Source organism: Lepisma saccharinum, chromosome 13, assembly GCF_977018435.1.
Source record: "Lepisma saccharinum chromosome 13, izLepSacc3.1, whole genome shotgun sequence".
Taxonomy (NCBI): Eukaryota; Metazoa; Arthropoda; class Insecta; order Zygentoma; family Lepismatidae; genus Lepisma; species Lepisma saccharinum.
The window spans coordinates 64,220,286-64,508,643 of NC_139241.1; the positions used below are offsets into that span (position 1 = coordinate 64,220,286).

At 38.7% G+C, this 288,358-nt stretch overlaps 10 protein-coding genes across 19 annotated transcripts in view; 5 read left to right on the forward strand and 5 right to left on the reverse strand.

Annotated features, from left to right (window-relative positions):
• The first annotated feature begins 17,073 nt into the window (after positions 1 to 17,073).
• l(2)dtl (WD40 domain-containing protein denticleless) lies at positions 17,074 to 30,935 on the forward strand. The gene is made up of 8 exons (XM_083134352.1): positions 17,074 to 17,237; positions 19,569 to 19,802; positions 21,225 to 21,413; positions 22,628 to 22,744; positions 23,656 to 23,779; positions 25,774 to 25,979; positions 26,757 to 26,959; positions 28,624 to 30,935. Exons 1-8 carry the CDS (start codon positions 17,195 to 17,197, stop codon positions 29,509 to 29,511), a joined length of 2,004 nt encoding a protein of 667 aa, XP_082990478.1. The 5' UTR covers positions 17,074 to 17,194; the 3' UTR covers positions 29,512 to 30,935.
• A 679-nt stretch (positions 30,936 to 31,614) lies between these two features.
• On the reverse strand, positions 31,615 to 68,479 carry LOC145997380 (tRNA (guanosine(18)-2'-O)-methyltransferase TARBP1). 3 transcript variants are annotated; one of them, XM_083134354.1, is made up of 11 exons: positions 65,446 to 68,479; positions 54,476 to 54,645; positions 53,680 to 53,751; positions 51,987 to 52,209; positions 49,890 to 50,042; positions 43,580 to 43,747; positions 40,523 to 40,711; positions 38,135 to 38,300; positions 37,032 to 37,354; positions 33,732 to 33,868; positions 31,615 to 31,870 (listed from the first exon to the last, which is right to left on the reverse strand). In XM_083134354.1, the coding sequence occupies exons 1-11, from the start codon at positions 68,362 to 68,364 to the stop codon at positions 31,699 to 31,701; spliced, it is 4,692 nt and encodes a 1,563-aa protein (XP_082990480.1). In that variant the 5' UTR covers positions 68,365 to 68,479; the 3' UTR covers positions 31,615 to 31,698. The 3 variants fall into 3 exon arrangements, with proteins under 3 accessions (XP_082990480.1, XP_082990481.1, XP_082990482.1); XM_083134355.1 differs by lacking the exon at positions 65,446 to 68,479 and adding an exon at positions 57,599 to 57,737; XM_083134356.1 differs by lacking the exon at positions 65,446 to 68,479 and adding an exon at positions 57,582 to 57,598.
• A 7,947-nt stretch (positions 68,480 to 76,426) lies between these two features.
• On the reverse strand, positions 76,427 to 90,454 carry LOC145997382 (uncharacterized). 3 transcript variants are annotated; one of them, XM_083134363.1, is made up of 3 exons: positions 90,370 to 90,454; positions 81,136 to 81,534; positions 76,427 to 77,306 (listed from the first exon to the last, which is right to left on the reverse strand). In XM_083134363.1, exons 2-3 carry the CDS (start codon positions 81,489 to 81,491, stop codon positions 76,508 to 76,510), a joined length of 1,155 nt encoding a protein of 384 aa, XP_082990489.1. In that variant the 5' UTR covers positions 81,492 to 81,534; positions 90,370 to 90,454; the 3' UTR covers positions 76,427 to 76,507. The 3 variants fall into 3 exon arrangements, with proteins under 3 accessions (XP_082990489.1, XP_082990491.1, XP_082990488.1); XM_083134365.1 differs by having other exon boundaries at positions 90,323 to 90,395; XM_083134362.1 differs by lacking the exon at positions 90,370 to 90,454 and adding an exon at positions 90,049 to 90,285.
• LOC145997381 (uncharacterized) lies at positions 90,314 to 121,395 on the forward strand. 4 transcript variants are annotated; one of them, XM_083134360.1, is made up of 4 exons: positions 90,318 to 90,633; positions 96,954 to 97,379; positions 116,905 to 117,342; positions 119,847 to 121,395. In XM_083134360.1, exons 2-4 carry the CDS (start codon positions 96,955 to 96,957, stop codon positions 120,838 to 120,840), a joined length of 1,857 nt encoding a protein of 618 aa, XP_082990486.1. In that variant the 5' UTR covers positions 90,318 to 90,633; position 96,954; the 3' UTR covers positions 120,841 to 121,395. The 4 variants fall into 4 exon arrangements, with proteins under 4 accessions (XP_082990483.1, XP_082990485.1, XP_082990486.1 ...); XM_083134361.1 differs by lacking the exon at positions 119,847 to 121,395 and adding an exon at positions 103,252 to 103,432 and having other exon boundaries at positions 90,321 to 90,633; positions 116,905 to 116,979; XM_083134357.1 differs by lacking the exons at positions 116,905 to 117,342; positions 119,847 to 121,395 and adding an exon at positions 105,304 to 108,436 and having other exon boundaries at positions 90,314 to 90,633.
• A 5,059-nt stretch (positions 121,396 to 126,454) lies between these two features.
• LOC145996799 (trypsin-like) lies at positions 126,455 to 148,243 on the reverse strand. Its single transcript, XM_083133330.1, has 7 exons — positions 148,186 to 148,243; positions 146,456 to 146,518; positions 143,994 to 144,133; positions 140,388 to 140,479; positions 133,563 to 133,666; positions 130,963 to 131,156; positions 126,455 to 126,689 (listed from the first exon to the last, which is right to left on the reverse strand). The coding sequence occupies exons 1-7, from the start codon at positions 148,241 to 148,243 to the stop codon at positions 126,483 to 126,485; spliced, it is 858 nt and encodes a 285-aa protein (XP_082989456.1). The 3' UTR covers positions 126,455 to 126,482.
• Positions 148,244 to 158,240: 9,997 nt separating this feature from the next.
• On the reverse strand, positions 158,241 to 169,182 carry LOC145996800 (trypsin-like). Its single transcript, XM_083133332.1, has 7 exons — positions 169,128 to 169,182; positions 163,389 to 163,451; positions 162,206 to 162,345; positions 161,364 to 161,455; positions 160,312 to 160,415; positions 159,817 to 160,010; positions 158,241 to 158,387 (listed from the first exon to the last, which is right to left on the reverse strand). Exons 1-7 carry the CDS (start codon positions 169,180 to 169,182, stop codon positions 158,241 to 158,243), a joined length of 795 nt encoding a protein of 264 aa, XP_082989458.1.
• Positions 169,183 to 194,996: 25,814 nt separating this feature from the next.
• Positions 194,997 to 210,300, forward strand: LOC145996801 (uncharacterized). The gene is made up of 4 exons (XM_083133333.1): positions 194,997 to 195,040; positions 198,348 to 202,806; positions 203,968 to 204,038; positions 207,133 to 210,300. The coding sequence occupies exons 1-4, from the start codon at positions 194,997 to 194,999 to the stop codon at positions 207,221 to 207,223; spliced, it is 4,665 nt and encodes a 1,554-aa protein (XP_082989459.1). The 3' UTR covers positions 207,224 to 210,300.
• Positions 210,301 to 213,586: 3,286 nt separating this feature from the next.
• Positions 213,587 to 265,686, reverse strand: LOC145997383 (centrosomal protein of 162 kDa-like). 3 transcript variants are annotated; one of them, XM_083134366.1, is made up of 16 exons: positions 265,430 to 265,686; positions 261,595 to 261,924; positions 259,883 to 260,042; positions 258,220 to 258,381; positions 253,088 to 253,858; positions 247,021 to 247,133; positions 241,724 to 241,897; positions 240,809 to 240,991; positions 238,915 to 239,340; positions 232,768 to 232,980; positions 227,513 to 227,840; positions 226,474 to 226,569; positions 221,928 to 222,064; positions 220,243 to 220,394; positions 215,956 to 216,070; positions 213,587 to 214,460 (listed from the first exon to the last, which is right to left on the reverse strand). In XM_083134366.1, exons 1-16 carry the CDS (start codon positions 265,550 to 265,552, stop codon positions 214,212 to 214,214), a joined length of 3,732 nt encoding a protein of 1,243 aa, XP_082990492.1. In that variant the 5' UTR covers positions 265,553 to 265,686; the 3' UTR covers positions 213,587 to 214,211. The 3 variants fall into 3 exon arrangements, with proteins under 3 accessions (XP_082990492.1, XP_082990493.1, XP_082990494.1); XM_083134367.1 differs by lacking the exon at positions 226,474 to 226,569; XM_083134368.1 differs by lacking the exons at positions 213,587 to 214,460; positions 215,956 to 216,070; positions 220,243 to 220,394 and adding an exon at positions 221,150 to 221,321.
• Positions 265,687 to 267,943: 2,257 nt separating this feature from the next.
• LOC145997004 (uncharacterized) lies at positions 267,944 to 269,483 on the forward strand. The gene is made up of 2 exons (XM_083133619.1): positions 267,944 to 268,034; positions 268,957 to 269,483. The coding sequence occupies exons 1-2, from the start codon at positions 267,990 to 267,992 to the stop codon at positions 269,419 to 269,421; spliced, it is 510 nt and encodes a 169-aa protein (XP_082989745.1). The 5' UTR covers positions 267,944 to 267,989; the 3' UTR covers positions 269,422 to 269,483.
• A 16,626-nt stretch (positions 269,484 to 286,109) lies between these two features.
• Positions 286,110 to 288,358, forward strand: part of LOC145997005 (uncharacterized) — a 7,857-nt gene continuing 5,608 nt past the window's right edge. Inside the window, exon 1 of the mRNA XM_083133620.1 lies at positions 286,110 to 286,233. Coding sequence (XP_082989746.1) covers positions 286,189 to 286,233 — 45 coding nt within the window. The 5' untranslated portion in view covers positions 286,110 to 286,188. The remainder of the gene's footprint in view (positions 286,234 to 288,358) is intronic.

Below are 288,358 nucleotides of genomic sequence, written 5' to 3' on the forward strand. Positions count from 1 at the left end.
GATGATAGTAATTCCCAAAATGTACCTTGTACATGGAACCGTTGATTAACGATTTTTTTTGTGCTATTCGAATTTGTTTTGAATACAAAAATTTAATTTTCATCTGCATCGTTAACCAACGTTCACAAAAGCTGCATTATGAATAAAGAAGAAACCTATAAGATGGTCAACGTTGATAATACTAATACTCGCTATTCGCTAAAGAAGGTGTTACGGATTGATAAATTATTAACAGAAACGAATGATAAATTAGTAAGAGCAGAATAGAAGATTGCTCTTCTCATTCCGTATATTTACACAAACTCAGATATGTCAGCCTTGCACTAAAAATTGAATAAATGTAACTTGCATTTGTTACGACTAAGTAAAATTTTGGTCACTGTTTAGTAGTGTTTAATATTTTTTAAAAAGTGACCGTATGTCTTACTGAAAGATAAGACGAGGAATATTCTGACAAGCAGATATTAGCAGATATTAGCACGTAATAAACAAACAAAACACAATCGAAAACACAACTTTCTCCAGTTTCTGTTGCCAGGTCGTACGCCAAGCAGGAGAAAGTTCCACCTTACAAGGCCGAGGATAAAAATGCTTGGTGCAACCCACCGCCGCCTAAATCTCCCGCGTGTCGTTATCCAGCACTTTGTAAAGTGACAGATTAAGTGGCGATGGTGCAACCGGCCCCGGTTGCACCATCTCCGCTTAACGTCTTATCCTCCACTTAACACCATTTTGCGGTTGTTCAATGTCCGCCTAACGTTACCTAACACTTAAAGTCCCGTGTAACGTAAGTGGCGGTCGGGGCTCCGCCTAACGCGTTAAGTGCCAGGTAAACGTGGAAAAGCAGTACACTGTGCAGCCAACAGATACGTGCAGCACCTAGTATAATCTGTGTTTACACTTTTATAGTTGATAAAATGGCAAAGTACCGATCAGCTGTTGCAAATTGCGAAAGTTTGCTGCATGTTTTGCATTACCAAATAACAGCAAAAAAAGGCTGATTTGTTAATTATCCCAGGAACGGCAATAAATAAAGCAACGTTTTTAAAATGTAAATATATGTGTAGAAATGAATATTAGATGGTCATTTTCGTGTGTGTTCCGAAAATGTTGTATATTGATATTAGCATTAGCTGTTTCACTGTAATTTCGTATGTAGGATTTGAGTGTATGCGGGTACAGAAAATAAAACCAGGTTAAAGTAATGCGTTTGATGCTTGCAAAATTGTATTAAAATGCCGTTCCAAATAAATGAATGTGTGTTTGCTGTAACAATTTTTTTCAACCAAACGCAATACACGAAATGCATCAGTTGCTTTTTCGCAATCCTGGTAATTTGTAATCTTTAAGATTAAAACACGTGTAATATTATTAGAGTCACTTCCGTCGCCATTGGTGTGAATGTAACATTGCAAATAAACAAGTAATGTGTTGTTTCCGAATAACAACTGGCAAAGAATGCACGTATAATATTTAGCAGTAGCTACTCTTACCGTCCAGTTCATACATATGTATGTACAAGGAACAATTTCCGAATGGTGGTGTGTTTTTTACAAACACTCACATTTACAATAATAACCTTGCAAGAAACTACATACCTAGTAGTACATAAGACGTAATACCAATCTTTTAAGAAACGTATACATTGTATATGTGTGATTTTCTATGTTAACTTCCAAAATTGGCAAAAAAAATTTACTGTTAACAAGCATCCTTACGATGTTGACATGCATGTACAAGGAACAATTTCCTACTGGTTTTGTACCTAACCTAACCAACCCTACCCTAATATTCATGGGAGAGCATAAGACGTAAATGCCAAAGTTTTTTTCGGTATTTACTACTTAGAGGAAACGTTTTATGCGAAGTAACATATTTTTCATTACATTGTGCGAGATTTTGTACTTTAACTTTAAAACTGGCAAAGAATAATAATAATAGAGACAGGTACAGCAGTATCTTTACGGCGTTGATACGTATATACAAGGAACAATTTCCGAATGGTGTTACGTTTCGTAGATACAAAGAAAATGCACCATTGTAATAAACCTTGCACGAATCTACATGCCGGAAGATGCATAAAACGTGCACTCAAGTTTTTTCTGTTTTTTTTTTTTTAACATTCATATGCAATACACATGATCTTGTATTTGATTTTTCAAAATACTGGCCTAAAAAGACGAGCGGCTAGGGGCAGCATTAGCACCTTGGGAAATACATGCTAACAACACCAAACCTGGCCTGCCTAACCTATCCACGTAGACATATAATAGCATAAATAAGCATGTAAATAGGTTTGGCAAATTATAATATGTTTATTTAAGCTTTTATATACATACGTGGATAGGTTAGGCAGGCCATGTTTGGTGTTCTTAGCTTGTATTACCCAAGGTGCTAATACTGTCCCCATCCGCTCGTCTAAAAAGGACCACAGCTTGTACGTATGTACAATGTATATTTTCCTGGTGAATATTACTGTTTTTAGTAAAGAAATATATACGTTCTTGCATTGCACTAGCATATAACGTTGCACGAAACTACCTATCTGAAAGTATATACAGCCTGGAGTTTCTTCTTTTTTCTTAATAAGAATAAAACATGCGTACATACAGTACTACGGTACTTTACATTACTATTTGATTCTTCCTTTTGTGCTAAGATGATAGTAATTCCCAAAATGTACGTTGTACATGGAACCGTTGATTAACGATTTTTTTTGTGCTATTCGAATTTGTTTTGAATACAAAAATTTAATTTTCATCTGCATCGTTAACCAACTTTCACAAAAGCTGCATTATAAATAAAGAAGAAACCTATAAGATGGCCAACGTTTGCACCATCTCCGCTTAACGTCTTATCCCCCACTTAACACCATTTTGCGGTTGTTCAATGTCCGCCTAACGTTACCTAGCACTTAAAGTCCCGTGTAACGTAAGTGGCGGTCGGGGCTCCGCCTAACGCGTTAAGTGCCAGGTAAACATGGAAAAGCAGTACACTGTGCAGCCAACAGATACGTGCAGCACCTAGTATAATCTGTGTTTACACTTTTATAGTTGATAAAATGGCAAAGTCTCGATCAGCTGTTGCAAATTGCGAAAGTTTGCTGCATGTTTTGCATTACCAAATAACAGCAAAGAAGGCGGATTTGTTAATTATCCCAGGAACGGCAATAAATAAAGCAACGTTTGTAAATATATGTGTAGAAATGAATATTAGATGGTCATTTTCGTGTGTGTTCCGAAAATGTTGTATATTAGTATTAGCAGTTTCACTGTAATTTCGTATGTAGGATTTGAGTGCATGCGGGTACAGAAAATAAAACCAGGTTAAAGTAATGCGTTTGATGCTTGCAAAATTGTATTAAAATGCCGTTCCAAATAAATGAATGTGTGTTTGCTGTAACAATTTTTTTCAACCAAACGCAATACACGAAATGTACACCATGCATCAGTTGCTTTTTCGCAATCCTGGTAATTTGTAATCTTTAAGATTAAAACACGTGTAATATTATTAGAGTCACTTCCGTCGCCATTGGTGTGAATGTAACATTGCAAATAAACAAGTAATGTGTTGTTTCCGAATAACAACTAGCAAGGAATGCACGTATAATATTTAGCAGTAGCTACTTTTGCCGTCCAGTTCATACATTTGTACGTACAAGGAACAATTTCCGAATGGTGGTGTGTTTTTTACAAACACATTTACAATATTAACCTTGCACGAAACTACATACCTAGTAGTACATAAGACGTAATACCAATCTTTTAAGAAACGTATACATTGTATATGTGTGATTTTGTATGTTAACTTCCAAAATTGGCAAAAAAAGTTTACTGTTAACAAGCATCCTTACGATGTTGACATGCATGTACAAGGAACAATTTCCTACTGGTTTTGTACCTAACCTAATATTCGTGGGAGAGCATAAGACGTAAATACCAACGGTTTTTTTTTCGGTATTTACCAGGGTTGGCAAAATTTGTTTTTTTTTTAAAAAGAACAAAACAAACTGTTTTTTTTGTTTAAAACATGTTTTTTTTTGTTTTAAACATAGTTTTAAACAGGAGTTTAAAAAACATGTTTTAAACATGTTTTAAACGTGTTTTAAACAAAAGAAAGTCAACCTTTTCCCAGTAAATTATAGTTAAAGTCGTTAAAGATAAAATACTCATTTTTATGAGTACAGTGGCGGCAAGGACAGTTTATTTCCCTTTGGAGATAAGGTTTACCATACTGCGGGGCAGAATTTTTTGGGTCGGGGCGGGATATTCTTTAAATCCCGGCATTCGGGGCGGGGAAAATTCTCAATTTCACGACAAAGTCGGGAAATTCTCGGAACGGAGTATGTTCGAAATTTCCCAACGCTCTTGAAATCTCAAATTCTACATGTAATTTCCATCTTAAGTGCTTGTTTTCGCACTTCTGGTACAAATACTAACAATTTCCGATAAGTTCCAGACATTTACAATCCAGAAAACATCGAGAATTGACGACTTTTTAAAATGACCATTCGGCATTTCTCCGACTGCTTGGGATCCCGAAAAATCGGGAAGTCATTTTTTTTTCCCGATCGGGACTTTTCGAGAAGTTTCGAATTCTACAGTAAAGCACGGGTCTTTCTTGTCGCGCAACAGTATTGCTACCTTGTGCATACATACCTAGCCTGACTAACCTAGGGTTACCAGACATCCGGTTTTTCCCGGACATGTCCTACATTGTAGCCTTATGTCCGGTGTCCGGGAGGAATTTGAAAAATATCATAAATGTCCTACATTTTGAGCATCATATAATATTAATTAAATTAGGGAAATACATAACAAAAAAAATAATGCAAGTTACAAGTCTATGGACTGCGCTTCCAAACTCATTAGTGAAATTTATTTTGATTCAGTCATTGCCCAAAAATAAAATAAAAGTTTGTCCTGCTAGAAAACAAACGATAAAATGGAAGCAATTAATGAACAAAGTTTTCGGACCACTTTCTGATGATGTTACTATTCAATGCCTAAGCGGAATTTCTTGTCTTTGGGTTTATACTGATGAAATAAGGTGCTTCCCATTCTTATTCAATATTTTGATTGTAAAGCAGGGGTATAGAGAACAAAGTTATTCAGGGTGCCTGCCAGTCAAGAGAGTAATGGAAGTCAAGAAAAAGTAAAGAAATCAATAAAACGGCAATAAATTATTCTTGTGGTCAAGAATTTTATCACAATGACTGATTTAGTTTATTTTACTTCACTTTTTCTACCCCTTTGGTTAATCGCGAAGATGAGAATGAACGGTGTTAAGATGGATGAAGGGACAGTCACAAACATATAGGGACAACAGACACAAACCCCACATAAGATTATACTGGATGAGTTCAGACGCCAAAGGGTCCCGGGTTCAATACCCGGTGGAGAATCATAATGGTTCGGATCCCACTTGAAACTGTAGGTCCAGTCCCGATTAGCCTTACTGTGCACAAAGTGAACTTAAAACACTAACTCAATCAATCAATCCAGATGCCAAAGCATCGCTAGTCTGCCAAAAACAGTCCAGGATGCATTAATAGATAAAGCAGATCTAATTCTCTTCTTAAATAGTTACAGCTTCAGTTTTCATCTAGGGGTTTTATTAAATAAATATTTATTTTCTTAATTACGAATTTCCAACTTTACCTAAGTAGGGGCCGAATAAATAAATGTTAAGAAAAACGGGAAAAGTCTAGAAAAGTCCAGAAAATGTCAAGAATTCTGGATGTGTTATTTTGGTAGACACCCTGTTATTGAACTAAAAACTATCCAAGATGAAACTTTTGGAACCATTTCAAATTACGGTAATTGGATGAATATTTTTTGCCATTACAGGTCATAGTGCAAATGTTGAGAGTGTGCTTTCATTACCATCAGCACAACAGACTCACAAGAGAAATGCTTTCTTTCATAGTCTGTAAAATGTTTGGTACTGGTCTCTATAATGTCAAGAGTTTGACTGTCCACTCTAACCTAAATATATTTTGACCATGATTTTGACTAAACCTGAAATTTTGAGAAAAATTGGCTCCTCTGAGAAGTATTATTTAAATCTTGTAGTAAGAGGTGCATTGTTTAGTATGATTGCAAGTTTTGAAAATTTGCTTTTAAGAATTCATTTTTTAAAACTGAAAAGTGTCATTTTTTAATTACTTTCTAACATGTTCTATAGACATATGTATTATTTATTGAAAATATTTTGTGTCCTACATTTTGGGACAGCATGTCCTACATTTCCCTTATAGCCATCTCCTGTGACGTCAGAACATAAGGTTGCTCAAGTGTTGTGGGATAAGTGAAACCCGTAAAGCACGGTTTAATTGACACAGATTCAGTGAAAATACAGGGTTGCCAAACAAAAAAATTAACACAGATTATGAAATATCAAGTACCAAAATGTGTTTTAAACACTTCTAAAAAAAACATGTTTAGAACACATTGTTTTAAACGTTTAAAACAATTGTAAAAAAAACAAAGCCCTGTGTTTTAAACGTTTAAAACAAAGTGTTTTAAACACTTTTGTTTTAAACATGCCAACCCTGGCTGTCACTCACAATAATTAAAGCTAGCCCTTCCGAAGGAATTCGAATGGCACAAAAAAAAAATCGTTAATCAACGGTTCCATGTACAAGGTACATTTTGGGAATTACTATCATCTTAGCACAAAAGGAAGAATCAAATAGTAATGTAAAGTACCGTAGTACTGTATGTACGCATGTTTTATTCTTATTAAGAAAAAAGAAGAAACTCCAGGCTGTATATATTTTCAGATAGGTAGTTTCGTGCAACGTTATATGCTAGTGCAATGCAAGAACGTATATATTTCTTTACAAAAAACAGTAATATTCACCAGGAAAATATACATTGTACATACGTACAAGCTGTGGTTCTTTTTAGACGAGCGGATAGGGACAGTATTAGCACCTTGGGTAATACATGCTAAGAACACCAAACATGGCCTGCCTAACCTATACACGTATGTATATAATAGATTAAATAAACAAATTATAATTTGCCAAACCTATTTACATGCTTATTTATGCTATTATATGCCTACGTGGATAGGTTAGGCAGGCCAGGTTTGGTGTTGTTAGCATGTATTTCCCAAGGTGCTAATGCTGCCCCTAGCCGCTCGTCTTTTTAGGCCAGTTATTTTGAAAAATCAAATACAAGATCATGTGTATTGCATATGAATGTTAAAAAAAAACAGAAAAAACTTGAGTGCACGTTTTATGCATCTTCGGGCATGTAGATTCGTGCAAGGTTTATTACAATGGTGCATTTTCTTTGTATCTACGAAACGTACCACCATTCGGAAATTGTTCCTTGTATATACGTATCAACGCCGTAAAGATACTGCTGTACCTGTCTCTATTATTATTATTAATATTTGCCAGTTTTAAAGTTAAAGTACAAAATCTCGCACAATGTAATGAAAAATATGTTACTTCGCATAAAACGTTTCCTCTAAGCAGTAAATACCAGGGTTGGCATGTTTAAAACAAAAGTGTTTAAAACACTTTGTTTTAAACGTTTAAAACACAGGGCTTTGTTTTTTTTACAATTGTTTTAAACGTTTAAAACAATGTGTTCTAAACATGTTTTTTTTAGAAGTGTTTAAAACACATTTTGGTACTTGATATTTCATAATCTGTGTTAATTTTTTTGTTTGGCAACCCTGTATTTTCACTGAATCTGTGTCAATTAAACCGTGCTTTACGGGTTTCACTTATCCCACAACACTTGAGCAACCTTATGTTCTGACGTCACAGGAGATGGCTATAAGGGAAATGTAGGACATGCTGTCCCAAAATGTAGGACACAAAATATTTTCAATAAATAATACATATGTCTATAGAACATGTTAGAAAGTAATTAAAAAATGACACTTTTCAGTTTTAAAAAATGAATTCTTAAAAGCAAATTTTCAAAACTTGCAATCATACTAAACAATGCACCTCTTACTACAAGATTTAAATAATACTTCTCAGAGGAGCCAATTTTTCTCAAAATTTCAGGTTTAGTCAAAATCATGGTCAAAATATATTTAGGTTAGAGTGGACAGTCAAACTCTTGACATTATAGAGACCAGTACCAAACATTTTACAGACTATGAAAGAAAGCATTTCTCTTGTGAGTCTGTTGTGCTGATGGTAATGAAAGCACACTCTCAACATTTGCACTATGACCTGTAATGGCAAAAAATATTCATCCAATTACCGTAATTTGAAATGGTTCCAAAAGTTTCATCTTGGATAGTTTTTAGTTCAATAACAGGGTGTCTACCAAAATAACACATCCAGAATTCTTGACATTTTCTGGACTTTTCTAGACTTTTCCCGTTTTTCTTAACATTTATTTATTCGGCCCCTACTTAGGTAAAGTTGGAAATTCGTAATTAAGAAAATAAATATTTATTTAATAAAACCCCTAGATGAAAACTGAAGCTGTAACTATTTAAGAAGAGAATTAGATCTGCTTTATCTATTAATGCATCCTGGACTGTTTTTGGCAGACTAGCGATGCTTTGGCATCTGGATTGATTGATTGAGTTAGTGTTTTAAGTTCACTTTGTGCACAGTAAGGCTAATCGGGACTGGACCTACAGTTTCAAGTGGGATCCGAACCATTATGATTCTCCACCGGGTATTGAACCCGGGACCCTTTGGCGTCTGAACTCATCCAGTATAATCTTATGTGGGGTTTGTGTCTGTTGTCCCTATATGTTTGTGACTGTCCCTTCATCCATCTTAACACCGTTCATTCTCATCTTCGCGATTAACCAAAGGGGTAGAAAAAGTGAAGTAAAATAAACTAAATCAGTCATTGTGATAAAATTCTTGACCACAAGAATAATTTATTGCCGTTTTATTGATTTCTTTACTTTTTCTTGACTTCCATTACTCTCTTGACTGGCAGGCACCCTGAATAACTTTGTTCTCTATACCCCTGCTTTACAATCAAAATATTGAATAAGAATGGGAAGCACCTTATTTCATCAGTATAAACCCAAAGACAAGAAATTCCGCTTAGGCATTGAATAGTAACATCATCAGAAAGTGGTCCGAAAACTTTGTTCATTAATTGCTTCCATTTTATCGTTTGTTTTCTAGCAGGACAAACTTTTATTTTATTTTTGGGCAATGACTGAATCAAAATAAATTTCACTAATGAGTTTGGAAGCGCAGTCCATAGACTTGTAACTTGCATTATTTTTTTTGTTATGTATTTCCCTAATTTAATTAATATTATATGATGCTCAAAATGTAGGACATTTATGATATTTTTCAAATTCCTCCCGGACACCGGACATAAGGCTACAATGTAGGACATGTCCGGGAAAAACCGGATGTCTGGTAACCCTAGGTTAGTCAGGCTAGGTATGTATGCACAAGGTAGCAATACTGTTGCGCGACAAGAAAGACCCGTGCTTTACTGTAGAATTCGAAACTTCTCGAAAAGTCCCGATCGGGAAAAAAAATGACTTCCCGATTTTTCGGGATCCCAAGCAGTCGGAGAAATGCCGAATGGTCATTTTAAAAAGTCGTCAATTCTCGATGTTTTCTGGATTGTAAATGACTGGAACTTATCGGAAATTGTTAGTATTTGTACCAGAAGTGCGAAAACAAGCACTTAAGATGGAAATTACATGTAGAATTTGAGATTTCAAGAGCGTTGGGAAATTTCGAACATACTCCGTTCCGAGAATTTCCCGACTTTGTCGTGAAATTGAGAATTTTCCCCGCCCCGAATGCCGGGATTTAAAGAATATCCCGCCCCGACCCAAAAAATTCTGCCCCGCAGTATGGTAAACCTTATCTCCAAAGGGAAATAAACTGTCCTTGCCGCCACTGTACTCATAAAAATGAGTATTTTATCTTTAACGACTTTAACTATAATTTACTGGGAAAAGGTTGACTTTCTTTTGTTTAAAACACGTTTAAAACATGTTTTTTAAACTCCTGTTTAAAACTATGTTTAAAACAAAAAAAACATGTTTTAAACAAAAAAAACAGTTTGTTTTGTTCTTTTTTAAAAAAACACAAATTTTGCCAACCCTGGTGACAGCAGTTATATAAAAAAATTATGGTGCGTATCGTACATCGATGAAAAGATGAGTTTCGGATAATACAACCATATATCACACATACCTTACAGAGGATAATGTAAAGAATAACCGGAGTACGAAAATCGTGCATTTTCAAAACATTCCACTTCGGAACAAAGCCGAATTTGACCCGAAGCTCACACAATCTGAAGTCGGCCACGCTGCCGCTATGGATGATGGGAAACCGTGGGAAACCAACAGCCCTATGAAGCAGCCTCAGGCGATTGAACCGACGACGCCCATTTGCTAAGATTTCTTTTGGAGCATTCGCTTTACTCGATTTCCTACGCCATTTATTCTTTACATTATCATCTGTAAGGTATATGTTATACATGGGCCGAGTCTGCTGCCATGCACGTGTCAGCAGCATAGGCGTAGCTACGGGGTGTGCCTAGGCACACCCTAATGGGCTGCTTTATCAAAGAGAATTAAAGACAGATATTTCAATAAGAGAGAAAATAAGCGGCAGTTTGTAAGAAGTTGAAAATTTCATTACTTGGTACAATCGTGTGCATTATCGCTGATGAAACGAGTGTCTGTAGATTTCCGATTTTTTGATGGCATTGGAGAAAGAAGATATTTACTGCATTCTACTCTGTACTGTAGCGCCTTTCATCTATACCTGTCACAAGCTGCACGTGTGAGAGAGCTTTCTCTAAGCTTACCCAAGTTAAAACTAAATTTATAGCAACTCAGAAGCAGGATAGATTAGAAGCCCTGCTCATGCCATTTGTGGAACAGGAAAAAGCTTAGTCTATTGATGTAAATGAAGTTATTGATGAGTTTAAGAACATTGTACCTTTTGACAGACGTCTCTTGTTATAGATGACGTGTATTTTGATGTATTTGTTTGTAACATTTATGAACATTTTGTGTGTGTGTAATTTCTATGCAATTTGATTATTTTCTACTATATATATTCAGAAATTTTCAACAGTCATTTAGTGAATTTATATTCTTTTACAAACATCAGTGCAGTTAAAGAGCCAAGTGATTATGTTGCAAAATATGCTATTAAAAAGGTACAATAGCTCATTTTTTTTCTTTGTTCACACCCAAATATAAAGTTCTAGCTACGCCTATGGTCAGCAGTAAGAATGAGCGTCAAATTTGCTCCTGCCACGTAATTCGTCTGCTACGAGGATGTTACAAATCTTAAGAAAAGATTAAGACGAGAGAAATGCAAGTTTATGATATGTGGAATGAATGTATAGGTAATTTAGAATTTTTTTTTAGAAAGCATTTAGCGTAATTATTCTAATGCTAACAGAACCTAACCTAACTACGAGAGCATTTAGGTTTATTATTAGAAGAATGCTGAGGGACCTAATCTTAAAACATTTTTGTGAAAGTAATCGCTACAATTTCACAGTATGAGTTACAGACGTAATTGCATACATAGCATGATGAAATCACGATAAAACAAAGACCGAGTTTGCTGTCTTTTGAGGTTCCAGCAGAAAAAGAACGTGGCAGCAGACACTACCTTATATATGGGGGTTATTCCTGAGTAAACAAAAAAGAATAGATCAGACAATTCGATTATAGATGGCGGGGAAAGAACTTCCGGTTTGGGCAATTTTCCAATGTAAACAAGTGGAATACAGATCGTCACCGAGCTTATTTTCTTATAAAAGGTCGGATACAAAATGGATCACTTGAAAGTTTTGAGTGATATAGGGAAACAAAGAAAACCTAGAAAAAATTGGCAATTTCCCGGATCCCTTGGATGAAGATTTACGGAAAAATCGTAGTATTTTCCAAGACAATGTTAATCTTCTACCAACAGTTTCGTGTTAAGACTTCTGCAGGTTGAAATAAATCTTACATAAATTATAAACATTGAAATACTTCAATTTTACAACAGTAAAATGTATAATTTTCGACTAATGTACTCAAACACAGCCCCTTTAATTTTATGTGGCTTAGTGAGAGCGTCGTCAGTAATTTTTGTAGGGGGTAAAGGCCAGTAATAATTAAAAGTAGAATAGTAGAAATAATAATAATTACAACTGTTATAAATGTTATTATACAATAAATAATTACTAAACTAATTAAATAAACGAATTTTACTCGAGATTTATTATTATTATTTACTTATTAATGCTATTCGATCTACAAGCCGAGTGCATATCCAGCACAACAGTTACAATGCTGAAATGCACAGTTATTGTATTTTATTATTAACTTTTGCAACTGTCGTCCAAGAAAAGACTTTCGAAGTAAGTAAATAATTTTAGTAAGTAATAAAGTTTACATATTGATTACATTATAATTATAATACAATTATAATTTTTGGCCGCGGTGGCTCAGTCGGTAACGCGTCTGACTACCATGCTAAAGGTCCCGGGTTCGATCCCAGGCCGGTTCAAATCCGGGAACTTTTCTAACGTTGGAAGCGGCCCCGGCGTCCACCCAGCGTCGAATAACATGGGTACCCGGGGGAAACCCTGGGGGGTAAAGGCGGTCAGGTGCGTGGTGCTGATCACATCACCCCCACTCACGACCGGATCAAGAAAGTGTGGGGCGTTACCCCCACACCCCCCTATACGCCTTCATGGCGTGGTGCTAAGCACAGGGGAACACTTTACCTTTACCTTTGCAATTCTGAATGATTACAAACGATTCCAATTTTTAAATATAGTCAACACATGTTCGTTAGACAATTATAATTTTCGATACACGTAAAATATTTTCATTTGATTTACTCCAGCGATATAGTGTCGCCTATAGAGCCTATTTGTTTTCACTTTACCGCCTGAATCAGCCTGAATCCACTGATTTTTCCGTATCGGATTTGTCTGAAAACCATGATTGGCAAAATATTTTTTTTTTTTTAAAAAAAAGAACAAAACAAACTGTTTTTTTTGTTTAAAAACCTTGTTTTTGTGCTTGAAAAATAGTTTTAAACATGAGTTAAATAAAACTGTTTTAAACAAAAGGAAGTCAACCTTCTCCCAGTAAATTATAGTTAAAGTCGTTAAAGAAAAAAATACTCATTGTTATGAGTACAGTGGCGGCAAGGACAGTTTATTTCCCTATGAAGATAAGGTTTACCATACTGCAGGGTAGAGGTGTGCGGGAGAGATTCTTTTGGGTCGGGACGGGAAATTCTTCAAATCCCGACATTCGCGACGGGGAAAATTCTCAATTTCTCGACAAAGTCGGGAAATTTTCGGGACGGGATATGTTCGAAATTTCCCAAAGCTCTTGAAATCTCAAATTCTGCGCGTGATTTCCATTTTCAGTGCTTGGTTTTGCACTTCTGGTACAAAAACTAACAATTTCCGGTAAGTTCCAGACATTTACAATGCAGAAAACATCGAGAATTGACGGCTTTTTAAAATGACCATTCGGTATTTCCCGACTGCTTGGGATCCCGAAAAGTCGGGAAGTCATTTTTCGAAGTCGGGATCGGGCAGGGATTTTTTTTTCCCGATCCCGGTCCCGACTTTTCGAAATCCCGCACACCTCTACTGCAGGGACAAAAATTGAGAGTAATGATCAGACGTTGCAGCGAAAACTCAATTTACTTCCATTATAAGCAGACGAATACCAAGCACCGGGTGCAACACCAGCGCCTCTAGCGGTATCATTTTCGAGTGGAACCAGCCAGAGAGGGCAGAACCGTGCCGTTTTCCACACTACGTTATTCAAGGAGCTGTACTAACAATGTAGGCATTTAGCCTACAATTAACGTGACGTCAGAACATAACGTTACTCAATTGTTGTGCGATAAGTGAGGCCCGTAGAGCACGGATTAATTGACAGATGGATTCAATGAAAAGACAGGGTTGCCAAATAGAAAAAAATTTAACAGATTATAAAATATCAAGTACGAAAATGTGTTTTAAACACTTCTAAAAAAAACATGTTTAAAACACATTGTTTTAAACGTTTAAAACATTTGTAAAAAAACAAAGCCGTGTTTTAAACATGCCAACTGTGCTGAAAACTATGCATAGCAGTGGCGATGCTAGATAATGGACAATTTTAACATAAAAAGTTCATCGGAAGAGACGATCGGTATATACAGTAACTATTTTTTTCCCTCCACTCCTACGTTGCTGCAACCAGACGTACAGGGTGTGCATCCTGTGCGAGGCTAATATATTTCTGCGTCCTGTTGGAGAGAGTCCAATCTCAGCACTGTCGTGAGACGTGATGTCACGGACTGATCCAAGGCTTTACAGCATAGGCAAGGGACGGTAGAGTACAACACACATAAATTTGCCGTTGCGTAGATACCAATTTTCGTTTCGTCTCCCTATGCTGATCACATCACCCCCACTCGCGACCGGATCAAGAAAGTGTGGGTCGTTACCCCCACACCCCCTATACGCCTTCATGGCGTGGTGCTAAGCACAGTGGAGCACTCGGCCGGTTGCACCATCGCCACTCAATCTGCCACTTTACAAAGTGCTGGATACCGACAGGCCGGAGATTTAGGCGGCGGTGGGTTGCACCAAGCATTTTTATCCTCGGCCTTGTAAGGTGGAACTTTCTCCTGCTTGGCGTACGACCTGGCAACAGAAACTGGAGAAAGTTGTGTTTTCGATTGTGTTTTGTTTGTTTATTACGTGCTAATATCTGCTTGTCAATTCCAAATGCATGCTTTTTCAACTGAAATATGTTTAAAAAACTAAATATTTATTGCAATAAAATGAAACAGCTGATAGAAGTAGGTAATGCATGTGTCGTACTCTCATATAATATCAAATGTATGTTATATGATGCAATATAACCCGTAATCTTTCGAAGTCGTGGGAAGCTTACAAACTTTTGAATTTATTTTTCACGTACTCCTATTAACATAATGCAAAAAAGAATATTCCTCGTCTTATCTTTCAGTAAGACTTACTGTCACTTTTTTAAAAAATATTAAACACTACTAAACAGTGACCAAAATTTTACGAAGTCGTAACAAATGCAAGTTACATTTATTCAATTTTGTGCAAGGCTGACATATCTGAGTTTGTGTAAATATGCGGAATGAGAAGAGCAATCTTCTATTCTGCTCTTACTAATTTATCATTCGTTTCTGTTAATAATTTATCAATTCGTAACCTCTTCTTTAGCGAATAACGAGTATTAGTATTATCAACGTTGACCATCTTATAGGTTTCTTCTTTATTTATAATGCAGCTTTTGTGCAAGATTAATATTGAAAGTTGGTTGAGTAATAACGATGCAGATGAAAATTAAATTTTTGTATTCGAAACAAATTCGAATAGCACAAAAAAATTATTAATCAACGGTTCCATGTACAAGGTACATTTTGGGAATTACTATCATCTTATCACAAAAGGAATAAAAAATAGTAATGTAAAGTACCGTAGTACTGTATGTACGCATGTTTTATTCTTATTAAGAAAAAAGAAGAAACTCCAGGCTGTATATGCTTTCAGATAGGTAGTTTCGTGCAACGTTATATGCTAGTGCAATGCAAGAACGTATATATTTCTTTACAAAAAACAGTAATATTCACCAGGAAAATATACATTGTACATACGTACAAGCTGTGGTCCTTTTTAGGCGAGCGGATGGGGACAGTATTAGCACCTTGGGTAATACATGCTAAGAACACCAAACATGGCCTGCCTGACCTATCCACGTATGCTAGCATTTGTTATGTGTCATTTGATTACTTCTGCAGATTTGTTGGCATAATTTGTAATATAATAATATCACTAGTTTTATAAAATTATTTTTCCCTCACTTTTCCATTTACAAAATAAATGAATATATCTAAACTTTCGTACGTTTTGAGTTCGCGTGCGTGTACACGAGATACTTGTATGTAGTATGGTATACAATTGGCGGCCACAAAGACACGTCATATTTTAATAATCTGCTCTGCAGTTGATTATCCGACGGATTCTAGACGTCCACCCCTTCATAGTAGAACTTGAACAAATACCTTTCTTGACTATCGTCGCACAACTGGTGAAAACAAACGCCCATTTCTTACTTCGTATGCCGGTGAATCTGCACTGGTAACAACGGGGACTGGCCCAAAACGGAAGTTCCGGGGGGTTCGGGCAATACCTTGCCAATGTTTATGTTTACCTTTTTAACACAGTCTATATTTACAAACGTTGCTTTATTTATTGCCGTTCCTGGGATAATTAACAAATCAGCCTTTTTTTGCTGTTATTTGGTAATGCAAAACATGCAGCAAACTTTCGCAATTTGCAACAGCTGATCGGTACTTTGCCATTTTATCAACTATAAAAGTGTAAACACAGATTATACTAGGTGCTGCACGTATCTGTTGGCTGCACAGTGTACTGCTTTTCCATGTTTACCTGGCACTTAACACGTTAGGCGGAGCCCCGACTGCCACTTACGTTACACGGGACTTCAAGTGCTAGGTAACGTTAGGCGGACATTGAACAACCGCAAAATGGTGTTAAGTGGGGGATAAGACGTTAAGCGGAGATGGTGCAACCGGCCCTTAGTATCACGTGTTCTACATTGCTCGAAAACCTTCGCTATTGTTGCCATATTGTCATTCCATTCCTGGACACCTATTTCTTTTTGTATGTCTATCATCATTATTTTGAGTTAAATTTCATTGCCTTTTTTATTGCCTATTTGTATTTTAATGCCTATTTTGAAAATTATAAGTGCTTATTTGCCTGCCTATTTTATATGTTTTTAGTGCCTAAACATCCGGTCTCTACTAATAACATACTACTAACAACCCCATGATCAACCTTGCGTTCTGACGTCACGGGAGAAATGCCTAAGTTGTTAGGTTAGGCTAGCTAGGTTCAGATGTCTTAGCATAAATAAAAATGTGTCAGTGCATTTATGCTAATAGAACCAATAGAACCTAACAAGATAGGCAGGCATTCCTGGTCTAGCTAGTATTGCGAACGAAAGGTTGCTCAAATGGGGTGCAATAAGGTAGATCCCTTTCCATAGCGTCAGGCGTTCCCTTTCTGGCAACTCTGCGAACATGGTTCACTCTTCCCGCGCTAACTGTGACATGTTTTGAGAGAAACTTTATTTAAGTTATGGAAAGTTCATGAAAATATAATGTTTTAATGAGCAATGTTCATGTGAAATGGATTACTTGTGTTCTATAAGGCGAAGGGAACTTACTGGAAGTAAGTGGTTGTGAACTTGTCCGATTTTACATAAAAATTATATACGTTCTCTAGTAGGAGAATTTAGGACGCCGTTGTGGAAATGTGAATACAATGTGAATTCACGTTCGTCTCTTCCATGCTGTAATTGTGTACAAAAAAGTATTTTCTTCTCATGATAAATCTTTGCAGCTACTCTTATTTTTTTAAAAAAATCATAACTTGCATGTTAGTGATTTACACACTTATTTCTTGAAACATTCTCAGTCGATTTTTTCCTAACATAGTTAAGCGGTGGCGCGGCTTCACGTTCTAGAAACTGTAAGTAATCCTTGTGATAACTCAGTATGGTCAGTGAATTTGAGAGAAGCCTATAAGAACGTTTGGTACCAGTTTCATAGATCGGAGACACATTAAAATCGGATATTTTGTGTTTCGCATGGTTCGTACTTGCCAATTGTGTATTGCGGAACATAGTTAAAGGTGCCATTATGCTTTTTATCCGAAAAAAACCCACAATTTTTCACATAGCGAGTAATTTCTTTGACTCCTTTTTTCGCTTACATAACAATCTATGGCGGGCAAATCTTGACTACCGTAGTGGGCATGCAGTGTTTTCCAACATCCTTCACCCAAAAGTACCTACTATCGTGTTCGTCACTTATGCAAATTGTACATTTTGCATGGGTAGCTGATGGATAACCCCATGAACCATACACGGATAGCTCCAAGAACCATTCACGGATAGCCCCAAGAACCATTCATGGATAGCGCCACGAACCATTTGCGATAAAGTTAGTTTAGGTTTGGTTACGTTAGGCAAGCATAGTGAAAAAAAAAAGAATTTTAAACACTGACAGGGGCTCACGTCATCAAACGTACGCAGCATCCGGTTGTCGTAGGGCAAGCAAATGAAAGCAATGGCAATTGTGCGTCGGTGAGATATTTCTCTTGAAAAATACATGATTTCCTGGTTAAATATATTCCACGATGAAAGAAAATACCTCGACGAACGTTGTAAACCTTGGAGAAACTCATTTCCGTAAATAGTTTCTTGTGTAAAATTGAAGAAATGCGTCTCCGATGTATGAAACTGTTACCAAAAGTTCAAGGCTTGAAGAAATTATGGTTTGAAAAGTGGGTTCTTAGTTTATGGTAATACGCAAAATATGCAGTAACTAATCTCGCATGTAGACATGTATAGAATTCAATTCATATAGGGATAGATGTATGTGTATCTTGATCAGGGATAGTCAAAACTACAAATAATTCAGGTGCTGGCCCCTTTCTCTCAGGAACCAAGCTTTCTTTTTTTCCGGGCTATGAAAGTTTGTCGCTCAAGTGCTACGTCCGTGGTCGCAATTAGCCTTACACCCCTCGAAAGATGCAGGGTAGCCCCACAAACCATTCACTGATAGCCCCACGACCATGCATGGTTCGGTTAGGTTAACATAGTTAAAATTTCAGGTTCGTCGTAATATCAGGAATATATATTTCGTTCTTTAAGTATTCGAAACTCAAAATCTTACGATTAACATTGGTTTTCTTGAGAAATCGATTCCGTATGGGCACAACATATTTCTTCATTTTACAGAAGAAACTACTTACGGAAATGAGTTTCTGTAGCATGTTGACAGTACGTGGAGGTGTTTTCTTTTGCCATGGAATCTATGTGCCCTGGAATTCATGTGTTTTTCAAGAAAAATATCTCTCCGACGCACAATAGACGTTACTTTTATTTTTGGCGCTATCCGTCAATGGTTTGTGGGGCTAGCCCCACGGACCATTTCTGGTAAGGTTAGGTTGGGTTAGGTTAGGCAAGCATAGTTAAATTAAAAAACAATCCATGCATAGTGTACAATTTGCACATGTGACAAACACGAAAGTAGGTATTTTTCGGTGAAGGTTGGAAACACTGCATACCCACTGATGATGCACAACGTGACTCAAGTGGAGCCCGCCATATTGTATGTTGCGCAAGCGAGAAAAGGAAGAACAAAAATTACTGTTAATGTGAAAAATGAAATTATTTTCGTGAAAAAAGCAACATGCAACCTTGAAGAATATTTCCCAATGCAGAATACATAAATACTAATGTTAAAAATGCCGAACTAAATGAGTGAGAGATGTTGTGCCCATATGGAACTGTTACCGAGGTTTCCGGACAGTGAAATCTTTAAAAGGCACAAATTAATTTATTCAAACTTGCTTTCGCACTCTTCTAGTATTTTTGCTCATCCTGTAAAACTGCTAAAAAGTCATAAAACAAAGTAAACTTAACATCATTTCACCACAGTTTTTCAATATTGCTTTGACTGTAGAATCTGCCAATACTGTTAATTTTTGTTTCAGAGATCTGCAAGGACTACAACTTGGCCATCCTGCGACTCAAGTGCCACTCGCAAGATGAGTACCATGGTATGGAACCAAACTACTTGGTGCAGGATGTCAATGTTGAGTCTCCAATGTACGCATGCAAGTTCTCCTCTGCTCCCAGCTGCCACCACATTCTGGCCCTGGCTAATGAAGATGGCAAGATAGGTCTTCAGGACACGAACATCAAGAGCAGGAATGAATACACAGAAGGTAAAAATTGGCTTAATCATTGTCTGCCGGTATCAGTGACTTTCAAATTCAGTCTGCTACACTGTGTCTGTATATTCTATGTTGGCAATTTTATAGCGTTAATCTCAAGTAGTGATCATATTAGTTATTTATATTTGCAAAAATTGTTAAAATTCAATTATTTGTAAACAATTATGTTATTAGCCAACCTATGTGGCAAAGTGGTTAGCATAGCATGCTATGGTGCCAGGGGTACCAAGTTTGAAACCCAGACTGGGCATCGTTTGTGAGTGTACCTTCATCAATTCCATCATCTTATCACTCATTCTCATCTTTGTGATTAGTCAAAAGTGGCAGAAATGTGCAGTAAAAATAAACTAAATTTATCAGTCAGTCAATAATATTTTAGTTTGAGAGATGCAGTGTCCCAATCTGCATGGCAGGAGATGCAGGCATGATTCACAGGGTGACTGAGATTTTTTCTGGCAAAGTTCAAGAATGTGCGAGGCTCGTAACTCCACACCCATTACGTCAATTTTAGATACATACTTTGTCTGATGAGAATGAGCTACTAGTATCTGTCAATTGGTACTTTGCATGGCTAAATTTATAGCTGCATCTTCAAAACTGGTTGCAAATTGGCAATGAGGAAGTTGCTTCCCCTTCCCTACTTGGATTTTTAGTTTTATGTTAATTAAACAGTATGCACAGCACTCAGCTCATGAGAAGATGCCCCAAATGAGGGTTAGCTGGGTGCAGGGAAGAAAACAGTCCATTTGGAGATTTTAGGGATAGTAGAAAGACTTCTTCTGTGGTCAGTGCACTTTTGAAAGTGTATGAGCATTAATTTTTTTATAGTTTTTTCATGGTATTCTAGTGTAAGAAGGAAAATTGCTACTGGGCATAGCGAAGCACATGAGATGGTAAGCAAAGTATAATTGATTTCTGTAATCGTGAATCTGCAGAAAAACAATATTTGGTGCCAATTACACAGAGCACAAACCATGCATCTGCAGCAACAGGTAGCTCCTTTTTTCAGTGCACGCACTTTTTTGTATTGTTTATCCCGTACATTATTTAGCAAGTATTCCGAAGAAGTTCAAAGAAAATATATGGCAACAACTTGTGTTCCAGCACCTGTTGCCTCGATGGAGGGTGATATTACCACTTTAGATAAAATTTTCTAGGAAAACGAAATTGCATTATTGTTAAAGAAAAATTATTGATGGCATATTCAAAATTATGATTTGTCACAACTAACAACAATAAATTTGTACTTGCAGTGACTGAACTTCTTAATTTTGCTGCATTTCACATCCATTTCAAGGATACAGTCTTGTAATTACACAGGCAACCTGTAAAGATTTGAATTCTAGTACTAGTGTAACAATATATATTTTTGCATCATCACAAGATAACAGAACTTTCTGTTTCCCCATTCAGGCTTCCTGGCTCACAACAATGCAATCTTTGACGTCACGTGGATGGAGGGGGAGCAGAAGCTGGTGACGGCATCCGGTGACCAAACGGCCGCTCTCTGGGATGTCAGTGGACCAGCCTTCACACACCTGACGAGGTTCCAGGGACACACACGTAGTGTGAAAACTGCCATCTTCAGGCCTCAGGACAAAGGTAAATGCACCAAACAGGATAACATAAAATTGTTATCCATTTGTGTTGTTTACTTGTAGTCAATAAGGCATGTGACCTCATGATGAACAAGCCACAGAAAATAAACCTAAAATGCTATGGCCTTTTAGTGAAACCAGCACAGAAATGTGTGTTTATTTACACACATGGAAAAGTGCTTTATTGAATGAAGTGCATATGCCTTGGGGAGATACTTTTCTTCTTTTTAATTTAATAAATCTGGTTGCACATTATATGTTGGACTGAGTGATAACTTGGGGACATTTATTGTTATTTTGTTTGTAGTGCACAATCAAAAACAAACAATTGATATTAAATAGGTTCTGAATTTATTATGTAACCAAGGAGTATGATGTTGAAAGTATGCTTATGTTAAAGCAGGTATTCTTCTCATACATTTTACTTGACTTCTGTATGATTTTCTCCATGTTTGTAACAGTGTAAAAAAAATTTTTGATTTTCAAAATTAGTGCGGTGCAAGATTTGAAATTTGTACAGTATGTATATTTGGAGTTTTGGGAAACTGTAATTGTGCAGAAATTTTGTCCCAAAAGCAGGTTATGGGAGTCATTTGTCTTTTAAATTTTGCCCCCTGCAATTGTGCCTACAGCAGCCACAATGAATTGAACTGGTCTAACCTACTCACATGTGATGCATCTTCAGTTAAGAGAACATGTTACATACAAGTACATCAAAAGAAGAAAATGGGAAAATACTAAAGCAGCATGACAATCTGCATTACCTGTATCAATTTTAAAAAAAGTTGTTCAAAATATTAGTGGGTGGGTATTCTACTGCCATTTTCCAGTTGTACTTCAAACAATATTCAAAAGTGTCATCATAAATAATGCTGATGCAGCAGTCTGTGTACAATACATATGAAAATATACAGACCAAAGTAGTAGTTATGTACAAAGATGTTCATATACCTCTAAACAACATGGATGTGGACATTCAGCAAATTCATATGAATTGGAACAGGCACATGCTGAATGAGATTAGCATTGTAAGTTGGACCCTTGTTTCTCTCGGTTTACATGTCAATCAAATGATGAGTCGGTTAATTGTTACATAATGTTTACGTGCTGTTACTCAATGTTCATTAGTCGAAGTATCTGTTACTATTAGTACTAGATATTTTTTTTGTTGCAATTAATTATTCTTTGAGATACATTATGCATTCTCTTGCTTTGCAGCTGTGATAGTGACCGGAGCACGAGATGGAATGATAATGATATGGGACAGTCGATGCAGTCATGGAACTTTGCAAAAGAAACCAGACAACTTCATCTCAAACGCTCATGATGTTCCTGGTAGGTGATAAATCAATTTCTACATCATTCTTGTGCCTGCAGATTCAAACATTTTTCTGGAACTGCCTTTTTTGTATGACTATATTCTTTGCATATACATCGAAAGTAACATAACTTAACACCCCCCCCTGTGAGAGCCAGTGCCTACCTACCGACTGCTGGCCTCCTTCATGATGAACCCCCAGGAATTGTAGGTTTCCACGACCATGTTACACTACTCATTCGTAGCTCCCCAATTTCGTCACGTTGGTGGGTGGTCACTGGTCCCATACACTTCCTCCCCAGGAGACTCGAACCTGTACATGTCCAGTAGCCAGAGTCCAAACCATGATGCCTTGACCGCACAGCCACGGTGTGGGAACTACATCGAAAGTAAAGATAAAAAGAACTTAAGAGTAAAAGCAGTGGTGGATTCGAGAAACTTCTACATGGGTTGCACCAATTAAAATCCTCGAATTTTATATTGAGGCATTATATTTAGTGCAAGTAGACTGCAATAATGCCCTCAAACTATTCTTCACTGGCCCTGTATGCAAAAGTAGTTTCAGTGCCCCTGATCTAATGTTTCATTCATGTTTTTTTGTATTTGTTTGTATTTTTGTTATTTAGCATCGCTTCTCTTGCCACTTTGACTAATGTTGGTGATGAGCGATGATTACATGAAACTGATGCAGCAGCGCAATCACAATAACACCCATGCTCAAGTTGGAACTCAAACCAGGAACTGCAGTGGTAAGATTGAAAGCAAACTGCTTAATGTGCTCGACCACCAGCTAGCGCACGTAGAGTTGAAACATTACACATTAAGAGATTTATTCTCTTCGATTTTTAAAATATTACTGTTGAACATGACTACACTGAAAACCTGAAAAAGTTTGGTGAATGCAATAACTATGTTCATTTCTTCCCAGCTGATTCTTTTCCATCGAAGTCGAAGCGAGGCAGAACCACGACGTGTGCCAACTGCGGGAACAGCATCACTGGGCTTGTCTTCCAGGATGAGAACTCCCTCATCTCATGTGGAGCTGGTGATGGGTAAGTGTGGATTCCTCATGTTCTAAATAATCACACATAAAATCTTCCTATTTTATTGGTGCATTTTGATCTATCCCAAGAATACTGGGAGAACTCTTTTCACCGACTTGTCATCATGTGTTTCCCAGCAATCATCATATTCTTATGTAGAATCTGTTACTTGGAGTGATAATGATGAAGCATTCCATAAGTTGCATGCTTAGAGGTGTAACAAAGTCCTGTGACTCGCCTTTCCATCGGAAGTTGTTATATAAATAGAGGTGCACATTTTTGGTAAATAAAATAGCAACATTTCGGTACAAAAACAGTCTTATTTCAGGTTCAAAAGCGGTAAATAATATAACATTTCGGTGTTGTAGCGGTGAATAATCACATCAAAAGTGCTATATAAAATGACATTTTGGTTTTAAAATTGAATAAAATCCTAAATTTGATTTAAAAACTGCCCTTATTACACAAAGTAAACTTATCCCTTCTAATAGCATATTTATGTAATTCCCAGAGTATTAAGTTTATTCCTATGTAAAGGGGTCCATTTTTGCTTCTCAAATATGTACAGCAGAATTAATCAATTTTCCATGAATTGCATAACTCGCAGGATACTTCAGACTTGAGAAAGTGTCGTGTCGGTATATAAACGGTAAATTTCGTGTTTGAGTATATTTCTCATTTTGCATTATTTCGTGACAAAACAGGGTAGGAAAATGCACATCACCTTACAGAAACATGAAGAATGAACATATAGCATGTTATTTCATATTTCCTGTTTTCGTCAAAAACGAAATTGGCATGCTTCTATATACAAGGGTTGATCAAATGAAAAGGTACGAAACGTCGTAACAACGGAGTCGTTTATATAATACCGATGCCGCGATGGGAGAACGTAGCATGATATGTAGGGGTGCGATTGGAGTCACCACGCGGCATCGGAGCATGCATCGAACGCGCATGCGCAGAAGAGAGCAGAGGCTCCGATACAGAGCGCCGTCCTAGTGACTCGGCAGTGCGTGTTCGGACAGGATGGCGTTAACATTGGCAAATTCGACTGTTGAGGAGCAGCGAGGCGTTATCCATTTTCTGACAGCGGAAGGTGTTAAACCGGCCGATATTCATCGCCGGATGGTGAACGTTTACGGGGAAGGCGAACGACCGGGGCTGCTCATGGAGGGTGTGGTTCTGCTCCATGATAACGCACGTACACACGTCTCCAGGGTCACAAACGCGGAACTGACCAGGTTCAAGTGGGAGCAGCTAGACCATCTGCCCTACAGTCCGGACTTATCCCCCTGTGACTTCCATGTGTTTGGTCCCCTGAAAAAGCATCTCAAAGGAAGGCGCTTCACCTCAGACGATGAACTCAAGGACGCTGTGAAGGACTGGGTCGCGTCATGGCCAAAGGAATTCTGGGAAAAAGGAATCATTCGGCTTGTTCATCAATGGGATCAATGTGCTCAGGCCTATGGAGGATACTTTGAATAAAGTATTCATTTACACCGACAGTGTCGTTTTGTACCTTTTCATTTGATCAATCCTTGTATAAAGTTTTCCAGCAGAAGTTGAGAAGTTATGTAAATTGCTCGAGCCTTCATGCATTACACTCTCATTTGAAAGGTGTACTGATAAGGTAAAAGTGCTTAAAAATTTGCTATTTGGTAAATTGTAGTGTAAAAATGATCAAACTTGTGGATTTTAATCTGAAAACCAACCTAGCTTAAACCATGCGCTTTTTTCAAGGGGTGGGGGGTTATTTACTGCCATGCCCCATCCATAGAGCTTCACAGCATAATTGTCATTACATATATCATTAAAATAGACTTTTTAAATGAACTCTTAAGTGAAAGTCAATCTTCGAACAGCACTAAATGGTTCCAGGTTTTAAGTTCTTGTAGAGACATATGCTCCATTCAAAATCTCTGATTCCCTGTGTTTTTGGTAATTTACATGTTGCAAAATGTTCGATGTTCTAAAAAATTGCTTTCTCAACGCCTGCACAGGATCATAAAGGTGTGGGACTTAAGGAAGAACTACTCTGCATACAGAGGAGACCCTTTGCCAAAGCACAAGCTTCCGTACCCTGGGAAGACTGCAAAGAATGGGTTCACCAGCGTGGAACTGGATCCAGGGAAGATGAAGCTATATGCCAATTGCATGGACAACAACATCTACTGCTACAATGTTTCCACCTACGAAAGCAAGCCAGGTATGGATCTTCTTTATCCTACATTAGAAGCATAACAAGAGGTACTTTTAACTTCATGGACGTGGTTGCATTGAATACAATAAGACCATTTTCTTTCCTCGTGGGGTGTGACATAAAGATTACATAAGCGGTGAAAAATCTTTGACTTTTACCTTTGAATTTCGCAGAAGACTAATTTTGGGCAAAAACTGGAGAAGTAATGGTAGATAATTTTACATTAATTATAAAGCAACCAGACATGTGGCCAAATCGATCACGAACAAAGGAACTGCGTGGAAAAATGACTGTAGGTTGATTAGAATGAACTGCCTCTCTCTCTGTAACAGCCAAACTGATATCTTTAGAAACAATGTGATTGTTGCATTTGCAGTCAGTAGGGATTTGCACATTTTAAAACCCTAGGTTGAAAATAATTAAAATTGGTTTGGTAATTTGAAATGTTTGGAAAACTCAGGGGAGGTATTTTTGGCAAAATTAGGGGAAAACCTTGGTATATCAATATTGTAAAATTACAATGCATTAGTTAATGTTCTAGCAGTTTAGAATAGTTGTAAATTGCTATAAAGTACAAGAATCTCTAACAGCATTGTTGGCAGTTTGAGCAGACCCATGTTAATCTTGGCTGTGCCAATTTTTGCCATGTGGATATGCATGCTCTTATCTTTTGGTATTGTTCAGTTTTTCCCTGCTCAAGATATGTAGACTCGATTATGTTACAGTGTAGGTGATGTTTCTGTTTCTCTCACCACTGACATTCTGTAATGCTTTTTCTTCCAGTTGCAAGATTCTTTGGCCACCGAAACTCTACATTCTATGTGAAGTGCTGCCTGAGTCCGGATGGCCGTTACCTCCTCAGTGGTTCCACAGACACGAATGCCTACATCTGGAACACCTCGCAACCTGGAAGACCCATTGCTAAGCTGCAGGGCCACAGGGCAGAGGTGACATGCGTTGCCTGGTGTCCTACGGGAGATGTGAAGGTAAGTGCAGAAAATAATGCTTTGCTCACTACAGATCCTCAGACTGTTAACAAAACAAGGGTGATGTTTCATGAGACCAAAATGGATGCCTTAATTTAGTTCAAACGCCTGAGCATTTAGCCTTTAATTACGGATTGCTTTGTTCTTTCTTCCTTTTTGGATTTTGACCTACAAAAACAAATTGGAAATTAGTGCCAGATAAAATGCAATTGTATTACCATATTTATGAGTGTATAATGTGCACCCTGGTTTTTGATGAGGAAAAGGAACTAACAATTATATCTCTTATGTAATGCGCAGTTCAATTCAGGTTCAACAATGGATTTCTTACTTGTAGGTCTTAAGGCTGTTACTGTGCCGATCAAGAGTAAATTGCATCATACCTATTCAATGAGGAGAATATCCTCTCGTGTAAACTATGTCACCAACCCATGCCACCTCTCCTTCCATTGTGTTTAGCATCCCAAAGCTTTCACTCTTTAACCACCTTATTTATTCTGCAATAGTAGAAAGCAAGATCAAAATTACGTTATGGATTTGCAGTGCTCAGGAAGTCATTTTCTATTATTTCTTGCCCAACAAATACCGCTGATATGCATCCATCCTATGTTTTTGATTGATTTAGGTTATTTCACTTCACGGTTTGTGCCTCTTGGCTAATTTGCGAAGATGGGGTGAGTGATGAAATTGATGAATGGACATTCACAAACAACCAAGCCTGAGTGGGATTCAAACCCGGGACCCTTGGCGTCGCAGCACGATGTGCTAACCACTCGGCTACAGGGTCCGGCACGCATCCTATTTGACGGGAGGTGCATGCTCAAATTCCGCCTAGCTGGCCCCCGTCCGGATTCGAATCCTGCCTTGGGCATAGACATTTGTGATGTCTATTCATCAATTTTATCATATCATCACTCATCCCCATCTTCGCAAATTAGCCAAAGTGGCACAAGAAGCGAAGTAAAATAGATCAAATCAAAATCGAATTCCGTCTGAATTGCACTGCTTTTCCTTTTCTTTCATCCAAAGTACCATTCAAGAATGTTCCTTCATTTTGTGATGAGCTTATTTCAACCGCATTGCACATTAGTGTCGCTATCTTGAATGGAATACTGTTGCCATATTCAGAAACTGTAGGATTTAAGTGTCACAAAATAATGGAATGGACCCTGTAGTAATATGCACCATGGTTTTTGGGGCCAAAAATTTTGGAAAAAAATGCACATTATACATGAGTAAATACGGTACCTTCAGAAAGTGGTGATTCCAAATTTGCATGATTGCAATCTAGCAAAATAGTTTTAATGCTTCTTTCCTCCCCTCATTAGGCACGTGAATGTGTATGCACAATCACCTGTTCTGACATTCTCTATGAAATTATAAATTGCATCCTGAGGAATACACATCATCCTTGAAAAACATTGTACACCTAGAAACCAAAATCTTCATGTCATCACTTCGCACAGTGTTGGATGCTAATGAAACATTAGATATTTTATCTTCTTTGAGTGGAACGTGATTTTATTTATTTTACAATGAGTAAATGGCCAATGGGCTTCAAAGGCTTGCAGATAGTCTTTCAGGGTGCTTCAGCCACCAAGGCAGACACATTATTTGTGGCAGTTGTGCTTGCAATGAAATAAAGTCATCCTTGTGTATTTCAGATTGTGACGTGTTCTGACGACTTCCGATACAGAATCTGGAAGGTGGCTCCAGAGGAGGGGGAGGATGATGGATTCCTGCTCAGAGGTTGGGCGGAGTCTGTCTCGCAAACAGATGAAGAGTTTGATGCAGTAAACAACCCTGAATCTTCTAGTCCTACCAACAATGCAGCCTTCGAGACACCAAAGACGTTCAAAAAGTGGGTTCAAAATCAGGAGAGAACACCCAAAGCTTCTGCCTCTGAAACGGTTGACATGAGCCCTCAGGATTCTTGTGGAAGCAACAGCAATAGTAGCAGCATGAGTGCACTTCACCTCTGCTCCCCCTTTTCCCTGTTCCAACCGAGGGGCTTTGGGGGTCTGTCACTCAAGGATGCAAACGAGGGAGAAAACATTGAGAACAAGCTCCCTGCCACTTTTAGTGAACTGTGTGAAGGTGGCAACGCTTCGGTGGCGCAGAGGAGCAGTGGGGATAAGAGGAAGGTTTTGTCCCCCGTGAAGACTGATTCGGGAGAAAACATATGCGGAACTGTGAGGAAGGGTAGGAATCTCTTTGGCTCAGATTCTGGCAATGGGGACAACATGAAGGAGGTGGACCTGGGAGTCGAGAAAATATCTGGTACAGTGTGCGAGAAAAGGCAAGTGAACCGTCTGGAGTTTTCACCCACCCTGAACCTTCCAAACTTTGTTGTTGATGGGCAGCTGCCGCGTCGCCAGTACTCATCCAGTGCAAAGAAGAACCGTCAAGTGGATTGGCTGACGAAATTGAAGCAAGAAAGGAAGAGGGCGAAGAGTGTGGATTTAACTCCAAGGTCTGCACAGCGGCGGTCTGCAGTCAAGAGGAAACTCAAAACTGAGAATATCTCGCAGTTTTTTACAAAGTCAACATAATGTATTGCACAGCTTACTCCTAGTTCAATAGAAGAAGCAGCATCAATTATACCACATTTCTGGTGATAGGCAGTGCCGTTGGTTTGGTGGCACACTTTCTTTGTGTCAATTAGCACAACTAAACCCCTCAGGGGCGAGAAAAATCATGTTGACACTGCAACCAACCAGTACATGCCTGACGAAGCTGCCAGAAAAAAAGTGGCAAAATTGATCGCACTTGAAACCTGTATAAGACAACGTAGTCAAAACTAAAGGTTACATTTTTTTTGTACTATCAACAAATAAGACTGATATTTATGCATTTCAATTGCAAATGTGGAATCATGAGCTTTCTGCATTTCAATTTTTGTATGAATGTCCAAATGTGTATGTGTGTGTGTGCTGTCTCTAAACTTAACTTAATTGTTGCAAGTTCTCATATGCAGTCTACTAGCATGTTGATCCTCATCCATAATTATTGCCCTGTACTGACTTTCACCTTTGATGATTATTATCAGAGCAAATCTAACTTGGAATCTCCAGTTTAGTGTCACTTTGGAGGGGAGAGACTCTCTCTCCCACCTGTCATGCTGTTAGTTATTTTGCATGATTTGCGGAAAGACTTCAACAGTTAAATTCCATATAACACACTGCTTAGTCGATATGGTCACTTGTATTTTGATGCTGGTCTGATAATGGCACTGCTTCATTTACATGTTGAGCCACTAGCTTAACAGCATCTGTCACTATTTATCTATTTTTTTTGTGATTTTATCCTGTATCATCGTAATGTCTTATATGACGTAAAGTCCTTCTTTGGAGAATTGGAAATTAGACCAATGACAGGAAATATGACTTTGATATTTGGGCTATGAAATAATACATAAACACTGTTGTAACATAACTCTGGCACATGTCAGCATTTTGTAAGATATTCAAGATTGTGCAGCAGTTTGCAATCCTTAATTGGGGTTCATACTTTTTTTAAAAAATGTTTTTATACAGTACATTTAATTTGCATGTATTTCTTTTTAAAGAAACAATAATGTTGAACTCCTCTTAATTTTAAGTTGGGTCCTGGTAAAATGACATACTCTTTGTCCATCTGCATATCACTGTTCTCTCTCTCCCTCAACCAATTTGGGTTTAGAAGGAAGCTACACCATTCTAATTTATTTCTAGAAGTAGTGTGAGGCAGACTGCCAGTGAAACAAGTATCTCAGTATTTCAAAAAGTTCCTCTGAATGTATCTTCTATGGTATTCATGTTATTAACTGTCAGAGTTGTGTGGCTTTCATTTTTTATTTTACTTTCTGAAAGTTTTCTGCATATTGAGTATGTTGTATTTCTCTGAGAAGACCTAAAACCACGGTTCCACTGCAATAGGAAATACAATAGTGTGTGTACTATTCTGTAATGCTGTTCTGGAATCATCTCCGGGTTTATATTGTAAACAATTTTGTTTTAAATGTGATACATTTGTTATTGTGTTTTGTAATATCCTTTATAAAATATTTTTCTTCTCCAAAGGTGTTTTGTTTTGTACACCTCATCCATTCTTTGCATCATTGTAGTTCCATGCAAGGTGTCAAAACTTGGTAAGGTGGTATTGGATAAAAGTGTAAGAGATTTTAAGAATATAACCTAACAGCATGGTTTAAAAAAAAGTAGCTGAAATTAAAGCAAGGAACATGAAGATAAGTGGAATGGATTTTTTTTTTTTTAACAAAAGAGCCTGGCCCCCTTAAAGTTATTTCACACTTAAGAAACTGCAAGTGGTACACTCATCTCGGTATTCAGCATTTTGTTTCTTTATAACTATTTGCAGAACGGAAATGCAATGTAATGTATAAGTATATCAATATAAGCTGTATAAAACACACCTTATTACTAAATTGGTTGACCCTATGCAATGGAAACTTCTTAATGAATGAGGTCTGGCAGAGATCGATCTTTTGGACATTACTGTATTTTCTCAAAATAAGGGGAAATTGAACCCTCTGATTTATATTTGAATCTCATTTTTGCCACTAGTGTGATTGCAAAGGACTGAATAGACTACATCACATTAAACTTAATGACCTTAACATAAAAAAAAAAAATCGTAAATGCATCAATTTTCCATTTTATTGATGAGGATATGTTTCGATTACAGGACATTGAGACTTTCCACTTAGTACACACGCAAAAAAAAAAAAAAAAAAAGGGTTATGTCTCCTCCCCTTGTGTACAACCCAAGTGATGCTGCTTTGAATACTCCCAGATGAAGATGGCGCCCGTCACATGGACATTCAATGAGCGAATCAGTCCCTGCTGTGGAACTTCCACACACACATCTACCAGTGGCAGCAAGTTAGCTGGTATCCCCTCTTTCTCGTTCCTACAAAAAAAAAAAAAAAGTCAAAGGCTTCTTACAATTTCCCATTGAAGTTTTAATGTAGAAAAATAGTTTTGTATTCGTAAAGGTATTGATTAGTTACCATTTTTCTTTATTTCCCTCCCAGTTATGTTATAGAAAGCACTATATTCCACAAGCTTTCCTTTTTCAAAGAAACTTGATTTTTATTATTTAGCATCGCTTCTCTGGCACTTTTTGTTAATCACAACAATGAGGACGAGTGATATTGTGATGAAAGGACTCTCACAAAGAAACAAACGCCCATGCCCAGTTCAGGATTCAAACCTGGAATCCACAGCATACTGTGCTAACCACTCTGCCATGGAGGTCAGCTTTTCAAAGAAACTTTCCATAATGTGAGTCCTTTCATCACAATATCACTCGTCCTCATTGTCGTGATTAACAAAAAGTGGCAGAGAAGCGATGCTAAATAATAAAAATCAAGTTTCTTTGAAAAAGGAAAGCTTGTGGAATATAGTGCTTTCTATAACATAACTGGGAAGGAAATAAAGAAAAATGGTAACTAATCAAACATTAATCACAATGATAAAAACAAATGATGAAATATACATAAACACAGTGATGTGTCCTTCCTCTGTAGTACATAACACAAATTTCTGTAAACAGTTCTTTCACGTGCATTTTCATTAGCAACATATTGCTAAATTATGTAGCCTTCTCCACTCACTGTCTTCTCATCCCTTTTAAGTCCAAATATTTTCCTAACGCTTTTATTTGCAAATACAGTACCCTTAATTTATGCTCCTTTTTTAATGTAAGGGACCAGGTTTCACATCCATATAATACTACAGGCAAAATTACTATTTTGTATATTTTAGCTTTTAGTTTCTTAGATATTATACGAGAAAATAAGAGTTTATGAAGAGAAACGTAACATAAGTCTGGTTTATATTTCCTCTTTAACATAATTTTAATTTGTTAGTATTACTCGTAAGTACTTGAATTTGGAAACAGATTCAAATGAGATCAATAATTAAATTTTGATTATTAACTAACACTTGGTTTCAGCCTGTAAGCATATATTTAGTTTTCTCTTTGCTAACTTCAAACCTATCTCTTTAGCTGCTTTTCAAAATATTTTAGTATTATTCTGAATTGTATTTGTTTCATCCCCTAATCGTCTGCATATGCTAAACATATTAACAACAGCTTGGACATTGTTCATACATCATTGGTTCCGTACATAGCCCTGCAGTCCAAGGTGTTATGCTTTGGGCTCCAGCTACAGGTCACATGCAGGTTCAAGTCAACCTCCCTCCCAAGATTTTGGCTTCTGTATGGAACCAGTGGCTCCGAGCATGAGGAAATTGAGGAGGTACAAATGAGTGGAGTAACCCAGTCACAGAAAACCTAAAACAAGGACTGGAGGTTTGTCGTGCTAACCACACGTCACCCCGTAACTAGTTGGATGATCTGCCTCAGCAGGTGGGATTAAGGCCGGTAGGTAGGCCCTGGCTCTAACATGCTGTTGCGCCAAGGGTTTCATGCATCATTGTAACATAACAACGAATCTGTATGTCTATCCATGGGAGTCGACAATGAATATCATAACTTTTACAACAGTTAAATTTTCATAGAAGATGGTATATTTATTTATATATTGTAGAAAGAAATTGGCTAGGACACTGGCTAAGGAACTGCTAAGATTTAACAGAGAAAGGATCCAGGGAAGAAGATATCATGTGATAGATATTAAATGGATCTTATGCTGAAATGAAGCACAGCAGTATGAAGAGGTGTTAAGTCATAGTGAAGAGTTCTACGACATTGTAGTGTGACTTATAGTGACCTTTTTGTATAAACAAGAGATGCCGATACATACCCCAGCAGCAGCAGGCTTTTCACAGGGAACCTGAACTCTGTGAGTCGGATGCTGTTTGCTGTCTGCTCTGCAGCCACCAGCCGGTACCCTTCGTTCTTCTTCTCCTGCAGGTACTTCGGAAGCAGGTGGGGCTTCACCTGGCAAAGAATGTGTTTGTTACTAGGCTAACCATGCAAATGGAAATCAGTCCATGCATAAAGGATATTCTTGTTTGATTAAAAATAACACCTCATAATAGCATGAAATTGGTCTTAAAAGAAGTGAGAAAATAGCGATGAACGAAATCAAGCTGCAAAATCCATGGCAAGCCTTGGTCCTCAAACAACTGTTGCACCATGAAGTTTAGTTTAACCATAGCAACTGACGCTTCTACATCTGCCCCTAGTGATAAAATCTAATATTTTCTTTCAAGCACTATTTTTTAAGTAATTATTTTGACAATTGTACATACGGTGTGTAATTTTAACATTTTCTCATTTTACTTACTCTAACAATGAAGGTAATAGAAATCAACAAAGAAAGTGGTTAGTTGATCAAATTGTTAAGCTTTATGGCTTTGTTGCCTTCTGCTATTGTTTAGTTACCTTTGTTTGGTCTGATGTATAGTTCAATTATTACATTTGTTTAGGGATTGGTTTCATAACCTCACTGAAAGGTTTCCTGATCAGAAGTCTTCGTTCTTGCTCACACAAAGTACAGTAAATCGAAATGGGTAGAAAGCAGGGTGTTCCAACATTATTTTAGCCAGCCAATTCACCGGGTATGAACCCAATAGAAAATCTACGACATATAATGACAATGTGTCTCCTGAACAAGAACTTCTGTAATTAACGGGAGCTCAATGAGGCAGTTGTTAATATCTGGTACCTAGAAATTGACTGAAACATGTTCCTGTTTAGTTGCTAGCATGCCTCGTCGACTTGAAGCATTACGAATAGCAAAAGGTGGACATACGAAATACTGACTTCGGGCAAAGAAGTGAAATCGTACATTATTATACTGCAATTAGATTTGGTGATATTGTGTGAGCAAGAAGGAAACCAATCCCTAAACAAATGTAACAACTGAACTATACATCAGACCAAACAAAGGTAACTAAACAATAGCAGAAGGCAATAAAGGCCATAAAGCTTAACAATTTCATCAACTAACCGCTTTCTTTGTTGATTTCTTCATTATTACCTTCATTGTTAGAGTAAAATAATCAGAAAATGTTAAAATTACGTACAGTATGTACAATTGTCAAAATAATAACAAAAAAAAAAAAATAAAACTGCTTGAAAGAAAATATAAATGTTATCACTAGGGGGCGATTCTTTTTTGCCGTGGAGTATATTTATAGTAAGTAGTGTGCAACATGTAAGCTAAATGTCATAACAACAGAACCTTGTAGGGTCAAATATACCAGGGTGCGAAATACTGGGGGGGATTTCCCCCTTACCAACAGTCATGGCCTCAAAAACCTCCCTGCCAAAAATTTTCGGGGGGGGGGAGTTTTTGTTGCAACAAACAAAAGATAAACAATAACTTTTAATTTTAAATATACTGTACTAAGAATAATATCGAATACATACACAAATTAGTGTAGTTGTGAGTGTTCAATGCTTTCTCTCTCTCAAGAGATAACTAACAAATCTACATCAATACGCACAATACAAGTAGAAAACAAGAATGGAAAACAATAACTATGAAATCTAATTGATTTATATTAACATAAAGCAAAAACTAAACAAAAACTTACACATAATAAAACCACTTCAACTATTTCATATTTTATTAACATCTTTTACTAGTTAGTAAAGGACGTAGTTCAATACTTTATAATATCTGATATATTTAAAAGTAACAAATTTATTTATTTTTGGATAATTAATATTAATAATATATTTTTAATTTAGTAATTTATTTCTACTTTTAATAACATTATAAATATGTATATTGTATAATTTATATGTATGTTTATGATTTAGCAACCTGAAATATACCATTGGTTGAAGATGCAGTTGTTGTAATTGTGATGTATGTAAAAAGTAACAATAAGGTACCGGATAATTGTCATCGATCTTAGGTCCTTCTTTTATAAATTGTCACCAGGGACAAAAGACAGAAGTGCATACTAATGAAGCACCACTTGATGGTTAACTCGGTTTCCTGCCACTTGGTGATAAGCCACACGTATACTGTTGCCAGTGCATGTGCATGGTTCCTCCATTACGAAAGCACTGGCACGTCAGCAACTAATAACGTGCCAAAGCCATGACCCTGACAACTACGAATGACCAAAAATATCCAGAATCTGGAACACGTAACATCTGGATTCGGAAATTTTACTATCTGAGTTTTGGAGGGAAAAGATATGCAATAATTTTTCCACAATTTTTAAAGGTAGAATTGGTTAACAAAGTTTTCATAACTCATATTCCATGATGATGAGAGCAATGTATGCGCTCGAAACGTTGTAAGCTAACTCCAATCTAACCTGGTTGGTAACCCGAGAACACGTGTTCGAATCATGTCGCCAGGAAAGCTACAATTCCTAAGTTCTCAAGTACTTTACATGAACGCCGGACCCTGTGGCTGAGTGGTTAGCACATCGTGCTGCGACGCCAAGGGTCTCGGGTTCGAATCCTGCTCGGGCATGGTTCTTTGTGAATGTCCATTCACCAATTTCATCACTCATCCCCATCTTCGCAAATTAGCCAAGAGGCACAAAACGCGAAGTAAAATAAAATAAATAAAAAAATTAAAAAATCACTTTACATGAACTTTTGTCTATCATGATCACATATTCCAAGGCCTGTTCAGCACCCTAAGATTTGGTTCTACCAGAGTATCTTATTAAAATTCAAATGCAGAATGCACCTAACCTTTCAATTCACCACTGCATGTAATGCTTTAATTGCAATTTAAATAAATCTTTTTCCCAGCAGAACCACTAATGACAGTGACCACAAGTGAGACACCAACCTTGTAACCATGTCAAAGTGTGTAATTGTAATTCATTTGGCGATACTGTGCCGAGCGCTTCAAAATATTGCTCATATGCACAGGAGCACATTCCTCACAATGGTTAGTGCTTGTGCAGGCAAAAATAATTCCGAAATCGGGATTTACCAGTTTTACTACCCAGATACTAGATTCGGCCATCCCTACTGTCAACAGGGGTGCAGCCAGCTTTGGCATTGGTGGTGTCCGATTCACCAATATGGTTGTTTTTCGGTTTCACAACATGTACTGTCATCTGCTCTTTTGGAGGGAAGACAATAGAATTATTCCCCTTACCCTTCAGTAGAGGCCTACCTCTGTAATGGGAATCCACTTCTCAGCTGACACGCTCAGGTTCTGGAACTGCTTGTCTTCCATGTAACGGAGGCTCCCCAAGACGTACTCGGACACACCAAACACCTCACAAGTCCTGCTCAATCCTCCGAGGTTTGGTGGACGGTCGATCAGTGAGGCAACCACCACCAGTCCACCTTCAGAGAGCTTCTTCTTTTTCTGCAGAGAGTCCGTGTACGAGAGCAGAAGTTCCTGGTCAGGAAACATCATTTTCCATGGAGTTATTTTCTTCTGGACGTTTGCATGGAGTTCCAGGCCTCCATCACTTTCTTCTACTAATCCTCCTAGAAATAGACAAAGTGATGATTACAGTCGAACCTGGATTTTACGTTTTCAGACCAAGCTAGAAAAAAAACTTAAAATGTGAAATTGGGGAACATTTTATATTATTTTGCTACATTTGGACCATCAAGATTGAATGTTCAATGTACAAGGGGAAGTTAGTAAATAGGTCATAAACTGATTTGGGTTAGTTGAAAATCTTAGTGAGTAGTTTCTAAAGGTGTCATTAGGTGGAAGCACAGTTCAGTGTGATGATATTCAGTTAGCAGTTGCTAGATAGCAGATGCATGCACGGGCAGCTCAGTTTAAAAATGGCGACCATACTCAAGGACTGTATGTAGAGTTGCAAGGGTGGAGGAGATGATTTGAGCTAGCAAGCAAGTGACAATAGAGAACATAGCAACTACAATAGGGTGTTCTCATGGATTAGCACAAAGCATAATCCATGATAGTTTGAAATTCCAAAAAGTGTGCGCATGGTGGCAGCAAACGTTTTGTGGAAGATGATGTTGCTGTTGAACATGAGGTGCGACTATGGTTGCGACACCAGCCCAAAGACTTTTATGAAGCAGTTTTTGGGGGACTGATAAAGCGATGGGATAAGTGTATGAATGTTGGTGGAAATTCTGTTGAAAAACAAAAATGGTTTTCAAGTCAGTATCTCAATTAGTATTGTTTTAATAAACGATGTGATCTACTTACTGACTTACCCTCGTAAAATCTGAGAATGTCACTGTAATTGCAATTTAATCATATCAGATAATAAGGGGAGAGAAGCATACCTGTTGCCTTGAGAATCCAGCCAGCGACAGAGCAGCTCCCAAGTTCTCCCGTTTCATTGAGCACCTGTACCTGTGTGTGTGAAGCATCTACCGTCTTCAGGAAATCTACGGGGATCCACTCTTCGCAAGTGATGTTGGACAAGCGAGGGAGGTCATAATAGATGGTCTGCAATGAAGATGGAGAAACAGATGTATCGTAAAAGACTAAAAATATACATTTAAATCCTAACAGCATTCTACAAATTTACCCATGATACTCTTTGTGGTGCTGGGTAGTAAATAAATTTCCATGTCTTCCTGTGTCATACAGGAACTGGAGTTGATTAGGCCATACAGGGTAGCTACTCTAGGATCATGATAAAATTCAAGTATAATTCCCGGTTCTCAAGGTGAATTTTCCAAAAATTCAAGCAGATGTTTTCTCTATTTCAACCTTACGTATTACTGCTGGGACCAACATTGTTGTTGTTGTTGTTATTATTATTATTAGTAGTAGTATCAAAGATGTTATTATCCTCGTAAATTATGCAAAAAGGGAGTAGAAGTTGGTGCTAAAGCATTTGTGTTCGACAAACGATTTCAATTATTTTTTCAACACAGTAGTTCAGATCCCACTTTAAACTGCAGGTCAAGTCCCAATTATCCTTTCTGTGCATAAAGTGGACTTAAAACCACAAATCAATCAATCAATTTTCCCCCTAGCTATGGTTATAAACTTAATAAGACTAAGAAAAGAAGGAATTGCAAGCGAAGCGAGCAAGAAAATTTTACGAAAATAATTTTTATTTGTATAAAATGTGAATGGGATTTGGATTAAAAAAGTTAAAAATTTTCACATCTACGGAGAAAAATTCAAGTAGAATTCACGCATAATTCCCGGAGCCAATAATTCATGCATAATTCCCAGAATTCAAGGAATTCCCGGTGAGTAACCACCCTGTCATATCAAGCCCTTATTTACATGTTTGTACTCTTGATACTTCTCTTACCTCTTGAAGAAACTACATTCAGATACATGACAACAGTAGAGAAAATCAATTTTCACTTGGTTGAAAGATGTATACTATTCCCACAAGCTCATTATTCATAGTGGGGCAAATTCAGATGCACTTGTGAAATCAAGATATTAACTAAACGAACAGACCAGCCAGGCATAAACATAGCACTTAACATTAAAAAGTGGACAGAAATTTATTCAGAACATTGATTATTGTCCACTTCTGTGCTGGTGGAGCATTCCTAGGTGTAGATTTCAGAATTTGGGACACCAAAATCCTATGAACATTTGTGGAACATTTTCGTAACAACCTGAGGATGGGTGTATTTTGTGCCCCTCCCTGTGCACATTTCAACATGCCTGCCATTAAGGCACACATAGGGAGTATTTGAAGGTTTGACTTCACATATTCTCAATGTTGGCCAGTTGTGGAGGTGATGTGATCAGCACCTACTCCGGCTGTCTTTACCCCCTACCTCCAGGTACCCATTTATTTGAGGCTGGGTGAATCCCAGAGCCACTTTATGAAGAGACAAAGCTGGAAGAATTCCAACTAAGATTGCCCAATCTGGAAAATAACCCGGGCTCCTTTTTTCATGAGAGGACCAACGTCTATCTGGATATTATGAAAATTTTATCTTCCTAATGTTCAGGATTTTTTAGGTCAGGCAGCGCTGATACCTTGTTGCCCACTTTCATCACTCTTCAATTTCTCTTACAGACTTTCGTCAAAGTTCCAATGTTTGTCCACCCTAAGGGCAAATCTTGCTTAACTCAAAAGTAAAATCAAATTTGGAAAAACCAAGTTCAGTTGAAATGTCTTGTCATGTCAACAATTGGAGTTGCATTGAAGCAAAGTGATGACATTTGCTACAAATGAAGGCCTGAACTGATTCTGTAAGTCTTCGGAATAAATTTTTATGCATTTGCAATATTGGAAAGTCACCTGCCTTTTCTCAAATCACGTATAAGGCTCATGGATGGAAAAGGGTTTCTCTACTTTACTGTCCGGCATTCTAGAGCTGCGGTGGTCTATTCGGTAGGGTGAGACCTGGGGTGGGTGATCTAAAGTTGGAATTTTTCCAGCATTGTCCCCGCATAAAGTGGATCTGGGGCTCGCCCAACCTTAAATCAATGGGTACCTGGGGGGTGGTGGTAAAGGCAGCCAGAGCATGATGCTTACCACATCACCTCCAAAATAGTCAAGATCGAGAATGTGTGGGGCCCTACCTCCCCACCCCTACATGTGCCTTCATGCCACTGTCCTATGTGCTTGGGGAAGTTTACCTTACCTTACCGTCTAGCATTCTACCTGTTGCCATTATTTGCACTATGATCCATTGGAAATTCACGCATATATTTTTATGTAAAAAGAAGAGAGTAGCACCTACCTGCAACGAAAAGTGCTTGAGAGGATGGAAGACCTGGAAGTAGAAGTCCTGCTTCAGCTTCTGAGCATTCTTCACCAGGTTCCCCTTGTCGATGCTCACCTCCAAGCAGGAGTTGATGATTTGGTACTTCTCCATCACGCTCCTCAACCCTTCTTTCACGCTCAGCTCCCACAGCCTCTGCAGACACACCTGCAAAAGCACAGACAACTTTGTTTCAAAGCAGTTTTTATCTGTACTTCTTTGCGGTGTGGTATTTGAGACATTGGGATACTATATATGTTACACCCAAGTTTCAAAAATTGGCAACCTGCTTCTTTGCATAATAATAACAACCTGTGATGCAATAGTCCATCGAGGGCCCGAGCGTACCTACAAACTGCTGGCCTCACTCACCGAGGTAGTTACGGGGTGACGTGTGGTCAGGAAGGCAAACCCCCACTCATTGTTATAGGTTTTCATGACCGGGTTACACTACTCGTTTGTAGCTCCCCCATTTCCTCACGATGGTGTATCGCCATACACCAGCCAAAATCTCAAGAGAAAAGTTATTATGCTTCCCCCAGGAGATGCCAACCTATGCATGTCTCATTGCCGGAGCCCAAAGCACGACGCCTTAGACCGCACAGCCATGGTGCAAGACTCTTTGCATTCTATTTTTATGTATATTAACTGCAGCATAATTTTACTGATTCAATATATCATTAAATATCTTATAATTTAGCGCAATAACGTTATAATTTTTATGGATATAAACATATCCACTCCATACTTTCTAAAACTACATAAATGTAGACATGTTCAGCTTTTTTTTTAAGTTACCTGGTTATATACATTTATTAAAGAGGTGAATGAACCATACAGGTTCTTCAAGGACCATTTGGAATTTTATGTAGGATCTGTATTGATAAATTTTACATCATTATTGGCCAAAAATTTCATATTGGTCCATTTGTATCAGGGCCACCTGCAGAATTTTTTCTCGGGGAGCAGCACTGCTCAAAGTGGGAGGATATGAGGGATGCTATCCCCAGTTAAGAAAATTCTTACAAACCATCTCCCACTAGAATAATTTGCATAGATAACCCCCCCCCCCAAATCACTGCATTTCCTCCCTCCACATTGATCCATACAAGCATCCCCCACCACTTCGAGCATTGGAGGGGAGGGGGCAGAGTTAGATTTTATATCTTGTCCGTCAGCTATAAAAACTCATATTTTACTTTTTATTTTTATTTTATTTTTAATCCTAATTGAATTGTAAATACCAGGTGGTTATAATTAAAGTGACGGTGTTCAGAGTGGTACAGTACGGACTGTAATGAGAGTAGCAGTCTGAAACTTTGTAGATATGCTAATGAAGCAATGCGCTCGCGAATTATGCAAAAAAATAATTAGTTCCAATTCTCGCCACTAGGGTAAAAAATGGCGCTGTAAGCAGTCAAAACTTGGTATAGTTACAGGAAAAACACTATAAATCGCAGAAAACAATACTCTTTGTAATAAAATATCGCTACAATTTCATTATTCGAATTACATGAACATTACTAAAGGAAAAAGCAACAAGCGTCACCAACAACAACCAGGGAGCTCACACAATGGTTAGGCAATGTCACCGACTTTGACGTCAGAGTTACGGAAATTTCCACGTTTTGACTGCTTACAGCGCCATTTTTTACCCTGGTGGCGAGAATTGGAACTAATTGTTTTTTTGCATAATTCGCGAGCGCATTGCTTCATTAGCATATCTACGAAGTTTCAGACTCCTACTCTCATTACAGCCCGTGCTGTACCACTCTGAACACCGTCACTTTAATTATAACCACCTGGTACCTTGTTGTCATTGTCAAGTTAAGAGTTTAGTCCACTATTTAAATAAAAACTGGAATTTGACTTGCTTTCTTTCCATAAACATCTACAGTAAACCCTCGTTAACACAAACTCGCTTAAGACGAACACTCAGTTAAGATGAACAAAATGTTGGTCCCGGCAGGGATGTATTATATCTTAATAGAAAGTTTTATCTGTTAACAAGAATTACCACAAATTACGAACTGTTTTTTAGTCCGTTGCGTCATTATATCTCATTTAACATGAACTTTCAAAGTTTTTCATAATTCTTTTCTGTTGTTCCTCTGCTAGGTAAGTAAGAAATTGCTCAACAATCTCTATCCTCTTGTCAACAATCAACTTATACAGTATTGTAACCAACACATTCAGATCAACAATGTGTTCAAATGTGTTTTTCTATTCTATAAATCAGAGCCAGTACGAGTAACATCAAGATTAAAACTTGGGTGCAATTGCTCGACAATCGTGATCATCGCATCAACAATGAGCTTATACGTATTTAACCAACAAATTCAGTTGTGTGTTCAGATTCAACATCCGAATTGACCGCTAGTTTTAAGGAAGCTATGAGTACAGTTGACCGTGAAGTAACCAGGCATTTGCGTTCCTGTCTGCGACAGCACAACATACAGGAATTTTTCACCAGAAAATGTTCTGCGAGTACTTTTTTAAAAGTTAATTACTGTAGTAGTTTTTTCTATGATGACATACATAATACGTATTGTAAATGGTTAATGTGTAGAAAGAACTGTATTGCAACAATAAGATTTGTGTCCCCAGTTAGCACAAATTTTTTTAACACGAACTCTTGATTTTTCAGTCGATTGGGATTCGTGTTAATGAGGGTTTACTGTATCACTTCGTTGATGAACAGTTCTTTTGTCTTTTTGAGCTCTTTCATGATTAACATGTATCAAACAGAGACGACTTAATTTGCTTCTTTCATGACACCTCTTGTCCATGTTTTCACACTACAACTTCACTTTTCAACTCTTATGAAGTTTTTCCTGATATCTCAGGGCAAGCAAGTGTCCCTCTCCGAGGCGAACCTTGATATAAATATATTACAACCACTATCAGTTGCAAAACTTCCCTAGAAGCTAGGCTGTGTGAGTGGAACCATAGATAGGATACAAATATGTGTTTTCATTCAACTTTCTCTGACTACAATGGGTATGTATGTGTATGAATTAATAACAAGCATTATACCTGTGAATAAAGGCGGACATTGAAATGCTGCCCCATGCACCAGGGGAGAATCTGCTGGAAGCACTTGTCAATGAAGGTCTCTTTCTCCTCCCTATCCTCCAAAATGCAGGCCAGGTGGTACGCAATCGCTACAAATGATGATAGGCTCCCCACACGCACTGCCGAGGCCTACGAGAAACACTCAGATTACTTCCTATATCCATACAAAAAATTACCAGGTGGACAAATTAATTCTTGGTCCCTACATTAATATATGATATACTTTACTGTTGCTATTGTTTAAAATGGAAATTTCCCTGCCATGTTTTGGCACTCCAATACCAACCTACTAGCTGATGATGTAACATAAAGAAGCATGCTAATTGCATATCAACTGTAGAAAGAAAACTGAAGCAAAGGAGATTATTTGTTCTGCCTTGCGTGAAGATGCCATATCGTACAGCAACTGCAAGAAGTGGTTTCCGCGATTATGGGAGGGGCATTACAATCCAAAAGATGAACAGCATCCTGGACAGCCAAAGAAAATGGGAAAATGAAGAAATGGAGCAACTGTTGAAAAAAATTAACATGAAATTATTCATTTGAGTAATGAAATTGAGAGGAAAAACACCATTTACTGGCAGTGGAACTAGGAAAGTGATACTGCTGCATGATAACATCAGCCTGCACATAAAAAAAGGTAAAGTGTTCCCCTGTGCATAGCACCACGCCATGAAGGCGTATAGGGGGTGTAGGGGTAACGCCCCACACTTTCTTGATCCGGTCGTGAGTGGGGGTGATGTGATCAGCATCACGCCCCTGACCGCCTTTACCCCCCCAGGGTTTCCCCCAGGTACCCATGTTATTCGACGCTGAGTACGCGCCGGGGCCGCTTCCACCGTTAGAAAAGTTCCCGGATTTGAACCGGCCGGGGATCGAACCCGGGACCTTTAGCATGGTAGTCAGACGCGTTACCGACTGAGCCACTGCGGCCACCCTGCACATGGCAAAAGGAACTAAGGACATGCTTTTATTCATTTGGTTCTGTCTGATACGGTTCTTCCCCCTGACCTAGCCCCTTAAGACTACCACCTGCTCTGGTCCCTGCAGCACCATCTAGTGCAGGGGTTCTCAACATTTTTGAGCCTGCGGCCCCCTTTGCATCCACAAATTAGTCAAAGCCCCCTTCCTCTAAGACAAGAAATATCGCAAAATGATAAAGATGAAGATAAAATGGAGGTAGGAAACGGTGAAAAATACGTATTTTGTCGGGATTCCATATTTTAAGGGTGTTTCCGAGAAAATTGAAAAATCCGTAAGGGGATACGGGATAAAATGTGGGGTGAGAGCACCTCGGAGCATTGAAAAACACTTCACGTCTTATAAGAAAGGGAGGGGAGATAGGCGCAATAACCCTGAAGAGCAAAAGGGAGTGTACAGGATAGTATGTGAATGCGGAAAGGAATATGTGGGACAGACCGGGAGGAGTATGCAAATTAGGTGGGGCGAGCATGATAAAGATGTAAAGGAGGGTATACCCAAGACAGGATTATCTGAACACGTATTAGTTAACCGGCATAAGATCGCCAAAAGAGAAGTCATTAGGAAGATTAACAATAAATTGGATAGGAATGTGTATGAGGCAGCCTATATATACGTGGATAATAGGAATAAACTCAATAGGGATGATTGGAATTTGGAAGACGGCTGGATAAACTTTTTTAAAAAATGGGATAAAGCCGCCGGAAGTAGAGACTAGATGGGCTTCCATGTTACCCCTGAGGTTAGGAAAGCCGCCGAGGTGGAAGTTGAATTCACCTTGGATTGGTGACTCACGAGCCCCAGTTGAGGAAAGACTGGGGGGGAGGAGTTTTCCTTCTCCAGGTATGAGCTGACACCGTGCATTCACCTACCCCGAACAACGATCGGCAGTTCGCCGTCATCAGCTTTGAACGTTCTTTTGTTTTTATAGAGTATTGCGCGGTTTTAGTATGTGTATTTTAGATTCTTTTTTTAGAAAGTGTCCTTCCTATACCATTTTAACCTAAATCGTCAACCATCACTTTCTCGACGAGGCACCATATCAGGTGTCTGAAAACATCGTTTCAACCTGAAGAAGGAGGTAGTATAACCTTCGAAACGTAGTTTGATAAATCTCACGCTCACACACGTAAGTTACTGATTTTTAATCTTTTAACCTTTAGTTTGTCCCCTTCCTCTAGGCGTAATGAATTATTGAGTGTCGAAAGTTCTACTGTGCTGTTAGGCTTAATAAATCTAACTCAAAGAATATTTTATAATGCTTTTATTATTACAGATATTAAAAAATACTAATACTTGTTTTGTTGATAGAACATTTTTATTACTTAAAAAAGGGCTTAATAGGCCTACATTACAAAGGATTCTGCCCTCACTGCAGTTAAAATTTCAAGCTACATCATTTGGTTTTATTTCTTAAGAACACAATTAATGAGAGGGCTGGCACAGTTTTTCTTTCACAAGTTTTTGAATGTTTGGTTCCAACTGCGATAATGCACACTTCAACATCCAGCCGTGCTCGATACTTTGATTTGATGTAAGCCAGCGTAGAAAATCGCAACTCATATACATATGTTAACGAAAACTGCAAAAACAACCTTGCAGCTTCCATAGCAACTTGTGGATACACAGGAAAATAGCTTAACGAAAAATCTTCAACAGTCATGTTTGGGAACTCCATTTTTGCTTGAGAATCACATTTTAGGTCGATTGCCTGTTCCTGAAGGGAATTAAGGTATAGGGCAGTGTAAATAAGACATGTGTGTGAATGCAGTTACATCTAGCGGTGACAGAGAGAACTATTTGCAGAAGTTTCTTTTCTGAGACCTACACAAGGGGTTTGTCTTTGTCACAACTTTTTTTTTGGGGGGGGGGGGTAATTCATGTATATATTTTTCATTGCTCACCACGCCTCCCCTGAAATACTCCAACGCCTCCCCAGGGGGACACGTCCCCTAGGTTGAGAACCCCTGATCTAGAGTCGTTTTCACGTTCAGAAGACACAACGGCGCTTATGGAGAAACTGCACAGTGTTGCCAATACAGAGCTAGCTCATGTCGCCGGGAAATGATGACCTTCCTTCACAATGAAGGTGTAACATATTTTGTATATATAATGATAATTATATGTAATTATTAATATTAATATTATACTGTGAACGTTACAGTTACCCTTTTTACTATGATCCATTGCGATCACTACACATGCGAGTGTAATGCACGCATATGACACTTCAGAAATCACTTAAAAAAGTAAAAATCACTGAGAGCTCACACAACTGAAAACACTTTTTCGGGAGAGGGAAAAAGTCTAAACAGACCAAAGCAGATCTCTCACTCAAGTAAGGGGAACCTGGCACATGGGTTAGATTAAGTTGCAACCCAAACAAACAAATGAGTTATGGCCCATGTGAACTGATAAGACGTGATTGACTCAAGCAAGGCATGTCATATTTCTATCTTGAAGTCCCATATTTTGTCACGTGTTGGAAAGCCTTTCAAGGGTTAATATGGTGTCTATGAATTTATGTGTACGTTGGAAACTGAAAGGTGATATTCATTTCAGTATTAATGTCGACAGTAATGTAAACGAAAACAACGTGTATTTGCGACAGCACTAATGTTGATCACAACAGCAGCATTGGAAATAATTGTCAATTATTAAATTTAAGTAATTTCAATTCTATTATAACAAACAGCATGAAGTTCATATTTTTACTGAATGGAAATAAAATAACTCGAAAACTTGGTGGTGATTAGCCGGAATGCTGCGGTGAGTCAGCTCAAGATGGCCAGACAACGTCTCCTTACTTCGCGCGCGGTTCGGGTTAAAAAGAAACTCCAAATGCATGGAAGTAATTTTTCTGGGAACCTTTGAGTGGTTATAAAAAATAATTTCATTATTTTCTCCACAACTTTGTCGCTGGAAGTTTTTACTTGGAATTACAGAACAAAACATGGCCAGCGACGACATTTTCTACTGCACGAATATAAAAAATCTCCACATACTTTATTTGAATATTTTTTAATGCAAATATGCTTTAAAGTATTGATAAATTCCGAGTACCACCGTCACCTGTGACAATTAAAAAACAGTGTCAATTTTTTTCATAATGAAAGCTTCAATTTTACCGCATGATTCAACGTTAGGAATGAAAACAATGTAAAAATTGTGTTTTCACAGAAAATTTGCGTTTTTAATTTATCTAAAATTATGTAAGCAAGTTACCAGTTTTTTGTGTTCACCATCGAATTCTCTACAAAATTTCCTGCAAAACTGCAGGTACCGATTTTACTTAAGCTAAATTTGTAAATCCAGAAATTTGACAACAGCGTGCTCGTATTTCCCATAAGAAAAGCATTGCCCATAAGAGCCCATTGTGTCTTCTGAACGTGAAAACGACTCTAGTGGATTCTCACTTCAGAAACCTTTAATAGGTGGAAAATAGCATTGCTGACTTTATTCCCTCTAAACCATTGTTGTTCTATCACCAGGGGATTCGCCGCCCAAAAGATGCAAAAGTGTACAAATTCCAATAGAGATCACTTTGCCGATTAAAATGTAAGACTATCTTTTATGAATAAACATTTTCTATCTTTAAAAAAAGGCTGACAATTAAGTTGTACACTTAATACTTGTTAATTAGATGTGTTGGAATACATACAAGAAGCACATTGGTGAAAAATTCGAAATGAAAATATTTCTGTGTGAAACACACTAAATTAGGAAATCAATTTACACTCTCATTAACTTACAAAATAAACAATGTGTAGCAATTCTTGGCAGATAAAAGTCAACTAATTTGGTTTTATCACACTAAAACGAAGTCTAATGTCTAATCATTTGTGATCTCCAATGATGGAAGTTATACAGTGAGATGTGAAACCCATGTGGTAAGAGTACCTTAGACATATACAGAGTGACCACTCTGGGACCATTATAAAATTCAAGTATAATTCCCAGTTTTCAAGGCGAGGTTTCCAAAAATTCAATAGTAGAAACACATGTTTTCTCTATTTCAACCTTGCATATTACCGCCTCTCACCTTCCCCCCCCCCACTATAATATATTAATAGGGGCATGCATATTTCGTTTTTGACGAAAAAACGAAATTTGAAAAAACACATTGTAGTGTTAATTTTTCATGTTTTTGAAAGGTGTGAGGTGCATTTTGTGACCATATTTTGTCACGAAATACTGCGAAATGAACGGCAAAAAGCGAAATTAACTCTTAAACACGAAATTCAGGATTTATTCACCGCCTTGACACCTTCCGAGGTCTGAATTATCCTGAGAGTTATGCAATTCCCGGAAAATTGATTAATTCTGCTGTTAATATTGGAGAAGCAAGAATGGACTCCTTTATACAGAAATAAACTTAATACTCTGATAACTACATAAATGTGCTATTAGAAGTGAAATGTTAATTCTGTGGAATAAGTGTAGTTTTTAAATCAAATTTAGGATTATTTTCACAATTTTAAAACCAATATGTCTTTTTATATACCACTTTTCATCCATTTTTTCACCGCTATAACACCGATATTTTCTTTTATTTACCGCTTTTGAACCGAAATTGACTCAGTTTTTGTACCGAAATTTTGCCTTTTTATTTACCAAAAATATGTGCCTCTATATATTAATAATATAAAGGTTTCTATCTGATTCCAACGAATTCAAAAATTCTAATTCAATTCAATTAAACAGTATGTATACACTATTTAAAATATTCAATTTAAGGTGTGGAGTTTACATTTGACATTTCACAAACTCAGGCTACATCTACAGACAAATCACAAATGCTACGGAATATACTAATCCAAGAAAAATTGTTAATTGTGCAAGAATTTCAAAGTCAAATTTACCTAATCAACTTTATATCTTATCTTGCAATAATCTGCCTGTCAGATAGATTGTTCTGCAAAGGACACAAACAAAGTAAACGGATTGTGAGAATTTGTTTCATTTTCCATGCAGCCTTTTCTTCTCTTTTCCTTTCTCGATAAAAATAAAAACTAAACTGTGAAAAACTTGCCTCGGGGCCATGTAAATGGATGAATTCATTTGGATTAATTAAAGGTTGCAATTTTTCACGTCTAAGCAATAAAATTCACATATAATTCCCGGAGCCAATAATTCATGCATAATTCCCAGAATTCAAGGAAATTCCGGTGAGTAGCCACCCTGCATATACCAAAAACATGTTTCTACCAAAATGTAAGATGAATAATGTAAAATATGTACACATCCTCATTCAAATATACCAAAGCAACCAGGATAACGGATTGAATACCTGCTGAATAACATCCCAAAGCTTCGATCTGTAGTCCGGGTGGTGGAACAGGATTCTGACCAAGAGCCACTCCTGGAGGTAGCGGACGCTCGGCTGGTGATTCTCGACTAAAAGGCTCTCAAACACTGTCTGCATCAAGCTCCTGCAGCTCTCCTGAACACAAGTAGAGATGGTTATACGTAAGTACGGACATAAAGTTTTCATTTTATTTTCTCCTCAAATTTGATGTTATTTCTTACTGCAATTCAGTGTTAATTTTTGCAGTTTACTACAAAATTTGGTGTTATTTTTACATGTAATTTTACTGTTCTTTCTATGGTTACAAATTTTCACATTGCATAAGTGATGGAAAGTTTAGACAAATCTTAATTTTAATTTCTTATATTTGAAAAACTATTTCACCTTACTTGTCTTTCAGGAAGTAGATATTAATAATAAAAAATAAAAACGTGATTCACTTTTCTTGCATTAAAAAATACAGACTTCATTCTAGTTGCTCATTTCTTTCACCTAAAGATTTGCAATCAAATTTAATTTGTGCACCCAACATTGTATGTAGAATACATGCTCCCCGAAAAGAATGGCAAGTGACTGAATGCTGAATCTGATAAAATTGCACCTACACTTTTGTACTTAAATTCATACTTTCTAATTGCGTCCGTAACACACATTGCAAACAAGTAGAATCACCCTTGTCTCAGAAGTAGACACCACCAGTTAGACTAGAAATAACAGGACTTGTACGTAACTTGCTTGAAATAGAAGTAGTGTATTCCAGTTTATATTTCATATTTCGTAGCATTTTTCACATTAAAGTGTAAAAGTTGGCGTTATTCTGAAAAAATGGCATTCTCTTAAAATTATGAAACACCAAAAGAATGCCACCTTAACCTATCTAAATACATATTAAATACTTTATTTTGCTTTTCTCAACTTTTCGGAGTTCTCGTTAAAATAAAAGCTTCACATCGATACATATGAGAGTCACAAAGCTCACTTCAAAGTCCACATATCCATGTACACAGGGCAATCAGAACTCAACCTACAGTGCAAAGCGACATTCCAATGAACAAAATATGACAACAGGAAGATGAAAATGTGATGCCTTGGCTCATTGTTGGAGTTTTATTTCAACCACTTGGTCATCCTCGATTTGCATGCTTTCGAACTCCCCCCCCCCCCCCCCTTATTGAAAATTCACAATGAAGGATATTACTAAATACACTGAACTGTGATCCTGAGAACAATCTGGACCCACTTTGCCATTCACTATAAACCATGAAAATATTGACTGCATGGATTTGGAAATTACTACGAGATATCTCAGGTTTTTGATTTTGACAAAAATTTAAAACTCCAAAATAAATTTTTGAAAGAGATTTGTTAAAAGAAACTGTAACAACTTCAGCATTGTTAATCTATGCAGAAAACACACCATTATAAAATTATTTAGTTTCGTGATAGCTTCATAAGTAAAGCTGAAATGAAACCGTGGCCCCCTTGATTATAAAGGATGTTTTTACTGTGCAATAGGGGAGGTACTGGCTATCATATGGTGGACATCATACTCTGGCATACCAATATTAGCTGATAATAATCATTACTACATGCATATTTCGGTTTTGATGGAAACTGTAACTGTAATGATCATGTTCATGTTTGGCGTGAGGTATGTTTTCCAATTATATGTTCTCATAAAATAATGCGAAATGAACTGCAAAATGCTGAATAAACTCTCAAACACGAAATTTAATATTTATTTACCAACACAACACTTTTTGAAGTCCCAGTTATCCTGTGAGTTAGGCAAAATCACAGATTATTGGTTAATTCCGCTGCAAATATTTGAGAAGCAAAAATGGACTCCTTTGCACAGGACTAAACATATTACTCTGATAACTACAGAAATGTGCTATAAGAAAGGAAATGTTTATTTTGTGTAATAAGTGTAGTTTTTTAATTAAATAAAGGATTATATTCTCCATTTTAACACCAAAATGTCATTTTATATACAGCCTTTGATTCCGAAATGAACCCAGTTTTTGTACCGACATTCACTATAAATATGTCGCTCTAAGATGTTAAATGGAGCAGTACCTTTGAAAGAACAGTTTCCAGAAGCAGCAACGCCTGCATGACCCGGTGCTTCAAGCGGTGCAGCTGGGAGTCCCCAAAGTACCTGGGCTTATTCCTTGATTCCTGCTTGTCTCGGAGGAGAAGGGCCTCCACCACGCTGTGGGCCACGTGAGGGCCCTGGTTCACAATCTCCAGCAGCAGCTTGATCCCTGTGATGTGCACCTCCTCATCTGCCCAGCAGTCGCTGCAACAGACAACCGACAACACATCAATCCCAGGTAGGTGGCAAAATCAACATAGAGGAACTTTGGTTTTACACTTATTTTGACTAAAGTTATAACTGTATAACTGTATAAATGAAAATAAATGTCTGATGAAAGGAGCGTGTGTTCTCCTGAAACGTCACAAAGAAAAACTGTTTTCTTATGCTTGTAATAATCGTAAACTACAGGAAAATAATTCTATAATGCAAGCAATGCGTACATACAAGAAAAACTATTGGTTTTACACTTTTCAAAGTTTTATAACATTATGCTCTACTGGATCCATGAGAATTCAATGTACAGGGTGAGGCAAGAGTCAGGTTACACAGAAAACAAATATATGAACACAAACATACACATGATTGGTGTAATGGTTACAGTTACAGTTCATGTACAATATGCACACCATCTGCTTCAATGCATGCATCAATTAGAAGCTCCCATTTGCGTAAGATGTCTGTGAGTGTGGTGGTTTCTTAGCATACACGGTGGCCTTTATGTGTCCCCATGTGTCTGGAGACCATGGTGGCCATTCACCAATGTAAGCTGACTTTCATTCCAGAAATCATGACCAAATCCAGATATCTGAAACAAACTCCACATAAGACTAAAGATGAAAGAACTTGGATGAAAACGAAGAGCTCCAGCAAATGGTAATTGCATTTCTCAATGAGTCTTGGTTTTTATTTATTTAAAGACATGATACTGCAGGCAAATGCCCATTTACAGTGTCTTGTATTATCACATTGTTACACAGAACGTGCAATCAACAGAATCGATAAGGTACAATAATATGATAATATGTGTTACAGTAATATAAATTTAAAGACCACTTTAAGCACAGAAAGGCTAATCGGGACTGGGCCTACAGTTTAAAGTGGGATCTGAACCATTGTGTCTCTCAACTAGGCACCAAACCTAGGACTCCTTGATTACAAGGTGACAAAACATTTCTCAATGGACTGGCAACAGAAGTGTTATGAGTTGGGTTATTGGATGGAGAGACAAGATTAAGCAACAAGGGATAAGTAAAATGTACTTTGCACTGCAGAAGAAAGATGGGTTAACTTTATGGTAAAGAGCTTTTGGGAAGCAAAAGGTAAGGGAAAATTAGGTGATATATTTGTACAAAATTAGGAAAAATATACAAGCACTATACATTTTTAAAAAACCTTGAAGTGAATTATTTTTTCAAATAAACTGCAAAAGGTATTTACTTCATTCTCTTTATAATTTAAAATTTACAAGAATATCTAGAAATTTTCCTTTATACATTACTTACCAATGTTTTCTGTGGTTCTTATTTAGTATTTCTATTTATTACTGTCTTATAGTATTAACAGAACTCATGCATGAACCTTGGGCATTACAGTAAAAATAACAGAAAATCGATATCAATGTTCTTCCTACAGGCAACATTACACAATGACATCAAATAGAGCAACACTCACCTCTTTATCAGAACATTGACCGAGCACCTCTCACCCAAAGAAGCAACAAACTTGCATGTATCATTCAGAACTCTGGAAATGAAAATTTAAAAATACAATATAGTTTTACTGAATTGCAATTTATTTCTAGGTAATATATAACATAAGCTAGTAACAGACTGACTGACATACATACACACATATATAGACTGTGAATATCAAGATGCATTTTACTTAAAATAAGTAAAATTAAATATATGTTTCAAACCACATCAGGAAGCTTATTTTACATGTCAAATTACGGTCCAAGTCATCATCCATGATTACAAAACGTAGTAAAGATATAAACAACCTAAATAAATAATATAACAAACCAATAGTTTTCTGACATTCAAAGAAATCCTACTAATTTAAAAATAAAAAATATATGGATAAGAGACTCCTAAAATTATTAGAGATTTGACAGATTAATCAGTATTGGCTGATATTTGCAAATATGTTTATCAGTAAAATTACCAATATATGTCTGTGCAAAACCTCTGCCATTTTTGTTACTATGGATATGAACATATAATTTATGTCACCTATTTTGGAAAGTAAATATCTAAAAACAGTTTCCTATTCATATGAAATAGTCACCTGATTACATGCTTTAATTTCTATGGATGCTTTCATGGAACATTTGCAATTTTGTATCAGATCCGTAGCATTCCCGTTATCAGTATCAACAGAAAAAATCCACATTGTTCCATTCCCCTATAATATATTATCTTAGTGGCTAGTACAAGATAAAATATTGCATCTTGAGTTTTATTACCTTTGGTCACGCCTATGCACAGGTCCAAACACTACAGTGTTAACAACCACAGGTACGAAGGACTGCATAACACATTCGGAACAGGAGATTGAGGCTCTCCAGAACTCCTCAAGGAAGACATTGTAGAAGCCTGTTATTGTCTGAGAGTGGGTGCAGATAAGATCTGAATACTGGAAGGAACAAATCACAGAACATGAGCCTATCTCGATACAATAACATATTGAAAATTTTCAAATTAGACAGCCTTTAAGTAAGAAGATAAAAATGTGCTATATGTTACATAAGACAATATTTTAGAAGGCAGACTGCAAGTACCTAACCTAACACCATTATGCCAGAATTGAAGCAAAAAAAAATCTTATCTAGCAATGGTTTCTAGGTAAACCCCTACTGAAAATTCTGTCTGCTGTTTTCAGTAGATCAATGGGTGTTTTGAAACATCTACCGTTTTCAGTACATGAACTGTACTGCTAATGTTTTCTACTGTTTTTGGTAGTCCAACTGTTTCCACTATTTTAAGTAGTTGAACTGTATTCTTAACGTTTGCAGTAATATAATTGTACAACTAACATATTTTATTGTGTTCAGTATATTGCTGTCTGAAGACAGTCCTCTTGTCAGTAATGAAAATTTTCTTATCTATACAACTGAAAATGCAATGGAAAAATCGTATAAAGAACTAAAGTAAATGTGTTGTAATGCATGTGGAAATTGCTACTTAGGAATGCATTCACACAACAAAAAAATAAAATAAAGTGAACATGTTTTTAAGTGTGTAGCTTCATCGTGGTTAACACACTAGTAAAAAAATTTAAAAACATACTCTCTTATACATAAGTTGACATATTGTTATTCCTATATTCACATGAAAGCAGCAAATAATTAGTATAAATGAAAACCTGACCCTGAATGCTTGAAAAATCAAAACAAGCAAACACTGTTGACTACGTTGATCAAAAAATGGATCCTTTCTGTAATTGCATTACACAGATGTAATAATAACCATGGAAATTCCATGCTGAAAAAGAAATCAACTGATCTGATCATGTATTCAAACTGCTAGCTGCTTTAAGGTTGATTTATTTATTAAGACAGAATTATAGTAACTTATTCATTTAGATATATCTGACTTCAGTAGTATTCATTAGAAAAAACAGTAGCAATTCAGTTCATGTACTGTTTTTCCAATTCACTTCAAAATCACTGAAAATATAGTGTCAAGAATGAATTTGTCTATTCTTGGAGTCAATAAATGATTTTATAATATATGGTAGCAAGAATTAGGCATTATTATTTACAGTTTTTTTTTAGTACAGTAGCCTTACTGCACAGTACAGTAGTCCTACTGTAGAGTACAGTAGATCTAGAAAAGGATTTCAGTACATTTCACAGTACATAGCAAAATACATTTGAAAACAGTAGAATTTGTCTACTGAAAACAGTAGACGTACGTTTTGGTTCTTTTATTAGGATTCAATGCTTATCTTCTTACTCATTTTATCATTCTTTATATTAGCTTTTGTGTTTCCTTGTCTATGATTATCATCAATTTTAACTGAATGTCTTATCTCATTTTTACTATCTTTGCCACCCTGTAAGTGTATACTGTGTGTCCACTATGCATAATTCCTTTAATTTGTTTATTTTACTTCGCTTCTTCTTGTGCCACTTTTGGCTAATTCCGAAGATGAGGATTAGTGGTTATATGATGAAATTGATGAATGGACATTCACAAACACCCATGCCGGGATTCTGGCATCGTAGCGCAATGTGCTAACCAGTCCCCCACGGAGGCTGGCACTATGCACAATTGCTGTAATAAGGCTTTACATTGTGTTGTCAGCAGTATGAACTCCTATTATAAATAAATAGCAATAAGTAATCTACGGATGTGGAGAGATTTACCCATACCACATTTTGAATTAAGCAAAAAGGGTCTACGATTCAAAAGTGACTTCAAAGTAATTGATATTGAAAAATAAAATGTTGTAGCAACAGCCCACTGACAGTCTAGTACCTTTTCATTGGGTGTAATGAGGAGTTCAGAGAACAAATTCACTTTTCATAGAAATAGAGTTACATGTATAACTTAGAGGGATGAAGTATCAACATTTCAGTGCTAGAAGTAAGGATCTCCTAAGTTTCGAATTCTTGCTCATAGAGGCACCACTATGTTTGTGCCCCAACAGCTAAGCATAGTAGTAAGTTATCTAAATGTGCCTCTTCTCAAAACTGTCTTGAATGGAGTTACCCCACTTATGCTCTGAGCCCCACATATGTGGTTAGCATATCATGTCCCATTGCCACTGTTTTCTGGCTTTCTAGATGGGATTGCACTGCTTTTGTTTTCAAAACACTGAACTTTGGAGCTCCCAATGGAAATCAAATCCAGGGCTATTTTATCCCAATGTTACAGTGCACTAGAAAATGGACAATTTTACATGGTTAATGAAGATTATGTTGCTTAATGTTTTGTGGGTTTTTTAGCTTGTGCGGATGTGTTATGGTGAAGTAATGTATCTCTTATCTCTGTTACCTTACACTGAAGCAGCCAAGCCTGCAGGCTTCACACAAGTGAGTATAGCACCTGATCCACAACAGCTGCTGCCTACCGCTTCAATTACAAAAATAAAAAGTAAAGTGCTCCCCTGTGCTTAGCACCATGCCATGAAGGCGTATAGGAGGTAACGCCCCACACTTTCTTGATCTGGTCGTGAGTGGGGGTGATGTGATCAGCATCACGCCCCTGACTGCCTTTACCCCCCCCCCCTGGTTTCCCCCAGGTACCCATGTCATTCGATGCTGGGTGGGTGCCGGGGCTGCTTCCAATGTTAGGAAAGTTCCCGGATTTGAACTGGCTGGGGATCGAACCCGGGACCTTTAGCATGGTAGTCAGACGCGTTACCGACTGAGCCACCGTGGCCATATACATAACACACTAATAACAAAAATCAATAATTTTGCAACAAATATTAATTATTTTATATTAGAACATACTACAGCAGTGGCATTCAATGTTTCGCTGGGAAGGTGCAAGAATTCCGAAAGAAATAATTTTTTTTCCCTGAAAGTTTAAAATGTATTAATAAAATTAAATTATTCTTACATATTACAGCAACTCACGTTGGTTGTCTATCAGTAATGTCATCTCTGGAATGAACTGAGACAGGAACTGCACTCGTACCTTGTAGAAGAAAACTATGCCAACACTGAAAACCCAATTGATAGTGCCTTTGTAAGGAGGTTCACATACTTCTCTGATGTTTTCCATAAACTGAATGTATATCTCTACAAGGTAGAAGGGTATCCTGCATATACCAGACAATGTGTCAGCCTTCAAAAGGAAGTTACTGCTTTGAAAGAAGAAGATTCAAGATGAAAGCACTGGCGACTGCTCTTGTACATTGACCATGTTATTAAAGAAACAGTACTACAATTAAATGAAGAAATGCAAACACTGCTGTATGCCTGTTTTTAACATTATTATCCTGCTTACCTTACTGTTTGTATTTATCATTTTCATCTCATGAATATCACACCGTTGAATTAAATGACACCAACTTATAAACATTAAAACATTGTACACCACTTGTATTAATCACGCACATTATAATTTCATTACTTGTATATGTACCAACAGTAAATAACCACGTGAAGAGATTTTGTGTTGATCTTTCATGGTCATATCACATGTACCGGGTGGCCAGAATTAAAGTTACCCAACTCAGAGTCCTCTGTAGCCTGTTTGAGGCACCGTAGAACTCTAAAATTTGGTGAATCCACTATGCAGACCATGGGGAAGAGGATAGCGAAAAAAATAAAAAATTCAATTTTCCACCACCAGGTTGAAATGTGGCACTGTACTTCCATGATGGGTTGTAATGACGACGTAAACTGCTCCAATTGGTTATGGATTTGCCTTTAATTTGCAATAAACGAGAGATTACTTTCTCGCAACTTTCAGCCACTAACAAATCTCTTTCTAATTAATAACAGCTAAATCACATGATTATTTGTACAACCCATCATGGAAGTACAGTGCCACATTTCAACCTCGTGGCGGAAAATTGAACTATTTTTTTTTATCGCCATCCTCTTCCCCATGGTCTGCATAGTGGATTCACCAAATTTCAGAGTTCTCCGATGCCTCAAACAGGTTAGAGAGGGCTTTGAGTTGGGTAACTTTAATTCTGGCCACCCAGGAATTTATACAGCGTTTGTTACAACCTGTCCCGCTTCCCGTGCTTGCTGGTCCCTGGCTTTTCTAGCAGCAACCACGCGGCATTGCCGCTGCAGACGGCGTGAACTCCATGCTGGGGAAAGCCGAAGGCAGGCTGTGAATAAAATACGTGGATATGCGCAAATACACACAATTCCCCTTCCTGAATGTTCTAGCTAAGATGGCACTAAACACAAAAAAGACACAAGCAAATATCACCAGAATAAATTCCATCCTGGATATTTTAAAATGCACACTAATCAGCACCACGCTTACAAAACAAGCTTCCTCAACAAGACACAAAGAAAACACGTGAGTTAGACAGCAACGTGGCAACAGTGTCTACATAAGCACCTCTCTTCTGGCTTCCATTCGCTCCTCGCTGCCTAGCAGATGACTTTTTCCTCGTTTCTCATTGGTACCGAAACTGTTGAGCCATCGCTAGCGTGGGAAACAGGACAGGTTCTAACAAACATGGTATAGCTACTGAGGGGAGCCACGAGTTAAAAGTTTGAAAACACCTATACTGAAGAATAATGTAAATCAAAGCCGAAGGACTGAAAACTTAACTTTTGTGACTAAACATTACATTTCACAGTACTACTTTACTATACCGGAGACACCTATCAATGATTTATTTCACAATTTTTTACATTGCTAACGTACTATTCTGCATTGCGGAACATTTATTTAGGTGAAATAATGAATTTCTAATGAAAATAATGTATATTTCTTACATTAACGAGTACTTACTGTTGTTCCTTATTTCCCACAAACCATCCACGGGTAGCCCCAAAAACCATTGACATTAGCCCAAAAATTCATGAACGAACCATCACGGGGACGAGGTATGCCTACTAGGTTAGGTTAGGCCTGTTAGGTTAGGTTCCATTAACACTCCTTTCGTTCAATTTAGCATATACGGACAATACGAGAGCGTATTGTGCTCTCGTGCAGAAAGCAAATGGCGGCATCAGCAATAGCACGTCGGAAATAGATTTTCGTAGAAAACCACATGCGTTCGCATTAAAATGGATCAAAACTACATTCCCGAACATCAACAACGCTACAGAAAATGATTTGCTTAAGTACTTTCTCCTGTAAATTTGAAGAAATCCATCTCTGGTATAGTAAAGTGTTACCCTTTTCACTATATTCTTAGCTCTAGAGGAAGGTGTGTGTGCAGTACATTAAAACACTGAGCAAATTGAAACAATTTTAGTCACTGAAGATGCGAAAGTTCTTTTTTGGAAATAACCTTCATGGATAGGTTGGGAATGCTTAATGATTTTTTGCAAGTTATATTGGCAAATGCTATAGAATACTGGAAACAATTGTGGGAGTAAGTTCAAAGCATGGAGAAACTAATTAGTGCTATGAAAAGCTTTACTAAGCATTAGATTAGATGTGCAGCTTGAGTGAGCAGGTATTCTTGGTATCTGCTCGACTCGGACACAAGTTTTTGCAGATTTTCATGCAAGCTCAAAGGGGATTTCATGCCGAAGACCAGATATTACATGATCATGCGATTAGGGATGTTAATTTTAATGCAAATAACCTTAAACCTTACCCACCTACCCTATCAAAAAACGCACTTAGTGACGAAATACCTTCACACCCCACAAAATGTGGAGTAGATGGCAGCACCATTCCGTATTCAAGGTGACAGTAAGCGAATGGCTGCTCACACACAAAGAATCATATAGGTGTATACAGCAGGGAAAAAGTGTTCTCTAGAAAACGTCAGTAAGTAATCACTAAGACTTTGAAGTATGCGTTAACAGACATAATTACAGGGTGGCTACAAACAAGCAAAAATAAAATTCCCTGACTTTTCCAGGTTTTCCAGGACAAAATTTACATTTTTCCCTGACAATTACAAACTAAACTAAATCGATGTTTTTGCAAATGGAAATAATAAACTCATACAGATCCAGGTATGGATTTGTTAAGTACCAATATTATCTTCTATGAAATTGACTTAATTTCTCTATTCTCTATGATTTGAATTCAAACTGCAAAATAGTGTTTGGAAATTATTACAATTCACAAGCTAGGGAAGGATTACGGAATTTTGTCATACGCAGTAAGTTTAAAATAAAATACTTGATTATTTGTAAAGTTACGACTAAATGAGATAAGAGTGAAGGGTGAATGATTAAGAAATACAATTTGCAATTTATCAGTCTCCTTATACATTCTCGGTATTACATGTTGATATTTCCACTGAGGTTTGGAACCTTCTGCTTGCAAGAACCATCAGTGCGGACTCATTTTTCAATGCATAAAGCTACTTCTCTCTTCTCTGTAAAGAAAACAACTTAACTCTTGCGTATAAGTGAAACAACTGAATCGAACAAAATAAAGAGTCATATTTCCTTACATTATCAATGAGATTTCTGCTTCAGTACAGTATATCCAAGTGAAGTACTGTGAAACTGACAACATGCATTATACCATTATTGCTGACGAAAAGGATATGTAGGTATTAGAAATTTAACGCAAGGCATTTATAGAATTACATTGTATAGGTATCTGATTTAGCTAATCACACATTAAAACAGGAACACTCGAATAATAGAAGCTTCTGAAAGTTCATATACGAGGGGCATCCTGAAAAAAGTTCCAATGTGCCTATACGCAGCACTAGTGGTCGGTGAGCGATACACACACATGCAGGCAGGAAGAAGTGGGATGTAGCTGTAATCTGGTACAGTTGCAATGCAGCCGTTTTAGGACAGTTCTAGGTTAAAGATTGCAGCTCTCATGCAGTCTCCCACCGACTGTGATGTAGCCTACATCGCATGCTCAGAATTTGGCACAGAGCTACCAGCAATCGTGTGAGGTGTGCAGACCGGACGTCGTGAGTGATAGTATGGTCAGACGATGGTGCAGACAATTCACGGAAGGCCAATCGAATGTGCACAACCCCATACAGCTGAGTACACATGGGCCCTTTGCATCACTTCAAGTGAAAGATCTTGGACCACTCCATGCAAAATCCCGGTCTTGAATGTACCGACTTTCATCTCTTTGTTTAACTGAAGAGGTTTCTGGCAAAGCAAGGATTTGACAGCTACACTGCGGTAGAGATAGTTCCAGTCTTTGCTGTCAGACACATATACCATGGGCATACAAAATTTAGTGCCATGCTACGACAAATGCTAGAACAATGGTGGTGATTATGCCGAAAATTAGGTTAGGACTCACTGTTACTAATGTAATAAATTACAACTGATATTCTTGCTTTATTTATGCTTAATCGGTAGGGACCTTGATATTTTGTTATTTTCTTTAAAAATTGGTGTATTTTCTTATTTTTTATTTCTTACTATAGGGTGTTATTTTCCCCAAAATTCACATTTTCATTTTAGCGCATTTTCTGGCAAATATCTGAAATTATACCTTTGTGGTGTTTTTAAACTACTGTTTCAAATTGTAAGTCACACGGCTTACGCCTCTTCGTGAGAGTTTGATATCTTGAATTTTTTTGGGAAAGTTATTTTCCATATCCCTTTTTTAATTTTAATGTAAGGATTTTAGATAATGGAATTTTCCTCGTATATTCTGAAGGTTGCATAATGACCACAAGTGGCGACACACACAAAAAATTAAAATCAATTAATCTCACATGACAGACACAGATATATTATGGCACCAAAAATTGGAATTATCTTTTTTGGACTTGTTAGTGTTACGTTTCCCAAAATTCGCGTTTTTGTTTTAGAACATTTATCTGCCAAATATACCGAAATGTAATACTCCATTGTGCTTTTAAACTATTATTTTAAATTGTAGGTCACATGGTCTACGAATTTTCCTGACTGTTTGATATGTTGGAACAGATTTTTGAGGAAGTAAAAGTAAAGTGCTTCCATGAAGGTGTATAGGGGTGATGTGATCAGCACCACGCTCCTGGCTACCTTTATTCCTCAAAGTTTCCTCAAGGTACCAGCTTCATATGATGCTTGGTGGGCGCGGAGCAGTTTGAATAGGTGGAAAACATCCCGGTTCTCCACCGCAGGGGATCGACCCCGGGTCTCTCGCATAGTTCCATTATTACTCACTCGACAAATGCCGATGGTGCGCACTTCGCTTGGTAATTCAAAACATATCTCGTGCGACAAATACGAAGATGTGGCTCCCATGTGACGGTAAATACGCACTCGATCTCCTGTTAGAACCCTGCCACTTTGCATTGTGATGCAAATGCTTTCGATAGAAGTTGAAAAAATCGTGGGAAATACATGAATTAATGTGGCTGTCAGAATTATTCCATGTACGTATAACTCTATAGTTTACTCTTGAGTAAAATGTTGGAAAACTTGCATGTTCTATGTACACAAACATGGCCTAGAAAAGACAAGAGTGTTGGATTTCATGAAATTTTTTGTAGTTTTAAGACATTTCTTTAAAAAAATCACTAAAACGCCAACAATTCACATTTTATGCCAAATTTCAATATTTCGAACGGGCGAAAAATGTATCCAGACATCATTGCACATTCCTAAACATAACTTCGTAGCAATTACAATTTTTCACGGTTTTGGCGTTTGCGAAAAATCAATGTCTCTACTAATTGGAAATTACTTTCTGGCCACCCCTCGTATAAATCAGTAGATGGAAAGTGAAAATTTAGCATGGCTGGCAGAGAAAAGTCAATTCTTGAAGAAAGTGATTTGCTTTTATGATTGAATGATTTGAGTAAATATGATATTAACATATTTACGTATTTATTATTAGTATTTTATTTCATAATATTGGACATTAACCTTACTCAGTGAGAGATTAATGACCATCTCTCATGAGTTTAAACAGACAGGACAGAGAGTGGCGTTAATTTCATTGCAATACTAGCGTTGCAGTAAATTTGAGGTTGGGAGCATGCACTTGCCAATTTTTATAACGTTCACCAATGCAGATTTATGTTTCACTTTTTTGTGATAGTATTCAATATATATCCCATTTGGTTGGATTCTTCTTGATATCTAAGAATAGTGCAATGTCATTGTAAACGTATGTTAACTTGTGCGAAACCAGTAATATGTCAGGATGATGAAAAAAAACCTTCGTAAGCACTGCTACATTAAATAAGGTGAATTGAGCCAGAAGAGTAATAAAATTCCAGCAGCACATTTGCAGTCTAAAGCTCTTCTCGTTTATGCATGCGATTTTTGTTGGATGTTGCAGTCCATGCAATTTCTGTCGCATGTTGTAGTGAGTTACTTTGTCGGGTGGCGATATTTGACAAAAATCGTATGTATCAATGGAACCTATTTGTTTCCATGTTTCTTTAGTTTGCCCAACAAAATGCCTTACTACGACTTCTGACAACTATCGAACGGCACCACCCACTCTTATCCCCTCCATCTGTTGACAAGTCCCCTTACTACTCCCATACGGACAAGAAAAAAATGATAATCCAATGCATTTTCCACGTAATACAGAATACAGGCTTTACCTTTACTCCCCGATGATACCATATGGTATCATGGTGCTGATTAGAAAATGAATGTGCGTTTTGGACCTTCATACTCTCATATTTGGGTGAAAACTCTGACACAGGTCTGGAGCAGGCCTGGGAAATTCATATTGATGACCAATCTCCCCCTCTCCGCAACATATCCATGCCACATTTCCGAACAGTTTCACATTTTGGCTCATTATTCAACTTGTATGGCACCCAGGAACATGAAACATGTTTCAATCTCTTTGGAAACGTCCATTCTTTGAAAGGAATACTAAGGTTTGCGCATTCTCCCCAAAATAGCGGGAGAAGAGGGGGCAAACTACAGATTTTTTTTTCATTGAAATTCGGTGGTTGCGCCCCCAAACCCACATTCATCAGTTTGGCATTCTGAATTGTACACGGTTGCATGCTATGATGTTTTAGCTGCAAAACAAAACTTATCCGAAGTATATTGCTCCCATAGTGCCCTAGTTATAACAATTTTCCTCCAAAAATGCAAAATTACCTATTTTTCGTAAAAAAAAATCACATTTTGGCTTATTATTCAACTTGTATGGCAGTCAAGAACATGCAACATGTTTCATTCTCTTGAGAAATATACATTCTTTGAAAAGAATACTAAAGTTTGCGGCTTTTCTCCAAAATAGTGGGAGAAGAGGGGGCAAACTCCAGATTTTTGTTTTTTCCATTGAAATTCGGTGGGTCGCGCCCCCAAACCCCCTACCTCGGTTCAGCATTCTGAATTGTACACGGCTGCATGCGCTGATGTTTTATCTGAAAATCAAATGTTATCTGAAGTAGACTGCTCCCATAGTGCCCGAGTTATAACAATTTTCCTCCAAAGAGTGTTCGAATTTAAAATTCCCGCCGAGAAGCCAGGCCGAGAGAAATTTCTCTCCCTCTCTCTCTCTCCTCCTGCCATCACTGGTTTCTGGCGACGTGGTTGTGTTGCGCATAAAAGAGGCCTAAAAGTTGAGGCCGAAACTTACGAACGAGATTTCCTGTTCCCGTGCAGAGTTCCATAACGATATCTTTTAATAAATAAATAAATAAATTTAAAAAATGAAAAAAAGTGAATGAAGACAAAATTCCCTGACATTTCCCTGACTTTTTTTGACACCTCAAATTCCCTGACTTTTCCTGGTTTTCCAGGTCTGTCGCCACCCTGAATTAGAAATCAAACAAAAAAAATGCTTATGCATCATAAATATAGAATTAAACAACCAGAACTTGGGTCCTAAGTTAATTTTGTACACACAAGAAATTATATGAAAAGCATACCTTTAGAAGATGAGGAAGATAACTGGGATCTCCCATTAGGTTCCTCTGGAAGTTGGCCTCGATGAACTTCCTCATCGCCAGCCAAAACAGCTCGGACTTGCGCAGCTCAAAGGCAGCTTTCCAAACACACTCAGTGAATCTGCCTGCCACGTCTGGGGCCTCCATGACCAAGTAAGGCAAGAAATGTTTGGAAACACTGACCACTGGAACTATGACAGCTCTACCACCAACTTCCAGTGCATCCAGGGCCTCCTTTGAGAACACAACAGCACTGGACAGAGAAGCCAAGCGTTCTGCAGGATTCTCGTAGAGTGATAAGTAAACATCGAGCAGTGACCAGTGCGTCTCCACATAGCCTGACACTAAATGGCCCCAATGAACCTGTAGATCTCTGGTCAGCTTCCCCTCCGTGCTGGTCTTAAGTAGAGACTTGTTTATGCTCCGACTGGAGAGCAAAGCAGCTAGATAATCCTTCATTTCTTCCAGTAAAGGTACCACGATTGTACGTGGACCAATATGTTCCTTATATTTCTCTATACATTTTGCACAATAAAGCACAATTCTTGCAGCAAAATATGAACTAACTGGAGGAATCTCTCTATCTGATTTCAGTACACGTATTGCATAATTCTCAATCTCCCGGATGTTTCGGAGAACCGATAAACACAATGTTTTGTTTTCAGAAATCTGCTCCAGAGCCTTCAAGCGTACATTTACACAGGTGTAGTCCTGAAGATACACTCTCGTTCTCACACAATAATAAACAAAATCTGATATTCCCTTCATGCATTGTTCAAGTACTAACAGTACTGCTTTCATTGTTGGATCGTTATCGGATTCTGGAACACCCCCCACGTCTGTAACTACAACGGTGCACTCTTTCAAAATGGTGCTCAGGAGTTCCAAAGCTATGTCCACCTCTACTTGCGGTGTATAACTGGGGATACTGCAAAGTTCAAATTGGTGTGTTGCAGGGTAAAGAAGCTTCGTAAAAGATCCATCATCCAACGAGAATAATGCAGCATCACAAGATAAAACTGTGAACCTGGCTATGACTTCCATGGACACATGGGTGTTATTCTGAAGAAGAGAGGCCATGGAATCATTAAGATAGGTAGCTACCTTGTCTTTCTCGAAAGTTTCTAACCAACTCACAAGCACTGACCATGCTGCTGTTCCTCTCTTCAAAGATTCTTTGCTTTCTAAGCTCCCAACAAACTCGGCAATGGAATTTACTGTTACATTCTGCACATCACAAAGCTGAATCAAACTTTGCAGCAGCAGCGATTGAATAGCACCACGCAAATACACAACCTGTGTTTCCAAACGGTCCGTCACAAAACATTTCAACTTCGTAACAGAACTATCATTCCATACTTTCATTTTGGGAACAGACGACAAGGCATACGATAGGTAAAACAATGGCACTGGTCCCCATGAGATCCTTAACATGACATTCAAGATTTCATAAAAGAAAAGATTTGCCAGTTCTTCAGGAAAATTGGCAATGGAAGCGAACAATAGGTGCAATTCCTCTCCCAAATGCAATAAGGAGTCGGTATGTTCAGATTCCATAAATAGTCCACATGAATTTAAAACATCACAGAAAGGACCCAGAACAAAATATATTAAATGTACATTTACTGGCAACATGGAAGAGTTTATCAATTGGAGAAATTTCTTTATTCCCCACTTCACAATAAAATTACTCTCATGAATAAAAATCCTTTTAAAAATACAAAATATCCACGATACTTCAATCCTAGGTTTATGTGAAATTCTTTCGTTAGACATGTTCACTAATCTATCGACATCTTTGAGAACTGGTTTAATTAAGTGCACTTGTTTTTCTTCTAAAGTCTCCACTACCAAAAAAAATGTTTCCCATATTTCCTTCAGATACTTTACACATCCTGAATTCCACCAGAAGTATCCCGTGGCTTGAATAGCACAGTTGTTGTGGTCCAGGTAATCAATAATTCGCTTTAGAATATATTGTGCTTGTTTCCTGTTATGAGGACTTGCATCAGACAAACCCCATTGTAATATTTGCCACAGTCTTTCATCACGAATAACAATTTGAGGTATATCTGCAACAGATACACTGTCCGGGAAATATAATTCTGCTAATAAACACAGCACAAGAAAAACATGTGGATTACTTACGGTTCTCTTGTCTTCACAGCTATCACAATTACTTGCAATGTGTATCCATATTTTCTCCAACAATTTGCTACTTCCAAAAGCAGCTATCAGTTTAGGCAATACGGTCACCAGCATTGCAGTAATAACACGTTCATTTCCACATGATACGATTCTTGTGACAACATCTGAAATATTGTCAATGTCCTGCTTAAAAATCTCGTATGCATTAGGCGTTCGTTTCAAGCTAACTTTCAGTACTTTATCTAGAACTGTAACATACCTGTTATACTTAGAACTGTATTCCTGATCTCTACAAGTGTAACTTAATGTTGAAAAGTTGTCAAAACACGATAGATTCACAAAACATTCATTTAACAAAGTCTTGGTAACGATATTAAAAATATCAGTGTCTACTAGTAACAAAGATAATTCTAAAACCTCCCATAAAATAACAAGACACAGATCATGGGCTCCTTCATCGCTTCGAATTACAGTCAAACAAGTGTCAATTATTGTTTTACAAATATCAGACGTGACACTTTCTGTCGAGTGATATGGACCATTATGAGGGCTTCTCAAAGAATTGTATCTAACCTTGAGCACAATTTTCAAAATTTCCAAATTTCTTCTCAGGTAAGAACACATATCTGGAGACCTACATGGCAAGTTGCGAGCTACATCCAAAACTAGAGATGAAATCTTGTCCGTCGTCGGGAAAGTTTCCATTTTTAAATGCAGCTGCAGCATTAAGGAATCTATGTCAAAATTATCCATGGTGCTGGTCTCAATATTTGTACTCTCTTCTTGCCGACATTCACATGAAATTTGTTTTTCTTCTATTTACATGACACGGCAATCAAAATCCCACACGCAAATAACCATGTTGGTACCATACTGTAACCATACACATGCTGGTACTGACTGAATGTTTCTGTCTGTTTGTCCAGCACCGGAGAGCAAACCCAATATTTTGCTACATAATGTAATTTCACTTAATTTTCCTATATATTGTTTGATACAGATAAATTTTAACAAATTAGTATTGTGACAGAAAGCGGAGTAAAGTGTGTTTTTTCAAACCTTTCAAATTTATAGTGAATGCATCACCCTGGACACTTACGTAAACCAAGTTATCATTAACGAGTAATTCTACATATCATTAAGGGGAAGAGATGCTCAACGGTGCTTTCAATTTTAGTTTCCAGACTTTTCGCGATACTGAAATCATTTCCAGAAAAAGGGATCCGGACAGGAAATTCTTTACCTGTTCCAGCACAGAAAAATGAAACAAATTATTTTACAGACGGGATTCTTCTTCTTCTGGCAGGCTTTTCTCGTATATGTTGCTTTATATCGCTCTCTGCGTAAATTATTGTATTTTTCGAACTACTGTAATTCGAAGCAAACATGCACAGTAGCGTGTCCAAGGGGGGTTGATGGGGTTATAACCCCCCTTTCACCCAGCATTCTTAAAAAAACGTCAAAGGTAGGAAAATATGACAAAAGGAGGGCTGACTACCAAGAAAAAGTATACATAACCCCTCCCTTTCGAAAATCCTGGGCACGCTACTGCATGTGCATTATCTGCAGCAAGAAACCTGCCTCTTCACGAAAATCAACTCCAGGTACGCCTCAACAAACATATCAATGTCTAATCAGAATTCCCGAGGTCCTATGGAAATTTGAGAGAGAAGACACCTTCTGTAGCACATATTAGGTTCTCTACATAACCTAAAGCAATATCCATATTTGTTTCCACGCTCAGAAATACACTCAGTGGCATGCTCAAGGGGGGAGGGGGTTGGTGGGGGTTATAAACCCCCTTTGGCCGAGTATTCTTAAAAAAAAGAACATCAAATGCAGGAAAAGATGGCAAAATGAGGGCTGACAACTAAAAAATGTATACATAACCCTCTCCATTCGAAAATCCTGGGCACGCCACTGGATACACTATTGAGATAAGTGTCTTTGTATTCTATTCTGCTAGAAATAACAGTATCTTCTTATTTCCAGCAAATATCATTTAGATAAAAAGATCATCACATTCAGGAAATGCAGTGAAAAAACCAATAGAAGAAAATACAATACAAATACGCAAAATCTGAGCATTATGGTCGATTGTTAAAACTTTCAGGCTCAGGGGAAACAACTTGAAATCTACTGATACTGGGAGAGTTTATAGAAAACAATTTTAAAATACCAGAATACAGTATATGCCTACTCTTTACTGGTTTTACATAACAAGTACAAACTTGATGCAATTGATTGGATTAGGTTCTCTCTCTTTTGCCAGTTTTGGCTAATGGCGATGATCAGAATGTACGGATGAAGACAGAATCACACACACATGTGGACAACACAACACAATTCCTACATGGATTATCCAGAGTGCAGGTCCAGGGCATCAGCCTCATTAGTGTGCAAAATGCTACATTCGAATCAATGTATGTGCACTTCAGAAATGACAGGCAGAGGTAAAGAAGGAAAGGGACTCTGCAGAGGAGGTGCCAAGCATCACCATAAGTTCTCTTCTGAGACAAAATCCAGGGTATCACCCATCCTGCAATCTGTCGTTCTTCCTGATGAGATGTCTCACCTACGAAGACACACACGGAGTGTTCCAGGTTTTCTTGGAACACATATTCTGCAATGCCGTCACCTTCACAGAACATGCCAAGAGGAAAACCGTAACCGCCATGGGATGTTGTGTACATATTCAAACACCAAGGCATAACCTTGTATGGTTTCGGAGGTTAAGGACTCATATTTGCCTGACCTCCATTGTGAAAAAGTGACTGTAGAACACAAAATTATAATATGTTGTTTGTTTGGGTATGTATGGAAGCACACATTAGTCACCACCACCACCATCCTTCTCCATTTTCAGTCTCTGGCTGGGTCAGTATAGAAGTCCAAACTCTTAATTTTCATCTGATCTTCCATTACTCCTCTCATTCCAGTATGTTTCAATTCTGTCCTCTCCTTGTTACTCTTCTCGCCACCTGCCGTTTCAAAATATATATTGGTCTTCCACCTGATATTCAGATACAGGTAAAATTTTGATAAGTTGAGAACTGGACACACTGAATTCTTTTCTCTTCCCAGGTGCAAAAAGCTTCAAGCAGTACCTCTTCTGTCCAAGTAAAAAAAAAAATGCACTGTAGTGATTATAACATAATTTTAAAATTTCCACTTACAGTTTGAATGTAAGTCATCACGATGCACTCTTCCTTAGTTCTGGAGACATACCTAGTCAGCTAGAAGCCAACTGGCTTTTAACAATATTATCACTAGGAAAAGGATTTTAAGGTGCAAAATTCTGGTCAGGAAATGGGGGGAAAAAAGGTTCTGAAAATGTTTTAAAAAAAGGTGCTGATAAAATGGCTTTATTCAATGCTCTCTTTTTCTGCACCTTCTGTATATAATGCACGCGGACCATATAGATTGATTCATTTGGTGTTTTAAGTCCACTTTTTGCACAGTAAGGCTGATCGGGAATGGACCTGCAGTTAAAAGTGGGATCCGAACCAGTGTGAGCCTACACCAGGTATCGAAACCGGGACCCCTTCATTACAAGGTGACGATGCTACTACCACTGCGCCATCGGGGAGCCTCGGACCATATAGAGAACTGTGGTTCTGCCAAATAGGTTTGGTTGAAGATTCTATTTTATCTCGCAGTTTTGTAATATTATCTTGGAAACTATTGGGGCTGCAATAATTATATACCATTTTATAGCTCTTGTTCTGCTCTACAAAATTAGACTAGGAGTTTAGGTAGCTGCTCAAGAAGATGAAAATCATTTATTTTTCTGTCCAATTTTTTAACAAAACATGAAAGAAAAGGAAGGAAAAAGGTGCTGAAGCACCAAGAGGGGGTGACAAGGGGATAAATGTACTTATCTCATGAAAAGGTGCAACAAAGTGTGTTTTCATGATTGGGGAAAGAGAGACGCGGTAGTATATAAATACGGAGAAACTAGTACTCACTTTTATCCGCGAAGCTGTTTTTTCTTCTTTTTCGATTAATTTCAGTGGCCACTGCCACCATCCTCGTTGGAACTTGCTGCACTGTTGCTTGGTGCAGTAAGGCGGAAATACAGGTCAGACACCCTAACCTACCACAATCAACCCATCCACAAGCAACTCAGCCACAACCAACCCCCAGTGACCAATATAAATGGTTTGCCTTCCCCTACCATCCCACCACTTCCAACCGCATAGCCAAAGCCCTTCTCCCATTTGGCATCAAAGTAGCGCACAAACCCAACTCCAAAATAACTGACAAACTGAACAAGCACAAACGGTACTTCCTCTCCCCCCTTGACAACCCAGGTGTATATGATGCAGAGTGTGAATGCAAGGCTCATTACATCGGCAGGTCCATCAGATCTGTCAATGAAAGAATCCAACAGCACCTAGCAGATGCGAAAAAAGCCCAACCCACTACTGGTCTTGCTAGACATATCAAATACAATAGCCATAAAATTCAAAAGGTTCGAGTCAAACACACTGCCCACACGCTCATAGACACCAAAATCAAGGAAACGCACGCCATAATACACTTCCCGCACGAACTAAACATCGATAGCGGGCAAGCGCACCATACTTGGATTCCACTACTGCAGCAGTTATCGCCCGGAAATAGCAGACGACGCACCAAGACGCACAGCGCACCTAACGGCAGCCAGAGAACTACGAACAAAAGACGCACGCCAAGCAACAGCGCAGGAAGTTCCAACGAGGATGGTGGCAGTGGCCACTGAAATTAATCGAAAAAGAAGAAAAAACAGCTTCGCGGATAAAAGTGAGTACTAGTTTCTCCGTATTTAAAGTGTGTTTATTTTACTTGATTTCATGTCCTAAAAATACATATCTCAAACGATCGGTATGAAAACAGCTGCATTTTTTGGAAAGGTGCTACACCTTAAAATCCATTCCCAAATTATCACTACAGTACAATAATGACAGTAATAGGAAATTTTATATGTTTGGAGCTAGAAAACCCATTGTACAAAATCATATGGAAGTTTTGTTCTATCCTCCCCTTAATATACATTTTGTTACATGAAGTTTGTTTGTACATGTCTGTTTGCTTCCTCACTGCACTCCATACATCTCATGATGTCCAAAAATTAAGAACAGTATATTCACAAAATTACACTGATTCTCGTCAGAAAAGTTTCAAGGGAGGGACTGAACACAATAAAATTCTCCTTGTAGTTCTTTGTTAAAGCTCTTACTTGATAGGTCCTCAATAAAATAAATATATTTCAATTGTGTTTTAAAATTTTGTTCACACCACCCGTAACAAATAACCATGGCTAGAAATGGAACTGAGATGAGATCTATTACCTTTGGAGTTGACTGATTTTGATTTATTTTAGTTCACTTTTCTGACACCTTTGGTGAATTTTGAAGATGAGGATGAAAGGTGATAACATGAGATGGAAGAAGGGAAAATCACAAACACACATGGACAACACAACATGGGCTCCACAGAGGATCATACTGGCCGAGTCCAGATGACAGAGCCTCGCTAGTCTGCAAAATGCAGCCCACAGCATATGTGGAAGGGAGGTTGACATTTAGGAGTCTACAGAAAAAGTCACCCTTTACACCTTTGAAGTTATTATCCCATTTTTATATAGTCATACTACAAGCTAATTTATGATCAATAGTTTAACAAAACCTACAATGCAAACTACACAAAAAAGAACCCTTCAGCAGTTATATATTATGTTTGAATTTTTCGCTGAAGCAATGATGTTCTGCAACATATAGAGTGCATAACATTACATACGACTGCTGAAGAGTCCTTTTGTGTAAGCATAGCAAGGATTTTCTTGAGTAATAATGCTGAGGAAACATGCACAAATGATTTCCCACTATCACAAGTGCTGAATATTGTTATAAAAGTACTATATTGTAACTGACAAGACTTTGTTAATGGCATCGTCAGTGGGAAGCCCAAAAACCCTATGGACCTATCCACTGAATTTATCCTTGGTTCACATCCAAAAGGTCACTGATGAATAATATAACTATGATGGCAGAAAGTCCCACACCATGGATTCAAGTAACTGCTAACTGCTCTTGAAACATCCGTATGTTATATAAATTATATATACCTAGGTACAATGACATTTTTTAGCAGTATAGAAATGTATGCCGTTCCAGCACCTTTCTACAGGTTGGAATTAAAATAATAATATTTTGATTTAATGGTCCTGCGCCAAACGGTCTAAGGCATCAGGCTTTGGGCTACGGGATGCATGCAGGTTCGAGTCTCTTGGGGAAAGCGTAACAACTTTTCTCCTGAGACTTTGGCCAGTGCATGGGACCATTGGCCACCCACCATGGTGAAAAAATTGGGGAGATATGAACAGTGACGTGCGGTGACGTCGACACTTGGGGTAGCAATCAGTGGCATGCTCAAGGGGTGTGGGTCATACCCCTCCCCCCTTTCAGGCCCAGTATTCCTAAAAATAGAATGTCAATAACAGGAAAAGATTGCAAAATGATGAATGAGTACTAAAAAAGTACACGTAACCCCCACCCCATTCGAAAACAAAAAAGATTTGATTCGACTACTAAGCCAGAGATCCTGGGTTTAAATCTCGGCTTGGCCATGGGTTTTCTTTGAGTTGGGTTGGTGTTTTAAGTCCACTTTATGCACAGTAAGGCTAATCGGGACTGGACCTACAAGTTATTCTTTGAGTGTGTCCCTTCATCAATTAGGCTATATTGTATCATCTTCGCGATTAGCCAAAAGTGGAGGAAAAGCGAAGTAAAATAAACCAAATCAAGCAATCAATCAATGATTTGACTTGATTTTTGTTACTTAGCATCGCTTTTTTCTCACATTTGGTTAATTGCGAAGATGATACGATAAATTAATGAAGGGACAAACATAAAGAACACCCATGCCCAGGTCCGAGTTCGAACCCGGGACTCCTGGCATCCTAACGCGCTGTGATAACCACTCTCCCACGGTTGGTTGATTTGGTGTTTTAAGTCCATTTTATGCACAGAAACAAAACAGGTAACAAAAAACACTTTTTTGTAGTTTCTTCAATAATATTAATTTGGCTTCTTGAGTTCAGAGATACATTTTTCATTTCAAATTATTTCATTATTCACTGCAGAGTACAACACAGGAACAAGAATGCATGCTCATCACGGGTTCAAATCCTGGCCTGGATTTTTCTAGGTCCCTTCATCAATTTCATCGTATCATCACTCATCCTCATTTTCGCGATAACCAAATATATCAGAAAAGCGAAGTAAAATAAACCAAACCAACAACAATATGAACGTGCGTTCTCTTGCCCAAATAAATACATCCGTTGGAGGGCAAGAGATTAGTATATTTAAATAAAACACTACTAAAACGAGAGCAAAAGAGAGCCTGAGCAAATATTTGTAATTTAGTCATTATACAGGGTTATTATAAATGATGGACCCATTTTCAAAACATCATAGGTAGGGAAGTACAGATCCAAATTGAACAAGCTATATACCAATGGAAAGAGGAAACTTCAAAGTTTCTGGCGGGCAGCGGACGGCGGGCTGTGGTGGTTGCGGAAGCGGCCGGTAGAGTTCGCGAGAGGACTGTCTCTGTCAGTTGTGAGCGAGATGGCGACCTTGGACACAAGGTTTTCTGCATGCTTGAGTTCGCGAAAAGTGAGTCGCAAATTGCAGTGCAGCGGGCATTCCGTACCAAATTCGGTAGCAAACCACCAACTAGGAAAAGCATTAGCCTTTGGTTTCAGCAATTTCAAGCGACTGGAAGTGTGTGCAAAGGAAAAAGCACAGGCCGACCACGTGTGTCAGAGGACGATGTCCAACGGTGGCCACATTGAACATTTATAGCAGTTACAAACATTGTGGTAACAAACTTTGAACCTTCCTCTTTCCATTGGTATATAGCTTGTTCACTTTGGATTTGTACCTCAATAAATATGATGTTTTGAAAATGGGTCCATCATATATAATAACCCTGTATATTCCACATTTTAGAAAAAAGAAAGAAAGAAAGCATAACATTATTGTCTGCACATAACACGTTCCCATTTCATAAATAATAAAACTACATCCCATATTATACATACATATTGTACAACGTGTAAAAGGTTGTGTAAATACAGAGAACATAAGTACTGCAGAAAATTTTCCCTTCAGTTCTTTAGAGGATTTACAAAGAAATCAAAGGGAAACTAATCCCCTATCTGTCCTATAGGAGATAGACTGGAGAACCTGATAGCACGAGCTTTCAACCATTGTAGTGGCGGGCGAGGGGACAAGGGAGGTAGAGGCAGAAATCTTCCCTTTTTCTTAGGGCAGCCATTTCTACCTGTAACTGCTAAGGCGGAAGAAGAGCGAGCTAGGCCAGTTTTGCCCGCGGATCACACCGAGGGACGAGAAGCACGTGAAAAAGGAAGTGTTGCATATGAACTGTGGCATTAACAAGACAATAAATATTGTGATTTGAAAATAATTAGAGATGCAAGATTGATTAATCTACCTATGCTAGACTAGCTACTCCTCAGTGCATGTCACTGGATATGAACGAGTAGCATAACCTTGTCATGGAAAACTATAATAACAACTGGGGTTTTTCGTGCTGATTGCATGTTAGCCCGTAATGGTCGTGCTGATCGCATGTTACCCCTTAACTGGTTGGATGATCTTCCACCTCTGCTGAGGCATGTGGGAGTGAAGCCAGTAGTTAGGCCTTGGCTCTCATGTGCTGTTGTGCCTTAGGTTAAAAAAATAGTGGCTGAAAAGTACATTGAATTTTCTGCTAAACTGGAAAATACCACAGAAAATATACATTTCATCTCATATAAGTTTATTCTGAAAAGACAACATTAATAAAAAGTTATATGTGTATTTCTTAAAATAAATTAAAATTACTATAAAGCACCCTCACCTTCATTTTCAACAGTTAACACAGTTTGCTTATTCTGTGAATGCACTTTAGTGTGTGCATCGCGGACAGCTTTATACTTGAACCCCTTCCCACATGTATCACAGATAAATGGTCGCAAGTTTGAGTGAATGCGAGAGTGTGTGCGAAGGTGAGTCTTCCGCTTGAAGGATTTCCCGCATTCAGGGCACGTGAAAGGCCGATCGTTTGAGTGTACCCTCAGGTGATCCGTGAACACCTTGTTCAGGCGAAAAGACTTCCCACATTCACTGCACAAGTATGGCTTCTCGTTTGTGTGCGTTCTGATATGTTCGACAAGTTTAGATCTCATATAAAATGCCACTCCACATTCGGTACATGCGTGAGGTCGCTCTCCCGAATGGATCCTGTAGTGTATCTTGAGCATGCTGTTCTGAGAGAAGGCCTTTCCACAGATATCACAACTGTAAGGCTTCTCGCCTGAATGGATCCGAAGGTGCACCACAAGGTTCCTTTTCTCCACAAAACACTTCCTGCACTCGTGGCAAATGAACGTCCTCGCCGTGTGAGTGCGCAAGTGACTGTACACCGAACGTTTGCTGTTGAAGCTCTTCCCGCAGTCCTTGCAGATGAAAGTCAGCTCCGTGATTGGAGATTTGAGGTGCAGGGAAACCTTGTACCTGAACGGGAATTTGTGGCCACACTCGCTACATTTCAAAACCTTCTTCGTAGGATGTGCTATGAATTTGCTGAATGGGGGACACTTCCTCAGTACACGTGGATGGTACAAGGACTCCAAAGCTTCACTGTAAAGAGAAAATACAAATATACTAATCAACAAAATAAATGCCTACATTTATACAGCTTAATAGAGTTAATGTAAGTCTTGTAATTTGTGGATGCCCTAGTCATGTGCGAGATGTACAAGCAGAAGACCGGTAGAAAAAAGACAAAATCTGTGTCGCATGACTGAATACATAAAGGATAAGAGAATGTTGGTTTTCAAGTGCTCTTGGCATTGAAACAAGACCTTAACAAGCACATTACCAAGAAAAGTTGTTAGGTGCTGCAAAAGTCTGTCAGCATTGTAGCGACACCTTCTCTTCCTCTGCATGTGTGTGTGTGTGTGAGTAAAAATGCACATTTGTAGTGAAAGTATCTTTCATTACTATATTGTTCTTGTCTGTTGGACCAGTGTCACTGGTTCATAACCTACTACTGCATGAGTTGTCACAATACTGGGTCATTGCCATAGGTGCTACCTTCTATCAGTTATTTCAAGCCTTTTTCTTTACTATACGGTGCACGCTTTTAGAAGGAACATGAGTTCGGCCAATACCCAGCCAGTGCTACTGCGCTGTTGCCAAACTAACTGCAAGGGAAGAACAGAAAATTCGCGATGTGTCCATTATTTTTTATAATGCATGCACGGTATATATGAGTACAGTGAAATAATATAGTGCATATTTCTACACATGATTATAATATCATATCACTGTAGCATATACGAGAAACCCATACCTGAAAGAAGCTTGAAGGGATTTATTCATCACCGCTCTTGCCGTCTTCCTCGGTCTCTGCATGGACGTCCGCAGGATTTTTCAAGGGAGGGGCAAGGAAGGTGCTTTTATCCAGGGGGGGGAACAAGGCACATTTTCCTATAATAGTGTTGTTCCCTCAAAAACATTGCTTAAATTTGAATATCATATTCATGCAATAATTAACACATATTATTGTGGCTGTAATGCATTTATATGTGAAAAATATATAATTTTATGTTGACTTTCATTTTCCAGGGGGGCCACGGCCCCCCTTGCCCCCCTCCCGGACGCCCATGGGTCTCCGTGTCACTGATTTCACTCATTTCCGAATCACTCTCCTGGAGGTTAATGATTAGATTTTGCACCCTTGGGCCTGTACTACTTGTGCTAAGTTTTGAGAGTGACATTATTTAAAATAAAAAGGACACACGGAACACACACTATCGCACGAAAGGGCTGTATTTAATCTTTTCACAAACTGTTCTTTGTGGCGCACGAGTGAACGATAACGGCCTTGCTACAAAAACGCTGAACTCAAACTGACCCAGGCTTGCAATGTTCGAGAATGCCCAGAACAATGAAGGGTCATTGTTTATATCGAGGCGAATTTAACACCCACAGTTTTCCCTAGACACAACAACTCAGCTGCGTCAACACGGTGGCAACGAAAAAAACAGGCTGAAGGAAACGAAAGGTGATGTTTCTCTTGTTTCTTCAAGGAACGATAACTCCGGCTGTAGGCGACGGAAATCCATGGGACTTGGACAGTCAGGTTCAAAATGTATTTCCCCATATTATGATGAACCTTAAAGTGGCGAGTTTTATGAAAACTTCTTGCGCGCAAGAAAAATACAGAACACGGCTTTTAACTTCCGCGCCGCAGTCTCCTAACTGTACAATGTTGCACTCCTGCCATTGGTTGATCGCCACGCACACCCTCTGCGTGGCCCCACCCGATATCGCTTCTAAAAGCGTGCGTCGTATAGAGTGGGGCCAAAAACAAAAACTTTGGCCAAAAGCTTTTGTACATCTTTCCCTCCCCTCCATGCATGAGTACAATGTACAGAACATGTAGTTCAGGGCAGGTTATTTTGCTTGGGGTCCCACTATAACATTTCATTAATTTATCTTTGTGAACAGCTCTAGAAATATAAAACAGCAAAAACAGAAAGCAAGAAATGCTGTTTGGGTTTGATCTATTGCTGTAATGCAATCTTGATTATCTCAGCATTCTAGACAAATGTCTGACAAAGGGAGCATGTGTTGTCATAAAACATTATATAGAAAAAGGTTTTTATGCTTTAACACTAGAAGCGCCATTTTCAAATTGCAGTTTCTGCTTTGTACAGAAACCTTTTTCTTTGTGCGTTGAAATTTTGTGACTTTTCCTAAAATTTGCAGTACATTATTAATGCTATGCGTTATTTACAAAAAAAATAACAATAATGGAAATATTTGTGTTTCTACCTAGAAGCACCGTTGCCGGTCATTTTGACCGCTAATGTATTTCAGTGGAAAACCACTTCTCGATTGGAACGTTGCACTTACAGTTTCCACCCCTATTCTTCCTTCCTCTTTTGGACTCGCCCATATATGTTTGGCGTCTTGTCGAAGCTGATAAGAAGGAGAAAGTGAAGACTCAGTTTCGTTTGAACACTGCAGTTTGTAAGCATGTTTTCTAGACAATGTGTCTGTCCTCAGGGGACACTCCAGGGAAAAATCTGACAGTTGACGAACAATTGTTACCTTCGAAAGCGAGGTGTAGATTTACACAGTACATGCCAAACAAACCAGAAAAATTTGGTATAAAATTTTGGATGCTAGTGGACGTACGTTCCAAATACATGTGCAATGCCTTTCCATACCTTGGGAAAGATGAATCAAGGAATGATAATGTTACTGTACCTGAAAATGTTGTTTTGAGAATTACTTCACCTTATCTAAATGCGGGTAGAAATGTAAATACTGACAATTATTTCACATCGCTAAAACTCGCTGAGAAGCTAAAGGAGAAGAAGAAGACAAGCCTAATTGGCACTATGAAGAAAAATAGAAAGGAGATTCCTAATGAACTTGTGAACATTAGAACACAAGGGTATGAAACATGTTTGCATACCAAGCTAAACCAAACAAAAATGTTGCTACTCCTAAGCTCCGTGCATTCAGATGTAGAAGTAGATTTGCAAAGCCAGAAGAAACTCCCAGACCATTCAAGTATTACAACAAAACTAAATGCGGTGTTGATGTTGTTGATCAAATGGCACGCAAATATTCAGTCCGTGCTTCATCACGTAGATGGCCGGTACATGTGTTTTACAATATATTAGATCTGGCAGCAATAAATGCATGGATAGTTTACAAGGCAGTCACGGGGATTAACGTTACGAGACATGACTTTTTGATAGAATTAGCTGAGGAACCGAGAGAAGGACATTTGAATGCAAAGCCCAATAAAATATTGTCAACATCAATATCACATGCACAGAATGTAAGTGGCTCTGTTTACAGAAAGAGGCGCCAATGCCAGGTGGCATTGTGCAATGAAAACAAAACAAGTGACATTTGTTCAATGTGCAACAAATATGTTTGTGGAAAATGTGTTTCTGGTGTAGAAAAGGTTCTCAAATGCAAAAAATGTAACATGTGAAATTTCATGACGGAAACTTATTTCCTTGAAGAAAATTAATATTTATTGTTGTAATTAGTGCATGGAAAATAAAAATCGCTGGGTTTCATGATATTTTGTATTTTTTTCCAAAATATTTTGTTTTATTAATAATATGATGATTATTGGCAATATTCATTTTGAGAAATCGTCAAATTTTAAATACCGGTCATTTTGACCGGAGGTGGTGCTCCTAGGTAGTAAAAAATCCTGGCGCTTCTAGTGTTAAGTAAAATGCCAGTACAATGACATTACCCAAATGATTGATACTCTTGTGCTGCACCACATTTGTTTCATGTATGCAGTGTAACTTATGCAGCTCTATTTCTGACTACTGCTATTCGATGTGTCTCAACACCCATTACATTTTCTGTGTTTACATGATAAATTCTGAAGGCACACCAAACGGGGGAATAATAAGTATTTTACCTGTCTTCTCCAGTTTCATCAAAAGACCAGTCTGAACTGTCATCCTCAACTGGACCACCATTGCACGCAACATCTTCAGAGCCCTGAATCACATTCCTGGCTTGGCACTTCTTGATTATCTCCTCAATCTTTGACGTGGAAAGATACGTTCCTCCTTCCACACGAGGACAGTCTAAGCTATTGGAACTTGCATCATCCAAGGGGACATTTATGTACATGCTTTGCTCCTCATCCTGCACCACTTCTACTAGCTCTTCCTTAATGGTGACTTCATCGAATTCCTCAGAGCTGGAACTGACAGCTGGTCTCTGATCACGACAGGTCATGGAGGCCTCCCCTCTACTGCAATCAGCCATCGCTTGTAATCAGAGCATTCTGCAGCCTCATCTTTATCTCAGCCTGTGTAGACAAGAATAAGCACTCTTAAATATGTTCAGGGGCATCGGGAGGAAGGGAGGGAGAGAGAAAGATTAATTCAATGAAAACACTCTTTACTCTTGTAGTCTCATATTTAGACCCTGGATTTTTATGTAATATCAAAATATGTACATAAATATGTATTATCAAAAGGATATGTAGCTAAATATGTAGTATCAAAGAATATGTAACATTAATAACAATCGAATATCCAAGCAATTTCAAGAATTCTGCTACATATTTATTTTATTTGAACATATTCAACATAATTTAAGAACATAAGTTGTTAAAATTTGTATCAAATTTATAAACTCAAAAAAGCACAGCAATGTGTACATATTTAAGAAACCAACTTTGTCAGAGCACTTTGAAACTTTCGAAACAAACTATTAATTACTTTTCACATCACAAATTATTGTATATGTAAATATCTAAGAGAGCTAATTGTAACTTTCGAAACAGATTGTAAAAAAAAAAAGACACTACAGATAGAATAATCGAATGAAAATACATGGTAAGGGAACGTATTGCGTAACTCGCTACGTACAGTAAAGTAGCTTTCTTGTCCACCGATGCCAAGTTTCTAGGTGCTTTGCCTAAACCTAAAAGCGAAACAAAAATATGTAACCAGAAGGAGGAGGGGCGAGAAACTCCAGCATCTTTCGATAAATAACAGTTCCCATATTATTATTATTATTTGGCCTTCAGCTTGTCTTTAGACTTGGCAGTCAATTTTTGGTGACTGTAAGCACTAAGGATCTCATTGATTAGAAAATATGACATCACATGAGCTACTAATTTTCTTCATCATTTTTCAGAGATCGAAAATATATGAAAAAGTATCAAGATAGGAAAGAGTTGCCGAAGTATGTTGTTTTATGTAAAGTAAATGAGCAAATATGTAAAATGTGTAATATCCTGACAAATATGTGAAAATATGTAACATAAAACTTATGCAAAATCATGTCATTTATATAATTCATTGACATTTTCCTGTTCAAGGTATGTATCTAGAAAGGATTGGAATATGTAATTACATACAAATCCAAGCTCTAGTCATATTACATTATAACTAGGGATAGGAAGTTGATGATCTAAAAAATCTGAAAAAATACTTTTAGAATGACCTTAAAATTATTAAAAAATGACCTAAAAATGCTAAAAAAAATGATCTGTAAATTTTCGCTCTTAAAACAAATGCTTGATTTTTCACAAATTACAAGAGAGTAGTTGAGTAGTTGAATAATTAGATAAAACCTGATATTTGGTGGTTTTAAACTACCAGTTAAAGCAAATGGTGGAAAAAGCAATTGAGTGCTAATGTAGTTTTCTTTATTTTTACTTCAATAATAATAATAACCCATGGCTCGACAGTCCTCGAAAGGACCTTGGCCTATCTCCCGGCTTCCAGTCTCCCGCCCACAATCCTACATAGAGGTGTGGAGATCTTAAACCTGTAATGGGGTGATGTGGGATTAGCATGTCAAACCCCCGCCATTGTAGGAGATTTCCGAGACTGGGCTACGTTACTCACTCAACATAAAATACACCACAAGTTTTTCCTGTTTGAGTCATTCACCTCCTTTCAGAGTGGGCCTTGCACAATACAGTAGTTGCTCGGTATCTAAAAATACAGTTGTTTCATGTACATCAGATTATAATTTTTCTTTGTGTTGTGACCAAGTTTACTTTAATACCACAGATTGAAGGGCTTCATACAAAGTATGTTAAGCTTGCTGAAGTTTACCACAATTATTATTTAATCCATTGCCAAATATTTCAGTTAAAAATAATATTGTGATTTTCCATCGACCATGTTTTCGATTCATGACAAAATGCTAAAAAGACCATGTCAGAAAATGTAAATATGTACGTTATGCTACCAAATGCATTTAAAATTCATGAAACAACAGGGAAAGAGAAAAATAAACAAAAATGCAACAAAACCAGCACACATACTGCAGAATGACCTAAAAGACAAAAAAGGCCAAAAAAGTGCAAAATAAAAATGATGTTTTCTGGTTCTAACTGAAAGGAAACTGACTGATATCAGGTTTAGCATTGTTTTCACAGCTCAGAAAAAAGATGACTTTTCATCAGCTTCTGAGCTCTACTTATAACTTACAAAAACCATGTTGTCATTTTGAGCAAATAATGTTAGAAAGTGAAGCCATACTGATATTATTGTATACAAAAAACAAGCCAATGATCCTAATATAAAACAGAAGTTGCACTTGGGGGCACAGTAATACTAAGAAAGACACTTGAAGTCTGAAATACATTTCCAGAAATAGTAATAATAAGGACAATAGAGAAAAAGTTTTGTTAAAATGTTGAAGAATAGCAGACACGATTCCGGTGTTTAGGGCTAGCGCTGAAAGTTCTTCTTCAGCATTTCCCTGAATTCAGACAGGGATAGCAAAGACTCAAACTTGTCATTACTTGCTATTGAGTAGAAGCTGCTGATACTGAAATGTATGTAAAATAAAGAGGATTTTCTACAATCTAATGATAAGAAGAATTCATAAATTAAAGGTGCATGCCATTAACTTTCAAATAAGACCAGAAAATGTTACTTATTATTATTATGTGCTTTCCATTTCTTATTGCGTGTGCTTCCTAAGGTGTAAAATCACGGACCCCTTATGCATGTACTGGAGGCAGTCTCTACAAAACTCAACAGCTATTGTCTTTCATCATTATTCTTCTTTTGTAAAACACAATCAATATTATTGCCTTCATTGGACAAGCATTGTTCGGGGCTGAACCCAACAAAGTAGCATGTACACATGATAATTATTATGGACGAAAACACTGAAACTGCCATGGGATTCACAAGATAGTAAGGTATTTCAGAAACGATTTTGAAGGACGAGGAGTAAAATGAAAACACCACTTTGTAGCCTAATTTTAGAAGACATGTTTTTGCAAAAACAGTTGCAGAAATTCAAGACTTAAAAGGAATTTTCAGAAAACTGTTTGGTACCTTACGTAATAGCTTTGTGTATAGGAATGTTTAAAAAAGGTAAAAAAAAAAGGTAAAGTGTTCCCCTGTGCATAGCACCACGCCATGAAGGCGTATAGGGGGTGTGGGGGTAACGCCCCACACTTTCTTGATCCGGTCGTCAGTGGGGGTGATGTGATCAGCATCACGCCCCTGACCGCCTTTACCCCCCAGGGTTTCCCCCAGGTACCCATGTTATTCGACGCTGGGTAGGCGCCACTTTATTTTACTTCGCTTCTTGAGCCACTTTTGACTAATTTGCAAAGATGGAGATGAATGATGATATGATGAAATTGATGAATGGACACTCACAAACATCCATGCCCAGGCCAGGATTCAAAGCCGAGACCCCTGCATCGTAGCGCAATAAGCTAACCACTTCACGACGGGGGCCGGCATATATAGAAATGTAATTAATATAACGCAACTCATGTTATGTAAACATAGATGGGCTTCTTCGGCTCAGCCATCATTTCTTTTATGCATAACTATATTTCTCTTTACTGTGGATTTTTACAGCAAATTTCCATTCTTGGGAATCTATTTATGAAACTGAAAACATGATAATTTAGAAATTATTTAAGACTATATTGTCCATGCATTTAAACAAACATAATATTCATGAAAGTATAGTCTTAATCACTTCCTACCTGATTGCTGGATTATAGTGCATCACGGACAAACATTTCAGGACACAGGGACAAATGATACCATTCTGGGACATACAGCAACCCTAATATGAGGGGGGGGGAGTAAAGGCATATTTGAAGCCAACTTAACCATAAATTGGGCCTTTTTGGCATGTTGAGTACATTTTTGGGGACTGGTGTTAGGGGGGAGTGCTTGCGAGTGTGTGGATAAATCACTTCTAATTTCTAGCTACAACTTTGCAAGAACTAGTGTAATGTATATTGTGTGCCATCAGTAAATTATCTAATTTGATAACATGAATGCGAATACACAGATACACCTAGGATTGTAATTAGGGCTGAGCCGATACTACTTTCAACCGATGGTGATACCAATACTTGTAAAATCCGATGTTAAAATAATAAATGATAGTTACCAAGTCATACTAACTCATCACATCACATTCACATTCCTTTAATGGCATTAAATATCTCCCAAATTATTCTTATGTAGCAATATAATACTTTAAATTGTCTTGACACATTTGATATTTTGGTAACAGTAGTATAAGTCGGAGACAGATTTCTTAAAATTTACAGGAGAAAAGACGAGAAAGTACTTACAGAATTGTGTTCTTGAGGACTTTCTGAAGCCGGAGATATTGTTTTTTAGAATCGTGCTACGTATTTTGCCTGTAAATAAGGTATTTTTCGTCAATCATGCATCTCCGTTCTGCGATAGCTCGTGCCGCCATTACCGCCGACTACGTGAATCAAATGTTCCGTGCGTTCGGTTATGTAACCCCCTCACAGTGTAGCAACCACGCGGTAGTTTTACAAGATGACGTGTGAGCGGGTTTTTTTTGTTCCAATTTAAGGCAACACTCTAGTTTACGTCCTTTTCCTAAGGAATACGTGTCATATATCGTTGGAAAGCTTATTTTATAAGGAATTGAACAACGTAAATTCCAAAGGTAGGAAAAATTTCCTGAAAGAGTAAATCGAGAAAAACCGATGTTGCCGGATATTCGTAAATGAACATACTAAGGAATTTTTTAGATAATGAAGCACATATTTAGGGGTGAAATGAGTGCTAATGGAACCTAACCTAACAGGCCTAACCTAACCTCGTAGGCATACCTTGACCCCGTGAATGGATAGTGGGGCTATCGTGAAAAGAAGTAGAGTTTAGCCTCGATTTTCGCTTAAAAACCTTTTGTGAATAGTTTGTGCGGCATTTATCGGCGCACCGCGAACGCAAAGAAGCAATCACCATGCAGATAAGGACGTAAAGTAGAGTTTAGCCTCAATTTTCACTTAAAAACCTTTTGTGAATAGTTTGTGCGGCATTTATCGGTGCACCGCGAACGCAAAGAAGCAATCGCCATGCAGATAAGGACGTAAAGTACAGTTTAGCCTCAATTTTAGCTTAAAAACCTTTTGTGAATAGTTTGTGCGGCATTTATCGGTTCATAAGTTTGGAAACACTGCACATCAGCTGACGATACTGCATATCAGCTGACAATAGACAACGTGAGTCAAGATTTGCCCGCCGAATTAGCAACGACCAATAAATGATTATAATGTTGAAAGTAACGTGTTTTTCATGGAAAAAAGTTATCGCCAGCTTGAAAAATCTTCCGCTATGCATATGAGGTAAGTAGCAATGATTTTTATTTGAAAACAACCGAGTTTAATGTGTCTCCGGCTTATACTACTGTTACCGATATTTTTTTATGAGAACATCTCTGCTGACCCAGAGGATGCAAAGAAAGGTTTTTGAAATGTTGCAGACTTTTTACAAAAAAAAAGGATTGTCTGTCTTCTTCAGTTTCATGTAAACACTGTTCATTCTTGTCATTTGGGTTAACCTGAAGAGGGAGAAAAACGACATAAAAATATATGCAAATACACTTATTAAAATAAAGCCTCTTTATGCTATGCTGTCCACCATTCTCTGTCATCTGCAATAAAAGCAAGTTGCTGCGGTATCAGCCGATACCAACAGTTACATAAGAGACATACACAGAAGGGAAGAGTACAAGAAGAAATTGTTGAACCCACAACCCCACTTGAATGTAGATAAAACAAAACGAATGGACCATATTAGTGGTGACGTCACAGCAGACGACAGAGCACATGTTGAGTCCAAACAAAGCAGCAACGTGTTTTTCTCCTATTCAAAACCATTGAAATTTTCATCAGAAGGGGTAGCTTTAATTATTATGACAACAGTTATGAAACAAAAATTGTGATACGTATCATACATCAATGTAAAGATTAGATTTCGGTGAATTCATCGATATATTACATATACCTTACAGAGCATAAGGTAAAGAATAACTGGAAAATGGAAATCATGCATTTTTAAAGAAATTCCAGCCATTCTGCTGCTGAATCACTTCCGAACACAGGCGAGCTGGACTTGTAGCCAACGAGAGTGATGCTGACACTAGGGATGATGGGAGGTCAGGAGCCTCACGTGACAACAGCAACGCCACCTATTGGCTGCTGTTTTGGATCGGAAGCTGGTACGAGCATTCACTTACTTGATTTCCTAATTAATTTATTCTTTTTATTCTCCTCTGTAAGGTGTGTAATATACCGACATATTCTCCGAAATCTCATCTTTACATTGATGTATGATACACATCACAATTTTGTTTTATAACTGCTGTCACGATTCTTAAAGTTACCCTTTTCAATGGTAAACTCAATGGATTTGGATAGAAAAAAAACCCTGCAGATTTGTTTAGACTTAGTCTTCAAGCGTGACGTAACACTATAATGGTCCATTCCAGAGCAACCTTCACCAGTCTTTCCGAAAAACTCCGCAACCAGCCCAGCCATGCTGGCTCTAAAAACGCCTACCTTTCTTACCTCACGAGTTTGCGAGCAGAAATTGGAAATGAATGATTTATTTTATTTCCACACAGCCTTTACCAGGTAGTTAATGCCTTCAAGAAGTTTGGACCCAGCTTTCCCTTTACCCATGCCTTTGATCTTGTCGATCATGTGCTTCCCAAGACGGTGGAGGTTTGTTCAGTAATTATCCGAAAAACTATAGGCAGAACTTCTTCCAATCTGCCACAAAGAAGGGTGAACGATTGATTGATTGAATTAAAAGTTTTGGGTGCATTGGCACTTATGGTCATTTTGCTCCCTTCTATGTATACCAAAAAGTTTAATTTTTGACATAAAGAGTAATTATTAAACTATTGAAGTTAGCCCCAAAAAACATTGACGTTAGTCCCACAAACCATTGACGTTAGCCCCACAAACCATTGACATTCGCCCCAAAAACCATCCACGGGTAGCCCCAAAAACCATTGACGTTAGCCCCACGTACCATCACGAGGACGAGGTATGCCTATGAGGTTAGGTTAGGTCCCAATAGCACTCATTTCGTTCAATTTTGCATATACGGACAACATCGGTTTTTCTCGATGAAAGAAAATACCAACAAGAACTTCTAAATGCTACAGAAACTCACTTCGGTAAGTAGTTTCTTGTGCAAAAAAATGAAGAAATCCGTTGGGACGCTATCGGTTTTACCCAACTTTTTTAAAATCATGTTTTCATTCGTATTTTTTTAACCAAAGAAACTCCATAGAAAAAGGATGGGCCACGGTAGTGGTAGGTCAATTACCTCAGGGGTAGAGCCCGGAATCAGGGGGGGGGGCAATTAATACTACTTTTTTTCCACTTCCAATTGTTTCCTCACCTTAAATTTTACATTTCTGGAATCCTTGATTGATACCCTTTCCAATGATGTATCAAACATATTTCTATTAAGAAGGGTCGATTCGACATCCTTACCGTAAAAGTCTTGGCAGAAGGTTTGCGATTGCTATCAGCTGCAAATTCCATTTTTAAAATAAAATTAAAACGATTCATGGTACTGAAAATGAGCCTACAATTACTTGGGGAGGGGAAGAAAACGTCATCCTTCATTGTCAGAAGTTGTTACTTCAGACGGTAAAAATCTGATATTCCCCGGATACCTATAACTTCTTCGTTTTGTCAATTTTTGACATTTATACTTACCTATCTTTAAGGTGTATTCACATTTTTCGTCCCGGAATCGGTGGGAAATTTAAACAAACAAATTATTTTCGTTTGAAATTTTCGAGTCAAAATTTTCCACCGATTCCGGGCTTCGCCCCTGGGGTAATTGACCTGCCGCCCCAACTGCTAACGTGGCCCCGCCTCCGCTACGCTCCGCTACGCTCCGCTACGCTCCGCTCCGGCTCCCTCTGTAGACTCCCTGTTAAAGGCATGTTAGAAATTGGCAGGAGTCATCTGCCCCCAAACTTTTAAATTTGAAGAAATCCGTTACATCACACAAAACACCTTCCAGATGTTAGACAATGCTACAGGAACTTATTACCGTAAGTAGTTTCTTCTGTAAAAATGAAGAAATATGTCCGGGGTATATCAGATTAATACCCGTTTCTGTAATTAACGAAAAAAGGACCTATACACAATCACAATAATTCAACCAAAATGTTTAAGAAATCAGTAGCCTATGAAGGGCAGAGACCTGTACAGTCACGGACACTTCTGAGATGTAACAATTCCACTGAAAATTAATGTGATTGTTACAAACCAGAAGTGTCCGTGACTGTACCATGTGTTACTTATTGCGTTGTCAGAGTAAGGAACAGCATGTTATAATACTGATGTGAAATCTTTTCAATAATTTGCTCTAGCCTGTATCAGAAATTAAAGAACTAAATCATATAATTTAATATGCCAAGGAATGGGTTACAAGTGTAGGTTTCAAAAAATTTGTACCACGAAAACTTGTCTAGTAAGTGGTGTTCCTTTCTTTATAAAATTATATTTTATTCGGGCACTTACCCATCAAATCACATAATAATGAAGTTACAAAGATGGAAACAATTTGTTTAATACCAATAGCAGAAAGCACTTCACAGAAACTGAACCTTTCGGTGATAGTAGTAGTGATAGTGTTAATATTATTTCATTTCAGTGAACCCAAGAGACGGAACTTTCATTGACGAAATGAAATCGAAAAAATGTAAAAAGTTGGAATATTTCATCACAGATTCGGAGTAAACATATTTACTCGTCCAGATACTTCTTTAAGGTCCTGCAGTTATTTTGCTCGTACCTTCAGTGCACCTATCGCAAATGCTTCTTATGTAGAATTGCTCTTACCGATAATAATAGTCATTTTTTTGGTCCCTTGTTTCCAAAAAGTACGTTTTGCTACAGCGCTGTAGTTTTGCTGAAGTTTATAATTTATTCTGTTCTTCAGCTACAGAGAAGCATCCCGTCCAAAATAGAAGGGGATGCATTGAGTTCAATTAGTTTTCGTTACTTCCATGCCGTCTAACCAACATATATTATAGGTATGTTGTTATATGCAGCTGTGAATTAGTTTTCGTTACTTCCATGCCATCTAACCTACAAATATTATAGGTATGTTGTTATATGCAGCTGTGAATTTATTTTGGTACTACTTCCGTTAAGTCAAAACACCTATAACTCATTTATTTCGTCCTTTTTAAGATTGCTACTTACTTATTCTGCATTGCGGAATATTCTATAAGGTATAATTATGAATTTGGGGTAAGACTGCAGAATATGGGCTGCTTAGGAGGAACGCGGTTCATAATTTTTTGGTAACGTTTTGTAGTTAGTAATCGGGAAAAGTAAGTTTTAAGGTGCGGAAAAAAATTTTTCTTTAAAAAAAACAGAAAAACGTGTTCAGGTTGGGCGGTATTGAAATCGTAGCAAGGAAGGAAAAGGCATATTCCTGCACAAATCTAGTGAAAGCAAAAAATGCCTATGTTGTTAGGTAGCTAGGTTTAGTTTACTTAGCCTAAATAATAGTCATTTTATTTATGCTAATGAGACCTAACCTAACAGGCCTAACTTAACTTTGTAGGCATTCCTCGAAGAAATAATGAAAGAAACTGTGCGTAAACAATGTGGACACGAACGAATGGAGAAATGCATTGCTTTTAGTAGCAGGAAAAACATTTTTCATTGTATTTATGCTATTGGAACCCAACCTAACAGGCCTAACCTAACCTTGTAAGCATTCCTCGTCTGAAATAATGAAAGAAACTTTGCGTCTGTGGGTGGAATCCGGAGCGACAAATCAACTCGAATGCCGCGAAATGAAGGGTCTCATTTATCGCACAACACTTGAGCGCGTAAACAATATGGATGCGAACAAATGGAGAAATGCATTGCTTTTAGTAGCAGGAAAAACATTTTTTACGTGCAATAATATAATAGTAGCTAATCGTAAAAGGAACACCGGAAAATGGAAGTAGAAGGTACGTACTTTCAGGGGATATAAATTTTGTTCGTCTATTTAGAGGAAAGAAGCAGCCCATGTTCTGCAGTGAGACCGAATTGGGTAACACTTTACTATACCGGAGACGGATTTCTTCAAATTTACAGGAGAAAGTATTTACGTAAATCATTTTCTGTAGCGTTGTTTATGTTGGGGAATTTAGTTTTGATCCATTTTAATGCGAATGCATGTGGATTTTTACGAAAATCTATTTCCGACGTGCTATTGCTGTTGCCGCCATTTGCTTTCTGCACATCATCGAGAAAAACCGACGTCCGTATATGCTAAATTGAACGAAAGGAGTGCTAATGGAACCTAACCTAACAGGCCGAACCTAACCTAGTAGGCATACCGCCATTTTTCACCAACACATCACTTTGGATTTGAAGCAGCAGCATCGCCCCCGTGATGGTTCGTGGGGCTATCGTTAATTTTTGGGCTAACGTCAATGGTTCTTGGCGCTACCCGTGGATGGTTTGTGGGGCTAACGTCAAAGGTTTAATAATTACTCTTTATGTAAAAATTAAACTTTTTTTGGTTAAAAAATTTCGTGAAATGTTTTTAATTTTTGGTAACGGTAGTATAAGCCGGAGACGGATTTCTTAAAATTTACAGGAGAAAACACGAGAAAGTACTTACTGAATTGCGTTCTTGGGGACTTTCTGAAGCCGGGGAAATTGTTTTTTAGAATCGTGCAACGTATTTTGCCTGTACGATAGCTCGTGCCGCCATTACCGTCGACTACGTGAATCAAATGGGAGCGATTTTACAATACAGGGAATTTCTCCATTTTGTTTGAAATTCGGCATACTCACTAATTTTGGCCCCCTAATCACGAATCTGCAGTCAAAATTTGGTGCTCACACGTGGAAATAGCAAAATAATCTAAATTAAGTTCTTATTTCTACACCCTCGATTTCCAAATTTCCCGCCGATTCCGGGCTCCGCCCCTGGGGTAATTGGCCTACCGCCCCCAACCGCTATCGTGGCCCCGCCTCCGATCCACTCTGGCTCCCCGCCTATATCTATAGAGTCCCTGTTAAAGGCATGTTAGAAATTGGCCGGATTCACCTGCCCCCACATAAGCGCCAAATTTATACATGAGCGCCAAATTTTAAGTGCAGATTCATGATTACGAGGCCCAAATTAGTAAGTATCCCAAATTTTAAACAAATTGGATAAATTCCCTGTATTGTTAAATTATACCATCAAATGTTCCGTGCGTTCGGTTATGTAACCCCCTCACAGTGTAGCAACCACGCGGTAGTTTGACAAGATGACGTGTGAGCGAGTTTTTTTTTTTTTCCAATGTAAGGTAAGACTCTAGTTTACGTCCTTTTCATAAGGAATACGTGTCATATATCGTTGGAAAGCTTATTTTATAAGGAATTTAACAACGTAAATCCCAAAGCGAGCAAACATTTCCTGAAGGATTAAATCGAGAAAAACCGATGTTGTCCGAATATGCGCAATTGAACGTACTGAGGAATTTTTTAGATGATGAAGCACATATTTAGGGGTGAAATGAGTGCTAATGGAACCTAACCTAACAGGCCTAACCTAACCTCGTAGGCATACCTCGACCTCGTGAATGGATAGTGGGGCTATCGTGAACAGAAAGTGTAAAAAGAAAAAGGTACTTACCCGAAGAGATGCCGGGTGCCGCACAACGATCGCGCACCGCAAACGCAAAGAAGCAATCACCATGCAGATAAGGACGTAAAGTAGAGTCTAGCCTCAATTTTCTCTTAAAAACCTTTTGTGAATAGTTTGTGCGGCATTTATCGGTTCATAAGTTTGGAAACACTGCACATCAGCTGACAATATTGCATATCAGCTGACAATAGACAACGTGAGTCAAAATTTGCATGCCGAATTAGCAACGACCAATAAATGATTATAATGTTAAAAATAACGCCTTTTTCATGGGAAAAAAAGTGATCCCCAGCTTGAAAAATCTATGCATATGAGGTAAGTGGCAATGATTTTTATTTGAAAACAAACGAGTTTAATGTGTCTCCGGCTTATACTACTGGTACCAATTTTTTTTTTTTTAAAGTTATGTATTTTTCATTAGAAATTCATTATTTCACCTAAAGAAATGTTCCGCAATGCAGAATAGTACGTTAGCAATGCAAAAAATTGCAAAATAAGTCATTGATAGGTGTCTCCGGTATAGTAAAGTAGTACCATGAATTTTTCACGAAAATAAATTCAATTTTTCATATTACAAGTAATTATTGTTGTTCGTTTTCTTCGCTTGTGTGAGACACAATATGGCGCGAGCGTTCTAGATCATCGCGCATCGTGCTTGTGTTTTGTCGAGAGATGCAGTGTTTCCAACCTTCTAAACCAAAAAAAATGTGTACTTCCGTGTTATTAATTGTATATTTTTTCCCGGGTAGCCCCACAAACCATTCATGGGAAGGTTATGTTAGGTTAGGCAAACATAGCTAAAATTTGGGGTCACATCATCTTGAAAAACCACGGGGTGGTTGGAAACAGTGACAGGGGTCAACGTCATCAAGTGCACGGAACATCCGGTTCGTACATGGAAGCAACAGCAATTGCAATATTTTTTATACATAAAAACATGAATTATCGCTAAAAAAGATTAAACAATGACAGAAAATACATTCGGGGACTTCAACAATGCTACAGAAAGTGGTAAATCACTTTCTGGGTGCTAATTTACTATTCCACAAACAGATTTCTTCATTTTTACACAAGAAACTACTTACGGTAATAAGTTCCTGTAGCATTGTCTAACATCTGGAAGGTGTTTTCTGTCATGTGGGAATGTATCATAGCGGAAATTCATTATTTTTGTTGAAAATTGATTCTCCGACGCACAATAGCCTTTGGCGTGTACACCTCCGTAGATTATCGCATGTCGTGCTTGTGTTTTGTCGATTGCAGGGTTTCCAGCCACGCCATTGTTTTCCGAAATGATGACGTGTTGTGGATGTGTGGCGAAATTCATACCGGGTGTGGCAGATCCACTGGATTTTGTAATTGGGAACTTGAAAAACGAGTAGCCCCACAAACCATTAACGGATAGCCCCAAAAACCATTCACGCATAGCCCCATGAATCATTTTCGGCAAGGTTAGGTTAGGTTAGGCACGCATAGTTAAAATTTTGTTCGTAAAATAATGCGAAGAAACTTTAAAAAAAATCCACTTCATGAGTATTTTTTTGGGTTACGAAGGTTGGAAACACTGAATCGACAAAACAAAAGCATGATGCGCAATGATCTACGAAGGTGTACTTACTGTGTCTTACGCAAGCGAAACAATGCAAATAAAGAAGTACTCGTAATGTGAAAAATTGAAATTACTTTCATAAAAAAAAACGTGAATACACCTTCAAGAATGTTCTGCAAAGCAGATAGGTAAGTACAAATGTTAAAAGTAGCGAAACGAAGAAGTTACATGTGTTTGTGGAATAGTAAATTTTTACCGTAAAAACTGTTTGTATGCATACTAAAATGTCGAAAGAACACGTCGAAAATAACTGCCAGTACCAAACCTAGCAATCCTAACCTAACTACGTAAAATTATAGCTGGTATTGTGTATAGTCATTTTGGGTTCTATCTATATTCACTTGCCCAAAGCCTTCGGGCTGATCTGCTACACGAAGGTAACAGACGAACTTTACTTCACAATAACACATTTCTGCGAGCAAAAATCAACTAAAAACATTCATAAACAACAAAATCTTCGTAAACAATGCAAAATGTTTAACTTTCTCCAGGGGGTACAGAGGGTCAAGGGTACCATTTGTAGCTTTAACCAAGTTTGTGCATTTCTTCTTTGCACTGAACGGGGTCGGCACAGAAAATTCTCCTAAACTACTCCTCTGGGGTCTAATGTAAGAGTGACGAGCAAAGAAAGTAGGCACAAGTTCTGATTGTTTAATTCCGAACTAATCGTGCTGTTCAGTCATTTTTAAATTTCTTTTTATGTATTAACATGCTTGCTGTCATCTTTAATACGGACTGCTGATACCATCTACTTGTGTGAAGGGGTATTGTGTTCCTAAAAAATGCTTTTGTTGTTAGGTTAGACAAGTCAGGTTTAGGACTCAGCATTAATAAATAAAACAATGAAAAGTAAAATAAATTAATTAAACACTCCTAAATGCTTTCGTTGTTAGGTTTGGTGGGTCCCTAAATGCTTCAAACACCTGCTTACATAACATCTGGTGTTAAGTGCGAAACCACCTTCTAGCCTCGTATGAAAATGTCCTGGAACTCCCTATCTGAGATGAACCTAAACCAAGAAAGGCTGCTCACTTCGTAGTGTAGATGCTAGTTTTCAAATCATAAGTTCTCCACTAAATAATACTTAGTGGAGCTTTTAACTGTGCCAATTAATTTCTTCAAGCTGCAAATGTACTCTCACAATTGTTTTGAAGTCCTAATACTCCTGTATAACTTGCAAAATATCATTAAACATGTGCTTTCCCAATGGCATAATGGTAACGTTGTTGCCTTGTAATCAAGAGGTCCTGGGTTCAACACACCCCATGGAGGCACATAGTGCTTTGGATTCCACTTTAAACTGTAGGTCCAGCCCTGATTAGCCTCTCTGTGGGTAAAGTAGACTTTAAACAAATCCAATTCAAACTTCTTTTCCTAATGCATCACTTACTTGTACATTAATAAGTGTCCAAGTTATTTATGGAAGAATTGTATTAGTAAATTTAATATTGACCCTTTATTGGTTTTGGCTGAAATTCTATATTAGCACATTCTTTATTTTTTTCTTTAGTCTTCAATTTTTAGACATTCATATGTGTTGAAGAATAGGTAACATAAGAAAAATAAAGATTGGTATTGAAAATAAGGCTGAACTGATACCAATACCGGTGTATCAGTGTTGGCCGATACTTTTCCGGCATTTCAGTCATTCACGGGGTCCGCAAAAAAGCCAGTGACATTTTGCAGAGTGGGCCTCCCCGATGGCACGGTGGTAGCGTCGTCGCCTTGTAATCATGGGGTCCAGGATTCGATACCCGGTGGAGGCACATAGTGGTTCGGATCCCACTTTAAACTGTGGGTCCAGTCCCGATTAGCCTTATTGTGCATACATTGGACTTAGAACATCAAATCAACCAACCAACCAACTTTTGCAGAGTTTAATTAGCCTGAAAGTTATGCAAAATTCAAAGTTTCAATTGATTTTGCACTAATATTATGTGCAGAAACTGTATTTTGTGATGACATGACAGGTATTCTAATATTCTGATGCAATTTTAAATATTTTAAAGCAAAACACTGCTAAATTGAGTGGAATACTCGCCCACTAATTTTAAACAATATTTTGAACAACTTGTTACAATTTTCAAGCATCGGTAAGAGTATGGGTGTCAGTTCAGCTTTAATTAAAAGTATACTTAGTGTAGTTTTTTCTGTCTTTTTATGTTGCAGGATGAGTGAAGAACCTGTAAGTTTGAGTGACCATAGAAAAAACTTGGATCCATTAGCACTAAATGATGATTTCACAATTCGAGAACTTGGAACAGCCTTACCTGGTAAATGTTCGGAAGTAGATACGAAAGATTTTGATCTGATTAGTGATATAAAAAATGTATGCGAGGAGACTGGAAACAATGCAGATCCAAAGGAGGGTGATTTTGGCAGCACCAACATTTCAGAGGAGGTGAAAAAGGAAGATATATTCAAGGAGGAGTGTAATGACTATAATGTGCCATTAGAAGATTGCCCAGAAGGTAACGGTGGGGAAGTCCCTAAAGTTGGATGCGAAGCTGGTGCAGGGCAAATGCCCACTGAGGACAGACTTTCAACAGACGTCAAATTCAGCCCTTCAGAGAGTGAATCAGTTCCAACTAACAGGTCAGTAAAGAATTAATTGTTTTTAATTACCACTCGTAGGGGGATTTCAAACCAAAGCAACACATGTTGGTTGGAAGTGAACGCTCCGTAATCAGTGCAACCTTTCGATCTGGAGAGACACGATGCATGTGTTGCTTGTTGCTTTCATGTCACTCAGGTTGGGCCGTTTCCTGAAAACCGTGCATCATGTTGGCTCAGTCTGTTTGCACATGCACAGTGAATGAAGGGGCTTGTGTTAATTGCTGCTTTGGTATGAACTCCATGTTTCCTGTTGCTTTTTGCCAGACCCTGTGGCCGAGTGGTTAGCACATCGCACTGCGACGCCAAGCGTCCTGGGTTTGAATCCCGCTCGGGCTTGGTTGTTTGTGAATGTCCATTCATCAATTACATCATTTCATCACTCATCCCCATCTTCGCAAATTAGCCAAGAGGAACAAAACACCTCAAAACAAAAATTTAAATTTAAACTAAATCAATCAATTAATCAATCCTGTTGCTTTGGTCTGAAAACTTCTCTACATTGAAAGATTGGGCCTCTCCGATGCCATAGTGGTAATCAAGGGGTCCTAGTTATATTTCAACCAGGGTTTGCGCAGTAGTTCCAGTCCCAATTAACCTATCTGCACATAAAGCAGACATAAAACATACTTCAAACTATAAAAGGTAGATTGGGGGGAAATTATTATTAAATATGAAATATAACTAAAGCACAATGAGTACAATTTACTTTCGTCTCTTAATCTGATGCTTCAGTGGTTTATGATGCATATTTAGCTGTTAGGAACAACATCCCTCCTCCACTGACAGTCATATGCACAAGACATCACAAAGTTCCAGGCAACTTCTTTAGTCAAGAGAACAAATCCCATTATTACTTCAAGGCTTATTGGTGTAAATACAACTCATGCAGAATAAGATCAAGCAGGAGTTTAGGAACCCTAATAGGCTGCACCATGACCGAGCACCAATTTCATCCCTCGTCCTCATCATCACAAGTGGAAGAAAAGCGACGCTAAGTAACTAAAAAACAAATGCAGTTAGATATAGCCTCATTATGACTCAAGGTCACATACAAAGCTCTCAAGTCTTCTGTCAGCAAACTTCGTGTTTCCACTGTCAATTTTTGGATCTTTTTTCCAAGAATTTACACAGATGCATTATGTAACCTTTAGTGGACGTACAGGAGGTTTTGCTTCCATGCAGGTGTTTCCATTGAGGATGAATGGGAGATCTTTCTCCTGCCACCACCATTGCCAACAATTCTTGAAAACTACACGTGATATTTCAGTTCTGTCTTCTTTATTTGTTAGTATACATATAAAAGTATAACATGCTCGAATTACAAAACAATATATAATTTGTTACACTCACAATACTGTAGGATAGATTTTGGTAACTGTTCCGATTGTTTTGATTTTTTCAAATTCTCATCGCAGAAAGACTAATTTATCATAGCATTTTGGCAATCACATGAAATTTGAACCTTCCTTAAATAAATTAGCACTGTTTCGATTTCGAAGTTATTTATGTTGAAAAAAACAATTTAAAAATTATCTTATGCAAGCATGCGTGCTTCCCATGGGCAATGTATTTTCCATTGACAAGCGATTGTAAGTATCGTAGACTTGTGGGAATTAATGTAGAAGTAAATCGGAACCTTAGTAGAATGCATTTAGGGACTTTATTTTATTGCTAAGAGAACCAAACCTGGCCTGCTTAACCTAATTACGAAAGTATATATTGAACAAAATCTTAAGTAATCGCTAAAACTCCACAGTATGTGTTAACGGAAGTAAATCAAAATAGAACCATGGTAAAATTGCATTTGTAGCATGATGAAATTGCAATAAAACAAATGCCAAGATTTTAAATAGAACTGAAACACAACTTTTTGCTGATATATTTAACTTTTACACATAAAATGGAGCAAGAGCAACACTTTAACAACAGTCTACAATTAGGAGTCCAGGAGGGACACAGGGGCAAAATACATTTTTCATTCACCTCTTTCTGTTGGAGGGACCACATATGCCATCAGCCCATTTATTTTTTCAAATTTAACATTTCTTCTTCTTCCTTTGACACTCATCATTTGGAGGCACAATGTATAAATTTTATTTCTACTAAAAGCCCTGTCTTCAAGAAAGAAAACAGATCTGATTTCATTTCTCTGTGACGATTAGTTCTCGCGCTATGATTTTTTTGTACGTCACGGCAAATTTGAAAATTGCATGCTTGAAAAGGTCCCATCTGCAGAGGCTACAGAGGTGACCAAGGCTCTGTCTGCTAAAGATTAAACAGTATGTTCCTCCTAGTATTTTTTTCCCCCCAGTGTTTGTAATGAAGTACAACTCTGAAACGGTATTACTGCAATTCTACATTATAAAATTTATTTTCACTCTGGTTAATTGTTTTGTGGCATGTTTTGTGATATATATTTCAAATTTGAAAAAAAGAGAAAATAGCCCATGTGTAAAGGTGTTAAATAACACTCTCATTCGGTGAATGCACATTTGATAATTAAGTTAGAACATGCATCACACCCCCTATACACCTTCATGGTGTAGTGCTAAGCACAGGGGAGCACTTTACCTTTTTTTATCATTCTGTTATTAATCAATGTATACACTCGGAGTGTTAGATCCTTTCACTGGCTTCAATCTACTGAATTTTTATCATATGGAAGCAAAGAATGTAAGGCCCTTATTTAATTGAGGGGAAATAAGTTTTTCTTCCCCAGGAGTAACCTGGATCATTATGGAAAACTGTGCGTTTACTCACTAAATATATAAAAAATAAAAATGTTAAAAAACTTACGTGAGTGAGTATAAAAGTTTTGCAGACGACGTTTCACGAAGCTACGCTTCGCTTCTTCAGGTCTCTTATCAGTATTTAAAATACTTCGTCAAGAACATAAGAAATCCAGGATTAGGTTAAAAAGGGGTGATAGGATATGGAATTAAAATATCTGAAGTTAAAAAAGCCATGTTGGCTAAGAAATAAATCTAAAAGATTAGTGCCCGTACTACCATGTTGAAGGAGTGGCTGTAGTAGCATACAAATGCTACATTCCTTCCAATGAAAACTCCACAGACTCAGAGGCGGCGCGGGTCACTTCCGGCGTGACATGGAATTTAACAGATTCACTCCTATTATTTCCCCACCGCTTAAACATGTGAATCCAGGCTTCGTTCAGGTTACCGTCATCCCTGTTTAATTTTTTCCCTCTATCAACACAAATATTCGCAGCCTCGTGAACGTTCAAATCAGGTTGTTTATGTACCATTTTTACAACTTCTCTTTTATCAACCTTATGGTTAAATTCTAAAATATGTTCAGAAAGCCCGGTTTTCGGAGACAGTTCCCTAATATCCTTATCATGCTCGTCCCAACGGGTTCCCATGCTTCTTCCAGTTTGTCCAATATACGCTTTATTACAGGAACAGGTAATCTTATATACGCCCTTCTCGTCTCTGACATCTTTTCGCCCTTTTCCTTCCTTTTTATATTCAGTAAAATATTTCTCGATATTTCGGGGAGCTCTCATTCCCCCTTTTATCCTGAAGCCTTTTAGAATTTTGTCAAACTTTTCGGATACCCCTTTTACATACGGGATGCCGACGTATTTGTAATCTATTTCCCCTGCCTCGTTATTCTTATTTATCCCCTTCTTTCCACCTTCATTATTCAAGACTTTAAGTGCCCCCCTCTTTATTCTAAATATATTATATTATAAAATTCACATCTGAGGTAGAAAATGAAGGAGTAATCAACTACTTGGACTTGAGGATTGAACGGGTTAATGGCAGTGTTCGAACCGGGGTTCACCACAAAAAGTTAGCAGGGGACAGATTTATCCACCAAGATTCTGAACACTCAAACAGAATTAAGAATAATTTGTACATGAACTTCTACATTCGGGCCGGGAGACTTTGTAATTGTAGGGAGGAGAGAGAGAAAGAAGAAAATTGGATTATGAAGGTAGGGTTAAGAAACGGTTATAAAGTAGAGGAAATGAGGAAAATAAAGAGGGGGGCACTTAAAGTCTTGAATAATGAAGGTGGAAAGAAGGGGATAAATAAGAATAACGAGGCAGGGGAAATAGATTACAAATACGTCGGCATCCCGTATGTAAAAGGGGTATCCGAAAAGTTTGACAAAATTCTAAAAGGCTTCAGGATAAAAGGGGGAATGAGAGCTCCCCGAAATATCGAGAAATATTTTACTGAATATAAAAAGGAAGGAAAAGGGCGAAAAGATGTCAGAGACGAGAAGGGCGTATATAAGATTACCTGTTCCTGTAATAAAGCGTATATTGGACAAACTGGAAGAAGCATGGGAACCCGTTGGGACGAGCATGATAAGGATATTAGGGAACTGTCTCCGAAAACCGGGCTTTCTGAACATATTTTAGAATTTAACCATAAGGTTGATAAAAGAGAAGTTGTAAAAATGGTACATAAACAACCTGATTTGAACGTTCACGAGGCTGCGAATATTTGTGTTGATAGAGGGAAAAAATTAAACAGGGATGACGGTAACCTGAACGAAGCCTGGATTCACATGTTTAAGCGGTGGGGAAATAATAGGAGTGAATCTGTTAAATTCCATGTCACGCCGGAAGTGACCCGCGCCGCCTCTGAGTCTGTGGAGTTTTCATTGGAAGGAATGTAGCATTTGTATGCTACTACAGCCACTCCTTCAACATGGTAGTACGGGCACTAATCTTTTAGATTTATTTCTTAGCCAACATGGCTTTTTTAACTTCAGATATTTTAATTCCATATCCTATCACCCCTTTTTAACCTAATCCTGGATTTCTTATGTTCTTGACGAAGTATTTTAAATACTGATAAGAGACCTGAAGAAGCGAAGCGTAGCTTCGTGAAACGTCGTCTGCAAAACTTTTATACTCACTCACGTAAGTTTTTTAACATTTTTATTTTTTATAGTAACCTGGATGCAAGAATTAATCAAAATGTTCTGGTACATCCCCATAGAACAAATCCCAAATTTGGCAAAAGTAGGGGTTATCACACTGGACTCCCTACACAGCTGATACAGAGACAATGAGTTTGTTTGTTTGAGTTGGTGTTTTAAGTCTATTTTATGCACAGTAAGGCTAATCGGGACTGGATCTACAGTTTAAAGTGGGATCTGAACCACCCTGTGCCTCCACCAGGAATCAAACCTGGGACTCCTTGGTTACAAAGTGATGACGCTACCACTGCGCCATCAGGGAGGCCCATTTGTAGAATAGAGTAGACACGAGTCCAGGACTAGACAAGGTAGGATATTAGTTCTATTGCTTCTCATTTTTGTGCTCTGCTTAGGAGGCCCGTTAAACTCCTCAGCAGCTGAGAGTTGACAGCCAACTCAATTTCTTAACCTACTTTTGTTTGAGCAGTACGCGAGGAACTCATAAAATGTTTGAAGGCCACATGACAACCATAAGTTTTGCAGGAATTCCTCTAGCACCTGTAAGAACTGTAATGTTGCAATTTTTTTTTAATGTCCAGGAATGAAATGCAAGAAGAATTATATTTTTTCATGTAAATCTTATTTGTATAGCACTACAGCACTGCTGCCACTTTTGGCTAATCGCGACGATGAGGATGTGTGATTATGTAATGCAATTATTGATGAAGGGACATCCATTCTCTAGGCTGAGATTTGAACCCAGGACCTCTGGCATCGTAGCATGCTGTGATAACCACTCTGCCACAGAAATTGGCATACTTACAGATGTGTACACATGATTGATATTATAGCATATGCACAATTATGCTTGTGTAGATTATTTTAGTTAAGACTTCATTTGCATCAAAAGCTAATGGAACTCATATTCGGATGTTCTTTTCTTCCTTTGCAGTTCCTCTGTCAGTAGCAAAACTGAAATTTCTCCTGCCACAAATTCTCCAGACCCACAGTCCAATATATTGTCAGACACTAATTCATACTGTTGCAGTACTTGTGGGAAAGCATATACTTGGAAAAGCTCCCTCAAAAAACATGAAAGAACACACACAGGAATTCGTCCATTTAGTTGTAAGGTTTGTGGAAAAACATTTTTATATAGGAAAGAGTGCTCCCAGCATGAAATAATACATTCCAGTGTTCGCCCACATGCTTGTGCTATTTGTGGGAAATCATATATAAGAAAGAAAACTCTTTCAATGCATGAAAGAATACATACAGGAATTCGCCCATTCACTTGTGATATTTGTGCAAAAACTTTTGTGTACAAAGATAATCTTAAAGAGCATTTAATAACGCACATAAATGTTTCTCCCTTCACTTGCAGTGTGTGTGGAAAATATTTCAAGAGGAGAAAAGAATTTAGAATCCATGAATTAGCACACAGTGGTGTATGTCCATTTGCATGTAATTTGTGCAAGAAATCGTTTCTTACAAGAAGTGAGCTTAGAAAGCATGAAATAATACATTCCAGTGTTCGCCCACATGCTTGTGCTATTTGTGGGAAATCATATATAAGAAAGAATGCTCTTTCAATGCATGAAAAAATACATACAGGAATTCGTCCATTCGCTTGTGATATTTGTGCAAAAACTTTTGTGTACAAAGATAATCTTAAAGAGCATTCAATAACTCACATAAATGTTTCTCCCTTCACTTGCAGTGTGTGTGGAAAATATTTCAAGAGGAGAAAAGAATTTAGAATCCATGAATTAGCACACAGTGGTGTACGTCCATTTGCATGTAATTTGTGCAAGAAATCGTTTCTTACAAGAAGTGAGCTTAGAAAGCATGAAAATCTTCATTCAACTGTTCCCCACTACAGCTGCAGTACTTGCGGGAAAGTATTTTACGTGGAATCATTACTTTCAAATCATATGAAATCACATATGGGTGGTCGCCCTATCAGTTGTAATTTTTGTGGAAAATCTTTTCCGTATAGACAAAAACTTCTGAGACATGTAGGAACGCATTCAGGAGCTGAGCGTCTGTTCAAGTGCAGCATGTGTGAGAAGTCATTTAATACTAAAACTGACCTTTTGAGACACGAAAGAGCACACACCGGTGTTCGTCCATTTACTTGTGATATTTGTGGAAAATCTTTCCATGTGAAAAGTGATGTTTCGACACATATAAGAAGACATTTTCGTGCTTGCATTTACAGCTGCAGTACATGTGGGAAATCCTTTAAAATAAAAAGCCTTCTTTTGAAACATGATACGACACACACTGTTGCCTGTGAATTTAGTTGTGATCTTTGTGGAAAATCTTTTCGGCATAAGGGTGATCTTGTAAAGCATGGAGTGACTCATGCTGAAATTCGGCCATTTTGTTGCAGTATGTGTGGAAAATTATACTGCTACAAGTATCAGATCTTAAATCATGAAAGAAAACATACAGAAATTCAAAAGTTGTCATGCGACATTTGTGGGAAGAGTTACGTTCTAAAACGTTCTCTTACAAACCACATGATAAAGATGCATGTGCAGTCTTCTTTGTAACTTATCGTTGACTGTTGATTAATGATGAACTGTTTGGACTTTTGACCTTTTTTTACCCACCATTCAGAGACTTGATCTGTCTTCATGCCCTTCACCCCAACACACACATCCAACATAAGACATAATGCTTGAAGGTGGGACAGAATATATTGGTGGAACAAGCTGAACCCTCATAGGCAGGAAATAAAAGGACACAAATTATTAATTCCTTAGAAGTGTAGAGTGACTAGCCATGTGAGGTTGTGTATGTATTTATCTTGGTTTAAGCTTGAGAAAATTCTGGGAAACCAGGATGCAACTTCTCAGGAAAAATAAAAAGCACTAAAAAGAACTGTTACTATATTATTTTGCATTATTATGATTGTGATGATTATAATGTGACTTCATATGCATCAAACATTGCCAAGCTAACAGTACTCATATTCGGATGTTCTCTTGCTTTGCAGTTCTTCTGTCAGTAGGATAACTGAAAATTCTCCTGCCACAAATTCTCCAGACCAACAGTCGAATATATTGTCAGGCACTCATCCATACTGTTGCAGTACGTGTGGGAAAGTGTATGCTGTGAGGAAATACCTCAAAAGGCATGAAAGAACTCACACAGGAATTCGCCCATTTAGTTGTAAGGTTTGTGGAAAAACGTTTGTAGACAGGAGAGATTGCTCCAAGCATGAAATCATACATTCAGGTGCTCGCCCATATACTTGTAGTACATGTGGGAAATCATTTTTAAGAAAATTTGGACTTAAAATTCATGAATTAACACATAGTGGTGTACGTCCATTTGTATGTAATGTGTGCAAGAAGTCATTTCTTATGAGACGTCATCTTACTGCGCATGAAAATATTCACTCGACTGTTTCTAACTACAACTGCAGTACTTGTGGGAAAGTATTTCACATGAAAGCATTGCTTACAAAGCATATGGTATCACACACAGGTGTTCGCCGTTTCAATTGTGATTTTTGTGGAAAATCTTTTTATTATAGACATGCACTTTTGTCTCATGTAGGAACGCATTCAGGAGCTGAGCGTCTGCACAAATGCAGCATGTGTGAGAAGTCATTTAATAGTAAAAATGACCTTTTGAGACACGAAAGAGCACACACCGGTGTTCGTCCATTTACTTGTGATATGTGTGGGAAATCTTTCCGTGTAAAGGATGATCTTTCGACCCATGTAAAAAGACATTTACGTCCTTGCATTTACAGCTGCAGTATATGTGGTAAATCCTTTAATCTAAAAAGCTTACTTTTTCAACACAAAAAGACGCACACAGGAATTCGCCCATTTAGTTGTAAGGTTTGTGGGAAAACATTTGTAGACAGGTCAGGTTGCTCCCAGCATGAAATAATACATTCAGGTGCTCGCCCATTTACTTGCCCTACTTGTGGAAAATCATATTCAAGAAAGAAAACACTTTCAATGCATGAAAAAGTACATACAGGAATTCGCCCATTCACTTGTGATATTTGTGCAAAAACTTTTGTGTACAAGAAAATTTTTAAAGAGCACACGCAAACTCACATAATTTCTCCCTTCAGTTGCAGTATTTGTGGGAAATATTTCAAGAGGAAAGTATCACTTAGAATCCATGAATTAGCACACAGTGGTGTACGCCCATTTGCGTGTAATGTGTGCAAGAGATCGTTTCTTACGAAAAGTGATCTTACCAAGCATCTAAAGCTTCATCCAACTGTTCCCCACTACAGCTGCAGTACTTGCGGGAAAGTATTTTACGTGGAATCATTACTTTTAAATCATATGAAATCACATACGGGTGGTCACCCTATCAGTTGTGATTTTTGTGGAAAATCTTTTCCTTGTAGACAAAAACTTCTGTGTCATGTAGAAACACATTCAGGAGCTGAGCATCTGCACAAATGCAGCATGTGTGAGAAGTCATTTAATAGAAAAACTCGCCTTTTGAGACACGAAAGAGCACACACAGATCTTCGTCCATTTACTTGTGATATTTGTGGAAAATCTTTCCGTGTGAAAAGTGATGTTTCAACACATATAATAAGAAGACATTTTCGTGCTTCCATTTACAGCTGCAGTACATGTGGAAAATCCTTTGAAACAAAAAGTATTCTTTTGAAACATGAAACAACGCACACTGGTACTCATGAAGAATTTAGTTGTGATCTTTGTGGGAAATCTTTTCGGCAAAAGGGTGTTCTTATAAGGCATGGAGTGACTCATGCTAAAATTCGCCCATTTTGTTGCAGTGTGTGTGGAAAATTATACTGCTACAAGTATCAGATCTTAAATCATGAAAAAAAACATACAGAAGTTCAAAAGTTGTCATGCGACATTTGTGGGAAGAGTTATGTTCTAAAACGTTCTCTTACAAAACACATAAAGATGCATCTACAATCGTCTTCGTAACTTATCAGTGGTTGTTGAGTAATGATGAACGGTTTGGACTTTTAACCTTCCCCCACCATTTTTTTTTTTAAAAAAAAAGGACTGGTTCTGTCTTTGTGGACCCTGCCCCCCTACACACAACATAAAGCAGAATAAATGTAGGATGGAATAAATTGGTGAAACAAGCTGAACTCTTAAGACAACGGTGTGAAAGCATAAAACCAATCTCAGATCAAGCTGCTATACATGCCTGGGTAAATGGCCACAAAATACAATGAGATAAGACATATGATAAGCCTGGGAGATAACAAATTCAAGAAGCATTGCACATTACCATAACAACAGAATGCACTTTGGAAATCAGACCAATGTAACAGTTGGGCTGAAAAGTTCGTAGGCTAACATAGTAAAAAATATTTTTTTGACAAAATTCGATTTTATTATTCAATATAGTTGCCTTCGAGGGCGATACAACGATTATAGCGGTCATACAATTTTTCGATGCCATTTTTATAGTACGATTTCTCTTTAGCCTCAAAATAGGCCTCAGTTTCGGCGATTACCTCTTCATCAGTGCTAAATTTCTTTCCAGCGAGCATTCTTTTAAGGTCTGCAAACAGGAAAAAGTCACTGGGGGGCCAGATCTGGAGAATATGGTGGATGGGGAAGCAATTCGTAGTCTAATTCATATAATTTTGCCATCGTTTTGATTGATTTGTGACACGGTGCATTGTCTTGATGAAACAGCACTTTTTTCTTCTTCAAATGGGGCCGTTTTTTCGTGATTTCATCCTTTAAACGCTCCAACAACACTATGTAATAATCGCTGTTGATGGTCTGGCCCTTTTTGAGGTAATCGATGAATATAATACCATGCGCATCCCAGAATACTGATGCCATAACCTTGCCAGCCGACTGTTGCGTCTTTCCACGCTTTGGATTCGGTTCATCACGTGCAGTCCACTCGGCTGACTGTCGATTGGACTCTGGAGTGTAGTTATGGAGCCATGTTTCATCCATTGTAATATATCGACGGAAAAATTCGTGTTTATTACGGTTGAATATCGCTAAACATTGCTCCGAATCATCAAAACGTTGTTGCTTTTGATCGATTGTGAGCACGCACGGCACCCATTTTGCACACAGCTTTCGCATGTTTAAATATTCATGCACAATATGTCCAACACGTTCCTTTGATATTTTTAAAGTCTCAGCTATCTCGATCAACTTCACTTTACGATCATTTAAAATTATTTTGTGGACTTTTTTTATGTTTTCGTCGGTAACAGCCTCTTTGGGGCGTCCACTGCGTGCATCGTCTTCGATGCTCATTTCGCCTCGTTTAAATTTAGCAAACCACTTCTCAACGGTTGATTTTCCTGGTGCAGAGTCCGAATAATGTTTATCAAGCCAAGCCTTGGCTTCAACAGTATTTTTTTTCGCCAAAAAGCAATGCTTTATTAACACACGAAATCCTTTTTTATCCATTTTTTCACAATAACAAAATCTGCTTCACTCACAATGCTATATCTCACGAACTAATTATCCGGCAGCTGTGAAATTTATACACGTATCTTTTGAAGGTTAGTACTAAGTAAAAATCACATGGATTTAATTCTAGTAACGCCATCTATGAGTCAGCCTATGAACTTTTCAGCCCAACTGTTAGTTCCTATAATTAGAAATGCACTTCAAAATTTATAGATGGCAGCATGACACAAAATACAGTCTCATTCCATTATAGTAGTGCATGGAACCACTTTTGTTCGTTCGTACTCATTCGAGTATTCCACGCTCGAGCATTCACAATGGAATATCATTTTAATGTGACAATAATCATAGACACATGTATGTAAAATATCCATCCTGCCAGTTTCAGCCCACAATCATCTATTTCATTAGACACATGTATGTAAAATATCCATCCTGCCAGTTTCAGCCCACAATCATCTATTTCATTTTCATGTATCAGTGTATTAGTAAGATACACTAAACTACATTTTAACATGGAGAAAATGACTGTGTTTACTTAAAGCTTCAATTTCATTTCGTCTTTCACTTCACAATCCACATTTGAGGGGCCACTACCACAGACAAATTACAGTTATACATGTACTACTGGGCTTGACTGTATCGCTAGTTTTGCCTGTTCAAGCATTATTTGCTCGAGTAAAGAAACACTCAAATTCCACACACTATATTCCCAGGTTCGAATCCCACTCTGGCTTGGTTGTTGTGAATGTCCATTCATCAATTTCATCACTCATCCCCATCTTCGCAAATTAGCCAAGAGACACAAGACGCGAAGTAAAATAAACTAAATCAATCAATCAATCAAATCCACATGCTATCTAGTATCATCTGCGCAAACTATTTGGTGCTTGAGCAAAAATCTCTCATTACAGCACACTACACACCATGCAATTAAGTATATACTGGGTCTAGAACACAGAAATAAGACACAAAATTGAAAAATATAATAATAATAATAATAAAAAACTACAGTGGCACCACACAATACACTTTTGACATGATCACTCCAAACACCATAGCAGACGCAATTTCTTAACATTATCCACATGCAAATAGAACACTAACCTGCCACATCACTTTGAGGACAGCTCGTGGATCAAAGACAGTGGCTTGTCTGTTGCAACTCCATCTTTGCATAGTTAGTTCGTATCATTGACTGTCCAGCTTAGCTATTGCATATCTGGGTGAGCAGGAACAGGTTTTTATAGTTTCTGCCCTGACTTATTCTCACCCAACATGTCTGTAAATACCACAGCTTGTCCTGAGTTGATACTCTCCAGACAAAAGGCATGCTCAAAAATGTTTTTTTTTGTACTTCCATGCCACTTTGAGAAGACAGTCAACGCACCATCGAGTAACAGTGTATCACATATCACATTCTCGCAACTATTCAGGGTCCAAGAGTTACACGTAAGCACATTGGAGGAGATTATATACATTTTTTATAGGTCAACTGATCTAAGTTTAAGTCCCACACCTTCGTTAGAGTTCCTAGTATTCACATATTTAAAAATATTGCATAACTCCGTTTTTTCCATAGCAGCCATGACCACACACTTCTGCTACCTGCTACTAACTGAACATAAACAAGGGATGTATCCTACATCCAGTGGCAATATTGGAAGCAACAATAGTACTCGGGTGGTAATTTTAATCACGAATACCCTGTGAATGTGGGATAGGACATGTTGGTGAAACAAGCTGAACCCTCAAGGCAAGGGTGAGGGATGATAAAACAAATTCAGCTCAGGCTGCTAGACATGCCTGGGAATACTGCCACAAAATACTAATAAAGCTAGAAGAAAACAAATTCAAATGAACATTACACATTACCATAACAAGAGTAACAATCACCCAACCCAGTTTGGAAATCAGGATGTAACAGGTGACCTTCTGAGAAGGCACCCAGTTAACTGCTTCTTGCGGGCCAACGAGTCTCTGTTGCCAGGACCCATATCTGGGAGAAAGCACCCACAAGTTAACTTCACTTTCACATAGCATGTTCCAGTAATTACTTGCGTGCCAATGAAGTCTGAGAAGGCACCAAAAAGTTAACTTCAGTTCCACATAGAATGTCCCAGTAACTACTTCTTGCAGGCCAACGAGGCTCTGTTGCCAGTACTCATGCCTAGGAGAAGGCACCCGAAAGTTAACTTCACTTCCACCTAGCATGTCCCAGTAACTACTACTTGAAGGCCAGTGAGGCCCGAAAAGGCACCAAAAAGTTAATTCACTCCCACATAATACACCCCGGTAACTATTTCTTGTAGGCCAATGAGGCCTTGTTGCCGGGATGATCCTCTATGGGATTATGTTGTCACGTGTTTGTCTTGGTGTGCTGAGTGCCCCTTTACATCCTCATGGTTCGATGATTTTATCCTCAGAACAGTAGTTTTAGTTTTCAATAGTTTACAACCATATTAGTTTTAGCAATTGATGTAAAAGTTTTTAACAGACATATTTTATTTTCGTGTTAAGGCCTTATCCTCAGTTTTGTTCTGGTTTAGAGGGTTGTGTGCTGATAAAAATCAACCAACCAACCAGTTTGGAAATTAGGCCAATATAGATGCCTATAATTGGGAAATTAATTGAGAAATTATAGATGGCAGCATGATTCAAAATACAGTCTGACGTCATGCAATTGACTATATAGTGGGTCTAAAACACAGAAATAAGACACAAAATTGTGTGTGTGTAAAAAGAAAAAAATAGCTGAAATAAAATGACACAACACAATGCATTCGAAACACCAAACATCGCAAAGGCACATTCTTCGAATTATTGACATACATACACATAGAACCTTAACCTGCCACATCACTTCAAGAAAAAGGTCATGGATCAAAGGCATTGGTTTGTCTGTTGTTCCTACCAGTTCATAGTTAGAGAATCTGTTAGTTCATTTCATTGAACTATGCAACATGCCAATTTTTGGGGGTGCAGGAAAGGTTTTTATATTTCGTGCCTTGACTCGCTTCCCAGGCAGTACTCTTTACATTGCCTGCTTTCCATAAACATGTGTTTTTTGGGGATTTCCTACGTATGGCTACATGTACCCAATACAATGAAGGTAGAGAAGGAACAATTCTCGGAAAGATTGATATAAAAAACGAAGTACAGTGGTTATAAGTCTAATCAATTCATCATGAATCTAAAAAGTTGTTCTGCTTCCTCATAATGTTTGCAAGAATGATTATGTAAGAAGTGAACTTTGTAAAGCAACAATGTACATTACAGTTTTCAATTGATTTTCTTGATACCTTTAGAAGTATTGTAATCAAGATGAAACACTTGAAGGGCCAGGGGGAAAAACGATGAATGTTCATTCGAGACGATTTGCCAGGAAATGAAAAACAAGTATTTCTATTCATAAATACGTCAATATATGCCAAAATAATAATGCGTTTTTCAGGCACTTCTCATCGTTTCCCAACCAAGGCCGTTCTCATTCTTATAGTACAGCTTCTGAGCTATCAGATGGCGCTGCGATCTCAAAATGGGCGAAAAATCTTCATTCATCGTTTTTCCCCCTGGGTCTTCACTTCATTAGTGTGGACTGTTTATTTTTAACGGCTTGTAAAATTGAAAATATTTTATATGCAATAAATATATTTTTCCAAACTACAAATGTCTCTTTTTTTTAAGTGAAATACTACTACTTTGTAGGGAAATAGTTAGTTGTTTGAATATCATATTACAGTCAACTCTCTACAACTACTTCAGGAATAACATCCTCTTGAAGTAATGACCATTTTCCCAGGGAAAAAAAGGTTGAAAAATACATTTCTTGCTGTTAGTATTTTGGTCGCTGTGTTGCAATTCTGTACGGACAAAATGGTGTTACCTTGGACTAGAACTGCAGTGATTGATTGATTGGTTTGATTTGTTTTACTTTGCTTTTCTGTCACTTTTGGCTAATTGTAAACATGTAGATGAGTGATGATATGATGAAATTGATGAAGGGACACTCACAAAGAACACCCATCCCCAGACTGGGATTTGGATCCAAGACCCCTGGCATTGTAGCGTGCCGTGCTAACCACTGCCAAGGAGGAGGTTGGCACAGTGATGGTTTGACACTGGTGTAGAGCAAGTGGATCAAATGGTGCCATATCCAGAACAGAGAAGAATCTTCTTTGGGTGCAGTGTTGGATTTGTAATCTTGTTAGGCTGTTCAACTGGTGACAACCATTTATATGAATGTCACACCAGCAAGTATGGGTTTAATTTTCTATCACAGGTAATGATGCTCTCCAAGGAGCAGACTAAGGCCAGCTGCATACCAGATCTGACACGACGTGATGCAACACAACATCATGATACACAAAGTGACACAAGGCAACACGAGTCTTCTTGTGTTTTTCATACAAGAACGGGAAGGAAAAAGAGGCGTTGGTTACTTTAATTCCAGTCTTGGCAGTGTGTTTCATGACAACATAACTTTACAAATTGTTAAAAAGAAGTCTTGGGAAGGTGTATGAGGTAATGGGGAAGGGGAGAATCAGGGATACCCCCAAAGGAGCCGATTCCTGGCTACAAAAGTTAATTTTCGTTACTACGGCGGATGTGTCTATCTCCCTACCATTTTGACAACTTTACATGTAAATATGATAATCTAATTTTGATATTTAAATATATTGCATAACAAAACAAAAAATCACTAACATATATATGTGAAAGCATTGAAGCTTCGGAGACTCATTTTTTTGTGTGAGGAAATGAGTAATCAATTGCGTAGCTTTGTTTTATAATGTATTTCTTTTTCATTTTAATGTTGAATTAACTCCTCTGAAAAGAGAGTAAATTTCCTTGTAAATATATTTCCTGTTTACACATGAATCCAGCAATAGATGGACTCCCTCCAAAGAAGGAAAAAGTTTGATTTGAGAACTGCAAACATTTAGTTATTTGAGCAATAAATATCAAACTGGCCTGTAGATTGTTTTTCTTGTACAATTTACGATACATTTTGTACACTACATTCTCTGTCCAAATAAAAGATAATTTCCAATGGACCTATTTTTTTCAGGTAATACAATTGTGCCACTTCATTCTATACCATATCAATTTTGTCCTCATTATGGTAACCAGTTGAGGAATAATCATACAAAAGTGGCCTCGCTTGCAATGGAATGACTTTGACCTTGCATGTACTGTCAAACATACATATTTTTTGTCAAACGATACAGTGGGGAGTAGCATGCAGTCGATACTGAAGAGAGTGGATTCACACATACACGTGGCAATTTGTCATGTCGTTCTCCCATGAGACCAAATTCTCCGGACCTTCATTCTTTAGTCGCAAACCGTCGCAACATGACTCGAGTTAAATGTTTTGTCTGGCGTGCGGCAGCCCATAAGATAAGAGCCCCTTGTTAAACATTTCCCGAGTCAGTTTTGCATCAAGAATTACTTGTCGCATCGTGTCGTGTCAGATCCGGTGTGCAGCTGGCCTAAGAAATGAGACTTCTTGCCATCAGGCAGACTCATTTGTCCAGTGAGCCATTCCTGAATGTTTACATATTCCTGACACATGTAATTGATATAAATCTCATCTTGTAAAGCGTTGTTATTCACAACTGAAGGTCCTCTTGTATATGGGGCATCTTCCTGTGTCAGCACAAATCTTCTCAAAATAGAACTGGGAGTTTTTGGTCACCAGGTGCATGTACACAAATACACACTGAAAGGGGCCAACTATTTCTGTCACCTTTCAGCTGAGCTCGATCGTACAGTTATGCACACTGCATGTTCACTTCATTGGAACCAATGTTTCATACCTTGTTCTGTATTACAAGTTATCCACTTTTTGGTTTTGGGGGGCTCTTCAATGGCATAATGTTAACACCATTGCCTTGAAATCAAGAGGTCCGGAGCTTGATAGCTGGTGGAGACTTAGGCCAGTCGCATACCAAATCTGACATGATGTGACAAAATGCAACATGATGCGGCAAGACAAGTCAATTTCTTTTTTATAGCAGTTTTCATCCATGTACGCAGGAGGTCTAGGTCTGTATGATAATTTGGCAAGTGGGCAACGATGCGCAAGTATAACAATTTACAGCACAATCAATGTGTATGTACAAAGGCTGCCGCAGAGAAGGTGAGACTAATTCCTGTATAGGAAAACAGCAACCTCCATTGGCTAGCAAATATACTAGGGTGAAAATTTGGTTCATTAGCTGCCGATTGAGACCAAAATGAGCACAATAGGTCAAAAAGTCGTGACTGCGTAGCAGTTAAAAGACAAGCATGTACATGGACCCCTCCAAGAATCATTAAAATGAAACAAAAAAATTACAAACCACAAAATTTTTATTCAGAATCAGCCATATCGAGTAGACGTACATCTTTTTCAAAATAGGCACCATTGACAGCTAAGCAAGCGTCCATAATCTCCTGCCACTTTGTGAATGTCTTTGAAAATTTGTCGTCAGGTAGCGAACTGAAGAAAACTTGCGCTGAGGTGATCACTTCTTTGTTCATTATGAAATGACGACCACGTAAAGTGGCCTTTAAAAGTGGAAATAGCCAAAAGTCGCAGGGTGCAAGGTCCAGGCTGTATGCTGGATGTGGGAAAATTTCTATTTTTCTCTTCGTCGCGTAACCTGAAAAGCCTGCGTGGCATACGGGCATGCATTATCGTGGTGCCATATGAAGGAGTTCTTCAAATGCGGCCCCTTTTTTGCTACGTGCTGGCCCAGAGTCTCAATGACTCCTTGGTAATACTCTGCATTCACCGTTTACTCAGTCTGTCTTGATCAGCATATGCCTGTTGAAACATTGCATATGTTTCCGCAGCACTTTTCCCTAAATGCCAACAAAATTTTATGGCATGTTGCTGTTCATCTTGAATACTCATCGCGAAAAGCAATGTTATACACAAAAACCTGGAGAGGTAAACGAAACACGTTCCACATAAATCAACAGAGCTGCTCACTAACGTGGTTTCGCAACATGTGTCAACTTGCTACGGAAACAGAATGAGTCATCCTATACGACGCGACTAGTGCCGAAACCGTAGGCAGTGTTGCCAAGCCAGGAAAAATCTGTCTCACCTTCTCTGTGACAGCCTTTGTAAAATTGATGTATCAGTTTATATGTTGTGAATTGAATATATTTCTAGCAAATAATTGGTTAGAAAATACAATACCAACCATTTAATGTAAGACTCAATGAATACATTTAATTGCTGGCTTCAAGTTGCCCCTGTTTCTGGTCTGTAATTAGTTTTTTACATAAAGAGAATGGATTTGTGTATGCACAGATTGCTTTGTCGCACGCTGCTCCATGCAAGACCAAATTCCATAGGCCGTCATTGTTTTGTCGCAAACCGTCGCAAGTGAAAAGTTTTGTCCTGTGTGCGGCCTCCAATAAGGGACTATGGTAAAACCTTTGAGATGGTTTGCGATAAGAATGGCTCGTCCCATTGTATCATGCTGGATCTGGTGGTGTGGCTGGCCATAGTGGTTTAGACCCCACTTTAAACTGTAGGTCCAGTCCCAATTAGCCTATCTGTGGACTTGAAACATACTTCTATTTGATTTGGTGCACTTCTGCAGAACAACAAACTGCTCAATATACTATTAATGCTGATGTGGTTCCCAGAAATTTCTTCTAGCATCGATAGGACTAAGGTGCCAGAGTACAAAGGGATAAAAAAGACTTTTTGGTGTCATGACTCCAGGTTTGATATTAGGTCTAAGTGGGAGCTTCAAATTATTTATGTTGATCCAACGTCATGAGGACTGTTGAGGGGATGGGGGTTAGGGCTACCTGAAAGCAATAGTATTGAACTCCAGTCTTGAAAGCTGGCGGCAATAGAACTTGATGCATTTGCCATGTAGTAGAATAACTGATATTCTACCAATCTCATACAGGTGACAAAACTTTCTACAAAGAACCTGAGTGGGTTCATTCATTTAATAATATGACTAAGCAGGTGATTGTCATGAGCTCTATTTTATAAAATAAACTGAATATTTAGAAAATATGATAGATTTATATTCACAGAAACACATTAACAATTAAGGCTTTGCAAATATTTTATCAGCTAAATTATTGTACCGATAACAAATTCACTAATATCTATATTGCTCTGCGAATGTACTTAGTTATTTTTTTCCCTGTTGTGGTACTTGCAGGATGAGTGAAGGCTCTACAAGCCCCAACTCAAGTCCTCAGCAGAACAGCTTTAAAGAAGAATTTAGTCTTCCGCCATCAGTTGCAGAGGAAGTTATGACCAACATACCTGACACATATTCCAAAGAAGTTACAGAAGATTTAAATCTGACTGGTGACAGAGAAATCACCGTTTGCCATGCAGTATCTGAAGAGACTGGAAACTTGCCAGAGTTTGACTTTAGCGGTCACAGAATGCCAAGGGAAATGAAAAAGGAAATACAATTTGAGGAGGAATGCAAGAACTCTAACATACTGTTTGTAGATTGCACAAAAGTTAAGAAAGAAGACATCTCCATAGGTGGGCATAGCTCCAGTGTGAAGGAAATATACATTAAGGACAAAATTTTGGCAGATCTCCAAATTAATTCACCAGAAAACGAAGTGTTTTCAAGTGACAGGTTAGAAATATATTATTATTTCCAAAGAATACGTTTGTTATGTACAGTGAATTGTGTAATATTCTCATGCTGAAAGTCACTCGGGACTACCAAGGAGGATCAGAAAAACTTTATGTAATGTGAGTGTGTTATATTCAATTTAACCAAGAAAAATTAAGTACAGTGTATTTTTACACAGAACCTAACTTACTAACTCTCTAGCCTTCTTAATGCCAAAGGTTTATGGTTGCAGCAACACGAGCCTTTCATCTGTTCCTATCCTGGGCAATATCAATCCAATCTTTTCCATCGCTTACCAATTTCCTTTAGGTCCATCTCAACGTTATCCCTCCATCTTCATCTTGGCCTTCCTACAGGTCTCTTACCAAAGGTTTCTCAACAAGAATCCTGTAAAGTCTTCTTTCCTCTCTCATTCGTGCCACATGGCCTGCTCACTAAGTCTTCTTGATTTAATTATTCTAATAATATTTTTGTACACTACCAATACTTATTTTTAAAATGCAAGGTCTGTATCAGAAGTAGTGAAAATGCATTCTTATCAGTGGAAATACATTCTGGTGATCTCCCTCAAAGTAAACCCCTTAAGAGGGAACTGAACACAACACTCCCACTGTTGCATCTGCTCCTCATAACACCTCTGGATTTTGTGTGAGGCTATTCAAAGCTTGTGCCATAACATGTTGGATGTTTGGATGTGTCATACATTGTTGGGCTTTCAACCCCATTTTAATCTTGTGGAACACGTAGAAGTCAGAGGGGAACTAGATCTGCACTGTATGTAGGTTGTGAGAGTGGTGGAGCATTACCATGCTGCAGGATCTATGATTGTGCAATGTGGGGGTTGAGACTGTCCCAATTATCAAACTGCAATGTTCAATGTTAATGTTATTTTTGTCCTTAATGTTGTTATAACTTATACATGTCTGTTATATATACATTTCTTGTAATCTCCTTATGACACTGTATAAAAGAGAAGTTGTATTTTTAAAAAAGAAGAAAACAAATTAATGTATCCATGGTAACAGAAATCAATAAGTATTAAAATGGTGATGGAAGTGATAAGATTTCTTGCACCTGGAGTTTATTTTCTTTAACTGTAATGATTAATGTTAATTAGACCAATATTATTTACACTGATAATCGTTCTGCAAGTTCAAGCATAGCGGCGGTTATCAGGGTGCACGTGTATGACCCTTTTCATCACTCAAAATTTCATGAAGGAAATCCTTGCTTAGCCCACTTTCATAGCAATCATAGTTGCTTTTCTGTCCCTCACTAAGAGACACACCTCAATTTCTCAAAAATGATTTTGCAGGTTAACATAGATGGGCATCCTGCACAATGTTTGTCCTTGACATTTACTTGAGCCTCTCTGAAGGCCATTTACATTTTGTAACATTTTAAATGTTTCTGACTCACTTTTATGCAATTTCACACAGAAGGCATAAACATTGTTCAATTTTGATCTGTAAAATGAAGCAATAACAGTATCACTGATCCTGTGTATACTCAACATGTTGTTCTATTTGTGGATCTATCTCACTGGCTATTCAGTGATATTGCATCATTTCTTCTTGCTTCAGAGACAAAGCTTGAACAGTTTTTTTTTCTTCTCAAAAATGCCTTGCATGAAATTGGAGTTGTGTAGTGTCAACTTTATAAATGACGAAGTTTAATGGCACTATTGATGCAATATTGTCAATATCAGTCAACACTAATGCTCATTTGCAATTTTGAATAAACACCCTCCTGCTTGCTTTTATTCTGGTGTAATGTTATTCTATTACGTGTGTTTCATATTACTAATGTTCAGAGGAGTCGATATGCTTATCATTCGGTGTGGTATTGGAAAAATTTCCAGTTCGATTTGGAATTCCGGTTAACTTTTCTTGAAGCATCCAATTAGCAACCTTACCATCTCAAACATTGTTTCCCAACAACAGAGTATTGTGATTGGTTTCTCAAAAAAAGAGGTGTTGATGGTATGTCCTGATGCTTCATTTGAGAGAAAATTGATTCCAAATTTTGTTCGCTGCCTCCCTTCATTCTTTAATATCCCTGATAATTCTCTTAAGGTATTGTTGTTTGCAATTAGACTCGATTCCACAGCATTTAAAAGGCACATAGGATGTGAAAGTGCTACCACACATTCTCGACCCTGGTCATAATTGGAGGTGATGTGATCAGCACCATTCTTTAGCCACTTTTACCTCCCAGAGTTGCCACCAGATTACTATGGAGGGACATTAATGGCAAGATTTCACCCATGATCACTCACTCTGAAAATGTCTTCCACTTGACAGTCAGGTGGCCTACTGAATAGACCACTACAGCTTTGTTTCACACAAATAATATGTTTCAGTGTGCTTTTGTATGTATACCAAGTTTACTGCAGGTGGTAGTCAGTTTTTTTAGTAGTGCAGTGCAGGTTAATTTGCGTAAAATATGTGAATACAGACATATGAGTGTCTTGCTTAATTAAGATGTTTCTTTTTTTTCCACAGATTTTTTGGCACAAATTCTTCAAGTGCTTCAACAGCTTCAATAGGGTCGCAGTCCAAAATATTTTCAGAAGCTCATACACACAGTTGCAGTATCTGTGGGAAATCATTTGCTAGAAAATATTCACTTGTAAGGCATGCAAAAGTACATGCAGGAGATCGCCCATTTCCATGTACTGTTTGCAGATCATCGTTTGTGAACAGCAGCGATCTTTTAAGGCATGAATTGGTTCATTTAGGTGCTCGCCCATTTTGTTGCGGTACCTGTGGGAAATCATTTAAGAGAAAAAGTGAACTTGCAAGACATGAAAAATGGCACACAGAATTTCGCCCATTTTCTTGCGAACTTTGTGGGAAATCGTTCGTGGACAAAGGAAATCTCACTCAGCATGAAAAAACACATTCAAATGCTCGCCCATACAGTTGCAGAATTTGTGGAAAATCATTTGTCAGAAAATATGTGCTTTTCATACATGAAAGAATACATAAAGGTGTTTGTCCATTTTCTTGTAGTTCGTGTGAAAAAACGTTTCCAACAAAAAGTGATTTCTTAAAGCATGAAGTGACACATTTGAGCATTCGCCCATACAGTTGTAATACCTGTGCAAAATCATTTAAACGAAAAAGCGAACTTGTAAGACACGAAAGAGCACATGCGAGAATTTTCTCCTTCTCTTGCGATGTTTGTGGAAAATCATACATTGAGAAAAGCTCTCTCTCCAAGCATGTAACAACACATTTAGATATCCGACCATACAGTTGCCATATTTGTGGGAAATCATTTGCCAGAAATTATGCTTTTTTAACGCATGTAAGAAATCACTCAGGGGTTTGCCCATTTAGTTGTAATCATTGTGGAAAATTATTTGTGGTGAAAAGTAATCTTCTAAATCATGAAAGAAAACATGCAGATATTCAACAGTTTTCTTGTGATGTTTGTGGGAGGACTTATTCCTTTAAACGTTCCCTTTTGGAACATGTGAAAAAGCATCTGTAGAAGTGATTTTGTCGTGGGAATTCATCTAATCCTATTGTCCAATGCACAGATATATATCATGATTGTCATTGCTAACAATGATTCAACTTCTGAGACAAGGACACAGTTATGTTCTCATACAGGATATACTTTACAAATATGGAGTGGACTTTCAAGTTCTTGGAAAGTGAAATATTTATATATTTTTAAATATTTCTATAAATAAAATATTTTCTACAATTTTTACAAATATTTTGTTTAAATGAGACACAACTATACTGTGGTGGTAAGAAATTAGGGGAGACCGGGGTAATTAGAACATGGGGTTATTGGAACATGTTAATGTAGAATAATTTAAATCGAAAAGACTGGTGTAATAACATTTCATACCTATGTACCTACACTAAACCTACATGCAGAAAATTTGTTATTGGAATAACTACACAAAAGTAAGTTTTATTTGACTTTTATTATACACCTGCAAAAATGATGTGACGCATGCTTGGTGTTTCTCTGCTTCTGCATATACTGGATGTGAATGAAAGAACCCTTTCAAAATTTTCTTCACCCCTATAATAAAACATAAGGGCACACATAATTTCATGTGAGTTTGGTTGTCTATGGGCAATTTGCCTGGTTTTTATAAGCAAAGTTCTTATTACCCCAAAAATTTCTGCAAATGGGTTATTAGAACATTGCGTAATTTGCTTGATTTCGCTTGGGTATACTAGATTGTACATGTAACTATTAGAAGTTTTTTCTTTACTACATTGTAGAATGGCCTGTAACCTTTCAAATAAATCATAGAACACATATTTGCTTCACAGCTCGGAAATTGAACTTTATGAAAAAAAGACGTTAACTTGGGATTTTATTTAAACAAGCATTGATAACTCCTGAAGAAGTAGAGCTATTGTGTTCAAATTTGCAGGGTAAATGGGACATTTATATATGATGCAACGGAATAATGTGCTGGACAACCGTCATGTTGAAACCAAATTGTTTGTCACACGTCTAAGGGAAGATCTGCAAGCAATACTGGAAGTTCGTTCTGCAAGAAGTTTCGATTTTTCTCACCATTTAAGTTCCCATCAATAAAATGTGGACCAATAAGTTTATCGCCAATTATTCCACACCAAACATTTGCATTCCAAGGGCGCTGATGTTCAACTTGGAGTAACCAATGCATGTTTTCGACACTCCAATAATGCATGTTGTGTTGATTAATCGTACCGTGGTTTGTAAAAGTAGACTCGTTAGAGAACAAAACTCGAGTAAAAAAATTGGGGTCTCCTTGCATTTGCTGAAGCGCCCATTGACAGAATGTCACTCGGTTCTGAAAATCATCGCCATGAAGTTCTTGATGCAACGAAACATGAAACGGATGATATTTTCTATTCTTCAGTATTTGGCACACAGTAGTCTGTGAAATTCCCAATTCACGACTTATTTGTCGAGTACTAACGTGGAGGTTATGAGCCACTGCATTTATACCGCAATTTTATTATTTTCTCCAGCAATTGTTCTTTGGCGATTCCTTTTTTTTGGTTGTACAGTTCCCTCAGTGGAGAACTGTTGAACAACTCTGCTAAAAGAAGCATGCGATCGCACCCGGTCTGGAAAACGTTGAGCATAAAGAATCACAGCATCATTGATATTCCTGCCACTTTCTCCATAAATGTACACCATTTCAGTTTTCTCTTGCACCGTTATAGCCTGCATTATAATCACTAATGGAGTCAAGGAAGAAAAACACTACTTCTGTCCTCTTCTTCAGTCTTCATGGCAGATTATGCCGTGTCTGTTTGACTAGGAAACAAGGTCAAATGGTCTTTAGGAGAAAACATGTGGTCTTGAAACATGCTCGGCAATCTGTTCAAAATGTTGTTAACCAATTATAAAACTGTAAAATCAACGTTTTACCATGTGAAAATAAAAAAATCTCACTTCCGCGGAATGGATCGTCGAGTTAGTCGTCTTCACAACTAATGTTGTGCTGCTGATGCGCTGCTGATGTGCTGCCGATGGCTGGTACTGGCCCCGCCCACTTGCTTCCTCTCTCCCCCATCCTTTTCCCCGCTACTCCTGCATTATTACGTCATCTCTCCACCTTGGAACTCGTCTTATCATCATAAACGCTCAAGTCATTTCTTTCGTTACATTAAAGCCTATTTGTTTTTATCGTCTTCCATTTTTTTAAACATCTTTACCCATCTTTCCTCTACATTCCCTTTCTTCAACGTTTTACAGTTTTATAATTGGTTAACCTCGTTTTTAACAGATTGCCGAGCATGTTTCAGGACCCCATGTTTTATTTTACAAACCATTACACCTTGTTTCCTGGTCAAACAGACACTGCATAATCTGCCTCAAAGCCTGACAAAGAGGACAGTGTATTTCTTGAGTATTGCCCCAAATCTTACTTTTTGCGATTACATATCATATCAGATTGGATTGGATTGATTTGGTGTTTTAAGTCCACTTTATGCACAGTAAGGCTAATTGGGACTGAACCTACAGTTTAAAGTGGGATCCGAACCACTTGTGCCTCCACCGGGTATCGAACCCGGGACCCCTTGATTACAAGGCGACGACGCTATCACTGCGCCATCGGGGAGGCCTACATATCATATCGTATCGTCTATGATGATATTTTCTTGACAGTGTATTGCGATATCAAATTTCCAATATTGCCCATCCCTAATCTCTATCAAATGATGGTATGTATAATTTAGTGAGAAAATGGATTTTCACCAAAATTTTCACAACAGCTTGAGAGGAAATAATTTTATTACAAATCTTCATGATATTGAATAACAAACTTTCAGAAGTCTAAGTTTAAATTTCAAGCAAATAAATATCATATGAATAATAAAAATTAAGCAACTCTAATATTGTATAGCAAATTCTTTATGTTGAGATCATCTGGGCAGTGCCTAGGGAAGGGTTCGGTAAGTGTGTTGCTTGTTGACCGATATACGTTCATTCTTCCTTGAGTTAGACGACCAAATAATAATTCTGTTCAGAAATTCCACTTTTGACTGTGATATTATTATTATTTATGTATATATATATAGGGTGACTGGTAATTAGATGTATTCCCTGAAAGGGGTTAAAGTAGAGACAATTTGCAATAAATTTGACCATATGATACCCCGTCCGAAAATTAGTAGTTTTCGAGATAATCAAATTTCTTTTGTTTCTTTAAAAAATGACAATTTTCCACATAAAAGGATGAATTGAGAAAAAACTGCTCATTGTATGGAACTCATTTCAGCATTTTCTGATAGCTAACAAATAAGTGGTTCGTTGAAAAAAAAAAGTTTTTCCCAAATAACAATCACATGTAAGTACCGGGTGGGTCTAAACTTACAAGTGATGATAAAAAAATGCACTCTTAGTTTACTTGGCAACGTATTAATAACAAAAATGGTATGACACGAAGCGTGCAAATTACTTCAATTACTTCCTTGTGTCATCTGCTATCCAACAAGGTACAGATGTTGCTAACATTCACATTTGTGTACAAGAAATAATACTTCATTCATCTTCATGTGAATGGAATCAATGAACAATACAATTAAAGAACATTACACGTCTTGCTCAAAGTGGGCACCTGCGTTACGAATGCAGGGATGCAGGTTTTTCCGGACATTTGGTCTCGTAACTCGTGATGACATGTTTACCAGCTGTTAAGATCCTCTCCCTGAGCTCTTCTTGCGAGTTTACCGGTGTCTTGTAAACTAATTCTTTCATGTGGCTCCAAATGTAAAAGTCGCAAGGCGTGAAATCGGGTGATCGAGCCGGCCAGGGAATCCATTTCTTTGGGTAATTTTCATCCAGCCACTCTTGCATGCCCAGGCAGAAGTATGGATGGGCGTCATCAACAATCATTTGATCGAGCCATTTTTCCTGCCCCAAATCGTAAATGGCATCACTTATGAACATTTTTTGAGGAACGGAATGGCAATGTTGTTGGAGGATGTGCCTCTAGCTACAAGACATGACATGATCTATCAGCATGATGACTTCCCAGCTCGATCCCCACGCCTTGCGACCTTTACATTTGGAGCCACATGAAAGAATTAGTTTCCAAGACACCGGTAAACTCGCAAGAAGAAGATCTTAAAAGCTGGTCAACACATCAAGGACACCATCACATCACGAGTTAAGAGACCAAATGTCCGTAAAAACCTGCTTGGCTGCATTTGTAACGGAGGTGCCCACTTTGAGCAAGACGTGTAATGTTCTTTAATTGTATTGTTCATTGATTCCATTCGCATGAAGATGAATGAAGTATTATTCCTTGTACACAAATGTGAATGTTAGCAACTTTTGTACCTTGTTGGATAGCAGATGACACAAGGAAGTAATTTCAGTAATTTGTACGCTTCGTGTCATACCATTTTTGTTATTAATACATTGCCAAGTAAAGTAAGAGTGCATTTTTTTATCATCACTTGTAAGTTTAGACCCACCCGGTACTTACATGTGATTGTTATTTGGGAAAAACTTTTTTTTTCAACGAACCACTTATTTGTTAGCTATCAGAAAATGCTGAAATGAGTTCCAGACAATGAGCAGTTTTTTCTCAATTCATCTTTTTATGTGGAAAATTGTCATTTTTTAAAGAAACAAAAGAAATTCGATTATCTCGAAAACTACTAATTTTCGGACGGGGTATCATATGGTCAAATTTATTGCAAATTGTCTCTACTTTAACCCCTTTCAGGGAATACATCTAATTACCAGTCACCCTGTATATGTTGTACCTGGCAACACTACTTAGATTAAGCCGGTGAGCATGCTACAACCATTTTTTGTCTTCTTCTTGTAAGAGAACCAAGCCTAACCTAACCAGCACAGATTATTTACCACCCTAGAAAGCTACCAGCCAATGGGAATGCTTGAAACACTTGAAGCAGCAACACTACCTTCTTGGTTCCACATGTGATGCTTCTACACTCCCCTCAGTAGTGCAGCAATCCACTTTATACAACACTTTTGTCCAATTTCTGCCGAACTGTAACTTGGACAAAAATCTTGTATAAAGAAATGAATGAATGCATTACAAACTGAGGTGAGAGTACAAATGGAATGGAGACTAGGGAAGTCAACAAAAAGAAGCCAGGTGCAACCAAGAAATCACTTCAGAAGTGCAATTTCATGGAAAAGTTAGGATTAATGTTTATCATGCAGTTGTATTGTCGATACATGGGTGCATGTTGCCTGCATCTATTGACAAAAAAAATTCTGGACTGCCAGTGTTGCCAGCGAAGATTATAAGCCACTAAAATGTCACTTTATCAGTATTTCAGAACCACAGGTGAGCTTGCCACCAATATCAAATCTGCTAGTTATGATCCTGCGATAATTTCTGTGGTAACCTATTTTCCTCCAAAATTCTCATTCCGAAAAAATCACTCCAAATTGAGCCAATAATTAATTTCTAGAATTTCCAGTATGGAGGGAACTGGCAACCAAAATTATTAGAAATGTCTCTATGGACAAGGCTCATAGTGCAGAAAACCCAGTGTGAATATTTTTCCTACTGTTTATATTACAAGTGATTAAAAATTGAGATGCAAGACTTTTGAAACACACTGTAATTATACAGCTAAAATTGTGCGTACAATAAGTTTACACAGCTTGTTCAACTGCTACTAATAGAAATATGTTTCCTCGAGTCCAGTGTCGTTCCGGTGAGAGAATGACATGGCAGGACCATCGGTGTATCTCCTTATCCAGTCCTTATAGGCGGCAACCCTGGTGAACACTGCTGGGGTGTTGCGCTGTCCACAGGGGACCTGGCCATAGGACACAATCCCTGCAACATGCCCACCACATGCCAGTGGACCTCCTGAATCACCCTGCAAGAAACATGTTATGGGTTCAGCAGGAATTTTAATGTGATTGATTGATTTAAAATTGATGGATGAGTTGGCACATATGGTTATTTTGTACCCTTCAAATGTGTACAGGGAAATATCCCCTTATGGTGAACCAAGACATGTGCATAAAGGTAGATCAGCCAGAAACAGATAGACAGTGCTGCCACACAAGGGAGATTTTCCTTTTGCAGGGAAATTAGGTTTGAATTTTAAGGAAAGAGGGAAATTTGGTGAAAAATATAATAATTTCAGGTAAATTTTAAGACCACCCAATATTAGTAGTACACATTATTGTTCGTAATATGTGGGATCTCGAAGAGTTGGTATCAAGATCAGGATAAAGATCTCTGGCCTGACCTGACTTTTTGAGGTTCCGAACAGCCAGGAAATTCCAAATTATGGTAGTTAGAAGTGTTTATTTCTTGACGTTTTGTGAAGTATGAATGTCAAAGACTTCTTGCAAATTGCAGTTTTTATTCAGGAAATTAAAAACAATCACTTGAAATGGGAGGGGGGGGGGTGTAGATTTCAAGATTTCCACAGTGCTCGGAAATTTGGACCATTTTCTGTCCTGAAAATTTCCTTGCCTACATAGCCTTGAACCTATTGTGAATATCTAGACAACAGCAAAATCAAACCACATGATGATTCATATGAATGCTTCAAAAGAAATTGTATAACTGTAATTTTTCAAGTTTTGATATGTCGTAGCAGTTTTTTCGAAAGGAGAGGACATTTTGAAAACTGCTTCACTTGTGTCAGCCAAAATTTCAGCTGAGTCACTTCCATTAGAGCCAATAAAAGCTTATTAGAATCCTCAAGCTCAGTGAAGAACACTTACCTTACCTTACCACATGGCGCTACAGCTCCTCATGGGCTTTGGCCTCCTCAACTATGTGCCTCCATCTATTCCTGTCCTCTGCAATCTCCCACCATCTTTTCACCTTCATGTGACGCAAATCTTCCAGGACACCATCTAGCCATCTTGTCATTGGTCTTCCTCTTTTTCTTGTTGAATAGATTTTTTCTTGCATCACTTTCCTTTGCATTCTATCCTTTCCAATTCTCTGTACGTGACCTAGCCACCGCATTCTTTGTGATTTAATAAATCTCACAATATCCTCTTTCCCTAGTATATGGTTAATTTCTTCATTAATTCTTATTCTCCAGAAATTATTTTCATTAACCGGTCCATATATTTTGCGTATCACCCTCCTCTCAAATCTGCGCAATGCTTCCTCTTCTGTCTTATTCATTACCCATGTCTCTGAACCATATGTTATTATAGGTCTTATTAACGTTTTATATATGGTAATTTTGAGATTCCTGTTTATTAGTTTGCTCTTTAATAATTGCATGTTTGCATAATATGCTATATTCCCCATGTATATCCTTTCCTTTATCATGCTATCTTTTTTATTTTGTTCATTTATGATCAGCCCTAAGTATTGGAATGACCTGACTCTTTCAAATTCCTTCCCATTTATTTCTATTCTTTCCTCTCTATATTTGTCAGGTTTTTGGGTAACAATCATGTACTTTGTTTTATTGACATTTGTTTCTAGTCCTAACCTATTTGCAGTTTCTTCTAATCTCTGGTATGTTTTCTTTAAATCGTTTCTTGTTCGTGCTATTATTGCAATGTCATCTGCATATGCGCATCTTTGAGTGCTCTTTGTAAAAATTGATCCTCTCTTATCTACTTTTTGAACGGCCACGTGTAATGCTAGAATGAAGAGTGTGGTTGACAGTCCATCTCCTTGTTTGACTCCTCTGTAATATGGAAATTCTCTACTTGTTTCATTCCCTATTTTCACTTTTGCTCTGGTCTGTTTCATTGTCATTTCTATTAAATATATTAACTTGATGGGGATTTTTAATTCTTGCATAGCTCTACTCAGTTTGGGTCTCCTTATACTATCAAATGCTCTTTTGTAGTCAATGAATAGAATTAGGAGGTCTATTGCATATTCATAGTGTTTTTCAATTATCTTTTGTATAACGAATAATTGATCTGCTGTACCCCTACCTGGTCTAAATCCACATTGATATTCTCCTACTATAGCTTCAGTATATTTCTTCAGTCTTTCATTAATAATACTGGTAAGGACTTTGTACACCACATTTAGCAGCATTATTGGTCTATAGTTACTACATTCCGTTCGATCCCCTTTTTTGTGTATTGGGCATATTATTCCAACTTTCCATCCTTCCGGCATTTGTTCTTCTTTCCAGATCCGTTCCAGGAGTTTATGGATTTCAATTTTCATTGTCAGTCCTGCCATCTTTAGCATTTCTATTATTATACTGTCTTCTCCTGGTGCTTTGTTATTTTTCGCTTTTCTAATTGGTATTTCTATCTCCTCCATTGTTGGTGGGTCTTCAATGCTTCCCTCATTGTATCCATCTATTCCTCCTATTCCTGTTGTTCCCACTAGTTCCTCTTCTTTTCCTAGTTGTTCTTGATAATATTCTGCCCATCTCTCTAATTTTCTATGCTGATCTCCTATCACTACTCCGTTTTTATCCTTATAGCCAATTTCCTTTGGTTGGTATCCTTTATTTACTTTTTTGATTGCAGTATATACTTTTCTTGTTTCATTTTGTCTACTCAAGTCATCTATCTCCATCAGCTGTTTCTTCATTATCTCCTTCTTTTTCTGTTTGCATGTTTTATTAGCTATATTCCTTTTTTCTCGATACCTTTCGACATTTCCTCTCATTTTTCTTTGTATCATTTTTTGTCTAGCTTCGTTCTTTTCCTTTATTACTTTCTCACAATCCTCATCGAACCACATTTTTTCCCCTACTTGTTTATCTTCTCCTATTATTTCTTCTGCTACTTCTTTTAGAGTTCCTTGTATTTTCTCCCAGTGTTTTTCGGTTGAGCTCCTCTCTTCTGCTGTCCAACTTTGTGTTTTTTGAGCTATTTCATCTTGGTATCTTTGTCTGATTTCTTCTTTTTTCCATTTCTGCATATTCCATTTTATTCTTTTTAGTTTTTCTGTCTGTTGTGTTGTTCTTATTCTCTCTCGAACTTTTACTTTCAAGAGAAAGTGGTCCGAGTCACAGTTAGGTCCTCTGCAACTTCTAATATCTGTGATTGAGGAGGAATATCTGTGACCTACCAAAACATGGTCGATTTGGTTTGTTGTTGTTCCATCTGGGGATCTCCAGGTCCCCAAATGTATATCTTTATGTGGGAAACACATGCTTTTTATTATCATTTTGTTTCTAATTGCAAACTGATAGAGTATATTGCCATTATTATTGCTTTCTCTATGTAAGGTATAGACTCCACTTATTCCTTTTCTCCTATCCTCCTTGCCAATTTGTGCATTAAAATCTCCCATGATAATAATTGAATCATATCTAGGTGTTTCTTCTAATGTTTCCTCCAGCTTATCATAAAATTCTTCTTTCTCTTGATCACCTTTGTCTTCTGTAGGTGCATACACTTCTATAATTGTTATGTTTCTGAATGATCCTTTAACTCTGAGCTGGCTTATTCTATCACATACTGGCACAAACTGCAGTATACTTTTTCTTGCTTCCTTAGTTATTATGAAGCCTGTACCTCTCTGCCCTGTCCTTTGTTCTGTTCCACTATAAAACATTGTGAAGTCTTTTTTGTCTACTCTACCCGTTCCAACCCATCTAATTTCCTGTACTGCTGCTATCTGTATACCATTTTTTTCTATTTCTTGCGCTACCTCCTGCATCTTTCCTGGGGCTAGCATTGTCTTTATATTCCACATGGCCATATTCATGTCCGTTATCCGTTTAGCTGGTCCGTCATCATGTTTATCCACTTTCCGAGGCACAAGTTGTGGTTTCTGAATGATTGATTTTTTCCGGATAAGGTTGTCAGCCTCACGCCAACCCCCAACCTGGAGGACCAGGTAATTTTCTGTTAGGGTTTTCTTCCCTTAGCCTTTATAGATCTCTCTATGACTACAAGGCAGCAGTATTTGGGACTAGGAAGGAATATTAGGATAGGATATGGTAAAGATGGGACGTTGTAGAACACCTTAGTCTGGCTTCTCTTCTGAGACCTGTCCAGCATGGGTGACCCTGCAGGTAGATTCTACCGCTGGCATAGCTCTCAGCCTCAACAAAGCACATAAACCCCTCCGCCCGCACGGTCAGTGCTACTTTAAGGCGGTGTTCCCTGGAGGGGCAGTGAAGAACACTTGCTCACATAAAACAAACATAAAAGAAATTTTGATTTTGCAAGAGCAAGTTCACTTACCACACAAGCCGATGGCCCTCCTTCCAGAGGCCCCGTGCACACCTGCTTGTCCGTGACCTTCGAGGAATTCGCCCACAAGTACTGGCACGTCTGCGTGTCTATCGCAGGTACCGGGGCATAGTGCAGGACTTCAGGGATCTTCACCTCCTCACTAGTGCTGGTACTGCCCCACCCACTCACAACACATGTAGTTCCTATTGCCAGGGAGAAAACAAATCTTTGTAGCACTCTCATTATATGCTGACGTCTGCAAATTATTTAGAAATATTACTTCAGCTCAAGAGACATGTTCCATCCGAAACAAACCCCAAAACACTGAATGCTCATACTAAGATTGGAATCAGAAATTACATCCCAAAGAGTCTGTTGCCACAAGGTTTACTCCCAAAGCCAATTTTGCATCACCTTTCTACAAACTATGCAACCAGAATATTCCATGTGTGGAACAGCACAAAGATCTTGGAGTAATTTTCAAGAGTTAACTGACCTTTAACCATTATAAAGCCAGGTTATCACTCATGTTATTCTGCCCTCAAAACCTACTGCAGAGCATGTATTTCACCCATTCTTGAGTATAGTACTCAGTCGTGAAGCGTGGCATTTTTACGTAGTCATCGCAAGATTTGCCAAATGTCAGGGTCGATCTTTCAAGGGAGATGGGGGGGGGGGGGCACAATATTTATCTGTGATAAATGCCAAGGTCACACTGCCAATTGAATGTAAAAGTTCATACCACAGACCTTATGACTACAAAATACACATAATTCTATCCCATACGACGAGAATTATTAAATATGATGGATACTGAAATGCAAGCACCTCAATTGTCGCGTTTAAAGGTAAGAAGAATCTTTATGGTTCGCCGCCAATTGTTGTTTTCATAATGAAAAGCAGATTCATATTGTTCAATGTGTACTTTTCCTCTTAACATGTGGAAATAGCAGACATTCGAGTGGTGTGCCCAGGATTTTCCAAGAGGAAGGGATTATGTGTATTTTTTAGTAGTCATTCCTAAAGTCTTCATTTTTCCATCTTTTCCTGCCTTTTCTTTCTTCTTTTTTTTCAAAGAATATTGAACCTAAGCAGAATTATGATCCTCACCACCCCTCCTTGAGCACGCAACTGAACACTCAGAAGAATCTTGATGACTCCAGACAAACCCTGCCGCGGCTGTAAACATGGGGATGGGGGCTGAAAAAAGGGCCTGTTATGACCCAGACCTTCAAGAGTGGGGGAAAGTACAGGTCGTTGGACCTGTCTGCCTGTTCGGAAGCATTCCGCTGTTCTCAGCACCGGTAGAGATCAGAGAGATTTGCACCATTCTGAGATGATCTGGGCTGACGAACACCATTGCCTTCAATAGGAAACTTGGCAGGAGGGTTCGGTGTGAGGGGTAGTACTGGGGCCTCATTTCGATGTGCTAAGATTAGCGAATCTCTTGTGTATTTCGAGCTGTTTCATACTGTCGCTTGGCTTATTTCGCACAAATATGTGAGTATTCTGACTTATTATTTTTACTGCTTCTCTAAAATATATAAAATGCAATATTTTTATTATTTTGCTTGGTCATCGCCACATCTCCCGATAACCGGATGCCTCGCCTCTGATAGTACTTGTATTAGGTCCATGGCAGATAAAACAGTAAGTTTCATCTTGAGAATAGTGAAACGTAGATGGTAGGCCTTTGCAAACCTTTCTATCTAATCTTCAAATACACAATCTTTCTTAAAACACTCAAAAGGCTATCCAATGCAGAATAACACACCATAAGCATGATATTTCAACCGTTTAGCAAGGTCTTCCTCAGACTCTGAACTAAATTAAAATAAAAATATTTTGGTTTGGAGTCGGAGGAAGAACTTGCTATAAGGTTGAAACATCAAGCTTATAGTGTGTTATTTTATAATAAATTCTGCTTTGGTCAGCATTTTGGGTGTTTTATTAAACATGGAAACAAGGCTTAATAGTGTTACAATCTTTCTCTTCTCCGTTAAGTTTCAGATTTGAGATTTTTTACACACCCGTGAATTGACAACTTCTCACTGGTATCGTAAACTAAACTCTTGCCACTTTTCCATATCCAGGTCTAGCCTACCCTACCAACAGCATGCATCAAACAGCTGAAGAATCAGTAATATTAATTTTACTGTGTTATTGTTTTTATTGTGTGTACACCTTATTATGTTAATTTCCATTTTTTCAGGTCGATATCCTAATTTAAATTAATTTCTTCTGTATTCAAGATTTTTCAAATAAATTACTATTGTAGCATGTGAGATCCACAGTAGACTGGTCAGCATTTCCTCTGTGAAAACATAGTTCCCAGGTTTGAACCATGATCAAGGCATGGTTTTCATTGTTTTTATTCCATCATTCATTTCATATTTCAGTCATTCATCCTTATTGTCACGATCAACCCAAGTGGTAGAAAAGCAATGTCAAGCAACCATAATAAAAACAAGTATTGATCCTTCCTTTTCTCTCTATTCTGGTTATTTTGACCTGATCACGACTGTGAGGATAAAATGAAGTTGATAAAGAAACACTCGCAAAGAACATGTTTTAATTTTCAATTCGTTTTCAAAATACAAACTACTCACCTGCTTTTGGGCCACTTTCCTCGATGCCTATTGGCTGCACATACTCGTCGAAGACAAAAGGACTGTTCACTCGAATCAGGGCAATGTCGTTCTGAATTTTACTTCTGCAAAATAGAAATAAGTTTTAATGAGATGAACCAGGCCTTTTCAGCATCTACAAACTTTAAATCTAAAGCAGGACCTCCACGATAATGCAGTTGCTAACTCTCTTGCATTTTAATGAAAGTGTGTCTGGTAGAAGCACAATGTACAGTGGTTTGAATTCATTTTAAATTGTAGGTTCAGTTTGCATGTTTTGAACCTGGGAAGTACCTTCAAAGTTTAAGTCCATCCACACTATGCTCAGATAGACTAATTGGATCTGGACCCACTGTTTAAAGTGGAATTCAAACCAAATCATTGGAAAAGACTGGTTCTACCTTTGAAATGCCAGTTTGAAAGTTAGATGACTGAATTTCACATTTCCCGCAGTCAATTACAAGCTAGCCTGATATCACATGTGCAGATGAAATGACAGGTGTTCGAAAGTGAGCTACTATTCCACCGAGACAAGAAACATGCCCTATTTTATGAGATGAGGCGCGACCATTGTGCCGATAAAGCTGAACAAATGGCACCGACTCGCGTAGTGAGGACGGGCCGAACACTGATTTTTAGTTTCAATTTTAGTAGAATTTCAAAGCTGCAACATCTCATAATGAAAAAGTTTCTGAACCCAGCATCACACCTGTTCTCCAGATTTAAACTGTCTACATCATCTAATATCGTCTTTGATTAAATTACTATATTTACTTCTACTTTACACATTTAGGCAAATCCAAAATATCTGTGGAAGCTTGATAGCGCTAGAAATCAACAATTACAGAAGCTGCTGGCCTGCTGCTAAAAGCTTGTTCCTCGTCATACATTTTCACAGTATTTCCCAAGTGTTGCCAAGTCCCAGGCATCTCCAGAGCAAGTGAACAAAACAAGTCTCTGCGCATGTACTGACTCTAAGAGACGGTGTTAAAGGTGGAGCTACTGCGGAGCATGCGCACTCATCCAGTTCCTCTCGCACATCCGGTTAAGCTGATGGTCCTATGGTCATTAATATGAAGCGGTGACATTGAGATTCTTTTACAAGGAAAATGGGTGTCAGCTGTGTAGCATATGGTTACACAGTTCGATCGGAAACAAATATATTGAGTTAAGTATCACTTTGTAAGTGTCCGAAGCACATAGCGAAAATAAACCTGTGGATAGAAAGCGGAACAAGAAAGGATTGGCACGGCTCAAGACAGTCGTTTGTACGACTTGCATTTTCTTACAAGCATGTGGATCATGGATCTGTCTGTGGTGGTGTGGTGCTGAAAACACGTCTCTTAGGGAGGTTTCGGGTCGAAGCGACACGCGACACTGGGTCTTCACACCGAAGTGGTAAGCGACACAGGACTCTCTAGTCTATAAGCAAGCATTCACCGTGCGTGGGTGACCAATAGACCAACACGACGCACGTCACTTGGAGTTTGAGTGACACTTTCAGCTTCGGTTTGAAAGGTTCTATTCATTACTGATGGTTTGCTTGCAAAAGACACATGTCACTTCGAACTGAAAGATCCCTTACAAAGATTTCAGACCGAAGTGACAAGTGACACAAGACCCAAGCAAGCATTTACCACGCATTCGAAAGCAACGGATCGAGGCGACACCATAGAGAAAAGGTCTCAGTCCGAGCGACACGTGCAGCTTGTTGTGTCGCTTTGGTTATAAAAATTGCATTGATTACCTAGGGTCCGCTTTCAAGCGACATGGAGATTTCACACCGTGAAATTATTCTAAATCAAACCATTCACCACGCATGCGAGAACAACAGACCAAGGCCATAATGCATGGTATTGAGAAAACAGCCCAATCCAAGTGACACGTGCCTTTTGTAGTGTCGATTCGGTTTGAAGAGAAGCTTTCAGACTGAAGCGACAAGCTACACATGAGACTTGGAGAGTAACTTCAGAAATAAATAAAAACCTACCGAAACGACACGAGAAGTTCCACGTTTCACTTGTCGCTTACATGTCGCTCTGTTGGCTTTTTTATCAGTACCGTGCATTTTCTCGCCTTGGTCTGTTGTTTGCGCATGCATGGTGAATGGTTTGCTTTAATGCTTCTGTGTCGCTTGTCTCTTTGGTGTGAAATCCCCTTGTCGTTTCAGTCTGAAAGCTTCCTTGGGGAGAATTCACACCGAAGGGACAGGCAACATGTGCCACTTGAGGATTTCACCAATCGAACGCATACTTCTGCGACCTGCCATGTCGCTATGAATTGAAACGTAGCTGCTGATTGGCTCGTTCCCAAGCGACACGTGTCGCCTGTCGCTTTGGTGTGAATTCTCCCTTATCGTTTGCAATACAATCGTGCAAGTAAAAGTTGCATGTCTTATCATAGCTTTGCCATAAATCCCTCAGGTGCCAAGGCGAAGTTGATGTCACATATACTTACTAGTATTTGTATTACTCGTTACTGTTGCAGATTTGTTGATAAAGATTCACTTCAGCATACATCATAACAATATCATCAGTTTTATAGCATTCTATTTCTTTCACGTTTCACAAAATTGATCATTCAAAGTATTGAACAAGTCCACTCCTTCATGGTGAATCTTTAGCAAATGACTTTCTTGACGATCGTCGCACAACTGGAAAGAATGGGGACTGGCCTAAACCGGAAGTTTCGGGGGAACCGGGCAAGGCCGTCACCAATGTTTATGTTTACATTTTTAACAGGGTCTAGAGGGCTCGACCAATGAACGCGCGAGAGGGGAAGTGAGTGCATAGAGGGAAATATGCGGCTACAACTACCAGACGTTTTCAGCAACGTTCACTGCTTGCTCCGTCCAATCGCTTTCTCCCCTTCTCTACCGTTATGTGCAACCTTGCTCCACAGATTACCGAGACAGTGTAGCCGTGGATTGGGTTTGCTTTTAAGTCCACTTTGTGCACAGATAGCGTAATCGGGACTGGACCTACAGTATAAAGTGGAATTCGACCACAATGTGCATCCATCGAGTATCGAACCCGGGAACCTACTGAATTTTTAACCTTGATTTTTTTTTAAATTTCGCTTTGAAAACCGGGAATTGTATCAGACTTTTGTCCCCAGCAACCCCCTTCCTTTTTTTAACTTATTGACAAAAAAAAATCTCCAATGTTTCAACAATCGAAATATATATTATAAATCTACCATTTTTGTATTTGAACAGCTTTTAAAAACAAGGTTACATGTGGTAATTATGAAGTAACAAAAACAATTAAATAATGTAAATTTAACAATTCTAAAGGAAAAGTGACAACCTGTTGTGCGGACATCCATTGATTTCGGCAAAGCTGATCGACTGGCATAGTGGGAATGCACACATGCATTTGAATTTGATAATCAAAGAAACAATAGCTATCCCAAATTTGATAAAACACTACGTTGGCTGAAAATGTTTCGAAAGTTTTATTAATATCATACACAGGCAAATAGGCACTTTAAAATTAAAACCTCGACTCTGGCAGGGCTATATGTAAAAATAATAGGCTATTGATATCGTTAATATAATGGCTTTATGTACGTGCAACATGTATCCAAATTGTGTAGAGAGAAAATTTTATTTGGTATAATTTTAAAATATATAAACAGTAACAATGAAATTAGGTCGCATAAAATCTTTCGATCTTTTATCAGTTTCAGTAATCTTTTCTCGTTTTCTTCCTCTCTGTAATTTCGTTTCCTATTATTCCCTCTCCATTTTCTCGTTTTCTTCCTCTCTGTAATTTCGTTTCCTATTATTCCCTCTCCATTTCTTTTTCATTCTCTTCCTTGTTCTCTTTCTAGCCTCTTAATTTATCTTTTCTTTCGCTCCTAGTTTCTCTACCTTTCTCTCTCTCTCTCTCTCTCTCGCTTATTTATTTTCCTTTCTCTCTCTCTCTTTTTTTGCTGCTTCATTTCTCTTTCAATCCCCCCTCCTTCTCATTTGCTTTTTTAAATTCCCTCCCTCTCTTCCTTCTTTCTTTCTTTCGCTTTCTTCTTTATTTCTGCTTTTCTACCTTCTTTCTTTATTTCACTTTCCTTCCTATCCCTCTGTTTTGCCCGGTCGTTCATTCCTTTTCCTTCTGTTTCAACTTTCTCTTTCTCTATGTATTTATCTAATTCTCATGTGAAGGTGGCGTACTCCCCCTCCCAATTTCCAAATCTCCGGGAGATTGATTGATTAGCATTATTTTACTTCGCTTTTTGTGCCACTTTTGGCTAATTTGCGAAGATGGGGATGAGTGATGGATGATATGATGATATTGATGAATGGACACTCACAAACATCCACGCCCAGGCCAGGATTCGAAACCGGGACTCCTTGCGTCGTAACGCCATGTGCTAGCCACGGGGGCTTGCAAGTCCCGGAAGAGTATCACTTTTCGCTGTTACATGTGGGTATGCATTGTATTTCCCCTTGTTTATTAACTCCCATCCCCCCCAAGGCCCATGACGCACTCCCCCCAAAAAGGTAGAACGCCCCGTTTATGCCGAATTAATTACTCACATTATTTTTGTCAGACAAAATTTGCGGAAATACCAGGGGTGCAACCACGAATTTTTGTCTGGAGGGGGGCAAATACAAGGATAAACGTACCAATAATAATAATAATAACATTACCAGTAGTAGTAGTAGTAGCATCAAAGACGTTATTATTCTCATAAATTACGCAAAAAGGTGGTAGAAGTCTGTGCTAGAGCATTTGAAATATTTTTTCAACACCGTCAATTTCACTTTAGCTAATAATGGAAATCAAGCACACAAACTGTGCTTTTGAATGGCAGAAAATGAATGATAAATGCATTCCGAAGATACAAGTGTATCTTTCATGTACAACATGTGTTTTACACATATGCAACATGGAGCGACATAAAATAGAAAATACATATGCAACAAGCTAACACTAAATTGTGTACGTATTCAAAGCTTATTGAATACAAATATACAACACATATTATTTAAATACATTACAATATAGAAAACAAGTAGAATGCGAGCGAAGCGAGCAAGAAAATTTTTAGATCCAATTTTTGCAATAGAAAACAATATTGATTTAATAGAGCGCAAATAATTTCACTGGACGTCATGTCATTCTCTCTTTTACAACTTTTTTTTAGATCCCGCCGCCTCTAGCTACAGCTCTGAACTTGATCAAAACGAGAAAAGCATATAATACGAGCGAAGCAAGCAAGAAAATTTTACAAAATTGATTTTTATTTGCATAATATTTGAAATCGAAGGGGATAATTGCTCCTGCAGGTGCCCTTGGCCGTCAATGTTTTTTTCCCCCCTTGCTACCCTAGCATTGACTCCCGTCGAAGGTTTGGGGGGCAATGACCCCCTGCCCCCCTGTGGTTGCGTCACTGTATCATACAGACATATTTAAGCAATATACGTTTACTTTAGATACTTTAGGCTCACTGTCATTGTTAGTCAACCTTATTCTGCTCGACTAACCTTGTATTAATGCGAATTCCACGCCCCGCTCCATCCAAACCGATTCTAAAGGCATAAGAGGTGGTGTTTCATTTCAACCGTATCGCCGCGATCACCCACAGGTAGGTAGAAAAACTATACATAATAACCAAAAATAAAAATCAATAACAATCAATCAAACGATACGATGATCTACCCCATTTTGTATGAAGATATAGCTATAGAATTGGTATAAAGTTCTGTTCCGTGGACAGCCCTGCCCGAAAGTGTATCGATTCTGTACGGACAGAATACAGTGTACTAACATAAATTGAATTGTAATCAGTGGCACCAACTTACCTGGGCCTGTGGGGCTCGAGCCACGCAACAATTTGCCTGTAAGTTTTTTGTTTTAGAAATCAAGTTCCCGCGCTTAAAGAAATAAAATGTTCCATCATTATACACCTAAAGATTTCTCGCAAATTAATTACTGACTGAGTGTTATCAAAATATTTCATAATAACCTGTTACTGGAAAGGGAGGAAAGGGCTTATAAGCAAGATGAGGAACGATAAGCACTAAAAACTCTCAAAATAGGCAATCAAAAAAACTGAAAATTCTAACAATTGATTTTTCTTCGTTTTCCCGGACTGTACACTCAAAAACAGTTATCATCTAATAGGCAGTTATGATTAAAATAGGCAAAAACAGCCACTATAACATTCACGTATTTCTCTCAGAAACGGCATGAAACGTAAAAGCCTAAAATAAAATGTTAATAGCATAAATGTGTAAAACAAATCTCGGAGTTCACCCAACCCAATATTTTTCACTGTTTGTAATACAAAATCTTAGAAACAGAAAGACCCACCACCATATTTGAAGCTCTGGCCTGGAAACCATATCTCTAGAGTCGAATGTACAGACATGGGGAAACGAGCGGCTAGAGATAGCTATAGCAACTTGGAGACATGTGCTAATAGCACTAAACCTGACCTGCCTAACCTACACACATATGCATCTAATAGCAGAAATATTCAAAACTTAACCTGCCTAACGTATTCACATGTTTATTTCTACTATTAGATGCATACGTGAGTAGGATATGCAGGATAGATTTGGTGCTGTTAACATATGTCTTCAAGTTGCTGTAGCCGCTCAGAGGGAAGCCTGTAGATCGCATATCTACTGAGGACACAAATATCCCGTCGTTGCAGTAAATGAGAAGCTGCTATGTGAAACATGAAAACAAGGGGGGTAAAGGAACAATAGGGGAAAAACAATAACAAATACAATAATAAAGAGAGAGAGAAACTAAGATAAATGAGGAAATTAGCCAAAACTTCTTGCAGATGACTTACCGACTGTACCTCTCATGTACAACAACGAAGCTTGCCTTTCTGCGCTGTTCTGCTTCATGATTGGCCCTAATGTTGTGGTCCCCTGCATCTACCTGCAACGGAACATTGGATACGTCATCATTCCGTTATTTTCTCGCGTTTCAAGAAACGATAAAAATTCTGAAAAATTCGTTCCTCATTTGGTTCCTTAAAGCTCACATTCGAGCTCGATACAGTGTGAACAAACGTCATTTTCACCAGTTAAGAGTTTCTCGTCTAAATCGATAATAAAATATGTTTCGTAAAAATTTTAGATACTGTGGCAAGTCATTTCGTTCCCGAAAACGTTCTTTTGAAGCTAAGAATTACCGTATTAAAGCGCAACGCCACAACTCTCGTGCTGCCATCTACAATTAGCTTGGTCTAATCAGCCCCTTTCCGGGAACATTTCGACTGCCCGTCGTGTGCGAGATGACACAAAGGTCGTACTCGAAGCGAACATCCTTCGAAACTGGTCTCGCACTTCAGCCTTGAAGCCAAAGCCTACCACTTCCTTCTGCTTTTTATTTTAAGAGCAATATCAATAATACCGTGCGTCCATTTCCTTGCGAGGCCGAGAGATCGGGAGAAGTGGGGCGGGCGGCGGTAGCGGAGATGCCGACATTTTCGACCATAAAGTCCCGCTTAAGTTTACCTTCGAAAGCGTTTTGCTTCGCTCGGAATCGTTTGGAGCTCGAAATCGTCAGATCGAATGTGCAACACTGTATCAAGATTACGTTGCAGACTAAACCGTTAAAAGTCAATGGTTTTCGTGAGCATTCAGTTCATTCCTCCATGTAGGAAGTGAGGAACTTCCTACAGTTTCATTTATACTTATTTCCAGTTCTATACTTTTTGAGAGTTTAATGAGCGTTATAAAATTTTGAGCGCAATCAAGGTTCGCTACTCGACTGTCAAGAGCGACAAAGACGGCCGTCTTTGCCTGGCGCTGAGGAACCTTTCTCGTCATCCTACAGGCAGATTTGTGAGGGGCAGTGCAAGGAAGGGGGGGGGGGGTTGCCCAGTTATACGGTCTGCGAGGAAGGTCCCGTGGGTTCCTCAACAGTGATGCCAACTCTAGCATAATGGTTCTAAACCTAGCAAAATTTGAACTTCGTTGGCACCCAGCACTCTGTTTATGGCATAATGGAAAATCCAGCATCAACTCAAAAACGGGCGTCCCTGGGTAAAAGAGAAATTGAATTCTAATGAATATATTTTGAGGAAATATTTATTTTTAAGAAAATCTCCAGATCTTGTTTGTACTTCTCTAGCGGACTTGTTTCAATCAAAAGGAAGTATGTCAACAAAGGGACAAGCTTTTATAGGCCTCGTTTTAATTTTTTCTTTATCCTCCCCGATTTAACATTTCATAAAAGGAAATCGGTAGAAAGAGTTGCAGGTCACAAATAAAACAAACGGACGCCGTTACCAGTCATCGAATTTTCTTCAACTTTTTTCAAGCACTATGCTAAACCCGTTTTATTGAATGGTCGAAATTCCCAATGTTGCTTAACTACAATAAATAATCAATAACGCAGTTCACAACTCCAAAATAGCAAAATAAAATTGAACTTAAAACTACTGCAGTCATCAGAAAATGATGATAATAAAATAATAATAATTGTATAATAATAATAATAATAAACCCTAGCATCACATTTAGCGTAATTTATGAGTTGAAACAGCACCTTTTCTTATCAAGGGGTTGGTATTGGCAAAGCTGTTTTTAATCCACACATGACAGGGCCTGCAGCTAACATTACAAATCTAATGGCTAATCCAAGGTACAGGCGATACATGCGACTGTGTAATTGAACGCATTTTCGAAAACTTTCCTCGGTCTGTTTACCATAACTTCCTACACCCCCAAAATTCCACAAGTCGCCAGTGTGACCATTGTTTGCAATCTGAAAGCTCCGAGCCTGAGTTGTTCTTTCCTTCGCGACTACAGGTGCCCTGGAGAGAGCTGCGAATAAAGTGAGGAACAGACCTTAAACCAAGAGCGTGTTAATTTCGTACTGTGTGAAAGAGTGTGTTTTTTTGTTACTTGCCGTGCAATTTCTTTGCATAATTGCAGTGTGTGTGTTGTGTGTGTGTGTAAGTGAGGCGATTGAAATGGCAGCCGAAAAGTTCACGTTAGAACAAATAATCTTTATGTATGACAGTTACGTGAAAACACTCATGTCGAGACGTGTATACGCAATTTGCACAGAAATTCCCTGGCGTTTCACTTCCAGGTAAAGAGATGGTTAGATGTCTTGTCCTTACATTACGAGAAACTGGATCGTTAAATTTTAGAACGGAAGAACTTTTACGTGTGAATCAAAATTTCATCAAATGATGCGAGGAATGTGTGAATATATAGGTGGACATCACTTCGAACACAGGTTAGTGCTCGTTTTGCAATATTAATATAAATATCTGCATGCTAATGATATGTCCATAAAAATAAGCGGGACGTTATCGTTAATGTCGGATTCACCGCTAACGCCGCCCGCCACACTTCTCCCGATCTCTCGGCCTCGCAAGGAAATTGACGCATTGTAAATTTATTATTTCTTCTGGAAATAAAAATCTCTCGAATTACACTTCGAATGCAGCGCCATAGAATAAAGTACACATGAATTAAACCCCCCATGAAATCGCATAACATTTTTAAAAAGTTTTTATACTTGCATTTACACACAGTAGATGAACCACAACAAGCAGCTGGATTTTCGACTTCCATGTTTCAAAATAAAAGAATGAGTGTAGTAAATAAGTGTGTATTGCCATGCCACTTACCGAATTGCATACTGCCGGCTCGATTGCTCGTTTAATTGGCACTTTCGAACTGCACTAGGTGACGTCACTTCAAGCCTGCTTTTACACCTTTCGGACACATCCAAAGTTGAGATTGAGGCTTTTTCGTAAGGCCGAGGCGAGAACGACACAGGCATTTTGTAACATGAGAAGAGAAAACGGGCTTCCACTAGGAGCTCGTTTCATTTGTTACAAATTCACTTAACTCTGGACAAATTCTCTAGGGGTGTGCGGGATCCCGAAAAGTCGAAAAATACCAAATGGGTCATTTTAAAAAGAGCGGAGCCCGAGAAATCTCCCGGCGACCTTGAAGGATCCAATGGGAGGGTAGGTTGTGTGGAGGCAAATTTTGTTTTCCAACCGGTAAGCCTGAAAGAAAGACAGAGTGCCATCGGATCAGTCTACTGTTGTCCTCAGTGTTGCGAACTGCACGATTAAGTGTCCAAGTGTACTGTATACTGTCAACGATGTAGCATATCCACAAAGCTAGTAAACTTGCATTGTACACGTGTCTGACACTCCTCAGAAATTATTAGTTATCATTCCAGAAATGCAAAAAAAACGATCACTTAAAGGAAAATGACGGAATGAACAGCGTCGGGAAATTTTTAACATTTCCCGTCCCGAAAATTTCCCTGCTTTGGAATTTTTCCCGTCCAGAACGTTGGGATTTAAAAAAAATTCCCGTCCCGATCAAAAAATTTCTGTCCCGTACACCCCTAACATTCTCTGTTCACGTGGGCACAAACATTCTGTATAGCAAACGAGATTAGAAAGCCTCACCTTGAAGAAAATCGGAGGAATCCCAAACACGCAGTGAGCGGCCGTGAGCACCCAGTACTCGTTGAGGATGGAACCTCCACAGAAGTGGGAGTAACCCCCAAAGGTCAGCATCTTCAGAGACACCTGGTAGGGGAACTGACCTGTGAAAAAAAAATCAATTTAGTCCTTTTTGAAAACACAGAATGACGTTATTCGCAAATATCCATTGTTTTCAATGATCGTATTTTGTCATTATTATTATTATTGGGTAATGCTAGCTCTCTCTCCTCTCTCTCTCTCTCACGATCATTGCACTCTGTCTCGGGAATATCTGGAGCAAGAGATTGAAAATTTGCACAAGTAGTGACTCGAGAGGGCTTGACCAATGAACGCGTGAGAGCGGAAGTGCAGGGGAATACACGGTTACAGCTACTAGCCGTTTGCAGCAGCGCGCACTGCTTTGCTCCGCTCTTTGATTCCCTTCTCTGACGTTATGCCTTGCCCCAGAGATTCCCGTGATAAGAGCGTAGAATATTTGTACAAGATCTAAAAGGACTGATACCAAGGCTGAGATGGAAGAATCATGTTCAAGATTTGAGGAATAAATTACACATATTGGACTCGGTTTGTTTTGCTCCCTGCTGTAGCAGAAGTAAGTACTTGCGAGTTGAACTATAATATATATATATATATATATATATATATATATATATAGTGTCAGCAGTGGCGGCAATTGAGTGCCAAAACTAACGGGAGAGGGGGTAGGAAATTTATTTTCTCTTGGAAGACAAAAGTTTGCATTACGAGGCCATAGTATGAGTGAAAAATGGAGAGCAGCTGCTCCTCTTGTACCACCCCTAATCGCCACCACTGATTGTCAGAGAGAAATAGTGCGAGAAAGAGATATGAAAATGAAGAGAAAGAGAAGTCAAACAAATGCGTGCGTGTGTGAGAGAAAGGTAAACGAAATGAGATCGTGAGAAAAAGAAAAAAATGTATGAGAGAGCAAAGAAAAATACAAAAAGAACAGATAAAAATGAAAGACTATGCACATACACGCACAGATACATGCTACACAGCATAACTGTTACGAATTAATTCTTTCTATCAACCTGCAAGCCTCCAAGGTTCGTCCTTTTCCGATATGGGGCCATCAACACCCTCTCGCGGCGTGTTGACAAAACATCTGCGAAGTATCACCCTGGTAATCCTGTAGCTTACAATGCCACCAAGTAGTCCGAGAAATTCCCTGCGACCTTGAAGGATCTAATGGGAGGGTAGGTTGTGTGGAGGCAAATTTTGTTTTTCCACCAGTAAGCCTGAAAGGAAGCCAGAGTGCCATCGGATCAGTCTACTGATGTCCTCAGTGTTGCGAACTGCACGATTAAATGTCCAAGTGTACTGTATACTGTCAGCGGTGTAGCATATCCACCAAGGTAGTTAAATTTACATTCATAAATACACAAAAATATGATAGCTGACATACGGATGACATATTCTATGTGAAGATAAATGTTTCCGAGCGTTCGGTCCATGGACACATCCGCCAAATAGAGTTGGTAAAACTCGCTGGCCGCGGTCACACTTTTTTCAAGCGCTTTGCGAGGTGAAAAGTTACGGTTTTTCAGGCGGGTGAATTTCTATTTGTTTGCTTCAAAAACTTTAGTGTTGGCATTGTTTACTATTTACTAGCCTACGGAAAGAACTACGTGGTGCCAAAGTGGATTTGTGAATATTGCAATGTGTGAAAATCTTGAAAATTGTTTCAATCATCCGCGATCGTCTGTTGCATTAAATACGTTTGACAACAGACCAACTGAAATTCGAAAAAATGAACAACTGAGCCAGGACATTCATCGTTGCCCTTAGAGACGTTATGGAAACAGTATCAGGTAGAGTGCTAATTTTTTCAGAATAACGTACCATGTAGAAGCAATGAATTCTTGGTTTTCTTAATCTTTCGGGATCTGCTTTCCCATCGGAAAATGTCACCGCACGCCACTGCACAGATATATGTATCGAGAAAGAGGGGGGGAGAGGAAGAGAGTAAATAGATAGATAGAAAGACTAATTTTAAAGAAATATAAGGGATATCCTTTTCGAAACGCACCTCTGTTCCACGTAGCACGCACTGGATTTCTAGAAGCCAACGGGGCTTCTGGCACGTGGACCCACAACCAGTTGAGTATAATCCTCTAATGTGAGAGTTGGTTGGTAACACGTACGTTTGTGGTTGTCCTTTCAACCATTTCATCTTATAAATAAAACAAAACAACACCAGTTTTTAAAGGAAAAAAATATTTCAATTCAAGTTTAGAATCCACGAATCCAAAACCAAGTCTTTCTATCCTGTGCGAAAAAGTTCAAACCATAAATTTGACAAGCAACGGCTGTCTTCAGTCTTGTGGCAAACGTAACCGTTGTTGAATTTTCACATACATTTATTAACAACTATCGTCCGTTTTTTGTTTCAGGTAATTTACCTTGATTGGCTTCAGAACCTCCCACAACTCGTGCATTTTCAGACGAGGTCTCAGGGCTGCTTGCTGAAACAAAACAATTTGGAAGTGAAAAAAAAATGTATCCAGCACATAGATAACTCACTCCATGGTTGTACAGTGGGGTATTACTAAGCAAATTGTCCATCACCATGCTTATTTTCTTTGTTTTTCACGCCAAATAGCTGCTGACAACCTCATGCATCTTACTTGTTTTACGTAAGATGCTACAGAAGTTATCACCAGCTTTCTTGACGTTTTGTTCTTGATTGTTGAAGCTCTTATTGCGTAAAACAAACCTGGTGATGGACAAGTCGCTTGGTAATACTACTGTACTTGTACAAAGAACGGAAGGGGCTCTAAGCACTGTCAATCTAAATTTTGATGCACCATTTTTTTATTACATTGCATATTTATTTCTTATTTAAACATATGCCAACATATATTCACGGGATAGTGAATAAAATTGCATAACTGAAATTCAAAATAGAGTAAAACCTCATTAATCCGAACTAATTGGGGGGGGGATAAGTTGACCGGTTTAACGAAAGTCAGGATTAACTGAAATAACCTAAAAGAACAGTAGAAAGTGCATTGAAACTCCGTTTATAGCAACAAAACACATTTATTATGGTATATTTAAAGAGCATAGGCCTAAATACACTATACAGTACAGTACAAAGTCTGCGGGAAAGAGATGTTCATTAATGGTTGACTGCCTTTTGTTTGGGAAGTTCTCTTGTTGACTTCTAGCCAAAACCTTGCATTCTGCTTTTCTTTTTGCCTTTTGCCTGTCCGGATTAAGCGAAGTCCGACTTATCGGGGCCCGGATTAACGAGGTTTTACTGTATCACATTTTTTTTATAAAGATACGTTCTCGATCTCTAGCATAGCGCGATGTGATCAGCACCGCGATCGGGTTGCTTTTAACCTCAGTATTGCCCCCGGTACCCATTGGGTAGAGGCTGCGTGTGCCCCAGAATCGCTTAATGCAAGGACATTGTCAGAAAAAATTCCCACGTTCCCCTACGCACTGGAACACTGCATTACTGTATAAAACCGTGTTTGCGTTTTAACCGTAAGTCAAAAGTAACCGCTGCTTCTAAAAAAAACTAAAATTAGTTCCTTTTTTACAACCAGGCACGTATCTAGAAATTCGATAATATATCGGAAGGGAAAGGGGAGGGGGGGTCCGAACCAAGTGCCTCGGGTATAATAATAATAATAATAATAATATAAATGTTTATAAATAATACGTTAATATAATTTATAAGTCTATGCATACTATTATGTAAATTAATTAATATTGTTATTATTACATAAATTACATTACATATCTATTATCTAGCTTACGTGTAGTTAAGAGCGCTAAAATTCGTATAAAAACAACTGTCCTGGCAAGGAAATTCATGTCAAAATGTAAAAAATATTTACTGAATAACAACAAAGGACGCTAAGTCTAGATGTTGAAAAGTGAAGTTCCTTATTAATATCGTATGCATATTATTAAAGTAAGTATAGTAGGGTGCATAAATCTTCTTTGGTACCGTCATTCAAAGCTGTATGACCGCAATCTAATATCGATGGAAATAAATAATTCTCGATCGCACACGAAATGCTATTTTGATTATTTACTTTTAGTACTTCGTAAGGTTTTCGGCGGTACGGATCCCCTTGGATCCACTAAATACGTTCTTATTCACAACTTAACTTACACACTCGCTGAACCAAGACGAACACCAAAAAGATATACACTGCGCTAAATTTTTCCATGGTGTAATACCTGACGCACGTTGGATCCGAGAGTATTTATATTCCTCGTTATCATGTTTGTTCCATGTCGTAGTAGAAATGCTTGTAATTGGTGGCATCGAACCCGGGCATGTAAAACACTTTTGTTTCTCTCACCACGAGTCGCGATGAATTTCGGTCACTGGAACGTTGGCAATTTTATCACGCTTCTCCTTGTGTACAGAAACTGTGATAAGCGAAGGCAGGAAAAATCCAACGCGAGAAAGCGATAAAGGAATAAATTGAGTTAAATGAACCCGTTTGGATGGTTTACGCATAGGATATTCCAAGTTTACGGCCGAGGACAGCATTCAAGGTTAGAGTAATGTCCTTACACGTGTGTTTAAAGGAAGTTTCATTTTTGTGATTCATGATTATAGTTCTTGAGAATTCTACATTTATGAGCTGGATTTAGAATTTTTTTTAATTTCAAATTGCATTGCTCTTGCTGGTTTCGTCTGTCTAACACCATTGTGGAGGTCTAAATCTTAGTGATACGTATGATCACCAACGTGGCGGAGTGGTTAGCCAGGGATTCCGGGTTCGAATCCTGGCCTGGATGTTTGTGAGTGTCCATTCATCAATTTTATCACATCATCACTCATCCCCATCTTCGCAAATTAGCCAAAAGTGGCACAAAAAGGGAAGTAAAAATAATGCAAATCAATCAAACCAAGGATTTGTTACGGCTCTCTTTTTTAGAGGCCAGTGTCATATTTTCCTATGTTTCTTCTGGAGGCACATAGTGGTTCGTATCCCACTTTAAACTGTAGGTCCAGTCCAGGCCCGTAGCTAGAATTGATCTCCAGGAGACGCTCACGGGTTATCAGGCTTTGTAAACAAAGTCAATTTTTCAAAAGTTTGACAGTATTAAATGAAGGTATATTATGTGTGTGTGTGTGAAGGATGGGGGGAGCAGGGGGTTATTTTAGAAACATCATACAAATACTACATTTTTTCTATATCTTTTAAAATATCGCTTGAAGTGTCAATTGACTGCTACTGAAATCATCCCTTACTTACTACACATTCCATACTACTTTTGATGATGCAGATATTTATATCACACAAGAAAAAATGACAGTATTCAATCGTAGTGCCTAGCCTACATTCCACCTCCGGGTCGAAACAATAAAACTCCCCTTCGTTCTATGTTGACCTTTGAGGCAGATACTGAGGGGATTTGCATGATGACGTGTCAAAGTTACAAGTTTCTGTCTAAACGGGGGGTCGCAACTCGCAACAGGGGCAGCGAAGGCATAGATATAGAAGCTCCCCTATGAAGGAACTTTCTAAAGTCTAGAGAAGAGAATATTCTAAATAATTGTCGCTATTTAGACTTCTTATAAACAAGATGAACGAATGTACAGTAATAGCTGTTGTTCACGCTCCCTGAAGTTATCCTTCACCAAAGTTGTGAGCAAAATAATATCTGCTGTCTACATTTTCACTCTTCACTGCAAACAAATTACACAAAATAGTTTTACATAATGTCAAGGGGGCTGACAGCAGTGCCAGGGGGGGGGGAGGCTGACAGCAGTGCCGGGGGGGGGGCTGACGGAAGTTCCAGGTAGGCTCAGGCCCCCTGGCCTCTGCCTGGTCCAGTCCCGATTATCCTTTCTGTGTATAAAGTGGACTTAATCCAACAATTCAAGTAATTCCTATGTTTCTTCATGTATCTGACATATTTAGATTAAATCAAGACTCAAGTATGATGGATTGGCGGTGGTGGGGGGGGGGGGGTAACAATCTTCAAACCAGCCCTTGGCACGCTACAGGAAATACTTCCTGCTTGTAGAACGGCGTAATAGCAACGACGTCGTCTTGTCGGGTTCGATACATAGAAGCATCACTGAGCTAGCCCCAAAGCTCGAACAAATATCACCCCGCCTAACAAATTTCGCTTCAAGCGCTGATTCTTAGTACATCGAACAGATAAGCACATGGGCGATTGTTACTTTCGTTACACTCAAAAATCCAATAGGCTAATGGTCCCAAAATTTGGAATGTTGCAATTCATTCTCACATGAACAAATAGCTCAATAATTTAGGATAAATTTTACACGATTTCTCATTCACAAATAGAAAGGAAGCATAAAGGGTACACAAAATATAAAATTTCCAAAGGCTGTAGGCCTACTTATTGCAAGTTTATAACTAGGGCTCGGAAGTTGAGGAAAAATCCTTTTTTTCCCCCTAGTGTCCGAAGACGAGGCCCAACATAATATATGTTCATTTTGGGTCATTGTAGGCCAGAAAAAGGTGGGTTTTATTTGCCCTTTTTTGCCTTTTTCGGCTTATTGATCCTTTTTTTTAGGTCTTAACGGCTCCTTTTTTCAACTTCACCTTCTTTCGACTACGTTTTTACTGCCCATTCTCAATTCGAATCATCATCAGTTCATCACCTCTTAGACATCCTTTCTGTAGTAAAAAAATAAAAATAAATAAATAAATATACTGAACAATCCCTGAAACGAGAGAAAAACATTTTTGGACTGAAAGAAGATGCATTTCATTCATATAGTTTCCTCGCACTGTGTGTTCCATAACACCAGAATTTTGTATTTTCTCTATTCATTAAATAGGTAATTAAAACTGAAGTTATTAATTAATTTGGATCACATTTATACTTCCTTTTTTTCCGTTTTTAGGTCCTTTTTTGATATTTTTAGGTATTTTTATAGGTATTTTGTTTGGCAATTTATAGGTCTTCAGCTTCCGAGCCCTATTTATAACAAACGCCAACGTTATATATATATAAACAAATTAAAAACAACTCTGAAATACATTTTCATACTTAAAACTGCAAGAAAACTACGATAAAGAAAATTGTTAAAATATAAATCGAATAGGCCTTCCCGATGGCGTAGTGGTAACGTCGCCGCCTGGTAGTCAAGGAATCCCTGGTTCGATATCCGGTGGAGGCACATAGTGGTGCTGATCCCCCGATTAACCTTTCTGTGCATAAAGTGGACTTTAAAGAACTCAAAAATCGAATGGGTCTTCACAACAGTTGCCATATTACCACAGATATTACATTTATATATTTTATATTTATTACATTTTTAAATATATTTTTTATTTAAGTAAGTTTACAAGCACCATATCGTAACGAAAGAACTCGAACAAAATAGCTGAGTGCTTCATTAAGTGAACAACAAAATTCATGATTTCACCGCCATCTGGTGTTATTTGTTGATCTTGAAATACGATCTTGACGCGAAGGGGCCAAAGTATGCCTTGACTGATTTATTTTGTTTTACTACGCTTATCTGCCAGTTTTAGCTAATCGCGAAGCTGAGGATGAGTGATGATATGCCCTACCCACGGCGGGATTACACCCTGGTACAGTCAACGGCAAAGATAATAGTAGACAAATTGTCCATCGCTATTTTCATTCACTTTATTATTCTACATCCTGTGTTGCTTATACGAACGAAATTCTGTTGATTCGAAGCAGGTGTTATCCTCTAAATATTGACGCTCATATTTCAATTTATTATCATTACATTGCGTAAAAAGACCGAATGAACAATTCGCCTACTGTTTCTTTTGCTGTTGGGTGTACCCCTGGCGTCGTAGCGCGGCGTGCTATCCGTTCCGGCAAGGAGGTCGGCAGGTTTGGCGACTCCCGCCGTTCTGATTTCAAGACGAGACCAAGAATGGAACGACCGAAGACGAATTTGCTACACGAAGGATTTGAACTCACGACCTTCAGAACGCAAGACCGTGGAGATTGGATACGTACTATTAATAGATCTTCCACGACGGAGCAATCAGCATAGATTTATCTCGAGCTAGCAGTTGAGATGGTATTCCCGAATACCGTTCAAAACCAGGGCACGGACCAGTTGGTGTCTACTAATCGAGACGCAGATGTTCCTCTCCGCCTGGTTTAAGCAGTCCCAACTCATTCAGTGTTCTAATGGAGTCTCTGTGATTCAATTTCGCCTCGCTGCCTACGCAAAACGCATTTCTGAATGAAAATGCCGCAGACTACCTGCACACCGTTCCACAGATGTAACTCGAAAGTTTTGTACAAAAGGCAATTATTATTTATAAGGAACTAGAGTTTGGAAGGAACTAAATGCTTGTAACGGACTTACAAGTAAGAATTACGTCTTGTGAGTGAATTTGAATGTAACAATGTAAGTATTTTTTTTTTTAAAAAAATACATTGTTATTAATTGGCAGCTTGTAAATGTAACTGTTTCAGAGGCGCCAGCTTAATATAAATTTTGTGGTGCAAGGTTGGCATAAACAATATTTTATATATATAAATACCGTGCGTCCATTTCGATCTTCAGCCGAGAAATCGGGAGAAGCGTGGCGGGCGGCGCTGACGGAGATGCCGACATTTACGGCCTGTAATGCCCGCTTATTTTTATAGACATATGCAGACATTTATATAAATATTGCAAAACGAGCACTAACCTGTGTTATAACACGCAAAAGTTCTTCTGTAATTCATCCAAGTTCTGCTCTTATATACACAAATAAATACGCTATAGAAACGATGTTAAGAACCACAGATAATAAAGCATTTTAATCATAGTTTTGACCAGTAACGTCCTGCTTAAGTTTATATCCTTGAAAGAGTTTTGTGTCGATGGGAATCGTTTGGAGGTTTCGAATGTGCAACACTGTATCAAGATTACGCTGCAGACGAAACCGTTAAAAGTGAATGGAGTTCGTGAGCTTCCTTGCAATCCGAAATCTCCGAGCTCGAGTTTTTTTGTTCCTTCGCGACTAGATGAAGACAGAGCTGTGAATATAGTGGCGAGCAATGTAAACCAAGAGCGTGTTAATTTCGTACTGTGCGCAAGAGTGTTATTCTTGGTTACTTGCAATTACTTGTTTGTGTTATTACAGTGTGTATGTGTGTTGTGTCAGTGAGACGATTGGAATGCCAGCCGCAAGGTTCACGTTAGAACAAAGATTTTTTGTGTATGACACGTACGTGAAAACAGACTCGTGTCGAGACGTGTGTAGGCAATTTGTACAGAAATTCCGAGGCGTTTCAACTCCACACAGAGATACGGTTAGACATCTTGTCATTAAATTACGAGAAACTGGATCGTTAAATTTTAAAACACCTAAGCAAAAACGACGGATTCTAACTGAAGCAAAACTCGATGATATTGGTACAGCGTTAGAACGTTCTCCAAACAAACCTCTACGCCGTGTTTCACAAGAGGTGGGCGTGTCAAAATCATCGGCACATACAGCCACTAAGCTACTAAAATTAAAACCGTACTCTTATAACACAGGTTAGTGCTCGTTTTGCAATATTTATATAAATGTCTGCATATGTTCATGAAAATAAGCGGGCATTACAGGCCGCAAATGTCGGCATCTCCGTCAGCGCCGCCCGCCACTCTTCTCCCGATCTCTCGGCTGAAGATCGAAATGGACGCACGGTATTAGGCGCATCCAGAAAGTAAGTTTCCCTGGGGTCGTGCACAAAAAGGAAACATTATTTCATTCAATGACTTATTGCCGCAGATACAGCACTTGTCCAGTTACTTGTAAACCTAATTCCCGCCGGAATACAGGCACTTGTCATAGCGTGGGACCAACTTCTGTATACCTGCGTCGTAGAAGTCCGCCGCCTGGGCGCCGAACCACTGTGTGACAGCCGTCTGAACATCTTCGTCGTTTTGACCGGACAGGAACTTTTTCAGGTGTAAGAACAGGTGGTAATCACTGGGAGCGAGATCCGGGCTGTACGATGGATGATCGAACACCTCCCAACCGAACCTGTCCAGAAAGGCTGCAGTGTGCCTAACCATATGCGGCTTCGCATTGTCGTGCAGCAAGACCACCCTGGCACTGAGCTTACCGCGTCGCTTATTCTGAATGGCTCGTCGCAATGTCCCCAGTGTTTCACAGTAACGGTTAGCGTTCACAGTCTCACCTCCTGGCAGAAACTCGATGAGCACAATGCCTTGCCTGTCCCAGCCGTGCACATCACTTTTCGCGCCGACACAGTCTGTTCGAACTTCGTCCTGCATGGAGATCCACTCTGACGCCAATGCATGGACTGCTGCTTGCTTTCTGGGGTGCTGTATGCAACCCACGTTTCATCCCCTGTGATGATCCGGTTGAGAAAATCGTCATCATCATGGTAACGCCGCAGATATGTCAGCGCCGTGCCCATGCGTTTTCCTTTGTGTTCGGGCGTCAGTTGTTTCAGCACCCACCGGGCACACAATTTCCGGAACAAGAGGCGTTTGGTAACATTATGGTGCAATAACGACCGAGAAATCTGCTGGAGATGGCTGCTGAGTTCCGTGATCGTGACGCGACGATCCTCCAATACGTGCTGCTGCATCTGCTCCACAAGCTCGTCAATAACGGCCGATGGCCGCCCACTGCGCTCTTCGTCATGCACATTCTGCCGGCCTTCAGTAAATGTCCTGCACCAACGACGCACCATCTGCTTGCTCATGACGTCTGGCCCATACACCTGGCACAGCTGACGATGGATTTCGATCGACTGTATGTTTTGTGCGTTCAAGAATTTGGTCACCGAACGAACCTCGCACGCGGCGGGAGACGAAATAAGAGCCGCCATGTTTTATCGCTGCTGCGACGCTGCTGAGGACTTTCGGGAGACGTTTTCTAGGACATTCACTAGCCAGGGCATGTGTCTCTTACGCAGGCGCAAAACCAGTTTCAATACGCATGGCCTGCCACCTGTGGGCGAGTGGGAAACTTACTTTCTGGATGCGCCTAATATATATAATATCTGTCCCTCTACTTGAATTTGGGGAGGGGCTGAGAAAGTGCCTTGCCCGCCAAAGTCGGCGCCTACGAACTGTTTAGTACATAATTGTGTAATCAATTATGGGCCCGTTCCGAAAGTCGCACGAGTTTAACGCGTTAAACGAGTTATGGTTACTGGCTGTCCCATAAGTGCTTCCGTGCGTTTCATAAGGTTCGTTATACTGTCCCAAAAGTCGCATTCCGTGCGTCTCGTGAAAGAACGAAATTCACCAAATGCACGGGCCAGAAGGCTGGTTTATTCGGTGAGAATCGTCTGCTGCTCTCAGACAAGGCGCGTGCATGATGGCTTCAAACTGCACTAATTCGGAAAATGTATTATATTTTTAACAGAGGGCGATATGAAGCAACATGCGCAAGATGAGTGTGCCTTAACTCTCCTTAACTCTTCATACAATGTGATTAATATGAGTAACAGTGTTCGCAGCAAAGTTTATTTCTGCTAGAAGGGTGCAAAATTTCTTTAAACAAAACGCTGCGCCTGCACTTTCGTCTAGAGCGTCCCATAAGTCTGGTCCAGTTACTTTCGTTCGATTCGTTCGTTTCGTTAAGACTTTCGGAACGCACCCTATTACTGACTACTTGTAGCTGATGCTGCATTTCATTCTTTATATATTTTTTAAATGTTGTATGTGAAATATATTGAATCACTGAGTATTAAGGAAGGTTTGCTAATTGCTACTATAAGTTAACATATTATTATATATTATTATATATTCATTAGGATATGCTAATTATTTAACCAAAAATTAATTTAAAACTTCGTTACTTTTGAATTAAAAAATTATTGCCAACATTTCCTAGAAATGGGTGTACTCTACACCTTGTCTCCGAAGCCTGTGGAGTAAGGCTGCGCATAACGGTAGAAAAGGGGAGAAAACGAGTGGGTGAAAAAAACCCAGTGCGCGCTGCGTTCATTGGTCGAACCCTCTCGAGTACTACTTGCGCAGAGCACTTGTTTTCTTTCGCTTGTCAGAGATTCCCAGGACAGAGTATACATTTCCACTTAAAGTCCTACATTTTGGGACAGTGGAGCCTACTTTTTACTTATAGTGAACTGGTAATCTTATATGTATTTTAACTTTTGTTAAAATGCCATTACAGACACTTCCAAAAAAAAGGTAATCCATTAACGTAGTGCAGATTAGGGATGGCCAGATCCGGATCCGGTTGGTTCCGGATCCTAAAGTTTTTCGGATCCGGATCCGCGGATCCGGAATTTTCAGATCCGGATCCGGATCCAATACTTTCGGATCCGGATCCAGAACTTTCGGATCCGGATCTAGAACTTTCAGATCAGGATCCGTTTTGCCATCCCACATGCGCTTCTTTGGAAAGTAAGAATGTTCCTATAACAATTTTTTTCCATGCTAATATACATATATATAAAATATACATACATACACACACACATATATATATAGTGTGTGTGCGCGCGTGCGCGATTTGTAATTAATTTATACATTTACAAGGGAGGTCTAAGTCTCCCCCTCCGATTTCCATATAACTTGGCAGGTGTGTAGTCAAGATGAGGAAAAATTGAAGTGGGGTTCTGATCCCGAAAAAACGTAAATATGGCATAGGAAGAAACAGGGAGCATAGGGCCTCTCTATACACCTGTCAAATTTCATGGGAATCGGAGGGAGACACAGAGGTCACATGATCCCCACGTCAATTGGTCCTCATCTTGACATTTGTGGCGGGTTTTGCCCCCTAAAACACTTTTTTAGCCGAAACAAAAAAAACACGTATTTCTTCCTTTGGGCCCCACTATACACCTGCCAAGTTTCATGGAAATCGGAGGGGGACACATAGGTCAAATGCCCACTTAAATTTGTCCTCATCTTAACATTGAGGGGGTTGTGCCCCCTAAAACTGTTTTTTAGCTGAAACAAAAAAAAACACGTATTTCTTCCTTTGGGCCCGTTTATACACACACCTGCCAAGTATCATGGAAATCGGAGGGGGACACAGGGGTCAGATCCTCACTTCAATTTGTCCTTATCTTGACATTTGATGGGGTTTTGCCCCCTAAAACAGTTTTTTTAGCTGAAACAAAAAAAAACACGTATTTCTTCCATTGGGCCCCACTATACACCTGCCAAGTTTCGTGGAAATCGGAGGGAGACACTTAGATAACCTCCCTTGTTAGTCTTACACTTTGTAATTATACTGCATATATTATAATGTTTTATTTTAATTTGTAGCACTGTAACTGTAGAACAATTGTATAATTTTTGTAAAACAATTCTATCTTGTTATATGTGTTAAAGGTTTCATCCTGGAATGGAATGTCTCACATTTATGTGTGTTTTCATTTCCAATACATTCGAATTAATACATATTCGTTTCAATGGCATTTACAAAATCTCCGCTGACATTTTATGTTAAACAAGTAAGATTATTTTTGTGCACGAGTGTGTTAGCCGATGCGTAGCAAAGTATTTTTTCAACACTTGAAAAAAACTCTTGTAGGACTAACTAATGAAAAATTTCTTTGTAATCGAAGATCATAATACCTTTTTAGGTGTGGTAATATTATAATGGGATTGAGTTACGAAACTCTCGGATCCGGATCCGGATTTTCGGATCCGGATCCAGATCTGAAACTTTCGAACCCGGATCCGGAACTTTCGGATCCGGAACTCTCGGATCCGGATCCAGATCCGGAACTTTCGGATCCGGATCCAGATCCGGAACTTTTGGATCCGGATCCGGATCCGAATGTATCCGGATTTTTCGGATCCGGATCCGTTTGGCCATCCCTAGTGCAGATGTGTGATAGTCTCAGAGCTACGTCACAGGATAAGTCCCAAAACAGCAAGAAACACCGATGAATCCAATCCAGCTGTTGTAGAATATCGATAGTGTGAATGGCAAGGCATCATAGAAGAATCCAGAAATTAGACTAACTTACAGGTAAACTCAAAGTTAAGTCCAATTTATGCACAGATAGACTAATCGAAGCTGGACCTACACTTTAACGTGGGATTCTAACCACCATGCGCCTCCACCGGGGATCGAACCCGGGACTCCTTGACAAAGCAACAGCGTTATCACTACTAGATCCGGAGGCCCCTGACTTAACTCTCAGGTAAAGAATTCGACATGTTTAGTAATTAGATGTTTTATTGACAAAAATTGATATTACATAGATGCTAATGACGATGACCACGTGTTATGCTGCAAAGCTCTAATTGGCGTACATGCTGACCCAGTTCACGAATGAGGAGACCCTGGTGAACACAGATGGCCAATAGGCTTGTCCACAAGGAATTTGTCCAAAGGAGACAATGCCAGACAGCATTCCTCCGCAAACCAAAGGACCACCGGAATCACCCTGGAAGATATTAATATTATTCATATGTATCTTCAATGAACATGTGCATTAAGAACTACGGAATTTGTACACAACTATGAATAAAATCTCAAGAACGTACACACATAAACCATAGAATATTAATTATAATGTATATTACTGCATTTTTATTCTTTTTATTAAAATAATTCATTTCATGTTGTTTCGAGCCTTTTAATATATTTTTGTGGTGCTTATAAATGATTGTTTTAGATTTATTGCCTATTTTGCGTTGCCTAAAAGTGCTTTTTTCGTATTGTGCCTTCTCGTGCTTTTTGTCAGTACTCTCATATCAGTATATTCTTAAAGGTCGTTTCTTGTCTTGTGAGTGTCCCTTCAATCGCCATTCATCATCATCGTCGCGAATAGTCAAAACTTGCAGAGAAGCGACACAAAAATAATAAAAATATAATATAATACGAACAATTAAAGTCAATAAGTATGCAAATGTCTGAAAAAAATAAAAACAAGTTTACGTCTATTGCCAATTTTAGGGCCTATTTTTCTGCCTGGTTTACAAGTTTTTAGTGTCTAAAAATCTGCACCCTATTCATAATGATCGAGTTACACATCCCTAAAATTATCTAACGGAGATATTCGAAATAAAATATGTAACACATTACAATGAGATACTTGAAAATGATACATTGTAAGCGTTGATATAAATATAGAAATTGGTCTCGTCACTTCAAAATACTCACTATAATACAATTCTCAATCACGCCTCTGGACTTAAAAATATTCAATACTACAAATATTTGAATAACTATGAATGACAATATGTATATATAGAATTTGGAAATCGCACTTCTATAAGGATTTACATAAGTTACACCTCGCCTAATTTCAAAACGCACTTCTATAAGGATTTACATAAGTTACACCTCGCCTAATTTCTGTATGAGCAATGTAGTACAGTTCTTCAAATGAACTCCACAACAAAATACACAAAATTCACTTTTTCCCTTCATTGATCGAATCGATACAGATTAGGGGCAAGTGAAAACACAATTATTGTTGCAAAGTGTTCGATCTTCTTGGCTTGAAAAAATAAAGAAATATTGGAATTCAATTGAAAAAGAATTTGGTTCCAATGCTCCAAAAGAAATTAAGCAAGCAGTACTTTAGATCAATCCTAGGAAGAGGTTCTTCCAATTTTTGAATACACATAGTTCATTTATAATTATAAGCGGACAGCTTCGGCTATTTTCGGAATTTTGGAGCGTGATTTCTATTCTCCCCTGCCAATCAGCTCACTTCCCGCCACATTCGTTGATAAGGGGAATGTAGGGGACAGCAATATAACAGCTCTGATTGGTAACAACTGCGGAAGGGGCTCGAGCTAGAACGAAGATACCCGAAGCGCTCCGATTAACAATTCGTACAAGGTATAGTTATGAATTTTTCTCACATTGCAAGGGGACTGGCCTCCCTGTAGAGGACCCGTGCACACTTGGGTGTTGCTGACAGGGATGTACTGTGCCCAGATCGAGTTGCAGGTGTTTAAGTCCACGGTGGGAAGCTGCACGTAGTTCAGTTTGTCAGGGAGAATCGGGTTCGTACTCTGTACGTAGCTTCCCCAGCCAGAGAGCGTGCAGTAGTCGTCTGTTGAGGAAATAAACAGATGCATGAGTATAAACACTATTGTATATGAGCAGTTTATCATATTAAGAAACAAAGAAAGAAAGGAAAATCCAAAATTAGATTTACAATGATTCAGCAACCAACTGATGGTAACTAAATATTTTACAATATATAAAGTAAAGAAATACACAACAGTGTCAGATGTAGAAAATATTAAATCAATTCGTCTTTCATTGCTTGTAATTTAAATTACTCAAATCAGGTACTGTACGGAATTGTAAATTAAGGTGTACAAATTAGGGAATCCCTATTGTGTACTTACTTGCTGACGGTCCAGATTGTGCCAATCCAATTGGCTGAACGTAAGTGTTGAATTGCAAGGGTGATGCCAGCCTTATAAGAGATATGTCGTTTCTGAAGATTTGCCTAGAAAAAATACGATAGGATATTAATTGAACTATTAATCAATTCTTACTCTCGAATGCTTACTGTAAAGCCCGTATCCCAGGGAGATAGATTTCCTACTAGATCGCCTTTTGAGCGTTAGACTAGGTATCAGGCTAGAAATTCTTTACTTAAGGCTTGCTGAAAAGCTGGGTTTCACAACTAGAATGTATTCTATTTCGCTACTGGGGTATATACAGTGTAATTGGTGACTGCATTCACTTGATAAGTTTGAAACAAACTTTAACGAAGATTACCACTGGCACAACAAATTTTATCTCATACCACTCTCTGATCAAACTAGTAATGTGACAGTTGAAATATCACAGTTCTAAGTTTTACAATAGAAGACTTGTTTTTGTAACAAGGCCTAACTGCAATATTCCTTTTCTACTTATGTTTTATATGAAAACAAATTCATAGATATTACTCTGTAATACGAATTAGTTGAATCTAAACACAAGAACAGTAAATGTTTTCGTGGAAATCACACTGAGTTGATGATGAATATAAAATACTTGTGCGATTTACTTGGGAAGCCATGAATTAGTTCATAATTTAAAAGACAATCGTCATATTTGTAGTCAGAAATATGAGATGAATTGAATCTTAAGTAAATGCACTGTATACATAAATGAATTACATGTTCACAAATCGTGTAAAACCAAAACTATTAACCGGGTAACAATTTGGTGCCCAGTCCAGCGACCAGAAGGTTTTTCTAGTAGCAGTGTTAGTTCGGTGGAAGAGGCTGTATTCTTCTTAAAATAAACTCGAAAGTTCTTCCTAATATGAAATGAATTCATGACAGAATTTAGGTTTTACTTAACCTAACATACAATGAAGGAAAAACATGGCATTGTTAGATGAACTACATTGATACTGAAGACCAATTTGCAAGCATTTTGAGCCTACATGAGATGTACTTACCCGTTGAAGGCCTCGTGGACGATGATCTGGGACACTTCCACCATCTGCTCCGACCCATCGTTCATGCTTAAGCTGTATTCGCCTGCGACAACCTGTAACCACACAGCGATTTGTCAAACATATTCAGGAAAAGAGGTAAAAGTAGCCTAGATATCGAAACACCAGTTAAAAAAGCAACATTTTATTGAAAAATATTGAAATCTTACAAAACAGCTTTTCAAAAGCGTTTTTGGATTCTAGTCGGATTCAGTGAAATCAGTCTGGATTTCTAAATTCATTTCTTCATCGGTTTAAAACCTGTTTTTGGGTTTTAGTTCTAAATTCACATGTTCGGTTTTTAAACCTGTTTTTGAGTTTCAGTTCGATTTTTTTTTCTCGGAATAGTTTTTGGGTTTCGGTTCTAATTTAAGTTTTCCGGTTTTCAAAACCATTTTGGGTTTCAGTTCTAAATATTTTTTCTGTTTTCAAGATTATTTTCGGGTTTTGTTAATCGGTTTTCGAACCCGTTTCTGAGTTTCGGTTCTCTTTTTCCCGTTTTTCGAAACCGATTTTGGGTTTCTGTTCCAAATTCAGTTTTCCGATTTTCACACCCATTTTGGGGCTTCAGTTCTAAACTATTTCTTTATCAATACCGTTTTAGGGGAGTGGGTCTGTTCTAATGAAGGTTTTCGGTTTTCAAAACCGTTTTACGATTTCCGTTAAAACTAAAACCTAAAAAGAAGTGTAAAAAAAATTTCAGCTCTTCTTATTCAGCTATTTTAGTTCCTCGGCTAACAGTGACAAAGATTTTCTGCTTTTCTGGTCAAGAAAAGTTCTGGCTCTGGGTGTAAATAGCGACTTACCACAAAAGCTCCTGGGTAGGACCCCTGCGTGCAGTGGGCGGCCGTCACCACCCAGTACTCGCTGATGATGGACCCTCCGCAGAAGTGCTGGTAGCCCTGCCACCCCGCCTGCTGGAGGGACACTTGGTAAGGAAACTGACCTGCAGAGGAAATGGATATGTTACTCAGTGAACAGTCCTATACATAAAAATACCTTTACTTTAGTGTTGTGAACAACATATCCTTAATACAACACTGGAAATACTTTTAAGACAATAAAATAAATAATATACAATTAAACTAGATAGTATAAAATTTAAACCAGACTACAAATTAATTTGACATGACTTAATATTTACAACACTTTTAATATCATACACAGAGATAAAAACATTGCTTTATTGACATCTTTAATTTATTCATATTCACAGCAAAAGTTCATAAGAAGATATATCTTGTAACAATAGTAATAATGATAATAATAATTATTATTTTTCTAGATTCAGCAACGGATGATATCCCCCGGCAATGGTTTATCCATAATTCTCCATCTAGGGGTGTAAGTCCATATTTAGGGGATGTAAGTGTAAATTTAAAGCCAAGAATGACCATAAATTGGGCCTCTGTGAAGAATTTTAGGGGGTGAAAATGTGAGCATAAATCTCTTTCCCTGCCCCCCACCAAAATAAATAATTAAATTCGTACACTGGTAGCATCCACTGCATTTCTTTACTTTTCTTTCAGTAGTTTTATTTAATGGCGGAGATTGGGTACGAAAACTAGGAGCGGGCGGACAGTTTACTCTTTCTTGGGGGGTAAAAAGTGGGGGGCAACTGCCCCCTTGCCTCCTAATCACCGCCACTGGTCTTATCTTAAGATAATTTAATTTTAGTTCATTTCACGCCAGTTTTCTGCCACTTTTGACTAATACCAAGGAATGGCGAAACAGTTAAATGGATGAAGGAACAAGTACACAACATAAACCGTCACAGAGGATTACACCGTCTGTTGGGTCCAAGCGTCAGACCCAAGGTGTACCGTACCATCCCTGTACGGTAACGAATGGAACGCTACCCCTACTACGTGGAAGATAGGTTGATACTTAACTAACTTCAGGAAACGACACTCCCTCAAGACAAGGCACATAGATTAGATAAGTTAGAAATTAATGTTTGAGTGAGTGAGAGAGAGAGAGAGTACTTACCATGTGATGCTGTGCTCCCTCCGATGATCTTCTGCGCCAGTTCCTTCAAGTCGACTCCTGATGCTGCAAGAGAAATAGTGCACTGAGAACATTGCAAAAACAGCGTGGACATCTTGTACACCCAACGGAAGTTTCTTTGGTTTAATAATTCTAATAATATCAGGGGGGGGTGAATATAGATTATGAGACTCAATGTTGCTTCATATTTTTAGGTCTTCTTAAGATTTTGCTTTCAAAAACTCATAATTTATGTTTTGTTTTAGTGCAATATTGCAAGCAAACATATGCAAAGTTGTATAGAAAAAAAATGAATTTAGTCCATTATTTAACTTCTTACAACCTATACAGATGCGTTACACTTACCATTATGGTGTCCGAAAAAGCCAAGTTCAGGAGCGCCTGTGGGCAAGAGAATACGCTTTTAGAAACAGATCAGCAGAGATGGTCTTACAATTACATTTACATCAGTAGCACATTTAAATTTTAAACATTGGGCGATACTAGCGCTACTGCGGCAGGAGAGGGAAACAGTGTAACTTCAGTTCAGCAGACGTTCTACAGGGACCATATGAAGTGCACCATCTGTATATATCTAATCTGTGCTGCGGGTTCACTGGTCTGACCCAAGGTAACTTAATATATAAGGTAGCGCCATCCGAAAATTGCCGATCATGCACGAGCGCGTGACGTCATGTGGGAGAATCGGTTATGCTCGGTGCCCCTTCGGTTATGTTCGTTCGGGGCTTGGCCGAAGCAAACGGCCGCTATCATTTCTATGCGAGTTTCAGAGAGGAAAAGTGTTTCATTACTTTGAGGGGTAAATATTAATTATCATACTTCGGGATGGTATTGAGGTATTCCTTTAAAACATGCTACTTTTAAAAGAGGGAAAATTGCGCAAGCGAAAGTATTGTAAAAATTCATGTTTCTGAAACCTGATTGATATATTACAAAGAAGGTTGTCCGTGTTCTCATTAGCATTTCAGGTTTCATCATTTCATAAATCGTATTATGATTTTAATAAAAAACGTTGCATGCTAAAGAAGAATTGCATAGTGAAAGAGTTACAAAGAAACAATTGATGACAGATTTGGTTTATTTTTGCTTTTCTGTCTTTTTTTAAATAAGAAAAAAAAACCCGTAAGAGGTAGTCCCTCCCACCGTCGTTCTCTTTCTTTGTTTCCACAAGCCGGCCTCCTTGGCGTAGTGGTTAGCACATCGCGCTTCAACGCCAGGGGTCCGGGTTCGAATCCTGGCCTGGGCATGGATGTTTGTGAGTGTTCATTCATCAATTGCATAATTTCATCACTCAACCCTATCTTCGCAAATTAGCCAGAAGTGGCACAAGAAGGGAAGTAAAGTAAAGCAAATCAATCAATCAATCTTTGTTTCCACATATACTATCACATTTACTAAATTCTCAATTTTCTCATTAAGGACAAATCAATGTCTTACCCGATTGGATTCGAACCCGGGACCCCTGGCGTCGTAGTGTGCTGTTCTAACAGCTCCCCCACGGAGATCGTCAGAGGTCTCCGAGGTACTACGGGCCTCACAGAACGTCACAGGAGTACTATCGGATTACAAATTATGGATATTAGAGTTTGGATAATAAATAAATAAATTATATAATATATAATCTATAAATAAAAAAAAAGTTCTTTATTTATAGAATTTCAAAGAGAGCGATAGTTTGCCAAACTAAAAAAAAATCCTATTTTGTTCTCACGACGATAAAAATAGAAGGCATAATAAAAAAAAAATTAACTATAGATTGACACAGAATTGAATAAGCTGAATTTTGATGTAACTCGTTTTTTATGTGGTTCTACTGGTTAACTTTTAATTGAGTCCAAACTTGAATATCACTAATTTTTAATCCGATAGTAGTCCGGTATAATCAATTTACAATATTTAACACAACGCAGTACAAGAGCCTAATATTTAGTTTTCTGACTGAATCGTTCCTTCTTATTCATTCAGAACGTTGCAATCATTTCCAAGAACATTTCAAATTTTACATAACATCAGAAAGTATTAACAATATACTGATATACTTAAAATCCAATCTTTACCGTTCTCCATAATGTAACTTTATTTTTCAAATTATCAAGTGAAAGATGCAATATACAATCTAGATACAATTTTACTCTGCATTTGAAACTTACTCTGAATTCGAAAGAATCCCCAACCTTCTTCATATATTTATTTACTGTACAATAATTTACGGATCAAAGTTCCACATGCAAAATTTTTTTGGAAAGTTTTATGTGGAGAAAGAATGACGAAATAGTTTGTAAGATAGTAGTTTCAGACTTTGAAAACGCAATTCCAGTTTGTAATTTGCTGATATTTTAAATTTCTCTGCTTCAAATTTGGCTGCAAGTTATCGTGTTCATAGTTCTGAAAAGTATTAAGAACTTTACATACAAACGCGTGCAGAAGACGAGCCAAAGTGTACAAGTACTAATTTAACTAACTTAACCTACTCTAAATACTTGATGAGTGCTAGGAACATCAAACTTAAATGTCTTAACCTACTAAATTCAAGCCTATAGAAATAGATTTATGATCACACGGTAAATGAAACGCTTCGAGAATATCGAAGAAAATATCTTAGTTCTTAGTTTAATTAAACAATAAAGGAGAAAAGTTACATGAACTCACAATGATTGACTGTGCAAATGTACGAATTATTATTCGTTAAAGGACTTTGTCCGCAGATTTGTCATTTCCATTTCCATGTGTGTGTGAGTTGTATAACCGGAAAATATACTCCAAGGCTGATATGCGACACACATTTGTACATTAACGAAGTAACTTGTATTACACTAATCTTAGATCTTGCTCTTTTTGACAGAAATGTACTACAAAGAAATAATGTACATCCAATGGTTTATAATGAGTACAAGGGTACAAAATTATTCACAATGTATTTGTGAAATACCAAAATTGAACAAAGTTGCAAAAATTTCAATGATGGGTGTAATATTCACTCATGCAATATTTACCATCGTGCATACAACTCTATGTAACTCGAATTGAAGGTGTACTAAGTGAATTTAATTTCCAATAGCGTGGAAGTTAGTACGCGATCTTCGAAATGCACATTTTCGACAACGTTTTTCACAATAATGTGAACATACAAATCACAATCAACATCGGTTTGTGTTAAATAAATGAATTTGTTAGTAATTATAAATCCGACTTACATAAAATGTACATAATAAATCAGTTAGGCTCACTACGTACTTCGCACTAGTTGAACACATTTTCAAGATATTGATGACTTTTCTTGTGGTACTGTCGGTTAGGTTACGTTTTAGATTTTGAACTTCTTTATTTAGTTAAAGCAGGTTGATAGAGAGAGGTTGTTTGTAATCTTTAATTTATTTGCTTCTGAATGCAGACGTGTGTTTCTCCTTTGTAAACGATCGAAATATGTTTTCCAACTACGAAACACTGCTTGCAGTTTCTATATATATCTTCGTCTATATATTTTTCTCTTTTAAGCAGCATAGTCTTTAGCTTGTTTAGGACACGTCTTCCTCGATTTTTTGGTACTATAGTAGGTAAATTTTCTAAATTGGGTGTAATTTTAGCGATGGCACTGCAGGTTGGCTTCAGCACGTTCTTTGGTGGAAAATACAAAAATTCTGCTTTTAGATCTCGCACATAGTCTTCTTCACAATAATTGGCACTGCACACTTGCATTTTTTACATTGCGTCTACAAGCATGAATCCACTGTTTACTTACGCAATTATCGACTGGAAATCTATGATATTTTATGTCAGTTCCTTTAGTTTTCTGGTTATAGTTTTCATAGCTTGCTACAGCACAATTAGACATGATTGCAGTCTACAAGTACAAAAATACAATAAAAATAAATCGAATGCTACAAAATCAATAAACTGCTTGTTTCGATTTTTGCGACGTGTTAGTAGCTAAATGTACCCCGCACCAAACTTACTGCACATAGCAACGAGCACCGTCAAACCCGATCCTCCCAGATGACGTAATGCATACGTACTTCACATAGCAACGAGCACCCCCTGGGTCTGACCGAAGTGATTATCGAGATTCAAATCTATTGAAAAAAAAACGGGAGTAAATCAGTTTGGAGCGTAAATGTCTTAATAATGTTATTCACTTTGAAATTTATTAGTGAAACTATTGGCAACACACTTAAATATTACATTCAGCGTATTAAGAAATGCTCTGTTATTGTTGCATGTTATGATAATTATACAGTCACCGGCAAAAAAAATGGGACATCTAGGTCCTGAAATACTCGCTTCTACGTAAGGCGTTATGTGTGTTGCCTAACTCTACGACGGCGATGGAAGCTGCCATCGAAATTTGTTTATTAATATCCACTTATCTCCTTAGAATTAGGCAACACACATAACGTCGTAGGAAAGCTATTATTTTAGGATCTAGGTGTCTCATTTTCATTACCTGTGACTGTACATAAATAAAGCACGATAAAGTTATAAATTCATAACTGAAAAAGATGTAATACTTGAATAGGTGTTTGCCTTCTTTACTCAATTATTCGTTTCACTATTTCGATTCTAAAAGGAAACATGAAGTGTCCTACCATCATACACAACAGACTTGGTGTGGAAAAGAAAGTACAATACCACAACACTGATCTGTAGCAGTATTGCCACAACCAGAAATAACAATTTCCCTTCTAAACGTGCAAAATTTCTAATTTTCACTTCATCTTAAGACAATTGAACTCGCGATTATAAAACTTAATTAATGTTATTATGATGATAAGCAGAGTTGTAGTAGAATTATTACTACTGCTAATATACATCCAATCTGTTACAGAAAGCATTATTTATCAGAAAAAATACGATTTACTAAGTGATTGAAAATAAGAAGAAATAAAGAAGAGTAGTGTACACCTCACGAAAAATATACGAAACATGATAATTTTCACAAAGATTAGGTTCATATTTGTGGACTTATTCAATGATTTTTAAAGTTAGATGATAATAATAGGAAGGCATTGTGTTCCCAAGCTGTATTTTAAAGACTTATTATGTTTTTTTTGGGGGGGGATAAATTACGGTGCGAAAGAAAGAAAAGGGTATCCTACGTTTTAACTAGCTTAATTTTAATATGTGAATCGGATATTTCATTACAATGTTGATATTTTTCATGAAATTTATAACTTCCCATTTTGTTAAATATTTTACACGGATTTCTCTGCGCCGAGGGAAATATCGTTCATGTGGCAACACTGATCTGTGATAGTTCAATGTACAGGATTATTCGAAATGACTGTCGCGGTTTCAATATTTTTTTTCTGAGCAGATCATGAAACATTCGGTATTTATAACCCAACCAATTGATGAAGACACTCTCAAAGATTTAATTCGTGATAGGCAGTGTCCTGTAGTTACGCATTTGGCCGCTAGGAGGAATGTTTTACAAAATGACGGGTCTGATAAGACGATTTTGTTCTTTGGTTTTATCATAGTTACTGACCAACACACTTCTCTGAAAGTGTTCTTTCGATCGTAATCTTCAGGTGTGAATCACCACAGATTAACCTACAATACGTTTATCTGTGGTATCACCGACAATGGAATTACGATGCAGTGCGGAAAGCAGCGCCATTGTCTCCAACTGCACAGTGGCTTCACGTTCAGGAGTTGACAAAATTTAGTTACAAGCATTTACACGTCGGCTCTTTTCGGTAGACAGTCTACCCTGTAACTTACCAAGTACAGCGCTGGCGAAAACGCAGAGTACGAAGAGACTGATGCTGGAAGCCATCGTGAGATCACTGATGCTCACAGCTCCCCCCAGGAGCAATATAAGCCCCACCTTATCTCAAAATCTGGAGAGGGGAAACTGGATTTTGGGGTTATCCAAAGATCACGAGATGTAGTTTCTATTCTTTTAGTGAAATTTGAGTCAAGGTTTACACCGCATCAATCAGCACACTCTACACTTAGAGATGAGATGTTTACTCTTCAAGTAGCAATTCAATCGCCACTTCAGATGAGTATGGCTTATCTTGATATGTACGGGATACCCATTTCTAGTACAATACGCCTTATCTCTAATAATACTCAATAGACAAGCAAGAGAAGCTTATCGTGTCACCTATTTTTGCCTAGGTTTTTCTCTATATCTTCACCTGGTGTAAGAGGTCACCGTTTCTAGAGAGAACCAAATGTCAACCTTTATTCCACAGTGTACACCCTGGACTGCATTTTGCAGACTAGCGAGGCCCTGGTGTCTGGACTGAAGCAGTATAATCCTCTGTGGAGCTTTTCGTGTGTGTTGTGCATGGTTTGTGATGATCCAATTCATCTTATCATTCATTATCATCTTCGCGATTAGCTAAAAGTAGCAGAAAAGCGAAGTCTCCTCATCCGGAAGGTGGGTTATTGAGGGATAAAGGGGTTGGGAGAAAAAAAATAGTACAAATAAAGAACGAATGAGAAAATGTGGCATAAATTGAAGCAGAAAAAGAGGGAAAATGGCAGACAACAATTAGGCATCTACTCTAAAAATGGAATTAATGTAGTCTCTAGTGTAGTGTGCGCGTTGCTCTAGTGAAAATCTTTTATTTCCTAGCTGTAGCAAAGCCCACCAAGACAAGGTTCTAAATCAAAATTTGCCATTATTTACTTCTCTGTACAATGTGTAATTTATATTGCGTTATTGCGCAGCATGTTGGGTCAGTACGCAGAGAATCGTTAGTAGGTACCAGTGGCGAATACTTTACTGTCTGGGTGGGGGCGAGCTGGTATTGAACATTTCTGTTAACATAGTGAATGGGGAGGGGGGGAGAAGTAATAGTGTTGTACATGGAAACATGAAATGCGAAGAGGTGAGTGGATGATATGCATATAGCTCCCGTTACACCTCTTTGGAAGATACTTTTTGCCACTACTTAATATTACATGAGTCAAATGAAGCCTTAAAAGTCCAATAAAAATTGTAGGGCAGACTGTATACAGCTGAAATTTACATGAGGTATCAACTGTTATTCACAAAATAATCTCAAGGCTGCAACACTAATCAGCCATTTTTGTTATTTTAAAGATGGCGCCTCCTATATACAGTTACACAGTGAAGAAGAGTAGTTTCTTGCCTTCTGTCAGCCTAAAACTTACAGAGATTTCTCGGGAAATGAAAATTCAATATCTCTGTACATGTACCACACCAGCAAGTTTACTAATGGAGGAGAGAGTTCGACAATGGCCTCAGTTCGTAGGCAGATGGGTGGAAAGGCCTTTGCAGTGGCTCGTAAGTGACTGCACGTGGACCCCAAAGGCTTATCCTTCTTAACGTATATAGGCATTAACTCAAAGTTGAAAATATATGTAGATCAGCAATAGGTATGTGCTAGTAAGATGCAGCAAACCTGTGCAAACATTCTGAAATATACTAGATAAGAAACAAAAAAACAAATCTTCGACTCTTCCTTGTACAAAAGTATTTCTGCTAGGACAACATTGCAAAAATTATATAACCTATATCTGCTTTAAGTATAATAGAACGATGAAACGTTATTTTACAACTTGATCGAATGATTGATCTTCCACCTTTGGTTAATCGTGAAGATAAGGATGAAATATGAAATGGATATAAGGACATCACGAAAACACATGAACAGGACACAACACAAATTACACAAAGGATTATACTGGCTGTGAGTGTAGACGCCAGAGCCTCGTTAGTCTGCAAAATGTAGTCCACGGTTTACTACACATATATTTGCATGCTGTATTTGTTTTTAAGTAATCTATCTATATATATAAAAAATGGATGTGTGTGTGTGTGTGTATTTGTTTGTTCCGGCATAACTCTCGAACGCCTGGAGCAATTTCAACCAAACTTGGTACACGTATCACTTGCAATCTGGAAATAAATACTGTGGGGGTAAGACACCCCTGGCACCCCTAGAGATGGGGTGTGAAGGGGTGACATGTAGAAATAATCGAGAACCACCGATATTAAATTCCGCACAGACAGACATCCGTGACTATGCAATCCGCATAACGATAGTGTTTCTCGGGTTGTCTAACATTCAGGCTGTGTTGCGAATGGAATCCATAGTTTTCGTGACACTCCCAATGCGGTTCAACTCCAAGTTCATCACCTATCGGCAGGGGGAAGGGGGTGAGTAGGGATGAAAAATAAAATGTCAAAAATGACCTACATTAGTGTCGAATTCATAGTTTTCGGAGTCGCTAAGCTCATTGGTGACATTCACGATCACATTTAAAATTAGTTACATTTTACATTATAGTTAGAATTCATTATTTTCCTGTCTAATACAAGATTGCGATAAAAAAATACCCGGGCAACGCTGGGTAATCAGTTAGTGTTATAATAAACTTCTTGTATAAATCGTTATATTTCAGTCTCCTCTTATTAAAGTTTGCGTTACAAAGTCCACTTTATGCACAGAAATGGTAATCGGGACTGGACCTACAGTTTAGAATGGGATACGAACCACTATGTGCTTCCAACGGGTATCGAACCCGGGACCCTCTCATTACCAACATGCCATCGTAGAGGCTCTTTCTATTGATGTTATATTATACCAGTGAATGAGGGTTTTCTTGTTAAAAACGCAATAACGTTCCGCCATCCCTACACCCGAAGGTTATTACCGCAGCAACATTAGTATTTCCCTATCACGGCAAGTTCCCGCCACTTTTACCAATTTCCTTCTTACTGACATTATGTCTGGGCCTTCCCACAGGCCACTTACCATCAGGTTTCCCCAGTAAAGTTCTCTATCCTCTCCCATGGCCTGACGACCGCAGTCTTAATTATTGCATCAGGACATGAATGTAGATTATGCTTTTTATGTCCAATCTTTCTTAAAACACTTAATTTGTGCCCCTTTAATCACAACGACCAAGTTGAGTGATAATTAGACGAAATTCACAAAGACATAAAGGCATGGATTCGAACCCGGTATTTGGAATCCGAAGAATACATGGTTACTCGTGAACATTCCAAACGACACACATAAAAAGAAATATACTTAGCTGATGATAATTAGTAACACATTCTTAAACACTTAGAAGTGATAAGGCTTGTTGACCTGTTCCTTGAGATGTCGATAAGATCTACTACAGGGACGAAGGATTCTAATACATATGTTTTGAGGTCAACATGTCAGGTCCTTACTGCAAAATGATTGTTAAGAGAAAAAAAAACTTAAAAATTATCTCCAAGTGGCGCATCAAGTGCATTTTTGTTACTGTAAGAAAATGGCCGAGTTTGCGAACTTTTCTGCTTTTCGTAGAGTAGGTGGTGCCATACAGTACTGCAGTCAAGTGTAAACTCATTTCAAAAAGTAACAGTTACAGTTGCTCATTTCTAAAAGTAACTGAGTTATGATCACTCGTTTCAAAAAATAACTGAGTTACAGTTACTCTTTTTAAAAAGTAACAGAGTTAAAATTATCCATATAAAAAGTTACCTAGTTTCAGTTACTCATTTCAAAAAAGTAACTGAGTTACATTCACTCTTTTTAAAAAGTAACCGAATTAAAATTATTCATTTAAAAAGTTACCTAGTTTCAGTTACTCATTTCAAAAAGTAACCGAGTTATAAATTATTCATTTCAAAAGTTACCTAGTTTCAGTTACTCATTTCAAAAAGTAACTGAGTTAAAATTATTCATTTAAAAAGTTACCTAGTTTCGGTAACTCATTTCAAAAAGTCACCGTTATTTCAAAATACTGACAGTAACTTTAGAAGACTGGAGTTAAATACAACCAAAATAAACTCAACTTGGAGATTTGTGATACGTTTCTAAAATGCGTTTGGTATTTTCTAACTTCTGTTGTGCGAAAAATGAGAAAACGCAAAGAAATATGGGAGCTGAAAGTGCGTGGTAGGACACTGAAGACACATCCAATAGAAGCCAGCCAGGGCAGAAAATTCCCATAAGGCTCCAGTGACGTCATCACGCGCTATCTTCCAGGACCACAAGGTCCAGAGCGTCTCCTGGAGTCTGGAAGAAGAATGGCTTGGAGAATCCTTGAAGAAAATATTCACACCACATTAATCAAACGACATATAATCGCAGACCCCATTCAACCTCCATACGCCGATGACACCAAACTTCCTGCACCGTGGGTCATAGATTCTCCTTATTTATGTCACGGCGAAGCGAGGGAGAATCCAGAAAGCCATCAACGTCCAGCGCCACACTGCGGCTGGAAGATAAGGTAACTCGGTTAGCAGGATCTCCTTTTTAATCCACTGCCCATTGGAAATTCATTAAACTCCAGTATTGGAATCCATTCGCTCACACATGGTTCTCAAGCAGTGTTGCCAACCCCGTATAGGAAGATGACAATCCGAGATTACAATCCTCGATTGCAGAGGTGTATCTCTCTCTCATGAAAATTTGGCTTGGTTTACGGCAACAATTCTTATTTATTGAATATATTTATTATACACCTCCTATCTATATAATTGATTGAATTTGTAATCTTGCCTGCGTCAGCACTCAGGTTATTTTGCACCCGTCAGATTATACGGGGTCCAGCCCCTTACCATAACTAAAATATAACTATACAGGGTTATTAAAAAGGAATGGTACAAAAGTAAAGTTAATTTATTTTTAAGTGAAAAGAGATACAAAAGCAATTCTGGTGGGAAAGAAGAAAGGAAGGTTGTAAATTTACCTGGGCAATTACATATGTTGGATTTGAGCACCCTGGGTAACACGGCAGATGTCATAACGATAATCCATTTCTTGCCAGACGCGTTCCAACATATCCTCGGTTATCAGCTCCACTGCATCAGAGATGCGCTGCTTTAAATTATCCAGGTCCTGTGGTAATGGAGGAACGTATTTTAACTCATTCGCACGAAAGTGTCTCTGAACTGTAACAACTGCCCCTGTTCGTGTAAATTCCATTACGCAATATGCTTGCTCTACCTTCGTTGTTGCCATTTTAGCTATCAACAACAAGTAGCGCCTCTAGCGGATTTTACGTCAACTACAACCACAGGCTACAAATTTACAACCTTCCTTTCTTCTTTCCCACCACAATTGCTTTTGTATCTCTTTTCATAAATTAACCTGACTTTTGTACCATCCTTTTTGAACGCTGTATATCATAACTGTAAAGTCGGGTTAAAATGTTCTTACTTGGGTTACATTTTTGGAATATATTGTGTAGATTTGTTTCTCTAGAAAGGCGGTAAGTGAAATGATGGAAACAGTTATATTTGTGGAGTGATTTGCAGTCACGAAATGGCATTAATTTGGAAAGAAAAGTAAAATACAATGAATAAATAAATAGCATGCGTAACACAAGAAGAAACATCGCAAAGTGATTCCGGACGTCAGGTCTTGGACTGTGTATTAGAGTTTATTTTTCTATGTTATTAGAATATAAATAGTATCCTGAGATATATTTCATACCGAGGCGACAAACCACAAATGTCGCTTGAAAGCGAGCAGTCGGAAATCAATGCAGACTTTCGAACCGTAGGGACACAAGCTCTGACTGCACCGTTTCCTCAAGGAGATTTTAGACAAAAGCGACACGCGACAAACGATACGAGGATTTCACACCAAAGCGACACGGGTCATTCGGTCCAAGCAACTTTCACACCGAAGCGACACAAGTTGCTTGGAAACGAGCCAATCAAGAGCAACATTTCACATCGTAGCGGCATGACGGGAAGCACAGGCCAGCGTTCGGTTGGTGAAATCCTCAAGCGATAAGTGTCGCGTGCCGCTTGTCGCTTTGGTGCGCAATCTCACTAAAGCAAGACACTCATTGCATCGCGTATGCGCGAACAACAAACCACGGCAACATGTTGCAAGCTATTGAGGAAATGGCCCAGTTTGAGCGACGCAGAAGCGACAAAGCGACACGTGTTGCTTATCGTGTCGCCTAGATCTGTAGTTCTAATGTGCGGTTTATCGTGTCGCATATCTGTTGTTCGCAAGCAACGCTTGCTAATAGACTGAAGGCACCATGTCGCTTGTCACTTAGTTGGGAACTCCCCCTGTAGCGCATCGCTTCGGTCTCAGCACCCTTCCTTTAAGGAGCTTTCCGACCGAAGTAACAAGTAGCACGCGAATACGCCATATGAACGTGTCGTTTGCTGTTTGAATCCTCATGTGCAATGAATGCTATTTTACAGTCTGGAAGTGTGTGTCACTAGTGTGACAGTGTGAACATCTCGTGTCGTTTGTCCCATTGGTTTGAAAGTTGCCTTACAATCATGTCGATGGCACTAACAAAGTTTTGTGGGGTTCCCCTTGTCGTTTCATGCAATCATCATTATCATCATCGCCGCGATTAGTTTAAAGCGGAAGAAAAGATACAGTAAATATCAAAAATACAAATGCTTCAGTGTGTATATCTTTAAAAGAAATGATGATAATAATAACGAACCTAATTCATACACAAAAATTTAGTTGCCAAGAGCATTCCACGCGTATTTTTTCTCCCGTATTATTAACGAAGTATGACGATAACAGGACGTGGTCGACTGTCTAGAATGTTCGTTAATATCTTCGCGACCACTGCACCAAATATCATAGCAATTATCACATTCATAGAAATGCTTCATGTAAAAGAATCAGACGTTGCAGCGAAAACTCCATTTACTTCCATTATAAGCAGTCGAACACCAAGCACCGGGGTCAACACCAGCGCCTCTAGCGGATCATTTTCGAGTGGAACCATCCAGAGAGCGCAGAAGCATGCCGTTTTTCACACTACGTTATTCTAGGCGCTGTACTTGGGTTAAAAGCTGAGGATGTAAAAGTACCCTCAGCATACGCAAGGGAAAAACACAGGACAACATACACGCAGCCCTACAAGGATTGTACTGGCCGTAGGTCCAGACGCCAGAGCGTCGTCAGTCTGCCAAATGCGGTCCAGGTGTACTGCGTGGAAGGGACACCCCTTACACCCCTCCTATCTATATAAATTAGATATTATATAAATAAGAATACCAATGCAGGCAAGTAATACAAAAACAGGAGTCAGATTAATAAAATTTACCTTTATGTAGCAACACTGCCTCTGACAAGCACGGCACAGAAACAGAAAGGACTGATTTTGTTTATTTTACTTCGCCTGTTTGGATTAATCGCGAAGATGACTATATGATGAAATTTACAAAGGGACACAAATAACATCAATGTCCAGGCCTGGATGGAAACAGAAAGGAACAAGCAGTTTTCTTCCGGCAACGCTGTTCCCACCGGTGAACTGAACAGACGCAGACCTTGAGTCTTTAAATAGCCACTCGCTTCTACTCCCTCGGCCTCCCTGCGAACAATCGGGAAGGAAACCCCGGTTGTCAGAAGGGTGCCTAACTAGTCTTTAAGGGCACGAGGGACAGTTTTCATGTCCAGCCAGATGCGAGGACCCGAAACTGCTCTTCCCCAACCGACGTTACCCGGCAGCGAGCTGGCGAAAGAGATGTCTGTAGGCTGGATGCTTGTAGGAGGAAGAGAAAACTTAGCAACTTAGCATTACGCTTATGGGGGTATTATTTTACTTGTTCCCTTGGCAATATCGAACTTTCGATGGCGTATAAAAACACATGGACGAAAAGAGGACAGGTTGAAGATTTTGTTTGTGTTGGGAAAAGTCGAAACTTCAATTTGATTAGCCGTAACTTGAAGATGAAGTTGTTTGTCCATAAGCAAGACATGGGATTCTGTAAATACTTATTCATCATATTTTTTACAGATCGTATATAGCTTATAATCAACGTAAAAAACAGCTTCCACTTGCAACATGGGGAGAAATTCATACTCTTTTGTATTGTTTTGTTTTCTTCAGTAGGAGTGCCTATTAAAATGATATTGAAATAAATGCATACCTGATCTAAACTGATATTCATAGCCTTAAGTTCTTTAAACAGTTTATTTAAATTCTGGTTTCCATACATTATAGCTAAGAATATTAAAAAAAATATATTGGTTTACCAGCGGAAAACGGGGTAGATTGGAGAATACGTCACTCCTCGATTGACCTTCAAGTAAAAAAACAATTGACTACCTTCTATACACTAAGGTGCAGTGGTGTGCCCAAGTTGGGTTGGTGTGGGTCATAAACCCCCTTGGCCCAGTATTCCTTTAAAAAGTACCACACAAGCAATGTGGCAAAATAATGGATGACTGCTAAAAAATGTATCTGCAACTCCTTTTCGAAAATCCTGGGCACGCCACCGCTAACGTACGCAAGAGATTTTCCTTCGGAGGGGCTGCGTTCTAGAGCAAACGGATACATAAAATATTTCGTAATTACCATTTTAAACCTTCGTTTTGAAAGTTGTCCAGAGACAGAAATAGAAATCTGGGGTTGCATTAACCAGTTTCTATTTTGTGGGGTTCTTTAATGCTTTTATTTGAATTTTTGCTATTTTCCTAAAATTTTGTACAGGGAAGAAGCTCCATGAGGTCCCCCTCTGCGTACGCCAATGCATCTATAGTAGTATGTATACTAAGTAAGCAAAAAGGCGACGAGGGTGGGCTTAACAACGAAAGTTGTCCAGTGTTTCAATTGTTAAATAGTGTAAGAAGTACATTGAACTCTTCTTAAACGGTTTTCTGCAGTGTAAACCGAATAGTATATGAACAATTCTCTCTATTGATTGAAACATCTATTACTTTTGTTTCACAATTGTCACGTGTTTCTTTTCCACATTTTATTTACCCCCCCCCCCCCCCCAACAGATGGTGCTTGAAAGAGAATGTGAGGTATTATGTTGTAAACTGGATTGTTTTCATCTGAATATAATTGAAAAATGCCACATTTCTTTCAAAAATGCTGCTGCAAATTTATGTTAGAGTAATTTACGTTGTTCACGTATGTATGTTATATAAACTACAAGCTAATATGAACTACACATAGACAATGCATGTAAATGTAGACTTATAAACTGCGGCACGTCACAAGCCTTCGTAATAGCTTCATTATTGCTGCAAAAAATTCAACCAAAACGAATACGCTGTATTTATTATTTTATGGAGATATCGATTTTCAAATTCAAACTAAGCGTGTGTTCAGTCAAGGTGATTGGATGTTCGATCTGAACGCTTATTTCGTTATTATACAGGGTGGTCCAAAAGTGTGGAGACACCCGAATAAAAGTTGAATGACATATTATTCTGCAAAACTAACATTGTAGGTTTGTAATAGGGATGGGGGAAAATGTTATAGGTAGGAACGTGAAGTTTTTGTTTTAACGATAACACCGAAAAGTTGAGAAAAGTAAAATAAAGTGTTTAAAATGTATTTAGGTAGGTAAAGGAGGCAAGTTTTCATTGTTTCGGAATTGCGAAATAACGCGAATTCTGCTATGTTTCAGAATAACACCGAATTTTACACTTTAACGCGAAAAACGCCTCGAAATATGCAATATAAACTGGGGATAACACTTCTTTTTGGTTCAAAAAGAACTACCTGAAGCGCTATTATGACATTTGTAGTGTAGCTTGTGATAGTTCGATTCAAAAGAGATTGTCATGCTTCATTTATTGCAGTTTGGCGCAGACATGACTAACAGTGTTTAACCTCGTCCTGAAATAGAATTTGCTCGGGGATATCTTCAAAGAGGAAAATTTCGTAGGAACGGGAAAATTTTCAGCGAGAAGAACCTGTTGTGTTTCGGAGGGGTGGGGGAGGGCGTGTATGTGTGTGTGTGTACAGAAAACGTTATTTTGAGGTTGCGGAGGGATTTTTTGGCATTGTTAGGGAAATCTGATGTGCATGATTGTGTTCAAAGATTTGGGTGTTGTATCATTCAATAAATATTTCATATTTAGTGGCTGATGAGATGAATTAGTTTTCCAAATGGAAGAAATTTGGTCATTTCTCACAAATAAAGTATAATTTTTTTTTGTCATTAAAACTAATATATGTCTCAATTTTTCAGAACTAAAACAGTGTAAAAATCTTAAGCATAGATAGAACAGTAAAAATGTATATAAAAATACACCGGTTTTCAATTAATAACACCGAATTTTGCCCTAAACCTCGAAAAATAACACCGAATTGCAGTAAAAAATAACATCGAAATTTAGGGAAAAATAAAACGAAAACTTCACGGCCCTAGTTATAGGGCATACGACGATGACGACCGCCATCTTGAAATCCGCCATATTGAATTCAACTTCAGAATTTTAAATGGGAAGGGGATGATATATCAAATCAGGCTAGAATTTCACAAGAAATGCAATAGTGAAGGTGTTTTCGACGTATCTTTAACCAGTAAAAAGTTATGACTGAATTCTTGTACCAATTTGCTTCTTTTCGAGGTGTTACAAAAATGCCTTCAAATTTGTTTAGCGCGTCGGTAACGCATCGAGATCAAAGTGACATCTAGGGAGAGAAGTTCGCATTCCATTGCACACGATTTTTATCGGATACAACCACGAAGAGCTGCGCATTATGAATGATTGTCGCGAACAATTACAGTGTGACGCTTCCATTGAATGAAAAGTCCTTCACAGTGACAAGGCTAATGTTTATGTTCATAAGGAAGTTCATAAACAGAATATGCGAACCTTGTCATCCGATAACTAACTTTGGACAGAAACTGTCTCACAATGTTCCCACAGTGTTCTTGTGTTCCTCCCTACTGAAACAACTCTGTAAAATGTACCTTCTTCCATAAGCAAGGATGAAAAACCTGTTTATTTAACAAATCCAAGTAGCCCTAAGCATTTAAGGTTCCGTCGATGGAAAATTGACTAACCAATCGTGTTCCACACAGCACGCCACACCATTAACTTACCAGCACTAACCCTTTAGCTTTGGTCTCTCCAAAATGGGTTATCAGATAAAAAACATAGAATATTCTGTTTATGAACTTCCTTATGAACATAAACATTAGCCTTGTCACTGTGAAGGACTTTTCATTCAATTTCATACACACTGTACTTGTTCGCCACAGTTATTCATAATGCGCAGCTCTTCGTGGATGTATCCGATTAAAATCGTGTGCAATGGCATGCTAACTTTTCTCGATGCGTTACTGACGCGTTAAACAAATTTTGAGGCATTTTTCTGATACCTTGAAAACGAGAAAATTGGTAAAAGAATCAGTCAAAACTTTTTACTGGTTAAAGATACGTCGAAAAACCTTCACCACTGCATTTCTCGTGAAATTCTAGCCTGATTTGATATATCATATCACCCCTTTTCTATTTAAAATTCTGAAGTTGAATTCAAGATGGCGGCCGTCATCGTCATATGCCCTATAACATTTTCCCTCACCCCTATTACAAACCTACAATGTTAGTTTTGCAGAACAGTATGTCATTCAACTTTTATTCGAGTGTCTACACACTTATGAACCACCCTGAAGATAGCTTTCGCATTTATTCTGGATTGCTCTTCGCTATCATTGTTCAGTTTTGCTTAGCGGTTGTTAGGAGAGTCAGTATCCATGGGCATATCACTACACTTAGTGCTAAATACATTTGAAATGACTAAAAGGGGACAGGGGCACTTCAAAATCCCATGAAATAAAATTGTCTTGCTTGTTTTTTTATATTTCTATCTATTCCTTTCCTTCTCAAGGTTTCTCTTTCACTCTCTTAAATTTATATTCTTTTCTATGTCACTTTCTCTCTCTCTTCCTTTCTTTCACTTCGTCTCTTTTCTTACTGTTTCATTTCCTTCTTACTTACACTGTCGTTCCGTCTTTTATTCCTTTGTCCTTTCCTTTCTTTCGGTTTTTCTGTTTTTAGCTGTTTCACTTCTTTATTCTATATTTCTTCTCTCTGTTTCTCTTCATCTCGTCTCTTTTCATTTCATTTTCTTCCTTCCTTTCTCTCTCTCTCTCTCTCTCTCTCTCTCTCTCCTGAATACTTCTGTTGGCGAACATGTGAATGTTACATTCGTGCTATTAGTCATTTCAAATTTATTTAGCACTAAGTGTAGTGATATGTCCATGCAGTTGGCCACACTGATCCCAATTCGCGCCTCAATGAAATTGAGTTAAAGGGTAACCAGTTCTTGCCGGTTGTTGCGTGCAACCCTTTCTGAGGGAGGGAAATGTTGGCGACTGCCTGTGACGCAAGCATCCAACCCCTTCTGTACACTTACGTCCAGCGTGTCTGCGCAGGATTCCAGTGACGCCATTGGTGAATATTTCTTCCCGCCAAAATGAACCGGGCTACGGCTAGAAAAGGCGCGAACTCTCCTTGATTGTTGCCAGTAGGAGTCCAACAATTGCAGCATCTTCAACCCTCAGCTTCAGCTACAAGACCAACAGGTAAGCTGAAGTTTTAGTTATCACTGGATTTGTGGGACTTTACCTTCTCTTTTGCAAACGTTTCAATAACGACGACTTTGAAGGAGTAGTTCTTTCCTCGTTCCTTTCTTTTTTCTCTTCTTTGTTTCTAAATATTTCTCTCTGTGTTTTTCACTTTCCCTTTCTTTCTCTCCATCATTTCTTTCTTTCTTTGTTACTCAATCTCCCATTTGTTTCTCTCTTGCTCTTTCTTCCTTTCCTTCTGTCATTCGTATTTTCTCTGTTTCTTCCTCCCTCCGCTTCAAACATACTTTCTTTGTTCCTGTTCTTCTCAATATCTCTCTCGTTTTGTCTTTTCTTGTATATCTCTTTATTATCTTTCTCTTTCTTCCCCTGATGCTCAATCTACCGCTCTCTTTTCCTTTCCTTCCTTTTTGTCTACGTCATTATTTATCATCCTTCCTTTGTCCGCCTGAAAATATTTTCTTCTTTCATCCTTTGTTCTCAATTGTTCTCTCTTCTCGTTTCCTCTCTTTCTTTCCATGTTATTCAATCTCTCCCTCTCTCTCTTTTCTTCCTTACTTTTTGTCAATGCCATTCTATCTTGTTTTCTTTATTCTTATATTTCTTTATCTTTTTCTTCCTTTGTTTATGAATGCTTTTCTTCTTTCTCTCTCTGTCTCTTTCTTCCGTTTCTATACCATTCTTATTTCCTCTCCTTTTCCTCTAATTTTCTTTTACTCTATTTTCAATTCTTCCTCCGCTTCAAAACATCCTTTCCTCCTTTTTCCTCTGTTTCTAATCACTTCTCGACCTCTCGTTGTTTCTATTTCTTTCATTCTTTCTCTCTCTCTTTATCCTTCTCTCTGTGTGATTCTACATCCGCTACAAATGATTGTGAAAACTTGTAGATTATTTGGGTTGGCTAATAATATATAAAAGGGGTTAGTGCGTACCAAGCCCCTTGGTAGTGACGCCCCTGAGCAGGGAAATTATAACCAAAGGTTTGATCGCAACTTCACTCTTCTGTAGTAATCCATTCCAGCGGTTGTTATCTTGGGGTCCGAGAAACTGACTGTCAATTGTTAATAAAACCTATTTCAAAACTAAACATGCTCCTTAACTTGATAGAGACACACAACGGACAATATATTTTTGTCGTTTTTCATTAGAGTTTGCTAATAATATAAAATTTCTTAACACAAAAGACGCTATTACAAAATTTAATTTCCTGATCGTGAAAGGAAGTCCAGATTTGTGGATTCGCTCCAAAACTATCAAAGATTACTCTGAAGGTTTTGATGCCCTCCCGTAGCGACTACTTGTTTCAAAAGTAGTCTGGACAGGACGGTACGTTCAGCTGCAGCTTCTGTGAGAACACGAACTATGCACGTCAGGCCCGTACCCAGGAATTTTTTGAGAGGGGGCGGGGGCAAATCCGAAAATGTGGGACAAAGAGAACGAAGATCCAAAATGCTGTACGGTTATTTGAATTAGGTTACTTTTTCGCAGCTTTTCTGCCACTTTCGCTAATCGCGACTATGAGGATGAGTGATTATATGATGAAATAGATGTAGAAACATTCACGAAGAACATCCATGCCCATTCCGTGGTTCGAATCTGGGACCCTTGTGTCATAGCACGCCACCACTAATCACTCCCCAGTCAGCTAAATGCTGTTGTGAACAACAATGCTACGTTAGTTTTGCAGCTAAAGCTAAACGTACAATTGTAGAGTTGAAATATTATGGTCCAAAGTAACGGGAAAAAATTAACTCGCACGACGTGTAGCTTGGTGTTTATTGTTTACCTCCAATTCACAGAAAATATTCGAATAATACTGTATTCTGCACATTAATTTTCATCAGCACCAAATAATAACCAATAATAATAATATAGCTATTTATTAATTAAATTATGTGTATTAGCAATTATTCTTATGAGGAATAACGGCCTCCCGGATGGCGCAGTGTTAGCGTGTTCGCCTTTTAGTCAATAAAGTTCGATACCCGGTGGAGGCACATAGTGGTTTGGGTCCCACTTTAAACTGTAGGTCCAGTCCCGATTAGCCATTCTGTGCATAAAGTGGACTTAAAACAACAATTCAGTTCAATTATGAGTCTGAATGTTAATTTTAAAAACTGGGACATTTTTCATCACGACTGTAGTTCAAGAAAAGTTCTAGAAAAGACGGGACAGGGATTTAAGAGAAGAGACTGCCCCGACTAAATCGCGATGTCTGGTAGCCTTGCATCAATAGTTCTAAAACTAAAATTACCAAATATTGCAGACTGCAGACTTCTGTAGTCAGCCTCTCTCCACAAACAACTCAGTCATTTATACAAGAAAAAAATCGAAATTCTTGCAAAATTTGAAAAAGTGTCAATGTTATTTTCGTAGGTTTTTTCACGTTCTCATTAAAATTTTTCATACCTTGAGGGTGGGGGGAGGGGGCATGACCCCCATGGCCCCTCCCCTGGGTACGGGCCTAATGCACGTCCTCAGCAGTATTCGTTTTCGTGCATTTTTTTTCAGAATACCATCCTCTAGCTTTTGCCTGTCACCCGATGCATTCACTATACAAGGAGTTGTCCTGTGGTGGTTCAAATGCGAAACTGCACCCAGAGCGACTGACTCACGGTATCTTTTTCTCCTCAAAAGAATTCATCGTTGATTGATTTGGTTTATTTTGCTTCGCTTTTCTTCCACTTTTGGCTAATCGCGAAGATGAGGTGAAACGAAATTGATGAAGGGACATTTGCAAAGAACTAGCATGCGGAGGACGGAATTTGAACCTGGGAAAAAATTCTTCGGATTACGTTCACAAACACATTTCTTATCACGCAGAAATCCTAGCGAAAATTGCGAAAAAAAAATAAACCGGGATTCGAACTAGGGCCCCTGGCGTTATAGTGCGTTGTCTGATTGTAGTATACCAAAGGAACACAAAGCAACACCATTCAAATATAAATTCTAAAGTCAAATTACTATGAAAGTTAAGATTTTGAAACCCATAAAGATTCGGGATTTATTTTAATTGCTATCGTGCATATGATAAGAGTAATTATTGGCATTAGTTAACACTAAAGTCATGTTTTAACTGGGTTTGAGTGTGTGTAAATCTTATTGAACAGAACATTCTTAAAATTTTAAACAAAAGTTAAAGTTTCTTTTCATGTAGATTGTATTCCAATCCCGCCTTACTAGGAAACTCAGAAACAAAACAAGAACGAATCAGTGTGGCCAACGTTTACTGAACACTATTCTATCTAAACAAAATTGATTAGCGACATGTGTGTGTAACCATAGGGCTCTAAAATTAACTGAACTGAACTAGAACTCTTAAGTATGATATATATATACAGGATTTAATAATATAATTTCATATCCAGCGGGTGGGAAATAATTATCTCTGGTTGGAATGTGTTTTTCATGGTTCAAGACAAGGGGGGAGGGGGGATCCTACGAGTACATTTGGGTGACCAACTTTCGATCATGAATTTAAGGGAGATTTCCAACTTTCGGCACTGAATTTACGGGAGATTGTGCCGACAAATTTTTGCGAATTTTTAGAGGTGCGAAGTCACTCCGGCAAATGTTAATGGGATGGATAATACTAAACAAAATAATTGATTTACATTTTATGTTACAGGTTACAATACAGAATAAAAATGTACAAATTTGCATTTTCTTGGTCCTGACCTACATGTATTTGTCCACTGATGCTGCAGAACCAAGCTTTTTTTTTATTTTATTGATTGATTTGTTTTATGTTACTTCGCGTTTTGTGCCTCTTGGCTAATTTGCGAAGATGGGGATGAGGGATGAAATTGATGAATGGGCATTTACAAACAACCATGCCCGAGCGGGATTCGAACCCGGGATCCCTAGCGTCGCAGCGCGATGTGCTAACCACTCGGTCACGGGGTTCGGCTTTTTATTTTATTTTATTATTTTGTTCAAATTTCAAAAACTCTTTAAAACTACACTCACAATTAATTGCTTTATACGGTTCGCCGAACAACTATTATATCGGAATGAATTTAAATTTTTAAACATGTTCTTTCTTCAATCTAGTAAGCCTAACATAATGACAATATCTTTTCATTTCTTTCAGCAAAAGACAAAAGAGCATCGTCAAGGGAGCAACAATGGAGCGTCCTCGCTTCAAGGATCTCCCAGCATTCCTAGCAGTTCTTTTGGCGCTAGTGCTTCTCTCTTGTCCAACCACAGGCGACTACCCTTGCACAGACTCTCAGCTATCGACCTTTGGCAACAACCAGGCAACGTATGTATTGCGTACAGCAAAGACACTAGAATATTTTGGTGAGGGCCAAACAAGGGGAATATATAAAATTATCTCGTTTATTGTTTTTTGCTTGCAGTTGTATCCACTACTTTGCTCATCTTTATTTTAATTTCAAAATGGCGACAACGATTGGCATAGGTACCGGCGAAGAGGTTCGTTGATTCCCCTGGAAACTAGCATCGTTCAATTCAAATTGCGAAAAAATAGAAAGCTAAGCCCCGCGACAGGTTAACCTTGCAGCAACTTTTCACATATATAGACCCAAACGTGCGCGCAGAAAATAGTTCCACTGCAATACTACGGATTTTCTCACTATCTGTGATATGAACAGCTCGGCGGTTAAGGTGAGACTGGCACGTGGATGCTGAGTGCCGTTTTAGAGTGGATTGATACATAAAACCTGCTGCAAACTTAACCTGTCGCGGGGCTTAGTTACTTTTAGTGTTATTAACAGAAATAAAGTTCATTTAGTTTGAATTCCAACAGAATATCCAAAGTAAAAACTGCATCAGATGGAAAAAATAGTGTAAAATACTGGAGCCAGGTTATATTTGTACATTCTACCATTTAATCCAAACAATACACTGTTCCACAATTTTCAAAATTCAAAAAATATAGTTTTAGATGAGAGGTCACAGACTATAAACATTTGAATAAGATTCCTCTCCCCGAAACTTTTAAAGTCTCTTCTCGAACAAGATGTGTAAAAGTTAATAACAAATACAATAACTGTGAATTACAGCACACTAACTGTATGAAATATTAAAAAAATAATGAAAAACAGTTATGCTGCATATTCACTCATTTGGTGGATCGAGTGGCAAAGTTTCCCCATTTGTATAACAAATAATAATTATAAATTTGTAATAAATTGGTTTATATTAGTTTATAATATTTATTATTGCATAATAATTATAACCATGGTAATAATTATTGTTATTATTTCTACTATTAACGTCTTGTCGATGGTCTGCCCCCCCGCAAAAATCTCTGCCAACGCCCATAGCGCTTGAATAATCATATACCACCGTGCGTGCTCTTTAAGCGGAGATTACATTACTACTAGAAAGTGGAATGGTTACGGTAAAGGAATTATAACTACTCTGCAAAATGTAGTTCGAGTTTAGAGCATTTTATGCACAGATGGCTAATCGGGACTTGATCCACAGTTTAAAGTTGGATCCGAACCACTATATGTCTCCACCGGGTATGCGGGTGGGCCTCATTTTGAACTACAACTACTGTAGTTTGTACTACTACTAATTCTGTTATTAACTTCATAGCCACTTCGAACAACAATAAAATGAACAAGTAAAATACACTCTACTACAGTGACGTCACCAGACAATATCGTTTGGATGAACTCAAGAGGCGAAGAGAAATTTCCACGTAGGTTCTGCTTTGGTTCTCTTCTACCGAAATTCTCTTTTTCCCTCTCTCTTTTCCTTTTCTTCCTCTTCATTCCCACCCTTCTCTGTATTCCATCTTCCTCTATCCTCTTACCTTCCCATACCTATATTTATATTTCGTGCTCTCTTTCTTTCATCATTTGCTTCTATATCTTTCTGTACACACAAAAAAGTGTTCTCCTGTGCTTATGACCACGTCATGAAGGCGTATAGGGGGTGCGGGGGTAACGCCCCACACTTTCTTGATCCGGTCGTGAGTGGGGGTGATGTGATCAGCACCACGCTCCTGACCGCCTTTACTCCCCAAGGTTTCCCCCAGGTACCCATGTTATTCGACGCTGGGTGGGTGCCGGGGCCGCTTCGTTAGAAAAGTTCCCGGATTTGAACCGGCCGGGGATCGAACCCGGGACCTTTAGCATGGTAGTCTCTCATTATTCCCATCTCACCCTCTCTCGCTCTCTCTATATCGCTGTGTATCGGGCAGGATTTTTTTTAGGGTAGGGGAGAGATCCGAAAATCTGGAACTTTTTTCATTTGGTTTATTTTATTTTACTTCTCTGCCACTTTTTGCTAATCGCGATTATGATGATAAGTAGTAACATGATGAAATTGATGAAGCAATACTCACAAAGATCACCCACGTCCAGGTCGGGATTTGAACCCAGTGTCGTAGCGTGCTTACAAATTATACTGTCATGAAGGTCGGCGTGGAACAAAGAGAAGATCCGAAATGCTGTTGGAGTATTGGATGTGGCCACCAACGCTATGGTAGTATTGCAAGTTGCAGAATTATGATCCAAATTAACGGCAAAAATTCAACTCACCGATAGAGCGACTCGACATACGATCAGCAACACAGTTCCCTACAGAACAAGGCTGTCATACAGTGTACGTACAGCTCGATGCTTATTGCTTACATTCAATTCTCGGAAGTATTCGAATAGTACTGTATTCCGCAAATTAACACTATTTTCAAATTTCCTTGAATTTTCTTTCAACAGTACCACTGAAGAGCCATGATAATTTTATGATTAGAAAGTAATATATTTATAAATTAAATTATACGAATTAGCAATGATTCTTATAATGAAGAACGTTTCAATGTGAGTTAACAAAAAAAAGGCGGGGGGGAGACATTTTCGAATCACTACTGCAGTTTCAAAAAAAAAGTCGGCACTGACTAAACCGAGTGTCTGGTTATAAAACTAATCACCAAATATTGCAGACTCCAGACTTCTGGAGTGTGCCTCTTCCCGCAAACAATGACGATTTCGTAGGTTTTAATAGGTTCACACTAAAACATTTCATAGTTCGAGGGGGGGGGGGCATAGCCCCCTTATCTGGAGAGATTCCTGTATTCTTGTATTAAGGCTCCACTACACCTTTGGCTTACGCCAGCCAAGTCGCTTTCAATAAATTTCCCCCTTTCGAAAAATCGGTATCGTATTCCAAATTTTGCAAAATTACATATTCTTAGAATCCTTCTAGGGCATTCGCATGAATCTTGGTGTGGTCTGCTTTCACGGTTGTCTACATAGTTTCGTGGCTCCGTAAACTTATTTTCCACCTTTCATGTCTAAAGTTAATTGACCCAAATTATATCTACAATTACAAATAAATCATCAATTAACAAAAAATAATACGTTGTCTACGATGCAATCTGCACACGGATTACATTGGTTTCAGTTTAGAGTGTACGTAGACAATGTAAACCGCATTAAAAATTAATTTATCATACTTTCTTTCAAATACAAGTTCCATTTTCAATCATGCTGGTTGATATCCAGATGAAAACAGTCCTATTAACAACAAAGACATCAAGCATTATCTTCAAAGAACCATCTATTAATGTTGAAAATAAACACGTGGCAATCGTGAGACAAAGGTAGCATGTGCTTCTTCAATCATGAGAATATTTCATACATTCCATTTGGCACTTGGAAAATTGATTGTGATTGTAAAGAAAGAGAGAGTACAAGTTACTTTTTACATTTCTTCAACAATTGCAATAACTTCATGTTGCATAGACTACACGGAAAACGAGTATTTGTTTGAATTAAGAAAACTCGCTTGGTTAAGCCTTTTGGTAACCATAAACAAGAAATGTGGTAATACTGACTCAATTTATTGGTAACTGTATGCAAATGGGCACAATTACTACATGAAATGGGTTCTGGTTAACTGTCATTTGTTTGTCGTGTATTTAAACAGATATACAGGGTGATTCTAAAGGTATAGTACAAACGAAAACCACAGATACCTCCCATGAAATAGAGACGAAAGTTCCCCTTCCACTTTGCCGAGAGATGTCTCCGTGAGGAGCTAGACAACGCCGAAAACGTGTGAAAATGAACTTCACACCTCTGTACAGCCAGTACCAGTGAAGATAGAAAGGCGGAACAAACGAAGTCAAAAGGAACACCAAAGTCGCCCATCCGAAAAACACTAGGCGGCAGCTGCGCAACGCATGCGCATGGGGTTCCACAAAGGAAATAGGAGTGACCCGCAAGACAAGTGAAGGGAAAGGGTAGCGATCGACAACGGTAGGGACAAAAGAAGCTATGAAGCACGAAGTAACAATTGCACAGCGGGAAACAAACACATGCAGCGCGTGGGGAGTCCCCAAACACAGTGGAGAGACACCGCAGCGAGAACAAAGCACGGTGCAACAAAAGATAAAGAGGACCGGACGGGGAATGGTGCCTGACAAGGAGACAACAAATGCGGGACGAGGGATTCCCCGTAGCAGCACCGAAGGGATGTCACACAGTGATCGTGCGCCAGCAGGACAAACACAGCAACTACGGGCACAGGAGGTTTATTGCCACGCAAAGGTGCACTTACAGATAGGAATAGTACGTAGTACGTAGTCTTACCCCGGACTAACGTTGTTACAAAAGTTGCTCAAATTGACGACCACCACATTCAATGCAGGCATTGCAGCGTCGCAGAAAATTCTGGCGAACCCTATCAAAAATCCCTGGCATGGTACACACCTCGGCCGATGCTGCAAGTATCCGCGCTACCAATGTTTCCTTGTCAGGCACCGGGGTCTCGTAGACGAGTGTTTTCACATGGCCCCACAAGAAGAAATCCATTGGTGTGAGGTCAGGCGAACGGGCGGTCCAGGGGACGTGGCCCTCTCTGCCGATCCAGCGCTGTGAGTAGGTACGGTGCAAAAGGGTTCGCACTGTGCCATCAAAATGTGCAGGCGCTCCATCCAATTGAAACCACATACGATGTCGCACGTTGAGGGGTACATCTTCTAGCAGCTCTGGAAGGACTGATGCAAGAAAGGTGCGATAGAGGCGGCCATTTAAACGTGGTGGCAGCAGGTATGGACCGATAATCTGTTCATCGATGATACCTGCCCAGATGTTCACTGCAAACTGGGTCTGATGGTGCACCTCGACTGCTGCATGTGGATTTTCATAATCCCACACATGGCTGTTTCGGCAATTGAAGATGCCCTCACGGGTGAATGTTGCCTCGTCCGTGAAAAGCACATGGCGCAAAAAACGGGGATCGTCGGTACAAAACTGCAACAGTCGTTGACAGAATTCCACACGTCGTGGGTAATCCCCAGCCTGCAACGCGTGGAGTCGCTGTGGATGATAGGGATACAGCAGATCATCATGAAGGACACGCCACACTGTCGACTGTGATACTCCCACTGCACGTGCAATGCTACGGGTGCTAGTGGACGGTGTGTCGTCCACGCGAGCTAGTACGTCCTCCTCGACCGCCGCGGTGCGCACATGTCTTGGGTGACCGACATGATGGCCTGCACGTAACATACCCGATTCACCAAGGGTACGGTGCACGTTCGAAAACAACCTGCTGTCGGGTTGTCGCCTCTCCGGATACCGTCCGCGATAAAGGCGTGCAGCTGCTCGGCCATTGCCATCTGCAAGGCCGTAGACAAAATGCATGTCCCTCAGTTCTACAAATGTGTAGCGTTCCATGGTACGGTGAGGATAGTGCCAATTATGGAATACTGTACTGCAGTGCACAGGTGGTACACACACACACACTGGTCACAACGGCTTCGAAACAACGTACTCAATTGTCGTACGTCAAGCACACCACCACCGCACCGGCTCTTTCACTGACACGCTCCCTGACGCTGCACTTCCAATCAGCCCACACGTCCGCACGGCGCTGTGGTACAATCAGCTGACGTTCCTGAGCCACCCGTGCCTGTGCTCTTCACTACCTGACCACTGCCGTCAGGTGGGGCCATGTACTCTGGGGCCTTGTCATCGTGGAACACATGTAGCGTCCTTCATTCTTGCCCCATTCACCCACAACACGTACTTCGTCCGTCTTGCTCGAGCCGACGGGGAGCACTACGTACGATCGTGTGGTGTTTGTGTACACCAATGTGGGGTAACCCAGCAGTTGAACAGACGTGCATACCCCCACGTAGCTTCATTACACGATTGTCCCATGCAGTTTATCTGTCCAGCCTTGCTCGGCCCGGTCTCACACCCACGCGGCACTGTGCGGCTGCGGTGGTGTGAGGCCACGCTTGGTTTCGGACCGGAAGGCTGCGGCAGAGGAGGGACTCGAGTTGTTCGGCTGGGGTTGCGCTCGGAAGCAAGCAGCCGCGTCAGGTCTGGGAACGGTGGACCTGGTGATCGGGATGGAAACATTCCGACCTCGTCCATTAGTGTCGTCCACCGTACGGAGTGGTGGGGTCCGTACGACACTCCAGCAGCCTTTCGACCGCTCCCACCCAGCGATGTGCCTCCGGCTTCATTTCTAAGAGGCTGATTGGGCCCCATCACGACGTTTGTTACAACGTCAGTACGGGGTACGTGGTGCTATCTGTACGTGCACCTTTCATTAGCAATAACCTCCTGTGCCCGTAGTTGCTGTGTTTGTCCTGCTGGCGCACGACCTCTGTGTGACATCCCCTCGGTGCTGCTACGGGGAATCCCTCGTCCCGCATTTGTTGTCTCCTTGGCAGGTACCATTCCCCGTCCGGTCCTCTTTATCTTTTGTTGCACCGTGCTTTGTTCTTGCTGCGGTGTCTCCCCACTGTGTTTTGGGGACTCCCCTTGCGCTGCACCGCCAGCGCCGCCATTTCTGCCCCGAACCATGTACGCGTCTGTTGTCTGTCGAGTGTCTCGGTGTGTTTTTACATCCTACGTCGTCCTCCCGTGGTTCTGCAACCCCGCACTACTTTTCTCGACTGCACTGCTTCAGTCATGGTGTTTGTTTCCCGCTGTGCAATTGTTACTTCGTGCTTCATAGCTTCTTTTGTCCCTACCGTTGTCGATCGCTACCCTTTCCCTTCACTTGTCTTGCGGGTCACTCCTATTTCCTTTGTGGAACCCCATGCGCATGCGTTGCGCAGCTGCCGCCTAGTGTTTTTCGGATGGGCGACTTTGGTGTTCCTTTTGACTTCGTTTGTTCCGCCTTTCTATCTTCACTGGTACTGGCTGTACAGAGGTGTGAAGTTCATTTTCACACGTTTTCGGCGTTGTCTAGCTCCTCACGGAGGCATCTCTCGGCAAAGTGGAAGGGGAACTTTCGTCTCTATTTCATGGGAGGTATCTGTGGTTTTCGTTTGTACTATACCTTTAGAATCACCCTGTATAGTTACTCCACACCCCCTGTACGCCTTCATGGCGTGGTGCAAAGCACAGGAGAGCACTTTACTCTTTTTCTTCTTTTTTTATATGGTTACGATAAACTATTTTTTTGGCTTATTCCAAACAAACATTTTCATTTTTCTTTGGGCACATTGTCTACACGTAACGGGCAGTGAATTGTTGATTAATTATTTCACTTCGCTTTTTTGGCACTTTTGGCTAATTATGAAGATTACAATGAGTGATTAAAAGTCCACTTTATGCACAGATAAGCTAATCGAGACTGGGCCTACATTGAAATCCGAACCACTGTGCAATGTGCCTCTACCGTGTGTAATGATGCGATCATTACTGGATCCTTTTTTATGTTATAAATTGTGTATGGCTATGTATTCCTGTACTTTTGGGTTCTTGGCCGTTGGGGAGCGGTAAGTTTCCAGTAACGGTTTAGGTCATTAGCGGGGCCTATAAATAGGAAGGGCAGGGGAGCAGTCGGCCTCAGATGTTTGGCGGAGTACAGCAATGTAAGAGGTATCTTTTTCTCTGAGGGGAGCGGCTGGGCGAGCTTTCTTTCCTTATCATGTGAACCGACGACGGGGATATTAACTTTCTTTCTTTTAATACACACACTTGCTCTCTTCACATTATTCCAATAGTTCATTTCATGTGGGAAACCGGGTACACAACACACATACCTTCAGCCACCTTTTTTGGTACTTAGGGTTATATTTTTTTTTACTCGTGGAGCCAGTGGTTACGCGAGTCTACACACTCTCTTCGGGAAGGGGGGACAGGGTACACCGGAATGTAATTTTGTGAATAACGGCCAAGAATTAACTTCTGTAAATATAATATGAATAAACCTATATATATCTAAAAGGAAATGGGCGTTAAGTTATAATTTGAAGAGGTACGTGTCTATTGCCTAAACTAGCATCCACGGAACTTCAGGTACTGCAAGTTTTGAACCTCGGGACAAGGATTCAAAAATGTATGGTTGTGTATATTGTGTATGTTGCTGAGAATCAGCTTAAAAGCACAAAATATACCGTAACATACTGGGGGCTCATAGTCGGGATATTTTTTGTAAGAAGTATTGAAGGCATATGTTATTGCGAAGTGGAAAGAAAGTAACAGAAGACAAAATGGCAATTCAAATAGACAGGGAGCTCATTGGCAAGTTGCTAGGCAATGCGAACTTGGAGGGAAGGCCTGAGGAAGATATTGTTGGGGAACTTGAGAGACTTTCTCTAAACCTTACGCAAGGAACTTCGGCAAGGACGGGCGAGGAGAAAATGAACAAAATCTGGGAAAAAAGCAACATAAACATTCCGATCTTTAAGGGAAACGTCGGCGATGTAAGTCCACACGATTATTTGTATGAATTACGCAATTATCAGGAAATCATGGAAATTGGGGATACTTTTCTCTTAGATAGAATCTTGCCGCTTTCGTTGAAGGAAATCGCTGCAGATTGGTTCAGATTTTCGAGACCATTCGGCACTTTTAGGGAATTTGAGAAGGCGTTCTTGGAAGAATTCTTTAGTGTCGATTACGACTCGGAAATAGCAAGGATCATTCAGAACAATTACCAGTCACCAGACCAGTCTCTTCTTGCATTTATTCGACACACCAGGAAGCTTTTTGCAATGAGGGAGAAACGGGGGACAGAAGACGAGGTCATCCAGCACGTTTTGAAATTTTCCCATCCTAAATTCAGAACGCACCTGTACGATAGAACCTTTGAAACCTTGAAAGATCTGGAGATTCGCGCTATGGACATTCAAAAGAGATTGTATTCAGAAGCCCTGTACTATTGTCCAGAACTGAGGGACAACAGTTCGCCGCATCTGTCTGCCATGCCGACTTCAGCGAGTAGCACAAGGCAATTAGCAGCCGCGGGGACAATGAACACTTTCGGCCGCGTGGGAACAGAAGTATCAATGAGTGCCATAAATCCGGGTCTTTTCAACCGCTTGAGCCTTTCCGGGAATATTGGAACCCCGTCGAGAGCAGAAGAACCGGCGAGGAGAAGAGGGTACGATGGTCAGCAGAAGGGCGCCACCTGTGCCGTCTCTAAAGATACCGTTAGACCAGAACAGATAACTCCGGTTCTTGCACACGTAGAAGGAAAGCAAAACAGGGGGAGGAATAGGGAAATACGTAACTGCAGAAATTTCACTTCTGGCGACAAAAAACCGTTAGTCACCTGTAAGGTTCAGGGAAAGGACTTCACGCTATATTTGGATTCTGGTGCGTCTGTGAGCACCGTGTCTGTTGAGATCGCAAGAGAACTGGAAAAACAAGGAAATAAGATTAACAATAAACGTATTAATATTTCTTTGGCAGTAGGCTCTGTACAATCATGTGGGGAAATGTATCTTACTGTACATTTGAATGGGATGAAATTTAATCATAAATTCGTCGTTCTGCGGAATTGTTTCACGGGATTCATCGCAGGTCGTGGGTTCATAAGGAAGGCCGGCATATCGCTACATTTGAAGCAGGGAGGCTACAGTTTTGAGGACAGTAACGTCATTCATTTATTTTCTGCGGAGAAGAGGGAAGTGGGAAAGAGGCTTCCGTTCTCGCAGCAGGGGAGGACGTCGACCGTGGAAGCTGGAGCTGGGCTAACCGCGACGATGACTGCGACGATGGAAAGAAATGAAACTGTAGCTGAAGCAACCGCGACGATGGGAAATTGCAAACCACACCCCGAAACTGAGGACATGATTGACCGTGTGGAATGTTCGACTGACACTGTGCAGAAATCAGTTGCAGATTTCAGCGCTTTGTGTACTGAGGAAAGTGCGAAGCAAATGAGGAAGCAACAGAGGGAAAATTTGCTTCGGAGCACAAAACTGCCCATGGTTCGTCTCTCTGGAACTAAAGATATGGAAAATTCTTCATTGTTGCCATTCTCTGCCACTGAGGGAAATGAAGAATACAATTCTGAGGAGCCACGTAGGTTTCTGGACACAGCCTCCCTCATTTCCGAGCAAATGAAAGACAGGTTTCTTGCTGACGTAGCGAGGGTTACAAGGAATGAGGAGGTGGAAGGAACGAAGAAGTACAAGGAAAAGGTGAAGACGCAGGCCAAATCTTCGTATTTCGACAACGAGGGAATTCTTAGGAGAAATTTGCCTACGGAAAAGTACAAAGAGAAGGGAAAAGGGAAAATATGGGCACCTACTTCTCTACGTTCGCAAATTCTCGTGTCGTTGCATGATAATGCATTCGCTTGTCATCCTGGGAGATTGAAAACGTTAGCGAAGGTTAGGGAACAATACACTTGGATAGGCCTAACTAAAGACGTTATCCAGTATTGTAAGTCGTGCCAGCCATGCTGCGTATTAAAAGATGACAGAAATAAGCAAGATTTCATGTCAAGTAAGGAGGAAACGAAATTCAGGATGGAAGACGCCAAGAAGAAAGCTTCTGATAAGAAACGTCTCAAATGCACGTTTGAAGTGGGGGATAAAGCTTGGCTTACGGAACATCCTATCTCTGGTAAGGCCCGCAGAGTAACCAGTAAATTCTCGGGGAAGTCCTCTGGATCACACGCAATTGTGGAGCAAACTTCGGCAAATACTTTCAAAATGAAACACAGCGGGGACGGAAGAATATTGAGAGACAACAGTGACCAGTTGAAGCCTTATTCTTCGTCACCTGACTTTGCAAGGAAAGTAGCCGAACCCAATTCAGCAAAGAGAGCGCACGTAACTTCGGCAGAAGGAGCAAGACGAAGATATATCCCGGATGCGTTACAAGCTGAGAAACAGATTCTAGTCTAATTTCAAAGGGGGATTTTTTGTAAATATTGTACATAGGGATTTATCTATCTTTTCTTTATTCTATCTTTCACTTATTTTCTCTATCCCATACCTCATACAGTACTCATACAAAAGTGTCGTTCCGCAGTCAATTTCATCGCGAAAGTAAAGCAAAGTTAGAGCGTATTCTTTTACCGTGTAATTTCGTCGAGAAGCCGCAGTTCGGTGGCGAGTGAACGCAGTTCTAGCGCCGGGCATAGCAGTGACATCTTCGGATGTAGAGCCAGTTCGATCCATTCATGTGGAAACCGGTCGAAGCGGTGACTTCCGATCTCGGCAGGAGCGCAGAGCAGTGGCGTTGCCGGGAGTCGAACCAGCAGCCTTGGTGACTTGGATGGATTTCCAGGAAACTGTCTCTAATTGGTCCAGGAGGAAGGATGGAACAGATGCTGAGTGGGTAAGAATCGACGTGGGTTAACCAGCTCCAGTGCTGAGGGAAGATCGCGGATCTCGTAGTACACTTGTGGACAAAATTAAGGTGAACATTGACTGTCAGTGTCGTGTGATCTAATGAAAGTGTGTTAGTAGTGAACAGAAACTGCGGACAAGTGCTTTGTGTATATTATTATTATTATTCTAGGTTACAGAACTTTGATTTTTCTCTCTTCAGGAAGGGGGGACTATGTAATGATGCGATCATTACTGGATCCTTTTTTATGTTATAAATTGTGTATGGCTATGTATTCCTGTACTTTTGGGTTCTTGGCCGTTGGGGAGCGGTAAGTTTCCAGTAACGGTTTAGGTCATTAGCGGGGCCTATAAATAGGAAGGGCAGGGGAGCAGTCGGCCTCAGATGTTTGGCGGAGTACAGCAATGTAAGAGGTATCTTTTTCTCTGAGGGGAGCGGCTGGGCGAGCTTTCTTTCCTTATCATGTGAACCGACGACGGGGATATTAACTTTCTTTCTTTTAATACACACACTTGCTCTCTTCACATTATTCCAATAGTTCATTTCATGTGGGAAACCGGGTACACAACACACATACCTTCAGCCACCTTTTTTGGTACTGAGGGTTATATTTTTTTTACTCGTGGAGCCAGTGGTTACGCGAGTCTACACACTCTCTTCGGGAAGGGGGGACAGGGTACACCGGAATGTAATTTTGTGAATAACGGCCAAGAATTAACTTCTGTAAATATAATATGAATAAACCTATATATATCTAAAAGGAAATGGGCGTTAAGTTATAATTTGAAGAGGTACGTGTCTATTGCCTAAACTAGCATCCACGGAACTTCAGGTACTGCAAGTTTTGAACCTCGGGACAAGGATTCAAAAATGTATGGTTGTGTATATTGTGTATGTTGCTGAGAATCAGCTTAAAAGCACAAAATATACCGTAACACGTGAATCGAACCCGAGACTCCTTGATTGCAAGGTGACGACGTTAGATGAGGAATTCTTGTTTGCGCATAGACACATATCACTGGATATCACATTCGCAAATATGTGTAAAATTAACAATAATCATTCAAAGAACTTAGTCCGCACTGGACTGGAACTGATACTGCTATATGTAATTTTATTTTTTCAAAACAACTAATTCTTCTTTATTTCTAGATTTCAGAGTGATGAACTCAATCCTACTGGACACTTCTGGACCAACGAAAAACAGCCCGGCGTCTGTCTGCCCGACGGCAAGGCGAACCCCCAGCAAGGCAACGACACCCAGCGCTCGAAGCCCGAGCCACCAACATCCGACTTGCAAAAGCTGAATGAGGGTGCCAACGGGAAGCAGCAACATCGCAGAGCACATTACGAACCGGAGAGGCCCGAGGTGACCACCGGAGGCAGATCGTCCACCAGACGCTGGAGGCAGAGGACCCGTTTTGCCTCCGAGAGGATGCAGACCAGGAAGGTTGACTTGGAGAACAAACTATCCTTCAGGATGATCACCCCCGAAAAGTACGACACGGAACGGCAGGATCTGGATCGACGTCTACCCTCAGAATCGCACAAAGCCAGGAGGCAGACACGAAGGGTCACCCCTACCCAATCCTCACTCGCAAACACACACACTGTAGAAAGAACCATGCGAATGCATTTTGCACGCGTTACAAGGTCAACATCTGGCAGAGAGGCAACACTTCCTGGCAATACCCTGGCGGCTCGAGAACGAACTGCGACATCCACCAGAAGGTACTCATCTCAACGGCAACATTTGAGCGATCTGGATACACGACGTGAAGCTACTCGATCTACTGACCTGGCTAGGAGGAGGCTATCTTTAGAGAGATCCAATTCTGAACGACGATCGAGCCAACGAATGACTGCTGAAAGGTCTGAGCGGATGAGTGCTGAAAGGTCTGAGCGACGGTTGAACAGCCAGCGAATAAGTCCTGAAAGATTTGAGCGACTGAACAGCCAGCGGATGAGCGCTGAAAGGTCCGAACGACGATTAAACAGTCAACGGATGAGTGCTGAAAGGTCTGAGCGATTGAACAGTCGGCGGATGAGTCCCGAAAGGTCCGACCGGCGGTTGAACAGGCAGCAGAGAAGTGTTGAAAGTCTTGAACGACGATCGAGCGAACAGATCGGTGCTGAAAGGTCTGAACGACGGTTGAGTGCTGAAAGAGCTGAACGAAGACTGAACAGCCAGCAGACCAGTGCTGAAAGGACTGAACGGCGACTGAACAGCCAGCGGATTAGTGCTGAAAGGACTGAACGGCGGCTGAACAGCCAGAGGACTAGTGTTGAAAGATCTGAACGACGGTTGAATGCTGAAAGGTCTGAACGACGTTTAAACAGCCAGCGGATGAGTGCTGAAAGGTCCGAACGGCGACTGAACAGCCAGCGTATGAGTGCAGAAAGATCTGATCGACGATTGAACACCCAGCGGGTGAGCATTGAAATGTCTGAACGACGACTGAATAGCCATCGAGTTAGTGCTGAAAGGTCTGAACGAACACTAGAAGCAAGAACCACACGGCTGCTCCTGGAAAGACGATCCACAAACGAGCGCATTAGCGTCCAACGACGAGGCTCTCCTGAACGTTCAGTTACGAGACGAGTCGCTGAAGCCTCGACGAGAATAGACCATGCTAACAGAGAACACTCTCATACAGAGCGAAGACTGTTGAAAATGTCCGAAACAAAACCTGAGAGGTCTACAGTAACCCGACAGAAGCAAGAACGAAGACTCGTAAAGAGGAGTGAACCAAACACCGACCGAGAAGATCGAGTTCAATCAAGAAGACTGTCTACAGAAAGACAACGACTCAATCTTGCAAGGTCTGCTGAACGTCGAGCTGCAGGTACCTCCAACGAACGCCAAATGTCCGAAAGAAGGTTACTTCTCGACAGTACAAACAAGGAGAATCAAGACTCAAGAAGACATTCAGAAAGGGCATCCGTGGTAGAATCTGCACGGCGAAGAACAATGACTAACAGAAGACTGAACGATGAGACTCGACGAGTTGCAGCGACCATTGACCGTGAGGTTGAACACCGGATGTCCACAAACAGGAATTATATCAGAAAGGCATACTCCGATGGAGATATTTCACATGCACGTCGTGAAATTTCATATGCACGTCGAGAAACAAGACTGTCCCTTGAACGTTCACAGCAAGAGAGACATCTCGCTGAAGAAAGGCGCCTCACAAGAGCCTCCTCGCTCCCAAACGTGGACCGCAGGGAGAGGCAAACCGCCAGGCAAACCACCAGACTAACAGATGAACGTCGTACAACAGAGAGCCGAAGATCCAACGAGCGACGTGACCGAACCGTCAGGCATGAATCCAATGCAGCAAGACGAATGACCCTGACCAGGTCCGCTGAAAGACTGGATGATATGCGGCGCAACTCAGACAGGCAACTCTCAAGAAGGTTATCTCTAGAACGAGTACAGGCAGAGAGGCGTACTGACACTCAGCGGAGAAGCATTTCACCTGAAGTGGAAACACGATCACTTGAAAGACTGCAAAACGAAAGACGAAACATTAACAATCGTGAAAGTGTCGAGAGACGAATCGATACAGCTCGTGTTAGAAGCAGGAGCGATCTTAATGAGCGTCGCTTCAGATCTGCACAAACTAGAGTCGAAAGACAGCCAAACGAACGGGATTCACGGAGCAGCACTGCAAGAAGAGTGCTTGTGAAGAGATCCACAGACAGGCTACTTTCTGAACGAAGAAGCCTGGAGAAAACCCGTGCAGGAAACAACGAACGTAACAAACAAGAAACTCGAGAGTTCCAACATCAAATCCTTGAGAGACGAACTAACGATGCTAGAAGTTCCAGTGAACAGAGACTCTCCCAAACAACTCGAAGATCCGACTCAGAACGTAGGCATCTTACACGGTCTGTTTCTACTGACAGACTCGTATCTGAGCTCAGGCGTTCTGTGAGAAGTACAATGGAGAGACATGCATCAAACGATCGAAGATCTTCAGAAAGAGAAGGGCGATCAACAGTAAGGTTACTTCTTACACGAGCCGATTCTACAAGGCGAATTTCGAGCACTCGAAGGGATTCAGAGAGATCAGTCGATAAATTACAACAGCGTAGGAGCGAAAGGCGCAATGAAGGAGTTGAAAGAACTAGTGTCAGAAGAAATTCTGAAACACAGATTGCAAGCAGAAAACCTTTGATGGGCTCAAGATCTGCAAGACGAGCTGTCCATTCTGATAGGCAGGTTTTGATGTCGAGGTCATTTGAAAGGGATATTTCCGAAATCAGACGCCAACAAACTGAAAGGGCTAGTGTGAGAAGAAATTCTGAAACACAGCTCACAACTAGGAGGTCTCTGGTAGACACACGATCCACACGACGATCTGTCTGGTCTGAAAGACAGATTCTGATGTCCAGGTCACTTGAAAGGGATATTTCTGAAATGAGACAACAAACTGAAAGGGCTAATGTCAGAAGACATTCTGAAACACATCTCGCTACTAGGAATCCTCTAGTGGACCGATCTGCAAGACGATCTGTCAGGTCCGTCAAACAGATTGTGATGTCAAGGTTGCTTGAAAGGGATATTTCTGAAATGAGACGCCAACAAACTGAAAGAGCTAGTGTGAGAAGGAATTTTGAAACACGGCTCGCAACTAGGAGGCCTCTGGTAGACACACGATCTACATGGCGATCTGTCCGGTCTGAAAGACAGATTGTGATGTCCAGGTCGCTTGAAAGGGATATTTCTGAAATGAGACGCCAACAAACCGAAAGGGCTAGTGTGAGAAGAAATTCTGAAACTGAGCTTGCAACTAGGAAACCTCTAGTAGATCGATCTGCAAGACGATCTGTTAGGTCTGACAGACAGGTTCTGATGTCCAGGTCACTTGAAAGGGATACTTCTGAAGTACAAAGGGTACAGACACATAGGATGTACAACAGAGCTTCCACTGCACGCTACCTTTCAGCAGAAAGGCATGAGCGACAAGAGTCTTCCAGCAGTGAAAGACGTCGCTATGTTACAAGAATTATTTCTCCTTCAACACAACTACACAACAATAATGACATCAGGAGATCTACCTCAAGACGATCGACCACACGACAATTACCTGAGAGAATTGCACAACAATCATCACGAAGATCAATGAATGAACGAATTGCTTCTGAAAGAAGGCAGCTTTCAAGCACAAGACGAGATCTGCCACGCATAGATACTGAGTCAGTTGCAGCTAGGCGACTTGCTACAACCATGCAACAGGCAACAAGGTCTGATGAAAGACGGTATTCTACAAGGCAAATTCCAATCAGGCATTTGCAACAGATGGTCAACAATGAAATAGAAACAGTGCAAGATAAAAAATTAGAACTAAACAATTCTGAAGCAACTTTAAAGATGCCAGAATTACAATTGAACAATACATCACTACTTGTCAAAAATGAGAAACTGCACAAGGAAAGTGATGCAAGCACAGTTTTGAAGCTTATAGCAATAATGGCAAGCTTGCTGGAATATGCTCCTTTGAAATTCTGTAATGACATGGTATCTGAACCCTTCTGCAAAATTTTGGACTTCTACACAGCAATGACAATGCTCCCATATGGAGGCAGCCATGAGACTTCTGAGGTAAGCATGTTTCATTAAGTAATAATAATCCTGTATTCATGCATGAGTGTTGTCAGGTAAATAATCAGCACACTGATAAAATAAAATACAGTGCGTTTACATATAATATTCTTCATATAAGTCCAAGTGATCATGTACATAATAATTCAACCATGAAATGAAAGAAATGGAGGGAATATTCACAAAGAATCATCCCATGCCCAGGTCAACATCCAAACCTGGAACATTGAGTGGTGAGATTGTGAGTCAATTCCTTGGCATCTTGCTAATTGAACTAAGTTTGTGTACTTCCTATGTTATCTCCTTCATTTGTGCCAAAATGTCCAGGATGAAGAAATGAACAGCAAGTACACCAAGGTAGTTCAACTTTTATTATGCATGACATAATAAATTAAAATATCCCGTGTGTAATGACTGATATGATAATCAAACATCACTATATGAATATCCAATATCCATCTTTTACATTCGTTAGATAAGGCAAAACTGTAGCTTAAATCTTCAGTTTTTTAAGTGTCTATTTCCTTACTTTATATGGCTAACGATGACAAAATTAAACTTATAAAGGGACACTCACAAAGGCACACTCATGATAATCAATCAATGAAAGAGGCATTGTTATATAGGTAAAATATGGATAATTATAATTGTTGACATGGGCAGCAATTAATATTTTCAACCAGGTTTTGAAGTAGATCATTGTGATACAGTAGAATCCTGATAATTTGAGGTGGGCATGATCGAGACTACCTCCAATTACAAAAAACTCTAACTATGAGGTATAAGCAAGGGAAAATAGAAAGAGGAAAAAGAAGAAATACATAACTAAAAACTACGGCTTGTGAAAAATTGGATGTACAGTATTATTATTATGAATATTGTAATTACATTGCTCAGTAGTGATGTTATGGAAAAGATAGTGGAACAACACTTTAAAGAAATGATCAAACATTTTCTGCTTCAGGACATTGCATTGTTTCTGTTCATAAACCCAATTAACCCATTTATCAGAAGACACATTTCTCTTTTGCCTCAAACTACACAGATCTCGTATTATTGAGACTACTGTATTTGGTTCTAGAGTACATCAATTTTGAAATTTGCAATTTTAATTTTGAATGACAGCAAAGACAAAACAATAATCACATCAATTATTTCCAGGGTTATCAACGCGCTCCTGTACCTGAGACCACCAGCAAGCAGACTATCACCGACTCATTCTCCTCATTGAAGTAAGTTTACTATGAGAGGGATTACTTACATGTTAGTAGAACGTCTATGGAACCACATTCACAGTAACCCTAATAAAAACATTACAATTTATTCATAGCAATTAAATCTCTTTTGTTGCTCAACATTTCAATACAACTTTACAAGAAGGGGATGAGGTCAACTAATCGATTCCATCCCTCAAAATTCCTAACCCTTCCTTGGCAAAATAGGGGTGACAACATCAAGCATATTTGGAGCAGAAAGTAGGTACCGTGAAAATTGTCTGCTCCAAAACAACAATGTAGTTTCAAATGTAGTAACACCACCGGCAAATAGGTAGGGTTATGGAAGGGTTCATGACAAATTTTCTATATTGAAATCTGACCTGCTCTTTTCTTGTGAAATGAAATGGGATTTATATGTTTTTTCCCAATGATGGTTAAAAAAAGTAAAACGTAATTTTACACAAAAATTCATAATTGGCAGCTTTGGGAACACCACACCACAACAGTGCTTACAATGGGGGAACACAGAGATTTGTTACCCTCCCAAGCTTAGAAAATTTTCAGAAAGTATCTACTCACATAGGATAATTTGTGTAAGCATCCTCCCACTCCCACCTGCTGCAATGTTTCCATGTTGATCCTTACAAACATCCCCAACCTATCCCCAAATTAGTTCAAGCATTCCCCCCTCAACACTGCACAACACACTAAAGTGGATGAAAAAAATTACAAATGCGCATTATTATGTTCCTACAATCATGCCAAGTCATGTTAAAAATCATTATATAATTCTTGGGGAAGAAGATAAAAAAAAATATAATGCACTTATAAGAAAAAGCAACATATCAATGTTAGTAAATACAGTTCTGAAAAATCGGTTGTAGCCAGTCATATGGGCAATTGTGTCTTGAAATTTGCATGGAAGCACAACAAAAGACCTTACTCTGAGACATACGTATATATCACTTCCATCCCCAACTTTTGCATTTAACACTGCAGTGGTCGTGAGGAAAAAATTCCAGTCGATCGTTTTTATCCATAATTGGTCAAAATTTATCTGGTTTTATAGAAAGAATTACCTTTTTTTAAGCATTCTGGTTCACTTAACAAAAAAAAAAAAATCCTAAGTTATTTCACTGAACACATTACAGTAGGGAGGAAATTCTAAATCTAGTGCATTACATGCATATGTGATGAAACCAGACACAAATACATATATTAGAATCTTACTTTTATTATTTTCTTTCCAAAAAATTCAAAACTAGGTCTTTGGTGGTCTGGACACACCCACTTCATGTATTTAGAACATATTTTAGAAACATGTACTTCTATATAGAAATACTACGTATCCTAAAACACTCTCGTCAATGGTCGCATGGATCACTATTGTGCTCCGTTGAAATATGAGCTCTAATAATAAGTCAACAATGAATAAATTTCAAATAACAGCTGCACAAACATAGTCCCTGGACTGTTCCAGGAAGGTAAACCGGGAAGGTCAAGAGTGTTGCCAAACTGCAGCAGCACATGAAAATATACAAGTGGATAACCACTGCAATATAGAAAAAAGCAATTTTAAAAATCAAAATTTTCGGGAAGTTTTTAAAAATCCGGCCTCTGCTGCTGGACCCCTAATCGACAGACTGCCAAAAAAAAAAAAGGATTTTAGTATGATACCTATCTACAATTGACAACTTTCATCAGCTAATCATGAATGATAAAGGATATACAGTAAAGTAAATAACCTATTGCAATTGAGCATGGGAAAATGTAGAAAAAAATATTGGTTTTTTACTTACCGTACTGGCAGTGCTATCTCTGATTGGCTCCGGGATGAGGATTACGGAGCATGATTGACGAACATAGTGGCATGCCACAACTCCAGCACTTCACACTTGTCCTCTTCTTACTCTCTTCGTGGTACATGCAATACATCTGCATCTTGTAATCTTCTCAGGCCCATGGCTCATGCCTTTCTTGATGGTGGTGTGCCCCTTCCCTCCCCACTTCTGTTTTTCTAAAGGGGTTCTAATGGGTGAGGTGTCAGCTTGTTTTTTTTTAAGGATGTCATGTCTGTGAAAAGTTGGGATTGCTTTGTTAGCTAGATGCAAAGTCCTTGCAAGTGAAGGTCATTCATACATATCCCTACAGATGCCCCTCCCTAGTACATGTTTTGGCAGCACTCGGAAATTAATACAAAAGTATGTATTTTCAGGTGCTATAGTTCACATTTTCATTTTTTTTAGAAAAAAACATTGAATACAATATCTACATAAGGAGTATTTGAAAAACAATGTGTGTGTTGCAAATTTTTTTTAAAAAAATTGTCATTATTATTGTATAAGTAAAAGATATCAGAAATAAAATGGGTTGAAATGCAGTAACCTATTCATATTTTATGTTTTTAATAATATTGTACATTCTTCCTTGAAAAATCGACTTCTATAAAAACTGCTTATTAACAATACTCACAATTAATGTTTTGTTTTGCAACGCATATAACATAACAAAAAAGACTGAACTGGAATGTAGTGCGTGAAATGAAAAATCACTATGATATTCCAATATCTAGAGATGTTACATATGCTTGGATTTCCTTCTATAGCAGTGATGTGAATCTTCTGTCATTTTTGCTGTTGTCTAGATATTTGCAATAGTTTCATGCCTACGTAGATCTATTAAACTATTGCGAATATCTAGACAAAGCAAACCACGATAAGATTCACATCAATGTTCTAGAAGGAATTCTAAGCAGATGTAATTTTTCAAATTTTGGAATAACATTGTGCTTTTTTTAAATGAAAGAATTTTTTGAAAACAGCTTTGCTGAACCTTAACTGATCAGGTATCTAGAGTATAAATCATGTGGACATGTCATTGGTTGTGAAGTGTCTGGAGGTTAAATCAAGTGATACGCTTTGAAGAGTTCCAAAGCTGTATTAAGCCTTCAATGAACCTAATGGCTGTTAATTAGCAAAAAATTTCATCATTTCTAAAAACATTTAAATCTGACCCTGAAGGTGTCGTAATAAAAAAAGTATGACAATGTATCCATTCACTTGACAATCGATTTCTAGGTCTAAAAATTTCATTTTTTCTCTTTTTACAGGGTACCAATGAACCAGTTCCTTGCAAGCACTTGCTATGGAGGAATGGCAATGTTGTTCTACGCAACAAACAAGAAGCAAGTGGTACAGTGAATAGACAACATGGCACAAGTCCGGAGACCAAACATGCTTGCTTAGTAGCATCCGCCTGCTCACCGTTGTAACTTATAGTGCATTTAGATTTGAAGAAACATGTAATATAGTAGTTAGAATTGTTGTTTAAAAACATATTGTCTAATTTGAAGGCAAATTTGGTACAGGGACACAAATACGTGTAAAGATATGTTATCAGAGAAGAAATATTTTTGTAACCTTACAATCTGACAGCTACGACTGTGAAATGTTTTTGAACTTCTCTATATAAATATTGCAAACTCTCAGCTTTTAAAAACACAACAACTTTTGAAATTATATTGCTGAAATTACAGATAACATAAGTATTGATGTTTCACAGACAAAAATCATAATACAAATTATAAAAGAAAAGAAAAGTGGCTTTCAGTAGATTTCATTTCATGCTGTAGACCAAGATGTCTTATCTTGTATCACTATAGTTTGAGACATTGAACTTGAGTCTTCAGTTTTCACACACATAATCATCCCATCATACTCCAGTGTTTCTCACATGCTTCTTAGTGTATCTATACATCTTGTAGTATCTTTTTTCGGACTACTTTTTCCCCTAATACATGCATGCCCAACTTGCTTTAGCCTCACGCATAGGCTACAATTTAAAAGTATTTCTGTATAGTCAAATACAGTGACATTACCAGAAAAGTATCCATTGTTCATTATCTTTGTTTTACACAATACAAGGTTCAAAATTGAAACAAAAAACACAATTGAAGCAGCTGACTTCTGCACCAGCACCAGAACTTCATTACTTAAAACAATTTAAGAGAACAATGGGAATGGACAATTTGAACCTTTGTTGCTTATGCACAGACTGAATATGATTATGCAGACATTATCTAGTACAAGAATCATCTGTAGCAATTCTAATAACAGACATGTCGCTTCTTCCCTCGAACCACCCTAACTTGCAACAAGCATACTCTTAATGCAACAATATGGAATGCTTTCTGTATTCTTCTTCCTCCAAGATGTTTCAACATCACACACGGGCTTCCTCCAGCCATATCAACACACATGGATATCGCCCATGTATGTGTAAAATGTCCAAGTGAAGAAAATTTAGTAGATATGCCATAATTACTGAAATTAAACGGCTGTGATTATAATGACTTTTATAATCCATGTGTGCTGCACTGTAGTCTTCTAATGAATATCACTTCCTTAACTTTCCAAGAAACAGGAAGAATGATACTAGCAGCAGCTAAACCTTACTTTCCTCGAACGTTCTAAATCTTTACACAAGACATTTTAAGGATTTTAAAAATGCATTACCTTTATTATGTATTCAACATCATCTTGTGAAAAAGTTGGAAAAAAATATATACTGAAAAGTCATGAGCTTCGCTAAAAATTTTTCGTAAGGGTTTACTAAATATATTTTTTCTTCTTTAAGATTTCAAATTATTAACATATTGAACTACAAAACCATAGTCATATCTTATAACTTATACACCACCTCAATCAAGAAAAATCCTTCAAGGTTAGGAGGGAAATCTTATTTCTGAAATTTGAAAAACTCTCTTATGAAAAACCAATATTTTTTGTTTCAAGAGTTAGAAGTAGCAGTATACCAACTTAAACTAATCTTTCTTTGGAAAAGAGGGGGGGAGGGAATTTCGAAGAGGGAGAAGGTGTTGACTAATCCCACTCCACCCCTCCATGCAATGTCCATGCTAAACGTATATCTATGCAAATAATTCCCAGCAAATACTCTGGGAGATAAATGAGCTGAGGAATGGTGCTGACCACACCACACACTATGTAGCTGTATGTCCTTTGTGCCTTTATGGCTCAGCACTTAGCAAAGGTGAAACTACTTCTGATCATTATAATTATTAATCTCCGAGATACATTTTGGATAAGTTAAGAAATAAACTCACCATACAGTGAAATACCAGGAACACTAAATCAGTGGTTCTAAAACAAAGAAAATCACGATCTTCCTACTTGATCATGTCATAACATTCTGCAGCTGGAAATGCTAATTTTTCTCCTTCGTAACAAACCCTGTGAAACATTTGAAGCTAGCAAATATTTTGGCTTAGTTACATCACATTGATACTAAATTCAAAACAGGACTGCCACTAATATTGCATCTGCTACAGCTAATGCAACTATTGTAGGACCTAGGGAAGTTCAAAAACAAATCTAATCAAACCTAGCTGCCAGATTTTTTTCCGATGATGGTTGGTGGGGTTTGTTTGTGAACCATCATAAATATACATAGTCAAAAGAGTTATATAGCCATTATGTCTATATTCTTCCAGCACTTTTACCAAAACTATAAATCGGAAACCAATGTGTTAACATCAGCATGTACGTATGTGTGTATGTAAATGCATGGCTTCATCTTCATCGAAACTTACTCTTCAAGAAGATAGCAACTCTAAAATTCTCAATATAGTTCCACAGTTACATTGGTCCAGTCAGTTTGCCATCTGTGGCTATTGGGTATTCAACTCTAGGGAATAAAGGCAGTTGGAGCATGGTGCTGATCACACTTCCATGGCACTGTCCCATGTTGCAAAGCACAGCACACAACTTTATCTAGTCTCTTTTCTATGATATAGCTCAACTTGGATCTTAAGGGTGAACAAGAGCTGCAACTAGATAACCCACTGTCTTAACACTATGACAGCAAAGTATTTAGCCTACTATGTTTCTTCTTCCTCTAGCTGTTGATATAGGATTAGTAGTAACATTAATGGTTCATGAAACAAAACCACTAATCATCAACGAGAAGACTCAACAAAAAGTAATCAATTAGTTTTGAATAAGATAAATTATAATAGTATTAGCTTCCAGCATGCTGCTATAACATGAACAATGCATAGAATTTTATGTTAAACAAATATGAAAAACAAAATAGTTGTCCATTTATTACAAGATGGTTAATGTATACAGCATGTTGGAAATATACCCAGTTATAGTCATTTCTAAAAGCTTTATAGCTGTACTGTGATAAATTCGAAGTCAACATATGTATGTTATTAATGTATATTACTATAATGCTTATGTATTCTGCAGATTCAATAAAGCAGCATTGAAAAATCTATTTCTTGAAGATTTTTTTACTTACATTTCATGTATCACTGAACTGTTGTTGTTGTTGAGTTTGGTTTTTAAGTCCACTTTATGCACAGAAAGGATAATCGGGAGTGGACCTACAGTTTAAAGTTGGACCTGAACCACTATGTGCCTCAACTGCCTATCAAACCCAGGACCTCTTGATTACAAGGCGACGACGCTACCACTCCACCATCGGAGAGCACCTCTCACTGAATTTAAGTGGATACTTTATGTTGGCTGGTTTAACTCAGGGATACCCTGGTGAACATCCACCCTGCCATGTTTTTTTTTTTCCGAGATCTGCTTTAGTGTAGTGGGCTTGTACATATTGCCAGGCAAATACTGTCACCGAGTTTTGCTACATTATCTCCCACATATTGCAGTCTCACATGGCGACACCAGGAAGGAGTAGAAAAAGCTCAGAACCAATTTTAGTATCTTTTCTTGTGGTGCTTTTTTATTGTATATTATTTCACAACAAAACAATGTTATTTTACTCAGTAGACTTCATCGTAGTTTGGTTCTCACTGAGAAGACATTACTTACATTTCTAGAGCAGTGGTTCTCAACCTTTTTCAGTCCTTCAGCCTTGAAGGATATTACACTTCATGGGACCCATAAGCATGGGCGCCGGCAGAATTACTTGTAGAGGTGTGCACCCAGTTTTACTGCTAACATCGAGTACTTTAAGAAGGCCTCTTTTACGCTTGGTTAAACAAATTACACATACTTCATTCTAGAAAAGTAAACACAAAGTATGCAACTAAGCTGTAAAAAAGGGCCCATCTCATTGTAGTCACGCTCAATCTCAACTGCATAAAGCAGGATCTACCGTATACAGGGTGTCAGTGAAAGTAAGCTGTTGTCCCAGTCCATTCTTCTAGGAAACTATTTTTACGAATTCAAACCAGAACTTAGATCTTTCCAATTTTATTTTTAACAATGCCAGAATATAGAATTCTAATAAACAAATAGTTTATATTTCCCTTTCTTTTTATATCAAATTCAAATAAATTTATATCCTACTACTTAATTGATTAATAATTGGGGGACAATACGTGAGTAGTGCACGTGGCCATACGACCCGAGAATTATAGATTAGGTTCCTGGATACTGACACTAATAATAATCTAATTATCCATTGAAAATAACAAACCTAATATTGAACAAATAAATAAATATCAACTAAAGAATTAGAAGGAATCCCAATCTACTTACATCCCCCATCGGATAGTCACACTCACCATTCACGTGTACAGTAAGAGTTACTCCACTCTTTCCCCCTTAACGGATGCCTTCCGACTGAGCAGGCTTGATTCTTCCTCATGGCTCTGAGCATGCTAGCCAATCAAAATGAGGCAAGACGTCATACAATGATACCAACTCACTTTGTGGGCAGAGGGTTATAAGTATAATTCAATAAATAACTGGAAAAGTAGTCTAAAAAAATCTAAAATAGGACCGTGATTGTTATATGTTTGTTATTTTGTGAAGGTATCTGGAGGTATCTGTAAGCTATTCATAGCTGGCGCTGGCAGGGAAACAGTAACACAAGATGGCGGCACCCTTAGAGGAGTGCTCCAAGCTGGAGCAGCGAAGTGTCGTGAGATTTTTGTTGAGTGAAGGCGTGAAACCGATAGAAATTCATCGCCGCATGACAGTTCAGTACGGTGACAACTGTATGAGATCACAAGTATACTAGTGGGCTGAGAAGTTCATAGTTGAAGTCTCCCAGACCGAAGAAGGTGCATGCTCAACGGAGTGCCGGAAAAGTCATGTTAACTTTGTTTTAGGACCACAAGGGGCCAATTCTTGAACATTACATGCCCAGAGGTCATAATGCAAACAGTACCACCTACTCCAACCTTTTGCGTGAAAAATTGAAACCAGCCATTCTGCAGAGACTACCTGGTCTGGTGTCCACTGGTGTGCTTTTGCTCTATTACAATGTGAGACCACACACTGCCAGTGTCACATTGTCTACCATCGAGGACCTAAAGTTTGAGTGCTTACCCAACCCTTCATATTTGTCCGATCTCACACCTTCCGATTTCCACACCTTTGGCCCACTGAAAGATGCACTAAGTGGATCGAGGTTCCAGAATGACGGCAAAGTCCAGTCAGTGGTGCACGAGTGGTTACACATCCATCCAAAATATTTTTTTTCCTGTGGAATCAGAGCCCTTATCAAGCTCTGACGTAGGTGCATTGAACTAGGGGAGGACTATGTTGAAACATAATACAGTTCTTTTGGTGCTTGTAATAAATATTTGTTACAACATATTTCCGGTTATATATTGAATGAGCCTTGTATGTAATTTAAACAACTAATTTACTCTAATCTAAAATCTAACTAGACACACATGCTGAAATTGAAACTTTTTTTTTTCTCACCGAACTAACAGAAATGTAGAGTTTAGGCTACATACAACATGGTTTGAATTTAAATCGTTAAAACAATATGCCTTAGTAATTTAAATGTAATAGGTCTTTAAAACAGAGTAAATACATTTTCAAACCCGACTTCGCGACCAACCAAACATCCCCTCAGGACCCAACAGTGGGTGGCACCCCATACGTTGAGAAACGATGCTCTAGAGGCATTATTGAAAAAAATTAACAATTGTAGTATGAAAACAAAAAAAAATACTGACTGCTTTCCACCTCTGGGCATCCACATGATGCAGAATACTTACAAGTGAGTAAGAGTGTCTTCCAAGAATAACCACGAACTACTTTGTACACTATTGTGTGCAATAATCAAACAGCACGTGCTCTGCATCAATCAGGCAAGTAAGTGACACTACAGGGTGCTGTTTTCTGACCATTTACCTAAGTTTTACCGCCACGCTTGATTGACTCCAAAGCTGGACTTCAACTCAAAATTTGGGGGATACGCATATCCTATCCGATTTTGTCAGCAAATGGCATGTTTCCACCAGTCGCTACACTGGGACGCATTCATGTGGCACAATAATGAAATGAATGCACCGCAGTAAATGTTGCATTTTCAAAAGGAGGCTAATATATCATGCAAATATGTAGCAAAACCTGAATTGCTTTACTGTAGTGTCTTTTATTTTGTTATTCTACTTCCTTAGGTTAATTGTTAGGAAACAGAAATGCCCACAGCGAGGTAAGAACTCGTGAACCGATTCCTCGGTAAGGAAAACAACAGTTGGTTACCCAATGCTGCTAGTCCCAGAGGTAGCAATTCTGTACTACAGTTTTCAAAATATCCATGCTATTTTAACAAACTGTTTATTTAAACAGTACTGTTGAGATTACAGGCATATCACAGATGAGGTAAAGTTAACAAGTTGGTTACAGCAACATAATAATTATTATGAGCTTTTCAGTACCGTGCATTCTCACATGTAGACAATGTACATGTTTATAAGGAACATTTAAGCTATTTTGCATTTCATACGCTTCCAACATATCCAAACATGTTGGTAAAAATGTTTCTTTCTTCACTCCAATTGTACACTAATTACAAATAATAAACACAACAAACACTACACTTTCTTGAAAGTTTCCATAGCCACCTTTCTGCAGTAAGAATGATATAAAAAAGTACTTACACGTGGTTCTCGTATGACATTTTGGTCCTGTTTCCAAGACTTTCTTCAGACATTCTTGGAAACTAAAAACATTAAAAAAAGATTCGTGGCATAGTAAAATGTTTAAAAGGAACCCAATGTTTTAAGTCTTCTTTTTTAGTGTTTTATTTAAACTTCCTAAGAAGAATGAAGATAGTCCCGGTAACAGGGCCAAGAAAAGAACACGTAAGTCTTTTTAATATTTTTTTCTTAACGTACACTAATTGTTCGCAAGACACACGAATGGAGACCACACTCGCACATCACACAACCAGTCAGCTGCTGTACCTGTTGAGTTCCTTCAGCGTTTCCAAGATTCTGTCGATTTCTGCTCGGTACAGACAGATCTGCTTATTCTTGTTGATAAGCTTCTCCCTCATGCTTAGAGCGTCACAGTCCTCACTGTGCTCTGTGCTCTTCTTCAGGAGTTCTCGAACAATTGACTGTAGCTTTCTTTCTCTGCACTCGTGGCGTTGTTCCAGCTCTTCGATCTTCTCCTGAAGAGCTTGGTACCTCTGAGACTCCTAAACCGGAAAAAAACAAAAAAAACAATCTGTACAACACAATGGCATATGGCAGATAGATGTGAATAGTAACAGTCACTGAGTCACTATGTATTTTAGTAAACATTACATTAGAATTATAAAAAGAATCATTGAAATCATAATGAATTTAGAAACCTTTATTTCTCCTGGATACCAACAGTCAAGGCTATAAAAACAGTAACATCTAATGGCAAATGATAAAAATTTGATATAAAAACTCACAAGCAAAATTGCTTCCTAAGTCTGAATTATAATTGATTGATTGATTTGGTTTATTTTACTTTGCATTTCTGCCACTTTGGCTAATCATGAAGATAAGGATGAGTGATGATATGATGAAATTGACGAAGGGACACTCACAAGCACCCTTGCCCATGGTGGGATTAGAACCCGAGACCACTAGCATTGTAGAGTGTTGTGCTAACCACTCTGCCAAGGAGGCCGGCGAATTATAATTATAAGGCATGTAAATAATAATACCCTCATTGATTAAGCTAATAAGTTTGAACATTTTCTTAGTTCATAAATTGGGGACAGGAGTGATATGTCTTTTAAGTGTGGCCTTTTATTGTGCTTCTCTGTAAATTTCAGGACATAATTGCCCATCGGGCTAGTGTTACAATGGATTTTTCAGAACTGTATTCAGTAACATTGATGTACTGCTTTTCTTATAGAAGTGTTATAGATTTTGATTATTTTTGTAACTATTTTTAACATTACTTTGCATGACTAAAGGAACATAATAGTGCTACTTACTATTTTTTTTTCATTGTTTCTGAAAAGTGTGACTGTTATGTCACGAAATGATGCAAAATGCGAAACAGAATCTTAAAACACAAAATTTAGAGTTCATTTACTGATGCAACACTTTCTGAAGTTTGAGTTAAGAAATTCACGAAAAATTGATCAACTCTGCTGTAATTATTTGAGAAGCAAAAATGGATCCGTTTATGCAGGAATAAACTTAATACTCTGGTAACTACATAAATTTGCTATTAGAAGGGATATGTTTATTTTGCGTAATAAGTACAGCTTTTAATCAAATTTAGGATTATATTCAGAATTTTATAACCAAAATGTCATTTTATATATTGCTTTGATCCGATTTTTCACTACTATAACACCGAAATGTTATTTTATTTATAGCTTTTGAACCCAAAATTGACCCTGTTTTTGTGCAGAAATTTTGCTTTGTTGTCTACCAAAAATATGTGTCTCTAATTATTGTGTAACATTTCGATTGTCCTTTTTTTGTAACTCTTGTAACATTTCAATTCTTCTTTTCTTCTTTTTAATTATCATTACCAGAAGAATAAAATGATAAATTTAATTTCCCATGAGTCGTCTTCACCGAGAAAAAACAAGCCTTCAACAACAAAGAGTTCTGCTACATCATAGCACATTAGAAATGCGTGTGCTGTCCATGGAGGTTAACTTTATATACAAAATGAGCAAAACCACGAAACATACTTACAGGTGTCTGAAGACTTTTCATCCTTGATAATTTCCTGTGCATATCAGCCAAGCAGTCTTCCAAGTGAGCTTTCTCTGTTTTAAGCACAAGAATCTCTTCTTTGCACTCATCCAGTCTGTGATGGATAAGAGAACTGCATTAGTGTACAGTGGATAAGTGTTCAAAGTTATTTCCCTTTTTATTTATTTACTGTATTAGGGCAGAAAAGGCTTGCTTACAGTGTACAATGAGGCACGTTTGTCAGAAGAAAAGTTACATCTGTACCATTTTAATTTTACGTAATTAGGAAATAAGAAATGATTATTTTTACTGTCCAATTCATAAAGCTTGACTGATCTCTTACCACTGCTTTCATGCCAGACGTCATCTAGTTTGCCTGTTAATCTCAGAGAGAGTATGAATCTCTCTCCATGTTGCAAGTGGAAGTGATTTCTAAAGTTGATAATTAAGCTAGACATGATGTTTAAAAAATATGATGAATAAGTATTTACAGAATCAAATGTATTCCTTATGGGGAATCAACTTCAAGTTACAGCTAATCAGATGGGAGTTTCGACTTTTCCTACGACCTAGAAATTGTTCAGCATGTTCTTTTTCTGTCCATATACTTTTCTATGCCAGTGGATGTTTGATATTCCTAAGAGAACAATTAAAATAATTCTCCCATAAGCACAATGCATTTCTCCTTGCCTCCTACGGCCATTCTGGTAGTGTTGCCTAACCTGATGCACATAAAAGAGCTAAATTTCACTGTAAATGGAGTTAAAGTTGACCTTCAAGGAGCTAGATTTACGAAGGTGGATAAAGTGCCTCCTAGGGTAATTTTAGTTGTCAAAGGGATGTTGTGGCTCAGTCGGTAACGTGTCTGACTACCATGCTAAAGGTCCCGGGTTCAATCCCCGGCCGGTTCAAATCCGGGAACTTTTCTAACGATGGAAGCGGCCCCGGCACCTACCCAGAATCGAATAACATGGGTACCTGGGGGAAACCCTGGGGGGTAAAGGTGGTCAGGGGCGTGATGCTGATCACATCACCCCCACTCACGACCGGATCAAGAAAGTGTGGGGCATTACCCCCACACCCCCTATATGCCTTCATGGCATGGTGCTATGCACAGGGGAGCACTTTACTTCTTTTTTTTTTTTTTACTTTTACTTTAAGGGATGTTGGTTGCAGCGATTACAGTTAACTATAAGTGATGTCAATATATTCTTCATAGCCATGGCTCTATAAAGAAGTAGCTGGGGAGGTAAGAGCAGGTGGGTGATGCAGCCAATACAGGGTGTCCACGCTAGAGGGATCGAGAAATAAATGCTCGCCATTTAAAACCAGATAAGGATATTGCTGTATTTTTCATATGACAGGAAAGGGAAACTCTCCGAGATTGTGCAACACTGTTTTCAGACAGCTACACGGTTGCACATGCGCGTCAATAGCTTTTGTCTCGAAAGGAAGCCAGGCGCCATTCAGTAGTCGATCGCGCAGTGGAAAACATGTGGACACCGCAACAGAAAGTTCAGTGCGTGTTATGTTATGTTAAGGACGTTGTTTATCAAGGAGACAGACCAAGAAATTTGCAGGAACTGAGGGGCAGCATCACAAATGCAGTAGCGCTTGTGACTCCCCAAATGCTAGAGAACACTTGGCGGGAAGTTGAATACAGTTTAGATGTGTGCAGAGCCACCAAAGGTGCACATATCGAGTTGCATTGAACATCATCTGAAACTCGGTGAGTTTTGTATCAAGTAAAAGTAAAAGTTTATGTTACCAATACATTCTGTTCACTAGAAATTATCACTTATTTCTCGATCCCTCTAGTGTGGACACCCTGTATAACAATGTCACGTCACGTGCAGAATGTATACTCATGGCAAAAGTTGGTCTATGAGAGCCAGAGTCAGTGATGGCATCATAGTAAGGCAGGGGGGCAGGCATCCCAGTTCACAGCCGAACGAGTGCACGAGAGCAAAATCTGGCTCCAAAAGAGCTAAGTTGGCAACAGTGCTCCCAGGTGCCATGTAGGGAAGAACCCTCCCTCATGCCCTTAAAAGTATAGTAAAACAAATATTAAACCTGAAACTTTCCTTACTGGTTTCTTTTACCTACAGAGTAACTCAAAACTTTTTTAGATTGTTCTTGCATAGCGTCAGAGGTCACATGCATGTAACTGTACTGTTTCATGAGCAAGCAGTCACGTCATCAGTCTCAGTAGTTTCACATCATCATTGCTGACAGAAGTATAAACTTTGAGCAACCAAATGTATTGATTATGAAATGGACAGACATATGAAGAGTTTACTTTCCACGTTGGAAAAGGATGTCAAACAAAGCTTTAGATGCTGTTGTTGACAAAATTCATACAGCTTTCCACAGTAGTTCCAGAAAGTGATTCAGATGAGCATCCTTGACTTCCGCCTAATGTAATCAAGATAGCACATCCTGCCATTATGTTCATCTGGTGAAAGATTTCTTAAGAACATGAGTTTCATGAATACTTGATTGCGAGGGGTGTTCATGGGCCCCCTAGATGCTGCAATATTACTACTCCTGATTTTTTCTGTGGGGATTTGTAAAACGTCAAGTGTACCAAATGCCAGTACACTTGACACCTTCCTGGTCTTATGATGACTCATTTGTGCTGCTATTGAGAATGTCGCACCATGCTGTCTAACAAATGGAAAGAAATTATTTCCAGATTGTATGTTTGTCGTGCTACTAAAAGTGCACATATCGATGCACAACCTGTGTTCAATAAATACGGTGAAAGATTGAATGAATGATTTCATGATTTATTTGCAGGAAAGGCAGTACATGTATGCAGGAATACAGCTTATTGTCCTTCAAAATAATCACCTCGAATGGTAATGCACTTCTGAGAACGCATGTAGAGGTCTCGCGTACTTTGCGCGAAGGCAGCCTGAGGGATGCGGTTGAGTTCAGCGTTCACATTGCGTCGGATGTCCGAAAACAGTTGTTCTTTTAAGTGTTTCTTCAAGCGATGGAAAAGGAAATAATCGGCAGGGGACAGATCTGGTGAATAAGGGGGGTGATGGACTACAACAACCTCCTTACGTGCCAGGAACTGCTGCACGGTTATGGTGGTATGGAGGCGTGCGTTATCATACAGCAGATACCAGGATCCATTTTTGGTATACTGGGGACGCACACGCCTGATTATCTTCAGGAGGCGATCCAAAATATTCACATATGTGGCCACATTCAATGTCGTGCCTTCTGGCAGGTATTCTTTATGAATGATCCTTCCAGCACCAAAAAGTAATCAGTATTGTCTTGATGCGCGACTTTTCGCACCTAACCTTTTTGGATTTCGGTGACCCTGACGGAAGCGCTTCTACCACTCGTACACACACTTTTTCCATAAAGCACGGTTTCCAAACACCTGGCGCAGCATGTCGTGACATTCCCTTGGCGTTTTCCCAAGCTTGAAGCAGAATATAACGTTCGTACGTTGCTCCATTTCACCCATAACAGCGACGCTGCACTGCACCTTGCTTTCACAACACGTACACACAAACTACACGTCTGGACAACCACACGGCTTCGCGAACGATGACTGACAGACCTAGGGGTTCACTGACCTGACCGTCAACCAGTAGTACCAACTACACCGCAACCGCACGCCAGAAATTCATACACCGTATTTATTGAACAAAGGTTGTATATTAAAAGTAAAAGTAAGGGTGCCCGAGTACATTACAACATGCCATGGATGTACACATAAAGCGGGGTGTGGAATTATGTCCCCAACACATTTCCAATCTCGGCCATTTTTGGATGTGATGTGATCATCACAATGCTCCGGTATCCATTGCCTAGAAAGGCAACACTCCCAGGTACCCATTTCAAGGCTGGGGGAACCCCAGAGCCACTTTCTGTGGGAACAAGGCTGGAAAAACTCCAACCTTAGTTGACCCAGGCCTTGAATTGGAACTTGTCTCCTGCGTGGCAGTTAGAGATCCAATTGACTGGACCACCATGGCTCCTGAGGTACATTCGATAAGTAAAATATATTTTCAGTTAATGTATTGGTAGAAAAAACTGTAAGGAAATATCTTATTCAACTTTCAAGTTACATTTTTGATTTTATTATACTTTTAAGCCAGACACCCTGTATATAATAAATAATTACAGGCTAAATATCCAAACCATAAAATACACACCACTACTATCTTTACGAAGTAGTTTACGATTAGTTGAAAGGGTACACCAAATTTTCAATATGTTACATCCGTAACTATGGAATGACCCTAGTAAAAATCCACTCACTGTTTCAACTGCTCTCTGAGGTGGCCAACCACCAACTCCATCGTCTGAAGCCGGTTCTGCAGATCAGCCACTCTGGAGCTGGAGTGCCTCTGGGCATGGTCGCTGATGATTTCCTGGACCTCGGACACATGCTGAACCTTCATGCTCTCCACCTATGAAAGAATGAAAACTGAAATCAGTCCCTGCGCACAATGCTACAGAAATCATTGAATACACATATCTCTATTTGTGTGTTCTTGACATTAGTGTGAATACACAACACTATCTTGGGATTTCTATGCCTAGTGTGACATCACGAATATGTCTATTTTCCTGAACAGAATATGGAATCCACAAGATTCCTCCAAGGTAACTTCTAATAAGTAGAATAAAAAACTTAAAAAGATAGTTCAGCCGTATTTTCAAGACCTTCCTAAAAAGTTTAAAACGTGTGAAAATGACACACCAAATTGGTTGAAGCAAAAAGGAAAGGTAAAAAGTTTAAAAGGTTAAAACAGGAAGTACTAGACAAATTAAAATTGTGAGTGCATCAACATTTAGGCTATTTGAACTCATTACATTATGCTGTCCAAGTCCCTTACCATAGATATCAACACATGTCTCTATGGAGTAAAATCTCCTTACCCATGTTAAAAGCTGAGATAAGCTCTGTATGGACAAAAACACAGGATAGATTGACTTTTATATTATGGGTACACCAGGACGTAGGCTATTTTTGCCCATTACAGAATAAGGGATAAGTCCCTTAACTAAAACAAAATTAAGAATAGGGCCTTAACAACAAAAGAAAATAGGTCTGCTAAAAGCTTCCTAACTCAATTTTTAAAACCAGTACTAAACTAGAACTATACTGTCTGAGAATAAAATATCCATACCCTAGTTGAAAGCTGAGGCTGTTAAAGGTCACTCAGCACGCAGAAGAACAAGCACAGGTCAACACGGCCCCCGTAGAGGATTATCCTGGGCATGGTTCCAAGTGTGAGCACCTCATTGGCCTGCAAGACTGCACTTACCAGAGTGTACTAGGGGGAAGTGAGGTTGACTATTGGGTGTCTTCTCAAAAGGGTACCATTTACACCCTAAAACAGGAAGTTTGGAGATCGTTAACACACTGAAGAATGCTCTGTCACGGGCAAACCTTCCTATCCTATAATACAGGGTGATTCAAAAGTCTCTTGACATTTTAATCAAAAACCATTTTATTGACAAACTTGACAGTACTGCTGAAAAGTACTCTAAAATAGAAGACAAAACTCAATACATTTCAATGTGGTGGCCCTGGAAGTCTAAGCATAGCACCCACCTATCTTGCGTAGACTGGAACACATGCCCCAACATGGATGGCGTGATCTCCCTCATTGCTGCAGTTATTCGCTGTGTCAGTTGCTCTATAGTGTTGATCTTATTAATGAAACCCCAGACCAAAAAGTCTAGGGGAGTCAGGTCTGAGAGTGAGCTGCCCAAAGTCTTAGTGAGCCACAGATGATCCACCTATCAGGGAAGGTGTCAGCAAGGTAGTCTCAAACAATTCTGGCAAAATGGGGTGGTGCACCATCTTGTTGGAAAACAGCAGTGTCATTATCCCATCCTGAACACAATACATTAGCGATGTAAGGAAAATTTCCAGAGACTTTTGAATCACCCTGTATAATATCCTATAATGTAAACCTTCCTCTCTTACTCACATATTCTTTGGTTTTTGCCTTGTACTGCTCATACTTTTCTTGGATATCAGCAAGTTTGTTGTGAAGCTCGTTCCTCTCATGCATCAACTTAGCAATGTGAGTCTGGATGCCTGGATAAACATGTTCATCCGAGGACACTGAGAAAAATACAAATAAGAGATACTAAAAGTTATAAGAAGTCAGTCATTCCACTACAAGTGTGGTAGACTCGAGCGAGGGAAACTATTACACTACAACAATATTATACGAGGGATTCAGAGCACAAGTGGCAAACTCCACTTTTTGTGGAAATAGAGTTACATGTATAACTTGTAACAATAAAATGTGTTTATTGTTATTATTCTTATTATTGTTTGTGTTTATTATTAATCTTAGTTTTTGACTTAGCTTTGGTTTTTAACTGCAGTTCGATGGAGATAAACTGATTTCAAATATTATTATATTCTTTTAATATATGAAAAAAGAATTACCTTTACTTTCTTTTATTACAGAAAAAAAAAGAAATCATTTCACAAACATTTAAAGGTTCTTGGTTTATATGAGTCAACTCAATACAAGAGTTGACACCAGTACTTTAGATTGATTATCTTGGTAAAGGAAATATATTTATAAAAATAACAAAATTAACCTTTTTTACTTACTATTACCGTGCGTTCATTTCGATCTTCAGCCGAAAGATCGGTAGAAGCGTCGCGCACAGCGCTGACGGAGATGCCGACATTTGCAGCCTGTAATGCCCGCTTATTTTTATGGATGTATGCAGACATTTATATAAATATTGCAAAATGAGCACTAACATGTGTTATAAGAGTACGGTTTTAATTTTAGTAGCTTAGTGGCTGTATGTGCTGATGATTTTGACACGCCTATCTCCTGTGAAACACAGCGTAGAGGTTTGTTTGGAGACCGTTCTAACGCTGCACCAATTTCATCGAGTTTTGCTTCGGTTAGAATCAGTCGTTTTTGCTTCGGTGTTTTAAAATTTAACGATCCACTTTCTCGTAATTTAAGGACAAGATGTCTAACCGTATCTCTATGTGGAGGTGAAACGCCTGGGAATTTCTGTACAAATTGCCTACACACGTCTCGACACGAGTCTATTTTCACGTAAGTGTCATACATAAAAGTTCTTTGTTCTAACGTGAACCTTGCGGCTGGCATTCCAATCGTCTCACTGACACAACACACATACACAATGCAATAACACAAAAAAAGTAACGGTAAGTAACCAAGAATAACACTCTTCTGCACAGTACGAAATTAACACGCTCTTGGTTTACATCTGCTCGCCACTATATTCACAGCTCTGTCTTCATCTAGTCGCGAAGGAACAAAAAACTCGAGCTCGGAGATTTTGGATTACAAGGAAGCTCACAAAAACCATTGACTTTTAACGGTTTCGTCTGCAGTGTAATCTTGATCCAGTGTTGCACATTCGAAACCTCCAAACGATCCCCATCGACACAAAACTCTTTCAAGGATATAAACTTAAGCAGGACGTTACTGGTCAAAACTATGATTAAAATGTTTTATTATCTGTGGCTCTTAACATCGTTTCTAAAGCGTATTTATTTGTGTATATAAAGGCAGAACTTGGATGAATTACACAACTTTTGCACGTTATAACACAGGTTAGTGCTCGTTTTGCAATATTTAGATAAATGTCTGCATATGTCCATAAAAATAAGTGGGCATTACAGGCCGCAAATGTCGGCATCTCCGTCAGCACCGCCCGCCACGCTTCTCCCGATCTCTCGGCTGAAGATCGAAATGAATGCACGGTATCTTGCCGGCAGGCCTTTAGAAAGAATTAGTGCTTTTAGAACTTTAGTGGGATTTTTCTTCAGAAGGTCAAGCTTGAGGGGATTAAAAACACGAGAGCACTGTACACTGGTGACCACTTCACTAAAATCCTCGTTGCTCCGTCTTCTTTTTCCGACGATCCTCGTTGTCTTGTAGCTGGAGAAAATTTCTCTCTGCAACCTCGGCTTCACTAACTGAAAATCTGCAAAACTGCTGCAGACAGAGTTCACTCCCACACGATCTCTCTTCCTGAGAGCCTTAATGCCAATTTTAATTTTCTAGTGCTTATGCAAACAACGGCATACTAGCGTGGTCTTCCTACTGAAGACTAAACTATCCTTTCGAAAGAAGAAAATGTCCACGGAGGTCTACAAAGCTCAACAGACCGAGCACTAACTTGTGCGACTACCTCTCAGTATAAAATTTCCGTGCCAACTACTGTGACGGTAACCTTTCTGCGCCAAAATGAATGCCCACTTCTTCTCCTTTGAGTATCGGATTCAGTCTATTATCTCAAAAAGGGGTGTTTCTATTCCTTTTGCACCTTGATGTAAACCATCGGTTACAAACTTAGAAGTGTGAAGTATCAACATTTCAATGCTAGAAGTAAGCATCTCCTAGTTTCAAATTCTTGCTCATATAGACACCACTATGCTTGTGCCCCAACAGTTAAACATAGTACTAAGTTACCTAAATGTGCCTTTTTCTAAAAAAAAAAAAAAAAAAAAAAGTCTTGAATGGAGTTACGTCACTTGCACTCTGAACCCCTCATATCAATGAAAATGAGATTTGCTTAAAATATTGTTAAATTCAGTATAACATTTAAAAACATGAAAACTGAACAAAAATTGCATTTCTACAGGGTAGCCACTGTAGGAACATGATAAAATTCAAGTATAATACACGGTTTTCAAGGCTAAATTTAAAAAAAAATTCAAGGGTACAAACAGATATTTTCTCTATTCCAACCTTATGTATTAGGTATTCAATTTACTAAAAATACTAGGGATGGGTCGATATGAAAATTTGGCCGATACCGATAAAGTACCGATATAAAATTTACCGATACCGATATTCTACCGATCCGATATAAAATTAGAAATAGTCCTTGAAGAACCTGAAAGGTTCACTGACCTCTTTAATAAATGTGTGTTTCAAGGTGACTGCAATGCAAGAGAAATTGCATATTTAGACATTTACTTTTTTAGAAAGGAGGGCATGGAGATCATCCATAAAAATTACAACAAAATAGCAGAATTTTGCACTAAATTATCAGAAAATAATCGATATATCGGATCGGTAAAATAATCGGTAATTTTACTGATAAACCGATATGCCTATATTGGCCAATACCGATAGAGTACCGATTAATCGGTCCCATCCCTAAAAAATATAAAGGGTCCCTGTGATTCCAATGTATCCAAATTTTATAATTAAATTACATTAAATGGTACTCGAAATACATGCACAAAAACAAGTCACAAATGTTACGGGATACACTAATCTACGAAAAATTGTTAATTGTATATGAATTTCAAACTGAAATTTAACTAATCAACTTCAAGATATCTTATCTTGCAATCATCTTTTGCCTGAAATTGGGGTGCTACGAGTGAGTAGGGTAACCCGGTCTCGGAAATCTTCTTCAACTACTGGGGGTTCGACGTGCTAACCACACGTCACCCCATTACCGGTTGAAGAACTCCACACCTCTAGGTAGGATTGTGGGAGGGAGACTGGCAGTCAGGAGATAGGCCCAGGCCCTTTTGAGGGCTGTCAAGCCTTGGGCTATTTATTATTTTTATTTATCTGTCAGATAGATTGTTCTGCAAAAGAACACTAACAAAGTAAACAGATTGAGATAATTCAGTATTATTTTCAACGCAGCCTTTATTTTTTTCCTCGATAAAAACAAAAGCTAAGTTGTGAAAAACTTGCCTCGGGAATTTATGAATTGTATATAGTCAATGGGACTTGGATTAATAAAAATTGCAATTTTTCACATCTACGGAGAAAAATTCACGCAGAATTCACACATAATTCCCGGAGCCAATAATTCATGCATAGAGGCACATATTTTTGGTAAATAAAAAAGCAAAATTTCGGTACAAAAATAGAGTCGATTTCGGGTTCAAAAGGGGTAAATAAAATAAAATTTCGGTGTTATAGCGGTGAATAATCACATCAAAAGTGCTATATAAGATAACATTTTGGTTTTAAAATTGTGAATATAATCCTAAATTTGATTTAAAAACTGCACTTATTACACAAAATAAACTTATCCCTTCTAATAGCACATCTATGTAGTTAATAGAGTATTAAGTTTATTCCAGTGTAAAGGGGTCCATTTTTGCTTCTCAAATATTTACAGCAGAATCAATCAATTTTCCGTGAATTGCATAACTCACAGGATACTTCAGACTTCAGAAAGAGTGGCATCGGTATATAAATGGTAAATTTCGTGTTTAAGAGTCAATTTCGCATTTTGCAGTTCATTTCGCATTATTTCGTGACAAAACAGGGTAGAAAAATGCACCTCAGACCTTTCAGAAACATGAAAAATGAACATTTCAGCATGTTATTTCATATTTCGTGTTTTTGTCAAAAACGAAATTTTCATGCCTCTACTCATGCATAATTCCCAGAATTCAAGGAATTCCCGGTGAGTAGCCACACTGTTCTAAGATGATATGGCTAATACCTTTTCTAATACTTATATGACTGATATAAAGTGACTCCTTACCCGTAAATTTTGTGGGGTCATACGATTTAGTGCAGAGCCTCGTCAAACTCTGTTCTTCTGAATTTACAAGAACTTCCTCAGCTTTTCTCACCTTCTCTGAAGAACGAGAGAAAAACAATGGAATTAGAAATCACTTAGTACACTGAAAAGTAGAGTTGAAGGGTCAGGGGGAAAAAAAAAAGAGGTAAGTAATTTTTCTGTTGTACGCGAAGTAATGAATGCTGTACAGGATTTTACAATATGCTTTATTTCGTTTCATACATTTGACACTTCCATTCATCAAAGCATATGTTTTATGTGCCTTTTAATTTACATGTTCAGTAAGACGTAGATTTTGCAGCGAAAAATGTAGGCTCGATCAGGACTCAAACCTGGGTCTCTGGCATACCATGCCATTGCTCTACCACTGAGCCAGCCTGGTTTCACCTGATTTTTCACAGTCACCATTTCATCTGTGTGGAATAATCTCTTCTAGTGCTACTTGAACACTAGATGTAGACATTGCCTGGTTCCAGCCAGCATAGAATGTTCAGTAATATTTTGAAACTAAAAATAATTTTTCTGGAGTTCGACTAACCATTTTTTTTTCTTTTTCCTCCAACCCTTCAGTTGTGGAGGACATGTGTACCAATTGTGATATTTTAGGGTAATTTCAAAAGTTTTGAACTTGGTAGGTGTTCTTTTGAAACACAATTGTTTCTTTATCACAGTAGACTAACTTTTTGGCAAGTCTTGTATTCCAATCAGGACATCCTCATAGAATTCAAGTGTACAGACAACACTGACTGATTGACTGATTTGGTTTATTTTACATTACTTTGATTTATTTTCTGCAATTTATGGCTAATCGCAAAGATAAGGATGAGTGATGATATCATATTGTTATTGGTACACTCTGGATCTTGTTTCATTTTTGGGGTGTTGTGCTTTAACAGAGAAGTAGGTTCCAGGTATGACATTACATTGATAGAATGGAAATATTGCATTGAAATTAATAGAATATTATAAATCAACACTAAAATTATACATGATATCTTACTCTTTGGTGTCGTAGTGACATCCTTCGACAATTGCCTCTCTCTCTCCCTCTGCAACTGCCTGTTTGTCTTCCGGAGGTCCTCTGCCTCGCGACGGAGACGGTGAATCTCCTTGTCCCGAGAGGCCAAGTCCTCTTTCAGGCCTCGGATGGAGGCTAACAAATTGACATCTTCCTTCACTGGTGTCTGGGGCAGCTTCTTAGGTTGTTTTGGTGCAGTCTCTGCCTGTCTGGGGCCTCCCCTCTCGGCCTTCTCCTTCCAAGTGACCGCCTGGTGCTTGACCAGGGCCATCTTGTCCTCAAGCTCTGCAATGTGTGCTTCGTATTTCACCTGGAAGAAAATGGAGATTGCGTTTCAAAACATTCTAACAATGTACTACCACCATGTGGACACATAAATGCATTGCAATGACCATTCCCTTTATTCAGATAGTCTTTGGAAGTAGCTAGACCCATGGTGGCCCAGTTTGTAGGGTGTACGTGAATTTCTATTTGTTGAACGCTGTACAAAATACACACTTTCCCAACATGGTCAAATTGACTTATCAATTTGTATTTTCTCTGTAGTGAGTAGTCTGTGGAGAATGCTCTCCAAGAAGGTTGTCGTGTACCAAGAATGCTGTACTGTACATCGAGTCTCGGTCGGTCGCGTTGGACACTAATAAAGTGTTAATTAACTGTTAACACGTGTTGTTACTCCTTGTAAAATCAACTATGGAAATATCTGTGCTGAGGTTCAACAGGTTATGGGCGCAGATACGTTCCACTGCGCACATGAAGTTTGGTAGTTTGTCGGAGTACAACAGTTAAGTGTAGTCGTTCTTCGGAGTGCAACAGGAAGAGTCCTTTGTCTTCCTAACCGAACTAGCGAGAGTTTTGCACTTTTGGAAGAAGCGTGTTTCGTTTGCTGCTGAAGATGGAGTTCAAGACAACAATAGACAAGCTGGAAGGTGCGCAGAACTGTCCGAGGTGGAAACGACAAGTGGAGCTGCTGTTACGACACCACGATGTCCTGAAAGTTGTGGTTGGCACGTGTACTTCTCCACAGGAACTTGGTGCTGAGTGTACTACGGAAAAATGACGTAAGTACGAAGCAGTGTAAAACGTTCCAGAAGGCAGACATTATGGCACAAATGATATTGGTGGATAGCATGAATGAGGCTAATTCTGAACTTACCAGCACGTGTGATACGTCTAAGGAAATTTGGAACAAATTGATGTCAGTGTATGAACAAAGTTTGGCACAGCGATTGCATCGATTGTCAGAGCAATTCTTCAATGAATCCAAAGATGCAGCATAAGATATTGCAACATACGTGTTCAGACTACAGAGAAATTTCCATGAAATGAATGATGAAATGGAACGTATTACGAAGTCCAAGGTTCCAGAACTGCTTTTGATGAGTCGAATCATGTCTAGCTTACCTAGTGAATATTTTGAATTCAAAAGTGTATGGGAATCAGTATCAGTGGAAGAGCGTACTGTAGACAGGCTAACTGAATGACTTAGGCTAATTGAAATGAGACTTCCCAATAAGAGTAGTGACACAACAGCTTTTGTGGTGAAAAGTGATGATCCGAAGAAACACAAGAAACGTCCAGAAAAAGCGAAAAAGTGTTTTAAATGTCACAAGGTAGAACATTTTGCCAAGCAATGCAAGTTGGTGTTAAACAGGTCTTCAACCAGCGAAAGTGAGCATGTTCCAGAAAGAGGAGCCTTTGTGAGCTTTGAATCGAACTGTCCTGCTTCGGAAGTTTGGATTGCAGATACTGGAAGCACAGCACATATGACTAATCGGAAGGACTACTTTCTACAGTACCAAAAATTTCCAGTACCAAAAGAATTACAGATGGGAAATAAAGCCATCATATTAGCACATGGCAGTGGTATAGTGAATGTGGAAATGTTGGTCAACGGTAGGTGCGTGAAAAATAATCTTGATGTGTGGTATGTGCCAAATGTCAGTAAGAACTTGTTTTCCGTGAACTCCGCTACAAAAAGAGGTTTTATATTCTGTGCAGATTCCATGAAGTATATACTAAGAAGGAATGGTAAGGTACATACATGGGGAAGTGTTACTTTACATGGTTTTTACCAAATGCACATGAGTGCACCCCCTTCCCCCCAAAAAAATCCTGCTGAAGTGTGCTTAGTGTCAGCTTCCGATGCATTGCAGCTGTGGCATGAAAGGCTGGTACACCAAGGTAAACAGCATGTTCAGAAGTTTCTAGTGCATCACGGAATTGATGTAAAAATGGATGATCAGTTTTGTGAAGGCTGTGTGGTTGGCAAGCAACACCGGAAAAGTTTTGGACAGCGGGCTTCCCGTGCAGAAAAACCAGGTGAAAGAATCCACGCTGATGTGTGTTGACCAATGCAAACAAAATCACTGGGTGGTGCAGTGTATTTTGTTTGTTTCAAGGATGACTTTTCGAAATTCCGACGTGTGTTTTTTCTGAAACAAAAATTGGAAGTTGCTGCAAGACTAAAACAGTTTTTAGCTGAAGTCAGTGTTGCAGGTCATGTAGTGAAAGAATTGCTCACCGACTGTGGGAAGGAATTTGATAATGCAGAAGTGACGGCTTGATTGAAAGAAAAAGGGAGTCAATTTCAGAACCACCATGCCTTAAACAACTGAACAGAATGAAGCTGCAGAACATGAGAACAGAACATTGGTTGAATCTGGTCCCTCGATGTTGCATTCAAAAGGTCTTCCAGTGAAACTTTGGACTGAAGCAGTGAATACTGCAACGTATGTTCTGAACAGAACTGGACCAACAACTGTAGAGAAGAAGACCACATATGAACTTTGGTATTGAACAGACTTACCAAGCATGGATCATTTGAAAGTATTCGGAACAGTGTGTTTTGTTCATGTACCAAAGCAAAAACGACAGAAATGGGACAAAAAGAGCATTAAGTGTCTTCTGATTGGTTACTGTGATGAAAAAGATGGTTACCGCATTTGAAATCAGAAAACTGACAAAGTGTTGCTCAGTCGTGATGTTGTTTTTGGCACAGAAACAATTTTGCCAGTAAAAGAGTCTTTTGAAATTGTTTCACCAGAAAAATCAGTAATGTTTGAATCTACTGTGGAAGAACCTGATAGCCCTGGGAGTGACTCTGCATTCTATGATGATACAGGAGACAGATGCATCACAGTAACTGATGGAAGTGAAGCACGTTATGAATTGCGAGATCGTCAAAGGATGCAGAAACCAGTGTGGCAAGATGGTTATGTGTTACAGGTAGATTGCTTAGAACCGAGCTCATACAAAGATGCCATGTCATCAAGAAATGCTGCAGAATGGAAATTAGCAATGGAAGACGAAATGCAGTCTTTAGCTAAGAACCAGACTTGGATACTAGTTGAACCTCCAAACAATAAAAAAGTTATTGATAATCGGTGGGTTCTAAAAGTAAAGACCAGTATCTACAGATTTAAAGCAAGACTGGTAGCAAAGGGTTATCTTCAGAAGAGTGGAATCGATTACGATGAAACCTTTAGTCCAGTAGCTCGGAGTAAAGGAGTCTTTATGGACTGAAGCTTGATTGATTGATTGATTGATTTAGTTTATTTTACTTCACGTTTTGTGCCTCTTGGCTAATTTGCGAAGATGGGGATGAGTGATGAAATGATGAAATTGATGAATGGACATTCACAAACAACCAAGCCCGACCGGGATTCAAACCCAGGACCCTTGGCATCGCAGCGCGATGTGCTAACCACTCGGCCACAGGGTCGGGCTTTATGGACTGAAGCAAGCACCTCGTTGCTGGAATAGACGATTTGTGAATTTCATGTCGAAGCATGGTTTTACATGCAGCAAAGCTGATCCCAGTATGTTCATTCGTAAGAAAAATGGAAAGAAAATGATCGTAGCTATTTATGTGGATGATGGTTTGGTTGCTAGCAATGATATTGAATATATCAACAGTTTTCTCGGAATTCTAAAAGAAGAATTTGAAATTGTGGTTGGGTTATTAGATTGTTTCTTGGGCATACAAATAACACAAAACAAGATGGTTCTATTTTTGTATGTCAAGAGAACTATACAAAGAAGATTCTTGAGAAATTTCACATGAGTTAAGCGAATGCTGTGTCAACACCTGCTGTAAAAGGAAGTGTAAATGCAGCGGAAGTAAACACACATCAGTTAGTAGACACTAGTGTGCCTTACAGAGAAGCAGTTGGCAGCTTGATGTATCTGGCTACAGTCACTAGGCCAGATATCTCCTATGCTGTTGGATTAGTGTCGCAAGCATTGGACAGTCCAAGAGTATCTGATTGGCAAGCAGTGAAACGGATTTTCAAATATATCCGAGGAACCACTGCTTATGGAATATGCTACAGTCCAAATCATAATCCTTGGATCCTGGAAGCCTTTAGTGATGCAGATTATGGTGGAGATCCAACAACAAGACACTCAACAACTGGAGTTCTATGCAAGTATGCAGGTGGAGCGATATCCTGGATGAGCCGGAAGCAGAAGTCGGTTGCTCTATCAACAAAACAGAGGCTGAATTTGTGGCAGCCAGCGAGGGAGCGAAGGAAGTGATATTGTATCAGTCCATAGATTGATAAGGTAGTATAGGTATCGGTTCAAAGTGATATCAACTCATCCCTTTTTCATCAGTATCGAATAAACTTAATTCATTTGATTAGCAGGTGAAGTTGATGACTTAACATTTAAAGCATTATAAAAATAGCCTGGAATCTTATGTGAAAATACATGGAAAACTTGGAGTCATGGAATTTAGTTCAACATGATGAGATAAATACCTACAATCTAGAAACTTAACGGTTGAAAAAAAAATCTTGTTTTTTGGTCTCTAATCCTGGCAAGCAATATCCAATATCCCTAACATTTGCGGGATTTTGAATGCTTTTATAAAATTCCCTGATCACTTCATGAACTTTTCACTACTGCTGATTTCCCTGACATTCACGACCTTTTCACTCTTTAAGTTGATATCCCTGATTTTGTAACTCCTATGCTGATTTCCCTGACTTTTCCAGGTTCACTTCACCCCTAAGCTGTTTCCCTGATTTTTTTACAAACTTTTCACTCTACGTTGAGTTCCCTGACTTTTCCAGTTTCTTCACCCCCAAGCTGATTTCCCTGACTTTTCCATGATTTTGTCACTCCTAAGCTGATTTCCCTGACTTTTCCACAATCTTTTCAGTCCTAAACTGATTTTCCTCACTTTTTCATGATTTCCAGGGACACATTAAGAAATTTTAAAGCTACTCTACCTTCATAGACTGAAATTGTCCTTCGATGGCATCAACGTTCTCCTGTGCCATCGTCTCCTTCGCTCGCAGCTCCTCCTCAAGTACATGTATCCTCTTCTCCAAAAACTGAATGCGAGGTGTTTCTCCAACACTCGTCTCACTGTTTGCAGCAAGGATCAGAGCAGAAATGGAGTCTGGATGATTTCGCTTCAGTATACGTTCCATTTCCTTCACCTGCAATGCATCCAAAAACAAACTTTAGTGGTTGATTGAATTGTTGTTTTAAGCCCACTTTATGCACATAAAGGCTAATCGGGACTAGAGCTACAGTTTAAAGTGGGATCCTTCACCGGGTATCGAATCCGAGATACCTTGATTACAAGGCGGCGACGTTACCACTATGCCATAAGGAAGGCCCACAAACTTAAGTGACTCAAACTGTTTATTATAAAGAGCTAAAAGACTTATTCTCATACATGTACCTTAGAAATGGACCAAATTCTGGGTTCTTCGGTTTTGAGAAAGGGAAGGTATTACATTAGGTTAAAATGGTTAAAAATGTAAAACTCCCTGAACATCAGGAAGTGATGTGTACTGGTTCCTCTCTCACAATCAGTAGATCTGTACAGAATAGTTACAAGTAAAGTAAGGTAAGGTTCCCCATGCATAGAGCACTGTGCGATGAAGGCACACATTCTTAATCTTTACCAATTTGGAAGCGATGTGATCAGCACAATGCTCCTACTAACTTTACCCCCCCCCCCCCTGCAGGTATCTATTGATTTGAGACTAGGTGAGTGAGCCACAAAGCTGCTTTATGTGGGGACAGGGCTGGAAAATTCCAATCTTAGATCACCCACAACAGGAACTGAACCTGGGATATGGCAGTCAGATGCCTTACCCACTAGACCACCACATTAACCTTTAGTTGAAATTTGGTTTAAATTTAAACCAAAAAAAATAAGTGTCTTGTCGTAATTTGGTTCATTTTTGACCCATGCAGCTATAGATAAAATTATCGAGGGTTTGCCACACTTATATTTTTATATTGGGGTGGAAACACTGACAGTCGTTTTCCGAACAAGTTTCACCATCATGTCATCCAAAGTTATCCGAAGTTGATTGGTCCCATAGTGTCAGAGTTATAACAATTATATGAGTAATATGCAAATTGGCTATTTTTTGTAATAATAATAATAATAAAAAAAAGTTTTACATTCTGACTCATTATTCAAATTGCATTGCATCCACAAACAAGTTTCATTCTGTTGCGAAAGATCCATTCGTTGAAAAAAAAAAGCAAAAGTTCGTGTGATCTTCCCAAAATAGCAAAGAAAGAGGGGGCAAACTCCACATTTTTATGTTTTTTCATTGACACTCGGGGGTTGCATCCTGCCCGTAACCACCTCGTGGTTGGGGGTTACAAATTGAACACGGTTGCATGTGCTGATGTTTTAGCTGCAAAACAAAAGTTTTCCGAAGTAGGTTGGTCCCATGGTGCCAGAGTTATTACGACTTTTCTCCATTAAGTATACAAATTTAAATTTCACGCTCAAAAGCCTCGGCGACACTGGACTTACTTTAGTCAGACCCACGCAGCGGACTAAAGGTTAAGTATTAAAATTATGTATAGAAAATAAATGTAACAAAGAGAAGGTTGCCTCAAATTACATTGTAAATTTTTAAAAAGTTGTGATTCCGATGAAAAGGGGTTAAGTTCGTAACAAAAATCAAACTTAAAAAAAAACAATTTAACAAAGTAATTGTATTAGAGCTACAGTGGTCCAATCAATAGGGCATCTGTCAGCCATGGGGGAGACCTGGGGTGGTTGATTTTTAGAGCAACGTCCCTGCATGACTTTGAATTTCACCTGTCTCGAATAAATGGGTACCTTGGAACAGCCTTGGAAAGTAAAGGCCGCCGGAGTATGATGCTGATCAAATCACCTCTACATGCCTTTACAGCATGTTGCAACATGCACAGGGTGGTAACTTGACGTTAGATGCAAGTATTGAAATGGAAGCTAAGTGGATCAAGGGGGAAGAAAAGAACAAACTTTGGAGGAAAAAAACTGAACCCAGCTGGGTTTGAAAAGCTGGATCGTTTTTAAGGTACCTGTCAGGCAGGGACGGCAACAGGGGTGGGCACGGGCAGGCAAGCACCCACCCAAAAATTCCTGTGCCCACCCGATTGTCCACCCAATCAAATTCAATAAGTACATACGTATATACTTGGAGATATATGAATGATTCAATAAATGAGTGTATTCTGATGTTCATAACATGTATATCTTACTTGTGAATATTATCTATGCTAAAAATGTTCACATATTATCAACCCATAAAAAGCAAATTTTGTCATTAGAAAGTGAAAGTAATTACTAGAGCTATTGAAACAAAAACTGTGATCAAATGAATACTTTCATGATTAAAAGCAGCTAGTAGTCTTAGGAGGCTCAAAATTATGCAGGGTATGATCAAGGTTAGATCAGAATTTAGGGTGAACTTGAGGACTACAGCTCCGGGCCTCCACATACGTATATAATTCCCGGCCTGGGTATGGTTAATAAATCTCCAAATAAACAAATAAAAACATTATCTTAGCGTTACTTCCTCCAGCAACACAATATATTATTTCGACTCTTTAATTATTATTAGAATAATTTAATCAAGACGACTTAAATGGGCAGGCCATGTGACGTGAATGGCAGAGGAAAGAATAGTTTACAGGATTCCTGTTGGGAAACCTGACAGTAAGAGACCAGTAGGAAGGCCAAGACGAGGATGGAGGGATAACGTGGAGATGGGCCTAAAAGAAATCGGTAAGGATGGGAGAGATTAGATTGATGTTGCCCCGGATAGGGACAGATGGAAGGCTTGTGTTGCTGCAGCCATAAACCTTCGGGTTTAAGTATGCTAGATTGTATAATAAAAAAAAGTAATGTAAAGTGCTCCCCTGCACTTTGCACCATGCCATGAAGGCATATAGGGGGTGTGGAGTTAGGGCCCCATACTTTCTTGATCTCGGCCGAAGCTGGAGGTGATGTGATCAGAGTATAATATAGTTTTAATTAGCTCTGCATTGAAATTCCAGAAGTGCCCCTTTTTTTAATTCATTACAACTTTTATATACCTGTCATCTTCAAATATCAATATGGTGCGCAAAATATCAACTTTATATTCGTTCTACTAATAAGTAGGAATCACATTAATCACTACAATACCGAACTAAATAAATTTTAATAAACCAGTTATGTATGGAAAAGCTATAGAATTATTCAAATGCTAATGAGTGGCTCATCCTATTTAGAAATCCTCATTCTACACACACATTTTGCCACATGCATCAGCCGAAAATGTCAACAGAATCTGTAGATGCAGTTAAAGTAAAGTAAAAAGTTATGTCACGAAGTATCCAGAAGACGATTTGGTTAGTTTGTTTTTAAGCCCACTTTTATGCTCAGATACGCTAATCAGAACTAAGCCTACAGTTTAACGTGTAGTCTGAACCAGTGTGCATTGTGCTTCCATCAAAGGAGGTGGAGTCATAACACAGGATAACACAGGATCTCTTAATTTTTCTTGAGACAGCGTTATGCCATTGGGGAATAAATGTACAGAAAGAACTCGCACCAAACATGTCATTTTATCACCACAGAAGATGCGTCCATTTTAAGAGGGTGATTGCCTGAGACAAATATTTGAGACTTTTGGAAAACAACGTCATTGTTCATGGAATTAGATGCCTTGATCCACTAATGAAACGCTGTGCAATTGAAACTACCACCTGAACTTTCTAAAAGGTATGAACTAATGAAACTTCAATTTTGGAAGAGTAAGTTCTGGTTGATTTGTTTTATTTTAAGTCATTTTTCTGCTCATTTTGATAATGACGACGGTAAGGTTCAATGGTAATGAGATTAAAGTAACAAAGGGGCAAAAACAAACACATGCTGACACTCAAACTACAAACCCTCATAAATTATAACTTTGACAGCGGTTCCAGGTGCCAGGGACTCGTTGCCCTGAAAGAATAAAGTTTCCAGGGTATGCTGCATAGGATAGAGGTTGACATTCTAGTGTGTTCGAAATGGTCACGCCATACAACCCAAGACATCTATGAAGAATAGATGAATTATTACTGGCACAGTGATCAACTTCGATGAATTCCTTGTGTCCTAAATCATTTTGTTACCTCAAAAAATATGTTTATGTAACCATATGTGTATTGCTTCTCCCGCATGAGTAACGTGACAGTTCAGAAAACGAATACGTAGCAACTTAGCTAATAATCTCTTCAATTCTGAACAGATTTTTCAATCTTACTTGTTTTGATATTTTGTCAAAATCTCCTTTCATTAGCCTAGGAATACTTCATGGACAATGAACAAAGAATTGGTTTTCCGTGTGTTTTAAATCATTCCTAATAATACGTTCATTTTAATACAAACATTCAGTGGCGGCGATTAGGAGGAGCAGGAAGGGGGGGGGGTGCAGTTCCCCCACCACATTTTGCCACTTTTTGCCCCCGCACTATGGCTTCTTTATGCTAAGCCTTTTCTACCAAGAAAAAGTATATTGTTCCTGCCCCTCAAATGTTGGCACCCAATCGTTGCTACTACAAACATTCAGATAGATTTGTCAGTTGTACAAACCTTGTAAGCTAAGAAAAGTGACCCCCAAGCAGTAAGAAAACTCTTTCAGTCAAAAACTCACTCGATGAATTCCTTGTGTCCTAAATCATTTTGTTACCTCAAAAAATATGTTTATGTAACCATATGTGTATTGCTTCTCCCGCATGAGTAACGTGACAGTTCAGAAAACGAATACGTAGCAACTTAGCTAATAATCTCTTCAATTCTGAACAGATTTTTCAATCTTACTTGTTTTGATATTTTGTCAAAATCTCCTTTCATTAGCCTAGGAATACTTCATGGACAATGAACAAAGAATTGGTTTTCCGTGTGTTTTAAATCATTCCTAATAATACGTTCATTTTAATACAAACATTCAGTGGCGGCGATTAGGAGGAGCGGGAAGGGGGGGGTGCAGTTCCCCCACCACATTTTGCCACTTTTTGCCCCCGCACTATGGCTTCTTTATGCTAAGCCTTTTCTACCAAGAAAAAGTATATTGTTCCTGCCCCTCAAATGTTGGCACCCAATCGTTGCTACTACAAACATTCAGATAGATTTGTCAGTTGTACAAACCTTGTAAGCTAAGAAAAGTGACCCCCAAGCAGTAAGAAAACTCTTTCAGTCAAAAACTCATACGATGAAAATACTATGCTCAGGAACATGCATTTAAATTATGAGAAACCATCACAGTTTCTACCACCGTCGCCGAATACATAAAATCAAGTATGTGCCTTGTATTTTCAACACAAGCTTAAACCTAATTCACATTTATTTCACTATATTAACATGCATGAAGGAATGTGATTAGAATGTATGGCTGCGCATGGATAAACACTTAGTTGAAATAATTGTGTCCATCAGAGACAAAGAGAAAGGAAATGGAACAAGATGCAAGAATAGATTAGAAAATAATAAAGAGGAAAACAAGAAAAGGAAAGGAAAAAGAAGTAAGCGGAAAATCAGAGTGTAAGAGAGGGGATACATACATCTTACATACACATACGTATATACTATATATGGTCTTACATTTATACTGCCCACCCTAATTTATCAATATGGAGCTTCTGCCCACCCGGTCGAAAATTTCTGGCACCGCCCCTGCTGTCAGGACAGTAATCATTTTTCCAACATGAGGTACCAACACATAGCATGAACTTTAACATTTTTTAAAACAAATGGCATACATTGAATCATCTGTCAGAATAGCTCACTAAAAATCTCACAAAAAAAATTTAAGGCTCAACCAGATTTGAACCTGGGTCTTTGACATTATGTGCTGAGGTCTACCATTGAGCCACCAAGCTAAATTCTACTACCTAATCTAATTTGCAAACAGTTCTAATTTACTAAAAATGTATATCATCAGAGCTCTTCATAACAAAGGAAATTTGTGAAAAACCTGTTGTTGAGACAAACTCCTGTCCCAGGTGAACCTTAAGAACAGTGTCATAGCTCCATGTTACCATGAGACAGGTGCCATAGAGAAGTCAACTGATCAAAACTGTATCTCAACAGGTGTTAATTCCCGTACCTGTCTTTGGAGATCCAGAATCGTCTTCTTGTCCTCCTCCTTTTCCAGCAAACGCCTTTTCTCTTCGCTTTTATTCTTTGCTAACGCTGCCTGCAAGTTATAAACACTCATTTCGAGCGATTCAATGAACTGTTCTTTCCGTTTCAGCTCTCTCTCCTTCTCATCAAACAGCTCAAAGTTGTTCTCGTGCTTTTCTAGAAGCTCCTGGAGAGAAGAAATGTTCTCTCTCAATGTTCTTATTTCTTGCTCCTTCAGCTTGTTCTCAGACTTGTACTTTTCCAGCTCGGAGGCCAGAAGAGACGAGCTTCCATCCATTGACGGCACTTTCTTCCGAAGATCCTTCTTCGACTTTTCCAAATCCTCTTGCACCCTCTCATGTGCTCTCTGTACCTCGGCCAGGGAAGATTCAAGCTGCTTGTTAATACTCTAAAATAAATTATAAATACAATTTATTACAGTTTAAAGTAACAAGATGCCTAGACTTGTACCAATATAATAATCATTCCTTCTCTTTGTAAGTTCAGTCTAAATAAAAGTGAAACAGCATTTCATTTTAAAAAGTTATTATCTGACATCCAACATTCCAATTGTAATTATCTTTGAATCTTCTTGTACATAACTGGAATTTTGTCCTGTTATCAACAAATAAATGCATATGAATAGAACTAGATTTCCATTATCGTGTTCATTTTTACGTCACCGAAAGGTGGAAGGATCATCTCCTACCATCACATGGGAGTCGTTACATCAGCATTTGTCATGTGAGAAACATAAAAAATAACATCCTCAAAAACAGTTCCCAACATACACAGTGTGTCTACAAAGTTTTTAGACTGTCTTAATAAAAAGGGTATATATGTAAGACTTGCCATAAGTCTTAGTTAGTCTTTGACGTCCATCCATTCACACACTTAGTGGCATGACTGTACATTTGTTGGATGTCCCTGTGGAAATCTTCTTTTGGGATTGTGTTTAGGTGCCTCGTCACAGCTTCTTATATTTTCCAAAATGGTGTCAAAACGTTGGCCCTTCAAGTGGGATTTCAATTTGGGGGAAAAAAAGTAGTCCGCCAATGCCAAGTCTGGTGAATAAGGTGGATGGTTTAACACAATCACTTGTTTCTGTGCCAAAAAATGTTGGACAACAATTGCCTTGTGGCTTGGTGCATGTCGTGCTGCAGAAACCGAGTACAGGATTCAACAACTCTGGTTACACTTGTCGCAGAATCTTTAGCAAGCACTCAAAATGGCTCTATACATAAATGTAGTGATCAATCATCATCAGCAATCATTTTCAGTGACTGTGCGTGCTTTTGTTCAGTTTTGTCAAACATTTTCAACAATATCGTCAGTTCAACTGGTGACGTTACAACCCTCTCTAGGATCATCCGCTTATCATTTTCCCGACCATCACGGAATCGACGATGCCAAATAAAAACATTGGCATGACAAAAAATGTCAATGCTATAAGCAGTTTTCAGTATTTCAATGTTTCCTGTAAGGGTTTCACTGAGTTTTACACAAAACTTAATCATCACTCTTTGTTATTTTTTCTAATTCATGACAAAGGTACAAAACACTGCAGTAATTAAAAAGCTGTAACTCACTCAATATTGCACCAAAACAGACACCAATTTCACTAAACATTCACCACATGTGACACTACATAATACATGCACCTAACACCAGATTACAGCAATTATCTTGCTGCAATGTTGCCAGTCTAAAAACTTAGTACACACATTGTGCATAAAAATGTCACGAACAGGCATAGTCCATATGACCTACAATTTAAATTACTAGTTTAAAAGCAGAATGAGGGTGTAATTATAGGTATATCTGGCAGAAAAGTGTGCTAAAATAAAAATGTGAATTTTGGGGAAAATAAAGCTCACCTGAAGACTGCTGACTTCCAAGTGAAGTTTCACCACCGCCTCCTGCTTGTCCTTTAGTTCCTCACGAAGGGTCTCCAACTCAACCCTTTCAACACGGTAGCTTCCTTGTTTACAGTTCACCACTTCCGCTTGGAGGGATTCCTTCTCTGCCATCAAAGTACTTATTCTGTTCCTGGAATCCTCCTGGAATTCACAGGAAACAAGTTGGAAAAGTTGTCAGTTTGCACTAATGTAAACAAAATAAAGCATCCAATAATCTAAAAAAACAGGTTGATTTCCAGATCATCTTTCCAACATTTCAGAACCATTTCCAGTTCCATCGTAAGTTTAACTTTAAGACTTCATCATCATCATTTGGCATGGGACAGGTAAATTATTTGTAATTTTACCACTAAACCGATACACTGCTATGCCTAAATTGGTTAATATCAACATGAACCATTTCTGTTGGTTATTGGTATACTTCATATCGGTACATTGTAAGCAGCAGCAAAAATATCATATTGGTTCATCCCTGATCATCATTAGAGTAGACAAAAATATGTTCAAAGACAGGCACTAAACAGCTTATTCAGAATATATAATTGTTAACTACACCAAAAATTTGATTTGAAAATAATTCATAAAGATAACTTCCTTATTGCTAGTATAATTTCGTATTAAAAGTTTCCATGTTTTCTAGGTATTGGAAACAGTGAAACAAATCAGGTTTTAAATGTCTGGGATTTCCCCTACTTATACTGCATCACGTAACCATGACAACCATTAAATTACTCATACACACTACCCTTGTATGAATACAAACATAAATCTCTGTAACACTATTTGAGCTACAGTATGTTACCAGTCACATCACGAACTAGGATATACGTATGTGTATCTCAGAGGGCGTATAAGGGTTAACTACCCTCTTACCTTCAAGTGGCGAAGCTCGGCGCACAGCTTCTCGTTCTCCCTCTGGAAGCCCACAATGAGCTGTTCCTGCTTCTGGACTTCTTCCTCCAGGAGTCCCATTCTGTGAGTGTTCTCCACAGGGTCCACTCTCCGCACGTCCCTTTCGCCCTCGTTATGTGCTTCTAGGTCACTGATCTATTACAAGAACAAAATTTACATTATTAATTTAATATTGTAAGTAAGTACCCCTTACCACATTGAACCAAAACTGATACCAATATTGATTCTCACCAACACCAATGCTTGGAAATTGGAACTATTACCAGCTGTTTAAAATACTGATTAATATTACTGGGTGTGTATTCCACCCCAATTAAAAGCATAAATTTACCAACGTTTTGCTTTAAAATGTTGAAGAATTACGCATGGCACGTAAGAAGGGTGACCCTTTGTTAAAACATCCAAATGTCAACCTCTCTTCCACGTGGTAATTAGATTGCAACATATTTTGTTGTACGCAAAGGACATTTTAAATAATGGCCAATTCTTGAATCTTGCTGTTTTAGGAATATCATAAGACATCAATTGCCGCAGCCTTAAGCCACATTTCTTTTGGATTAAAGTACACCCTGGACTGCATTTTGCAAACTACCGAGGCTTTTCGTCTGGACTCACAGCCAGTATAATTCTCTGTAGGGGTCGTGTTGTGTTGTCCATATATATGTTTACGAATGTGCCTTCGGCCATATCATCTTGTCACCATTCATCTTCATCCTCGTCTTTGCAATTAGCCAAAGGTGGCAGAATGAATGAATCAAGAATTACAATAATATTAAAATACCTCGTATGTAATCACGAAAGACAGTTCTCCAAACAATACTGGTGTAAAATAGAAACTACCTTAATTTACAGGCCAATTAGACACTTTGAAAGTGTTGCATGGAATTTTTTGCAGATACTGCAAAAGACCACCGGAGTGGTCTAGTCGGTAGGGCATCTGATTACCATGCAGGAGACCTGGGTTCGATTCCCAAGGTCGGTGTAGATCCGGCCTTGTCCCCATATAAAGCAGCACTGGGACTCACCCAGCCTCAAATCCGTGGGTACCTAGAGGCAACCCTGGTGGACAAAGGTGGCCGGAGCATGACGACATCCCCTCCAAAATGGCCAAGATCGAGAATGTGTGGGGCCACGGTGCTATATGCATGGGGAACTTTACCTGCAAAAGGCCCAAATGCCAAAAATCTATACGCCGGTATTGGCAAATAACATTCAACTTATACTTTCTGATACCAGTACAGTGGTATCAGTATTGGCTCCATCCCAATTATAACGTTTACAGGTAAATATTGTCTAATGTTCCCACTCGTTTTGCAAAGTCAAATTCTCCAAAAATACAAGTTTTACTCACGTAACGAAAAATATATTTTTATTTAATAATTTGCAAGCTGTGGTTATGCGAACCTTTCAAGAAATTACTTTGAAATATTAGCAAAATCAAATAACAAAAAACAAAATAAAAAAAAAAAACATTTTATACAAAATATTAATTGAAAAATGAAAGAGCTGGGACAAAAAGTTACTTGTGCTTTCAGTTTCCACTCCTGATAAAAAAAAAATACATGACTCTTCTAGGTTTTATGAACTTTTATATAAAAAAACTAACTAACTCTCTAGCCTTCTTAAACCCGAAGGTTCATGGCTGCAGCAACACAGGCCTTCCATCTGTCCCTATCTTGAGCAAGATCTATATACTCTTTCCCATCCCTACCGATTTCCTTTAGGTCCATCTCAACGTTGTCCCTCCATCTTCGTCTTGGCCTTCCTACAGGTCTCTTGCCATCTGGTTTCCCAACAAGAATCCTGTAAACTCCTCTTTCCTCTCCCATTCGTGCCACATGGCCTGCCCACCTATGTCTTCTTGATTTAATTATTCTAATAATATCTGGACATGAATACAAATTATGTACTTCTAAATTATGTAACCTTCTCCACTCACCTGTCTCCTCATCCCTTTTAGGTCCAAAGATTTTCCTAAGGATCTTATTTTCAAATACTCTCAATTTATGTTCCTCTTTCAATGTAAGGGACCAAGTTTCACACCCATATAATACTACAGGCAAAATTACGGTTTTGTATAATTTAACTTTTAGTTTCTTAGATATTAAACGAGAAGACAAAAGTTTATGAAGAGAGAAGTAACATGCATTTCCTGAATTAAGCCTACTTTTTATTTCCTCTTTAATAGAATTTTCATTTGTTAATATTACTCCTAAGTATTTGAATTTGGAAACTGGTTCAAACGAGTTGTTATCAATAATTAGATTTTGATTATTACCTAACACTTGGTTTCGGCCTGTAAGCATATATTTAGTTTTCTCTTTGTTAACTTCCAAACCTATCTCTTTAGCAGTTTTGAAGAATATTTTAGCATTATTCTTAATTGTATTCACATCATCCCCCAGTAAGTCTACATCATCTGCATATGCTAACAACTGAGTTACACCATTTAATTTTAGTCCTTCTTTAGTTTCTCTTACCTTCCTTACAGCATATTCTAAGGCAAAATTAAAGAGCAATGGAGATAATGCATCTCCTTGTTTTAACCCATCATGAATTGTAAATTTGTCAGACATATTATTACCCACACGAATTTTACTTTCTGTTTCACTGGTGCATATTTTTATCATACTAAGAAGCTTCTTAGGTATTCCAAACTCTACTAATATATTATATAATTTATCTCTTTTGACCGAATCATATGCTTTTTTGAAATCAATGAATAGCTGATGAACATTTTGATTATATTCCCACTTTTTTTCAAGTGTCTGTCTGATGTGAAAAATTTGATCTGTAGTTGATCTGTTACGTTTAAATCCACATTGATAATCACCTATAATTTCATTAGCATATGGGGTTAGTCTTGTTAAAAGAATGTTAGACAATATTTTGTATGTTGTTGAGAGTAGAGAAATTCCACGGTAATTATTGCAGTTCATTTTATCACCTTTTTTAAACACAGGAACAATTATGGATTCTTTCCACTGTTGAGGGATTTCTTCTTTATTCCATATTAAACAAATTAATTTATGAATTTGACATATTAATGAATTTCCACCATATTTAATTAACTCAGCTGGTATTAAATCAATGCCAGGTGCTTTGTTATTCTTTAGCCTTTTAATAGCATCTTTAACTTCAGTCAAGTTAGGTTCGGGAATTAAAGGTTCTGCTGTGTGTACTTCATTTACTTCTGATTTATCTCCTACATGGACGTTTAAAAGGTCATTAAAGTAGTTCTTCCATCTATTTAGAATATCGCTTGGGTCAGCTAGAAAATCACCGTCTTTATCTTTTATCAAGTTTACTTTAGGTTGCCACCCCTTTCTAAATTCATTTACACCTTTATATAAATCTCTGATATTTTTATTTTTGCCGTTTGTTTCAATTTCGTTAATTTTGCTTTTCAAGTAATCTCTTTTTTTACTTCTAAACGTGCGGTTAACTTCTCGCTTTATTCTATTATAATTGCTTAGATTTGTATCATCCGAGTTATTTAACCACCTAAGTCTAGCCTGATTTCTTATTTCTATTAGATTATGACATTCATTATCAAACCATGGCTTACTTTTTCTTGGTTTATGGTATCCTATACTTTCTTTAGCTGCTGATTCTATTGCATTACGTATGTGCTCCCAATTCTTATTTACGTCTGTTTCATTTATGTTTTCATCATCATTTAAATCCTGCAAAACATCAAATCTATTTGACAGTTTAATTTGGTAATCTTTCTTAATTCTTTCATCAGCAAACTTACCTGTATCAAATTTTATAACTTTTAGATTTTGTTGCTTATGATTTATCACTGAGAGTCTTTCTCTTAATTTAGCAATTACTAAATAATGGTCACTGGCACAGTCAGCACCTCTATGTGTACGAACGTCAATTATACTAGTATGCCTTCTCTTATCAATGAGAATATGATCTATCTGATTATGAGTTTTACCATCTGGAGAAGACCAGGTATATTTATGGATATCTTTATGTTTAAAAGTGGTACTTTTCACAATTAAATTCTTTGAGGTTGCAAAAGTAATCAATCTTATACCATTATCATTACTTAATTCATGAAGACTTTCTTTACCAATCGTGGGTTTAAATGTCTCTTCTTTGCCAATCTGTGCATTACAGTCACCTAACAGAATTTTCATATCATACTGAGAAAATTTATCAAAGATCTGTTCTAACTCTGCATAAAAATCATCTTTTGTATTATCATCTTTATCTTCCGTTGGTGCATGTATGTTTATTAAAATAATTTTACACCACCTACCCTGTAAAACTGCATATGATATCCTATCATTAATAAATTCTACTGTTTTAAGAGCCGAGATAATTCTATTATTTATGAAAAAGCCTGTTCCAAAATTATGTTTTTCAGTACCACCATAGAAAAAAGTATAATTTTTAGTTTTACAATTCCCTTCTCCTGGCCACCTAACTTCCTGGACAGCTACTACATCTAATTTATACTTCACTATCTCATTAACTGTACACTGAAATGCCCCAGGCCGGTAAAGGCTGAGAACATTCCAGGTGCCTAATTTAATATCCTTATTCCTAACGTAGATCTTATCCTTAGTCCAGGGACCTCCCAAAGTAGTCCCCACCCGGAGATCCGAACGGGGGACTATTTTACCTCCGGAATATTTTACCTTGGGAACATCCATGGCCTTATATTTCTGTTTCTTGACATGTCTTTTTACAGTGCAGAGTTGTCAGCTCTACGCCTAACCCCCACCATGAATGGAGGAACTACTACACAATACAAACACAAACATATTAGACAGCACAATTACTACACAAGACGAACACAAACATATTAGACAGCATAACAACTACACAAGACACACGCCACTGCTAATGAGTCAGCTGGCTACTCTGAATCTAACGTGAACATTAAATGATTATGAGATTAATGCATTTTCACCACAAGTGATTCCGATATCCACAAAACCCTCATGTACATTATTCTATAAATTATTTATTGATTTAAATCATTCCACCTTGGTATAAACTCAATGGGATTTGTATTGAACTTTTATATAAATTTCTCAAACTTGTCCATGATCTTTTCCCTCGTAAGTTGATATCCCTAACTTTTAAAAGTTTTTGAAGTCAGTGGCAACCTGGTCAACTTTAAAAAAATTGAAAAAATAAAAGTCCTGAATCATCTCCTCACCTTCCTTGCAAATCAAACACTGTCTGCAACTTAATTGTGAGGAGATGGGAGAAGGACGAAATATCCCACAACTAACCTTTGCATTTAGAATGTATATTTCCTTCTTCAGCTTAAACAATTCCTCTTCGTATTTTCTCTTCAATTCAGTCACATTTCTCTCACTTTCCCTCTGCAATACATCTAGTTCAGCTGTAAATAATGAAAGTAAAAAGGTATTAACATTTTTTATTTTTACCTAAAGTTTCACACACAGTACTGAATGACCATTTTACACTGACCATTTATGGATAATGATATATTTTAACAACTCCAGGAAGGCTACTTTAAGACAAGAGATCAAATTCAACCATAATTCCAGATTTCAAGATGAATTTCCAAAAATTCAAGGCTAAAAATAACAATTCTCAAATAAAAATTGACACCAAAATGTTATACGATATATATTTACAAATACAGTAAAACCTCGTTAATCTGGACTAATGGGGGGGATAAGTTGACCGGTTTAACAAAAATCCGGATTAACTGAAATAACCTAAAAGAACAGTAGAAAGTGCATAAAAACTCTGTTTATTAACAATAAAACATGTTTATTATGGTGTATTTAAAGGGCATAGGTCTAAATACACTATGCAGTACAGTGAAATGTAAAGCAATGCTGTACATACAATGCAGTACGTATGACAAATGTGATTGTTGACTTCTAGCCACATTTCAAACCTTGCATTCTTTTTTTTTCCTGTCCGGATTAAGGGAAGTCCAGCTTATCAGGCTCCAGATTAACGAGGTTTTACTGTAGTTCCTTGTACATCTTGTAACGAGTGCAGTCACGGTCTCCGAATTGACGTGTCATTCATACCCCGGCACGGGGCCAAACGTCGTTATGTGTACGGGAAACCGGTCGTGACTCTTATGGTCCAGGTTTTCAAGTTCGGTACTCAGACGGTCGTTTATTGTCATACTATTGCGAGGCGGAGATAAATACCTTGAAATATTACACTGCTTTGTTTACCTTAGATATGTAGATTCGAACAATCATAACACACTAATAGCATAATATCCGATACCTGAAAAATGTCAAATAACAACACTGACGAACGGTAAAAAAGCAAATATATTGTAACAACAAAAATATTGCAATCAACAACTGTTTACATAGCCTCCTCAATCACTCACTCTCTCTCATTCGCACATCTGAGGTATTTTTACATGTGAAGTATAGATCCAAATCATGGATCTCATTATCATTCCTTTTTAGTTTTAAACCTTTAAGTGAATTTAGGTTATTTGTCTGCCAGCTCCTGTGCTCTTTTAAATTAAATTATGTGCCAGCCCTCGGAAAGCGGTTATCTAAAACAATTGGGTCGGCGTGGTTAAATCTTTCGTTCGAATGAACGTATACATCCAGTCGTAAGCACGACATTTAACAAGTTTCTTGGAAGGGGGTAATACACATAAGCCTCTCTCGTCCAATGAGAACAACTACACCATTACATAGTGATGCAACACTTAATCGGCTCCAGCTGCCGGAATACACAAATCAATCATCGGCTCGAGCAAAAATTACATCAAAAACCACTATGCAATAAATAATACTACTTCACGCGCATGACCTTGCAATATAAATTACGCTTTCCACAATTAAAAAGGACTCATCAGTCAACTATTGACAAATCAAATGGCGCGACGGGGTGGTCAAAATGGAGCACACTTTGACAATTTACACTAAAAATTAAAGTAATGGAATGGAGCTTCTAACTCTGAATGTAGACAATTAAATTAGAACATCTGAACATGAAATGACCATTTTTTTATAACAATACCAAAAATTATCAGACACAGAAGTTAGGTTCTGGGGTTCCTGAGTCACTTTGAAAATAAGTGAGACTTCGGCGTTAACAGTACGGTGTTGATATTAACAATGCACGTTTACATGGACATAGACCAGGGCATGAAATTTCAAGTTTGAAATCAGTCGCCGGACTAAAATCTTTGGTCGCCACTATTTTATATTGATAATAATAATCCGTTGCGCAACAGCCCATGAAGGGACTAGGCATACCTACCGACTGCCGATCTCCCTCCCACGCTTTCCTTCGTCACCTCTAAGCATGGAGATCTTCAACCAGTATTGGAATAGTCGGGGGGTCAGCCCGACGTATCCCCAGCCATTATAGTAGGTCTTCTCGACCGGATTACGCTCACTCACTCGGAGCTCCCCAATTTCCTCACGATGGTGGGTTGCCACCGGCCCTATACGTAGGCCGAATAAATTCCGACCAGAGCCGGATTCGAACCTACGCCGCCCTGCAGCGAACGATCTCAAGACGAGTGAACGCCTTAACCCGCTCGACTACGGAGGAGGACAAATAAAAAAAATATGAGCAATTATTTAAAAGTTAGGAATTAATGTTTGTATAGTGCTGTCGTTCTGCACTGAAGTACCACTTATCAATCGCAGCTCCTGTGCGTAGTGTTGAGTCTGTTGTGACAGCTGAAACCTCCCTCACATGAGGCTGTGCTCACTGGTAGAACAGCACAAATTGTCAAAATCTGGAGCAAGTTGGGCAATCTTGCTGAACACTCTGCACTGTGGATCTTCTCCAGCGTCTGATTCAAAGCTGGAGAAGGAAACAAAAGTTTGTATTCTGTCCACTCTGCTGACAGAACATTCATTTTCTCATTACAAAGGATCGGGTTAAAGTATATGTAGATCTTCTTTATTTCTTCTATCCAAAACTGAAGAATATTTTCTTTGGGAGGCCAACCCAAGGTGTCGAAAACATGCAGAGATGCAATCGCATCTGTTGACATAGACGGCAAGGTTTCTGTGATGTACACCTTCGCATTGTTAATTAAGTTTCCTCTAACAGTCTGAAACTCTTGCACATCCCTGATCTTCCCTGAAATGGATACATGGTCCAAGAAATCTTGTTCGCTTGTTCCAACATTAGATTCCAGGTCAGCCAAAACTGAAATACAGTGTTCAATTCTTATTTTCAGAGATGAAATCAAAAGATTCTTATTTTGTAGTGCCACGCTTAAAGGGTTCAATTTCCCGTAGAAATCCAAAAGGAAGTACAGAAGCTTAACAAATTTAAATTGCTTCAAACTTTTCAGCAAATCCTTAGCTTTAGCGCCATCATTGTCTTTTCCATGGGCCACCTGTTCAAGATGGGTCACAACAGCTTTGTATGATTGCAAGAGAGCTCCTTTTGCACGTTCTTAGCTGGCTAACCACCTAGTAGTGTGGATATCACTCAGTGTTAGAATTTCTTCTATAACTTCTGCCGTTTCTCTCATGAGGTGAAGTCTTGAGGCATGTTTGACACACATTTGAAACAACGAAATTTTAGTAGCCAGCCCAAAACTTTTGGTCGCCAATGGCGACTTGGCGACCGGAAATTTCGCACCCTGACATAGACCATCTGAAGAATACTCTACCGGACTCTGCTACACCGTGTGGTCGTTCATCTCTCCTGGATGTGGGACTTGCACACGGTTCCTTTGCGGCGAAATTGTTCTCCGAGGTCGATCGCGAAGAAGGATGATTGCGACGATATGGTGCACTTCCACCTCCTTAGAACTTCTGGTGTTTCTCTCGTCACTAGTGTACGTGGTCACGTGCCGGTCCGGAATCTCTCTAGTGTCGGGCATCAATCAAGCGTCGTCCTGGAATCATCTCTCTCTGGTAACGGGCTTCGATTGGACGTCGATCTGGAATCGTCCTTCTCTCTATCTCTCTCTGGTAACGGGCTTCGATTGGAACTTCGATCTGGAAACGTCCTTCGGGCTTTGGGCAGTGGTTGGCTTTGGTGTCGTCTTTGGCGCTGGCTGGCTGGCTTCACCGGATGATGGCGATGCATCGTTGCAGGCGTCAGGGAAGAAGTCGACGGACTCCCTTCTCTATCTCCTTTAGCCACCCATTATTATGTAGTCCACGTTTGACAAAAACAAAGCACCGCTTAATGCTTCACCAAATAAGGCGCACACTGGTAACTCTCTATCTGCAATTTGCTCACGGTACGTAAGAAAACAAAGTCCATGGAGACAAAAGAATAGTCACGCGAGAGTGTAGCGTGGAGATACTCTCTCTATGAAATCCGGGTAAAAACTGTGTCTGGACTCGTAGTACTCTCGATTTATATCGCTTTCGAATTTGTCCGTTGAAAAGCACGCTAAAGTGGCTTGGCTTGGGTTTCCGAAGAGATGGACATGACCTCTGTCCATTGTCTTGAAACGTGGTCACCAGGCACATCCTCGATTCTTGCAGGCTTGGGCTACAGCTGATTTTCCTGGTCATCTGTGAAAAATGGGTTTGCCCACCTGCTGCGACTCCTAGCCCGATCCCGACGAAAATAATCCTTCATTTTCTCCGTGACGCCCCATGTTGGTGCAAATATGTCATGTTCTAGGCTGCAATGACAGTTTGGCTGTCACTCAGGAAAAATCCGTCTCCCAACTCCCGACATCTGGCTCGGATACAAATTTATCCACAAAATAAATCACACCTCACACTTTTATATTTGAACATAAAATGAATCAATAAACAAAAAATAATTTATATCGAACTGCGTTTCACATGTCACTGGATACCGTGACAATCTTACAAAGTACAATAATTCATAAACGTAAAATTTGCAGAAAAAAATACCACAGGGAACTAAAGGAACCATTACATGTACAGATTTCTTTATTACAAGTGAAAAGTGCACTTCTACACTACATTTGCATTCAACTTCATTACACTTCAAATTTCAACTGGTGCCAAATGCATTCCTTGCTGTGTTTAGATTTGTTGAAGTCAGTGTTATTCAAACTTAGCTTAAACTGACCCTTGACAGAATCAGGATTTATCTGTGTTCTGTTTTGTTTCTTCATTAGAAAAAAAAGAATGATTCATTGATTTGCTTTATTTTACTTCACTTTTCTGGCACTTTTGACTAATCGCAAGTATGAGAATGACACACATGGATAGCACACAACCCAAGTCCCTCTCAGCCCAGATGCCAGAGCCTCTTTAGTCTGCAAAATGCAGTTCAGGGTGCACTATCTGGTCCAATACAAAAAAAAGAACTTAATGGGCCTGTTTAGCAATATCCTATGCTTCCTAGGCTAAAAGGAAAGCAAACTGTGAAAAATGAACACTGGAATCTGTACACATGTCTAGATTTCATAGGATTTCATTTACTAGGTGTAGCAATTTTTCAAGTTTATCAAGAAAATTCACACACAAATCCCATTTTAATTTCCTGCGCCTATAATTCAGAAATAGCTCTTCAGTAACGGTTCCAATTGTTTTATGATTTTTTTTTCAAATTCTCCTAGCAGGAAGACTATTTATCGTAGAATTTTGGCAATCATTGTCACATGAACATTCCTTAAAGTAATGAGCACTGTTTGGATTTTAAAAAAAAGCTATTTATGTTGAAATAAATAACTTCTAAATTACCATGGAAGCCTCCTATGGACAATGTAATTTCCGTTGACAAGTGACTAAGTATCGTACACTAGTGTGAATTAATGTAGAAGTAAATCGGAACCTTAGTATAATGCATTTAGGGACTTTATTTTAATTCTAAGAGAACCAAACCTGGTCTGCCTAACCTAACTATGAAAGCATATATTGAACAAAATCTTAAGTAATCGCTAAAACTCCACAGTATGTGTTAACAGACATAAATCGAAATCGAACCATGTTAAAATTGCATTCGTGGCATGATGAAATCCCAATAAAACACAAGGAACTTGGGCCAGCTCTTCTCCATCAGAGCTATTTATCTGTCTAGTGACACGTTTGTGGGGTCTAATTATACAAAACATGCCTTCATCATTTAATTGCATAATCAAAATTCCTGACAGTTCCAGTCTTTCCACATACTTTTAAAAATACTTTTGCATTATTTTAAGATAATAATGCATATGTGCTTAGTAGTAAATTAATTAAGGTTCAACCATTTTGCAAATAAAAAATGTACATCTCGAACAAAACATATTAAATTTCCTTAAGTTTTCCTGGTTTTTGTGTGTATTTACAAAATTCCATGACTTTTTCCATGTCAGTTGAAAATCTATGGATAAATTGATTAAAAGACAGCTATTGTAATATTTCGATGTGTCTTGAATAAATTAAAAATTATGCTTACCTCTTAAACCCATGTATTTCTTCTGCTCCTCAAGAAGTTTATCCTGAAGCGAGAACTCAGCACTGAAATTGTCCGTAACTTTCACAACACTCACGTCGCTCACTACACTATCAAGCCTTTCAGCGATGTTTCTGAAATTTTCACTGTTACTTTTCCCAACCTCTCTGCTAGTCCTACCAATTTCGCTCAGAAAAAGCTGACTTCCTGCTTCGTTAAAGTCTCCGTAAGTCCCAGCGAACGGAACACTCTTCGAGTTAACCAAGATCATATCTTGTTCCGTCCTGTTAACATTGAAATCACCAACTTTTATGGACGTCACATTATCACTGTCACGAAACACTAGCTGGTCCATTTCCGTTCCCTGTACGGAAGGTTCCTTGTCATGAGTCTGGAGGTCAACTTGTTGCATCTCTTTCAACGCAGCAGCTATCTCGTTTCTTACTTCTTCGTTTACCATCTTCATTATGGCATCCTCTTCTAACACACTACAGTCTTCATAAATAGGCTGCAAAGAAGTACTTAATGCTTTATGACTATCTGCCATGCTATTATTCACAGGCACCACAATTTCTTTGACTATTTCAGATGAAGAGTTCCGCTCAGCATTATCAGATGAAGCCTCATCTTTCGTATCATGATTCACCTGAGAATGTGATCGTTCGTTTTCTTGTTGAAGAGATTTGTCAAAGGAACTACGCAGAGAAGGAGAACTCAGCTCGAGTTCTTCAACTTCTTTCAGAATCTCTTCAATGTTTCTCTCTTTGGTAACAACTGAAACAAAAGAATACAGTATTATTCTCATTAGGAGTAATACTAACAAATGAAAATTATATTAAATGATATTAAAAAAAAGGAAATAAAAAGCAGACTTAATTCAGGAAATCCTTGTTACTTTTCACTTCATAAACTTTTATCTTCTCGTATAATATACACAAAACTAAAAGTTAAAATATACACAGTAATTTTGCCTGCATGGACGTAAAACTTGGTCCCTTACATTAAAAGAGGTACATAAATTGATGAAGAAGTTCTCTTGGGATATCAGCCAGGTGATTTCCAGATAGGCTTCCGAGAGCTAAAAGTTGGGGTATGGTTTTATGGTTTCAACTTTTCTCTGCACTTCAATCCCTGAAGATGAGAGTGACATTAGCTCTCGGAAGCCTATCCGGAAATCACCTGGCTGATATCCCGAGAGAACTTCTTCGTCAGTCGCTGCCAGGAAAGCTTCAAGAATTACTTAGGTACATAAATTATATTCATAATGTGCATTCATGTCCAAATATTATTAAAATAATTAATTCAAGAGAACTTAGGTGGGCAGGCCGTGGGGCACAAATGGGAGAGGAAAGAAGAGTTTACAGGATTCTTGTTGGGAAACCTGATGGTAAGAGACCTGTAGGAAGGCCAAGACGAAGATGGAGGGATAACGTTAAGGATCGGTAAGGATAAAAAAGATTGGATTGATCTTGCCCAGGATAAGGACAGATGAAAGGCTTGTGTTGCTGCAGCCATAAACCTTCGGGTTTAAGAAGACTAGTTAGTTAGTACTATTCTCATGAACAACTTTGTCTCAAATGAATAATTTAACCCGGAACCTTGGATGTGAGGTAGATTCTACCCCAGTCTTTTTCATTTTCTACATTAATTCAAAGAAAAGGCACCGAGTACCTTCCTGTCAGTAGATTATTGACTGTTACACATGACAGTCATGTTCTTGGAAGTTGGTAACCATGATCTAACCTTCTGTAATTTCACTGGGTAGAATATACCCCATGTCCAAGGTTACGTTATTGTTTTTGTACTTCGTTTTCCATGCACTACTGAGCTTTTCACTTGTTAATTCATAAGTAATTAATTTAGCAAACTGATACACATCAGGAAAACTTATAATTTAATTAAGTCACTGGCAAAACAGTTAACAGAACCACATATGACCAGAAGTATGTTAAATAACAGAGATGTGTTATATGCACCCTACCTGAATGTGGAGACTGAAAAGAAAAGTATATTTGCCACAACTGCTAAAATTCAATCTAAACATTTGGTACCTTTTTAGTAACAATGGTGTTTGTCTTTATGCTAATAGGGACATCACTGTTTACCTTCCAATGCTCTGATGTTAATTTTTGTTCATTATTATCTTATGTGTTTATTAACATAGTGTAAAACAGTGTTCAGCAATTTCCTAAAGTACAAATTTGTTGGTAGTAAAGGTTCTTTCCACGAAAATAATTATCATTATGCTTTTAATGATGAAATACTATCATGTATGCTTACAAAATTAATTTGATTCGCACATTCCACATAGAATGGAAAATTGCACCTGGTTTTAGAATGGGGCAGAAAATACCTCATATCCAAGATAGCATGACAAAAAAAAGATATGTCCCAAGTTACGGGTTAAAATCACAAACGTTACATCAAAAATAAGTGATGATTTCATCACTATTTCACACATGAATGTAGATGTCACATTCTGTGAGAATGAGAGGTATCACGACACTCTGTACAGCATGTAATACAGAGCATTTAAAACGTTTAGCAACCTTACCTTTATTTGCAAATTATGTAAAAACTTGGAGAGATATTCACACCAGATTCTGCATTAAGAAGCCTTTTTAAAAGCTCTTCATAGACAGTTCAGTCCACACAGGAAAGTAGTGATGTTTTTTCAGAGTGCCAATTTAGAAAGAAAAAAAAATATTACAGGGTTATATATTGAAGTGACTGGTGCCACGCTAATCACCAGTTGTCACCAATACGCGTCACATGCAGCACTTAATGATATTTGAAGTAGTGATCTCAGTTAGCAACACTGGCATTGAATAACCTACCACATGAAAAATCATCAATAAAAATACAGAAAGTTCAAAATTCATGCACCATATTCAGAAATTATGAAAACACTCTCCATGTGCTTCGGAAGCACAGAATTCTCTGTGGTATTATGGAGGAAATTGCAACACCCCAAACTACCTGTTTTCAAAATTAAATGTCACAAGTGAAAACTCGCTCACACTCAACAAGAAATGTTCCAGATTATGTTTGCCTCATTGCATAACTTCAGTTTACCAGTTGACATTCAGTTAGACAGCACCATAGGTCTGCAATGCACTTCTGAATACAGCAAAAATTTGAATATTTTATGCAACGCTCTTAATCGCTGACCAACAATCACAAAGGAAGATAAATCCACATATGAATAACCAAAAATCCCCATATCACTCTTAACAGTTGTAATGATGCGATCATTACTTGATCCTTTTTATTTTATATGTTTAATTAATTAATTTAACTGAATCGGTCAGGTTTTAGTGTCATGTGTTTTGGTAATGTTGCGTATGTCTATGTATTCCTGTCCGCCTGTATTCTTGGCTGTTGGGGTAGGTAGATGTGTTGCTGGACAGCCGACCAGCGGAAAGTTTCGAGTAACGGTTAGGTGATTAGCGGGGCCTATATAAAGGAAGGGAAGGGAGCAGTCTGCCTCAGATGTTTGGTGTAATACAGTGAGGTAAAGAAGTGTCTTCTCTCTATGGGAAGAAAGGGAGAATTTTCTTGATACTATGAATCGGCGGGGACTCTAACTTACTTTCTTTCTTTTAATGCACACACTTAATCTTTTCCACATTAATTCAATAGTACATCTCATGTGGGAAACCGGGTACACATACCTTCAGCCACCTTTTTTGGTACTGAAGGTTATATTTATATATATTTTTTTTACCTGTGAAGTCAGTGACTACACGACTCTACACACACTCTCTTCAAGAAGGGGGAACAGGGCACATTAAAATGAGGATTTTGTTAATAACGGCCAAGTCTTAACTCCTTCTGTAAATAAAATATGGATAAACCTACATATATCAAAAGGGAAATGGGCGTTATGTAATGATTCGAAGAATACCTGTCTATTGCCAATAGTTATATCCACACAACTTCAGATACTGCATGTTTTGAACCTAGGGACAAGGTTTTAAAATGTATAGGTGTGTATGTTGAAGGCGGAGTTGTGAATCGCTTAAAAAACACAATTTATACCTATACACTGTACTCAATGTAAGTACTGTACTTATATTCTCTAATTTAGTGCAGTTTTGTTTATATTGCTTCTATAATTCGTATCACTTTATTCTATTGTATTTTATTATTCTATATGTTTTTTTGTTAATTTATACTTTTGAGGGTTCTGTAGTAGACCAGCAACAGTTGGATTTCTCCCAGCAATCAAGTCAATTCAACCTTTCCACGGTATTAGTCTCAATGCTTTTTCAGTGTAAATTTGAAATTATGTACTGCTCATAAATACAAATTTAATATCCTGGAAACTAAGAATGGTAGAGTTACAAATAAACTCCAGTAAATGTTTAACGGTAAGCATAATTTCCATTCGTCAGTCTTAGTATAATAGTATAAAGCAGTGGTTCTCAACCTTTGAGAGTCCACGGCCTGGTAAATTTGTTTTTTGAGTCGATTCCAACAGTTGTACCCCTGAAATTTAATACAAATAAATAATTCATAATTGGGAAAAGAGAGATGCGGTAGTATATAAATACGGAGAAACGAGTACTCACTTTTATCCGCGAAGCTGTTTTTTTCTTTTTCTGTGCAGCACAGTACAGCAAGTTCCAACGAGGATGGTGGCAGTGGCCACTAAAATTAAACGAAAAAGAAAAAAACAGCTTCACGGATAAAAACGAGTACTAGTTTCTCCGAATTTATAAATATATAAATTAGGGAATAATTATAGAGAGCACTAGTTTGTTTATGTCTAGGATTGTTGACAAATATGAAATTTTTGGTTCAAATTAATTTGGTAATTTTCATTGGCATGTTCAATTTCGGACACCAAAAAATTCCAATTAATCAGAATATATCCACTTCAATATGTTTGTTAGTAAAATTGCTGTGTAAACTAAACTGAGCATGGTACCCATATGTCAACCTACAAATTTGGAGGCGGGAAGCAATGTTGTTTGATCCATCACTCCCACTGTCGTGAAAGCATTTCCTCGAAACTCGAACAAAAGGCCAATGTTTCAGGTGGTTACAAGCTTTGGCTGCAATTTGCAAACTTCAGAAGAACCTCCCGGCCTGGTGGTTGAAAACACTGATATAAAGCTAGGGTATACTACCTTTGGTTATCAATTGAATTGGGTCGTCATTCTCCACCTCATCTATCTTAGTAGGCTGTCTGGAATCCACCTCCTCGGACAATGATGCAGAGCTCTGAAGGTCTTCCAGCATTCGGATCCTTTGCATGATTTTGTCGACACTGGAAGCAGTTGAAGTATTGGCTGAAAGTATAACACATGATCTGACTTAAGTGACCAATACAAATTCACGCTGTTGATAAATTTGCATTTTAAAAGTAAAACTTAGATGTTGAAGTTTAAGTCCTATTTATGCACAGATCGGCTAGACCTACAATTTAAAAAATCATTGTGTGCCACTATTGAACCCAGAATCCCTTGATTACAAGACAACAACATTACCACTATGCCAACGAGGAGGTCCCCAAAACTGGGATTTTTATTATTTATTTGAAAACTAATATTTTAATGGAGACAAGATGTTCCATATGTTTTAATTTTGTACTAAAAAATCGATATGAATGCACTGCAAAAAGATGAATATCAAAAGATTTTTTGATTGATTGATTTGGTGTTTTAAGTCCACTTTATGGACAGTAAGGCTAATCGGGACTGGCCCTACAGTTTAAAGTAGGATCCGAACCACTATGTGCCTCCATCGGGTATCGAACCCGGGACCCCTTGATTACAAGGCAACGATGCTACCACTGCACCATCGGGGAGGCAAGTCCCTCAAACAATAATGTTTAAATTCTTCTTCATTTATGGAAAGCTAGTGCTCAAGTAACTCCTTCATAAGCTGACTACTTTATCAATACAATAATAGAACTATTAGGTTAGGATAAGTGATAGAAAGATCATTAACTGAACTGAAAAAATCTGTCATGTCACTAGAAAGTTGTAATGTATCATGCATGCATTACTGAAAATTAAAAAGACATGGATCGCAGTCATGAGTAAAAAAATACTGACTTTACTGACCACTGTTTGAAAAGAAACTGACAAATTACAGACTAGTATGAAAAACTGACTTTTACAGACAATTTTTTACCCCTGTAATAATAAATATCATTATGCTTTTGGTATAATTTTTACAGTCCATCTGAAAGTGTATATGCATTGCACATTGCTGGCTTATATCAGACATTGAAAATTAAACAAGAACTACAAACCATTTAGTATCTTTCAATGTCAAGCTTCTGATTAAATGAATTTGAATTTATAACCGTATAAACTACTTGTGTCTGGAGGGTTCAATACTGTTCAATTTATTTTAAAACAATGTCAGTAATTTCAAATATTCTATCATCTTGATAAAAACAATGTCAGTAATTTCAAATATTCTATCATCTTGATTAAAATTTATTTGATTTATTTTACTTCACCCTTCTGCCACTTTTGACTAATCTCGAAGATGAGGATGAGTGATGATATGACAAAGGGACACTCACAGAGAACACACATGCCCAGGCTAGGATTCGAACCCGGGACGTCTGGAATCATAGTACGGTGTGCTAATCGTTCTGCCACGGAGGTAGACATTAAAATTTATTCAAGGGCATGCAAAAACACTTATTGGAACTCCTCACAGCAACTGATCCCAACACAGTACCAATTAATCCATCATATCCCTACGTAAAAGTGAATCAGGGTACAAGCAGATAAATGTTCAAAATAAAAAGCAACCATGGACTGTCGAACATACCAGTGTTGGTGTCATCATGTTCAAAGTCATCCTCGAAGTAAGTATCCAAATTAGATTCCGTGTGCTCGTCAGCTTTGTCCTTTCCAGCATGTTCGGAGAGTTCAGATTTAATTTGGTCATCTGTGTCTACAGGGCTTTCCAAATTCTGATCCTCAGGCACCTACAATTACAATCATCAAACAGGGTGAGTAAAAAATCTCAAAAATTGTGCATCTTTATCTGCTTGATCATTAGAGCAGGTTGTCTACAATTGTTGTCATGAAATGAAAAGTGAGATACTTATTTCTTGATGTAACGTTTCAGGAGAACACATGCTCCCTTCATCAGACATTTATTCTTGTTTGATTAATATTACAATTATAACACGGAAGTAATTTCCCCACATATAGCACCGTGCCATGAAGGCACATTATGGGGATAGGGCCATGTTGGAGGTGATGTGATCAGCATCATGCTCGAGCCACCTCCCCCCCCCCACATACCCATTGATTTGAGGCTGGGTGAGCCGCAGAGTCACTTTACGCAGGGTCAAAAATAAAAAGCAGTTATACAATGAATCTTGCCAATAATCTTACATTGCTGAAACATAACAATTGTGAAACAAGCCTTTTTTATATAAATAAGTCGTATAGTGCTGCAGCCCAACATTGGTGCCTTGGCTTACCTACCGGCTGTCAGTCTCCCTTACACACTTTCTTTGTCACCTCTTTCAGCGTGGAGATCTTCAACCAATGTTGGGATAGATGTGTATCCCCAGCCGTTGCATGTCTGCACGACCGACTTTCGCTCACTCACTCGAAGCTCCTCAATTTCCTCCCGATGGTAGGTTGCCACTGGCCCTATACACAGGCCGAAAATTCCCGGAGACTGAACCCAGGATCAAACCCATGCCGTCCCACAGTCACCATCCAAAGCAAGGTGCCTAAGACTGCACGGCCACGGAGGAGGACTTTTTTTTATAAATATTATTATTATTTTACATGAAGATGTTATCAAATTTTAATCATGGATCCTTAATATCATAAGGCAATTCAAAATCATCCATCTCCCTATGAAGATTCTTGATCTCTTCTGTTGGTTTCAACAATGTAAGATTATTGGCAAGATTCATGGTATAACTGCTTCTTTTTTATTTTTGTTAAATTTACTACATTGATATAACTGTAATATTAATCAAACTAAGTATGAATGTCTGATGAAGAGAGCGTGTGTTCTCCTGAAACGTTACAACAAAAATTGTGTTTACATGCTTGTAAGAACAGTAAACTACAACAATGCAATCAATACATACATGCAAGATAAAATAGTCTTATTTATTTTCGTAAACATAAAATGTGAGTTCAAACTTTATTATGTTATCTCAATCAGTTTTTAAATTCAAATACTTCGCAGTAATATTAAGAAATGAAAACAATATTAAAAAGGAAATTAAAAGCAGCAAGTCATGCATGTTACTTTTCTATTCATAAAGTTTTCTCTCGTCCGACATCAAAAGAACCTAAATGTTCAAGACTGTAATTGTGGATCTAAAATGAGGTCCCTTGCATCTCAAGGTACAGGTAATATATGGTAAAGTTCCCCATGCACTTTGCACCCTGCCATGAAGGCATATACAGCGGTAGGACCCCACACAAACTTGGTCATTGTTGAAGAGGATGTGATACTTTTATTTCACGATATACAAAAAAGCACTTTATAATTACTCCACCTACTTCTCCAAGAGCATCTTCGTGATAATCGGGTTTCCTGGCTTCGGAAAGCAATGAAGATTCCTTATCCTCTGAATGTTCCACTTCGGCATGTGAAGAGGGCTGGGTGACATCTTTCTCCTTCTCATCATCAATTGCAAAGTGAACACTTGGCTGCTTGGCTCCAGTGTCTTTCTTAAACCAACTGCTAAAGTCCTCTTTATCGGAATTCTTTCTTGAACCTTGCAAGGTAGCATCTTTAAGCCACCAAAAATTATTCCCTGCATGTCGTCGATCCTTTTTATCTTGGACTGAGATGCTTGGCTCAGCACTCGATACATCTGTTGATAGTGGCTGTGGGGAAAGAAATCATTAAAAAATCAGGTATTGTAAATTACTGACTTAACATAAAAAAAACTACCAAATACTGACTGACTACTGATAAATTTTAGTTCTAGCCTATTAATAAATTAGCTTAAGTGAAACAAACTTCATTAAAAAAAAAATGTTACTTGACACCCAAAATTCCCATAACCAATTATGATGCATCTTTTTATTGAACACAATATAATATTTTTATGAAGGTAGAAATCATTACACAATCAGAACCATTACCATTCTAATGTGACACATGTGGACTCCCTCCATTCTTTTAGCACTGTGCTTTTAATGTAGTTCAGCCATGGCACACAAGAGACCTATTTTTAAAATATTTATTTTCCTTTTTTTTTTTTTTTTTTTTTTGCAAGGGACAACTATTGGTCTCATTTATTGGTATATAGGGACGATGCAGAAAGTAGTTCGAACCATTGCAATGTATTTAAGGCTACACTTACTCCATAATTTCTTGGAAAGTTGGCCTTGCTGGTCGGTAGAATGTACTTCAAGTTCTTAGCTAGTAAACAATATGCAAAGCTAAATATTTAACAACTTCTACTTACAATCCTACCTAGAGGTGTGGAGATCATTAACCAGGAATGGGGTGACGTGTGGTCAGCACATCAAACCCCCAGCTGTTATAGGAGACCGGGTTACGCTACTCACTCGTAGCTCCCCAATTTCCACACGATGGTGGGTTTCCACCGGTCCTATACACAGGCCAAGAACTCATGCCGACCAACAGTCAGAGCCCAAAGCACAGTGCCTTAGACCGCACGGCCACGCTCTTAACCTGAATGTTACGTGAAATAATCCCATGTACATTAGTATTTGATATACAAATTGTAAGATTTTTTGAATCATTTACTTAGCATTACTGTCAGCAAAAGTGGCAAAGAAAATGTTTCCATCTAAAATGGGTCTTACGGCAGCTCTCAAATTAATGAAGCTGTGTGTATTCGAATGTTGTTATGTTCAGCTTTTCTTCAAAAGAAATTACGGTAACAGTTTCATGCATCGGAGACACATTTCTTCATTTTTACTAACAAAAGTATTTACGGAAACTTGTATCTGGAGACTACGAAATGCTGCAGGAACTTCACCGTGGAATGATGCAGAACAAGAAATAATCACTTTGATGTAATGATCCTGCCTTTTGTGTAAAGCGACATTATGCCGTTGTTTCCATTATGTACCTGCAGATGGCGCGAGCGTCGAAAGTCACGCGGTCTCGCCAGTGGAAAAAGGGTTTCCAAACACACCCTTTTCTTACGAGAAGATGCTAGGATGGTAAGTTAATCTTTCAATTTTTACTATGTTAACCTAACCTGCCTAACTGTGCATGTTTCGTGACTTGAAAGTGTAATTTAAGAAACCCAATAATTCGTGGAACATAGCCATTTTCTTGCATAATAGAGTTGGAAACACTGATATTCGAAAACAAAAGAAGCTATATCATTCACAAAGCAAGTGATATCGCACAGTGACGTGCGTTCGGTATCACTTAGAAAAATGGCTTATTTTAGTAGAAAAAGTGTTTGTTTTCGTGTAAAAAGTATAATGGCTCCTTGAACTATGTTCCGCAATACACAATTGGTAAGTACGAACCATGCGAAACACAAAATATCCGATTTTAATGTGTCTCCGATCCATGAAACTGGTAATGGAATTACTGCTTTACAAATGATTGATTGATTTAGTTTATTTTACTTTGCGTTTTGTGCCTCTTGGCTAATTTGCGAAGATGGGGACGAGTGATGAAATGATGAAATTGATGAATGGACATTCACAAACAAAGAAGCCCAAGCGGGATTCGAACCTGGGACCCTTGGCGTTGCAGTTCTTTACAAATGAAACTGGGCAAATAAAACCAAGGACGAGTTTATCATTCTTGTACCTTAAGGTGCAAATTTCAACTACCTAATTGTGAATAACATGTACCAGGTTGTCCCAGAAGTCCTGCACCATCAGCACACTGAGCTCCAAGAGGTGAAGTTTGCAAGGGTAGGTGGCACCACCAGTGAAAGGCTGTTGGCAGGCATAGAGGACAGGTTCGTAGGATCAAGTGAAGGCACGCACAGCATGTGTAGCGAGTGTTCCCGTGAAGTTAAAGTGGGCACTATGAGTGAGGACCAAATTGCATTTCGTGCAGTGCTACTTTTTTTCTGGAAAATAAGGACTAACAGCAAAAGCGGCAGCGAAGGAGAACGAACGAGTGGTGTGGAGAATGAACGAGTGGTGAATCGATCGACAGCTTCCCGTTGATTTAAAAAATTCACTTCAGGTGATCTACGCCTCGCGGACAAGGCCCGCACGGGGTGACCTCCGATGGACATTATTGAGTCTCTGCAGGATGCTGTGAATGATACACCACAATCCAGCACACGTGTGTTAGCAAGACTGGTTGGGGCATCCAAATCGCAGTAAACCGTCGCTTGTATGACATGGATTACACCAATAAACAGCCCCGACAAAGTTCGCACGAGCTGACAGAGGTGCAGGCCCAGTGCAGAGTTGCAATTTGCCAGACATTGCTACAAAACCCCCGCATGATCTTCGTTTTTGGAGGAGAATTATGACAGGAGACTAGAAGTGGGTGTTTCTGAAAACCCTGATACACGTAAACAGTGGGTGAAAAGAAGACAGGAGGCCCTCGCCCATGTGAAACAGGACAGATTTGGGAAAAAGCTGAGTGTGTGGTGGAATATTGATGGGATTGTCCATTATGAGTTTGTTCCAGAAGGTCATGCTGTAACAGGTGAATTGTATTCTGTTACGCCGAGTGTACGCCATTCTGAATGGGAAATACCCGGCATTAACGAGGAGGAAGAGGTTACTGCTGCAAAATGACAATGCTCCCAGTCACCGGTCTCGAAGAGTGACCAACACACTAAGTGAGCTTCACAGATTTGAGTTGTTACCTCATCCCGCCTATAGTCTGGAAGTTACACCATCGGATTACGGTTTGTTTCACTCTCTCTCACATTTCCTGTGTGGTTGCACTTCAATTCATATGATGAGGTAAATTCTGCCTGTCGTGAGTTTTTCAATTCTAAACCTGCCACCTGGTATCGCCACCAGATTGAGCTGTTGTCGCAGAGATGGGTGAAGGTAATTGAACATGGAGGCCTGTAGTTTGCTGAATAAAGTCTCTCTTTGTTTCTGATATTCTGAGTTTCATTTTCGCCCTTGTATGGTGCAGGACTTCTGGGACAGCCTGGTAACAGTGCTTTTTCAAAAATCGTAACAAAGTAAAAAGATAATACGAGTAAAAGGTTTCAAAAATATCGAGAGTAGACGGATATATCTTGCTGCCGAACAGCGACCCCTATCTCTTTCAAAACACCTAGTAACACCTTGAACTTAATTGTAACATTTACCCCACATCTCATAAGTTAAGTATATTGGTGTATCCTATATTGATTATAATTTTACATGTTGTTTTTGAAAGCCTAGTCTTTCCATATTGTTCCAAGCTCACCTGATTCAAAAATTCCTCAAACTTCTCGTCAAGACTGCTGCTACTGCTAGACATTTTGCCTCTGCAACTTATTAGATCTTCGTTCGAGTGTAATTTTACAGATGGCACTTCTCTGTTAAACATCGCACTAAATCCATCATCCTTCTTCAAATCTTAAACTAAAGATACATTCCATATTTTGTCGCAAACTGCTGTCAAACATCCCACTTTCCAAATTCCAATTTCGATCTTTTTTCGTCACAGTGTAAAGCACTTTCTTCGCTTCTTCCTTTACATACATTATAATGATATAGTTCATGCTTTAGGCACTAGATGGCAACAATGAACATTGTAAGTAAAGTGCATGTATTGCCCTCTGTGAGAGAAACATTGAACTTTTACGATGAATTCTGCTTCCTAAAGGTGGTATTTGGGGGGGGGGAGGGGTAAAAGTCAAGACTAAGATCGACCACAAGGAAAAAAACCTTGGGACGACAAGTCCCCGCGCAGCTTTCCCTTCTTCCCTCCACCTCGGGCCGCAAGGAAGCATGGTCCATTCTCCCCCTCCCCCTACTCGCGGGGGTACGGTGTACAGGACTCGCGGGTCTGCGCAGGTTGTTTTGCTCGTGGTTCCACTCACTAGTAGTCTTGGGTAAAAGTCTATATTCCTTGGGAAAGATAGAGGAAACATGGGGATGCCCAAGATTTTCAAAAGGGGACCCTAAAGTGAAGGTGAGGTATGCCTCCATCCCATGGCTCTACTACAGCCCGTAAGGGCCTTGACCTGACCTGTCGGGCAGTCTCCCTCCCACAATCCTGCCTAGAGGAGTGGAGATGGGGTGACGTGGGGTCAGCACGCCGAACCCTCAGGTTAATAGTTCGAACAAAATAATAATTATTATAAAGGAATACACTTGGGAAAATACTTCTACGCCTAATGAGTGTACACCTGACGCAAATGTTTTAGTTGGTAGAGCAGCCTCAGGCTGAACCTTGCTCTGTAACAAATAAAAATACTTTTCTATTCTATTTTCTTTAAATTTCTTTTCTTTTCTTTTTAGGCTTCAAGATCGTCATAGATTCAAATACATAATTTTCATAATGTGTTGTAATTATAACACAAACTAGATCAAGGACAATAGTAAAAGGGGAAATTATAGCCACGATGTTTAATGGTAACACGATTAAGCCTTGTTTCCGTGACAGAAAAAAATACTCAATATGCTGACCAAGGCAGCCTATCTTTCAGTAAACATAACACTTAACAACGTGATGTTTGAACCCTCTATCAAGTTCTTCCTCAGACTTGAAACAGCCTAATGGGGGGGGGGGGGGTTGAAACATCACATTGTTAAGTGATTTGTTTACAGAAATGTAGACTGACTTGGTCAGCGTATTTAGTGTTTCTTCTGCCAAGATGTTTATATTGTTAACCTCTCACAAAAATGTAATTATCAAAATTTGGATTAAGTAATAGAATGTGAAAACACACCTTCTGCATTTCACTTTCTAGTTTTCGAGCAAATTTTTCCCTAGGTTATTTTGCTGAAATTTATAGCACAAATGTAAAATTTTTGCTTTTTTCTATAGTCGAAATAAGCAACGTTGATTTTCGAGGGCCAACCCCTCCCCTTATAACGAAGTACTCCATTCAGTGAAATATATTGGCGTTATATAAATATATAAACATTGTGGAATATCTTATGGCTCTTGTTACGCCTTAACATATCCTAAAAATTTCCAACATTTTCGACTCTGGAAAATCCACCATTTTGAAAATCTTCAGCCAGATGGTATTTTATGCATGGATTTAATTTTATGATCAGAACCGTAAGCATAGACTTGATATAGACCCAATATCAGCACTTTTACCCGAGGTACAACCATTCTCTCGTAATTTCAGAATAAAACCAAACTTTTCGTTTAAGATTATATTTTTTTTATAGAAACGAAATATGGATAAACGTTCAAACAAAAGTTATTGGAAATTTGATATTATGTTCTAATACTGAAAATTATCGATAGTAAATTTCGCTTGTTGGGAACGTACCCCCCCCCTTTCAATTGGAACACTGCGCTATAACATTGAAGTTCGTGAGAGTAGATCTACGAAAAGCCAAATGAAAAACGCTTCACCTTTGCATAAATCACTCAGAATAGAATATCCTGCAGCATTATATTGTCAACAACTATAATTCATAAACAATTAACGCCAACAAACATACTTTGAGTCATACCAACACCTTGCACGATACACACAGAGACCGTCATAACAATGCAGAACACATGTTCAACTGCTCCAGTGCTACAACTTAACTGTTAACAATAAGAAGCACCAGTTACCCGTTGAACCATATGCATATGACTAACCTCACATCTTCTGTACACATGATACTCACAATGCTGTGCAAACTGCATCTTAATTTATTGCCATACGTAATATATGTATTTTGTGGGGGAATTTTCTATGCATTTTCACACAACTGTACAAATACAAGGTTCTGCTTTCGTTTCCTATATAAAACCACACTTTCAGCAGATACTCCAAGTTGAAGGAAGAGCTCGAACTTGAAACTTCAAAATGAGGCCAAGAATTGTGATTGCTTTAGGAGTTCTCCTGTCGGTGGTAAGTAACTTTGGAAGTAACTCCTTACTTTAAAAAAATACTTACTTCGATACTCATGGTCAGTGATGAGCCGTACAAGTAACGTCTACAAGCGTTGTCTACACTTATAGTTTGCTTAGCGTACATAGACAATATAAACGACAATATCCCCCCCCCCTACCACACAGAAGACTAACCAAGTCGAAAATTAAATAAGAAAAATACTTAATTTCTTTAGCATGACAGCTGTTTCTATGCAAATGTTAGTGATATTAGCTACACATAAGCCGGATAAAGAAACACGCCTTTCTTTATCTGTTCATACAATAATAACAATAGGTCCCGGGTTCGATACCCGGTGGAGTCACATAGTGGTTCGGATCCTACCTTAAACTGTAGGTTCAGTCCCGATTTCTTACTGTGCACAAAGTGAACTTAAAACATCAACTCAAACAAACAAACAAATAAATATCATTATTATTATTTTAATCTTATTAATCTATTGATTGTAAGCGTTATTATTGTTATTATTACATTATTATTTTTACATGTGTCCCGTGTTCGAATCTCAGCCTGGGTATGGGTTTTCTTGTGAGTGTCCCTCCAACAATTTCATCATATCGTCACTCATTCTCATCTTCGCGATTAGCCAAAACAGCAGAAAAGCGAAGCTAAATAAACCAAATTAATCAATCAAAAGATAGGGTGACCACTGATCATAAATATTCACCCCTTAAATTTCTGATGGTAATCTGATCCATCCACATTCATTACAATGCAGCTCCATTGAATAAATAAAACCATTATACAGGTACAAAATATACTTCAATCTTGGTAACGCAAACCAAATTTAGTTTGATAAACTATTAATTAAATGTTCATCAATCCTCGATCTTTTGTTTAGTGAGACCTACTTAATTGAAGTTGTGCTGTGTCCTTTCAGGTTCAGGTTACATTATCCGCTGTGCTACTACCACCGGAGGCCAGGCAAGCAACATTTCCTGCACCTCCTCAGTATCCAATCTGGTTCCCAGCGACTGATGACGATGTCAGCAACGACTTTGATGATGAGAATCAAGTCCAAATAGACGATGAGGATGATGACGACGATGACGATGACGATGATGATGACGACGATGATGACGATGAAGACGACGATGATGATGACGACGACGATGATTATGACGACGACGATGATTATGTCGACGACGATGATGATAATGAATTACCTACTTTCCAGGAACAACCAACCCAAAGTCCACCAGCGCCTACAGCAGCGGCTCCACCAGCGGCTCCACCAGCGGCTCCACCAGCGGCTCCACCAGCGGCTCCACCAGCGAGACCACCAGTGCGTCCACCACCACCATTCTTTCAACTACCATCGGGTCGACGACCAGGTAGAAAGTAAATAAGTTTCCAGAAACTTCCTTCTGTCGTTTCATAGTGTACGACAAATATGTATACACAAATAAAAGCATAATTGAAAAATATGCATGGTATTTCCTTTTGTAATTCCAAGCAGGGCGTGACGAAGCAGCCTCCCTAATGCATAAGCGCAAAAATGTAACCACTGAAGAAAAAATGGGACAAGTTGCATGCAATTTACATGTGAGAAAAGACAGTAATGACCAGGTCTAATACTTTTGGGGGGTACAATTCTACACATTTAAATGGGTTAGGTTAGATTATATAATGAGAACGATCGACCGAGGGATAGAAAGAGAAAGAGAGAGGAGAGGAAACAAGTAAGAAAGAAGGAAACAGAACCAGAATGACGAAAATGTACTAAATTTGAGGCAAATAGAGAACCACAGGCAGAGAATAAGACAAACAATTCTCAGTGCAATGAGAGACAGACATAGACAGAGAGTAGAGAGAGGGGGTGAAGAAAGAAATACAGGAAATAGGTAAAGAGCGAAGTAAAGAAGCAGCGGAAGAATTTGAGGGGAATATATAAGTGCAGAAAAATATAGACAAACATACATGGGGAGACGGGGAACATAGCAAGCAACAGGTGAAGAAGAAATAGCTAGAATGAGCTGCAGCCCCTCCCGAAATTTTCGAAAAATAAATTTTTTCAACTGAAAGCAATAAAGAACTCGGGAAAACCAAATTGATAAATGCAAACTCCCCTTAAATGAACCCCCTGATTACGAATTTTGTCTCAGAAGAACTTTCAAAGCAAAGAATGAAAATAGAAATTATGAAATATTTTACTGTGTATTCTACCCTTTCAATACCAGCCCCATCCGAAATAAAATCCTGCGTACACCAGTAAGGGGGAAAGAAATATTTTAGGTGGTCTTGGTCTTTGGTAGTTATGAAGGACTATATTAGGGGTCCAGGAGTCCTGACCCCCCCAGGCCCGTAGCTAGGCAGGGGCAGGGGGCTCATCCCCCCTGGAACTGCCGTCAGCCCCTTTGACATTAGGTAAAACTATTTTGTGTAATTTGCTTGCAGTGAAAAGTGAAAATGTAGACAGAAGATATTATTTTTTGCTCACAACTTTGGGGAAGGATGAATTAAAGGAGCATGAACAGCAGCTATTACATTCGTTCATCTTATTTATAAGAAGAAGTCTCAAGTAGTGGCAAGTATTTAGGAGATTCTCTTCTCTAGACTTCAGGAAGTTTCTTCACAGGGGAGCTTCTTTAACTGTACCTTCGGGGTGTGAGGGGTAACCTTCCACGTTATATACAATGGATTGCTTTTTGCAGACTAACGAGGCTCAGGCGACTGACCCTGTGGCCAGTATAATTCTGTGTGTTGTCCTTATGTGTGTTGAGTGACCCTTTACAGCCTCAGCTTTTTGCCGGTCAGAATATTTTAAGATTTTAGTTATGCGACACAATAGTTTTGTGGTAAGGGGCTGGATCCCGCATAACGTGACGGGTGCAAAATAGCCTAAGTGCTAGTGTTGCCCACGAGACGAGACAGGCTTTTCAAAATTCGAGACGAGACGAGACAGCTCGTGAAAGTCTCGTCTCGTCTCGAAAGTCTCGAAAAAAATATAAACAAAATAACTAATCAATTGCAAATATTTGGGCCTCCCCGTGGCGCAGTGGTACCGTCGTCGCCTTGTAATCAAGGGGTCCCGTGTTCGATACCCGGTGGAGGCACGTAGTGGCTCGAATCCCACTTTAAACTGTAGGTACAGTCCCGACTAGCCTTCCTGTGGCTTAAAGTGGACTTAAAACAGCAAATCAGCAGAAAATATTTATTTTTTCGGAATAAAGCATTTCCTTTGGAAACCCAAATCAGCTTCTATTAGCCTACATGAAAAAAAGATCTGTAATATCCCCCCTCGAAAAATCCTAATTCGTCACACGTTGTCCGAAACGAATTTGCCAGACTTTAGCCTCGTATCCCAGCTATCTTAACTTGCAAAATTCCTACCCTAAGAATTCTCTTCCATTCATCCTTGCGCAAAACGATCTGGAGGTAGTCACTGCCATTGTTTAGTACGGCCCTGTTCCAGCCATACTGGCGAAAATCGTCATAAAATTTCTCACCCAAACAGACCCTTCTTTCATTTGCGACCCTCTTCTCAAAATCCACAGCAGCCTCGAGTGCTGGTTGCAAACTTCAAAGATTTCGCACTAAAAACCTAGGTAAAGGTAAATTTCTAAGTGTATAGAGCACAGTGCATTTACGGGATGTGGGGGAAAGGTCATTTTGGAGGCGAAGTGATCAGCACCACACTCCGGCCGCTTTTGCTGTCCAGGATTGCCCCCATGCACCCATTGATATGAGGCTGGGAGCCCCGGAGCTGCTTTATGCTGGGACCATCCGACATTTATTCACCCACTCTGGGAATCGAACCCGGGTCTCCCGCCTGGCAGTCAGACTCCCTAACGACTACACCATCGCGGCACTAAAAACCTAGTAAAAAGCTTAGATACTCTACTTTGACGTAAAGAAAATAAAATTGCCTGAAGTCATAGAAGTAATAAGCGACTTGCGACAGCAACAAGTCTAGCATGGAAATGAACCCTCAGTAATAAATGCATCCTTCCGATCGGAAGCGACTCGACCGACAAGCGGCACGGGTTGCTTTGTCGCTTGCGTGTCGTTCGTACTGGCCCGTTTTCTAATAGCGTGCATAGTGTCGTGTCTGTCTGTTGGTAGTGAATTCACAGTGAAAGCTTGCTTATAGACTAAGGGAGATTTCACATCCAAGCGATACGCGACCCGTAACACGTGTCGCTTCAGGATTTCACCAATCGAACGCAGGTTTGTGCGGCCTGATGTGCCCCTACGCTGTGAAACGTTGCTGTGGATTGGCTCGTTCCAAAGCGACATTTGTCGCTTGTCGCTCCGGTCTGAAAGCTCCCTAAAGGAGCTTGTCGTTTTGGCGCGAAAACTCTGTGTCGCTCGTTGCCTGTTGCTTCAACCTGAAAGCTATCTTGGGGAAATTTCACACCGAAGCGACAAGTGACAGGTATAATTCACACACAAGCGACACAATCCCCTTCAATCTGAAGGAAAACATTCACCCCGCATCCGTGAACAACGGACTGAGGCGTCAAGAGACACTTGCAGCTTCTCGTGTGTCTTCTGTTCGAAAGGTTGCATTGACTACTGAAAGTTCGCTTCCAAGCGATTCGTGTCGCTTTTCGCCTGTAACTTTGGTGTGAAATCTTCCTCACAGAAAACTTTTTGAACCGAAGCTATACAACAAGTTGCACGTCTCGCTTGTCGCTTGCATGTTGTTCTGCTTAGGCCGTTTTCTGGATACCGTGTATCGTCGCGAGGGTTGTTATCCGCGCATGCGCGGTGAATGCTTGCTTATAAACTGAAGTGTCCCTGTTGTTCGTTGCATCAGTGTGATACTTCCGTGTCGCTTGTCACATTCAACAAGCCACAGGAGAGAAGCGACAAGCAACATGTCTCGCTTGGTTTGATTTGATTTGATTTAGTTTATTTTACTTCGCGTTTTGTGCCTCTTGGCTAATTTGCGAAGATGGGGATGAGTGATGAAATGATCAAATTGATGAATGGACATTCACAAACAACCAAGCCCGACCGGGATTCGAACCCGGGACCCTATGTCTCGCTTGGAAACGAACTCTCAGTAAACGTAACTTTCCGAACCGAAGCACCACGTGTCTCTTGTCGCTTGCGTGTCGCTCAAATTGGGTCGTTTTCTTAATATCGAGCGTAGAATCGCCTCGATCTGTTGGTACTGCCCGTGGGGTGAATACTTTTATCATAGACGGAATGGAAGGGGATCCTGTCGCTTGTCACTTCAGTGTAAACCCCCGTGTGGCTTGTCGCCTGTCGCGTGTTCCTTCTGTCTGAAAGCTCCTTAAGAGTGGATGGGAGCCAGAAAAGCAAGGCAGATTCTATACACTAGCTATTGATAATCAACAAACTTTATTTGAAATACTCATGTTCTTATGATTAAGGAATCATATTTATTTTCACTATACAGTGAGCAAAGTGATTTAAGGTTTAACCCATTTTCGAGAATAATATTTTGTGATGTCTCCCAGTTTTAGCTTTTGTTGGCATAATATCCTGCATTAATTTTCGAGACGAGACGAGACAAAACGAGACGGGACGAGACGAGAGGAGACAGAACCCTTCGAGACGAGACAAACAAATATTTTCGAGACGAGACACGAGACGAGACAGCATTTCCACGAGACGAGACAGCATTTCCACGAGACGAGACAGCATTTCCACGAGACGAGACGAGACAGACCAAAGTCTCGTCTCGTCTCGTGGGCAACACTACTAAGTGCTGACGCACCCAAAATTTTAAATTCAAATTCAATCAAATTTTCTGCACCTTCGTTGCCCCTGTTGCGACCTCCCATTTATACAGAAATCTGTGACTTTGATGTCATTATGCAAATTCCCTCTGCATCTGCGTCAAAGGTTAACAGCTCCCAAGTCTTGAGAACGGGGAGTTTTATTTCTTCGGCCGGGGAGTGGAATGTATGCTAGGCACTATGATTGAATATTGTCCATTTTTTCTTGTGTAATATAAATATCTGTATCATGAAACGTAGTATGAAGTGTGTAGTAAGGGATGATTTCAGTAGCAGCCAATTAACACCTCCAGTGATATTTTAAAAGATATAGAAAAATGTAGTATTTGTGTGATATTTCTAAACTTTATGTAACTTAATACTTTTCGTCAACACGATCTAACATTGAAAAAACTAAATAGGGTTAGGTGGCAGAACAGCCGCAGGCTGAACCTCGGCCTTGAATAAAGGAAAATTGAAATTGTAATTGAAACATTTATTTTTGTGATTTAATAAATATTCAATTCTTTATCTATTTGACATTAATTTCCCTGCCAAGCCACTTTTTTTTATACAAATTTTGGCGATCTTATCTACATGTAAGCTAGATAATGAATACGTGCCGTTATACCTCTATTTTTATACGGTCTTTTACCTATTCATGTAATAATAACAATACAAAATCAATTAATTTATATATTTTTATTAATATTAATTTAATTTAATATAATTACAAATAATTATTTGATTTTAATACGTGCCTGGTAGTCATGGATAGGAAGACCTTCCCTCCCATCTGTTTTTCGTCTCTTGTGTTCTCTCTCATCTCTTTCTTTCTACCTTGTTTCTCTAGTTCAGCTTTCCTTTCACTCTTTCTATCTATATTTTTCTTTCCTTTTCACCTTCTGTTTCTCTACGTTCTACGTTTTCGTTCCATCTATCTCCATTCCTTCCATTCTTCCTGCGTTTTTTATTTTTCTTTCTTTCTGCATTTTCTTTCTTTTTCTCTTTTCCTTCAGCGCCTCCCTCCCTCTCTTACCTTATTTCTTGTTTCCTTTTCTCTTTTTATCCGCGTTTTCTCTACTTATCCTCCTTATGTTTTCTTTCTTTTTCCATGTTTAACTTTTTCTGTTCCTTCCTTGGATCCAGAATTTTCTTTTTTCCTCCCTTTCTTCGCACTTTTCTTTTTTCTCTCTCTCTCTCTTCTTTTTTCTCTGCGTTTCTTTCTATTTCATCTTTCTCTCTTCTTGCATTTTGTTTTCTATATCTTCTGTCTCATCTTTTCTATACCTTGACAGACATGCACAGCTATAAATTATGCTGAAGGTTATCTGTGTGGAAAGACCATTTACTATGGGCTAGAGCCTACGTTTCCCACCACAGACCACGCCCCTGGTAACACTACTGGAATTCTAATCAACTGAAGTTTATTTCTTTATTGCATGCCATAAAGATAAGTTTTATTTTGTTCATTACAATAATCAAGTGAACAACTGACCCATTCGAATATCTGTTGGCGACACCAATGAAAGCGACAGTTTCAGCTTTACAATTTAAATATTGCAATATAAGACAGAAGAAGCTAGATTTTCTTCTTCTTCTTCTTTTCCCTTATGCCCACTTAGGCGTCGGGTCCTTTCAGCCACTTCTTGAAAGAAGTTCTATCCTGTGCCAGTCTTTTCACTTCGTCCGGTGTCTTCCCTCTCTTCTGTGCCAGTCCATAAATGTACTGGTTCCAGTTCAACCTGGGTCGTCCCCTTCCTCTCTTTTCTTCTGGTCGGGCCTCAAATATTTGTTTCGGTTTACGCTCTTCCTCCATCCTAATAAGATGTCCCAGCCAGCCTAATTCCCTCTTCTCGATGATTTCAATCAGTGGTTCCTGATTCAGGCATTCTCTTCTTATTGTTGTGTTTCGTATCATATCTCTCCTTGTCTTTCCTACAGATTTTCTTAAGAATTTCATTTCAGTAGCAGTAAGTCTGCTCTCCAATTTAGTTTGCATTATCCAGCTTTCTGATCCATATAATAGCGTGGGGAGATAGACTGTTTTATATATTTTCATTTTTGTTTCTTTACTAATCTCCTTTTTACCTATAATGGTGTTACTAATATTATAGTACAGATTATTTGCTTTCTGAATTCTGTGATTAATTTCAGAGTCCATTTTCCCGTCCGCAGTTAGTATGGTTCCTAAATATTCAAACTGTTCTACTTGTTCTAAGGTCTTATTATTCCAATGAATGTGCATCCTTGCTGGTTCTTGTTTAGTGAAGTGCATGACTTTCGTCTTGCTAACATTGATTTCCATCTTTCGTTCTTTGAATGCTCGGCCCCACTCTAGGACAGCATTTTGTAGGCTGTTGCTATATTTTGCTAGGAGAACAATATCATCAGCGTATACTAATGTTTGTACCCATACCGGTTTCATCTTATAATTTCCAATTTTGCATTTTCTTGTTCTTCTTTTGCATTGCTTTATAATTTGATCCATGAATAATATGAAAAGAAGAGGACTAAGTCCATCACCTTGTTTTACTCCTTTTCCCATATTAAATTCCTTGGAGGATTGTCCATTTATTCTAACCGTTCCTTTAACGTTCTTATATAGACTTTGAATTATTCTAGTCAGTTTTGACGTTACTTGGAACTGATGAAGGGCCTTCCATATTTGTCCTCTTGGTACTCTGTCGAAGGCAGACTTTAAGTCAATAAAAGCTGTAAATATTTCCCCTCCTCTGCTTAATATCTTCTCTATTGCGTTCCTCAGGGAGAAGATTAGATCTTGAGTTTGACGATGAGGCCTGAAACCTGCTTGTTCTTCTTCCAATTTATCTTCCACTTGTTGCCTTAATCTTTTTTCTATAATGTGTGAATATAGTTTCTGGGCCACTGGCGCTAAGCATATTGCTCTATAGTTTGAGCAATCGAGGGTACTTCCTTTTTTATGTATAGGAATTATTACATTCTGTTCCCAATCTTTTGGTATTTTCTCTGTTGCCCATATTAGTCTGTATAAATCCCATATCCATTTTACTATTTCCTTTCCTCCATATTTTATAAATTCTGGATGTATATTATCCCAACCGGGTGCTTTACCAGTTTTTAAAGATTTAATTGCCTCTTGTACTTCTTTTAGTTGGATTTCTTCCTCAGCTTCCACGTTCTCATTTTCTTCCCTCATGGGTCTTTCCTCATACAATTCCTCTTCTTCTCTAAAGGTTTCCGCATAATATTCATTCCACGTATCTAAAATTTCCTTCATATTGGTTTTCACCTCGTTATTCTTGTTTTTGATATTCCTTATTTTCTTTCCTCGTTTTCCTTTCAGATTTTTCAGCACATGCCAAAATTTTCTTGGATTATTTTTATGATTTTCTTCTATTTCCTTTCCAAATTGTTCCCAGGTTTCCTTCTTCGCTGTTCTCACTATCCGTTTTGCTGTATCTCTTGCCTGTATATAAGCTTCTTTGTCCTCCATTCTTTTGGTCTTTAAGTATTTTAGCCATGCTTTCTTTTTAATTGAAACTTTTTCTTTCACATTATCGCTAGATTTTCATTCATTAATATTACTATTATTATTACATAGCCTTCCACAAAGTCGTCTTTCGGTACACCTTTGAAATGTAGTTTCATTTCAATATTTTGTACTTTTCTTAATTCTTGTCATTCTTGTCTAATCACAACAACGAGAATGAGTGATGATTAAATTAAATTGTTGAACAAACCTTCCATGTCTGGGTCGAGACTTAAACCCAACAAAACCTTTCGTAACGAAATATGTGAATCGACCACTCAATGCGCTTTTTCTTCAATTAAATAATAAACGCTCACTATTCCTGGCACGTCAAATTCGCCTGTCACGTGAATATCTTCTTACGTATTGCAAGTTGCGAAGTAATTCTGTGATGACATCTCATCGCGTCGACCAATGACTGATCAAACATCTGATTAACTCACCTTCATGCACTTCACTTCACCTTTAAAACCAGTGAATTTCGAACCGAAAAAAAATAATTATGTATGCTGTGCATATACAACTCAACTCAACAAAATGTTATTGGACTTACAGCTTAATATGTCGCTGTTTATACCCATAAAGTACAAAATAAATATTTTTAATATAAATTTTACACACAAAGTTCAAAAAACGCTGCTCTTAAATACATTTTTATATATAACTACGTCCACTCATTCATTAACAAAAAATAGATTACAATTTCATATCAGCTTTTCTCAAAAAAGCAAGTATAATATATGCAATTATAATAGCTGGTGCATACAACAATGAAGTCATATTATATAATGGGATTAGGAACATTATTATTTTTTCTTTTTTGTGGATATGCAGCCAAATACGAGGGAGAATCAAATGAAAACCGCAATTAATTTTTTCCCACTATTTTAATGCAGGCATAATGTTTGATTGTGCATTATTTTTCTATATAGTCCCCTCCCAGTTCAATACACTTACGCCATCGGATAGGTAGCGCTTCGATACCGCGTGAGAAAAATTCTTTTGGTTGACTGTGTAGCCACTCGTGCACCGCCGATTGGACGTCTTCATCAGACTTGAACCTCTGCCCTCCAAGAAGCTCCTTTAATGGACCAAAGATGTGGAAATCAGATGGTGCCAAATCTGGTGAGTATGGCGGATGTGGTAGGCACTTGAAGCGTAGGTCATCGATGGTTTTCATGGTTGCACGAGCAGAATGAGGACGGGCGTTATCATGTTGAAGCAAAACACCTGCACTCAGCAATCCCCTTCGCTTTGTGCGTATCGCTGGCCTCAAATGGTTCTTGAGAAGGTCGGTATAGGTGGCACTAGTCACTGTCGTATGTGGGGGCATGTAGTGTTCCAGAATAGGACCTTTCTTATCCCAGAATAACGTCAACATGACTTTCCCTGCAGAGGGCTGGCTGCGAAACTTCTTTGGTTTCGGCGAAGACGAATGTCGCCATTCTTTGCTTGCACGTTTCGTCTCCGGTTGGAAATGGTGCACCCAACTTTCATCCCCGGTGACAATGTGAGCTAGAAAATCCTCACCCTCCTCTTCATAACGCCTCAGCAGCTCTTGACATGCGTCAACCCGACGGACTTTCAGTTCCTGCGTCAGCTGTCGAGGAACCCACCTGGCGGACACTTTTCTGTAGCGGAGTTCGTCATGCGCTATGTGTTGTACTGAACCGAAGCTCATATTCAGCAAGGAAGCCATTTCAGCCAGGGTGACACGCCGGTTTTCCTGAATAAGCCGATCTGCTGCGGCTATGGACTCCTCTGTCACAACTCGCTGAACCTGACCCGGACGGGGAGCATCAGTCAATATAGTCGTACCTTCTGCGAATTTCTTGCACCAATCGTAGACTTGCCGCTGTGACAGACAGGCGTCCCCATACTTCGTCTGCATTCTCCGATGAATATCAACCGGTTTCACACCTTCACTCCATAAAAATCGAATAACTCCACGCTGTTCCTGCTTGGTGCAACTGCGTAGTGGTGCCGCCATCTTGAATCAGCTGTTACTCACATCCAACCCCACCTACCGGCACAGCTTCGTACTACCAGCTCGGAAAGACGTCGAGGACTGTGTCTGCAAATTTCCAAATGCCTAGAAAGAAAAAAAGATTTTTAATGGCACTTTTGCGGTTTTCATTTGATTCTCCCTCGTATAAATCTGCAAGTCCAATACAAAACGGAGCATAAACCGGAAATAAATTATAAAATTGACATGCAACAGCTGTGTCTGCAGATCTTCCATTTATCATTTTGTGTTTGCCCTTTTTTTTCAGTTTATCTGTTGTTCGTTCATATCTTAACATAAAATTTAATAGCTATGTTCACCTGTCCTTTTACAATAAATAAAGAGAAGATGTAGCAATATTTCATTAACTAACCTTCGATGCAAGGTTATTAGAAGGATTTTCTTGCGATGATGTAAAGATGGTAGAAGGTGAATTTATCCATGAAACAAATACGACAGTGTTGCACTATGCAAATATGAATTATTGTCAGACAAACACATGAAATAGTGTACAATACAGGCTCGTAGCCAGGCAGGGCTGCCAGCCCCCTTGACATTAGGTAAAACTATTTTGTATTCTACCTATAGGTAATTTGTTTGCAGTGAAGAGTGAAATGTAGACAGCAGATATTATTTGGCTCACAACTTGATGAAAGATAAATTCATAGAACATGAAAAGCAGCTATTACGTATATTCGTTCAATCTTGTTTATATGCCGGTCTAAGTAGGAGCAAATAGTTAGAAGATTCTCTAGACCAGTGGTTCCCAAATTATGCGCCGCACCACCTTGGGGATCTGTGACTAGCTTGGAGGGGAGCAGCAAAATGTTGCAATATTTTTACACAAATGATATGATTTTTCTAAATATGTGCTTATTTAGTACCTTTTACAATAAGATGTTTCTGAATTTGAAGCAACCCGACCACACTAACTGAGCGTTGCAAGTGTTCGATAGGCCTACTTTCTGACTTGGGCGCCGCGGAATAATCTTGAAATACTAAAGGCGCCGTGAAAGGAAAAAGTTTGGGAATCCCAGTTCTAGACTTTAGATTTTTTTTTTCCAGAGGGGAGCTTCTTTATATGTAACTTCCCAACCCCTGTCGCAGCCTCTTCTTTGACAGAAATCTGTGACTTTGACGTCATCATCCACATTCCTTCCACATCTGCGTCAAATGTCGGTAGATCACAAGTTTAGGGGAGTCTTATTGCGTCTGCTGGGGGGTGGAATGTACGGTAGGAGCTTATGACAATCAGTTTTTGTCACCTACTTTTTATTATTATTCTATATCCTAGGTTTTCATTATTTTATATTTTCTGTAACCTTCGTATCCGCTTGTAGCTTCGGTAGAAAAACACCACGTTTCTGAACCTTTTGTGTTTCTCTGCTTTTGTCGACTTTTCCCCCGTTCGGTCAGAGGAGCTGGGAACTAACAATGTGCTGTGATAAATCTTTCACTGTTTTGAGCGACTTTTGTGCATTTGGCGACGGAAAGTCCACGAAGGAGGCCAATTACTGGAGGAACATGTTACGTACCGGATGAGGGTAGAACTATTCATTTCACCCCATTCTAACGCAACACGTGTGCTTGAAGAAGCTGGACCAAGCAAAAAAGGGACGTTTGACCACCAACGTCGTAACTTCAGATTTCCGCGCCTAAAAGTCAGTCTGTTGAATTCGAAATTTCAAGTTGTCTTTAAATAGTGGCAGAACGGACAAACACGTACAGTCTACCGCCAGTTTTCGATCCGACAACACCTCTGCGACAGTCGGAGTAAAGATTCGGGACTTTGTCTTTTTCTACCGTGCCGTGTATTTTACCCTGCGTGAGTGACAGTGACTAGTTGTACGAATACGCAGTGTTAATTAGTGACCTGTGCACTGGATTCGCGTTATTCGTTTTGTGACGAGGAACATTAATACCACTATGGCGGGCTAATCACAAGAGAAGGGGGCTATGGGTCTTCCAAGCCTGCATGAAGCCGACAACGCAGCAGATCACCGCTCAGCGTCGCGACGTCACGCCACTAAAACGCCACCACAAGCGCCACGAAAGCCACAAATGCCACATCGCCACAAATGACGCCCACAGCCCGATTAGAAGCCATGAAATGATACCGCCGAAAGCCGCCAGTCGAGACGCCGACGCCCGACGAGAATTCTACGGAGAGAGAAAGAGAGAGAGAGATTGTAATTGGAAGATGAAGCGACAAGGTGTGTCCAAGAAGATTGCGAAGTGCCGCTACAAAGAAGTAGCGTGGGGAAGTGTTAGTGTCGCAAGGAGGACCGCGGATTGACGTCACGCCGCCGTTTAGAGGACTACGGTAAACGTCGCTGGAACGTCTAGAACGCCGAGATGGTACAGTATACTACTGTTAATTTTCTATATGTGTGAGTGATCATCTACCCAAGACTCCAAAGATCGGCCGTCGGACGAAAAGATACCAGTATTTAAAGTTAAAAGTCGCAAAGGTATTGATTAAATTATTTCTTGCCAACACCATCTAAATTTCACAATTGCTAATTCGGAAGAGATATTCACAGCATACTGTTGTTTTTCCACGCTCTGCGCCGAGCTGTTGAGTAATAATGTTTATTGATGTCACCTTATATGCTTTACTCGGTAAATATTTGATTAAAACGGCATAAATCGTGTATCTCTTGCAGAGATCACCTCTCAAGTTTGCTAAGTGAGGAAGTAAGTTAACTTCGTGCTATTTTTAATATATTCATACATAAGTGTCTTCACTTTTCATTCTGTAAACATGTGTGCCTTTCAGTTGATATCTAAGCCTAATTTTATTGAAGTTCCAAGGCGCATTAGTGATAATTCTACAACAATTATTTAAATGTTTTAATAAACTGCAAGAATAAAATGTTTACATGTCATGCCCGTTGGCAGAAATGTAATGAGCACGCGCAGATGAAAGTTTAGTATCTTTAATTCTAAGCAAATTAACGTCTTCGGGCGCAGTTTAATATTCCTAAGAAACACTAAATATTGCATGGTGTTTAAAAAAGAGCCAATGTATTTATCTTTATGTAATTTTTCCCCTGCGTTATGGGAGAGTGTGTGAATGCTGAGTGATAGCGAGGGGTTGTGTAATAGGTATTATTTTTGTGTGTTATATAATATACATTTTTGTTATCTATGATTTGACTATGATTTGTGTTCATACAAATAGTATACTAATCCTCATAACTGTTGGTATTTATATTTTAGTTCAACGTTAAGTCAGCAAAGTATTTCTGCTGGCTAACATCAATTATTATTATTATCTACGTCATTATTATTGATTATTATTATTATTATTATTCAACGTCACTTTATGCACGAGTCGGCTATTCGTCGGGGGTAAAAACCGATCCGGTCACACGTACCCTGGAATCAAACCGTTTAGCTGGGCCCGGCACCTAGGAAGGGGACTTCGGTCTCCGGACTAACGCTATGTCCAACGTGGATACGGGCAGCGCGGTGCGTGCGGTGCGATGCGAGCAACGCGGCAGTCGTATCCGATCAAACCTGTAGTCAGCAATGAGCCCGTCCTACGTGGACACGTTACGCGTGCGATTCGTCCGCTCGCAACGCACGCAACGTTTGATTTTCAAACAGGTTTGTTTTGTATCGCATTTGCCGTCCGGTGGCGAGTCGCCGAGAAAGATGGAAGGGCTTATTGCAGAAGTGCAAAGAAGAAATGTGTTGTGGGATAAAACAAACCCTCGTTACAAAGATCGTTTAATTGTTGATAAGGAGTGGGATTCCGTAACAGTTTTCACGTTTTAAGTATTTGAAAGTCGTGAGTGGATGAACAAAAACATCAAATTGTATTCACTGAGAAGGAATCACAGAATACGGTTCATACATTTTCTGCTGCTCTCGAAGCGCGGTTGTTTGCCTTCGAGAGCTGTAGTTCCTGTCCATCACATTTTCGTCCAAGACGTTTACAAGAGAATCTTTTTCTATGTCAATTATAACATTATGCAGAATGCGAATTGCTTTAACAATATGAACAGCATGCTGTACACTACTTTCAATTGGTTTCAATAGGATCCTAAATTTCGCAGAACTTATGCCGAAAGCACACTCCACTGTCATTCGAGCACGCGATAAACGATAATTGAAATATGACGCGGCTGCATTATTTGAACTCTTCTTTTAGAATATGGTCTCATAAGATATGTTCGTAATGGAAATGCTTCGTCTCCTACAAACACAAATGGGTCTTTTTGATGGAAGTTGGACAGCTGCAAATCTTTTGGTAAGAAACCATTTTCGACATTTTGATAAAGTGCTGAGTTAGAATATACACCAGCATCACTTTCTTTGCCATATGCACCCACATCGATCATTAAAAATCTGTACCTTGCATCAACAACGGCCAAAAGCACCGAACTGGAAGCCATGTTCGTCGCAAACTGCTCATCACAATCGCACGCAGTAACGTTGGACACTCCCGGCGTTCACGCACATATCTGCGGTGCGGCGCTCGCATCACACCGCACGCACCACGCTGCCCGTATCCACGTTGGACATAGCGTTAGTGTCAAACATAGGTCATGTACCAAGGTCCTTTGAGAAACTTTGATTGAAGTTAATATTGTTCATTTTTACTTGTATGATATTAATAATTGTCATAAGAAATAGTATGGAGTGTGCATTAAGGGATGGTGTCACGACCAGTCAATTAGCACTTCTAGAAGATATACAAATAATATTTTTTTCAATAACTCTACATTTTATATTTTACATTAACTTAATGACCCCGACACACAATTTACCTTCATTTAATACTGTTAAACTTTTGAAAAATGAACCTTGCTTATAAGCTGATAACCTGTGAGCCCCCTTGGAGACCAATTCTGGCTACTGGCCTACTGCGTATTTCCTTATGCTTTCATCTTCAAACACAATGAACTCAAGGATGTATTTAGAGGGGTGTTCAGGTGGTTTGGACCCCCCCAAAAAACTTACCAAGTCCACAATAAAATAAGCAGAATTCTTGTTTACTGTTGTATAATATGAAGTTGGTTTATTTCTTACTGAGTTTACACAAAGGTGAGGATTAGATTGTGATTATGCAACTTTTGGGGTAGACAGAGCTTTCGAAAATTTATTCATACCACTAATAATAATAATACACATAAAAATAAGAACCAGGAAGTTTACTTTTCATTAGCTGGCCCTAACAACGTTTTGGCCAAGGTAACTTAATATATAATTTGGCATTGAATAAAAAAAAAAACAAGGATATTAATTTGATTGTTGCAACTGCTTTTATATAAGTTTTGCTGAGCTTCAGTGGATATAAGCTAGATAATGAATGATGTTATATCTCTATTCTTACATCATCTTTTTAGCTATTCGCGTTAATTGTTATTAATTAAAGTATTTTATTATCCTTAGACACATTAATCCTATTCTATTACATACATATTTATTATTATTATTATTATTAATGTTGTTGTTGATGTTACATGTGAGACACTTGGTTCAGACTCCTCCCGAAATATAGTTTAGATACGTGTCTGAATGAGCCTATTTATAGGGGTCCCGGGTTCGAATCTCGGCTTTGGCATGGATGTTCTTTGTATAAGTGACCCTTCATCAATTTCATCATATCATAATTCATCCTCATAGCCAAAATGTGACAGAAAAGCTAAGTAAAATAAACTAAATCAATCAATCAATCAATCATTTACAGCTTCTAGCTTCACACGATAGTTGACACATTATGCGTAACAAGAAATACAAAATATGGTCCGATGTTTAAAATGAGCTGCGTGACAATTTTTGATTCACGTTTTTTACAATATAAGCTGAAAAAGAGCATGAATTACTTCTCAAAACGAAGTTAGGTGCCACCAATGACAGCTTCAAGAATTAAAAGAAAACTCAAAACAAGCTGTTGACAACTTCTGCACCAGCATACATAATAATCCATCGCTTAAAAACACATAAGATGGAAGAGGAAAAATTAATGAAAATAGTCATGGACTATTTGCCGAGCAATACTAGTGGATCCCACTGTACGTAATTAAAAAATATGTTGATTTCTAGTTAAGATGTTGAAATAACACAAGATCTTTGATCTTAACGATTGTCCTCTGGTCTGGCAGTTTAGGTAATTGGGTCCACTTTTCTCTTCTCCGAGCCGTAATTTAAGCAACGTTGAAATTAGGAAACTATGGGGTTGGTGGGGGGAGGGGGGTTATATATCTCATTATAATTATTATTATTTCATCTTTTGACGAATACGGTGCCGTCTTTCCCTTTTGGTGATATAATTTAGTCCCCTTTCTAGTCTTGGGAGCACCAATGTACTCTATGTATTGCATTAAAATATTGTTTGCAGTCTTTTTAAGACCACGCTTCGCCACCGATCCGTACATGAGGATTGTTCCTTTTCAGGTGTTTAATATCTGCATATTGCAACACTGTCGTCTCGTCGTTTCACATTCAAGTTATATATTTACTTTGCTGTCATTACGCCATTGTGCGACAGATAGGCTGGAGTTCCCTTTAATGCAGCTATAAATTAAAACATTACGCCAGTAAGCAAACATTCAATTAATTTTCGCTAAAACGTTACCGGAAATAAACAAACATCGCAGCATGTGTATCGCATTCGTTAAGCATTAAAAATAAACAAACTTTAGAGTTCTACCCTAGGCACTGAATGTGTGCAAGCTTCAAGTGATCGAGAAAGCAATTGATGTGGCGAATGAACAATGAACCGACATCTGTGCGTACAGTTACTACACTGTCAGTCACGACACGAATGCAAACATCAAGCAAACATATGCTGAACATGTCTCCTTCGGAAAACCTTTATATATGAACTAAGTTTCGTTTGGTGCACGACGCAAAAATATCTTACTCGTTGGAAAGAACACTTCGAAGATGCGTCCAAGATTGTACGTTTATATCTTCATTGCTCTGGCAGTGGTAAGTCTGATGAAAGTCTTATGATCTTATCTTGTGATGAAATTCTCTGTAACTCCCACGAACTTGTGATGGATGACCTCAGTGTTTGGGGTAGCAGTCTGATAATGGTTAGATGATAGGTATGAGCTGATACCCATACTCTTACCGATTCCATGGATACCGATACTTGAAATTTGATTCGTGGTTGAGTATTCCACTTCAATTACAAGCATCGTTTTACCAGAGTTTTGCTTTAAAATATTAAAAAATTAAGGTACCTGCACCCAATATGGCCTACCTAAGGTTTGCAATTGTTTCTAAGGGTGTACAAAGTCAGAAAGGTAAAACTGGTGGCAAGATTCAAAAGAGGGAACATTCCTGTACTTATATTTACTGAAAATTAGAGCAAATTCCGAATAATAACATGGGTGCAGGGAAGTTTGTATTAAAAAGCTACGTTTAGCCCAATATGACCTAGTGATATATTTTTTTGTTCGTCCACATCAAATTATGCAACAGAAATTGCAAAGAAAGTACAACTATGTTGATGTTATAGGTAGATAAGTTGATACACTTACATTTTATTTACATAATGACATATCACATTTGCACAAAGAAATAACATTGTTTACAAACCAATAAACAAGGAAGTGACATGTCACAATTTGTTACCAGAAGACCATGGATTACGCATCACAGTCTGGGCAAATGAGAGGTATTTTTTATCCTTAATGAGTTCCACACACACTACGTGAACATAAGTGTAACAAATGTCACATTTGCGCATATCTTTCACGATATATTCCTATGTAGGCCATGTTGAGTACACCTTACATAGTGTTCTTTTTATCCTTCGTTATAAACAGGACTTTAGATTAAAGTGTAAACTAAGTACATTGTTGTATTCAAATTATGAGCTATCATAATATGTACTACAGATATAAAGCACCTCTCACTTGGAAGATGCAGTAAGTAATAACTGACCTATGCAATATTTGATCACGTAGAACACATTCACGAGGCCCAGTTATTTCGCTTCTTTGTCTTCAAGTTACTGCAAACAGGTTCAGTCACGTCATTCGGACAGTGTACATGACACAGTAATATCATTTGACGAATTAACCACGTAACTACCTGTGAACAGCAAATAGGCGATATTGGGTACTGGACCATATTGGGCTCATGTACCTTACTTCAGAACATAAAAATATATTTTAACCAGTGGTGCAACAGCCCGTGAGGGCCAGGGCTTACATACCGACTGCCAGCTTCACTCCCACATGCCTGAGCAGAGGTGGGCGATCATCCAACCAGTTACGGTGTGACGTGTGGTCAGCACGACGACCCCCAGTGGTTGTTATAGGTTTTCCATGACCGAGTTACGCTACTCCATCTTAGCTTCCCACTTTCCGCACGATGATGGGTTCCATACAAAGGCAGAAATCTCAGGAGAAAAGTTGTTACTCTCCCCCCCCCCCCCAGAGACTCGAACCAGCGCGCTTCCCTTAGCCGGATCCCAAAGCCTGACGCCTCAGACCGACCGGCCACGATAGTAGTCGATTCTTTCTGCATTTCGAGTTCTTTTTTGTAGAAATGTTTTGTTGGAGTGGGGTTATTATCCCCATCAACACCCCGCCCCCCATTTTCAGCACCCGACTGGGCCTTACCATAAATAAAAGTGAATTACATTTCCCAAAGTCATGCTTAGCTTTGTTGATTTGAGTCCACTTTATGCACAGATAGGCTAATCGGGACTGGACCTACAGTTTAACGTAGGATCTTAACCACCGGGAATCGAGAGAATGAGAGTATTTTATTGATGACGGGCCCAAGTGAAATGGGTTCTGTCCTTTAGACTGTAAAATTTTGAAGTTCGTCTGATTTTATGGCGAGAAATTCAAAACTTTGTACTGCGTTCAGACGAAATTTAATGTCTCGGAAACTTAAATTGGTGAATGTTCAATAAGTCGTTTTGTTCGTCTAGATCAGCCTATAAGGTCAAGCTCATAAAAAGTTCGTGTGTGTTAGTAACAAGTGAAATGACAAAATTTAAAAATCCCTTTCCTGCAAGCAAAAAAAAGACAACTTTTATCACCCCCCCTCGGGCAGGCTGCACAAGGCTTTCAGGTTAGAAATTGTGAAAGAG

What these genes read in the sequence shown, in the direction of transcription:
- LOC145997380 (XM_083134354.1), bottom strand. Translation starts at nt 68,364, where the DNA reads ATGGATAATTTTGACATAGATTCCTTAATGCTGCAGCTGCATTTAAAA. An exon ending in TTTGGGATGTTATTCAGCAG is followed by an intron (nt 43,748 to 49,889) that starts GTATTCAATCCG and finishes TGTTTCTCGTAG; the next exon opens with GCCTCGGCAGTGCGTGTGGG. An exon ending in TCAAGCACTTTTCGTTGCAG is followed by an intron (nt 38,301 to 40,522) that starts GTAGGTGCTACT and finishes TCTTCATTGCAG; the next exon opens with ACCATCTATTATGACCTCCC.
- LOC145997382 (XM_083134363.1), bottom strand. Translation starts at nt 81,491, where the DNA reads ATGGCTGATTGCAGTAGAGGGGAGGCCTCCATGACCTGTCGTGATCAG. An exon ending in GATGAAACTGGAGAAGACAG is followed by an intron (nt 77,307 to 81,135) that starts GTAAAATACTTA and finishes TTCTCTTTACAG; the next exon opens with TGAAGCTTTGGAGTCCTTGT.
- LOC145997381 (XM_083134357.1), top strand. Translation starts at nt 96,955, where the DNA reads ATGAGTGAAGAACCTGTAAGTTTGAGTGACCATAGAAAAAACTTGGAT. An exon ending in GAATCAGTTCCAACTAACAG is followed by an intron (nt 97,380 to 105,303) that starts GTCAGTAAAGAA and finishes CTTGCTTTGCAG; the next exon opens with TTCTTCTGTCAGTAGGATAA.
- LOC145996799 (XM_083133330.1), bottom strand. Translation starts at nt 148,243, where the DNA reads ATGGAAAAATTTAGCGCAGTGTATATCTTTTTGGTGTTCGTCTTGGTT. An exon ending in TTCCTCCGATTTTCTTCAAG is followed by an intron (nt 140,480 to 143,993) that starts GTGAGGCTTTCT and finishes GTTCCGTTGCAG; the next exon opens with GTAGATGCAGGGGACCACAA. An exon ending in GGAAAGTGGCCCAAAAGCAG is followed by an intron (nt 131,157 to 133,562) that starts GTGAGTAGTTTG and finishes CCCTGGCAATAG; the next exon opens with GAACTACATGTGTTGTGAGT.
- LOC145996800 (XM_083133332.1), bottom strand. Translation starts at nt 169,182, where the DNA reads ATGGCTTCCAGCATCAGTCTCTTCGTACTCTGCGTTTTCGCCAGCGCT. An exon ending in TTTCGCCAGCGCTGTACTTG is followed by an intron (nt 163,452 to 169,127) that starts GTAAGTTACAGG and finishes TTTCTCTTGCAG; the next exon opens with CATCAGGAGTCGACTTGAAG. An exon ending in CCTACCCAGGAGCTTTTGTG is followed by an intron (nt 161,456 to 162,205) that starts GTAAGTCGCTAT and finishes GTGTGGTTACAG; the next exon opens with GTTGTCGCAGGCGAATACAG.
- LOC145996801 (XM_083133333.1), top strand. Translation starts at nt 194,997, where the DNA reads ATGGTCAGCAGAAGGGCGCCACCTGTGCCGTCTCTAAAGATACC. An exon ending in GTGCCGTCTCTAAAGATACC is followed by an intron (nt 195,041 to 198,347) that starts GTTAGACCAGAA and finishes CTTTATTTCTAG; the next exon opens with ATTTCAGAGTGATGAACTCA. An exon ending in GACTCATTCTCCTCATTGAA is followed by an intron (nt 204,039 to 207,132) that starts GTAAGTTTACTA and finishes CTCTTTTTACAG; the next exon opens with GGTACCAATGAACCAGTTCC.
- LOC145997383 (XM_083134366.1), bottom strand. Translation starts at nt 265,552, where the DNA reads ATGTTTAACAGAGAAGTGCCATCTGTAAAATTACACTCGAACGAAGAT. An exon ending in TGGAAGTCAGCAGTCTTCAG is followed by an intron (nt 239,341 to 240,808) that starts GTGAGCTTTATT and finishes AATTTATTTTAG; the next exon opens with AGTATTAACAAGCAGCTTGA. An exon ending in TGTCACTACGACACCAAAGA is followed by an intron (nt 226,570 to 227,512) that starts GTAAGATATCAT and finishes CTCGTTCTTCAG; the next exon opens with AGAAGGTGAGAAAAGCTGAG.
- LOC145997004 (XM_083133619.1), top strand. Translation starts at nt 267,990, where the DNA reads ATGAGGCCAAGAATTGTGATTGCTTTAGGAGTTCTCCTGTCGGTG. An exon ending in TAGGAGTTCTCCTGTCGGTG is followed by an intron (nt 268,035 to 268,956) that starts GTAAGTAACTTT and finishes GTGTCCTTTCAG; the next exon opens with GTTCAGGTTACATTATCCGC.